Source organism: Salvelinus namaycush, chromosome 3 (assembly GCF_016432855.1).
Source record: "Salvelinus namaycush isolate Seneca chromosome 3, SaNama_1.0, whole genome shotgun sequence".
Taxonomy (NCBI): Eukaryota; Metazoa; Chordata; class Actinopteri; order Salmoniformes; family Salmonidae; genus Salvelinus; species Salvelinus namaycush.
The window spans coordinates 60,810,088-61,098,445 of NC_052309.1; the positions used below are offsets into that span (position 1 = coordinate 60,810,088).

At 42.5% G+C, this 288,358-nt stretch overlaps 7 protein-coding genes and 1 long non-coding RNA gene across 9 annotated transcripts in view; 3 read left to right on the forward strand and 5 right to left on the reverse strand.

Annotated features, from left to right (window-relative positions):
- Positions 1–3,376, reverse strand: part of LOC120044446 — a 9,742-nt gene extending 6,366 nt beyond the window's left edge. Inside the window, exon 1 of the long non-coding RNA XR_005476553.1 lies at positions 3,207–3,376. This is a non-coding gene — a long non-coding RNA (uncharacterized LOC120044446). The remainder of the gene's footprint in view (positions 1–3,206) is intronic.
- A 17,889-nt stretch (positions 3,377–21,265) lies between these two features.
- On the forward strand, positions 21,266–24,456 carry LOC120044447 (prolactin). The gene is made up of 5 exons (XM_038989095.1): positions 21,266–21,439; positions 21,534–21,646; positions 22,763–22,870; positions 23,404–23,586; positions 23,747–24,456. The coding sequence occupies exons 1-5, from the start codon at positions 21,400–21,402 to the stop codon at positions 23,933–23,935; spliced, it is 633 nt and encodes a 210-aa protein (XP_038845023.1). The 5' UTR covers positions 21,266–21,399; the 3' UTR covers positions 23,936–24,456.
- A 10,095-nt stretch (positions 24,457–34,551) lies between these two features.
- LOC120034138 (thyroid hormone receptor alpha) lies at positions 34,552–146,241 on the reverse strand. The gene is made up of 10 exons (XM_038980585.1): positions 145,973–146,241; positions 79,147–79,584; positions 60,679–60,963; positions 51,799–51,860; positions 49,278–49,399; positions 48,659–48,806; positions 48,319–48,524; positions 44,348–44,494; positions 43,323–43,581; positions 34,552–43,007 (listed from the first exon to the last, which is right to left on the reverse strand). Exons 3-10 carry the CDS (start codon positions 60,732–60,734, stop codon positions 42,757–42,759), a joined length of 1,251 nt encoding a protein of 416 aa, XP_038836513.1. The 5' UTR covers positions 60,735–60,963; positions 79,147–79,584; positions 145,973–146,241; the 3' UTR covers positions 34,552–42,756.
- Positions 146,242–155,481: 9,240 nt separating this feature from the next.
- Positions 155,482–185,989, reverse strand: LOC120043958 (vesicle-fusing ATPase-like). Its single transcript, XM_038988555.1, has 21 exons — positions 185,978–185,989; positions 171,828–171,913; positions 166,098–166,197; positions 165,823–165,862; positions 165,413–165,579; positions 165,055–165,162; positions 164,662–164,737; positions 161,648–161,803; positions 161,200–161,399; positions 160,426–160,591; positions 160,174–160,248; positions 159,832–160,019; positions 159,546–159,641; positions 159,231–159,387; positions 158,878–159,011; positions 158,430–158,496; positions 158,101–158,180; positions 157,798–157,932; positions 157,488–157,601; positions 157,211–157,266; positions 155,482–155,524 (listed from the first exon to the last, which is right to left on the reverse strand). The coding sequence occupies exons 1-21, from the start codon at positions 185,987–185,989 to the stop codon at positions 155,482–155,484; spliced, it is 2,256 nt and encodes a 751-aa protein (XP_038844483.1).
- A 4,455-nt stretch (positions 185,990–190,444) lies between these two features.
- On the reverse strand, positions 190,445–191,386 carry LOC120044448 (cyclin-dependent kinase 5 activator 1-like). The gene has a single exon (XM_038989096.1). It carries the CDS (start codon positions 191,384–191,386, stop codon positions 190,445–190,447), a length of 942 nt encoding a protein of 313 aa, XP_038845024.1.
- Positions 191,387–206,475: 15,089 nt separating this feature from the next.
- Positions 206,476–221,641, forward strand: LOC120034147 (26S proteasome non-ATPase regulatory subunit 11). The gene is made up of 12 exons (XM_038980597.1): positions 206,476–206,580; positions 212,852–212,953; positions 214,958–215,154; positions 215,491–215,548; positions 215,798–215,992; positions 216,400–216,544; positions 216,750–216,873; positions 217,095–217,220; positions 218,165–218,200; positions 218,385–218,436; positions 218,716–218,858; positions 220,552–221,641. Exons 1-11 carry the CDS (start codon positions 206,490–206,492, stop codon positions 218,856–218,858), a joined length of 1,269 nt encoding a protein of 422 aa, XP_038836525.1. The 5' UTR covers positions 206,476–206,489; the 3' UTR covers positions 220,552–221,641.
- Positions 221,642–230,184: 8,543 nt separating this feature from the next.
- LOC120043959 (homeobox protein Dlx3b-like) lies at positions 230,185–236,949 on the forward strand. Its single transcript, XM_038988556.1, has 3 exons — positions 230,185–230,512; positions 234,918–235,102; positions 236,629–236,949. The coding sequence occupies exons 1-3, from the start codon at positions 230,185–230,187 to the stop codon at positions 236,947–236,949; spliced, it is 834 nt and encodes a 277-aa protein (XP_038844484.1).
- A 12,118-nt stretch (positions 236,950–249,067) lies between these two features.
- LOC120044449 (homeobox protein Dlx4a-like) lies at positions 249,068–262,065 on the reverse strand. 2 transcript variants are annotated; one of them, XM_038989098.1, is made up of 4 exons: positions 261,740–262,062; positions 259,349–259,358; positions 257,927–258,112; positions 249,068–249,319 (listed from the first exon to the last, which is right to left on the reverse strand). In XM_038989098.1, exons 1-4 carry the CDS (start codon positions 262,060–262,062, stop codon positions 249,068–249,070), a joined length of 771 nt encoding a protein of 256 aa, XP_038845026.1. The 2 variants fall into 2 exon arrangements, with proteins under 2 accessions (XP_038845026.1, XP_038845025.1); XM_038989097.1 differs by lacking the exon at positions 259,349–259,358 and having other exon boundaries at positions 257,927–258,123; positions 261,744–262,065.
- Between the last annotated feature and the right edge of the window lie 26,293 nt (positions 262,066–288,358).

The window sequence follows — 288,358 nt, forward strand, 5'->3', positions numbered from 1 at the left end:
TCATTAGTACAAATACATAAAAATCGGCCGATTAATCGGTATCGGATTTTCTTTGGTCCTCCAATAATCGGTATCTGCGTTGAAAAATCATAATCGGTCGACCTATAGTTTGGAGTATTAAAGATAATATGGTCGACAGTATCTGAATTGGGCTTCAATAGTGAGTGCAAACTGTATATATAACGTAGGCTGTCCTAATGGAAAATAAGGGATGCTTAAAAAAGGGCACCAAAGAGGGGGGAACCATCCAGACCAGTACCCTAAAGAAAAGAGAGTAGGGACACGGAACCAACATCATCCAGCTTGTGAGCAGCGCCCAACATTTAAACAACTTTGAAGTTGGTTACTGGGCCTGTCTGAGTAGGGAACTAAGAGTGACCTAAAGTCACGACCCAGTGAAGAGTTCAATGGCATTGGGACGACTGCGAGTGAACAACTATGGAGGGGACTAAGGGAAGGCCCACAATGACAGGGATATCATTCTAGGACCAATACAAACATTGTCTGAGTCTCAAATGGTTCACTGGGCTCTGGTCAAAAGTAATGCACTATATATAGGAAATAGGGTGTCATTTGGGACAGAATAATTATCTATGGAGCAGGAGGAGAAGATAGATCAAAGCTATGATAAAAATAAAGAAAATAACTGCGAATGACTTGGTTGGTTTCCAGTTGGAACTCTGTTGTAGCTACAGGGTCTCGAATTGCGTTGACAGTGCATACCATCCAAGTAAACCATACTTTCTGTCAAGCAGAGCAAGCACACACGTCTATATACAAGCCATCGGCCAGGGTCTGTGTGGCTGGCTAGAGTGTTGGCTGACAAGTTACACACAGTTAAGGAAGACTCCCAAAGTTACCACAGAACCACATTTCAAAGTACACAGCAGGACCCATACAGGTAGTAGACGTCCTGTAACATTTTAATGTTCAAAGCGGCCGTTAGTTATCCGAGTCATACATTTACACGTCTAACTTTTAGGTCTCCATGTCCTGACTATGAGATACACTACATACCCTGGGTAACGAGGAGGTCAGTAAGGCACCTACAAAGCACACACAAATACCAGGTTCAAAGGTCAGTCAATGCAGGTTCTAGAATGTTAAGGCCGGGGGCCGCAAACTGAGCTCAAAGTGCTTTCCAGAGGACTTGTTTGGCCCAATACCAAACTGACCCCTAGACCCTAAGGCATGTGTACTTATGGATAACCGAGGGTTATACAGGTGTAACCAACAACATGACATTTGTTTGAGTTTGAAGCCGTCAAGGTGACCCCTCCAACTAATCCATGTCTTTCTAGGTGACATGTCAGGGCACGCCAAGCCAGCCAAGATGGCCGCAGTCAGCTGTGCATCATGTGATGCCGTTTAAAAAAATATATACAGTATGTTTGCAAGTTCCAAGGGAAGTCGGCAACATGATCATGATCTACGGCCATAGGACAGGACATGGTATCCTGGACGTTTACACACCAATCCATGCGTGACTATTTAGGATTCACAAGTGGAAGCTCGAAATACATTGTCCTGGTATACATTACTCAGTCAGCCCTCTGGTACAGCTAGCTACGCTGCCTTCAGCAGGTCCACTGCCATCACGTGGACCAGGTTACAGGATACAGTACCATTTGAGCTCGTCAATGACAAAACCCCAAGGACCGTGAGGTTAACAGTAGAACCCTGGCCTGTAGGTTAACAGTACAACCGTTGCCTGTAGGATTAACAAAGTGTCCTGAAAAATTGCACCCATACAGCACAGGGCCCTTGACTCATTTTCAAAGTAGATGTGATTTACCGTGGCATCGACCAAAGTGCTGTACACTGTACAGAAAATATTATTATATAAAGAAAATGCAATATATGCCCTTGACCCAAGTGTTGAGAAAGCCTTCATCTAGTTTCTAATGCAAAATTGACAAATTATAAAATAATAAATGCTGAGGTAAAGGGCACTTGATGCAAAGTGAACTATAGTAGAGGCCTACAACGTGCATCAACACTACACTCTATTCATAAAAAGGTGCCATACCACAAACATAGGGAACTTAATTCAATGACATTCAATTGACCATGACTCAAGACCGCTATAGGCCCACTGAAAATGTTACTAAAACAAAACTTTACATCCAGCAGCCAACCTAGCCCATCCCTAGCATGCCCTGCAACCTACCACCCCCTAAACCCTTATCTCATCCCTCACACCCATCGGGCAGGACGTATCTGGCCTATACAGCCTAGGACACTCCAGGGCCTAGCCCTAGCCTATCCTAGCTCCGAACCCTGCAACAACACATCAAAATACAACACCAATGGTCAAGATGCGTCTTGGTTTTGGTGCAATGTCAATGTGACGATTGACAGAGTTGAAAACTGCCGAAGGCGAGAGTAGACACGTTACATCAGCCATCGAACCGGGCTTTGACATTGCACTGTCATTGAGCCCTCACACACACACAACCATCCAGGTTTCCTGTGTCTACGCATTTCTAGAGATAAAACCATGAATAATCTCACTCTGCACTAATCTTGCAGAGGGAAGACAGAGGTGGGGGGGAATGTCCACACCTGTCGGGACAATGAAGCAGTGAGTTAGCGACGGCTAACGCTCACTCAGCGCTGTTGACACAGCAAGGCCAGGGAAGCTGAGCGGGGACAGACATGGCAACATAACGAGGGGGGGGGGGGGGGCAGCGAGCGGGAGAGAACATGACGTAGGCAAATTCCCTGCCTTCGATCAGGCGTGTGCGAGAGACTGCCGTGCTTTGACCCCCAAGACCCCTACGTGCGGACCCCCCATTACACTACAATAGGACCCCCCCTAACGACAATTTAAATTCAGTTACATTTAGAACATTGGAATTCTTCCATCACCATGCACTGCATTACTCAACTGTCCCACCATTTTATCATGGCGCAACACAAGGATGCCACACGACATCAGCCCATCATGCACCGCTATAGCCTGCCTCTAAACCTGCAAGTGACGCGGGGGGGGGGGGGAGAATTCCACTAGCCGCTTCAAATAAACATAACTCGAAATCCACTTGGATACACTGGGAACCTCCAAGTGAAATGCACTAGAAGCACTGCGGCTTTGCCATGTCCATCCATTGAGTTGGAAGCCATGGATGGACATCCCGGAGACGTTGGTCCCGGTGGCAATGGAGGACACAGAGAAAACCACAGCTGTCCGTACGGACACTCACCATTTGTCCAGGTCCGCCTTGATGCTTGCACATGCGGCAGGGACGGGGGCCTCAGCGGGAGCGGCGATCTCGGAGTCTGACATGTCTGTAGAGTTGCCGTGTGTGGGAGTGTCTCCTCTGTACGCCTGTGGGTTGAGTGTTCCAGAGAGAGAGAGGAAGAGAGTGAGAGGAGAGAAGAGAGCAGAGGAGCGTGTTAGTGGGAGGGGCAAGTGAACACATGAGGGGAGGGGAGAAAATGTAACGGGGCAGGACACATGTGAAAATAAGGGTCAGCTCAGTGACCCAGACAAAGTTCAGAGGGAAAACAAATCAAGTGGAAAAATGGGGTAGAGTGGAGATGAGTTCAATAGACTAAAAATGACACTTCAAATATCATGAAAGGCCAGATGGATACCCTTAATGTTCATGTAGGCCTACAATTCATGCACCAACGATGTGGCAGTTGGCAACCCATACCAACAACCGTGTATTAAAGCAGCGGACAAAGCAAAAGTGACATTTTTGCGCGCACTTCGCCACAGAAGCGCACGTTTTGGGGCCCGTGCGCGCACACGAATATGGAGCGCTGAGCGCAGCAGAAGGAAACATTTTTAAATCCATCAAAGCAAAAGGATCCCTGCACGACCCATGGACGAGTGCCACCTACTGGCCTGTTCAAGAAATGACGCACCCACTGTAGTAATGCCTGAAAAGGTCACCCCAAATAATGATGGATAACGTATACATCAGTTGGTAAGCAAAGCACGACTCCTACAATTAGCCTATAGCTCAACTTTAAACAAGTTTTTCTAAACATGAAGATTTTAACTACTAGTCAGTAGTACATACAGGAGTTTTAAAAAATCAAGCATGTTTAGGCTATGGAACATAATGGGCGTGTTTGAGGGGTAAAGCGAAAGCAACCGACTGCAGACAAAAGTCGAGGAGTGAAGTCAGGGAGGTGCATGTGAGACGTCCGAAAGTCAGACACTAATGTGGTTTTCGACCAGCGAGGCTCAGATCAACATGACAGTTTTGCCATTGTTTATAAAAGTTGTTCTTTGTAATGTCGAAATAAACATGGCTCCAACCGCCATATCACACACTCACAAACTGAACTGGTATGCGTGTGCGTTGTACAATCAATGACAGAGAGAGACTAAAATATCACATTCATTTGTATATATGCTATCCACTGTATAGCCTACGTCAAGTTGGTTCCTGTTTCAGTCTTGTCTTTGGTCTCATTCGCTTGGGTTAAAAAAACATCCTAATGATTGGTTGACAATAAAGCCTCCCACAATGCAGGTGATGGATGCAGGATGAAGTTAGTGAAGAGCAAGTGCAGAAACTTGCAGTCACATATTCATGACCTTTGATCATATGATTTCTGTAAAGCTCATGCAGTCCACATGTCAACACACTTAAAAGCGGTGACCAACGACGGTCTCCGACCAGACAAAAGCGATCTGCTCGAACGCTCCCATTTCCTCGGCAAAGGCGGCAGTGTCTGTGAGGCCCAATTCGCGCCCTTGCATGAACAGATCTATAGGATTCTCAAGGGCACGGACATACAACCGTCATACAAGTTGTTATCTTCAAAGGCTACCTGCAGAAGTCAGTGCCATAGTTTGATAGCCAATGTTCAGTAACCATAAACGTGTTTATAGAACATTAAGTAACCAAACCATTATCTCCCCAACCATGAACGGTTACGAACACATTTAATATTAATCGAGCCTGGGGAAGGTAGCGCAATAAATCCAGATGAGTAGCCTATATCGGAGTAGACTACACATGTACAGGATGGGGGAGACTACGGAAATTTATTTCAGTTCGTGTTCAAACTCCGTGATAAACTTTCATAAAACTGTAATTCTTTGGTGTTATATTACTCTGTATTTGTCATGTCACTTTTCGTTGTTGTTGTGAAACCCTTAATATATATATTTTTAATTGTTCATATATATATTTTTTAACTGTCGTAATTAATTCAAACACACTACTTAAATGTTACACTCCAAGGAGGACACACAGCTAAAAATACAATTTTTGCACGGGGTGTGCCCATTCTGCTAAGCAAAAACCACAATCTTTTTAACAATACACAGGCTAATAGCATTGACTCTATGTAGGCTACAACACAATTCGAAACGCATATTTAATACATTTACTGTCAAGCATTTGCATTTTGGCAGCTGTCATTGCGACCAGTCACATAAACCAAAAGCCTAAACACAGGAATGTGGCACATGGAGCACAGGTAACCCAAATGCCTAAACACAGGAATGTGGCACATGGAGCACAGGTAACCCTTTTGCAAACAGTCCATGTAACCGTTTTTTTAACCGAAATATTCGCGACTAAAAAAAGAGGAATGGCGAATAAATCTCAAGTCTGGGGCCTACTTGTGCATATTTCAGTAAAACAGGTCAAACCGCAAACATTTCCCAACCCTTCATCCAGGATGTCTTACCTGATCCCCCTGTAGTCAGTATCAACAAACGCTGTCGGCTTTGCTTTATAGGCTACCTGACCGAGACCCTTTTGTAGCGTGGTTCGTTCTGCGTTGTGTGTTTTCAATTAGGACGCTGCCACAACTGACGGTCTGCTCGTTGAACTCTTTTTATTTGCCCTGCACACGAAGAGACAACACACACGTTACCCTTGGTGCAGTCACAGCTCTCCGGCACCTTGCTAGCCGAGGGTCAGGCAAAAGAGCGCCAAAAGGAATTAACAGGTGCTGCGTGCACACACTCGCTGCACAACAGCATATACAAGTAAAACTATACAGAACATAATTCTGACAAAATAAAAGACATACCTGCACACGAAGAGACAACACACACGTTACCCTTGGTGCAGTCACAGCTCTCCGGCACCTGCGCGAGCACATGGACACTCACTCAACCACTGTCACAAGTACTCAGAAGTTACAACAGATACCCCAGTCAGTGAGCTCTGTGAAACTTGTTAACATAAATTCCTACACTGTCCACACTATAACAAACGTATGGTTGCAAAACAGTACATTGTATAACCTTATGACGGTTTTATATTAAACAGTTTCGGAGCCAAGGACAACATACCTTGCTAGCCGAGGGTCAGGCAAAAGAGAACGATAAAGTGGTATGGGAATACAGATAACCCGCGATGGGCCAAACCAAAATATACAAAACTTTTACAATCACTTGTATGTACAATATTGGTATGAAAAAGTGTTTGTACACCAAATAAAAACATTAGCTATGCAGCTGTAATTAAATAAAAAAATACACTGAATTATTATTATTATTATCAGATTATTAACATCCCCTCTTGACCTGGCCTATTTGAATTGGTCCTTGTGTGCAATTTGGTGCGTAATCTAGGGGAACAACATCACACTGCTACACTTGCATCCCCCCCAACACACCAGCAACCAATTACAAGTAGTGATGGGTCGTTCGCGAACGAGTCAGCTCTAAGAGCCAGCTCTTGTAGGTGCACGTTGGGAGCCGGCTCGCATATCAGAAGAGCCGAATCTATTTATAAAATATTAAAAAAAAAAAAATATGAATAATCAAAAGATTTAAATGAATAGAATTAACTAATTCAAAGAACGAAAAAAAAATTATAATAATATAGGCCTAAATGCTCAAATGCACACACATTCTTTCTGACTGTCTGCTCAGAATAACAGCCTCACAATCAGACACACCGAGCCAACTCACTCACAGTCACACACTTAGCAGCCGAGGAGAGAGAGGAAGGACAGCTGTGAAAACAACAGCTGGAAAAAGAGTCGGAAGCACAGTAGCATTTGGATGCATTCTAATAATGTAGACAATGTTAGAGCACAGTGTAGAATTTTACAAAACATATTCTCATATAAAGCCGGTTCTACGCACAACCTACACCTGCATATGCGAACTGTGCACCCAACTGTGAAGCTAGCTGTAGCGGAGCTTCGAGAAACTAGCGGGCCTGCTAGTGATAGTGGTGGAGCCAGCACCTCCACACGTGGAGATGTATCCACTCAGTCAAGTAGGCCTACTCCACAACCCAAAGCAACGCAGTCTTCTATGGACCAGTTTATACCAAAGTCCATGTCTGTAGCAAAACAAGGCCAAATTGATATTGCATTGGCTAAAATGATTGCCACTGATTTCCAGCCATTTTCGATTGTGGAGGACAGAGGTTTTAGAAATTACAGTAATAGTCTAAATCCAATGTACACAATTCCAAGCAGGAAAACCCTTTCAAAATCACTTATTCCACAACTGTACAAGAGCACACAGGCTTCAGTGCGGGAAAGAGTCCAAAAAGCTACTGCAGTTTGCCTTACCACTGACTGCTTGACATCAAGGGTAACCACCTCTTACATGTCGGTTTCATGTCACTTCATTGAAGATTTTTCGTTGTCTAGCTGTCTTCTGGACTGCTTTGAGTTCAGCGACAGACACACCTCAGAGAACTTGGCAGAGGAACTGTTGAGAGTGGCAAGAGAATGGCAAGTAGATGGAAAAGTGGTCTGTTGTGTTAGCGACAATGCAGCTAACATAACCAAAGCCATGAAAATGTTCAAATGGACCAATTATCCATGTCTTGCCCACACAATCAACCTGATTGTAAGAGATACTCTGAAGGTGATGAAGCCTACTGTGGACAAAGTGAAAGCAGCTGTGGAATACTTCCACAGGAGCACAGTAGGTGCTGAAAAACTAGTCTACACAACGCCAGATGGGGATGCCTGGGCTGAGGCCTAAACAAGACTGCACTACAAGGTGGAATTCAACATTTAAATGTTGAAGCGGTTTCTTGAGTCAAAGGATGCCATCATCTCTACCCTGGCCATTGTCAATGCACCTGTTGATGCTCTGACCCAAGAGGAATGGGAGGTGGTGGAGGAGGTGTGCAGAGTCCTGGAACCCTTTGAGCTGTGGAGATCAGTGGAGAGAGGTACAGTAAGCAGTTATTACTACATCATTATTTAATCCAGTATTATATATGTATATGAGCAGTAGATGAGAGTGTAGTATCAGTAGACAAAACATGAACCTGAACTAATAAGTTACTGTTCTCTCTTTTCAGCTATGTGACAGCCTCAAAAATGATACTCCTGTGTAAGGGTCTGCAGTGCATCACAGCCAGCCGCCAGAGAGAAGCAAATGTCACCACAGGACATGTGACAGAGTTGATGGACACCCTATGTTCACCAATAGACAGAAAGTTCCACAGAATGGAATATAATCACGTGCTATCAGAAACCGCTGCACTTGATCCCAGGTTTAAGAAGTTAGTCTTCAGTGATGCCAGAGTGATTGATGAGGCTCATCAAAGAATAACCTCAGCAGCAGGGAGGGACAGCCCCAGCAGTCAGCTGGCTCAGGCACCAGAGCAACAGGAAGAAGAGGGAGCAGATGGAGCAGAAGCACCAGCAGTAGTGCCACAAACGTCTGCTGTTTGGATGCTGTTTGACGAGAGAGCAACTGGGGATGCGCACGAAGGAATCCCTCAGTCGATGCCATAATGGAGAGCCGATCCTATTTGAAGGATCTGCAGAGCCTCTGAGCTGGTGGAAGAACAAGGCCTCTGTCTACCCACGGCTTATTAAAGTCATGACAGGGAGACTCTGCATAGTGGCCACATCTGTTCTCTCTGAGAGGGTCTTCTCGAAAACAGGACAAATAATTACTGAGAGAAGAAACCGCATCAGCCCCTCAAAAGTGAGGCAGCTTGCATTTCTGAATGCAAATCTCTCATAAAAGCAGAATAGGGTCAGCATTGCTGTGTGCTGCTGGTTATAACATGGCAATAAAGAAGAGAGAGAAAAGAGGGACCAGTTTAATGTTTTAAGTGGAATGCTGCAGTTTTGCATATTTTTTTTTTTTCTTAAGTTTAATTTTATTTCACCTTTATTTAACCAGGTAGGCTAATTGAGAACAAGTTCTCATTTACAACTGCGACCTGGCCAAGATAAAGCAAAGCAGTGCGACACAAACAACAACACAGAGTTACACATGGAATAAACAAAACATACAGTCAATAATACAATAGAAAAAGTCTATATACAGTGTGTGCAAATGAGGTAGGATAAGGGAGGTAAGGCAATAAATAGGCCATAGTGGCGAAATAATTACAATATAGCAATTAAACACTGGAGTGATAGATGTGCAGAAGATGAGTGTGCAAGCATAGATAATGGGGTGCAAAGGAGCAAAATAAATACAATAAATAACAGTATGGGGATGAGGTAGTTGGATGGGCTATTTACAGGTGCAGTGATCTGTGAGCTGCTCTGACAACTGGTGCTTAAAGTTAGTGAGGGAGATATGAGTCTATATCTGTTCTTAGTTCTACATTTTTTGAATGGGGCATGCTTATTTAAGATGGTGAGGAAAGCACTTTTAAAGAATAACCAGGCAACTTCTACTATGGTGCAATATTCTATTATTATGTTGTTCAGATTGTATTCGTTTTGAATGGTTACATTTATATGCACTTTGTTTATATATACATTCAAAAAGTTATACATTAAATGCAAATGTTTAACAGCATTCTTTTTAATAACAAACCAATGCATTTTTAAATACATTGTGGTTAAGGTAGAGTATGATTTCATTTAATAATTTAATTAGAATTGTTTTAACATCAATCATAATCAAACTATCGCAAACTGTTTGACTTGAAAAAATACTAAACATATTTTTTTTAAAGAGCCGTTTGGGAGCCAACAGAGCTGGCTCTTTTGGGGGAGCTGAGTCGAACGAGCCGGCTCACTGGAAAGAGCCGAAATGCCCATCACTAATTACAAGGGGTCTATGACTCGAGTCTGGTAAACGTAGTCTTTTGGACACAGCCTACAGCCATAGGCCTATTACTATACCATGTTCTGTACTTTGCATAATGCTATATAAAGAAAGCATGGACATTTAACGTCCAAACTCCCAACAAGTGACGTTGCTCGCAACAACAAAAAAATGGGGACACTGAAGAGAGAACCTAACATCCGTGGTGAGATCGCCGATGTTCTTATATCATCTTTGCCGACGCCCCCCTTCACCCAACCCACTTCCCTCCATCTCCCCTAGATAAGCCTCGGGCATGTCCATTAATAGCTCCTATAGATTCATATTCACCACGAGAGGCTCAACTCTAGTTCTAATTAAATTACCATTAAATGCCACCCAATTACCTTGTCCTGCAGTGGGACTGGATTTGACCGGAATGAACAGGGACTTCAGTTCAATGCATAACTGGAACAGGAACACAAATGTACTGAAAGCAGTAGGTTTACACTACACATAGTAGCAATGCACCGGTCAGACCCTCTTAACATGAGAGTTGCATGTACATAGCCTATGTTTTCATTTTTTTTATTTGACCTTTATTTATACAGGTTTTTCTCATTGAGACAACATCTCTTTTCCAAGAGAGACCTGGTCCAATAGCAGCAGGGGGAACAGCGTTTCAGACCAAACAACTTACATACACTAAACACAACATTAAACAAAACTATAAAACGCACACAGTACAACAAAAACATTTTACATTAAAAACACAAATGTCTTGACTAAAAACAGCTGGCCTAAGAACAATTACACTCTTCTATGATATATACATCGATCAAGTGTTTAAACTCCACCAACGAAACTAGATCATCACATTTTAAAATGTTCATGACAGAATTCCAGGACCACGGAGCTAACTAAATAAAACTATTTCTACCATGTCCTGTTCTAATTGTAGATACTGTTAGAAGCAAATGAGAATGGGACCGTAATTGATATTTATTTACTGACCTGACTAAAAAATAACAGATAAAATGGCATTTTACCCAATATGGCCTTATAAATCAGTGTATACCAGTGTTTAAGCCTAAGCAAGGTCAATGACGACCAGCCAACAGCGCTGTAGAGATCACAATGATGTGTTAGACGTTTATGATTTGAAATGAACCTGAGGGCTGCATGATACACTGAATCAAGTGCTCTCAGGCTAGTGAGAATCAGGGTAGTGAGGGTAGTGAGAATCAAGTGTTCTCAGGGTAGTGAGAACCAGGGTAGTGAGGGTAGTGAGAATCAAGTGCTCTCAGGGTAGTGAGAATCAGGGTAGTGAGGGTAGTGAGAATCAAGTGCTCTCAGGGTAGTGAGAATCAGGGTAGTGAGGGTAGTGAGAATCAAGTGCTCTCAGGGTAGTGCTCTCAGGGTAGTGAGGGTAGTGAGAATTAAGTGCTCTCAGGGTAGGCCCGCAAATATATAACATCCCTAAAATCTAAAACCGACAGTAATGTACATCGTACCAGCTCCTTCCTGGCCTCAAAAGAAAAACAAGCCTTATGCCGGTAATAAAATCCTATTTTCAGCTTGAGCTTCCTTATCAAGTTCTCTACATGCACAGTGAAGCTCAGCTTATCATCAACCCACACACCCAAATATCTGTACACTTTAACTTGCTCTATAGTATGTCCAGCCAATGTAACAATGACATGATTAGTAACATGCCTGGCATTTGACAATACCACGCATTTTGTTTTACCCGAATTTAGAATCAGCTTTAAAATCATACAGATTCTGTTGTATGATGTTAAATGCTCTTTGGGCATTTTCAAAAGCTAAAGATAAACTACTACCACCTGAATAAAGAACAGTATCATCTGCATAAAAAAATGAACTTCCGCTGTTTCAATAAGATCCCCAATGTTGTTGACATATGTTTGAATCAATGAGAACACCTTGTAGCCTCGGCTTTTACAAAACATACAAAAACTTGGTCAAAGTTAGCGCATGGCTGTTCAAGTGTATGCCCAGGGTATCTTCTCTTTTACATCTGTAGGCGATAGCTGTACCTCTGTACATCCAAAGCCTTCTGCTCGTCACAATGAGCAACATAGCAAGAACATTACATATGCCAGAGACAAAGAGATCACCGTGGCACACAATAAAAGTATCCATCGTGCCAAAACTGACCGCAGAGCAGCTTTAATCCCAGTATAAAAGTATTAAATCCGACCTATCAGTGCAGATGTCTGATCGTAGTCTTGTGTGACAGCAAGTGTATTGAGGAATTGCTATGCTGAAGCCTCCAAACACTTTCAAAGGTTTTCTAAAGTACTAGTGAATGTGATCCTACGGACAGAGGGGGTGTGTTGCATTTGGGTCTGTGTGTTTGTGTCTGTGTCTCTGTGTGTGCACTACAGTAACGTATAGAGTGCCATACTTATAGAGTGCCTGGGGGAGGTAGTGGAATTTCCTTTACACAAACTTAGCAGAGCCAACCCCTTTCACTGGAGAGAGAATTCACAAAATGGAACAAACAACAAATTGAGACTCTGCATGCTGAATTCTGAAAAAAATCTCCTCTGTGTACAACGTAAAACACCAAATAATGCATGCAGAGCAGAAGTAGGCCGATACCCGCTAATGATCAAAATCCAGAAAAGAGACGTTAAATTCTACAACCACCTAAAAGGAAGCGATTCCCCAAACCTTCCATAACAAAGCCATCACCTACAGAGAGATGAACCTGGAGAAGTCCCCTAAGCAAGCTGGTCCTGGGGCTCTGTTAACAAACACAAACAAATCCCACAGTGCCCCAGGACAGCAACACAATTTGACCCAACCAAATCATGAGGGGGAAAAAAGATAATTATTTGACACATTGGAAAGAATTAACAAAAAAACAGAGCAAACTAGAATGCTATTAGGCCCTTAACAGAGATTACAGAGGCAGAATACCTGACCACTGTGACTGACCCAAACTTAAGGAAAGCTTTGACTATGTACATACTCAGTGAGCATAGCCTTGCTATTGAGAAAGACTGCCGTAGGCAGACCTGGCTCTCAAGAGAAGACAGGCTATGTGCACACTGCCCACAGAATGAGGTGGAAACTGAGCTGCACTTCCTAACCTCATGCCAAATGTATGACCATATTAGAGAGACGTATTTCCCTCAGATTACACAGATCCACAAATAATTCAAAAACAAACCCGATTTTGATAAACTCCCATATCTACTGGGTGAAATACCACAGTGTGCCATCACAGCAGCAAGATTTGTGACCTGTTGCCACAAGAAAAGGGCAACCAGTGAAGAACAAACACCTTGTAAAAACATTGTAAAAACAACTCATATTTATGTAAATTTATTTTCCCCTTTGTACTTTAACCATTTGCACATCGTCACAACGCTGTATATATACATAATATGACATTTGTAATATCTTTATTCTTTTGGAACTTCTGTGAGTGTAATGTTTACTGTTCATTTTTATAGTTTATTTCACTTTTGGATATTATCTATTTCACTTGCTTTGGCAATGTTAACATATGTTTCCCATGCCAATAAAGCCCCTTGAATTGAATTGAGAGAAGTTGCAACAACCCCTTTTAGAAAGAGATGGAGAGAGCAGAGGGAGAAGGACAGAGAGAGATATAATATGTGCAGAGAGATAGAGGCTCTGCCAACCATTTTAGGTGAGTGAGGGAATGAGCAAGGGAGAAGAAAAAAAGCACAGTAAAGCCAACTCTTTGAGAAAGAAAAAGAGGGAGAAAGAGAATAAGAGAGAGAGAAAAGGATGGAGAGAGAGAGGCACCATGGTTAGATTCCACATGGGCAGGACATGACAAAGAACTGTTTCGTTATGGCAGGGAAGGAATGTTTCAGATGGTTTTTCAGGTCCTCTCTCTCTCGCTCTCTCTACCCCCCTCTCGCTCTCTCTCTCTCTCTCTCTACCCCCCTCTCGCTCTCTCTCTCTCTACCCCCCTCTCGCTCTCTCTCTCTCTACCCCCACTCTCGCTCTCTCTCTCTAACCCCCACTCTCTCTCGCTCTCTCTAACCCCCACTCTCTCTCGCTCTCTCTAACCCCCACTCTCTCTCGCTCTCTCTAACCCCCACTCTCTCTCGCTCTCTCTAACCCCCACTCTCTCTAACCCCCACTCTCTCTCTCTAACCCCCACTCTCTCTCTCTCTCTAACCCCCACTCTCTCTCTCTCTCTAACCCCCACTCTCTCTCTCTCTCTCTAACCCCCACTCTCTCTCTCTCTCTCTAACCCCCACTCTCTCTCTCTCTCTCTAACCCCCACTCTCTCTCTCTCTCTCTAACCCCCACTCTCTCTCTCTCTAACCCCCACTCTCTCTCTCTCTAACCCCCACTCTCTCTCTCTCTAACCCCCACTCTCTCTCTACCCCCCCCACTCTCTCTCTACCCCCCCACTCTCTCTCTACCCCCCCACTCTCTCTCTACCCCCCCACTCTCTCTCTCTCTCTCTCTCGCTCTCTCGCTCTCTCTCTTGCTTTGTTGTCTCTTTACTCCCTCCCTCTAATCGTTTTGTTTTCCTCATATTTGTGGTTTCATCAATGGTTTGCATAAGATCAGGCAGGCCAACTCTTCTTCAGGCTCCTACAGAGATCACATCTATCTGAGTCTATCATCCATAGCCACACCCCTGGCCTGAAGCCACATCCCCCATTCCTCTACTCCACATCCCATCAAGCCAGCACAGCACAAATATAGCCACACCTACAATTATTGTTTTAATAACAGTAAGCAGTGGAACATTTTGAGAGAAAAAGACAAGAGAGAGATTTGGAGAAGTTTTGTATTTTGTGTTACACCAGTTGGTAAGGAAATGTTTGTTAAGGAGAGAGAGAGAGAAAGAGAAAAAAGTTTGGGAGTAGTTTTGTGTTCAAGTAGGGGTTGGTAAGGAAAGGGTTGGTAAGGAGAGAGAGCTAGTGGGAGTTGCTTAACTCCAGGGTCACCTCTAAGGGGAAGGAAATTACAATTAAAGTCAGATGTATAGGTCATACTAGGGGGGAGAGGAGGAGTGTTTCATGTGTGTGTGTCGTGTGTGTAAGTGTTCCTGTGTGTGTGTGTGTGTGTGTGTGTGTGATAAGAAACAGCCACAGTGAAAGGAGGACGTAGGGGGAGGGTGTCAGCCAGCAGCAGAGGCACATGGGTAATCTATATGGTGAACGTCCTTGCGGTGAGACCGGTTGTTCCACACATGTTGTCTTTGTGTACTGAAAACCCATATATAGGACCTTGTGTTTATCCCATAAACACCACCTACAGGGCTGGAGAGCAACTTGTGAACGATAGACGCCTGCACACACACACACACACACACACACACACACACACACACACACACACACACACACACACACACACACACACACACACACACACACAATAACAGAGTTACATGCTTATACAGGGCACACACATAAAATAAAGCTATATACCTTAATTCACACACTATCATAGATAGCACACATAAGCATACTTAGCAGGCATACATTCATTCTCATGCAAAACACACACACACTGCTCTAGATTCATAAGGAGCAATGCTCTGGCATGATGGCTTTCTATGAGTTCTCATTTATTCCCCAATAATGGCCGTTTTATGGTTACCCAGGGAGACCAGAGACCATTTCTTGAGGACACAGGAGCACTTCAGTGAAGTGTAGGCCTAATATCAAACACATGAATTCTAGCCTGGGTCTCTCTCTGTCTGGAGAGAAGAGCAGCCTCTGCTGGCTCAACAAGGTGTGCCAGTCCTGAACAACTCAAGCCCAGTCCATGCATTTGGCCACATTCTGACATATTTTTTCTTTGTATGGAAAAGAGAAATAGAATTTGTGCCATTAGGCTGGATTCGAGCCCACTGTGACACAGTATATCGGTGCACTGACAGCGGCAGCCCTAACCGCTATACCACCCCAGGCCATATGTAGATAATGTATTGAAGATAATGAATTGATGTCAATGGGATGAAAATTCTAGAAAACATTTTAATTTTTTGAAATAAAAAAAATACAAATTATAAAAAAATGTAACAAAAAACAGCCCTGAAACGAAACATAGGCTGAAAATAATTTGCACATCATCTTATAGGAAAAGACTCACAGAACCACCTGAAGTCACACATTCAGATTTGGCACTTCAAGCACGACTATTTCATACTTTGACTAAAACGATGACTTATTGACTTACATAGTTGTACAACACCATGGGGAAGCTTTGGCCATCGTCTTTCAGCTCGAAAATGTGGATTTCTAATGGTGTGGGCGTTTAACGTTCTCAAAACGGAAATTACAGATTATTTAAAGGTAATTACAGTGTCTTCAGAAAGTCTCCACAGCCCTTGACTTTTTCCACATTTTGTGTTACAGCCTGAATTTAAACTGGATTAAAATGTGATTTTATGTCACTGATCTATACACAATTCCCCATAATGTCAAATGAATTAAAAATGAAAAGCTGAAATGTCTTGAGTCAATAAGTATTAAACCCCTTCGTTATTGCAAGCCTAAGTAAGTTCAGGAGTAGAAATTTGCTTAATTAACAAGTATTATACTTTGGATGGTGTATCAATACACCCCTCACTACAAAGATACAGGCGTCCTTCCTAACTCAGCTGTCGGAGAGGAAGGAAACCGCTCAGGTATTTCACTGTGAGGCCAATGGTGTTATTCCAAAACATGGATCGTGTTTGCAATAAGGAACTAAAGTAAAACTGCAAAGAATTGGGCAAAGAAATGTATATTTTGTTTGGGGCAAATCCAACACAACACATCACTGAGTACCACTCTTAATTTTTTTTAAACATGGTGGTGGCTGCATCATGTTATGGGTATGCTTGTCATCGGTAAAGACTAGGGAGTCTTTTAGGATAACATTTTACAGAATAGAGCTAAGAACATGCATAATCCTAGAGGAATACCTGGTTCAGTCTTCTATCCAACAGACAAATTCACCTTTCAGCAGGAAAATAACCTAAAACACAAGGCCAAATATACACTGGAGTTGCTTACCAAGACAACATTGAATGTTCTAGTGGCCTAGTTAAAATTTTGGCTTAAATCAGCTTGAAAATCTATGGCAAGGCTTGAAAATAGCTGTGATCAACGATCAACTTGACAGAGCTTGAAGAATTTGAAGAATAATGCACAAATATTGTACAATCCAGGTGTGCAAAGCTCTTGAGAGTAACCCAGAAAAATTCACAACTGTAATTGCTGACAAAGGTGATTCTAACATGTATTGATATTGATATTTCTGTATTTCATTTTCAATAAATGTGGTGATTCTAACATGTATTGATATTTCTGTATTTCAATACATTTGCAAAAGATTTCTTAAAACATGTTTTCAATTTGTCATTATCTGGAATTGTGTGTAGATGGTGAGATTTTTTATTTATTTAACCCATTTTGAATTGGGACTGTAACACTACAAAATGTGCAATAAGTCAATGGGTATGAATACTTTCTGAAGGCACTGTAAATAACTTTCTGAGAACATGTTTCAACAAGACTTTTAATAACACTGCTAGCTTAATTTGGGTGTTTTGAACTTCACAGGTACGACATATGTAAATTAATTTGCTTAGGCAAGACATATGTCTTTTTAATTGTGGCATGGCGTCAGTGAGATTTGAACCTATGCTCTTTTGCTCTCTATCCATGGAATTAATCCACTATGCCACCAGAAAAACATGCCATGTTTTTTTTATCTCATAAAAAGCTGTTCATTTTAGTCTATTCACACAGACCCTGTATCAAAAGAAACAGGCACTCATTAAGATCAGGTGTGGCCAACTAATGGACAAACTTAACAAGATAGAGGATAGAGAGTGTTTTGTTGATGTCGAGAACGCAATGTATATGTTTTAAATACAATTTTTTTAACATTACTAAGGTTTTCTTCTGTTTTTTTATGGGAAGTTTTCTTAACGTTCTGAGATAATGACTTTAAATAGAACCACGAGGAAACCTGTAGAAAATGTATTGCTGAAGTTCTGAAATTCCCACAGAAGAAAATAGTTTGTAACATTCTCTGAACAATTTGAGAACATTACTTTCAACAGAACCATGAGGAAACGTTATGGGAAGGTTGTATGCAAAATAACCATAGGACCACCACGCTCTCACCAAATTCTAAGAAACATATGGTTCTCAGAATGTTATGTGCTAACTGGGGTGTGCTTTACAGCGGTAATGTTACTCATTCATTGACACATTGGCATCATTGATGCTGATAGGATGTGTGTGAAGACAGTAAATGGTACACATTTGTTCGTGCAGGATTGGAATTACGCACTGACACTTGAGGTTTGCCCTGTAAAGATAATGGTCTGGGCTAACATTTTAAACACATATGGGGTCATCTAGGCTGCCTGTGTGAGCAACTAGGTTTGAACCCAGGTAATCTGTGTGCAACAAGACTGTGCTAGCCTGTTGAGCTAAAGTCTTAGGGAGATAACACAAGTCTTCAGGACTCAGGAAACTCATATGTTAGCGCAAAGTGCTGCATCAGATGACCCGGCCTCCACAATTGTCCGACCTCAACCCAATTGAGATGGTTTGGGATGAGTTGGACCGCAGAGTGAAAGAAAATCAGCCAGAAAGTGCTCAGCATATGTGGGAACTCCTTCAAGATGTTGGAAAAGCTTTCCAGGTGAAGCTGGTTGAGAGAATGCCAAGAGTGTGCAAAGCTGTCATCAAGGCAAAGGGTGGCTACTTTGAAGAATCTCAAATATAATATACTTTCTTGGTTACTACATGCTTCTATATGTGTTATTTCATAGTTTTGATGTCTTCACTATTATTCTACAATGTAGAAAATAGTAAAAATAAAGAAAATCCCTTGAATGAGTAGGTGTGTCAACTTTTGACTGGTACTGTATACATTTTTAAGGGCATTTTTGCTTTTAGACGGATAAGATTTAGAATCAACGGGGGAGACAGATTAGGAGACAAATTTGGGAAAGGTGGAGAGGGGGATTGAATCCCAGGTTTGAACTCCATGATTAAACCCCAGTCTCCAGGTTTGCCTGTATGTGGGCCTGCACAATCTAAGGATTGTTGAGCGGAGTTTGTGTTACATCGCTGTGGGAAAGTTTGTGTAAGTCACCAGTGATTGGTGGGACTTATTCAACAGTCATGAAGAAGCTTCCAGATCAAGACCAGGATCCAATATCGTAGTCAACCTTCTGGAATATTCATAGAACATTCTCAATGTAGCGGAGGTGAGTCGGACTCACGTTCTCGTGATGAGGTAGCCCTGCCTGCGACTACAAAACCAGTGTCACCATCTAATGCATTGGCATTCATAGTCGGGTTCCCTGCTATTGGGTTGCCAAATGTATTTATTTATTTTGGAAACAAAACATTTACAGTACAGACTATTGTATGGGACAATATAAAAACGTTTTCGAGAAAGATAATTTGACAAATGTCATTTTATTGAGTCAAGGTATTTATAGGTTTCTTTTCAATTTGATAAGAGATGATAATGCAATTAATAAAAGGTTGTGTCATTCGATTTGGAGTGGGGTTGGAGGGGTCCCTGCTGAAAAAGTTTGACTACCAATGCTCTATTGGTTAAGATGTTAGTTACCGAGCGGGAGACTGGGGTTCAGATCTTGGGTCATCAGTGGCAGTAATGGAAGGTATTACATCACCACACATAGTAGTCTGCCAGAGGACAATAGAATAGTTACTTTCCTCTCTGTTTAATATTTTGTTCAGATATTTAATTCTAGAGAGTAGACACTATATAGAAGGGAAGAGAGGAGCTGGTGGTAGTGATTCCTGGATTCAAACCTACCACATGCGGTCACGAGCATATTCATGCTGATAGCAGTGGTGTTAACCACCAAACCACCCAAGTCCAGGCCATGTGGAAAGATGACTTGTGTGGATTACAAACTGGGTGGCAGTGTGGCCTACCCGAGGCTCATTGAAAGTGGTTTATTTGTATTTAAAAAATGTTGTTTGTATTTTCTCTCCAATTTCAAACTTGTCGGGAGAGGCGAAGGTCGAGTCATGCGTCCTCCGAAACATGACCCGCCAAACCGTGCTCCTTAACACCCGCCCGCTCAACCAGGAAGCACCAATGTGTCGGAGGAAACACCGTTCAACTGGCGGCCAAAGTCAGCCTACAGGCACCTGGCCCGCCACGAGGAGTCGCTAGAGCGCAATGAGCCAAGTAAAGCCCCCCCCCCCACTGTGACACAGCCTGGGATCGAACCCGGGTCTGTAGTGACGCCTCAAGCACTGCAATGAAAGTGGTTTTAGTGAGAGAGAATGAGACAGTGTAATAATGGTATGATAAGAAAGATGGTCATTTAGCAAATGCTTTTAGCTGCTGAATATACCGACAGGGTTCCGTGAACACTGGTCACACTGGTCACACTAGTCACACTAAAGGGAAGAAAGAGCCAACAGCACACTAACAACACCATCAAATACTCAGCTAACAACACCATCAAATACTCCGCTAACAACACCATCAAATACTCCGCTAACAACACCATCAAATACTCCGCTAACAACACCATCAAATACTCCGCTAACAACACCATCAAATACTCAGCTAACACTATCAAATACTCAGCTAACAACACTATCAAATACTCAGCTAACAACACTATCAAATACTCAGCTAACAACACTATCAAATACTCAGCTAACAACACTATCAAATACTCAGCTAACAACACTATCAAATACTCAGCTAACAACACCATCAAATACTCAGCTAACAACACCATCAAATACTCAGCTAACAACACCATCAAATACTCAGCTAACAACACCATCAAATACTCAGCTAACAACACCATCAAATACTCAGCTAACAACACCATCAAATACTCAGCTAACAACACTATCAAATACTCAGCTAACAACACCATCAAATACTCAGCTAACAACACCATCAAATACTCAGCTAACAACACCATCAAATACTCAGCTAACAACACCATCAAATACTCAGCTAACAACAATATCAAATACTCAGCTAACAACACTATCAAATACTTAGCTAACAACACTATCACAACACCTAACACTAGGACGAGTCAAATGATTCCATTCAAAACTCATATTAAATGGAATCTAATTGCCCTTCAACCACCCCCCCAGGCCCCCTCTCTTTTTTCCAATAGCCTTTGTCCACCTCACTATCTCACCTTAAAAAATACCATGGGTATTGATGAGTACATGCCTAAGGGACAGACCCCCCCCAAAAAACAATGTTTCTCATTAGTGATCAGGAGAGAACTAGTTCTGAACAATGCGCACAGTCACCAGACTTATGCATTCACAAATGAAAAAGACAAGGGCATTATATAAGGGGGGGCGAGAAGGAACGACAGCCAAAAAAGCAGGAGAGGAAGGACAAGAAGACAAGACGAGAACAGAAAAGAAGGAAAGATGGCTCGCCGATCCCAGGGTACCAAACTCCACTTAGCAGGTGAGATGAAATGTGTGTGTGTTTAGTCCGTGTGTGAGTTTTTGATGGAGGCAAGTTGACTAAAGCCAAAGCTCTCTCTCTCTCTCCCCTCTAGTTCTGTGTCTAGTTGTGTCCTGTCATGCCATTGGCCTTAGTGACCTAATGGAGAGAGCTTCCCAGCGATCAGACAAGCTTCACTCACTCAGCACTTCCCTCACCAAGGACCTGGTCAGTAACAACATTCCCAGCTAGCACATTTGGTTCCTTGGAAGTTGTGGGAACGTATGTTTTTGGTTTCACATTGGTTGTGGGAACGAAGTCATACGTTTCCTGACCGGTAAAACTGAACGCCTTTTAAATGTTCTGAGAACAGAAGTGAAAATGTTGCCTTTTCTGGGAACATTTATCTTTAGGTTGCAGGGCTGTTCTGAGAACATTTTATTCTGGTTCCTGGAAAGTTTTCCTGGGAGGTTTTATTAACGCTCTGAGAACTAAAATGATCGGTTATTTGGAGGATTTTGAATAACTTCCTTAAAACTTTCACTGAATATTTCAATAACACTTTCAGATTATTTTGGGTAAACTTTGAGCTCCAATCACAGATGTGGCACATGGAAATGCATTTCCTTTGGCATTCATCATGCAACTTTTTTTATGTGACTCCTCTATCCTTGGAATTCATCCACTGCACCACCAGGATGGGGATAATATGCCACGTTTTATTTTACGCATACAAAGCTGTTAATTTTAGTCTATTCAAACAGAACCCATTTCTAAAGGTAACAAGCACTCATTAAGATCAGGTGTGGCCAATTAGTACGCGCAGCCAACCCACTTGAACATGATTTTAAATAGACCCATGAGGAAACCTGTAGGAAACGCTATGCTGAAGAACTGAAATGAACGTTCTCTGAACTATTTGAGAATATTCTCAATGCCAAACCAGTTTAAGAACGATAGAACATTTCAAAAATGAAAATGAAATGTAACCACGTTTGAATTTTTAGGAAACGTCCTGTTAAAGTAATGAAATACCAAGAAATTAATGTTTTTTTGTCAAGTTCCTTAATTAAATGTGCTGAGAATGTTCCAAAGCCAAACAACTATCCTGCACCATTCCCAGAAAGTTGTGAGAAGGTTAATAACCATTGGACAACCATGCACGTGTACTTGGGTCTGTGCGCGTATGTGTATCTGTGTGTATACCTGGTCTGTTTGTGTTCAAGATGTATGTATGTATCGTTCGTTAAATTATGTTCAGAGTATTGTGTCAGAGCATGTTCAACATGAGTTAACTTTATAACCACTTTTGTGCCGTTCTCTCTCTCTCTCTCTCTCTCTCAGGACTCTCACTTTCCACCAATGGGACGAGTGATGATGCCACGCCCGTCTATGTGTCACACCTCCTCACTCCAGACACCCAAGGACAAGGAGCAAGCACTCAAAGTATCGGTCAGTAAAGCTCTGTGCTCTCCTCACTCATCTCTTTCATCTCTCTATTAGTTATGAATCTCTCCCCCTTCTCTCTTTTCCCAATCTACCTGCTTGAGTACTTCATTGATCCAATCTACAGCCCTGTCCTGCAACAACCTCTAGCACCTAGGCACAGATCTGAGAGGATTGGAGAGCTGGGAGCAATATGCATCCAGCAGTCATAGATTAGTGGAGTCGCGGAGATGAAGGAAAGGAGACAAGGAGAGGAAGCCCCCTAACTCAGATGTACCCTTCCTCTCCTCTTGCTCTAGGTTTGTCTCCTCCCTATGGTGTATCTATGTTAGTATTCACTCCGTTCTAAAAAAGCAGCGCATTTAACAACCTGCACAAGGCCTTCCTTGACTAAACCCCCAATCCCTACTCCTAATCCCCTTCGTCAAGCTTGATTAAGACATTTGTGTTGGAGCGTTGCACTCAGTAAAACTGCAGGAGCATTCTACAGTGTGCCGGATCTGTCTTTCCTTCATGACTTTACCCATTGTGTTCCTCAGGAGAATGAGCTGATCTCCCTGGCTCGCTCCCTCCTCCTGGCCTGGAACGATCCCCTGCTGCTGCTCTCCTCGGAGGCGCCCACTCTGCCACACCCCTCCAATGGCGACATCAGCAGTAAGATCAGGGAACTGCAGGACTACTCCAAGAGCCTGGGAGATGGACTGGACATAATGGTCAACAAGGTGGGTGACTGACGCTGTGCATCTGTGTGTTTTTATGTGAAGCATACCAAACTGTATATGTATTAGTGGGTTTAGTTCAACAATTGAACACTGTGTGCAAGGTGACAACCTTTTGGCACTATCTTCTGCTTTAAAAGAAAATGTCTCTCTCTCTCTATAGATGGGCCCCTCCTCCCAGTACATTTCTTCAATCCCCTTCAAGGGTGGAGACCTCGGCAATGACAAGACCTCCCGCCTCATCAACTTCCACTTCCTCATGTCCTGCTTCCGCAGGGACTCCCACAAAATCGACAGTTTCCTCAAGGTCCTTCGATGCCGGGCTACCAAAATGCGACCAGAAACATGTTAGGAGAAAATGGCAGGCATTTTGGTTCTGGATTGTTCCATTTTCAAACTGATACAGAGTCCAAATGGGGTAGCCATTTGAAGGAGAATTCAGGGGATTGTTTGTTGAGTTTGATTTTGTGACATGACTAATGCTGCCATCTACATTACATTTGGAATATTCATAGACTATACGTTGTATTCAACCTGTCATCTGAACCACATTTTACCAGTGTAATATACAACTTAAGGTTTTATTATTGTTTAAGTTATGTAATGCATTTCATCAACAATATGCAACCTAATATTGGCACTTATAATCATTGAATAATCATATTCAATGATTTACATAGATAACACAAAGGATCCCTCCAAGTCATTCTTAGTAGATACAGAGGGCTATGTCGATAGTTGACCAATGACCATCATGATAACATTTGCATTTTAGAACATGATTTCTCAAGTCACTTATAGAACTTCCCTTATACTATACACAATGTACTGTTTCACTAAATACCAAATAAAACTCTTTATTGCATTATAAAACATGAGTACTTGCAGTCCAACCAGAGCTGTAGATCACTCTAAAATGTGAAACCGGGTTCAAACTTTATGCAGGGACTCCGTGTGTCCTCATATACATTGTTATTACTGTACGGTAACATACTGTAGGTATATGATGAGAGAGAGAGGATTTTATATATAGAGAGATATGCAACAGCCGGGTGAAAACCTGACTCCTCTCTTGGCCGCTCTGTAACCTGACACCTGCTCGCCATATTTGACAGCTCTGCTCTACTCAAGAGGATGAAGCAAAACCAGAGCACAGCCAAGCAGCCTACAGTGCCAGCGCGAGTCGACATGTCAGACTATGAAGTGTCAGTGCAGCAACTCAATGATCTGTGTGCCAACGGTGACGGTTACTACAGCGTGTCAATGCACCATGTCGTCAAGGTGTTCCCCAGGAGATATGTTGGAAACGTATGAGTTTCATTTGCTTGGGTTCAATGTGTCAATGAAATGTTCATTCTAAACTTTATAGACAGGTATAAGGCTATTTGATCAACTTTGGTCTTGGCAACACTTATCTGAAGCTAAATATGAGTATTATGATATTAAAATGGAGTATAGCCTAAGTGAATCCACTGGCCTAAGTCATATACACTGATTGTACAAAACATTAAGAACACCTGCTCTTTCCATGACAGACTGACCAGGTTAATCCAGATGAATGCGATGATCCCGTATTGATGTCATTTGTTAAATCCACTTCAATCAGTGTAGATGAAGGGGAGGAGACAAGTTAAAGGAGGATGTTCAAGCCTTGAGACTTGCATTGTGTGTACCATTCAGAGGGTGAATAGGCAAGACAAAAGATTGAAGTACCTTTAAACGGGTTATCGTAGTAGATGCCAGGCACACCAGTTTGTGTGTCAAGAACTGCAATGCTGCTGCGTTTTTCACACTCAATGGTTTCCTGTCTGTATCAAGAATGGTCCACCACCCAAATGGCATATAGCCAACTTCCCACAACAGTGGGAAGCATTGGAGTCTACATGGGTCAGCATCCCTGTGGAACACTTTCGACACCTTGCCCATGCCCCTACGAATTGAGGCTGTTCTGAGGGCAAAAGGTGGTGCAACTCAATATTAGGAAGGTGGTCCTAATGTTTTGCACACTCAGTGTACAGTAGTTACTTCTGATAGCCAATAGAACTACTGTAGCCTATGTGAAAATAACTTAATGGTTTTATTTGTTTACTTTTATCATCCTGATTTTTTTACGAAACATTTGTTGACAAAAGCCATACTGAAACAAAACTGATTAGATGGCTTAAATATTAGCATATCACATAAGATAGTCTATGATGGAACAGAGAGACAAAAGAGTTTAAAATAGGCTGACACTTATTCCCTAACTAAACTATAAGGCAAAATTTAAATAATTTGAGGGCATGCATGCTACCTGAATCTACCATACACACCTCCCCCCACCCCCACACCTTGAATAGACTGATTCTATTTGGTTGTATAATCTGTGTGGATGTGAACACACGCAGACACACACGCTTATGTTGTTATGAGATGGTAATACATAAGGATGGATATAAATCACATCTGACCAGCAACATGAAGACAGACTGGAGACAAATGAAGAGAAAAAGTTTTCAATTATCTGTTCAATTACCAGCTTGATTGGAGATACGTAGGTAGTGAAAAAATGAACAAAAACAGCCCCACCCAAAAGAATTGAAGGCACCTCATTAATGGAACATTGCCTTAAGGGGACTAAATGTGTTACATAATAAAACAGATCATGGACCTCTAATCATCATTCTGCCCATAGGATCTTATGTACGCACTGTAGCCGAAGCTGTAGACGGGACTTAAAGTACAGCATCTCACTGCTAACCTTTTGGGGAGTTTTCACAACTAACGTTTATATGATTGAGCTTTGCACAGAATGCAGAGACCTACCTGTTTTGAGGCCCACCAGTTTATCAAAAAATACAAATGTTGCCTGTTTTGCATGTTGTTTGGGCATTAATACGTGCCACATATCAGTTTGCAAACAATGTAATTTTTAAAATTTTATTTCAGTTAATAAAGCCACATACAAGCATTCTCTTTTTTGCTTTCTTGAGTGAGGTAGCTCCAAAATGCAGGTGTTTCAGCCTAGCTCAGTGCTTTCTGTGGTGTTGGTGGGACAGCCAGAAAATACAGAGCGTAGGGGTTCGTAATGTTCCCTAGTTGTGCCGCGATTGGCTCAGTGTTCTGTCACTCATGGGGACACTACGCCACCGCAAAATCTACAGGGAGAGCTCGGAAATTCAAGGCCCTTGGGTGCTGCCATAGAGTTACATTAGAAGTGCCCATCTAAGAAGGCCCAAGGTCATTGGCCACAGATATGACATCAAATCACGTTATATCTACCGGAGCTGTGATTGGACTGATCATGTCAACGTCATACTTTCAAAATCTAAGCTAGCAGTCATCATCATGAATCAAGTCGACAATCTATTGGAAAATCCTTTTCAATCCTTGTCATATGAAGAGAAATGATGAAGAGAAATTATAATGTATCGGTGCTCATCGGGCCATTGGACATACACATTACACAACAAGTTGGAAATCGCAAATTCTACAATGAGTGGTTTGGAAGGAATCAGTGGCAAACTGCAAACATTTCAAAGCAATCACTAGCCTGCTATTCATTGGAGTGGGTGTGTGGTCCAAGTCTGGGTTTAAGGGTCTCTTTTCCAAGCTTTCAACATTGGCCATGCTGTCAATCGAGCATGACTTCTGCCGTGTTCAAAACAACTGGAAACTCAGAACTGGGACTTCAGTTAGTTCGAGAGAACTGGGAACGCTGCAAGAAATGAACTCCGACTGGGAGGTCATCCAACTCGGGAACTCAGTCCTCTTTCTAGAGCTCCGATCACTGACATCATGATCCGACCTTGTTTTTCCCCCCCGAGTTCCCAGTTGTCTTGAACGCACCATAAAACCAGAGAATGCCAGACTTTGATGACAAAATTTGCCCATGAAGGACCGCAGCGCCACCTTCCTGTTCAGGTGAGCACAGAACAACGTGAGTCCAAAATGGTCTTGCATGTTGCTGCATAAATTACGTAATATGCCAGGGAGATGGTATTACTTTCTTAACTACAGTATACATAAGTGTATGTTGTGTAGTAAGCTGTTAGCTGTTGGTGGTGCACATGTAACCTATAGCCTGTTTTAGAAAGATGTAATAATTTAATATTGTAAAAGTTTAAATTGTCTGCTTATATGCCCCCTTTATTTATCCTGTACATTTCAAAAGTGCCGAACAAATATTTATTGATTACGTCCGTCCTAGCTCGCTCAATAATGTCTTAATCGAAATTACAGATTGCCTCTTACTGTATCTGCTCGCCGTCGCCTTATGCCATAGTTTGTACATCTCAATTGTCCATAGAAACCACATTTGTTTAAGTTAAGCAAGTTAGCCATATCAGCTATGTTTTTTGAAAAGGTAGTAAATGAGGCTGAATGAACTGTTTCCCTGCCAGACAACGTTCCACTGATAGCCAGGTGTAGCAGTGGAAAGGATTCCTTCCATGTTGCTGAAAAGAAAGATCTGCTGTTGGGACAGCTTTTTGTAGGACCCAACAGTTTGTGGGCATTGTTTGTCACCGTTATAGTGCATTCAATGTATTGTTAGGGGTTGTGGATTTGCTGGCATGCATCTAAAACAAATGGACAAATGTTGCACAATCCAGGTGTGGAAAGCTCTTAGAGACTTACCCAGAAAGACTCACAGTTGTAATCACTGTCAAAGGTGCTTCTACAAAGTGTTGACTCAGGGGAGTGAATACTTATGTAAATGAGATATTTCATTTAGAATAAATTAGCAAGAAACCAATCTAGTTAAGCCATTTTTAATTCAGGGTGTAACAACAAAATGTGAAATAAGTCAAGGGGTATGAATACTTTCTGAAGGCACTGTACATGCCTGTATACAGTACCACTCCAGGTTTGTAACAGTTATGACAGCTACGGTACTTTGTTGCACACGAGTCGGTGAAGTGCAGGCCGACGGAACAAAACACTTAGCGATAGAGTGTCTAGCCACCTCTTTCTTTTAATGTAAAACAAAGATGGGAAGGGTAAGGTAACAGTGTATTGTTGTGGTGTCAGCCTTTGGATGAGATCAGTGGAATATAATACAATAAATCACAGTACATGACATCATCGCGCTAAGATGATGAAAAAGGGGCTTTTGTGGTCTAATGGGATGACTCAGTTTCAACACGATCACACTAGGGATGGTTGCAGAGTCGACTTCAGAAGAATCAATTCTATTTTAATAGATTTTTGGCATCGTGCATTTAGAACCTGGAAATTTAGTTGAATTCAAATGCAGAATTGTCTCAACTTAGAAGTAAATTAAATACATTTTGATGCAACATTTTATCCCAGTATTTGATGTAATATTTTATCCTTAGTTGTTGCAATATTGCATCCTATTAGTTGATCCTATATTGTGTCCCGTTCTCTCTGACCTCTAGCCCCTCTCCACGTCCCTCAGGTAAAGTGTATGTCTACTGCAAAGAGGGCTGTCTGTCTGGAGTTGACTTTACAACCCCTTATCCCTATCACATCCAAGACCAACTGAAACCACATGCTCAATGTTATTCTCACCTGTAAAATTCCCTACTGTGCATGTGCTTTCTTATCCCTACACCAAAGTTTCATTCCCCAACTAGCAACAAACCACTGCTGAGAACTGAAATTCCTAATGCCCTCCCACAGATAGATCCTCTTTTTAACTATGTCACTCACTGCTAATATTATTGTTTATTGCTCATTTGATTCATCAGTTTTCATATGTATAGATTAATGTTCGATGGTTTCTCTTTCTCATTCAGTTCAGTTTTTCTTTACCTCCTGACTTAAACACAACAATGCCTTTCTTTCCCACACTCCCTCCATCCTCCCCCCTCTTTCATACAAATCCCCAACTTCTTCCTGCCAAAGTCTTTAGCAAGTCTCTTATTAAACCTGGGGAAAGCTCTATTTGTGTGTGTGTTTCTGACAGGCAGGGTCAATGTGGGCGTGCTCCCAGAGGCCCCCCTTCTCCCTCTCCCTGTCCTCGCCTGAGCCTCAAAGTTGAGCTGAGGACACATCTAGGCTAGTGAATGAGAGGGTAATATGCTTATGTACAGTGGCGTGTATTCATGGATACCAAGGGAAGAAGAAAAAAATACAATAATTTAGCTTTCGTCTCTCTGTGTTGCACAATTTTTCTTCAATTCGCAAGAAACTCAATGTATCTCACAGGAGAAAGCATCCGAGCGAGCAAAACAGCGCCCCTCTGTCTCTCCACGTGTAGGCCATCTATCTGAAGCTCTCTGGTCCAAACGAGTATGACATTGTTGCCGCCCCTAGCATTGAAGGCAAGGAAAGCCAGCGAGCATTTAGCCTCCCTTGATAAAAAGAGTATAAAAAAATGTGCCAATCAGTGTTGAACTAAACTGAGCGAGTTCAACTGTGAATGGTCTTGGCGTACCAACAAAAAAAAACGTGTCAAAGGAAGCCAGCTTGGATTTTTGCATCACTGCCATCAAATCCCATTGAGAGCATATGTCACTGACAGAAAAACTTGAATTGTTGTGTTTTTTTTTATTTTAAATTTTACCCCCTTTTCTCCCCAATTTTCGTGGTATCCAATCGCTAGTAATTATTATCTTGTCTCATCGCTACAACTCCCGTACGGGCTCGGGAGAGACGAAAGTCGAAAGTCATGCGTCCTCCGAAGCACAACCCAACCAAGCCGCACTGCTTCTTAACACAGAGCGCCTCCAACCCGGAAGCCAGCCGCACCAATGTGTTGGAGGAAACACCGTGCACCCGCCCCCCTTGGTTAGCGCGCACTGCGCCCGGCCCGCCACAGGAGTCGCTGGAGCGCGATGAGACAAGGATATCCCTACCGGCCAAACCCTCCCTAACCCGGACGACGCTAGGCCAATTGTGCGTCGCCCCACGGACCCCCCGGTCGCGGCCGGCTCCGACAGAGCCTGGGCGCGAACCCAGAGACTCTGGTGGCACAGCTAGCGCTGCGATGCAGTGCCCTAGACCACTGCGCCACCCGGGAGGCTGAATTGTTGTGTTTTTGTCCTCCGGTGGCTAGCTAGCCAGCTAGCTAAAATTGTCAATTTCCCAAAAACCTAACCCTAGCTTCTAATCCTAAAATTAACCCTACCTCCTAACCCTTAACGTAATTCTAACCCTAACACTATTTCTAACCTTAACCCAAAACCCCCTATAAATTTGACCTCGTGGGGACTACGAAAATGCCCCCAGTTGGTCAAATTGTTTGTTTGTGTACTATGATTGTGGGGACTGCTGGTCCCCACAAGAATAGTTAAACACGCCCATGTTGATTGGACTAAATAGTGATTGGACTAAATAGTTTTTGGTATCTTTTAGTCGTCACTGTGTTAGACGAAGCATAGGTGATTTGATGAAGTTGAAGTGGTGTTGGAATAGTGGAGGCAGCTCCTGGTTTCTTTGCGACTGGCTGTAACCTCTCTGGGGAGGTTCCCATTGCTTGGAAGGCAGCCATGGTTAGTCCTTTATTTATAGGGGATTATAGGCCTATTTCGATTTTGCCCTGTTCATCAAAAGTGTTGAAAAAAAACTTGTCAATAATCAACTGACTGGCTTTCTTGATGTCTATAGTATTCTCTCTGGTACGCTCAGGTTATGGATGTGTCACCGCAACCTTAAAGGTCCTCAATGATATCACCATTGCCCTTGATTCTAATAAATGTTGTGCTGGTATTTTTATTGACTTGGCCAAAGCTTTTGATACGGTAGACCAGTGGTTCCCAAACTTTCTATAGTCCCGAACCCCTTCAAACATTCAACCTCCAGCTCACTCTCAAAAGTAGTATTTTTTGCCATCATTGTAAGCCTGCCACACACACACGCTATATGGTACATTTATTCAACATAAGAATGAGTGTGGGTTTTTGTCACTACCTGGCTCATGGGAAGTGACAAAGAGCTCTTATAGGACCAGGGCACAAATAATAACTATCGATAATTTTGCTCTATATTTAGCCATCTTACATATAAAACCTTATTTGTTCATCGAAAATTGTGAATAACTCAGCACAGGTTAATGAGAAGGGTGTGCTTGAAAGGATGCACATAGAGTTGAAGTCGGAAGTTTACATATACTTAGGTTGGAGTCATTAAAACTAGTTTTCTTTCAACCGCTCCACAAATTTCTCGTTAACAAACTACAGTTTTGGCAAGTCGGTTAGGACATCTACTTTGTGCATGACAAGTCATTATTCCAACAATTGTTTAGAGACAGTTTATTTAATGTATAATTCACTGTATCAGAATTCCAGTGGGTCAGAGGTTTACATACACTAAGTTGACTGTGCCTTTAAACAGCTTGGAAAATTCCAGAAAATGATGTCATGGCTTTAGAAGCTTCCGATAGACTAATTGACATCATTTGAGTCAATTGGAGGTGTACCTGTGGATATATTTCAAGGCCTACCTTCAAACTCAGTGCCTCTTTGCTTGACCTCCACAAGTCTGGTTCATCATTGGGAGCAATTTCCAAACGCCTGAAGGTACCACGTTCATCTGTACAAACAATAGTACGCAAGCATAAACACCATGCCTTCTGTCTCCTAGAGATGAACGTAATTTGGTGCAAAAAGTGCCAGAACAGCAAAGGACCTTGTGAAGATGCTGGAGGAAACGGGTACAAAAGTATCTACAGCCACAGTAAAATGAGTCCTATGTCGACATAACCTGAAAGGCCGCTCAGCAAGGAAGAAGCCACTGCTCCAAAACTGCCATAAAAAAGCCAGACTACGGTTTGCAACTGCACATGGGGACAAAGATCGTACTTTTTGGAGAAATGTCCTCTGGTCTGATGAAACAAAAATATAACTGTTTGGCCATAATGACCATCGTTATGTTTGGAGGAAAAAGGCATGATGAGGAAAGAAAATTGTGGATATATTGAAGCAACATCTCAAGACATCAGTCAGGAAGTTAAAGCTTGGTTGCAAATGGGTCTTCCAAATGGACAATGACCCCGAGCATACTTCCAAAGTTGTGGCAAATGGCGTAAGGACAAAGTCAAGGTATTGGAGTGGCCATCAAAAGCCCTGACCCAATCCCATTGAAAATTTGTAGGCAAAACTGAAAAAGCATGTGCGAACAAGGAGGCCTACTAACCTGACTCAGTTACACCAGCTCTGTCAGGAGGAATGGGCCAAAATTCACCCAACTTATTGTGGGAAGCTTGTGGAAGGCTGCCCGAAATGTTTGACCCAAGTTAAACAATTTAAAGGCAATGCTACCAAATACTAATTGAGTGTATGTAAACTTCTGACCCACTGGGAATGTGATGAAAGAAATAAAAGCTGAAATAATTCTCTATTATTCTGACATGTCACATTCTTAAAATAAAGTGGTGATCCTAACTGACTTAAGAGTGATTTTTTACAATAATTAAATGTCAGGAACTGTGAAACTGAGTTTAAATGTATTTGGCTAAGGTGTATGTACACTTCCGACTTCAACTGTAACTCTGCAAAGTTGGGTTGTATTGGAGTCTGACAAATCATTTTCCACACACGGTCTGTGCCTGTATTTAGTTGTTTTCATGCTAGTGATGGTTGAGAATCCACTCTCACATAGGTATGTGGTTGCAAAGGGCATCAGTGTCTTAACAGATTGATTTGCCAAGGCAGGATACTTTGAGCGCAGCCCAATCCAGAAATCTGGCAGTGGCTTCTGATTTACTAACAGTTGTGGCTGCTTTGCGTGATGTATTGTTGTCTCTACCTTCTTGCCCTTAGTGCTGTTATCTGCGCCCAGCAAATGTGTGTACCCTGTTTTGTGCTGCTGCCATGCTGTGTTGTGTTGTCGTCTTAGGTCTCTATGTAGTGTTGTGTTGTCTCTCTTGATGTGTGTTTTGTCCTATATTGTTATTTAATTTATTTTTATTTCTAATCCCAGCCACCATCCCCGTAGGAGGCCTTTCACCTTTTGGTAGGCCGTCATTGTAAATAAGAATTTGTTCTTAACTGACTTGCCTAGTTAAATAAAGGTTAAATAAAAACTGTGGTTCTAAATCAATTTGTTTAGTGGTCTGAAAATGTTGGAAACACTAACTTGCTTGACCTCGCTGTAGGTCATGTAACTGTCTGTTACTGTACCTGCAATATGCTTTGTGGACTTCACTGGACAGAGTTTGCTATCTGGCGTTGTGATAAAACAAAAAGGTGTGGTTGAATTTATTCTGCCATTGTGTCTTCTTATTGTCTCTGCCTTTAGGCCTACAGTATATATCACGGTGACAAGGCATATGAATTAACATGTTATAGCGCAAACACAATTATCACAACACATATGGCCTCGGCTTCCACAGTGATTATATCCATGCACCGCTACTGCTTATCTAACACTGTTTTGCATGAGTGTGTGTAGAGGGGGTTGGGTGGGAATTGTTGTATGACTCGTTGACGGCAGCTATTTAGATTTGCAGGGTGAAGGAACTCGTGCTTGAATTAACCTGTGCCCAGGCACGTGCTCAAACACTGTATTGATGCCATGGACACTTCACTCAAACACTCGTTTCATTTTAACGACAGTCTCATATACAGTATCTACAAGGTTTCTAAGTGTGGGTTTGAGCACTAAGTAGTGTCCTTTTTTAATGTAATGCAATTTGATGAGTGTGCGTATGTGAGAGTAAAAGTGTGTGTGCGCGCTATTTTTGTGCCTTTGTGGTGATGCAAGCACTCTCCTCTCCTGAGCAGAAAAATCTGTAATGGATGTCTGAGTGAGTCCGTCAGCCTGTGTGTGTGTGTGTGTGTGTTACTCTGTGAACTCAGATGTTTGCAATCTGTCTGACGCGGAGAGGAGCCGAGAGAGCAGCTCTGTTTGCACAGTGAACAAGGGCAGGGAGCGAGGTAGGAAAGACAGGCTGGTGATTGGTGGAGAGGAAGACTGCCTTTATGACATCATCTCCTCCACAACAAATCTAAAGCAAACTCACACCGAGTTCACAGTGCTGTACTTAGTCAGGTTCAAGTTCAAAACCTATACCAAGACAGATAAATACATACTCTCTTTATTAGATAAATATATTGCGAATAGACTAGCCACAACTACCATACAAATATATTATTTTAAAACAATTAACACAATCTCAAAACCCAATTTTTTACAACTGCGCTGGTTGATTGTTTGGACCAGTCAGCCCAACACATATCGGACATAACATAACACCATGCAACGTGAACAGAATACTGGCTTGAGCAGCTGGTGACCGCAATCACATTTCCTGAATTGTCTTGTGTGTTTGTGTCGTAGTAGTACACTGCTTGTACAAATCAATATTATATATATATATTTTTTTTAACATTTTAGTCTGACAAAACCCCTGAATTTTTATTTGACTGAGAACCTTGGCACATTATAGCCACATGGGTTAACAGTAACGTTTATATAACTTTAATACTTGTAGGACCTAGGCTGTGAGACCCTGATTACGGCATGAAATAAAAAATAAGCAACAACCAGTGGGTCTTGCGACGGGAATACAGAGATGACCAGTTTACAGAGGCACCCGGTGCTTTCACTTGAGCTAAAATTGTGGTTTTATAAGAGAAAAAGTGTCAACAAGCGGCCATCAAAATGGAGGGGGGAAAAAAGATGAAGAACCACTGCTGTGCATCAACTTACATAGATATAATAGATGCTTGTCTCAAGCAATAATACCATATGAAGAGATTATCTGTCCAAACGTTATGATTTGTCCGCCATCTTGCACGTATCAAAGCCCAGTTAAGTGGCAGATATTCTGTAGCAGTAACACTCAACGCACGCCGGAGACCTGGGTTCAACCCCCGAGTTGTCCCTTCCAACCTCCTCCACCTCTGTATCACCTTGTCATTTCTAAAACTCTTGACATAAAGCTTGAAAATAAGCTAAGTTAAACAAATTGAGGGGTACTGAATCTATAACCTGACAACCTACGGTCCCATTCACTATCAAAACCTTTTTCTAAAGGGAAAACCAAAATGAGAACTCATATTTGAAAAGTCATTATTTTAGGCTACCTCGATTTTTGAAAAAGTATCTCACATTTCGTGCCTTCGTTAGGAACATGACCATAGCCGTGGGAAGTAGGAGTGCTGGACGTGCTCCAGCATCAACGGGTAAATTGCCAAAATCAAATAATTATTAAACTAGACAAAATTAAACAATTAGTCCTGTTTGTACATATGCCTAAAAAAAACAATTCAAAATACTACACCAGAGAGGATAATGTAGTGCTTATTATCAAACCGCTGATTTTTAGCTGCTGTTTCCTGACAGCGCCACATTGGCCTTATATTTCAAAACAGTTTTGAAATCAAATGGTTATGGCTGAAAAGAGAAGACTTGAATCTGTCTGTAGTTAGGCTACCAATATTGAGCGACCAGCGGAGCGCATCTGCCATCCACCGTGAGTGAAGCTATTCCTAGAATCCCAGCCCAGGCTTCACTTACTTCATCATTGGTGAGTTTGTGCCTCTGAATTATTAAAAATGTTTCTATATTTTTTGATTCTTTGTATTTTCTGTGTATTTCCTATGCTGCCTTGATTGTGTAATTGCTTGTCATGCCGGGCTCCCTTGGAAAAGGCACCTTGGTCTCAAAATGGGACTCCACACTGCCTAAATATGTCAAATGAAGCAGATTTCCTGATCCCGAACCCCCGGCCTCTCATGATCACTTAGGAGAAAACAAATCCTTTGTTCCCGGTCAGTAGACTCAAAATTCAAAAGGCACTCGCACATCTGAGCTATCTTTGTTGGAGGTGCATGGTAACAATTGAATAAGTAGAGAGAGAAAAAAGAAACCCGCACACTGCTCTTTATTTATTAAGCTTTACGTATCGGCCTTCGTAAGAGGTGACAAAGGTCGATAAGTAAAGCGTAATAAAGAGCAGTGATACCAGCAAGAGCAGTGTGCAGGTTTCTTCTTTTTCGTCACCCTGTCAGTAGACTGAAATCACAAGACTATGATTTATGTACGCAGGCTTTTCAATTAGCACAGGCAGACCAATTCTCATCTTTTGACAAATTAGTGGCAAAAGATCTGATTGGTCAAACCATAACCCTCAACTTAAAAACTCAAATTGAATGCCTATTTAACCATTGAAATTGGACATTTATGGACCAGGGTTTGGAGAGCTAATACTGCAGTGAGACAGAGCTTACTGCGTCAATATGACAAAATAGTATAAATGTCTTGTTTACCACAGCTTGAGCCAATCACGACACTAGATTGATCCGATTGATCAACACTGTCACACCCACTTATCTCTCATCTGCCCAAGACAAGGCACAAACACAGACAGTCAAAGACGCGTGAATGAACAATGGTTTGAGTCTAAATAATCATTTATTAAAGTGAAAAGATCATTGTTTTCTTATATACCCGAGTGCAAACACCTCCTGCTGCTGCTGCTTTCCACTCCGCAATGGCTGCATGTGAAAGTGTGCACGGGTCTGTGTGCAGGCTCCAAATAGTCTTATTTTACTTGTCTTTTACTAGGATAAATTCTCTGAAAATAGATTGTCCTATACTTTAGATCGCTTGGTGTGTCTATACGTGATAACTTTGCTGATGGGACCTTCCAAATGCCCCTGTCACCATATGTCGGGTCATGCCTTCTACGCTATCCAAAGAGACATTCAGAATGGACTTCCATTTTGGATCTACCTGGGGAATTTCATGCATCATCGTAAATATTTAGACTATTTGTCACCTGTTGGTGTGACATATGGCATGTTTGAATACAATGTGCTGGGGGGTGTATAAAAAGCCAGTGAAATCACATTTATGTCTAGGAGCAATGTAACAAGTGGTCACAACACAGAATTCTGTATCCTCCGTTCACCATTCTACATAACATTGAGTCAGACCTGAGTGAATTTGTTAACGTCGACAGTTTCTCTCACTGGAAATTTCAGACGTTTTTCATTTTTATCAGAACCAATATGGTGCATAAAAGTGGTTCCCCAATCCTGGTCCTTGAGTCTAGAAATTTTACCATCCCATCTCCAATCAGACATGCTCTACAGTACACATTCAACTGGTGGGAAGAGCAGATGACTGTTCAACTGAAAACTCAACAGGGTCATTCACTTGTCAGCAATAATAGGGGCAATACCCTTACCTTGCCAACACAAAAGACCAGGATTGAGAAACTCAGGAGTAGTTCATGGACTACTCCCTCTGCCTATACTGTGTTCGCTCCCAGCTAACCCAAAATCTCCCATTCTATATACCCTACTTGACTAATGATTACCACTGGAAATTGACAGGAAATGGATGCGTTACCAGACTGCTTTCACTTATCTGGTCCTTTCAGATCAGTGTTCATGAAGGTAAGCTGAGAGAAGAGCAAGCACACCGCTTAAGATGGTTTGGACATAGTTCAATGGCCGACTTCAGAAAAATAATTGTCTCAAGAGCAGGTTGAGGAAGGGAAACGTACCCAAGTAAGAAACTGGACATTAACAGCGTTTGACGTAAGTAAGTGTAACTTTTTAACAACACAAATAAAGAGCTCTGGGATGCCACCATATATCGATGTATGTTTTCTTTGTCATAACCTATAAAACCAAAAGTAATTGATTGGCGAGTGTCTGAGCGCAAGTGCCACTGTCGCATTCTGCAGAGCAGCAATGTCTATATGGTTCGTCTAGCGTTACAGGGGTACTGACATAGCCTGCCTCCAGACCGGTTTGTGCCGTCTTGCCAACCGTGATAATGACCATAGGAGTTTGGGACCAGGCTTGGTTAGGCAGTTATGAGGGACATAAACAAGAGTTATAGACATAGATCTTTTTGAGCTACATTTAATACTGAGCCAGGACAGAACATCCCAATACACACTATGTAGAGGGAACCTCACCTAAACATCTCCTGATCCTGTGAGTCTGAGCCTATTGGATTAAGTGGTTGTGAGAAACTGCATGATGTCAGAGCGATTGTCAAAAGCCTAAAATACCACTTGCATTTAAGATGGTGTCGTTTTATATACAGTTCCTGTCAAGAAGCTTCACACAAACAATGTGAGCGTACGATACGGCGGCTGGCTATCCATGCATGTGAATCACAACTCCTTTTCATTCTGTTTCAACTTCATTTTCTGAGGTATGAACAGTTGTTTAAATCTATTTTTTTGGTTTCTGTTATGTAATTTTTAGATTTTTTTTTCTTATAAAACATATATAATATTCCTGTTTACATTAAGACAGACAGACGGCAAATTCATGGGTGACGTTTCCACCAAGCTCTCATCTCAGGTCCTTTTTACTTTAACCCATCTATAGATCAAGGTTAAGATTGGGTAGAGTATAAGCAGAACACAGATCAGTGAGTTAGGGGCGTCTTCCACCCGGAGCGAACAGTACAAACCAGCTGAGATCAAAGTGAAGTTTCATGAAGACCTAGTCTGCGTCAGAAATAGGGGGTCATTTGGGACGCAGCCCTACACTGCACAGACGTTCAGAAAGTGTCTACAGCTGTTTGTTTTACACAGTAAAGCATCATATCAGTCAAGCTCCGACACCACAGACATTAACTTAGAAATTAAATCAAATGCTAAACAAAAAACAATTATTTTAAAAAACAAAAAACAATTATCCAAGTCGTCTTTTCTTTCCCTCCGTTTCTGGGCTTTCAGTCCTGAGTCTCTTTTTCTAAACAAAAAAAAACCTTTATTGAGACCAATCGGTCAGACAAACAGCATTTCAACCCAGAAGTATGACATCACAAATATGCAGAACGACACTTATTAGTGCACAACATTTTCAGTCTGGGACTTCTCCATTTCATTTTGTCTTTTTTTTTTACATTCCTCACAACGACATATCATTCATGTACCTGGGATTTCCGTTCCTCGAAGTTCTCAAAGTGCTACTTTTGGTTGGGGTTCGATTGGATGTTCAGAGGGGAGCAAGACAGCCATGTTGTGGGGAGGAAGGGGTTATGGGGAGGTTAAAAGCGAGTGAGGGCAAAGCATGGGATTGCCATAACGGGGAGGGGGAGATTAGGGGCTAGTTTCCTGGACCCAGATTAAGTCTAGTCCTGGACTAAGAAGCATGTTCGATGGAGAGTCTCCATTTAAAGAAGTGACTGGGTGTCAGGGAAGAAACGTGTTGAGTTCCAGAATGTACATGATATCCCTGGTTTAGTAGTGTGGTTAGTTAAGGTGGTGCAATAGGAACAGTGTGGAGAATGGGAGGTGTGGTGGTAGCGTGGAAGGACATACCTAAGCTAACATTTGTCGGTTGATTGTATACACACTCTCCTGACACGAGGATGGCTAGCGAGAGCCTGAGGATCCATCTGCTGTGCTGGTGCGATTGATGGTGTCTGAAGGCAGTGTGCTCTGCGGTGTTGGTGAGTGATTCTGTATGAGATTGTCAGTAGTCTAGGGACCACTAGCTGTGTGGGAAAGCTCCCCTTTCTTCGACAAGTTGTTAATCACGACCCCTCTGGGGAACATTTCCATGTCGTTCACAGCTAAAAAGCAAACCCTCTTCTACACCTTATCCAAACCAACCGTCTGGTCAACGCCTGGCTCGTTCAGTGACAGAGTTGATTATCATTATGCTGCATATTTTCTGTTTTTATGCATCCTTTATTTAAGTAGGAAAGTCACATTGAGATCGGCATCTCTTTTTCAATCGCCGCGCATGTGTTTGAATGACATCCTATTTTCCATACAGTTAAGAGCATTTAGGTTCCTTTAAATCCCCTTGTGGTAATACTGAGAGAGTGTGTGTGTGTGTGTGTGTGTGTGTGTGTGTGTGTGTGTGTGTGTGTGTGTGTGTGTGTGTTGGGACAGAATGTTAGGCACCGGGCTGAAGCTAGGGATTAGGGTAAGACTGCAGGAGAGGGGAGGTATTGTATTAGGAGCGGTGGTGATCTTGTATCGCAACACGGCGTATTATATAGGGAAAAGGGGGAGACATCCCTTTAGTGCAAAACAAACAACTGTCAATGGCTTTGAAGGAGAGAGGAGGGGGACATGTAGAGAAAGCGCAGAGCTGGCTGGGTGTAGGATTGGATGTGTGGAGAGGACAGTCAGAGAATCATCTCAAAGGCTTTGTGGCTCTCTGGGGCAACCCTTTCTCCACACTTTAGGAGAAAGGGGGTTGCTACTGTGAACGGTGCTGTAAAAAGTACATTATGTGGCAGGTTGCATTGGCTGGGCCTCTCATTCTTGTCTCGTCTCTGGACCTGCCACATTGAGAACCAGGGTATCCATCCACAGGTGAATACTACTGAACTGAGTTAGAGATGAGTATTTTTCGTGTTTGTTTACCACAATAACAACGTCTACAATAACAATGCTTTGGCCCATCCATCGAGCTCAGTTGGCTTCCAAGGTGTACGGTCTGTCTTTTCCTAAGAAAGAAAGTTTCCTTTGAGTTTGTCAGACACAGAATCTTTATACCGCCAGTGGGTTTGTTGTTTGTCTTGAACATAGATAGATGGGGGAATCCATTATGAGACTTGGTCCTGTGTGATAAAAATACTTCAAAAAGAAAAGTGTAAAAGATAAAGACTGCTATGCATGTTGTTCTGCAGCCTCTCCCATTTCATGGGGTCATAGAACCATACTGAACAGGGTAGTAGGGGGACCAAACAAGTCCATATTGGCAACTGTGGAAGTATATGTGTTTTGCACTCAAGAGGGGCATCTACACTGATAAGAGAGGCGAGGTAGAATCTGTCAGTTTGGAGGTGGGGCCTGTGGTGTAACCACCGGCGAGGTAAGCGACACCTCTCCCCGTCCCTCAACCAATCCCACATCAGAGGGGGCAGGAGTCCTGTGTGATGGGCAGGGCAACATAGAGGAGACACACACAGTCTGCAACCAGGAAGTGCAGACTGTGTGTGTCCAATCGGGAGATGTAGTGGAGGTTTGGGACGGGTGGAATGACACAACCTAGGTGAGGAGCAACTGTCATACGAGGTAAAAGAACAGCAAACTATTGTTGTGTGTGTACACACAGAGAGGTATGTATAGATGAGAGGTACCCATATACACAGGCAGAAGGTTATGTTTACTGTATATATATATATATATATATATATGGTTAAAGAGGTATGGCTGTATTCAGGTAGACAGGTATGTATAGGATGAGAAGTACATGGAGGTAAACCAGTGGGTATATAACGCAGGTACAGAGGTATATGTGCATGCAGGTAGACCGGTATACTGTATACATGCAGTAAGATAGGTATACAGTACTTGTATGTATGAGGGTAAAGGGTTGTGTATATACATGAAGGTACACTTGCACCTTTGCACAACAAATTGGATATTGTTTGTATCCATAAATAGGTGTGTGTGTTTGCATTGTCCTAAAGGGAGGTGTATGTGTAACTCTGTGTAAGGGAGGTATGTAAGGTACAGGGAGGTAGGTTCACAAGTAAATGTCTTGGCTAGGAGGAGTCTGGGCTGCACATCAGGGGGTGGAAGGGAAGAGTTCAAAAGGGAGAAGTGTGGGGGAACACTTGGTAACTGTCCCAGCGGAGGACGGTGAGGAGGCCAAAGAGGGGAGCAGGTTGTAGGGTGGAGGCTCTGATGGAAGCTCGATTGTGGGACAAAATACAGCAGCTATCTGCCCTGCTCGAGTGACGGGCGGCTCTGAAAAGCTACGTCAGTCCCATGTAGGAATATGTTTGTCTATAGTAGTGTGTGTGTGTTAGGTGAATGTAAGATGTACATCAGTGGCTTTATGTGTGAGGTTTGATTTCGTAAAGGTTTGTGAATGTACGTGTGTATGTTTGTCTGCCTCTCAGAGCGATTGCCTTCCACTAACACAGAGCTCCACCAGTACCAGTACTCCAACCAGACCTCGGGGGTTTGGGTTTGCATACATGTGCACCTGGTGTATAACACAGGAGCAGAACACCGCTCAGGGCTGCTAGCTTCTCTGTTAGATACAGACGCACAGCGCAGCCAGAGAACCCCACTTTAGAGGGGAGCCCCACACCCCAACTCAAAGTGGGGCCCAGCAGCCACAAGAGCCCTAAGTGCGGCCAGAAACGAATCATCAAAACAGCTACGCAAAAGAAAGCCTTTGTTTTTCTCCGAGACTTTTTTCGTTGGTGACTATCCGTGTTGCTGGTGGTGGTGATAGTGTTTCACAAAACAAAGAAAGCGGCCAATTTTTTACCCCTTTTCTTTCCCCCTAATAATTCCCCCCTCTCTCTTCCATCTCTTCCAGGTCAGAAGTCAGTTCATACTTCCTGGTCCTCGAAGACCTCCAGGAAGAGCGGAGGGAAGAGTTCGTTGGGACACTCCACCTTCATGTGGAGGAAGCGGCTGGCGTGGCACGCCCCGATCATCCTCAGGTCCGTCACCTTCATCAGTAGCTTGGGCCAGAAGTGGGGAATGTTGTGCTTGCGGTGGTTGATGTAGTGCTCGAAGGCAAGCAGGTACGTCTCCTGGCACTTCTCGATCTTATCTACCGACGTCAGGCCCGAGCGATCTGAGAGGAACGCACAAATACATACCTTTAAAGACCAATAATAATACTAGAGAAATGGTAGATATTGAAGCTTGTTCATAAAATGTTACCAACATAGGGAGAACTTCAGTGTGTCCATACAGCTGTTCTTTGTTCATAAAGATGTTATGTCTGTTCTTAAAGTGGTTATGTCTGTTCTTAAAGTGGTTATGATCCTGATGTCCTTCCATTGATTGACTGTTTTGTTTGTTCATAGAGCTGCTATGTCTGTTCATTAAGATATTATGTCTGCCCATAGAGTTGTTATAACCTTTCCACAGCCTCCTGGCTCCTCACCTGAGCTCATGAGGAGCACAGCCTGCAGCAGGGCCACCTCCGAGTCGTCCAGGTTAAACTGTGCCAGACTCTTGCCCAAATCAAAGATGGCGTCCGACACCACGCCCAGCCCGCCATTCTTCAGCTGCTCCCTCTTCACCGCCATCTCACCGCTCAGGGTAAGCGTCTCGCTCTCTGGGTCGTAGCGCACGGCGGCACGCAGCGACATGATCTCCATACAGCAGCCTTTCAATAGGATGATCTGGTCCTCACAAGGCAGCTGGAGGGAGGAGAGGAGAGGGAGACTTAAGAGTGTACAACAAATAAACACAATGAGGTCATCCCATGGCAGTGAGGGGACTGAGAGGAAACCTATAGTCAGCACTAAAGGTCAAAACACACACAGATATACAGACACGCACACTGCAGTCCTCACAAGGCAACTATAGGGCATATGTACATTATACACACATAGCCTGGGAACAAACTGAAAGATCATGTTACCAAATATCCAGTAATCCTAGCAGCTACCACAACAGTTAGCTACATTATTCCTCTGCTGGCCAGTGAGACTGCGTTGATGTTTATTTGTAATGATAATCCAGCTACAGATTACATAACTGGTGAATCACAATCTTTCGGGACTGTCTGTCGGGGACCGTGGATGAAGGTGAGTTCTGTGCACCCTAGTCTGAGTACTCTCTGTGAGTGAGTGAGTGAGAGAGTGTATGTGAGTGTGAAACAGCAGCATTATGTCCTCATTATAGAGCAGATTGAGTCATATTGCAGGAGGCAGTGGTGAATATACAGTACAACACAAGCAGGCACGCAGGAACGAACAGACAGACACCATGACAAACAGTTCTGCTGAAGGAGGAGAAAGAGGTGGTAAGCACAGTCAAGTGTGTGTTGATGAGCCCCATTAGAGACTCACAGGGACAAATGAGGACACAGGACAGAGACAAACAGGAACTCACACACACACACACACACACACACACAAATGCACAGGCACACACACACTACACACAGTGCTTTAAACCCACCTCTGAGAACATGGGCAGTTTTTTGGCAAAGTCGACAACGCGTGTGATGGCAGGGGTGATGATCTTGGTGAACTCGCTGAAGGCCTCCAGGTCTACCTTGTCTCCATCCGGGGTGGGAGCCACGGGTGACTGACCTATGTCCTCAGGCTGGGGACACAAAGATGGCGTCTAATGAATAGTCCCACCGGGCAAACAGTCAGATCAACCAATATCCACTTCTGGTTTGATATTTCATTCGGTTGTTCACCAGACCTGGGTTAAAATGTATGCGCATTTAAGTATTTTGTATTTATATACTTATTTTCTGTGCATTTGAGTATTTTCAAATAATGTGGCAGAAATAAACTATTTCTATTTGAAGTATTTGAAACTATTTTCAATTAGTAAGCTATTTATAGGAAATCATTTAAAAAGAATTTTTAAATACTTGTTTCCAAATACATTTTTTCAAAAAACCCTAGGACCAAACAGACCTGGGTTCAAATGCATGGAGTATTTCAATATTTGTACTTGAAAATAAATGTATATGAGTACTTTCAAATACATGTCAATACTTTCCAAGTGTATTTCCAAACACATTCCAATATCTATCGCTCAGACGTACCGAGCTGACGTACCGCCTGAGCGAGCGAGCTGACGTACCGCCTGAGCGAGCGAGCGAGCTGACGTACCGCCTGACTGAGCGAGCGAGCGAGCTGACGTACCGCCTGACTGAGCGAGCGAGCGAGCTGACGTACCGCCTGACTGAGCGAGCGAGCGAGCTGACGTACCGCCTGACTGAGCGAGCGAGCGATCTGACGTACCGCCTGACTGAGCGAGCGAGCGAGCTGACGTACCGCCTGACTGAGCGAGCGAGCGAGCTGACGTACCGCCTGACTGAGCGAGCGAGCGAGCTGACGTACCGCCTGACTGAGCGAGCGAGCGAGCTGACGTACCGCCTGACTGAGCGAGCGAGCGAGCTGACGTACCGCCTGACTGAGCGAGCGAGCGAGCTGACGTACCGCCTGACTGAGCGAGCGAGCGAGCTGACGTACCGCCTGACTGAGCGAGCGAGCGAGCTGACGTACCGCCTGACTGAGCGAGCGAGCGAGCTGACGTACCGCCTGACTGAGCGAGCGAGCGAGCTGACGTACCGCCTGACTGAGCGAGCGAGCGAGCTGACGTACCGCCTGACTGAGCGAGCGAGCGAGCTGACGTACCGCCTGACTGAGCGAGCGAGCGAGCTGACGTACCGCCTGACTGAGCGAGCGAGCGAGCTGACGTACCGCCTGACTGAGCGAGCGAGCGAGCTGACGTACCGCCTGACTGAGCGAGCGAGCGAGCTGACGTACCGCCTGACTGAGCGAGCGAGCGAGCTGACGTACCGCCTGACTGAGCGAGCGAGCGAGCTGACGTACCGCCTGACTGAGCGAGCGAGCGAGCTGACGTACCGCCTGACTGAGCGAGCGAGCGAGCTGACGTACCGCCTGACTGAGCGAGCGAGCGAGCTGACGTACCGCCTGACTGAGCGAGCGAGCGAGCTGACGTACCGCCTGACTGAGCGAGCGAGCGAGCTGACGTACCGCCTGACTGAGCGAGCGAGCGAGCTGACGTACCGCCTGACTGAGCGAGCGAGCGAGCTGACGTACCGCCTGACTGAGCGAGCGAGCGAGCTGACGTACCGCCTGACTGAGCGAGCGAGCGAGCTGACGTACCGCCTGACTGAGCGAGCGAGCGAGCTGACGTACCGCCTGACTGAGCGAGCGAGCGAGCTGACGTACCGCCTGACTGAGCGAGCGAGCGAGCTGACGTACCGCCTGACTGAGCGAGCGAGCGAGCTGACGTACCGCCTGACTGAGCGAGCGAGCGAGCTGACGTACCGCCTGACTGAGCGAGCGAGCGAGCTGACGTACCGCCTGACTGAGCGAGCGAGCGAGCTGACGTACCGCCTGACTGAGCGAGCGAGCGAGCTGACGTACCGCCTGACTGAGCGAGCGAGCGAGCTGACGTACCGCCTGACTGAGCGAGCGAGCGAGCTGACGTACCGCCTGACTGAGCGAGCGAGCGAGCTGACGTACCGCCTGACTGAGCGAGCGAGCGAGCTGACGTACCGCCTGACTGAGCGAGCGAGCGAGCTGACGTACCGCCTGACTGAGCGAGCGAGCGAGCTGACGTACCGCCTGACTGAGCGAGCGAGCGAGCTGACGTACCGCCTGACTGAGCGAGCGAGCGAGCTGACGTACCGCCTGACTGAGCGAGCGAGCGAGCTGACGTACCGCCTGACTGAGCGAGCGAGCGAGCTGACGTACCGCCTGACTGAGCGAGCGAGCGAGCTGACGTACCGCCTGACTGAGCGAGCGAGCGAGGTGACGTACCGCCTGACTGAGCGAGCGAGCGAGGTGACGTACCGCCTGACTGAGCGAGCGAGCGAGGTGACGTACCGCCTGACTGAGCGAGCGAGCGAGCTGACGTACCGCCTGACTGAGCGAGCGAGCGAGGTGACGTACCGCCTGACTGAGCGAGCGAGCGAGGTGACGTACCGCCTGACTGAGCGAGCGAGCGAGGTGACGTACCGCCTGACTGAGCGAGCGAGCGAGGTGACGTACCGCCTGACTGAGCGAGCGAGCGAGGTGACGTACCGCCTGACTGAGCGAGCGAGCGAGGTGACGTACCGCCTGACTGAGCGAGCGAGCGAGGTGACGTACCGCCTGACTGAGCGAGCGAGCGAGGTGACGTACCGCCTGACTGAGCGAGCGAGCGAGGTGACGTACCGCCTGACTGAGCGAGCGAGCGAGGTGACGTACCGCCTGACTGAGCGAGCGAGCGAGGTGACGTACCGCCTGAGCGAGCGAGCGAGCGAGGTGACGTACCGCCTGAGCGAGCGAGCGAGGTGACGTACCGCCTGAGCGAGCGAGCGAGGTGACGTACCGCCTGAGCGAGCGAGCGAGGTGACGTACCGCCTGACTGAGCGAGCGAGGTGACGTACCGCCTGACTGAGCGAGCGAGCGAGGTGACGTACCGCCTGACTGAGTGAGCGAGCGAGGTGACGTACCGCCTGACTGAGCGAGCGAGCGAGGTGACGTACCGCCTGACTGAGCGAGCGAGCGAGGTGACGTACCGCCTGACTGAGCGAGCGAGCGAGGTGACGTACCGCCTGACTGAGCGAGCGAGCGAGGTGACGTACCGCCTGACTGAGCGAGCGAGCGAGGTGACGTACCGCCTGACTGAGCGAGCGAGCGAGGTGACGTACCGCCTGACTGAGCGAGCGAGCTGACGTACCGCCTGACTGAGCGAGCGAGCGAGGTGACGTACCGCCTGACTGAGCGAGCGAGCGAGGTGACGTACCGCCTGACTGAGCGAGCGAGCGAGGTGACGTACCGCCTGACTGAGCGAGCGAGCGAGGTGACGTACCGCCTGACTGAGCGAGCGAGCGAGGTGACGTACCGCCTGACTGAGCGAGCGAGCGAGGTGACGTACCGCCTGACTGAGCGAGCGAGCGAGCTGACGTACCGCCTGACTGAGCGAGCGAGCGAGCTGACGTACCGCCTGACTGAGTGAGCGAGTGAGGTGATGTACCGACTGACTGAGTGAGCGAGTGAGGTGATGTACCGACTGACTGAGTGAGCGAGTGAGGTGATGTACCGACTGACTGAGTGAGCGAGTGAGGTGATGTACCGACTGACTGAGTGAGCGAGTGAGGTGATGTACCGACTGACTGAGTGAGTGAATGAGGTGATGTACCGAGTGTGAGTGTGAGAAAGGGAGAGCGAGACAGATTGTACCAGTACTCCTTCTGTTATGCTTGTTTTCAAGGCTGTGGTTATCAACACCTCAGATATGCACTGGATCAATCCATTCTGAGCAGATCCACATCTACTTTACTTTCAACAATAAAACTCTTCATACTGAGCTGAATTTGCCTGGTTGCCTGGCAACAACTTAGTCTCACTTAGCCCTAGCCTAGCCAACTTTAGATTAGCCTAGCATCTCACCAGGAACTTGCGTTTCTGTTTCCAGTGGGAGCCCTGCGCGTTGGTGTGGCGGTGGGCCTCTGTCACATGGTGAATCAGCTCCCACTCTGAGCTGTCGGGCTCCGGACGCGTCTGCAGGGTCTTCACAATCTCGTCCTTCTTCCTCTTCTCCCTGTTCTCCTCAATCAGACGCCGCTTGGCTACCCGCTTAGAGTCATCCAGCACCACTAAGGACACAGAGTTGTTTTGTGAACCTACTGTATTTCAGTACTAAATGTAGAGGTAATGGGAGTGTAAAGCAGTGAGAAGGTAGGTGTGATATATATGATTGACACTCATGGAGTGTGTGTGTGTCACTCACGGTCCATGGCCATGCCAACTGCAATGCATTTCCTGAAGCGACACAGTTGGCACTGGTTCCTTGTGATCTTGTCGATGATGCAGCAGCCATCGTACTTACAGGAGTAAGCCGGGTGAAGGTTCTTCTGGATAGTGCGCCTGAAGAAACCCTGTGGACATTGGTTGCATCAACTTCGTTATTTCAAAGTACGTTATCAACATAATGACGTTGTATCAACCACGTTGCTAGTTTTGTAGCTTAGGGACTAAGTTTACAAAAATACAACTGGTTCTGCAATGTTGAAAATCCCATGTGTGGAGAACAATTTTTTTATTTTTTTTATTTCGATGTCATTTAGAAGAAATAGGGAACTTTTTTCTTTAAGAAAAGTGCAAGGGTGACAATATATGCTATTTGGACACAATTGTATACATTTTTTAAATGTCACTAGTATAATATGTCAATAATTTTGCAATAATTCTCGATAGTTAAATCAGAAATAACACGAACTCATTTAATGCATATACAAAGGAAAATCAGGTTACTCCCTAGTAGTTACTGTGGAATGCCTAGGTCATATAACATTTGAACAAACCAGTCCTTGAAGTCCTACAGGCCAGTCATGGGCCATGTCTCTCACCTTGCAGCCCTCGCAGGTGATGCAGCGGTAATGGTAGCCGGTGGCCTTGTCTCCACATACCACACACGGCTCATCCTTCTCCAAGTAGCTGGGGATGTATCCTTGGACAGAGAGGCTCAGTGCTGAGGGAGAGATGGAGAGGAGGAGGAGAGAGGAAGTGGAGGAGAAAGGAAAGAGGAAGTGGGAGTAGAGGGGAAGCAAAGGAGGAGGAAAGACAAATTGGAGGAGAAATGAAGAGGAGGAGGGAGGAAGAGGGAGTACACGAGGAGGAAGAGAAGGAGGAGAGAGTAGATAAGGAGGAGAGAGCGAGGAAGAAGAGAAGTGTTAACACAGGAGCAACAAAAGCACATATACAGTAGAAGTGTGTATGCGTGTGTTTGATTAGGTCTGTGTGTTTCCTGTGTGGGCACACACACAGTTGAAGTCGGAAGTTTACATACACCTTAGCCAAATACATTTAATACTAGTAAAAAGTCCCTGTCTTAGGTCAGTTAGGATCACCACTTTATTTTAAGAATGTGAAATGTCAGAATAATAGTAGAGAGAATGATTTATTTCAGCTATTATTTCTTTCATCACATTCCCAGTGGGTCAGAAATGGACACACACTCAGTATTTGGTAGCATTGCCTTTAAATTGTTTAAATTCGGTCAAACGTTTTGGGTAGCCTTCCACAAGCTTCCCACAAAAAGTTGGGTGAATTTTGGCCCATTACTCCTGACAGAGCTGGTGTAACTGAGTCAGGTTCGTAGGCCTCCTCGCTCACACAAGCTTTTTCAGGTCTGCCCACACATTTTCTATAGGATTGAGGTCAGGGCTTTGTGATGGCCACTCCAATACCTTGACTTTGTTGTCCTTAAGCCATTTTGCCACAACTTTGGAAGTATGCTTGGGGTCATTGTCCATTTGGAAGACCCATTTGCGACCAAGCTTTTACTTCCTGATTGATGTCTTGAGATGTTGCTTCAATATATCCACAATTTTCCTGCTGCCATCTATTTTGTGAAGTGCACCAGTCCCTCCTGCAGCAAAGCACCTGCACAACATGATGCTGCCACCCCCGTGCTTCACGGTTGGGACAGGGTTTTTCGGCTTGCAAGCTTCCCCCACTTTTCCCCCAAACATAACAATGGTCATTATGGCCAAACAGTTCTATTTTTGTTTCATCAGACCAGAGTACATTTCTCCAAAAAGTACGATCTTCGTCCCCATGTGCAGTTGCAAACCGTAGTCTAGCTTTTTTTAATGGCGGTTTTGGAGCAGTGCCTTCTTCCTTGCTGAGAGGCCTTTCAGGTGATGTCGATATAGGACTCGTTTTACTGTGGATATAGATACTTTTGTACCTGTTTCCTCCAGCATCTTCACAAGGTCCTTTGCTGTTGTTCTGGGATTGATTTGCACTTCATCTCTAGGAGACAAAACGCGTCTCCTTCCTGAGCGGTATGACTGCTGCGTGGTCCCATGGTCTTTATATTTGCGTACTATTGTTTGTACAGATGAACGTGGTACCTTCTGGCGTGTGGAAACTGTTCCCAAGGATGAACCAGACTTGTGGAGGTTTACAATTATTTTTCTGAGGTCTTGGCTGATTTCTTTTGACTGTCCCATGATGTCAATCAAAGAGGCACTGAGATTGAAGGTAGGCCTTGAAATACATCCACAGGTATACCTCCAATTGACTCAAATTATGTAAATTAGCCTATCAGAAGCTTCTAAAGCCATGACATCCATTTTTTGAATTTTCCAGGCTGTTTAAAGGCACAGTCAACTTAGTGTATGTAAACTTCTGACCCACTGGAATTGTGATAACAGCGAATTATAAGTGAAATAATCTGTCTGTAAACAATTGATGGAAATATTACTAGTGTCATGCACAAAGTAGATGTCCTAACCGACTTGCCAAAACTATAGTTTGTTAACAAGAAATGTGTGGAGTGGCTGAAAAACGAATTTTAATCACTCCAACCTAAGTGTATGTACATTTCTGACTTCAACTGTACAGTATACACACACTCCCATATACACATCCACCCACCCACACACTGACCTAATATCACTCCAGGGGAAATCCTAAAGTCACTCACCATTTAAAGTCTTCAGAGTAGAGAACCACAATTACCGCATGGCGGTGCCAAGACTACACAGCTGAAACATATTTATTCCTGACAATTCTAACTTGGAGTCCCCTCTTTTCAAACAATCTACTTAAATTAAAATGGTTGTCTCTCCAATTCATCTCCTGAAACGCATGCCCTTTGTCTAAAACACTGAAAGCAATTTGGCAGATAAACCATATGGTATGTGGAGTAAGTAGAGAAAATAAATACTAACCACCTAACCACCTAGGAATGCTGACCCCCCCTCGTAAAAAAAAAAGCTTTATAGAAGGGTATCAAAAGCATGTGGCTGAGTGGCTAGAGAGTAAGTGCTTAGAACAGCTACATGATACAACCATTTGTAAATGAGCATCGACTTGTCCTTCACTGAGGAATGGTGGCCAATGGCTAGCACGTGAACTTACCAGACATGCTCTTCACCGAACATGTGCTGTTCTTTCTCTTCCTTTTTGGGCCATCAGGCCACCTGGAGAGAGGGAGGGAGAGAGACGGACAGAAACATAGAGAGACAGAAATAGACAGACAGAAGGGTAGAGAGAGAGGGGTATAGATAAAAGAGAGAAACGGAGAATGTAACTTTTTCATTCGAACACACAACCAGCATCTTTAAATAACATTCCACCAACCAATCCCCAACTGCCCTGTAACCAAAAATCCCACCACACCCAAAAACACTATCAAAACAACTACAAAGCAGGGCAGCCATACAAATCTCTTCACAAGCCGATTACCATTTCATTGACAGGACAAACTACCTCCCATCCCCCGAACAACATATTATTCTGAAAATGGCCTAATGTTATTCAGTTACTAGGCTCACAGTAACCTGGTTCCTATATGTAATCCACATGACATGACCATTTTAGTAACCTCACAAAACATACACCAGGCATACAACATCTGGACTACAGCCTGAAAAGACATGAGGGAGAGGTACTGAGGGAGAGGTACTGAGGGAGGGAGAGTGTTAGCGAGAGAGACCGTAGAAACAGAGGGGAGAGCTAGAAAGAGAAAGGTGTGCAATTGAATCACAAAACTCCTCAAAGGTCACTTCCACTTAGAAAACAGAGGTTTGCTAGCACACGCCACACACATTACCATCGGTTGATACCCAATGTTACAACACATCTATTTGGGTATTTCGGTTTTATTTTAACATCAAAGTCATTGACGTGTGCTGCTGCTCCCCTTTCTTTAGCCTGGTCAAGCAGGCTGACCACTGCACTCACGCTTCCTTTCACAAGAGAAGCTAATCGTGGAATCAGGCTGGTTTCATAAGGACATGTTCTCTTGGAATCAGAGAGCTCTTTCACTGTGCTGGACGAGTCCCTGTGTCCTTCTCTACGCATATCCTCTCCGACATGGTCAATATGATACGGTCACTCCCTAACAACACCATTCGTTTTTGCCTCTCATTCACCCAACCTCAAGTGTTCTGTGGTTATGTGGAGGGTACAGTGCCAGGACATTCATTTAACCACGCACGTACACACACGCACGTACAGGCGTCACAAGAGACTAATTCCCTTGACACCATCATTCATCCATGTATGACAGTTTTACAGATCAACCTCCGTCAAGAACCCTCTTAAAATGTGCTTCATCTAAATGACTGGTCTATCTTTATATAACATCAAGTTACAGTTGAAGTGAGAGTCATTATGATTGGCTTAGCACATTGCCTTCAATGTGAGTTCAGTGATAGAGATTCTCCGTCCTCTCTCCTCTATACCCCTCTACCTGTCCCCTCTCTACCCCTTTTCTCCATTCAATCTCTCTCCCGGTTCCCTCTCTCCCCCCGAGATATGTTAATCCCAAAATGGTCTCTCCTCCTTTTCAAATGTGATGATGCATGCTAGATTGTTTTCCATTTCTTTCACAGTAAAGGTGCGCTGAAAGCAACAACGTTCAACTACATTTCAAATACACCGGTCAACTTGGCTTTGGCTGTCATACGCACACACACAGAGAGAGAGACACAGAGAGAGACACAGAGAGACACACAGAGACACACCTGTTGATGCAATAGGGTTGCAGAATATGCATGGCTGTAGTCTGTATTTCCCCCTGAGAGATCTGTATAGTATATCCTTCCAGAGCGATCCTCTCGGTACAGTATCTGGGATGCTGTGATGTTCGCTGGGTGCTTCAGCCCTCAGTACTCTCTCTCACACTCCCTCCCTCTCCTTTTCTGGCAGGGAGTACGTTACTTTGCTTTCACTCTCCCAACCCCTCTCCCTCTTTCCATCTCGCTCTCTCTCGCTCATGCTTTCATCTGTTGACGACCCCCCCCCCCGATGACAGGCAATTAGTGATAACTATCACCTCATGTGACAGAGCTTTAGAAGACACCTCTCCCTGTTCCATCCCTTCTCAAAATCCCTCAGTCGTCGTCCTCCTCAGAATGACTTGATCTTCAATCCCAAATCACAGAGGCTTTGCTTATATAATCATGGAGATTGTAGAATACAATGCTAACATGTTGTGACATTATTATGGAACACCAGGTAAGTATTCCAGTGATTGTCTTTTAATGGTGTTACAAAGGAAAATAAAATAGGTAAATGTGCTTGATTGATCAATAATATCAATGGGTTTAATCAATGGCTCTTCTTTTTCAGTGTTTTGAAGCTCACTGCCGGGTCGAATTTAGAGAAACCACAAACTGAAACACAAGCAGATTTTTACATATACACTGAACAAAAATATGACGCAACGTGACAATTTAAGATTTTACAGAGTTACAGTTCATTTAAGGAAATCAGTCAATTGAAATGAATTAATGAGGGCCTAATCTATCTATTTCACACAACTGGGAATAAAGATATGCATCTATTAGTCACATATACCTTTGAAAAAAAAAGGAAGGGACGTAGATCAGAAAACCAGCGACCCTTATTTGCCTCCTGCAGCGCAACACGTCTCCTTTGCATAGAGTTAGTTAGCGACATGGGGACGTGCATTATCATGCTGAAACATGAGGTGATGAGGCGGATGAATGGCATGACAATGGGCCTCGGGATCTCGTTAGGTTATCTCTGTGCATTCAAATTGCCATCGATAAAATGCAATTGTGCTCATTGTCCATTATGCCTGCCTGCCCATACCATAACCCAACCGCCAGCATGGGGCACTATGATAACTACATTGACTAACAGAGATGTAAACAATTTTGTGCACAAAATTTGATTTGAGAGAAATAAGCTTTTTGTGCGTTGGAACATTTTAGTTTCAGCTCATGAAACATGGGACCAACACTTTTCATGTTGCGTTTATATTTTTGTTCAGTGTGTATATACACAGTACCAGTCAAAAGTTTGGACACACCTACTCATTCAAGGGTTTTTCTTTATTTTTTACATTGTAGAATAGATAAGACATCACAACTATGAAATAACACATATGGAATCATGTAGTAACCAAAATAATCTTAAACAAATCAAAATATGTTATGAAAATGCAAATGACCCAAGTCAATACTTTGTAAAAGCACATTTGGCAGCGATTACATCTGTGAGTCTTTATGGGTAAGGCTAAGAGTTTTCTACACCTGACATTTGCCGATTATTCATTTCAAAATTCTTCAAGCTGTCAAATTGGATGTTGATCATTGCTAGACAACCATTTTCAGGTCTTGCCATAGATTTTCAAGTAGATTTAAGTCAAAACTAACATGGCCTCTCAGGAACATTCACTGTCTTCTTGGTAAGCAAGTCCAGTGTAGATTTGGCCTTGTGTTTTAGGTTAGTATCTTGCTGAAAAGTGAATTCATCTTCCAGTGTCTGGTGGAAAACAGACTGAACCGGATTTTGCCTGACCTTAGCTTCATTCAGTTTCTTTTTTTATCCTGAAAAACTCCCAGGTCCTTACCCATAACATGATGCAGCCACCACTATGCTTGAAAAAGTTAACTGCTTTGCCACATTTTTCGCAGTATTACTTTAGTGCCTTGTTGCAAACAGGATGCATGTTTTGGAATATTTTCATTTTGTACAGGCTTACTCTTTTTTTCCCCTGTCAATTAGGTTAGTATTGTGGCGTAACTACAATGTTGTTGACAGCCTGTAACTGTTTTAAAGTCACCATTGGCCTCATGGTGAAATTTTTGAGTGGTTTCCTTCCACACCGGCAACGGAGTTAGAAAGGATGCCTGTATCTTTGTAATGACTGGGTGTAGTGATACACCATCCAACGTGTAATTAATAACTTCACCATGCTCAAGGGGATATTCAATGTCTGCTTTTTAATAAAATCTACCAATATGTGCCCTTCTTTGCGAGGCATTGGAAAACCTCCCTGGTCTTTTGGTTGAATCTGTGTTTGAAATTTACTGCTCGACAGAGACCTTAAAGATAATTGCATGTGTGGGTTACAGAGATGAAATAGTCATTCAAAAATCATGTTAAACACTATTTATGTAACTTATTATGCGACTTGTTATTAAGCACATTTTTACTCCTGTACTTACTTAGGCTTGCTATAACAAAGGGGTTGAACACTTGACATTTCAGCTTTGATATTTTATTACTTTTCAAACACTAAGAAAAACATAATTCCACTATTACATTCTGCTTTTTTAAAATTCAAGCTGCAGTACAACAATCTATTTCATAATTATCTACTTCATAATTATTATTTGATTAGATATTATGCATTGTACCACAAACACCAATGCAATAACGGTCATTACCGCAACAGTTTTCCAAGTCCAAAAAAGTAATAAACAAATCCAATTCTAATATAATTTTAACATTGCATTCAGGCCAAAGAGTTCAATCTTGGGTTCATCAGACCAGAGAATCTTGTTACTCATGGTCTAAGAGTAATTTAGTTGCCTTTTAGCAAACTCCAAGAGGGCTGTCATGTAGCTTTTATTGAGGAGTGGGTTCCATCTGGCCACTCTACCATAAAGGCCTGATTAGTGGAGTGCTGCAGAGATGGTTGTCCTTCTGGAAGGTTCTTTCATCTCCACAGAGGAACTCTAGAACTCTGTCAGTGACCATTAGGTTCTTGGTCACCTCCCTGACCAAGGCCCTTCTCCCACTATTGCTCAGTTTGGCAGGGCAGCCAGCTCTAGGAAGACTCTTGGTGGTTCCAAACTTCTTCCATTTAAGAATGATGGAGGCCACTGTGCTCTTGGGGACCTTCAATGCTGCAGAAATGTTTTGGTACCCATCCCCAGATCTGTGCCCCGACACAATCCTGTCTCCACGGACAATTCCTTCGACCTCATGGCTTGGTTTTTGCTCTGACATGCACTGTCAACTGTGGGACCTTATATAGACAGGTGTGTGCCTTTCGAAATCATGTCCAATCAATTGAATTTACAACAGGTGGTCTCCAATCAAGTTGTCGAAACATCTCAAGGATGATCAATGGAAACCGGATGCACCAGAGCTAAATTTCGAGTCTCATAGCAAGGGGTCTGAATACTTATGTAAATAAGGCATCTTTTTTTATTTTTAAAACATTTGCAAAAATGTCTAAAAACCTGTTTCCACGTTGTCATTTTGGGGAATTGTGTGTAGATTGATGAGCAAAATGTTTTATTAAATACATTTTAGAATAAGGCTGTAATGTAACAAAATGTGGAAAAAGTCAAGGGGTCTGAATAATTTCCGAATGGACAGTATATACAAAAGTATGTGGACAGCCCTTCAAATTAGTGGATTTGTCTATGACAGCCACACCCATTGCTGACAGGTGTATAAAATCGAGCACACAGCCATGCAATCTCCATAGACAAATATTGGTAGGAGAATGGCCTTAGTGAAGAGCTCAGTGACTGTCAACGTGGCACCGTCATTGGATGCCACCTTTCAAACAAGTCAGTTCATCAAATTTCTGCACTGCTAGTACTGTTATTGTGAAGTGGAAACGTCTAGGAGCAACAACAGCTCAGAAGCGAAGTGGTAGGCCACACAAGCTCACACAAGGGGACCGCCGAGTGTTGAAGCGCATAAAGAAAATCATCTGTCCTCGGTTGCAACAATCACTACCGGGTTCCAAACTGCCTCTGGAAGCAACGTCAGCAAAATATCTGTTTGTCAGGAGCTTCATGAAATGGGTTTCCATGGCCAAGCCGGCGCCCACAAGCCTAAGATCGCCATGCGCAATGACAAGCGTCGCTGGAGTGGTGTAAAGCTCGCCGCCATTGGACTCTGGAGCAGCATAAATGCGTTCTCTGAAGTGATGAATCACGCTTCACCATCTGGACGAATCTAGGTTTGACAGATGCCAGGAGAACACTACCTGCCTGAATGCACAGTGCTGGCTGTAAAGTTTGGTGGAGGAGGAATAATGATCTGGGGCTATTTTTCATGGTTTGAGCTAGGTCCCTTAGTTCCAGTGAAGGGCAATCTTACCGCTACAGCATACAATGACATTCTAGATGATTCTGTACTTCCAATTTTGTGCCAACAGTTTGTGGAAGGCCCTTTCTTCTTTCAGCATGACAATGCCCCCGTGCACAAAGCGAGTTCCATACAGAAATGGGTTGTCGAGATCAGTGTGGAAGAACTTGACTGGCCTGAAATCAACACCATCGAATATCTTTGGGATGAATTGTAACGGCGAATGCGAGCCAGGCATCAGTGCCCGACCTCACTAATGCTCTTGTTGCTTAATGGAAGCAACTCCCTGCAGCAATGTTCCAACATCTAGTGGAAAGCCTCCCAGAAGAGTGGGGGCTTTTATAACAGCAAAGGGGGGGACCAAATCCATATTAACGCCCATGATTTTGGATTGAGATGTTTGACGAGCAGGTGTCCACATACTTTTGGTCATGTAGTGTAGATATAAACCACATCAGGGAACAGGACATCATTTTTAAGGCCTTACGGTTGCTTAGATACCTTTGTATGTAGTGGGTCTCGTCAAGGCTTAAGATGTTTGATACGTCTTGACAACTGACTGACTGGCCAAACATCATTTGTTTCTTTACTGTACCTTTCATTACATTGAGATCAGGTTAATGGTCAGCTGGCTGGTTCCTTTTCACAGATCCTCTTTACCTTATGTATCTGGTCCTGTCCCTGAGCTACCTATTCACTCATACGTCCGGTGTGTGTGTCTGCCTATTAACTCGGCTGGGTTCTTGGACTGCATAGCTTTCAGTAATCAAGGCTGTGATGTCACACACTGGCATCACTGATATGACTAGTAGCTGATGTCACTATCTGAATGACTTACTACTTTTTTAGCAACTTTGAAACTAATTAGCAGGTTAGCTAACCCTTCCCCTAACCTTAATTATTTAACCTAACTCCTAAACACAACCCTAACCCCTAGCCTAGCTAATGTTAGCCACCTAGCTAGAATCCGTAACATATCATACGTTTTTCAAATTCGCAACTTATTCTGCATTTTGCACATTCGTAACATAATGTACAGTCTAATAACGAATTGTAATTTGTAACATCCACAAATTAATACATACCATACGAAACGTAACATATGATACTAAATGGAGTGTGTTGGATTTAAGTACAGAATAATCCCGAAATGCTGTGAGATCAGGTTGGGGAACAGCATACATATAGAGAAATGTTAAATCTTATCTACAGTTATCTCTGGGGACATGCTCTATGTCTACACACGTTGTGTGCATCAAGTTAAACACTGACCCCATTTTACAGGACACGTAAGGTCACAGTCTAGGAAGGCAACTAGAGTATTGACAAATTTAATTATTTTACTTTTATTTTACTTTACTTATCTAGATAATGCATTATCGAATATTCATATCTATTATCTAAAGTAGGGCTCTCCAACCCTGCTCCTGGAGAGCTACCGTCTTGCAGGTATTTGCTCCAAACCTAATCTAGCGCACATGACTCTAATAATTAGCTGGTTGATAAACTGAAAATCAGGTTAGTTACAACTGGGGTTGGAGCGAAAACATACAGGAGTGTAGCTCTCCACGAACATGGTTGGAGAGCCCTGATCTAAAGTGATACTGTAACAGTATATTGATCAATGCATGAAGTTACTGTAGATACCGACCCTAAAATCAATGTCCACTTGTACCTGAAGTTAATGAATAATAAAGGTTTGAATTTGAAACAGCTTGAGGACTCTTTGGTTCTTCTGTTGATCTTCAGAGTGGATAAGCAAGGCCCCTGAATGGATTTGAATTCATAACTGCTTCATTCTTTTTCACACTCCTTATTAAATTAAAGGTGGTAAGTGAATTGATGTGGTGGGCGCCAAACCTCCCTGAGAAGAGAACTCTAGACTGCTGCTCTCTAGAGTTAATCCTAATGTGCACACACGCATGGGCACACACAGTAGCCGCGTCGCTGTGATTGCCCCAGGGCTCGTGTGTGTGTGTGTGTGTGTGTGTGTGAGAGACCAAAGAGCTGAGTGACTCAGAGATCACGGGGGGAGGGGGGGGGGGGGGGGGTGCATGAGGCAGCTCACACAAGGACACGTGCACAGACATCCTCCACACACACAAATGCACATACATGCACACAAACAAACAGCAACTCTCTCACATACACACAAACAAACACAGAGACATAAATAGCGACATACCAGAGACAATCCCTTGCTGGCGTCACATATTGATGTGTCCTGAGTTGTCCTGAGTTTGCTTTCCTGCCATTCCATCTGCCCCCCACTCCTAATCCTACACTGTTCTGTTAATCCCTGCACAGTGGACACACACATGCACACATAAACACCATACACCTTCACCACATCCTCTGTAGTATAGGCCTATAACCAATACATCCCTTCACTAACATATAAAATACAGTACATTCGACACACACAGATTTCAAATCTAACGTGTGTATTTCTCTACCGCTGTCTGTGCTCATTTAAAAATGTGACTCCAATTCGCTGGATAAATTCAGCATCTTCACATTTAATGAGAAGGAAGGCGCCGCGCATGTGAGCGCACGTGTTGGGCAAGAGGCAGTGCTTTCCTAGAACTCCCTCTACATTCCTCCCCTCATTTTTACATTGTGTTTGCGATAGATCTATGGTGTGGGTGCGTCCACGCCAGTGTTTGTGTGTAGAACATCTCTTTACAACGACAACGGTGAGACATTTGCTTTGTCTCTAGATTTATACATGAAATTGCATTATATAACGTCTAACTCGTCCTCTGTACATATGACACTGTTATGCAATCCCCCAGAGGCAGTGTTAAAAAAATAATTTGGGATGAACTAAGCGCTGTATTGTGTATCTGAAATGTTACGGACGTTGTTACAAACCCACACACAGAAATCCCCCTCGTACACACCAGGGAACAGGGAGGAACATGGACTGACCGTTTCTCATCTCCCTCTGATGAGTTGGGGTCCTCGACGTTGGAAATGGGCTCCATTCACCTTAATTCCATCCAGCGGCCAATGAGCGGAGACTGAGGGCGGGCCCCAACCTCACTAGCCTGCTCAGCATTCGCAGTTGGCCCCGTCAAACGACGGCCATCAATGGACGGCAGCGGTGAAGCGTTCCCCGGAGATGGTTGTGTGGAACATCGGTGGGGCAGGCCCACCCCTGGCTCTAGAGGCTAGCACGTGATGTGCTGAGAAGAGAGGAGACCCAGCTGAAACCTGTGAGGGGACAGAGAAATTAGAGACATCAAACATACAACATATAGTAGGGAACAAATGCATTATGAGACCACTGGTAACCTTTATGAATTTATAAAAGCTGTTATATCTAAAAGGTTTATTAATAGCTGTTGATCAATTCTACTGAAATCATTCAACTGAAAGTATGGCTTTTAAATGTTTTGGAGAGCAATAAATAATTCATGACAGTTGTTGTTGTAGTCGTCCCCTCTTGTTAAATATACTGAACAAAAATATAAACGCAACATGTAAAGTGTTGTTCCCATGTTCCAGGAGCTGAAATAAAAGATCAGAATGTTTCCATACTCACAAAAAGCTTTTCTCACATTTTGTGCACACATTTTTTACATCCCTGTTAGTGAACATTTCTCATTTGCCAAGATAATCCATCCACCTGACAGGTGTGGCACATCAAGAAGCTGATTAAACAGCATGATCATTATTACACAGGTGCACCTTCTGCTGGGGACAAAAAAAGGCCACTAAAATGTGCAGTTTTGTCAGACAACAATGCCACAGATGTCTCACGTTGAGGGAACGTGTAATTGGAATGCTGACTGTAGGACTGTTCCCCAGATAATTTAATGTAGTTTTTCTACCATAAGCCGCCTCCATCGTATTAGAGAATTTGGCAGTGCGTCCAACCGGCCTCGCAACCACATACCACGTGTAACCACGCCAGCCCAGGACCTCCACATCCGGCTTCTTCACCGGAGTGATCATCTGAGAACAGCCACCCGGACAGCTGATGAAACCGGGGAGCATTTCTGTCTCTAATAAAGCCCTTTTGTGTGGAAAAACTCATTCTGACTGGCTGGGCCTGGCTCCCCAGCAGGTGGGCCTATGCCCTCTCAGGTCCACCCATGGCTGTGCCCCTTCCCAGTCTTGTGACATGCATAGATTAGGGCTTTTTGTGAATTTATTTCAATTGACTGATTTCCTTATATGAACTGTAACTCAGTAAAATCTTTGAAATTGTTGCGTTTCTATTTCTGTTCAGTATAGCTACAACTCAGTTACAGGAGGTGTGACTAAAAGCTGGTGACAGTGCAGGTCATGTGTGTATGAGAATGTTCTAGAAACCATTTGTCTAGGAATGTTTTCCTTTGAGCTTTTCTAGGAACAGCGTCCTGAGTGAGCGGCTAGCCCATGGCTAATTGATTTATAAATGCTTATCCTCAAAAAGCCACAATACTGAGTTTGTGTAGCAGCCCAACTGCAGTCCCTCAACCTGGTTAACATTCATAGATGGAGCTATGGATCCAAGGACTGATAGCTCATGAAATCAATATGATAATACAAATATTTTAAAAGCTATACATAGTTTCTACACAAATTCAAATGACAAAAAAACCCCGGAGTAAAACAAGACAGTTGAACTAAGCTCATGTGACTTTAATAAGTTATATTCTTCAAGAATCAATGGGTTTGTATCTTCAACTGAAATGACCAGTGAGCAGCAGTAAATATCCCAGATTGCCCCTTTAACCTATGTTAAGTGCGTGTCCTGCCTGTGTTGTGTGTGTAAACTGGTTAGCCTGCATACAGAGCCACGGTCAGACTTGTGTCATCTAGGATCAAGGTATTGTGCAACATCACACGTCGACTCAATATCCAATGGCTCCATTGCTGATCAATGCATTAGTCAAACACTGAACAGAGTCTCTGAACAAACTAATGTTTAGTGACCTATACCTAATTTAATCAATGCTTTGAAATAGATTAAACATCTGGAATGGAAAAAGGGGGATGTGGCAAGACAGGTTCATTGAGTACACTGGACCAAACGTATGTATGTATGTATGTATGTATGTATGTATGTATGTATGTATGTAGAGTAGATCTCTACTGTATCAATGTTGCAATGAGAGTACTGGTCAGGACAGCCTGTACAGCTCTACTAAACAGAGCGACAGAAAACAGACCTTTTCCCCAGTAATCACTTCACTTCTGTTGCTTTGACAGTAGATGGCGCGTGTGTGATTTCAGGTCAGACCTTGCTCACGCTCTATAGCACATGATGTCTCTCTCCCGGCAGTTCTTTACAAGGAACATTTGAATTGACTGTTAATTTGAGAAATTTGCCGGACCCATATTCGTTGGGTGCGTAACCCATTAGGGGGCGTCTACTCACGGTGCTCGGAATGTCATCAATCACATTTAGATTATGGTAATTACTTTTAACAGAAGTCAGGCTATCAGCTCGTCTCCCACCACATTAATGTGGGCTGGAGGCAGAAGGCTATGCATTTTGAAAACAAAGACGTAATTGTTTGAAACCTGAATGTTTTACTACATGAAGACTAATGAAAATACACAAGTGCCAATTTAATTCCACTAAATTATGCAAATAAACCTATAGACCGATAAGTATGACCATCAAATGTATTTCCATCAGCGAATGAAAAGTATTATTTTGCAATGGGACTCTTTTTTTCTCCCATTTAATGTGGCAACAATTTTATTTACTGGCTTTTCATATTTTTTTTCTGACCAAAAGCTGCCATTTACCAACTAAAGGAAACACTGACACACACACACAAGCGATGCGCGGGTTTGACTCATAATGTCCGCGGGGCCGGCGGGTTTAAGTCATGAAATATTGTGGATGAAGGACGGGTGGTTGGCGGGCGGGTTGAATAAAATTGAAATGCATTAAAAATCGATAAATGTATAAGTCTTGTGCAATTCATATCTGTAGGCTACATTGGAGGTTTTTCTTTCATTCTTTTTTATCTTAGCGCGTAGCCTAAGCCTAAGCTTTAGGGCCTAACTGTAGCAGTGTCATTGCCAGATGCATTTGGGAACTTGGACAGTTCAAAAATAAGTAAACACAATACAAGTAAGCTGTGTCTAGTAAAATGTTAATGCCGAGTGCAGGACTCTCTCTATTTACAGACATCAGTATCAAGACCATCTGTCAGTCTGGACTTCATCACATCATCTTGCAAGTCTCCATGTGCTGCATCCATAGATGCATCTGTGAACACATACACTGTCGCTGTTCTATTACCAATGGCAGTTAGGATAGGTGATATCTGACAAACAAACAGTTTGAACAGTTCAGACTAAACCTACCTAATTCTGGTCTTCCCATCGACGACCGTTGATGATACTGGTTGGTCCCACACAAACACAGAGCACTGATTGCATTATAAATGTTGGTTATGATTACGATTTGGAGGCACAGTTGAAAAGGTAACACACTGGATTAATTCGAAAATGATAGCAGTACTTTTTTCAATGCGTGATAAATAAGAGGTGTGGCTTATGAGTGTGAGAAGAGGGTCAAATTGCATTTTAAACTTTAACCCTAACCTTAACCACACTACTAACCTTTAACCTGATGCCTAACCTTAAATTAAGACCAAAAAGCTCCTTTTTGTTTTCATGAATGTTTACGATATAGCCACTATGCAGGTGTGGCAACTAGTGGAAACCATAATTCTATGCGTTACAGATGTAGACTGACTGTAGCTCCAGATTGTTACAGTTTGTTGCTCCTAGTTCACTGTATTAGTCAGACTCAACCATTAGTTAACTGCCACCATTATTTTGTTTTGCCCTAGGCAATACAGATTACACTTGTATAAACTACAAATTAACTTGCAAATCCAACTTGTAGGCTAATGTTAGCTATCTAGCCAACATGACCTAGCCTGTAAGCTAGCTAGCAGTATCTAGACAATACAAACTTGTATGCGCTACGACCTAAATTGTAATGAGGTAGCTAGCGCTAGCTATGCTAACGTTAGCTAGCCTGCCTCGCTAGCTAGCTTGTAAATGGGACAATATTTATGTTCACATCTTTTAGTTGCCTCATTAAATTATTTCTATACGTTTTATATGTATTCATACACTTTATAGTTGGTTTGAGTTTTTAAGTCATAGAAATTGCGATATTGACCTTGTCCCATGTACGTTGGGTAATACTGATGGTCCTAAATAGCCCCATAGGGATATCGAATATCTAACCAAATTGACCATGGGTATTAAGATCTGATTGCATGCAGCTGCGCTCCAAATTGATGATTACTTGGGTGCTGCCAGCTGTGGGCATGATTAAAATAATAAACTCAATTTATTTTCCTACACTAGCCTTTCTGGCTATTGTTTCTCAATTATTTTATTTTCTTTTCATTAATCCCTAGCCTTTACATGTCTCTCTTCTGTTCACATTTCTTGCTCCTCTCAATTACTATGCTGTGATTTATTGCGGAGACAATTACTAATCTTTCGGTGTACATGCCTCGGGGCAGGGAATTTAGCCTACTAAGTATTACTGAGGCAGAAATTTCATACATTTTCTGGCTGCTGATCTTTCTGACTTGATTAATAACTCTTTTTTTCTATTTTCTCTCCTGCTTAATTGCATTCTCTCTGTGCGTCTTACTCTACTGCTCTCTCCCATATATATATATATATATAGCATTGGTCTGTCTCTTGATTGTGTAGCTCTATATTTCTCTCGCTCTAATATTGTACTCTGTATTCTGTCTTACCGTGTAGCGCTCTCTCTCTTTGGTTATTGCTTAATGGAATGGTCTTTGAACAGGGCACCTAGGCCTCCCTCTAATGCACGTGGGTCATTCTCACAAAACTGACATTTGACCTAAACATTCTCAAGTGTCATTTTTCAAGACATTTCCTCTTGGTTCGCTGAGATTAGGATCTGTACTTATCTATTTCAGAATTATTATTATTTGATTAGATATTATACATTGTAACACAAACACCAACGCAAAAAAGGTCACAACAGTTTTCCAAGTCCAAAAAAGTAATAAACAAATTCAATTCTAACAATTTTTTAACATTGCATTCAGGCCAAAGAGTTCAATCTTGGTTTCATCAGACCAGATAATCTTGTTTCTCATGACCTGAGAGTCCTTTAGGTGCCTTTTGGCAAACTCTAAGCAGGCTGTCATGTGCCTTTTTCTGAAAAGTGGATTCCATCTGGCCACTTTACCATAAGGGTCTGATTGGTGGAATGCTGCAGAGATGGTTGTCCTTCTGGAAGGTGCCCCCATCTCCACAGAGGAACTCTGGAGCTCTGTCAGAGTGACAATTGGGTTCTTGGTCACTTCCCTGACCAAGGCCCTTCTCTTCCGATTGCTCAGTTTGGCCGGACGACCAGCTCTTGGTGGTTCCAAACTTCTTCCATTTAAGAATGATGGAGGCCATTGTGTTCTTAGGGACCTTCAATGCTGCAGGCATTTTTTTGGTACCCTTCCCCAGATCTGTGCCTCACCACAATCCTGTCTCGAAGCTCTGCGGACAATTCCTTCAACCTCATGGCTTGGTTTTTGCTCTGACATGCACTGTCAACTGTGGGACCTTATATAGACAGGTGTGTGCCTTTCCTAATCAATTGAATTTACCACAGGTGGACTCCAATCAAGTGGTAGATCCATCTCAAGGATGATCAATGGAAACCAGATGCATCTGAACTCAATTTCAAGTCTCATAGGAAAGGGTCTAAATTCTTCTAAATCATTATTTATAAATTTGCAAACATTTTGAAGTCTGTCTATTTTCCGAATGTACTGTATACCCTCTAATATATCAATGGAAAGCTTACATTCACAGCTAGCCATGAGACATTCTTGGAATGTTCAAGTCAACAGAACCTTGACCTTTGACCTCTAGGGTATAAATCACTTAAAAAAGGAAACCCTGATACATTAATCTTTGTTTGACAAGTGGTTCTGAAAGGTCATGAATTTACCTTTGAAATTATATACGTATAATATAACCAACTTTGAAAGCACCAGCTACAACTAGTGTTTAAAAATAGACCATATTGTACTATTTACGTTAGAATGCTTGAAGCTTAGCCACAGAATTCTATGTAGTGGGGCAGATATGTTTTTGGATTGTAACTTTGATTGTAACATTTTACACACACTGCTAGAACGGGGTTTTAAAATGATGGAAGAAGATATAGGGCCATCACAGGATTCACATACAGTGGGGCAAAAAAGTATTTAGTCAGCCACCAATTGTGCAAGTTCTCCCACTTAAAAAATGAGAGAGGCCTGTAATCATAGGTACACTTCAACCATGACAGACAAAATGAGAAAAAAAATCCAGAAAATCACATTGTAGGATTATTAATGAATTTATTTGCAAATGATGGTGGATAATAAGTATTTGGTCACCTACAAACAAGCAAGATTTCTGGCTCTCACAGACCTGTAACTTCTTCTTTAAGAGGCTCCTCTGTCCTCCACTCGTTACCTGTATTAATGGCATCTGTTTGAACTTGTTATCAGTATAAAATATACCTATCCACAACCTCAAACAGTCACACTCCACTATGGCCAAGACCAAAGAGCTGTCAAAGGACACCAGAAACAAAATTGTAGACCTGCACCAGGCTGGGAAGACTGAATCTGCAATAGGTAAGCAGCTTGGTTTGAAGAAATCAACTGTGGGAGCAATTATTAGGAAATGGAAGACATACAAGACCACTGATAATCTCCCTCGATCTGGGGCTCCACGCAAGATCTCACCCCGTGGGGTCAAAATGATCACAAGAACGGTGAGCAAAAATCCCAGAACCACACGGGGGGGACCTAGTGAATGACCTGCAAGGGGCTGGGACCAAAGTAACAAAGCCTACCATCAGTAACACACTACGCCGCCAGGGACTCAAATCCTGCAGTGCCAGACGTGTCCCCCTGCTTAAGCCAGTACATGTCCAGGCCCGTCTGAAGTTTGCTAGAGAGCATTTGGATGATCCAGAAGAAGATTGGGAGAGTGTCATATGGTCAGATGAAACAAAAATAGAACTTTTTGGTAAAAACTCAACTCGTCGTGTTTGGAGGACAAAGAATGCTGAGTTGCATCCAAAGAACACCATACCTACTGTGAAGCATGGGGGTGGAAACATCATGCTTTGGGGCTGTTTTTCTGCAAAGGGACCAGGACGACTGATCCGTGTAAAGGAAAGAATGAATGGGGCCATGTATCGTGAGATTTTGAGTGAAAACCTCCTTCCATCAGCAAGGGCATTGAAGATGAAACGTGGCTGGGTCTTTCAGCATGACAATGATCCCAAACACACCGCCCGGGCAACGAAGGAGTGGCTTCGTAAAAAGCATTTCAAGGTCCTGGAGTGGCCTAGTCAGTCTCCAGATCTCAACCCTACCTATGATGAAAATTACAGGCCTCTCTCATATTTTTAAGTGGGAGAACTTGCACAATTGGTGGCTGACTAAATACTTTTTTTGCCCCACTATTAACCCCACAGAAGCCTTTTTCCAATATGGCCACCAAACAATTTTTGGGCTCCCGAGTGGCGCAGAGGTCTAAGGTACTTCACCTCAGTACTAGAGGCGTCACTACAGACCCTGAATAGATCCCGGGCTGTATCACAACCGTCCGTGATCGGGAGTCCCATAGGGCAGCACACACTTGGCAAAGCGTCGTCCTGGTTAGGGTTTGGCCGGTGTAGGCCGTCATTGTAAATAACAATTTGTTCTTAACTGACTTGCCTAGTTAAATAACAAAAACAACTCAATAGGGTCTTATTAGATCAATTTTTCATTACCATCATACCTGTATGAAATATAATTGTAGCATGCCCAATATCACAACATCTTCATAGTGATGTAGAGCACACAACCAAATGAGCCAGCTGTGCAGATAAAGATTATTCACAGAACTGTAAGAATGTGCCTACAAAGCTGTCTGAATCACTGATTTCTAAAGATGTCACGATCAATAACTGCAATGTTTTCGCGTCAAACGTGTCAAATGGATATGTACAAGTGAAGAGTCATGGATGTGAGCTGACTCAAATGATATACGTTATATTATTAACTGTCGCTGGTTGCTCAGTTCCGAGAAGAACTCTTTGTCCAAAACCATCTAATAGAAACACGGAGGCTTTATTCCCCGGTGGGGAAAGGAAAAGAAAAGGCGATAAGTCGCCCTGGATAAGAGCGTCTGTCAAATGACTAAAATGTAAATGTTTAATGCGATAAGGAGGAGGAGGCGGCGGCAGGGTGGACGAGAAGCAGAAGGAGAGGAAGGGGTCTTGATTGTAAAAGCGGCAGATGCATGTCCTCCTAAGCGAGGATCGAGGGGGGGTTAGAGTGGAACCACTCACATCAACACTCTATAAAAGATGGAAGTTCTACTTTCATCGTATTTCCCCCTCCCCCTTCTCTTTCTTCTCTATAACCAGAAGGCAGTCATGTTCTATATGTTGAGCTATATTAGAGTGTGGGTGTGTGTGTGGGGGGGGGGGGTGTAGAATGGTAATGTAAAGCTTTATGTGGTGCAGCCATCTGCTCGTGGTGGGAAGTCTGTGGCTTAAGCACCAGCTATCTTCATACTAACGGTCTCACGTTACATCTACTGTACATCGCGTGTAGGTGGTGCCTAAAAACAGGGGCTCGATTCAATCAAAATCATAGGACATAAAGACCTAGCTACTTCTACCAGGTGCTTCCTCACAGGTACACGCGTGTGTGTGTGTGTGTGTGTGTGTGTGTGTGTGTGTGTGTGTGTGTGTGTGTGTTGTGTGTGCATTCTTGCATGCACTTGCATGCGTGCGTTAAGCCACAAGTGGGAAGTCGTGTTAATTCTGATGGAGCATACTCGTCACAGAACTCCTAATACCTCCGGAACAGGAGCAATGACTCCCAGGCAGCTGCCCTGGCCAAGGGGTTGGTTTGGCGGCTAGTCAGTCCACTCAGCCTGCATGCCTGGCAGCTTTCATGAACGGGCATGCCCAAAACCCCTGCCTGGCTGCGTCACCACCCAAAACACACAGCACAGGGAATCCTCTTCCCCTAGCTGCAACCAGAGTGTCTGTGTGTACTGTGTTTGTGTGCGTGTGTTGGAGAGTGTGTGACAAAAGCGGGCCCTGAGCCACAAGCACTCAGGTAAGAGTAGGTGCCCAAGGTGAGAGTGCTATACAGATACGCACACACACTTCCCTTTGCAGTGAGGCTGACTGAATTTGCATTCCAGTGTTCACAGTACACCATCAAAAATTAGAACATTTCATATACACCAACCAGAGATGGAGATCAATGGTGCTGCTGAGAAGGGAAATGAAAAGCTCTCCCTCCCCCTCTCGTGAAAAAGGAAGCTGGACTGTTGAACGTGCAGTGAAATCGCATAAGATACGGTTGTTACTGTAATGAATGCTTCAGAAAGGCCGCAGTGTTAAAACAGCAACACAGAGCATACCTATGGGGAGTGACAGACGGGCCTGCGTCCGAAAAGGCACCCTATTCCCTTTATAGTGCACTTCTTTTGATCAGGGCACATAGAGCTTTAGTCAAAGGTAGTGCACTATATAGGAACTCGGGTGCCATTTGGGATGCAGAGACAGGGTCTACGGTAGATACCTGTATTGTTCTCCAGGGAGAGGTGACTGGTAGAGGAGGGGCAGAGGTGGGGTGGTGGAGGGTCTCTGGTTTCCTTTTAGCCATAATCTTGCGTGACTGCGAACAATGTACTTCAAAAGGCGAGGCCGCACTGGCCTTCTTTAGGGCCCCTGTAAAACCGAGCCCCCCCTACAATATCAATGAACATGAAAGACCCTAAGGGTACAAAGTGATTGCAAAAGCAATAACGGCAGGAATATGGTGATAGGTGTGTGAGGAGACACCCAAGTTCCAGTATGGGAAGCAGAAAGCACACCAGACCTCGGAGGTAACCGTGCATGTGAAAGAAACCCTTTAACGGTGAATAGATTTTTTAAAATCATGGTCTCTCTCTCTCTCTCAGGTCTCGGGGAAAAAAACAGAACCACAAGGCTCAAACTTGACCCATACACACCTCTAACACCCAATCCCCCCAGGTCCAGTCATAAAGTGTTGACGTGAGCCTAACCATGTCTCAGATTCTCTACTGCACTTGGTCTGCCTTCCACATCTCATCCACACAGACAGGCAGAAGTGGAATGTGTGTGTGTGTGTGTGTGTGTGTGTGTGTGTGTGTGTGTGTGTGTGTGTGTGTGTGTGTGTGTGTGTGTGTATGTATGTATGTATGTATGTATGCATGTTTGTAGTTGAGTACTCAACAACTTGTTGTGTTAGTTTATTAAAAGGTTAAGGCATTCCAAATGGGTTAAAGTTTAAAGCCCCAGACTACAGGACGGGATCACACCTCCCACCGTCGGTGTGTCGGAACGGTAACAAGCTGTAAATCAGTTGGCCAACGCAGTGTTTCCATCCAGAGAATCCCTGCTATTCATTGGGGGGGGAGACGGGGTAATCCTTACACAGAACAGACAATATATTAATTTCTACCAGTATTTATCAGTGAGAATTAAGGACAGGTTAGTAGACAGGCCTTTGTATCTGTATCAATCCAACTTTATTTACTGTATAAAGCTGAGACATTACTAAAAGGCATATAAAGCGGAGATCCGCGAAGGTAAAATAAGAAAGAGTCACTGGTTGTTGTTTTTTGAGCATCCAGTGACATAAAAAAAGATGGTAGTACATACGCTGCTGTTCAATTGTGCGTGTAATGATGTACAATGATGACCAAGGGACTAAAACAGTGTTAGTTGTTAAGCTTTGACTTTAGGAAAGGCATTGCCAATTTTGTATGTGTTGGGGGGGGGGGGGGGGGGGGGTTCTGCATGTCATTACAATCGTGGAATACTTCTAGTTCTTTGGACACATCAACAACTGGACATCAACTGCAGACTTCCTACCTTGAAGTCTGGGGCTTGGGGGGGGGCTTGGGGGGGAATAGTAAGCTAGACCTTTTGGCTGGTGCTAAAAAGACCAGGCCTGTTATTAAAATATGGGCTGCTTTCAGACTTGATATACTGTACATGCTGCTTTCTGACTTCATATACTGTGCGGGTGTGAATTCTTGTTCTCCATGCATCCATCCGTCTGTCTGACAAGTCGACAGAGCCTTGAAGCCTGCCACGTGAGGCTGACATTTGCTGGACTTCCCCGTGAGTATCTCAAGTCCCTTTATGGCTCCTTAAAAGGATAGTTCACTCCAAAATCAACGTTTTTTCCCCAGACGTTTTAGGATCTCAAATATGGTCAAATGTCGAGATGAGTCCCACACCATCTGTGGTGTATATCCAGCTATAAGCCTCAATCCCAAATAAATGGGAAAGAAAGGCACCACCCGAAATGATGACATAAGACATCCAGCTACATCTATACGACAGATGGCATGGGTCATGCCATAGAGTCATCTCAAACATTTGACCACTTTCAGGGCCTGAGCAACAACATCAATAAATAAAACGTTCATTTTTGTGAGAATTGTTCCATTAAATCCGGAATCTGACTGACAACAGGTCAAAGGTCGTGATGGAGCATTAAGGTATACTTTATCAATACTGTATGTCTACCTGTGGAACAACTCAGTTCTCGTGGCCAAGACCAGGGCTAGTCAGTATTATTCCAGAGCAGTGTTGTGGTGGGCGGAACGTTCCGCAGGGTTCCGGAGTGTTACGGAGTGTGTCTGGCCTGGAACTCCCCACCAGCAGCAGGGCAGTAGGCCCCAGGTGGGATTTATGAAGTGTTAAGAATGTTTTGATCTCAACCTGATGCAGGCCATCTGGGAGCAGTCTACACCTCACTGGCGCCTCCATGATGCCTCGTCCTCCATCCCTCCATCCACCCACTCCCCCTACAGAAAACACTCAGTGTATCTAATATACAGGGAGTTGGAGACCATGCCCTCTTTTCACAAGCCACAAGGCCCCCACACCCCCAACAACAATCTCCATCTGGCCCCAGGCAGGCTGTCACATTCCTTCCCCAGAACACTCTACCAAATATGGACTGGGCTGATCACATTCGGTACTTCTGACAAATGTGTCTCAAGTGATTGAGCGGATCATGTTCCGGGATTCTTCCGATGGCATTGAGTACACCACAGTACGTGCTAGGTTCATGCTAGGGATGCACGATAGTCAGTGAACATATCGGAATCGGCCGATGTCTAGTTTAACGCCCGATGTGCAAAACCAATGTCAAAGCTGACGTGCATACCTATATAACGAAGGTACATGACGTAATGACGCCACGTAAAATTTTGCGCTATACGTGCAACACAGAATTCCTAAGCTAGCACACAATGTCAGCTGTGTGGATCGAGCAATCAACAAGTCAAGCAGTAATTTGAAAGAGTAGCAAAATTTCAGCGAGACAACAAAGGCGAAATCCATTAAAGCCAAGATAATGAAACTCATTGCCCTTGACAATCAACCGTTCTCTGTCGTGGGTGATGTTGGCTTTCGCCGACTGGTCGAGCACCGGTTAACACTACCAAGTGCGCCATTTTTCCGATGTTGCCCTACCGGAGTTACACAGTAATAGCTTCACTGCTATTAGCTTCACGACATACACACTATGGAACCGCCGTTTGGGTCTTTGCGTGTCAAAATAGATACAGTAGCACTGTCAAAGATGTATTAAAAAAGTTAGCAAACACCTGTGTGTTTACAATACCGCGTTGGTAATAAAGCATCATTTGTTCGACTGCAACTTCTGGGGTAGCTAGCTTTAGCTTGGTACCTAGCTAGCACCAATACAACCAGCCTGAAAACAATGACCAGTAAAAACTGCAGTCATTTTCATTATTCTTAGCAATGATTTAGGAATCCTTGTAAGTATTAGCAAATAGTAGAATTATGCCATACTTTTATTTTAAAGGCTAACCGCAAAGTCCACTATTTATCAAATATGAACTGTCTTATAAATTAGGGTTATTTTAGATGACACCTAGCTATATAGTTAGCTAGCTAACTCTAGCTACTGAAACAAATGTCGTTTGGCTATTTTTTTGAGGAAGAACATTGTTTGCACCCATGAGGTAGCTAGCTTTTTTTTTAAATGACCAGCACTGTAGGTGCGCAAGACAACTTTACCAGCATCATAGCATACGTATCGATGAATCGTTGTGACATATGAAATACGAGTGACAGTGTAATCAATGTGTAATAACTAAGGTAAAAAATGAAGGAATGTGTTAAATTATTATGTGACGTGCAGTCATATTCAGGACTTGATTGGTCAAATATTGTTATTTGACACGTTAAATAGTGTTAAATAGTATATTTTTTGACCCGCAAAGACCCAAACGGTTGAGAATGAAACGACTGAACAAATTAACAACGAAACAGCACAGCAAGTAAGTGAAATTAATAGGTTTTGCTTATGTTTCACTGGTAATGGGGACATACATAAATATCAACAAAATGACTTTTTGGTCAGTGTGGTATGTGTGTAACCTTTATTTAACTAGGCAAATCAGTTAAGAGCAAATTATTATTTACAATGACGGCCTACCCCGGCCAAACCCGGACGACGCTGGGCCAATTGTGCGCCGCCTTAAGGGACTTTAAGTAGAATGCTTAAAAAGGCAGCTAAAATTGTAAAAATTGGTGATCGGTATCGTTTTTTTTGGTACGCAAAATATCGGATATCGGTATCGGCCAAAATGTCATATTGGTGCATCACTAGTACATACCCCAACCAGAAGCCATGCATTACAGGTAACATCTGCACTGAGCTAAAGGGTAGAGCTGCCGCTTTCAAGGAGCGGGACTCTAACCCGGAAGCTTATAAGAAATCCATAATGCCCACTGACGAACCATCAAACAGGCAAAGCATCAATACAGGACTAGGATTGAATCGTACTACGATGGCTCGGACGCTCGTCGGATGTGGCAAAGCTGGCAAACAATTACAGGCTACAAAAGGGAAGCACAGTCGAGAGCTGCCCAGTGACACAATCCTACCAGATTAGCTAAATTACTTCTATGCTCGTTTCGAAGCAAGTAACACTGAAACATGCATGAGAGCATCAGCTGTTCCGTGTGTGATCACACTCTCCGCAGCCGACGTGAGTAAGACCTTTAAACAGGTCAACATTCACAAGGCCACAGGGCCAGATGGATTACCAGGATGCGTACTCAGAGCATGCACTGACCAGCTGGCAAGTGTCTTCTCTGACATTTTCAACCTCTCCCTGACCCAGTCTGTAATACTTACGTACCTTCAATCAGACCCACCATAGTCCCTGTGCCCAAGAACACCAAGGTAACCTGCCTAAATGACTACCGACCCGTAGCACTTACGTCTGTAGCCATGAAGTGCTTTGAAAGGATGGTCATGGCTCACAACACCATTATCTCAGAAACCCTAGACCCAGTCTAATTTGCACACCGCCCCAACAGATCCACAGATGATGCAATCTCTATTGCACTCCACACTGCCCTTTCACACCTGGACAAAAGGAACAGCTATGTGAGAACACTATTCATTGACTACAGCTCAGCGTTCAACACCACAGTGCCCTCAAAGCTCATCACTAAGTTAAGGACCCTGGGACAAAACACCTCCCTCTGCAACTGGATCCTGGACTTCCTGACGGGCCTGCCCCAGGTGGTAAGGGTAGGTACCAACACATCCACCACGCTGATCCTCAACACAGGGACCCCTCAGGGGTGCGTGCTCAGTCCCCTCCTGTACTCCCTGTTCACGGCCATGTACGACTCCAACACCATCATTAAGTTTGCAGATGAAACAACAGTGGTAGGCCTGATCACCAACAACGACGAGACCGCATATAGGGAGAAGGTCAGAGACCTGGTCGTGTGGTGCCAGGACAACAACCTCTCCGTCAACGTGATCAAGACAAAGGAGATGATTGTGGACCACAGGAAAAGGAGGACCGAGCACTCCCCCATTCTCATCAACGGGGCTGTAGCAGGTTGAGAGCTTCAAGTTCCTTGGTGTCCACATCACCAACAAACTAACATGGTCCAAGCACACCAAGACAGTTGTGAAGAGGGCACGACAAAACCAATTCCCCCTCAGGAGACAGAAAAGATTTGGCATGGGACCTCAGATCCCCAAAAAGTTATACAGCTGCACCATCGAGAGCATCCTGACTGGTTGCATCACTGCCTGGTATGGCAACTGCTTGGCCACCAGCCACATGGCACTAGAGGGTAGTGCGTATGGCCTAGTACATCACTGGGGCCAAGCTTCCTGCCATCCAGGACCTCTATACCAGGCGGTGTCAGAGGAAGGCCCTAAAAATTGTCTAAGACTCCAGCCACCCTAGTCATAGGCTGTTCTCTCTGCTACTGCACGGCAAGCAGTACCGGAGCGCCAAGTCTAGGTCCAAGAGGCTTCTAAACAGCTTCTACCCTCAAGACTACTGAACAACTAATCAAATGGCTCCCCAGACTATTTGCAATGCCCCCCCCACCCACCTCTTTTACACTGCTGCTACTCTCGGTTTTTATCTATGCATACGTCACCTAATAACTCTACCCACATGTATATATTATCTTGACTAACCGGTGCCCCCGCACAGTGACTCTATACTGGTACCCACTGTATATATAGCCTCCCTACTGTTATTTTACTGCTGCTCTTTAATTATTTGTTACTTTTATTTCTTATCTTTAAGTATTTTTCTTGAAACTGCAAACCTGCTGATTTCAAAGCTGACTGTTACCAAAAACTGTATTAATTCACTTAGTCTCCCTCACCAAAAACAAATGCACCTCTTTTGTCTTCCTTTGCTTCCCACTAGATTCCATAGCCACAGTCAGATTCCACAGCCACATTCTACACGGCCACTTGGAAAAAAGAGAGATTGCTTCTTCTACGCAAATGTTGTTACGTAGTACAATAAAATAATGTTTCTCTTAAACGTTTCCAATAATTGAAGTCCTAAATGGAAGGGGTAGCCCCATGAAATCAGCTAAAACAAGCTCAATAAAAATCTATGTATGCACACACTCCTATAGAATAATATGCGTTGACCTGTATTGTAAAGTACTGTGAACAGACCTAGGCTACATCTTGCTTTACTCAGTTTATCAATAGAGACTTACCGTTCAAATAAATGTTTACCATTATGCTGTTTTGTAGTTTGATTGGTAAAAATCTAAGTAACATTTCTTGTAGAATTGATTCAAATAATGCATAAACATTTGTTTCAAATGTAATGACAGAGGAGTAGCTGAGTTTATCTGCTTGGATCAAGTGCCATTCTGGCTTTGGCTAATGCGCCTTCTTTTTTTGGGTGGTCTCGTTTTGGTATTGAGATAATAAACCCGGTATCGGTATTCAAGTCAAAATGCTGGTATCGTGGCAACACTAGTTATAGGGCTATAGGCAAGAGTCATAGATTCTCCAGCCGACCTTGCGTGTCGTCTCTGACTGGTAACATATTGATCTGCATGATGAAAGCATCTACCTTCAACTCTGTTTGCACTCTGTAGTCTGGACACACGCGGAGATTCAGCAGGCAGGGAGGGAGGCACGCAGGCATACACCAGTTTTGACGATACCAGTGTTACAATATTTTCTTCCATGGCAAAAATGTAAATACGAAGCTCTCTTGGTCCTTTAAAAACCTGCTGCCTGTAAAATAGTGTGATATAGCTTGGAAAATAAATACATGTGACTCTGGATGACAACATAAATGATGTTCGTTTCCAACATCAGGGCTGTTTGCCTAATTAAGTTACATCCGCTTCGTGTGTTGTTTCCTCGCCACGATACTAACAAGTATCGTACAGAGCACACACAAACGCACGCATGCTAGCACGCACACCAACACTCACACAAGCACATAGCTTTCCGTAAGGTGCACTCCACGGCAGGAGCCTCTCTGATTGGTCGGCCTGGGGTTCTGGTTTCTATACATCAACCTGTTGCTCAGCTGTTCCCGTGCAGCATGTGCAGGGAAGGGAGGACATTACCATGGCAACACAAAGTGCAGGAAAGGGGAAGGTGTTATGGGTGCTAGTATGACGCGTGAGACGATTATCAATATAAGTTATTACAAGTGACATTTTCACAGCAGAGGGAGGGAGTATGGAATGCTGAGAGAAATAAAAAGTGAAGTCCCTGAGGACGGGGTCAAAGATCCTAGCATTTTGTCACACGATGAGGAATATGTATTGTTAGCATTGTTTATGTCAAATTAAGAATGGAGCCATGGGAGCGGCAGGTAGCCTAGCCGTTAGAGCGTTGGGCCAGCAACCAAAAGGTTGCTAATTCGAATTCCCGAGCCGACTAGGTGAAAAACATCTGTCCGTCTGCCCGTGAGCAAAGGCCTTAAACCTTAATTGCTCCAGTGTCCCTAGCCGTGACCCCGCTCTCCGCTGGTGTCTTAGGGGAGGGGGATGTGCAACAAAAAACACACTTGTTACACACCTGTACATGTGTGAAACAGGACAAATATCAGCACTTTCGGTATTAACCTACGTTCCTAACCCAGAATCCCATTGAAACACAAGGACTGATTCTATCCTGACTTTACCCCTCAGGCATCATAATGGAAGACATTAGATCAAGGGGATCAAAAGGGGACATGAGATCTGTTTGATCCAGACTTATTTGAGCTAAGCACACAGGGAGGGAGATCCTCATCTTAGACTATGAAGCACAACAGTCAAACATCAACCCCGAGGTGTGTCCACACCAAATGTGCCACATTGGTGTCAGCAGTGGGATATAGCCATAGCCCCACAGTCAAACAATCCGGAGTGCACTAGCACAGTCGTGTTAAAAAGGCATACAGAAAAGGGCTCGGCCAAGGACCAGGTCCTGTATTCATAAAGAGTGCTGATCTAGGATCAGTTGAACCTTTTAGATCCTAATGAATAGGATCATATGGAAAAGGAAGACCTGATCCACCATGAGCACTCCTACTCTGAGATGCTTTTTTAACATGGGCCCTGTTCAGTTGGATCAGTCACTTCGATCTCTGACAGTCTAGCTCCCTCCTCCACTTCGACTCTCTCTCCCAGAAACCCTCAAGCCACCTGGCGGGTCACGGAGGATTAGCCAATCAAAAGGTCAGAGGTACACGGAGCTTCCAGTGGATTAACGCCACAGCCAGACAACACACAAGAGGCAGTGGTTTACTCTGGTTACTCATGTTCGGAAATAAGTTAGTTGACCGCGTATAGAACAATTCCTTGACTCAAGACCACCTTAAGAGCACCCTAAATCTATACCTTTAGCCTTGAGATAACCTTGCCTCGCCTTCTCAAATTCAATGTGCAGATATGGATATAAAAGAGCTGAGCTATCCAATCAGGCCCCAGTCTTACTACTCCTGTTGTTTCACCCACTGCATCATAAGGCGGAGAGAAGGGGCCGACTGGGAAGGAACCAGAGAACTCACCTGTGGATTGTTCTTCTCACCCTCGCTCTGCTGGGTCTTACTGTTCTTCTTACAGCCTTTGCCACCTGGCGGGCTATTATCGGCTGATGATGTAGCCCAGGCTCCCCTTTCAGTCCCTCTCAGCCCCTAAGGCAGCGCGCTGCTCTCAGGGTCCCCAAACCATTCAGGCTTGCCGCTGTGCTGTTTAATGTAAGTAACTGACCCCCAAGCATGCAGCCTTCTGGTTTTGACTGCCTCCCAGGTGGGCCATTTTCCAGGGTCTGACAATGTGATGCTGCCACCCAGGCAAACTGTTTTCAGGCTCTCTCCGTGCTGTTTTTTTGGCAGCAACTCGCTAGCTCGGCTAGCCCTGGGTCTGAAAGCCTCAGACGTGCTCCACTGCTCGGTCCTGGTCTACCTCCCAAAAAGGTGCTCTCCAGTGGATCAGTCAGCCTGCACCTGTAAGACACACACAGAACAGAAGGGTTCGACATAAACACAGAGAAGCCAACTGAGTACAAAACACCTTCAAACTCACAGGGCAGATTAATCAGAGGACTGGTTCCCGGAACACAGATTAAGCCTAGACAAACTGACAGGGTAGATACTGTAAAAACAGTCAAAGCCTGGATTTTACTGGTGTGTCTATGAGTTTGGTCTGCCTTGCTGTTGTGGTATTGTGGAGTTGAGGTCAACATTATTTTAGGAAGGTATTACTTGAGGACAAGTTCAAGTAGGGAGAATAGCATTTTAGAAAATCTATAAATTGCTAACTCAAGAGACTTTGTTTCACATACAGTGCAAGTAGGAAATGGCCTATTCTGCAAGTAGGAAATAGCCTACTATGGCCTAATGCCAGTGGAGTTTGTCAAAAGGCACCTAAAGGACTCTCAGACCATGAGATACAAGATTCTCTGGTCTGATGCAGAGATGCATGACGGACTGGGAGTCTAGTCAAGATCGAGGGAAAAATGTACGGAGCACAGTACAGAGAGATCCTTGATGAAAACCTGCTCCAGAGTGCTCAGGACCTCAGACTGGGGCAAAGGTTCATCTTCCAACAGGACAACAAACCTAAGCACACAGCCAAGACAACGCAGGAGTGGTTCGGGACAAGTCTCTGAACGTCCTTGAGTGGACCAGCCAGAGCCCGGACTTGAACCCAATTGAACATCTCTGGAGAGACCTGAAAATAGCTGTGCAGCGACGCTCCCCATCCAACCTGACAGAGCTTGAGAGGATCTGCAGAGAGGAATGGGATAAACTCCCCAAATACAGGTGTGCCAAGCTTGTAGCGTCATACAGAAGACTCGAGGCTGTAATCGCTGTCAAAGGGGCTTCAACAAAGTACTGAGTAAAGGGTCTGAATACTTATGTAAATGTAATAAAGTTATTTATTTTTAATACATTTGCCAACATTTCTAAAAACCAGTTTTTGCTTTGTCATTATGGGGAATTGTGTGTAGATTGATGAGGGAAAAAACTATCAATTTTAGAATAAGGCTGTAACGTAACAAAATATGGAAAATGTCAAGGGGTCTGAATACTTTCCGAATGCACTGTATCTTTAAGCGTGGTCAAGTTAATAGTTATGTTGTGGATGATGTATTAAACCACCCAGACACATCAAAGATGCAGTCATCCTACTGAACTGAGCTGCAGGACAGAAAGGAAACTGGCTTAGGGATGTCACCATGAGGCCTTTGTAGCTGTTTTAAAATCACCAGAGTTCAATAGCTGTGATGGGAGAAAACTGAAGATGGATCAACAACATTGTAGTGACTCCACAATAATGACCTAAATGACAGAGTGAAAAGAACATAAATTTACGGGAAAAAAATATTCCAAAACAAGCATAAGTACGCAACGCAACAAGGCACAGAATTAAAAAAAAAACAAATACTGTATAATTGCTGTTAGCCATGATCCCCAACACCTTGACAGAGCTTGAAGAAAAGAAAATAATAAAAACATTTTTTTAAAGAATAATGGGCAAATATTGCACAATACAGGTGTGCAAAGCTCTTAAGAGACTTACCCAAGAAGACTCACATCTACAAATCAGGCGTTTCTAACATGTATTGACTCAGGGGGGTGAATTCTTATCTAAATCAAGGTATACAGTATATATGTGTTATTTTGTATTCATCTTTAAAAAATGTTTGAATTTCTTACAGTTTGACAGAGTATTTTGTGTAGATCATTGACAGAAAATGACAATGAAATCTATTTGAATCCCACTTTAACACAAAATGTGAAGAAATCCAAGGGTGTTGTAGACTTTCTAAAGGCACTGTAAGTTGGGCTGCAAATGGTCGGAAACCTTCCGGGAAATTTCCGGAAATTTTTCAAGGGAGGTTAAGCCCGGGAATTTTGCTTAAATTCATCAAAAATGTTAGTTTATAACAGTGAACCTTTTGTGGAATACACCTAAGGCAATTCTAGGTCTTGTGGCATGTTTTGGTTAAACTATCCCCAATTCAATGGAATTGCAACCCTCTGCATTCACAGTGCACTCTTCCATCACATGTACAGCTGATTCTCAAGATCTTGCACAGGAATGAGATGCTATTGAGCCCACACTACTACACTGTCTGAGCCAAGGACTACATGCTTTCTGGTATGTTTTGATTGCAATACTGGGTGGGGTGAATATATTTTATATGACATACAATATTTTTTGTTAACTAGTAAATAGTAGCCTACAGGAAAGTGTGTTTAAATCATTTCTAACTTGTTAACAATTTCTGCTAGTTAGTTTTTGCTACCATGTGGGTTTTAGTTTGCTTGAGCCTGCTAACTGAGGAGTGTTAATTCACCTGTTTCCATACATTTCATTTTAAAACATTTATCTTACAAATGAGTTGTTTAATCTAACTGCTTAACTATTTATCTGTACATGGAATTGCATTTTTTCTTCTTTTTTTTTTACAAATGTTTTCCCTAATCTTTACAGGAAAATGCCACGGGCACTATCTGACACGGAGACATTTCACTGCAACTAATGTAGACGGAAAAGCTGTGTACATTTGCAAATACTGTGCTAAATCATGTGAAAAAATGCAACAAAGATGCAGAATCATCTGGCCAAGTGCATAAAGTTCACTCAGTGCTCACAACAAGCAACCTCTGACAAAAGTTATATTCGAGGTGAAAATTATCAGACACCTTATTGACAGCAACAGCTCATGGTCCTCCTGGAATCAGAAGTTTTTTTTTACTCAATGGAGGAACGTAGTCAGAGAAATGCTGATGAATGTCTTGCTCGAGTTGTGTATGCAACTGGTTCACCTCTGATGCTGACAGGCAATGTGTATTAGAAGAGATTTCTGAATGTTCTTCTCCCAGCATATACCCCTCCAACCAGACATGCTTTATCTACTAATTTGCTGGATGCAGAGTTCAAGTGAAGGTCAAGCAAATCATAGAGAAAGCAGACTATTGCAATCATCTGATGGGTGGTCGAACGTTCGTGGACAAGGAATAATTAACTACATTATCTCCACCCATCAACAGTCTGCTGATATGGACATCCCCATCAAGAGGATCCTCCTGGATGATGTATTTTGGGAGAGAGTGGTAAGCAGCCTGAAACTCCTTAAACCTATAGCAGTAGCCATTGCACGGATTGAGGGAGACAATACCATCTGATGTTCAGACTCTGCTTGCAGATGTAAGATAATAAATCCGTACTGCCCTGCCCACTTCACTGTTGCTCCAAGCAGAGGAAACTACAGTTCTGAAATACATCAAAAAGCATGAAGACTTCTGCCTGAAGCCCATACATGTCGCAGCGTACATGTTGGACCCCAAGTATGCTGGCAAGAGCATCCTGTCTGGTGCAGAGATCAACAAGGCCTATGGTGTCATCGCTACCGTGTCTCGCCACCTTGGCCTGGATGAGGGCAAGGTTCTTGGCAGTCTGTCGAAGTACAACTCCAAGCAAGGGCTTTGGGATGTAGATGCAATGTGGCAGTCGTGCCAATATATCTCATCAGCAACCTGGTGGAAGGGACTTTGTGGATCTGAGGCTCTTTCCCCTTTAGTTTCTGGACTATCATTTTACAGATGTTGAAAACGTTTTTGGGAGATGCGATGGATCATTGGGGATCATTCAATATTCCCTTTTGTTGTTCAGTGAAATCATCCCATGTGAAGAGTCACAAATTGAACTTTAATTAAAATGAGTTGACTAAATAGTTATTTTTTCTATTGGAAGGATTTAATCATTTGCAATTATGTCTACTTATGATCAGGTAAAAGGTTTATGTTTCGGTCTCCATATGATATGGTAAATATATCCAATGCCAAAAACACCTACATTTAAATGGTATTAATATTATTTTGCATATATTTCCGTTAATTCCCATATATTCCCACGGAAAGTTTCCACCTCTGAATATTCCCCAAAATGCGCCACCCTAACTGTAAGTAGTGGCCACCGGCGGCGCTAACACCTCTACTGTGGAATTGAGGATACAGCAATCGTAAAATAAAGAAAATAAGTACTCTGGGGGGAAATGTGCCATTCAAGACTACTTCATGCTCTATCATTATTTGTGAATTACAGGCCTCCAGTTCCAGCTTCAGCTAGCAAGCATCAAAAACCCCTGTACCCAGCTCCTCTGTGAGACATTATTAACAGCATGAACTCATTTCCAGTACTCTTACAGCCCAGCCCGGAAGGCCTACTCAAAACGGTTTAAGGCAAGGACATATTTTCACTGCGTTACTTTGGTAACGGCCTAGTGATTTTTAGCCATTGAACAAAACAAGGAGAGGGTGACTCAGATGGACTCCCTGGCGCTTGAAAGAGTGACAGAGGGAGCGCAATCACAGATAAAACATCAATTAGTTAGTTAATTTAATTAAAATGTTAGCAATCAGTGACTATCTGCCAAGGACACACTGACAAGGAGAGATGAAAATAACATATGGCATTGGCAAGACTTCTGTCAGAGACTGCCTTCACTCCTTTCCCTTTTCCACATTATGTTGTGTTACAGCCAGCATTTAAATTGATGACATTTACATGTTGTGTCACTGATCTACACACAATACCCCATAATGTGAGTGACATTTTGTTTGTAGAACATTTTTGAAATTAATATAAAATGTAAACCTGAAATGTCTCGAGTCAATAAGTATTCAACCTCTTTCTTATGGCAAGCCTAAATAAGTTAAAGCGTGAAAATGGCCTTCACAACTCACATAAATAAGTTACTTGGACTCATTCTGTGGTTTTATGACTACCCCATCTCTGTACCCCACACATACAGATAATTGTAAGGTCTCACAATCGAGTAGTGATTTTCAAGCACAGATTCAACCACAAAGACTAGTAAGGTTTTTCAATGTCTCGCAAAAATGGGCATCGATTGGCAGATGCTGAATATCTCTTTGAGTATGGTGAAGTAATTCATTAGGCTTTGGATGGTGTATCAATACAACCAGTCACTACAAAGATACAGGCGTCCTTCCTAACTCAGTTGCCGGAGAGGAAGGAAACTGTTCAGGCATTTCCCCATGAGGCCAATGGTGATCAGAAAACTGAGAATAGATCAACAATGTAGTTACTCCACATTCCTAACATAAATGACAGTGAAAAGGAAGCCTGTACAGAATAAAAATATTCAAAAACATGCATCCTGTTTGCAACAAGGCACAAAAGTAATACTGCAAAAAATGTGCCAAAGAAATTAACTTTTTGTTCTGAATACAAAGTGTTATGTTTGGTGCTAATCCAATTCAACACATTCCCGAGTACCACTCTATATTTACAAGCGTAGGGGTGGGTGCATCATGTTACAGGTATGCTTGTAATCGTTAAGGACTACAGAGGTTTTCAGGATAAAAGAAATAAACAGAATGGAGCTAAGCACAGGCAAACTCCTAGAGGAACACCTTGGTCTGCTTTCCAACATATACTGGGAGACGAAATCACCTTTCAGCAGGACAATAACCTAAAACACATGGCCAAATCTACACTGGAGTTGCTTACCAAGACGACATTGAATGTACCTGAGTGGCCCAGTTAGTTTTCACTTAAATCGGCTTGAAAATGTATTTCAAAAAATCTAAATGGCTGTCTAGCAATGATCAACAATCGACTTGACAGAGTTTGAAGAATTGATTAAAGAATAATGGGTAAATATTGTACAATCCAGGTGTGCAAAGCTCTTCGAGACAAACCCAAAAAGACTCACAGCTGTACTGGCCGCCAAAGGTGCTTCTACAAAGTATTGACTTGTTAAATGAAGAGTCCCTTAAGGATGTTAGGAAGGAACATCATGGGGTGGGACACGCATGAACACACGCAGCTTCCCCAAAACACATGTAAATATTGTTCTATAAATTATGCCTTCCTGTATTATACTTATTATAAAATGTTTATTCTACTGAACCATTTACTTGTTGGCATTCTTACCGTTGAATACTACTGTATGTGTATCCTGTACATACTACTAATGAAACGTATATACTGCACACACACATAGCCTGGAGTGTGAAACAGCTGTCATTGTAACCTCTATGCTGTAAAACAGATGCTGCTCTTGACTAGACAATATGACCCTAGGTGACCTTGTGTTTGTGCTTTTGATAAGCTTTGGACAACATTGTACGCTGTTTTCTTCTGCATCGTCTTGTGCTTTACTTTTATCATAAAAAAATACACAAAATTAGTTTAACTTTACCTGATGATACTGTAATACAAGTGTAATGCATTCCTCTTTACAGATATGTTTTATCTAAGACAGTATATAGATACCTAAAGGGAACACTAGGCATTTTATAAGCAATTGCTTCGCAATGATGAAATAAAAATGTTCAGTGTAAAATATAGGGATCTGGTTACCTCTTATCTAAGGGCTGGATGGAGTATTAAGGAATATCTGATTCTCCCTCAGAGAGAGAGTGAGTGGCAATAGATACCCATCTGTGAGAAGGCTCTACACTAACAACACCTATTCTGGGCTGCTCTGTTTGTCTGTGTGTGAAAGAGAGAGATATGTAATGATGCCGGGCCGATTACTTACTAAACTCAGCAACAACAAAAAAAGAAACGGCCCTTTTTCAGGAACCTGTCTTTCAAAGATGATTTGTAAAAATCCAAATAACTTCACAGATCTTCATTGTAAAGGGTTTAAAACACTGTATACCATGCTTGTTCAATGAATCATAAACAATTAATGAACATGCACCTGTGGAACGGTCGTTATTAAGATACTAACAGCTTACAGACGGTAGGCAATTAAGGTCACAGTTATGAAAACTTAGGACACTAAAGAGGCCTTTCTACTGACTCTGAAAAACACCAAAGGTGCCCAGGGTCCCTGCTCATCTGCGTGAATGTGCCTTAGGCATGCTGCAAGGAGGCATGAGGACTGCAGATGTGGCCAGGGAAATAAATTGCAATGTCTGTACTGTGAGACGCCTAAGACAGCGCTACAGGGAGAAAGGACGGACAGCTGATCGTCCTCGCAGTGGCAGACCACAAGTACATCCGAACATCACACCTGCGGGGACAGGTACAGGATGTCAACAACAACTGCCCGAGTTACACCAGGAACGCACAATCCCTCCATCAGTGCTCAGACTGTCCGCAATAGGCTGAGAGAGGCTGGACTGAGGGCTTGTAGGACTGTTGTAAGGCAGGTCCTCACCAGACATCACCAGCAACAACGTCGCCTATGGGCACAAACCCACCGTCGCTGGACCAGACAGGACTGACAAAAAGTGCTCTTCACTGACGAGTCACGGTTTTGTCTCACCAGGGCTGATGGTCAGATTCACATGAATTGTCAAAGGAATGAGCGTTACACCGAGGCCTGTACTCTGGAGCGGGATCAACTTGGAGGTGGAGGGTCCATCATGGTCTGTGGCGGTGTGTCAAAGCATGTTCGGACTGAGCTTGTTGTCATTGCAGGAAATCTCAACGCTGTGCGTTACAGGGAAGACATCCTCCTCCCTCATGTAGTAACCTTCCTGCAGGCTCATCCTGACATGACCCTCCAGCATGACAATGCCACCAGCCATACTGCTCGTTCTGTGCGTGATTTCCTGCAAGATAGGAATGTCAGTGTTCTGCAATGGCCAGCGAAGAGCCCGGATCTCAATCCCATTGAGCACGTCTGGGACCTGTTGGATCAGAGAGTGAGGGCTAGGGCCATTCACCCCAGAAATGTCTGGGAACTTGCAGGTGCCTTGGTGGAAGAGTGGGGTAACATCTCACAGCAAGAACTGGCAAATCTGGTGCATTCCATGAGGAGATGCACTGCAGTACTTAATGCAGCTGGTGGCCACAAGCTTATATTCTGGGTTCTAACGGGTTACAACAGTTGAACAAAGCTCATAAGACATAAAGTTTTATTCTTCAATGGGTACATAGTGAATTTATAAGTCCAAAAGTAGATGTAGCAATTGCTGATTGCCCCTTTAAAAGATCCCCTCCAGCTATTTAGTTTTTTTACTTGAAAAGTGATATCCCTGACAAACAACCTTTAGCTAGGAGTATATCTACACAGTGTACAAAACATTAAGAACACCTTCCTAATATTGAGCGGAACCCTCTTTTACCCTCAGAACAGCCTTAATTCCTCGGGGCGTGGCCCGTATAAGGTGCCAAAAGCGTTTCACAGGGATGCTGGCCCATGTTGACGCCAATGCTTCCCACAGTTGTGTCAAGTTAGCTGTATGACTTTTGGGTGGTGGACCATTCATGATACATGAGAAACTGTTGAGTGTGAAAAACTCAACAGCGTTGCAGTTCTTGACACCTGGCACCTACTACATACCCCATTCAAAGGCACTTCAATATTTTGGCTTGCCCGTTGACACGCTCTCTGAATGGCACACATACACAATGCACGTGTAATTTGTTTCAAAACTTTAAAATTCTTCTTTAACCTGTCTCCTCCCCTTCATCTACACTGATTGAAGTGTAGCATTCACCTGTATTCAACAATTTGTCAAGGAAAGAGCAGGTGTTCATAATGTTTTGTACACTCAAAGTATTCACCTCCCTTGACTTATTCCACATTTTGCTGTGTCACAGCCTGAATTTAAATATATGTTTTTTTCCTCACCCATCTACACACAATACCCCATAATGAGAAGGTGAAAGTGTTTCTAGAAAAAAATTGTAAAATGTGTTGAGAATGAAATACAAAATATATAAATTTACATAAGTATTGACACCCCTGAGTCAATACTTGGTAGAAGCGCCTTTGACCACGACTACAGCTGTGAGTCTTTCGGAGTAGGTCTCCAAGAGCTTTCCACACCTGGATTGTACACTCAATATTTTCACCCATCTACCAATAGGTGGCCTTTGTACAGCATTCAAAAGCTTCCCTGGTCTTTGTGGTCGAATCGGTGTTTGAAATTCACTGCTCGACTGAGGGACCTTACAGATAATTGTATGTGTGGGGTACAGAGATGAGGTAGTCATCCAAAAATCATGTTAAACACTATTATTGCACACAGAGTGAGCCAATGCAACTTATTATGTGACTTAAGGACATTTTTACTCCTGAACTTATTTAGGCTTGCCATATCAAGACATTTCAGCTTTTCATTTATTCAAAATTTAAAAAAACAAAATTCCACTTTGACATTATGGGGTATTGTGTGTGTATGCCAGTGTCAAAAAAAGTCTCAATTTAATCCATTTTAAATTTAGCTGTAACAAAATTTGGAAAACGTCAAGGGAGGTAAATAGTTTGAAGGCACTGTTTATGCGTTGCAAAATAATGGGCGTAATGACCAATGATAATCCCCATGGTAACGATAGGTTCATCCACAGGCCAAGAGGTGACATTGCGTGTGCCCTTGGACATATCTGTGTCTCACTATTTAGCGAGCTGAACTGGTATGAGTTCAGAGTAAGTGAGAATATTCCGTGCCCTTGGCCTTCTGTTGATATCCCTTTTTGGCAAACAAGTAGTGTAGTAAGAGTTGCAGCTGTCATGACACACATACACAACTCTCCCTTTCTATTCTTCTCCCCTCCCTACCCCCTCTTTCTTTTTCTACCCCCCTTCTCGCTCTCTCGGTGGATGAATAATAATAGTAAACAATAGAGCAACGTAAACAGGGCTGAAAAGTGACCTGTAGCAGGAATATAGAAATACTTGTGGCAATATACTGATGGTAATATAGTGCACTTGGAAAGTATTCAGACCTCTTGACTTTTTCCTAATTTTTTTACATTACAGCCAGCCTTATTCTAAAATAGATGAAATATTTTTCTCATCCATCTACGCACAATACCCCATAATGGCAAAGCAAAAACAGGTTTAGAATGTTTTGCAAATGTATTAAAAATAGTCAGACATGCATTCAGACACTTTGATATGAGACTCAAAATTGAGCTCCTTGAGATGTTTCTACAACTTGTGCTAAATTCAATTGATTGGGCATGATTTGGAAAGGCACACATCTGTCTATATAAGGTCCCACAGTTGACAGTGCATGTCAGAGCAAAGACCAAGCCATGAGGTCGAAGGAATTGTCAGTAGAGCTCTGAGACAGGATTGTGTCGAGGTACAGATCTGGGGAAGGGTACCAAAAAATGTCTGCAGCATTAAAGGTCCTCAAGAACACAGTGGCCTCCATCATTCTTAAATGGAAGAAGTTTGGAACCACCAAGACTCTTCCTAGTGCTGGTCGTCCGGCCAAACTGAGCAATCGGGGGAGAAGAGCATTGGTCAGGGAGGTGACCAAGAACCCGATGGTCACTCTGACAGAGCTCTAGAGTTCCTCTGGGGAGATGGGAGAACCTTCCAGAAGGACAACCATCTCTGCAGCATTCCACCAATCAGGCCTTTATGGTAGAGTGGCCAGACAGAAGCCACTCATCAGTAAAAGGCACGAGAGCTCGCTTGATGTTTGCTAAAAAGGAACCTAAAGGACTCTCAGACCATGAGAAACAAGATTCTCTGGTCTGATGAAACCAAGATTGAACTCTTTGGCCTGCATGAGGTCAATCTTGGTTTCATCAGACCAGAGAATCTTGTTTCTGATGGTCAGAGTCCTTTAAGTGCCTTTTGGTGTAACGTCTGTAGGAAACCTGGCACCATTCCTACTGTGAAGCATGGTCGTGGCAGCATCATGCTGTGGGGATTGTTTTCAGCGGCAGGGACTGGGAGACTAGTCAGGATCGAGTGAAAGATGAAAGGAGCAAAGTACAGAGAGATCCTTGATGAAAACCTGCTCCAGAGCACTCAGACTGGGGCGACGGTTCACCTTCCAACAGGACAACGACCCTGAACAACAGAAAAGACAACGCAGGAGTGGCTCGAAAGTCTGAATGTCCTTGAGTGGCCCAGTCAGAGTCCGGACATGAACCCAATCGAACATCTCTGGAGAGACCTGAAAATAGCCCCATCCAACCTGACAGAGCTTGAGAGGATCTGCAGAGAAGAATGAGAGAAACTCCCCAAATACAGGTGTACCAAGCTTGTAGCGTCATACCCAAGAAGACTCGATGCTGCAATCGCTGCCAAAAGGTGCTTCAACAGCATAATCATTACACAGGCAAGTGTGTGGGGGTGGATTTTGCACCTTACAGTATTGCTCCATTGTTTACATTTTTGTTGATGGGCCCATTTGACTGTGGCTTAAAGTAACTATCACAGCGATGGTGCATCGATTGTGTAGCCTAGAGATTAGTGATACAGGTTTAAACTCAAGTGTACCGACCAAATGTACCCTAGCAGTAAAAGAACAGCACATCCACTCTACATGCCCCAACCTGACAACTGCTTCCAGGACATATACTGTAAGTATGCTACTGGTTGCTGTGATGTCACATCAGATATTGGTCAGTAGTTACTGACAGCTTCCTTTACCGCAAAAAAAAAACAGGGAGAAGGGAGGAGGCCAGGAACAACTAGTGAGCCAAGAAAGAAAGAAGGAAAGAAAGAGGAGGAAGAATAAGAGAAAGGCGCCAGACATGAGACATTGAAAATAGATTAGTTGAAGAGGGAAATGGCAGGAACAGAGAGAGAGAAGTGAGAGAATTTCAGAGAGAGTAAAAGAAAGAGAAGGTATAAGACAGGCTGAGAGAGGAGGAGGAGGAAGGAAGCGAGAGGGAGCCTACGGCAGAGTGAGTGACTACGCATTCTGTGCAGCAGCACCCCTGAGGGGCCCCTTGCTTCATTGGTTAGCTGAGGGTATATGAGGAAAGGAGAAGTCAGTACTAAACCTAACCCAGGCAGCCAGTCAAAGCACAGAGGCCTGCCTGAGCAACGACTAGGGTGGAACTCTGCACCTTACCTACATGGTGTACATCTTCCCTCTCGACACCCCCCTCCCTCCAAAAAGCTTCTACCAGTTTGTGATGAGTAATCGCTGTTCTGATGTCCAGAAGTTATATTTCGGTCATAAGAGACAGTAACAGCAACATTATGTACAAAAGTAAGTTAAATTATTTACAAACAATGCAAAAAAATAAATAAATAAGTTGGTTAGGAGCATGTAAAATGTCAGCCATCCTCTCGGGCGTCATTCTAGAGCAGAATAGGTCTTCGTGGGTCCACTGAACCTAAATACCAGAGACCCAAAATTCCCTTGAGTTCGGTCCTGTTTGATTGTCATCGGGATTATGTAACTACAGCTGAGAGAACCATGTGGAACCGATCACTGCGCTGCATAGCCTAAAGCATTTTTGTTTCATGCTAATAAGGTAAATTTATTGAAGACCTCTAAAGCAGAGAAGAGCAGAACAGATCTGGGTTTAAATTCTATTGGACATTTTTCAAATACTTTAAGTGTTTGTTTTAACATGCCTGGAGTGCTGTATGGGCGGGGGGTTGCAGTTTTACGACTGTTCTATTGGTTCCATTACACCATACAAGCGCAATCAAGCCCAGCTAAAGTTTTTAAAAGGATGCCATATAGCAGTGCTGTAGTACTCGAGTCCAGGACTCTGACTCAAGCCCCAATTTTCCTGACTTGTGACTCGACCATTGGTGACTCGTACTTGAACTCGTCTTCGTGACTTCTGCACTTTTTGTATTTGCACTTGGACAGGCTACTACGATAAGCAGACAGGGGTGTTCAATGCCATTTAAGATGACGGAGGACAATTGTCTTTTTTTTTTTTTTTTTTAGAGCATGGCCTTATTTCTATAACAGTATATTGGATGATTGTCAGTCATATTCCACTCACCCAGCTCAATGTAAGGTTTAGGCTACAAACATGATAGCCACATTTTCCCTATACCCATCATGAGGTTGCTACAACCTAGGCTATGAATGAAAGTTTACAACGTAGGTGCACACAGGTCGAGAGAAAAATTGTAGTAATCAAGGTGACCGACAGTGACGCATTCAATAGAGCTTTGCACACTGTTGCCTGCATCTAGCTGATCTAGGGTGTAATCATTAGTCCAACAGTTGCAAATAAGAGTTTCTATTGGAGAAATGCAGGTACGTTTATTCCCATTTCGTTCCATTTGCTTCCATTTAAGAATCGGTGGAAGGAATACACCCCTGTTCACCCGCAAACACAGTTCACTGTCATAGCAGCCATATACAAACTGAATGATCACTTTGCTCGTTGTATAATTCCTTCTCGCAACTACGCGCTGTCCTCCTTGTACCTTTTCCCTTCGCTTATAGACTTCAGCACACAACACATCAGCTGTCTGTGTCCAGGCAAAAAAAACTTTTCAAGTTAAACTTTCATACCATAACCGCTACACACAGCCTACATCATTGTCACCAGATTAGCTAATGTCATAATCAACATAGCTACTAGAACTAACACTTTAGTAAACCCACTACATCATGCAGTAGTGTACAGCAAGCAGTTTAGCAGTTACACCGGCAGGCCCCTAGCTCTCTCTCTCTCCCCCTGAGTCTCTCCCCCTTCATTTTTGAAGAAATCAAGTTGTTCAAAATTGTTCAACTATTGTCTCTGAGTCAACTACCCACCCCTTTTTATGCACTGCAGTGCTAGCTAGCTGTAGCTTATGCATTCAATACCAGATTCATTCTCCACCAGATTGGGTGGACAACATGTTAGTTCATGCTGCAAGAGCTCTGATAGGTTGGAAGACATCCACCGGAAGTTGTCATAATTACTGTGTAAGCCTATGGAAGGGGACTCCTAGGTTTTGTGTTGAAGGCAATGTATCGAGAGGAGGACAGAAGCTGACTGTACTCCAGCTACACATTGGTGCTACCCTACAAAGTAATGTTGATGCTACTGTAGACCTTCGCAAAACAGTGTTTTATTCAATTATTTGGTGACATGTGAATATATTTTTATATAAAAAGCATAATTTAAATGTCTCACTATTTAAATGTTTATAACATTTACTGAGGAGGATGGTCCTCCCCTGAGTAGCCTCCACTGTATGCAGAATATTAGCAGCACTGGGTGCGCAGAGCAGCGAGGGTTCTGTTCTATAGCAGTGGGAAGGACGCGCCACACCCGGCACACACAGCCTACATAAGCTGGTGAGCTGCGGGGGGGCAAGCAATGATCGTGGGCAGACAGGCAGGCTCTGCTCCAGCTTTGCCTCCGATCATAGGCTACACGTCGCACAAGCAGCGCTCTTGCTTTGCCGTAACTACCAGTCACCAGCCTACTATTTAGCTTTGCCTGGTTAATAAACAAACTGCTTTACGAAATTGAAAACAATACTAGAATTGAGTTTAACTTTAAAACAACAGTCTAGCTATTTGTCTCTTTCTCCCCTTAAGTATAGGGAAGTAGGCTTTCCCCCCTGGATCCCATTGCAAAGTCAATGTTTCACTCAACAATAAAAAGTTAAAAAACTACACAAAAATCAGTGGGCGATTACAAAAAAGTAGTGATGGGAGAAGAAGAAAAGTTACATATCGGGATATTATTTTTGACCATATATCTCATAAAGTTTTGACAATATCACAATATAATTTTTGCACTCATTGGCTGTACCTCCACCAAAACTCATGTATTTTTCATTCATAGCTTGTTCTCCATCTTTTTAAAAAGCAAACCACTTTGTTTTCGGCACTTTTATTTCCATGCCTGATTAAAACTTGTTTTCTCACATCCATCTGCAGCAGACATACGGTGAGCAATGTTAGGAACATCGAAATTGCAATAAAAACCTAAGTATCGAATCGCAATACATATACAATCATGAGAAGAGCAATATATATCGTATCAGCACCTAAGTATCGTGATAATATTGTATCGAGAGGTCCTTGGCAATTTCGAGCCATACAAAAAAGTAGCTGACTTACCATTCGTTTGAGTATAACTTGTGATGAATAGTACATTTGTTTTAATTTTATGATGGCGTGCCGCTATACTGCGATCTGGTGGCGGTATGGCTCAACCATTGGTGACTGACTTGCACTCGGACTTCTGCCAAAAGGACTCAGGACTACTCGGACTCGAGCACAGGGGACTTGGGACTCGACCTTGAGGTTTAGTGACTCAACTACAACACTGACATATACAAAATATTAGGAACACCTTCGTAATATTAAGTAGCACCCCCTTTTGAAAACTGGTGCGCCTGGCACCTACTACCATACCCCCTTCAAAAGGCACTTCAATCTTTTGTCATGGCCAGTCACCCTCAATGGCACACATACACAATCCATGTCTCAATTGTCTCCTCCCCTTCATCTGATTGAAGTGGATTTAACAAGTGAGATCAATAAGGGGTCATAGCCTGATTCACCTGGTCTGTATGTAATGGAAAGAGCAGGTGTTGCTTATCTTTTGTACAATCAGTGTAGTGTTTGAACCCAGGTTTGGAGCAGACACCAGACTGATATATAGGGGGTTTTCCTCAATCAAAAAGCTGATTGGGAGGCTTAGGGCATGGCATGCATAGCAACATTTCAGAGAACATGGAGACAAAATCTTTGGCACCCATCTTGTTTTTGTTTAGTTGTGTGCAATTTTTGCAGTTTTAAAGTACATTTCTTGCAATTCTACACATTTTGCCATGGAGCTTAGACAAAATGTTGCAGTTTAAAAGCAAATTTCTGCCATGTAGCTGAGATAATGTAGCTTTTTTAAAGATAATTTCCTGCAATTATATGCAATTTACCATGGCCAACACTGTTATTTTTCTCAAACCTAAGAACAAAATCAATACTATTAAATTCATTGTTTTGGAATTTACAATTCCCCTGACTGTTTAGCTTTTATTTTGGTGATTGTTAGTTCGCAAAGATTATATTATAAAGAAAATAGGTCCATTATCATTTCTACATACTTTATATTTGGTTTAAGTCTATTGAATTTACACTGAAATTGTTTTTTCCATCCCAAAAATGTATGATAAAAATAATTAAATTGTTTGGATGTTTGTGTGTGCGCCTAAGCATTTTTTTCGGGACAACTATGTCAGAAAATTCCCTGCTAAAGACTAGGCGCACACACAAACACAGAGAGCGAGCGGCGCGAGCAATTCCAAAATTACACTGATTGGCCTGATGAAAGTTCTCCATTATGGATTTTCCACCATTTTGAATTTTGTGAAAAACACTACTCTTCTAGCACCAAATCACCAATCTGCACGAAACTTGATATGTGGCATCTGTCGCAATATTTTACAGACTAGTATTTTACAGACTAGTACCTAAAACAAATGTGCTATTTTGTTAGTTTTTTCGCGTTGTTTGTAACTTATTTTGTGCATAATGTTGCTGCTACTGTCTCTTATGACCGAAAATAACTTCTGGACATCAGAACAGCGATTACTCACCTCGAACTAGAGGTTACTCACCTCGAACTAAAAAATTAACGAGCCCGACGCAAAGGACATTCTGCTTTCTCGGGTATGGGTCAAAATCCACAATTTGTAGGCTGCCATCCATTCTATTGGCCAACATGCAATCACAGGAAAATAAAATGGACGACCTACGATCAAGATTATACTACCAACGGGACAATAAAATCTAATATCTTATGCTTCACTGAGTCGTGGCTGAACGACGACACAGATAATATAGAGCTGGCGGGAGTTTCCATGCACCGGCAGGACAGAGAAGCTACATCTGGTAAGACGAGGAGCAGGGATGGGTCTATTTTTCAATAACAGCTGGTGCGCGTTGTCTAATATTAAAGAAGTCTCGAGGTAATGCTCTCCTAAGGTAGAGTACCTTATGATAAGCTGTAGACCACACTATCTACCAAGAGAGTTCTCATCTATATTATTCGTAGCCGTCTAGTTACCACCACAAACCGATACTGGCACTAAGACCGCACTCAACCAGCTATATAAGGTCATAAGCAAACAAGAAAATGCTCATCCAGAAGAGGCGGTCCTAGTGGCCCGGGGACTTTAATGCAGGCAAACTTAAATCAATTTTAACACATTTTTACCAGCATGTCACATGTGCAACTAGCAGGGGGGGGGGGGGGAGAAATAATTAAATAAAAAATGTAACCTCTGGATCACCTTTACTCCACACACAGAGATGCATACAAAGCTCTCCCCCATCCTCCATTTGGCAAATCTGACCATAATTCCATCCTGATTCCTGCTTAGAATAAAAAACTAAAGCAGGCAGTAACAGTGACTCACTCAATACGGAAGTGCTCAGATGATGCGGATGCTACGCTACAGGACTGTTTTGCTAGCATAGACTGGAATATGTTCTGGGATTCATCCAACGGCATTGAGGAGTACACCACCTCAGTCATCGGCTTCATCAACAAGTGCATCGACGACGACGTCCCCACAGTGACCGTACGTACATAACCCAACCAGAAGGCATGGATGACAGGCAACATCTGCATCGAGCTAAAGGCTAGAGCTGACGCTTTCAAGGAGTGGGAGACTAATCCGGACGCATATAAGAAATCCCGCTATGCCCTCAGACGAACCATCAAACAAGCAAAGCGTCAATACAGGATTAAGATTGAATCCTACTACACCGGCTCTGACGCTCGTCGAATGTGGCAGGGCTTGAAAACTATTAAGGACTGCAAAGGGAAACCCAACCGCAAGCTGCCCAGTGACGCAAGCCTACCAGATGAGCTAAATGCATTTTATGCTCGTTTCGAGGCAAGCAACACTGAAGCATGCATGATAGCACCAGCTGTTCTGGATGACTGTGTGATACTCACATCGGCTACCGAGAGCATTAAGACCTTTAAACAGGTCAACATTCACAAAGCCCCGGAGCCAGAAGGATTACAAGGACGTGTACTTAAAGCATGCGTGGACCAACTGGCAAGCGTCTTCACTGACATTTTCAACCTCCCTGACCGAGTCTGTAATACCTACATGTTTCAAGCAGACCACCATAGGTAACCTGGTAACCTGCCTAAATGACTACCGACCCGTAGCACTCACGTCTGTAGCCATGAATTGCTTTGAAAGGCGGGTCATGGCTCACATCAACACCATCATCCCGGAAACCCTAGACCCACTCCAATTCGCATACTGCCCCAACAGAGCCGAAGCCCTTTCCCACCTGGACAAAAGGAACACCTATGCGAGAATGCTGTTCATTGACTACATTCAGCGTTCAACACCATAGTTCCCACAAAGCTCATCACTAAGCTAAGGACCCTGGGGCTAAACGCAACACTCTGCAACTGGATCCTGGACTTCCTGACGGGCTGCCCCCAGGCAACAACACATCTGCTACGGTGATCCTCAACACTGGGTCCGCTCAGGGGTGTGTGCTTAGTCGCCTCCTGTACTCCCTGTTCACCCATGACTGCGTGGCCAAACACGACTCCAACACCATCATTGAGTTTTCCGATGACACAACGGTGGTAGACCTGATCACCGACAATGATGAGACAGCCTTTAGGGAGGAGGACAGAGACCTGGCAGTGTGGTGCCAGGATAACAACCTCTCCCTCAATGTGAGCAAGACAAAGGAGCTGATCGTGGACTACAGGAAAAGGACCCATTAACAGCGACGGGGCTGTAGTGGAGCGGGTCGAGAGTTAAGTTCCTTGGTGTCCACATCACCAACAAAATATCATGGCCCAAACACGCCAAGACAGTTGTGAAGAGGGCACAACGACACCTTTTCCCCCCCAGGAGACTGAAAAGATTTGGCATGAGTCCCAGGTCCTCAAAAAGTTCTTCAACTGCACCATCGAGAGCATCCTGACCGTTGCATCACCGCCTGGTATGGTAACTGCTCGGCATCTGACCGTAAGGCGCTAGAGGGTAGTGCGTATGGCCCAGTACATCACTGGGGCCAAGCTTCCTGCCATCCAGTACCTATATACTAGGCAGTGTCAAAGGAAAACCCCCAAAATTGTCAAAGACTCCAGTCACCCAAGTCATAGACGGTTTTCTCTGCTACCACACGGAAAGCAGTACCGGGGCACCAAGTCTAGGACCAAAAGGCTCCTTAACAGCTTCTAACCCCAAGCCATAAGACTGCTGAACAATTAACCAAATGTTGTGTAGCGCAGTGGTTCCAAAACTGTCGGTTTCAACCCAGCCAGGGCTCCAGGTGGGTCGCGGGATGACAGTTTGTGAATAGCATATTATTTATTTAACTTTCAGTATGGGAAAACGCTTTCAGTGTAAACTTAAACCAAGTATATAGAAAAGACAATATACCTACAGTATAATCTTTTTCAATAATAGCCTATAATCTTTGAGAATTTACAAACAAAATAAAAGCTAGACAATCAGGCCCCCATTTAATGTTTGAGCCTAAGAACACAGCATTAGCCTCTGTCAAAATGTGTTACATTTTAGGAAATTAAACTTAACGGCACAATTCTCTTTCAGCTCCATGGCAGGATGTGTGGAATTGCAGGAAATTACTTTTGAAACAACATTCTCTTCGCTGCCAAGATTATATTTTCTCCTTATTTCTGGTCTGTGTACATTTCTTTCGCCACTCAACCATTATGGTGGGTCGCGAATCAATAGACACCTCAATTGGTGTTTGTCAAAAGCAATAAAGTTTGGGAACCCCTGGTGTAGTGTAAAGGGAGAAAAGGACAATTACACTGAATTTACACTACAGAAAGTGAAGTGGTTGACACATTTATGAGGGGTGAACACGAGTACATAATGTCCTTTCCGAGGCACTAAGAGATGCAGACAGCGTGTACACACACACTAACTCAGCGAGTGGATTAGAGGTCACTGATAAAAGTGTTTGCTGAGTGCGAAGCCTTTGCAGATGGGTGAGGCGATAAGGGAGTTCAATGGGGGTGGCCTCAGGTGTGTTATGCAAACGAGGAAAGAAGAGACACACACAAAGAGAAAGATGCAGAGCGACACACCAATGATATATATATATATACACACACACACACACTAACGGGGGGGGGGGGGGTACTGTAAAGCCACTGTGCCTCCATCTTGACACCGCCCCAAGTATTTTTTTTAATTACCAATAGAAATGCATTTATTAATGTCTACATTTCATTTTTGCCCATTTATTATATTACAGACACCTGAATGTGCAAAGCTGTCAAGGCAAAGGGTGGCTACTTTGAAGAATGTCAAATATATTTTGATTTGTTTAACACTTTTTTGGTTACTACATGATTCCATATGTCTTATTTCATAGTTTTGATCGCTTCACTATTCTACAATGTAAAACCCTTGACTGAGTAGGTGTGTCAACTTTTGACTGGTATATATTTTTTGTTGTGTGTATTATTATCGGCCATAAGAGACTATAAAAGCACCAGCTGCAAGTTATTTTAATTTAGGCAATCTGTTCAATATTTCCAAACATAATATAAAGACACGTGATCGTATACAAAATGTAAGCACGGTTTGAAATGATTATGTTTCAGTCAAATATTATGTGTGTTTGGGCTTCTTGCAGTCAATTTGCAGTCCACAAATTATTTGTAATTATGTTTCGGCCCCCCGACTATCCATTCAAGAAAAAAATTGCCTCGTGGCTAAATGTAGTTGATAATCCCTGCCTTAATACTTCTAAATTATTTTATGTAAGATATACTTCTTTTTTTTTTAATTCCTGAAAATATATTTTTTTAGATTACTAAATTTAGTGTCCCCCACCACAACAAAACAAATACTTGTAATTTTGAAAAACTGTAGGATTCCACTCATTCCTATGGAGGACTGCCAATATTTCCAATCGGTGGCTTCAAAGCCTCTCCATGGTCAATACAGAGCATCACCGTGCGCACACACAAAAACATACAGTACACACGTCGCCCCAGATGGCACATCGAGGGGCCTGGTATGTGTGATTGACCTTGGCTGCTGTGGCGATAGTCCAAGTGGGCACCGGGCAAAAACAACCGCAGGAGGAGGGAGGGCTGTTGTCATTTTCGGCTACACCAACTAAGCATAACCAAAAGCCCAGCTGAGGACAAGAGAAAGAAGGAGCATGTGTGTGTGAGTGTGTGTTCATGCATGTGTCCATGTGTGTGTGTGTGTGTGTGTGTGTGTGTGTGTGTGTATACTAGTGAAACACAGGTATATCCACAGGGCGGGTGGGTTTAGGGCCATGAAATAATTATTATATATTTTTTTAAATACGCCAAAAGTATCATTCTCGTGCAGTTAGTGCAAGCTTAGGCTATGCACTAACTGTAGCGCACCAAAGACACGGCAATTGCTAAATGCTTTTGGGAACTTCGGTAGAAAAAGTGAACTGATCCACTGAGTCAAAAAGGACAATGTCGGAGTTTAATTCAAGAAGAAAAAAGCTGCGAAATGGCGAGCTGAAAATAAATAGAAGGGAAGGCCAGAACAGTAGTCTAATATTTGGAAAATATTTGGTGAAGTGGCAAAATAGGATGATAGCAGTGCCAGCACTGGGGACTTCAAAATGGCACGTCAAGGGAACTGTACTGTTCAGATGGGTTAAATGGAATAGTAGCCTAACTGAAATCTGAACTGTAGGTCTTACAACCTCTCACATAGCCTAATATAATATGAACCCCTGCAGAATTAAGCATTTCTTGCAGTAAAATGATACACCAAATATAAATTCTGACTCAGGAACAGGAGTAGAGAAATATGATTTGTTTCTTTCAGCATCTTGAGAAAATGAATGTGCGCTGCTGCTGCTGCTCTGTCAGCATCTTAACAGCTGATAGTAGTATTTCAAAACATAAAATATGCATCCAAACCAATCTGAAAAAGTAAAAAAAAAAAATGGATCGTTTGATAGATTTTAATTTCCTTCAAACCGTTGAAACTGATGTTATTTGGTGATTTTACACTGAAAATATTTCCTGTTTTTTTGGTTTTGGTTGAGTTATTGCATTTTCACCCCGGCCCCTAAACGTCTTTGCTGCATAAGAGAAGCAGAGATGAAAGAGGAAAGAAAACAAACCTTACCGATGTCAACCAGATTGAAGCATTCATTCTATCGATTTAGCAAATAAAATAAAATGTTATTGGTCACATACACATATTTAGCAGATGTTATTGCGGATGTAGCGAAATGCTTGTGTTTTTGTGACATTCTGGTGAGCAAGGGTTTATTTAGTCTTCAAGGGTAACGAGTAATGACAGAAGAGAAGCTGCGTGTATCTAATTAGACAAATTGACTAACAAATAGCCTACCAAAATGTAAAGAAATTATAAGCGGAAACATATGCATATCTAAAATTGCCTGTCAAAACAATGTACGCCATCTTTGACTATATTAGTGGGTTACGGTCGGGTGCGGACCTCACATTTTCAATTTATCACATATAGGTCGGGCAGTTGCGGATGGGTTATTAGCAATTGCCGGCGGAACAAACAGCTGACCATGCATCACTAGTCTGCGTGTCCGCATGCATGTTTATATCCGTGTCTCCGTGTCCATTTGCGTGGTGTGTGTGTATATATATCGATGATACAACTTTAATGCTATCCAGAGTCTTTAATCCTTAACAGTCTATCCCGTGCGTCAATCCAAGTAATAATTAAAAAAATTGCCATCAAAATCTGTCAGTTTAAACTACTTTTTTTTTTTTGTTGCAAGGGCTGCGTCTCAATCCACTGCACCCGCCTATGTCGGCCTTCCACATCTGCGGTGGAAACTCTCACGAACGCGACAGTGTTCTCCGTTTTGCTCTACGACACCCCACAAGTGTCACGGGACTCGTCTGCGAATGGAAGTATGGAGGTAGTTTTGTGGCAACAAAAATTAGGGGGTTAAATATGTGTCCAAAAAAAACTAAACAATTTCCTGAGCTTTCTTAAATGCATTATTCAATGCGTTTCAATGGGCTATAGTAGTAAAGGCCAAGGTCTATCTTTTTTTTGTATTTCTTTTTTGAACACCTAAAGGGGTCCTAAAATTCTAAATCAAATAGCTAAATGATTCATGGTATGATCATCTTAAAACAATTCCATATGTCACTTTTGTACCCCCCCGCTGTTTAGACTTTTAGAGGTTAACTGTTTTTATAGACCACCTTCTCATTAAATCATACTCTGCTATGTTATACATTCTACACTTGTCCTGGCAGAAGATGGATTTAGGCTAGTAGTAGGCACAGATCTAGGATCAGATTACACTCACTAAATTCCTCACTTTATCCCTCAGAGGGAGAAGAACTGAGCTTAGATCACCTAAGGGCAACTTCGGATTACTCCTAAAAGTAAATGTAGGTTAGCCTATCCTGCAACTTACTGTGCACTATACATTTTAATGTTACCCTGGTATGCCTGTATAGACCGTTTTATAAAGCATTGTATTATAACCTAATGATAAGGTTTATGATCAGGACAACTCACAGATTCACTGTGACTCCTTACCATTGAACCCAACTGACCCGTTGCTCAACTTTCAATTGAGAAATAGAGAAACCGCAACCAAGTAGATTTCATAGCAATATACATTACATTTTCATATACATTTAATCGTACGGGCCAGACAAAACGAGCTGTCTGACTTCCTTACCTTTGACTCTGGCATCTTGCCTAATTAAATAAAGGTAAAACATTTTTTATTTTATTCTACAGTACAGTAGGTTGTTGAGGAAAGTTACAGATGGCTTGGTCTCCATGGTAAAAATACCCTTTTGACCTTTAACCTGGGATCTAACGCAGCACTCGTCTCTTAAGTGGAGGTCATCTGCCTCCAGATCACTAGAAACCATTCAGGGAACATTCCCACAACATCAAAAAATGTACATACCAAGAAAATTCTGGGAACCAAAATATGTTAGCTGGGCTACAGTCCCTTTTGCCACAGCTCACACACTGACTGACTAGTAACAAAGAAAAACATTCCTGCTTGGTGTCATTAATTTAAATAAACAAACCCAAAAAGAGGAAGACAACCTATATACCCAGCGTGACTCGTTGAATCGTCTATGACCGGAATGACAAACACTTTTGCTTAGGTGGCATGACTTTGTTTCCATGGTCAGGGCCGGTTCCAGGCATAAGCGACACACAGTGCCTTCAGAAAATATTCACACCCCTTGACTTTTTCCACATTTTGTGCTAGACTGAATTAAAAAGGGATTCAACAGATTTGGTGTCACTGGCCAACCCACAATACCCTATGTCAAAGACAAATTATTATTTTTTTCTTTAAAAAAAAATATATATATATATATATATATATATACACTTTTAAACTAAAAAGCTGAAATGTCTTGAGTCAATAAGTATTCAACCCCTTTGTTACGGCAAATAAGTAAAACAAATCACAATAAATTCCAACGATTCCGTGTGCAATAAGTGTTCAACATGACTTTATTCTCATGTCTGTACCCTACACATACAATTACAGTGCCTTCATAAAGTATTGATACCCCTTGACTTAGACATTTTTGTTTTGTTATAGACAGAATTATAAATGGACTAATAATTTCTTGTCTAACTCACCGTTAGAGAAAAAGTTTTGTTCAAATTGAATGTTAGGTACTATATTATATGAATCCTATCATTTAAAAATTACCAATTTGAGTGCAATCTTCATCTAAATGTCTCAGAGATTAAATTACACGGGAACAAAGTGGAGTCATAATTCAATGGCTCAGACACGAGACGTATGTGGCAGGGTCTACAGGAAATCACAGACTGCAAATAGAAAACCAGCCACGTCACGGACACGCTACAAGACAAACTAAACACCTTCTTTGCAAGCTTCGAGGATAATACAGTGCCACCGTCACGGCCCCCCCCCCCCCCCCTCTCCGTGGCTGACGTGAGTAAAACATTTAAAAGTGTTAACCCTCGCGAGGCTGCTGGCCCAGACGGCATCCCTAGCTGCGTCCTCAGAGCATGCGCAGACCAGCTGGCTGGTGTGTTTACAGACATATTCAAACGCTCCCTATCCCAGTCTGCTGTCCCCACATGCTTCAAGATGGCCACCATTGTTCCTGTACCCAAGAAGGCAAAGATTACCCGACTAAATGACTACCACCCTGTAGCACTCACTTGTCATCATGAAGTGCTTTGAGAGGCTAGTTAAGGATCATATCACCTCCACCTTACCCACTTCAGTTTGCATACCACCCCAACAGGTCCACAGACGATGCAATCGCCATCACACTGCCCCATCTCATCTGGACAAGAGGAATACATATGTAAGAATGCTGTTCATTGACTACAGCTCAGCATTCAACACCATAGTACCCTCCAAGCTCATCATCAAGCTGGAGGCCCTGGGTCTCAACCCCGCCCTGCGCAATTGGGTCCTGGACTTTGACGGGCCTTCCCCAAGTGGTGAAGGTAGGAAACAACTCCACTCCGCTGATTCTCAACACTGGGGCCCCACAAGGGTGCGTCCTCAACCCCCTCCTGCACTCCCTGTTCACCCATGACTGCGTGGCCATGCACGAATCCAACTCAATCATTAAGTTTGCAGACGACAACAGTAGTGGGCTTGATTACCAACAACGACGAGACAGCCTACAGGGAGGAGATGAGGGCAGTCGGAGTGCAGTGTCAAGAAAACAACCTCTCACTCAACGTCAACAAAACAAAGGAGATGATCGTGGACTTCAGGAAACAGCAGGGGGAGCACCCCCCCAATCCACATTGAATGTACAGCAGTGGAGAAAGTGGAAAGTTTTAAGTTCCTCGGCGTACACATCACAGACAAACTGAAATGGTCCACCCACACAGACAGTGTGGTGAAGAAGGCGCAACAGCGGTACACCTTGCGTGCTGCCGCAGAATTCTGTGGCACGTCATTAAATTGTCAGCCATTTTTCTGTTACTGCCCGAATGTCCATTGAGAACGAACAACAACTATACCATTTAGCTAAGCTAAGAATGACGGGAATAATCAATTCAATAAATGTTGGGTAGTTAGATAGCCTATAGTTAATACACTGGCAAGTTTGATGTATAACTTCTAACATTAGGTAGCTAGCTAACATACCGGTACATACTAATAATATGCTATATGGTTCGTAAGGACAGCGTAGCTAACAAATTGTCAGCCAACATAACGTTTAAGGTAACTTATTTGAAAAGTCATTACTTTATTACATTGAGTAGCAAGCTACCCCTTGGTCGTTAGGGAAAATCTGGTCTGTGATTGGGGGGGGCTCACACCTAGCTCGGCTATTAGACTATTCTTTAGTAAAGGTTGAAGTCTATTGTTCAGCTATTAGACCCACCCCAACTTGCAACAAATTGTTGTTGTTCCAATCTCGTTCTTTTCCCTCTTCCAAGCGTCATCCTTCTGCGCCTGAGTGTCTCGCTTGTGGGCGTGCTGGCAGGATATGGCAGCATCTTCAGTTGTGCATCAAGAATTCTGCATACACATTCGTATGAAGGTGTGGTTATTCACAGGCAAATTGTTATATACTATGGAGGCACATTTGTGTCTTTGTCGAGAGCAAAACTATTTCAATGAAAAATAATTGTTCTGAAAGCAACTTTTTTCTGACACAAAGGAAGTCATAGCGGACACCTACGAAGAAGGACCGTGTGATGATGGCATCTCAGGTAAGCAGCACTGGGCGTTCTTCCTACATCTTTTACATAGCTAGTAGTTAGCTCCTACGATTCAGTGTCAGTTCATAGCATTCTACTATATTACATACATACAACGTAGAATGATAAATCATGCAATTATTATTCTCAAGCTAACCAAAAGCATTTAGCTACAAACGCCATTTTAAGTTGAATTAATCAAACTTTCTTTCATGGCAACTCATAAGCAGGCCATGTCATATTTGTTTCATAGTCGACATATAATCATATTTCATGACAGTGTAACGGTTAGCTTTTTTTACAGAAGGATGAAAACACAATATGTCTGTCAAAGAGTTAGGGGGTCTTTGCAACGTGTAGATGGTGCAGGTATCATTGCATATTTCCCATCACCCAATGAACAACCACAATGCCAGTCTGGTGTTAAGCTTGAAAATGACATCTGCTGCTTTAGATTGAGGAACTGTCCGAGGAACAGACCATGGAAGCTTCATTGCTGGAAAAAGTGTCCATAACTAGAGGAAATTAAACTGTTCTGTGTTCCTTTTCTCTCTTCATCCGCTGCCTGTCTTGTTGTACATGGAACCTTTCACACATGTATTAATTTAAAATAACTTAAGATGTCAGCTGCTAATTTTCAGATTTACACCACGTAAACAAAGCCCTTTTCACTGGACTATCTGTTGCTGCCAAGTCATGATTTCCCTGGGGGTTAGCCTTGCAATAACCAAGTGGTGAGACATAGCCCTCTATATTTAAATGTTTCACATACAGTATCTGCCATGGACATCATCTTCTATTGCTTTTCCTCATGTGTCTGTTTTTCAGCATAAAGTATTCTGCAGCCACTTAGTGTGGACACCAGGTGAGACCACACACACAAGAACAGTCTCTCTTCTTCACTTCCTCCCTCTCCCCCCTAAAACCTCTAGGTTATATCAGCTGTTTTGGTGAACCCCTCCCGCATCTGAACTGGCTAACAGAGGGCACAGCATGATCATAGGTGAGAGGTCATTTGGTCGGGTCAACAGGAAGTATTATTAAAGAGATGCTTTACATTGAAATACAGACAGATGTAGAAGTCCCAGAGTTACTGATCCAAGGTCAGTTTTGCATTTCACCTCCTGATGATTATGATGACTGACCGTGTTAGAATAAAAACCAGGCTTAATCATGTTCTCAATCCATCGGTCTCTCGTCTGAAGGTATGTTTTTATGTGAGAGAAGAACTCAGTCCCGTCCTTGCCACCTCACCCGCTCTTAAGATAACCAGCCTTGGGCCCCCAGTTGGCCCGAAGGTTAGGAGACACCGCAATTGTGATGAACTGAGCGAATATTAGGGTAGCACTGTAATTCATTAAATCACCAGACATCACCGGCAACAACGTCGCCTATGGGCACAAACCCGCTGTCGCTGGACCAGATAGGACTGGCAAAAAGTGCTCTTCACTGACGAGTCGCGGTTTTGTCTCGCCAGGGGTGATTCGCGTTTATCGTCAAAGGAATGAGCGTTACAAAGAGGCCTGTACTCTGGAGAGGGATCGATTTGGAGGTGGAGGGTCCATCATGGTCTGTGGCGGTGTGTCACAGCATCATCGGACTGAGCTTGTTGTCATTGCAGGAAATCTCAATGCTGTGCGTTACAGGGAAGACATCCTCCTCCCTCATGTTGTACCCTTCCTGCAGGCTCATCCTGACATGACCCTCCAGCATGACAATGCCACCAGCCATACTGCTCGTTCTGTGTGTGATTTCCTGCAAGACAGCAATGTCAATGTTCTGCCATGGCCAGCAAAGAGCCCGGATCTCAATCCCATTGAGCACGTCTGGGACCTGTTGGATCGGAGGGTGAGGGCTAGGGCCATTCCCCCCAGAAATGTCTTGGAACTTGCAGTTACCTTGGTGGAAGTGTGGGGTAACATCTCACAGCAAGAACTGGCGCAGTCCATGAGGAGGAGATGCACTGCAATTTAATGCAGCTGGTGGCCACACCAGATACTGACTGTTACTTTTGATTTTGACCCCCCCCCCCCCTTTGTTCAGGGACACATTATTGAATTTCTGTTAGTCACATGTCTGTGGAACTTGTTCAGTTTATGTCTCAGTTGGTGAATCTTGTTACGTTCATACCAATATTTACACATGTTAAGTTTGCTGAAAATAAAACGCAGTTGACAGTGAGAGGACGTTTCTTTTTTTGCTGAGTTTACAAGGACATGGCATCATTCAAATAATGGCGTTTGATATGACTGAAAAATAATGTTTCAGAGATTCATACCTGAACCGCACCTTTATTTGCCAAGGAAGAGTACATGATCAGTGAACATATTCAATGTACAGGCTACAATGTGGAAATCTCATGCGTGGTAATAACTACAGTATATGTATATAGGACTTCCATCTTTGGCACAATAAAGTTATTATATTTTACTCTATCCATAGGCTCTATCCAAATGCCATTCAGACTTGAAGTTGATAGAACAACTATGATAGCTGAGGTTCATAGATTGGTATGAATATTAGTTCAGAACCTAATGTTTTAGGGTCCATACACAGATCAGCTACATACTGTAGCTAGCTACACATCCATAGGCATACAGTTATTTTTATTCTCCACTACACAATAAGCAAGTAAATAGTTAGCTAGCTATGTTACTTCAGCTGCATTGCAAGGCAAGCTTACACAATTGTACATTCAATTTGCAGTACATGCTTTAGCTAGCTAGAATCTTTACATCCACTGTTTCACAAGATGACAGGCTGGTTTGCTGGTTCTCTCAGGAGTCCCAAAAACATTAAACACGAATTACAAATTCATTCTCCTGTCATAACACTAGCTAATGTTAGTTAGTCAGCTAACTTAGTAAATAGCAATTTTCATAAATTAACTTTGACAAAAAAATATGCACAAACGTTTGTCTCTACATTAACTGACATATTCCTCTCAATTGTACATTTTTTGCTTAACTTATGACGTTATAACTACTTACATTTGGTTCCACCATAATGTTTTGTCAGCCATCTTTGTTGAAGAAAGCCCCAGGGATGGGTGGCTCGCTTCAAATTCGTCATTGGAACCACTCAATATGATTGGTCATATAAAAACTTTGGTAGCCAAACGCATAATGCGTGCTCTAACTCCCCCTTGTGGTGGTCTGGAGCAATGAAGCCGTGGCGCTGGGTACCTCTAAAAGTTGTGAGCTTGCACCGCGGGACTTAAAGGAGGAACCACTGTACTGTATTTTATACCATCTACCGCACCTTGCCTATGCTGCTCAGCCGTCGCTCATCCATATATTTATAATGTACATATTCTCATTCACCCCTTTAGATGTGTGTGTATTAGGTAGTTGTTGGGGAATTGTTAGATTACTTGTTAGATATTACTGCACTGTCGGAACTAAAAGCACAAGCATTTCGCTACACTCGCATCAACAACTGCTAACCATGTGTATGTGACCAATAAAGTTTGATTTATAGCGCACTATCAAAGCAATAGAGTGCCATTTGGGACGTAGCCTTGGTCAGTGTTGAACGGAAACAGAATCTAGAGACTTGGAGGGAGTGGAAACGCACCTATAATGACTGTGGAGGGAGTTAAGAGGTTTTTCCTGGTTAAGAGTTCAGTCAAACGGTCTGGTTGGGTTCATGTCCTTATGGGATTAACTTTAGTTAATCCCATAAGGGAGCAACATGGAGGGATGAAATAGACCAGTGACTGAAAGTGAGGGAGACGACTTCAAGACTAGGCCTACTTGATAAAAACGCTATTTCTAATGTTAAAGATTTGAATAGAGAAAGCTGATCCGAGTACAGCGCTGCCTTTGTTTCTATCCTATCAGTATCAACAAGGGCTGTCAAAGTTAACGTGTTAATAATGCGTTAAATCTAACGGCATAATTTTTTTTTGCCACCATCAATCACATCTCCATTCTTTTCACCTTACTGACCATTTTAAGCGCAACACACAACACGTTAGTGTTGTATGGTATACGGAAACATCTGTATTTTTTCAAGACTAGAACATGGTTGGAACGATATTTAAAAAATATTTTTTTTAAAATTCTATCAGCGCAGCCGATGCCCCCCATATGGCACGAAAGCACCGTGCCTGCTCCACCTAGCCTCCACTGGGAGTCTGAGCTGTATCATGTTAGCTCCCCACTCATGACTCACAGAAGTTAACACACTAGAATAATGCAACAAGGCACGTAGACATTTTGAAACGGTTCATTACTGTTCGCAAAACAATGTCCATATAGGTTAGAACACTACACTGCTAGAAGATAACGGTAGCTTCCAGCATTGTAGGCTAACTTTTCTTGGTAGATTACAGCTAAAACTAACATCAATTCACTACCATAGTACTTTGATGGAAGCTACAATATATCTGCAATATTAAAGCTGAACTACCCCTAAAAAATACAATGTAATCGTCTGCATCACTTCCAATCTCCCATCACACACACGTTCAAAAGTTTGGGGTCACATAGAAATGTCCTTGCTTTTGAAAGAAAAACACATTTTTATCTACATAGGCGTACAGAGGCCCATTATCAGCAACCATCACTCCTGTGTTCCAATGGCACACTGTTAGCTAATCCAAGTTTATCATTTGCAGGGTTAGCTCCAGGAAAATATTGCAATTCTTCAGCCATTCCTGTGACCAAAAACAAGCTACATATGGAAAGTACCAAAACAAATGATTCTGCCTCTTCGCACCAAAATCTGCAGAGCTGGGAAGGTTGTATCCCCCATACAAATAACATTCTGTTGGTTGCAAGAACTCTATAAAATAATTTAAATTGAACAATTATATGTTTTGAATCCGGCGTTGTTTTGTGTATCAGTTCATAAACCATGTGCCATGGAATCGGTACGTCAAAAATCTTACCAATTATTTCGTAATCTACAGTTGAAGTCAGAAATCTACATACACCTTAGCCAAATACATTTAAACTCAGTTTTTCACAATTCCTGACATTTAATCGTAGTAACAATTCCCCATCTTAGGTCTGTTAGGATCACCACTTTATTTTAAGAATGTGAAATAATAATAGGAGAGAGAATTATTTATTTCAGCTTTTCTTTAATCACATTCCCAGTGGGTCAGAAGTTTACACACACTCAATTAGTATTTGGTAGCATAGTCTTTAAAATTGTTTAACTTGGGTCAATCGTTTCAGGTAGCCTTCCACAAGCTTCCCACAATAAGTTGGGGGAATTTTGGCCCATTCCTCCTGACAGAGCTGGTGTAACTGAGTCAGGTTTGTAGGCCTCCTTGCTCGCACAAGCTTTTTCAGTTCTGCCCACATATTTTCTACAGGATTGACATCAGGGCTTTGTGATGGCCACTCCAATACCTTGACTTTGAAGTCCTTAAGCCATTTTGCTACAACTTTGGAAGTATGCTTGGGGTCCTTGTCCATTTGGAAGACCCATTTGTGACCAAGCTTTAACTTCCTGACTGATGTCTTGAGATACTTCAATATATCCATACTTTTCCTGCCTCATGAAGCCATCTATTTTGTGAAGTGCACCAGTCCCTCCTGCAGCAAAGCACCCCCACAACATGATGCTGCCACCCCTGTGCTTCACGGTTGGGATGGTGTTCTTCGGCTTGCAAGCTTCCCCATTTTTCCTCCAAACATAACGATGGTCATTATGGCCAAACAGTTCTATTTTTGTTTCATCAGACCAGAGGACATTTCTCTAAAAAGTACCATTTTCGTCCCCATGTGCAGATGCAAATCGTAGTCTGGCTTTTTTATGGCGGAATATCGGCCTTTCAGGTTATGTCAATATAGGACTCGGCTTACTGTGGATATAGATATGCGTTTCCTCCAGCCTCTTCACAAGGTCCTTTGCTGTTGTTCTGGGCTTGATTTTCACTTTTCGCATGAAAGTATGTTCATCTCTAGGAGACAGAACGTGTCTCCTTCCTGAGCGGTATGACAGCTGCGTGGTCCCATGGTGTTTATACTTGTGTACTATTGTTTGTACAGATGAACGTGGTACCTTCAGGCGTTTGGAAATTTCTCCCAAGGATGAACCAGACTTGTGGAGGTCTACAATTTTTTTTCTGAGGTCTTGGCTGATTTATTTTGATTTTCCCATGATGTCAAGCAAAGAGGCACTGAGTTTGAAGGTAGGCCTCGAAATTCATCCACAGGTACACCTCCAATTGACTCAAATTATGTCAATTAGCCTATCGGAAGCTTCTAAAGCCATGACATACTTTTCGGGAATTTCACAAGCTGTTTAAAGGCACAGTCAACTTAGTGTATGTAAACTTCTGACCCACTGGAATTGTGATACAGTGAATTAGAAGTGAAATAATCTGTCTGTAAACAATTGTTGGAAAAATGATTTGTCATGCACAAAGTAATGTCCTAACCGACAAGCCAAAACTATAGTTTGTTAACAAGAAATTTGTGGAGTGGTTGAAAAACGAGTTTTAAAGACTCCAACATAAGTGTATGTAAACTTCAGACTTCAACTGTAGATATGCCGATAGTGGACAACCTTGTTTTGCTCTTCTTGACAGTTTAAAAGCAGCCATCATTTACTACTTTACACCTAGGGTTACGAAACATGATTATAAGCCATTTTTATAAGAGATTCTCCAAAATTGAAATTTTCCAAGCATTTATATATAAACTCCAGTCGTACTTCATCAAAAGCCTTTTCAAAGTCCACTATGAATAGCAGGCCTGGTTTACCAGATTTTTCATAGTGTTTCTTTTGTGATAACCAACCATAACGCAAAAATGCTGATTTTCATTTAAGCCATTTGGCAGACCATCTTCTCCTGTGTGACTTTTTTTTTTAATATACACTGCTCAAAAAAATAAAGGGAACACTTAAACAACACAATGTAACTCCAAGTCAATCACACTTCTGTGAAATCAAACTGTCCACTTAGGAAGCAACACTGATTGACAATAAATTTCACATGCTGTTGTGCAAATGGAATAGACAACAGGTGGAAATTATAGGCAATTAGCAAGACACCCCCAATAAAGGAGTGGTTCTGCAGGTGGTAACCACAGACCACTTCTCAGTTCCTATGCTTCCTGGCTGATGTTTTGGTCACTTTTGAATGCTGGCGGTGCTTTCACTCTAGTGGTAGCATGAGACGGAGTCTACAACCCACACAAGTGGCTCAGGTAGTGCAGCTCATCCAGGATGGCACATCAATGCGAGCTGTGGCAAGAAGGTTTGCTGTGTCTGTCAGCGCAGTGTCCAGAGCATGGAGGCGCTACCAGGAGACAGGCCAGTACATCAGGAGACGTGGAGGAGGCCGTAGGAGGACAACAACCCAGCAGCAGGACCGCTACCTCCGCCTTTGTGCAAGGAGGAGCAGGAGGAGCACTACCAGAGCCCTGCAAAATGACCTCCAGCAGGCCACAAATGTGCATGTGTCTGCTCAAACGGTCAGAAACAGACTCCATGAGGGTGGTATGAGGGCCCGACGTCCACAGGTGGGGGTTGTGCTTACAGCCCAACACCGTGCAGGACGTTTGGCATTTGCCAGAGAACACCAAGATTGGCAAATTCGCCACTGGCGCCCTGTGCTCTTCACAGATGAAAGCAGGTTCACACTGAGCACATGTGACAGAGTCTGGAGACGCCGTGGAGAACGTTCTGCTGCCTGCAACATCCTCCAGCATGACCGGTTTGGCGGTGGGTCAGTCATGGTGTGCGGTGGCATTTCTTTGGGGGCCGCACAGCCCTCCATGTGCTCGCCAGAGGTAGCCTGACTGCCATTAGGTACCGAGATGAGATCCTCAGACCCCTTGTGAGACCATATGCTGGTGCGGTTGGCCCTGGGTTCCTCCTAATGCAAGACAATGCTAGACCTCATGTGGCTGGAGTGTGTCAGCAGTTCCTGCAAGACCTGAATCCAATTGAGCACATCTGGGACATCATGTCTCGCTCCATCCACCAACGCCACACCACAAACTGTCCAGGAGTTGGCGGATGCTTTAGTCCAGGTCTGGGAGGAGATCCCTCAGGAGACCATCCGCCACCTCATCAGGAGCATGCCCAGGTGTTGTAGGGAGGTCATACAGGCACGTGGAGGCCACAAACACTACTGAGCCTCATTTTGACTTGTTTTAAGGACATTACATCAAAGTTGGATCAGCCTGTAGTGTGGTTTTCCACTTTAATTTTGAGTGTGACTCCAAATCCAGACCTCCATGGGTTGATAAAAATTATCAATGGAAATCAAATGTGTGATTTTGTTGTCAGCACATTCAACTATGTAAAGAAAAAAGTATTTAATAAGAATATTTTATTCATTCAGATCTAGGATGTGTTATTTTAGTGTTCCCTTTATTTTTTTGAGCAGTGTATATAATTTTTTTAAATCCAGAGTGACTTACAGGAGCAATTAGGGTTAAGTGCTTTGCTCAAGGGCAGAAGCAGATATTTTACCTAGTCAGCTCAGGGTTTCGAACCAGCAACCGTTTCGGTCTTTTAAAATTGGTCTCTCTCTCACGTGTCTCCCAAAGATGTTTTATTGCCTCAGCGAACCGGCGGTCTGTAAATAGTCCTTTTGCCTCGTGAATGACGTCATTACTGGTTAAAGAGACAGCCCGCACTTTTACAAAATAAGCATCTTCTATGCAAATGTTGTTGGTCAGTACAATAAAATAAGTCCCAAATGGAAAGGAAACAATGTCATCTGTAGCCCCATCAAATCAGCCAAAACAAGATCACTCAATGCATGCAAAAAAACCTATTGAATATGCATTCAACTGTATTGTGAATAGACCTAGGCTACATCTTCATTTAGCCAGTTTATTGATAGAGATGTACCATTCAAATAAATGCTTACAATTATGTTATGTAGTTTGGTAAAAACAACAAATTGATTGTATGACTGTATAATTGATTTGTTAATGCACACACGGCCAACTGAAAAATGTTGACGTAAAAAAATGTAATGTAATGATATTGAACTCAAAAGAAGCCCAATAATTGAACAGAGCAGTAGCTAAGTTTCTGTCTGGATCAAGTGCCATTCTGTGACTTCGATTAACATGGCTTATTTGTTTGCCGTGGTATCGTTTTGGTATTAAGTATCGTGATGGTATTGAGAATCGTGATACTAAACCTGGTATCCTAGTTAAAATACTGTTAAGGTGACAACACGCTTGGCTGACCATTCATACCGGGTATATACAGTACCAGTCAGAATGAGAATGCCAAGAGTGTGCAAAGCTGTCAAGGCAAAGGGTGGCTACTTTGAAGAATCTTAAATATATTTGGATTTGTTTAAAAAAAATTGGGTTACTACATGATTCCATGTGTCATTTCATAGTTCTGATGTCTTCACTATTATTCTACAATGTAGAAAATAGTAAAAATAAAGAAAAACACTGAGTAGGTGTGTCCAAACTTTTGACTGGTACTGTAGCTCAGTGCTCTTGTAACACGGCCTCTCTCTCTACACTATGCGCACAGGTTTCCACAATACTTTTGAAAGAAACCTTGCAGAAAGTTAAACCATAAACACATTCCCAGACGTTTGCTGGTACTAAAGAAACATGTAATTTGCACAGAAGTAGCTAGGTAGTTATGCTAACTAGCTAACCAAATCGAAAATGTTTGCAATGCCATGTCTAAATGCCTCGATTCAACTCAAATTTCTCACAATGATTTTAAAAAGCAGCACAGGACATCCATTGCATTTAGCTACGGATTTTGTTGTAGATCTCAGGTAAAAAGATTTAAGTAGATTATCCCAATTCTAGTAGCAGTTTATGACTAGTTCATGTTGAAGAACATGGATAAGTAGGCTAGATCTAATAACTATACAATATTTTACATGAACTCACACCTGGCTGATCTGTTATTGTCTTCTGTGGAATTCATAACATTTTTGGATAGGTTTAAAAGCTCTTTGTATCGATAGATTCAGTTATTTTGTCCAATAGTCAACCCTCCAATCATAAATTGGGAGAACACTCATTTATAATGCCTGAAGCTTTAACAGTACTTGAGCGTGTGTGTGTGTGTGTGTGTGTGTGTTCAACTTTAAGAACATCCATAAGAAAGAATAAGCCTACTTAAACATTGGGAGTGTTAATAGCTGTATGTTACAGTGATTGTGTTAAACATTATGATATACTATTTTGTGTTTCTGTCCATTACAATCAAAGTATGCCTGTAACTCAATGCACTTCTATTTTAAAATGGAAAAGTATTTATTTAGGGCCAAATTTGAGCAAATTAAATTGCATTAACTACAGAAAATAATGCGATTAATCGCGATCCATTATTTTAATCATTTGACAGCCCTGGAATCAACACATGCTCCAACGCCGGACATAGCGAACATTCTCTCAGCGTCTTGTTTTTGGAAAGGCATATTTGGTCTACAGTACGTCTTCGACCGTTGCAGGAACAATACATAATTAAAACACTCGTGAACCTACGTTTCATCACTTTTGGGAAACCGGGCCCAGGGAGTTACTTAATGAGTCCGAAATGGCATCCTATTCCCTATATAGTGCACTACTTTTGACCAGAGCCCGTATCGAAAGGTAGTGCATTATATAAGGTGCAATTTCAGCCTTACATTGACTTACTACCAGCCCCTTCTCCCCCAGCCTGCCCTCCTCTCTCCCCCCACCATGCATGGGTCTACCTCCTCCTCCCAGATGATGCTGGGGGAGATGAGGGGCACAGGACAGTTTGCGGCTGTAGTCAGCCCACATTATATACAGCAGAAACGTACCTTTCAGTTCCCAAACTCAGGTAAACTCAAGCAGCCTGACGGAGGGTTTGTGGGTCAGGCCATGCCCAAGAGTCCCCTGCTGTCCCCCAGGATGGCCCACACCCAGTCTCCCATGATGCAACAGCAGGGCCAGGGCAAACCGCCTTCCAGGCCTCGCCTGACTAACGGCTGGCTGCCGCAGAGGATTATGTTCAGTACGCAGCAGTCTCCGCCCAAGTTCACACAGCAGCAACAGACCAACGATGGGGGCAACCATGTTCAACGGCAAAGGAATGACCCTCAACGTCTCCATGGCTACCAACTCCAGCGACATGGCCGCTGTGGGTCAGATAGCCGGACAGATGAGCGACACCTCGCCTGGGATGACCTCCATTGGACAGGAACAGAAATACTGCTGACCCTTGTGGAGCGTTCAGCCAACCAGCACGTCGATGTTAATACCCAGGATTAGAGGTCGACCGATAATGATTTATCAACGCCGATATCGATTATTGGTGGACCAAAAAAAAGCAGATACCGATTAAAATCGGTAATTTTTTTAATTTGTAATAATGACAATTACAACAATACTGAAAAAACACTTATTTGAACTTAATATAATACATCAATAAAATCAAATGAGTCAGAAATAAATAATGAAACATGTTCAATTTGGTTTAAATAATGCAAAAACAAAGTGTTGGAGAAGAAAGTAAAAGTGCAATATGTGCCATGTAAGAAAGCTAATGTTTACGTTCCTTGCTCAGAACATATGAAAGCTGGTGGTTCCTTTTAACATGAGTCTTCAATATTCCCAGGTAAGAAGTTTTAGGTTGTAGTTATTTTAGGAATTATAGGACTATTTCTCTCTATACGATTTGTATTTCATATACCTTTGACTATTGGATGTTCTTATAGGCACTTTAGTATTGCCAGTATAACAGTACAGCTTCCGTCCCTCTCCTCGCTCCTACCTGAGCTCGAACCAGGAACACAGACAACAGCCACCCTCGAAGCAGCGTTACCCATGCAGAGCAAGGGGAACAACTACTCCAAGTCTACTCACTCAGAGCGAGTGAAGTTTGAAACGCTATTAGCGCGCACCCCGCTAACTAACTAGCCATTCTTGAAGCATTGCGAAGAGCTGCTGGCAAACGCACGAAAGTGTTGTTTGAATGAATGCTTACGAGCTGCCCAGTCAGACTGCTCTATCAAATCATAGACTTAATTATAACATAACACACAGAAATACGAGCCTTTGGTCATTAAAATGGTTGAATCCAGAAACTATCATTTCGAAAACAAAACGTTTATTCTTTCAGTGAAATACGGAACCGTTACGTATTTTATCTAACGGGTGGCATCCCTAAGTCTAAATATTGCTGTTACATTGTACAACCTTCAATGTTAAGTCATAATTATGTACAATCCTGGCAAATTAATTACGGCCTTTGTTAGGAATAAATGGACTTCACACAGTTCGCAATGTGCCAGGCGGCCCAACTGCTGCATACACCCTGACTGCTTGCACAGAACGCAAGAGAAGTGACAATTTCCCTAGTTCAAAGAAATTCATGTTAGCAGGCAATATTAACCAAATATGAAAAGCCAACTGACATTTATTCCTGATTATTATTTGACCATGCTTGTCATTTACGAACATTTTGAACATCTTGGCCATGTTCTGTTATAATCTCCACCCGGCACAGCCAGAAGAGGACTGGCCACCCCTCATAGCCTGGTTCCTCTCTAGGTTTCTTCCTAGGTTTTGGCCTTTCTAGGGAGTTTTTCCTAGCCACCGTGCTTCTACACCTGCATTGCTTGCTGTTTGGGGTTTTAGGCTGGGTTTCTGTACAGCACTTTGAGATATTAGCTGATGTACGAAGGGCTATATAAAATAAACTTGATTTGATTTGCAGGTTTAAAAATATATACTTGTGTATTGATTTTAGGCATTGATGTTCATCATTAGGTACACATTGGTGCCACGACAGTGCTTTTTTCACGAATGCGCTTGTTAAATCATCACCTGTTTGGCGAAGTAGGCTGTGATTCGATGATAAATTAACGGGCACCGCATCGATTATATGCAACGCAGGACACGCTAGATAAACTAGTAATATCATCAACCATGTGTAGTTAACTAGTGATTATGTTAAGATTGATTGTTTTTTATAAGTTTAATGCTAGCTAGCAACTTACCTTGGCTTCTTGCTGCACTCACGTAATAGGTAGTCAGCCTGCCACGCAGTCTCCTCGTGGAGTGCAATGTAAGGCAGGTGGTTAGAGCGTTGGACTCGTAACCGGAAGGTTGTAAAAACGAATCCCCGAGCTGACAAGGTAAAAATCTGTCGTTCTGCCCCTGAACAAGGCAGTTAACCCACCATTCCTAGGCCGTCATTGAAAATAAGAATGTGTTCTTAACTGACTTGCCTAGTTAAATAAAAGGTGTAAAAAAATAAATAGGCAAATCGGTGTCCAAAAATACCGATTGTTATGAAAACTTGAAATCGTCCCTAATTAAAATCGGCCATTCCGATTAATCGGTCGACCTCTACCCAGGATCCAATGAGCTCGCTGGTTTACCGTCACCCAACCAACCAACAGCTTGAATGGCTCCTTGATGGTAGCCACCGTTAAGAGAATTGGGTCAGTAAATGAACGGTCGCTGGTTCAAATCCCCGAGCCAACTAGGTGAAAAATCTGTCGACGTGTCCTTGAGCAAGACAAAACCCGAATTGCTCCTGTAAGGTCGCTCTGGATAAGAGCGTCTGCTAGATGACAAATGAAGAAAGAAAAGAGCAAACTTGTAACAAATAATTTGTGAATTATGTACTACCTCTGCTGTTGCCCTATAACAGGCCTATATTCTGCTACGTGCATCATTTCATCAGCCAATAGGGGTTCTTCTGAGGCTATGTGAAAGTATAGTTATCAGCAAGTAAAGATAAGTAACAGCTTACATATTAGGACATATTCACCAACATTAGTACAGCGCATGCCCACTGAGAATGTATTTTTCCGCCTCTATTTCTTGTGTTTGAGGGGCGCAAAACCTTGTCACTACATCTCACTTGATTGCTTTCATTTTACTCCTTCATACTCTTGCATGTTCCCATAATTTTTTCCCAGTTAATGTTACGACTGCGGAAATGTTTTTAATGGCCTGTCAAACACATCCAGGTAATGGCTGAAATGGGCTAAATGGAATACATTGGCTTTCCGTTGAATCAATAAGAACGCCTCATCTGTGATTTAATCAACAATAAAGAGATAAAAAAATAACTTTGTTTTGTTGGGTGTTCATTTTTTGTGGAATTGAAAAAAGTACTATTTTAATACAATGGAAAAGTTTACAAATTAGATACGCTGAAACGAAAGCAACTTCCAAAAATGAACACTCGGATTATAGTGATATTATGTCTGAACTCGCAAACAAAGGTGTAATCTAAAGCCAAGCATATTGATTGTGTAAATAGCAGGATGCCCTCAGATTAACAATCGCATTATGGAACAGAACGTGACAACAGCAATTAAATGAGTCAGTCTAGACAGCGCAGGTGAGTGCAGGTTAGGCCTAGACAGAGCAAGTTTTTGGTGTTTGCAAAACACTGTAACACCCCTTTATGTTAATCTACTCATATATATATATATTATTTTTTTTTAAAGTTTTTTTTAACCTTTATTTAACTAGGCAAGTCAGTTAAGAACAAATTCTTATTTTCAATGACAGCCTAGGAACAGTGGGTTAACTGCCTGTTCAGGGGCAGAACGACAGATTTGTACCTTGTCAGCTCGGGGATTTGAACTTGCAACCTTTCGGTACTAGTCCAACGCTCTAACCACTAGGCTACCTTGCCGCCCCAATGAAAATACACCCAGTGTATTTATGCTAATAAAGGCACATAAAATTACTTATTTTAACACAAAATATTTTTAAAAGATACCATTAGAAAATATGTGTGCATAAAAAAGTGCAACTTGGCAATAATTTGAATACTTGAACGCCATTCATTATTTGTCCGTGCCAGTAAAAATGTTTGGAGTGTATTCATCCATTGTCCAACAGTTGCATTTCTTAGAATTGTTTTTAGAACCTTTTACCAACTTTGATGACCGTTTGTACCAACACACACGAAGGCCACACATACATTTCACAATCCACTATTGCACATTCCCGAATGAGAACAAACTGAGTTGAGCACATGGGAGGAGTCGTCTGTTATTTTGTTACTATTGGTAGTGGTGGAATGTGTGCGTGTGTGTAGTGGGGGGGATAATGAAAGGTGATACCATGCAGTGTACCCGTTCCTGAGCGAGGAGTGAGACAGAATCCTGCTTACAGAATCCTGCTCCAGACAGAAGTAGATGGGTTGGTGTGTGTGTGTGTGTGTGTGTGCACGCACGCACGCACGTGTTGGAGTGTGTCCCTCCCTCTGTGCACCTGCCCTGCTCCTCACCACAGTATCGTCTCAGTGGCAACAGAAGTGGATCCTGACCTCAGACCTCCATTAGGATCACACTAGAGGGCCTCTGTGCACATGCCCTGCTCCTCACCAGTCTCAGTGGCAAAAGTAGTGGATCCTGACCTTGGACCTCCATGGGGTTCACACTAGAGGGCATCTGCTGGACCTGCGGCTCCAAACAGAGATCGCAGCATGGATGTCATTTTTCATACTGCGGGAGTGGGTGGTCAGAGACAACTTTAGGATGCATTTTTGGGGGAGTAGAAATGGTCATCGTTCTGCTTTGTATGCGTTTGCCTACCTATTGTATTAAAAGTACATCTTTGTTGCATTATTCACACACTGTAGAATTCACTGCTTCAAGTCTAGTAGCCTACCTCTCTGAGTTGGATGTGCGAGGTAAAATTTGTGGTCTCAATGAAATCGAGTAGGCTGCCTATGCATGGGCAGAGAATCACGTGGCAGATATCTTTCCAAGGAAATTAACTTCAATATGATTAGGCTAGAGTTTACTTGAGTGTCTGTAAATAAATAGCGATAATGGAAAGAAGTGGAGGGCGCTGAACCAACATGAGTCGAGGTGCACAAAAAAAGTGTGACCATTGAACAGGAAAAATGTGCAATGCGCATACATTGGTGAGCAAGTGTTGCGCCTATTCCTTTTCAATAAACCCTCTGCCTGCAAATCGTCCTGCGCCTAAGATTTACGCTATATCCTATACGCAAAACATAGCTCAAGAGAAAGTGCAAGTGTCTGCCCTCAGCATTCATGCTGCTTTAAGTTCAGTAGCCATACCTCTTCTCTCCTAGTTTGGCGTGCGAGATCAGGTGCGCATGTGGTCTCAATTAAATAGAGTAGGCTATAGCTATGCATGGGCGGAGAAGCACGGGGCAGTTATCGTTTCAATTCAATTAACTTCCCAAATGTGATTAGGCTATAGACTACATTGCATAGAAATAAATATTGATCACCCATATTTGTCTCCGTCTGAAAATCGTCACGCTCCTTTAAAAAAAGGTAGACTATGCAAAAAGGTAGCTCAAAAGAAGTGTCCGTCCACGCTCTCTCCAACTGTACTCTATTCAAACTACTGTATGTCTAGCCTATTGGCTGATATAGTCCAGTAATACTGATATAGCCAAGCCTAATATAAATGGGCCTATTTCTTAGGTTATTGTTGCGCATTTTGATTTTGCCTATCGGGTGCAAAATTGCTGGGACCATGGACATGGCCGAAGTGAGCTGTGTCACATACGCCTAAAATAACATTGCGGGACTGCGGTTGATTTCGGGACCAGTTCTTGAAGGAGCAGGTGGGAGTCGGAGAGAAAAGCCAGCAGGAGCGGGTGTATGAAAAGCTGAGGGTGCAGGCAGGAGCGGGACAAAGAAATCAGTCTCAAACCAGATGACTTAAAACCATTAAAGCCCATGTCAAATTCATATGGACACTGAATGACACGGCCTAGCATCAGAGTGTAAAGATGCGTTTGTGAATGTTCAAAGTACAAATTTGTTTTAGGTTAGATTTAGGCCCTATCCATTTGTAACTGAACAGTGTAAAACATTGGTATATTCGTTCCAAAAGACAGTGCCACATTTCAGTCGGTTTGACGTGTCTCACAAGTCTGAAATGGACAAAAAAGCACAAAGCCTAAAAACGTAGCTACACATGCAGCCTGCAACGACAAATAGCCTAACCTACCAACTTTGACACCCAACTACATGGAGCACCATTTTACTGACCCCATCACACTGACCAAATAAACGTATATGAGAAACGCCACATGCCTCCATAATGACAAATTACTTCTGTTCAGAAGAAGAAAATACAGTTAAATGAAGTGCATATGACTTGATTACATCAAGTAACAAAGTGTGCCTGAAAGCATAGATCAAAATAGCCCAATCAGCAAGGGGCTATCTCCAGATGGCCCGACCACAATTCCTTTGATTAGCTTCAACAAAACGTTCTTGTATTTAAAACCTCCTTATGATCTATGATACGTTTTAGCTTCACAAAGAGTAATGTCTCATCTCCTCTAGCCCGAGGGAAGGGGGGGGGGGAGGTGGTTAGTTCACCAGGATATTGGAGTATTTGTCCCTTCTTTGTGTGTAGGCAGGAGGACATGCGGATCCAATTTTGGCTGCCATTGCCGCGAGGGAAGGGAAAAGAGCGAGGAAGCATTTACAATGGAGAGATACATAGTTTTCCAGAAACATGTCAACTATCATTTCATTTCTGTCAATTTGCTGAACATCCCGGAAACTACTATGGAACATCTTATTCCGAACAAAATGTACAAAAGTGGCTCATTCAGAAGATTCGTCAACTGACCGCTCAACGTGTTCTCGAAACCAGACAGACGTTACCAGTGGCGCCATGCAGAAAGTACAATAACTAAAGCCATTAGAATCTCACATCGTAAGCTATCGGTTCTCAGCAGCATCCAGTACTTTAGGTAAATGACACTTGTCAAACAGAGAATATATAGGCCTATTTAGCTAACAGAATAACTAGTCCTGCTGGGACAGCGGTAAACGTGTCCTGGGTTTGCACGAGGTCATCCGACCGTTTATGACGCGATAACAACCTCAAAAACGCCACTCACTTGGCGGCGGAGGTGAGTTCAGTCCATCTCGTGAGCCCCTAAATGTAACTACTCAGATATAGAGCAGTAGCTATAAAGATGGGGAAGCGGACCCACTTCACCAGCCAGCCCAAAGGAAAACCTTGCACTGTGTAACTGCATCTTATTACAGGGTTGTCCTATCCCACCATAGAGCACAAAACACTGGTAGTGGTACCACGGCTGCATTTTAATGACCTAAAGTAGCCTCATATCACCTTCATGTGCACTGAGCTGGGGGGTGAAAACTGGATAAGGGCATTTCCATCTAAAAAAAGGACCCATGAGCGGCAACGTAAAGTTCATAGGAGTAGTGCTGTCGTGATACCAGAATTTTTACTTCGGTAACAGGTTTAGTATCCCGATACCGAAAACAATACCACGGCAAAAAAAGAAGGCATATTAGCCAAAGTCACAGAATTGCACTTGAGCCAAACAGATAAACTCAGCTAATGCTCTGTTCAATCGTTGGGCATCTTTTGAATTAAATATAATTCCATTAGACATTTTTTTATATCAAATTTTTTGGGAGACAGCAATTGTATGCATTAATAAATCAATTATACCCCCATACAATCAATTTGGCTATGTTTTTACTAGAGGTTGACCGATTATGATTTTTCAACGGCGATAACGATTGGAGGACCAAAAAAAGCTGATACCGATTAAAATCGGCCGATTAAAAAAAATATATTTGTAATAATGACAATTGCAACAATACTGAATGAACACTTTTTTTTTACTTAATACAATACAGCATATGTGATGAGTCCAAAAAGTTAAAAAAAAAAATATTATTTTTTTTGCAAAGAGGTCAATGCAGATAGTCCGGGTAGCTATAACTATTTGGCAGTCTTATGGCTTACATGTAGAAGCTGTTCAGGGCCTGTTGGTTCTAGACTTGGTGCATCGTACCGCTTGCCATGCCTACCGCATGTGACTTGGGGGGCTGGAGTCTTCAACATTTTTTAGGGCCTTCCTCTGACACCGCCTGGTATAGAGGTTCTGGATGGCAGGGAGCTCGGCCCTAGTGATGTACCAAGCCCTGACGCAACAGTTAGTTCCTCTTAAATTGTGTCTACAACTTCAGGGTAATTTTAAACAAGCTAAGCAAGCTTTTTATGTCATTGTTGGAAGAGCTAGCTGACTAGCTCTTCCAGATAGCTATAAAAAGCATCTGAAAAGATTTGGCATGTAGAACATTATGAGGATGTGATGGCACATGCCAAATCTTTTCAGATGCTTTTTATAGCTAGTCAGCTAGCTCTTCCAACAATGACATAAAAAGCTTGCTTAGCTTGTTTAAAATTACCCTGAAGTTGGACACAATTAAGAGGAACTAACTGTTAACAGAATTCAGTCCGTAGATCAGCATGTTTCTTCGTGATCATATCATTGGGTCAGCTGAGCAAAGCAGTTGACTTGGGAGACTACTGCAATGACTTGTGGCAGAAGAACAGCCGCTTCATGAAACCTCATAATAATGTAAGCATTAGCACTACTAACTACAGTAGCTTGCTAGCTAGCTTTTGTTGGAAGATTCAACATTGCATGTGCAGCACTAAGTAGGTAGCTGGTTGGTTAGCAGCATTGTTCAGTCAAAGATTATTTCAGTGACTGGCTCAGCAAGTCAAATTTCAGAAACACTGCTCAATGAAGAAGAAGAATCCTTGATTAGCTAGATGGAAAAAGGTGGCGACTAAAATGTCCTCCCAAAAAAAAAAAAACTCAACATTGACTTACTTTTAGCATGGATTAATTCAGACAGTTGAGGCAGGAATGGCGTTCAGCAGACAATGTCACCTAGGTAATATTTTCTAATGTTATGGCAGCCCATTGTAGCTGGACAACTTTTGATCAATCCCATTACCCTTTGTGAGATAGATCCGTGCTATATCTGATGTGTCTCGTAAGACAATGGGCACATGGACATGTCGGTGATGTCACAGAGAAAGTAAATGTCCAATGCTTGTTCCTTGTGACAAGGAACTGTGGGTTAACCTTCTGTGTTGTAATAGACACTCTGACCTGTCAATCATGCAGTTTGATAAAGAAAACAGAATGGAGAGTGTTTGAAAAAAATGTCTCTAGTGGTCTCCCCAAATGATCTGATTGTCAAAGCATTGGGCGAAGGTCCAACATGATGTAGACCTACTCTCTAATTCAGCGAAAATACACACAGGGACAGGGCTCATTACTGTGTCATTATTTAAAGCTCCAATCTGTAGTCTGTGTTTCAGTCCAAATGCAGCCAGCAGCCCCCACCACTTGGTTTGAAACAGAATGAGCTAGGCTACATTGCTGGGAAATACAACGACCCTCAAATTTGTAGACTGAGCGAGTGATGCAAGGACTGACATTAGATCGGCATGCTATTTTGAAACCGTATTTGAAAAGGCCGTATTTGAAAAGGCCTATACATTATTCGCTTGCAAAAGACTTAAAACAACGGCGTAATATCCTACAACCTAAAGATTTGGTGTTATGATAGGGTATGACATTCCTACTAAGCCCATAAAGCATAGGCTAGTTTATAGACCCACTCTTCAGAATCAATTGAAGTGACCATTAAAATGGAAGGAAAAGTTATGGTTTGTGGCTTTTAGGGCAACTATACACACACATTGATGGATCATTATTATTTTCAGATGGTGCTTTTTCATTAGGTTCAAGAGTGATAGTTGTCTATGGGGGTAACTAAACACCACATCAACAACCAATTAACACACCCACCTTCCAAAAAAGGAAAATATACAGATTCATTCCCTAAAAAAGGCCAAATCTGTTGGTTCAAGAACACATTTGACTGAGTTGATCGTTAGTATGCTGGTACCATCATTATCATGTCTGTCTTTATGAGTGATGTGTGTACACATTGGCTGGTACTAGTACTAAATAGATCAAGAACACATTGAAATTCAAGGCAAATCTCTATGCTGTAATTCAAGCCATATGAGTGGATAATGGAATACCATATTACTGTGTAACTGGGATTCAAAATGACCAGCAGGAATGTTGTAATGATGTTGGGGGTTTCAACAAACCAAGTTCCTCCTCTGCAGTTTGTGGACAACGACACACATACAGTACGTACGCACACACACTTGGAAACACCCGCCTGCACTCAAGCGCAAACTCGTCATGAGGGGCCGCAGTTGCTCGCGGATCTGCATACCCACAACATGCATTTTTTATAGAGGTCGACCGATTAGGATTTTTCAACGGCGACACCGATTATTGGAGGACCAAAAAAAGCCGATACCGATTACAATCGGCCAAGATATATATTTGTAATAATGACAATTACAACAATAATGAATGAACACTTATTTTAACTTAATATAATACATCAATAAAATCAATAAACATGTTCAATTTGGTTTAAATGCAAAAACAGTGTTGGAGAAGAAAGTAAAAGTGCAATATGTGCCATATAAAAAAGCTACCGTTTACGTTCCTTGCTCAGAACATGAGAACATATGAAAGTTGGTGGTTCCTTTTAACATGAGTCTTCAATATTCCCAGGTAAGAAGTTTTAGGTTGTAGTTATTATAGGAATTATAGGACTATATCTCTCTATACCATTTGTATTTCATATACCTTTGATTATTGGATGTTCTTATAGGCACTATAGTATTGCCAGCCTAACCTCGGCAGTTGATAGGCATGAAGTCAAACAGCGCTGTGGTTCAAGCATTGCGAAGAGCTGCAGGCAAAACGCAGTAAAGTGCTGTTTGAATGAATGCTTATGAGCCTGCTGCTGCCTACCACCTCTCTGTTAAACTGCTCTATCAAATATCAAATCATAGACTTAATTATAATAATAAAAACACAGAAATACGAGCGTTAGGTCATTAATATGGTCAAATCCGGAAACTATAATTTTGAAAATAAAACGTTTATTCTTTCAGTGAAATACGGAACCATTCTGTATTTTATCGAACGGGTGGCAACCCAAAGTCTAAATATTGCTGTTACATTGCACAACCTTCAATGTTAAGTCATAAATATGTAAAATTCTTGCTAATTAATTAGTCTTTGCTAGGAAGAAATGGTTTTCACACAGTTCGCAACGAGCCAGGCGGCCCAAACTGCTGCATATACCCTGACTCTGCTTACACATAACAAGAGAAGTGACACAATTTCCCTAGCTCAAAGAAATTCATGTTAGCAGGCAATATTAACTAAATATGCAGGTTTAAAAATATATACTTGTTTATTGATTTTAGGCATTGATGTTCATGGTTAGGTACACATTGGTGCCACGAGTGCTTATTTCACAAATGCGCTTGTTAAATCATCACCTGTTTGGCAAAGTAGGCTGTGATTCGATGATAAATTAACAGGCACCGCATCGATTATATGCAAGGACAAGCTAGATAAACTAGTAATATCATGACCCATGTGTAGTTAACTAGTGATTATGTTAAGATTGATTGTTTTTTATAAGATAAGTTTAATGCTAGCTAGCAACTTACCGTGGCTCCTTGCTGCACTCACGTAATAGGTAGTCAGCCTGCCACGCAGTCTCCTCGTGGAGTGCAATGTAACTGGCCATAATCGGCATCCAAAAATGCCGAATACCGATTGTTAAGAAAACTTGAAATCGGCCCTAATTAAAATCGGCCATTCCGAATAATCGGTCGACCTCTAGTTCAAAGGCACTTACATTTGGCCTTTCCCATTTACCCTCAATGGTACACATACAAAATCCTTGTTTAACTTGTCTCCTCCCATTCATCTACTCTGATTGAAGTGGATTTAACAAGTGACATCAATAAGGGATCACAGCTTTCACCTGGATTCCCCTGGTCAGTCTATGTCATGGAAAGAGCAGGTGCTCTTAATGTTAGTACACTCAGTGTATTTATATCACTTTAGTTTTTAACTAGGCAAGTCAGTTAAGAACAAATTCTTATTTTACAATGACAGCCTACCCCGGCCAAACCCTCCCCTAACCAGACGACGCTGGGCCAATTGTGCGCCGCCCTATGGGACACCCGATCATTGCCGGTTGTGATAAAGCCCGGGATCTAACCAGGGTCTGTAGTGATGCCTCCAGCACTGAGATGCGATACATTAGATGGGGAGCCACTCGCCAACTGCTGCGCCACACTTATATTACATTGTCTTACGTCAGACAGTGAAACGATTCTGCCTGCACTGATCGGTCTCGTATCTTGCAAAGAGTAATGGGCTAGAGCAAAAGAAGAAGTCCGGCCACATATTCCTTAAAGTATCCCTGGTTCGGCTACAAATGCGCAGTCTAACATTTGAAATGTTTACCTAGGTGACTTCGTATGCTCCCTTAAAACAGTCAAAATTAATCTAAGCTAAAACAATACACAGGCTGTCAATCATGTTTTGCTGGTGAGGAAGTCTTATTTTCCCCATTTTACACCTAGCTAAGGATTACTGTGCTTCAATAAACAGTATTTCTGAAGTTTGACTATAGGCATGAAAGCTAGCATAAACTTGTCCATTACCGTGCCAGCTGAGCCAGTCACTGAAATGATGTTGCTAACAAACAGCTGCCTACACACACACACACACATTGACTCTTTCAACAAAATCTAGATAGTAAGCTACTGCTACCAGCTAATGCTTACATTATGAGTTTTCATGAAGCAGCTGTTGTGCCACGAGTCATTGCAGTAGCCTTGAGGTGCGTCAACAAAGTACTAAGTAAAGGGTCTGAATACTTATGCAAATGTGATATTTCATATATATTTTTATTTAAAAATGTGCACAAATTTCTAAAAACCCGTATTCACTTGCCATTATGGGGTATTGTGTATAGAGATTGATGAGGAAAAATATGTATTTAAATCCATTTTAGAATAAAGCAGAAACGTAACGTAATGTGGACAAAGGGAAAGGGAATGAATACTTTCCGAATGCACTGTATATACACTAAACAAAAACAAAATGCTGCATGAGCTGAAATAAAGAGCCCAGACATTTTCTATCATCACAAAAGCATATTTCTCTCAAATTTTGGGCACAAATTTGTTTACATCCCTGTTAGTGAGCATTTCTCCTTTGCCAAGCTAATCCACCCCCTGACAGATTAAACAGCATTAAACAGGTGCACCTTGTGCTGGGTACAATAAAAGCACTCTAAAATGTGCAGTTGTGTCACAACAAAATGCCACAAATGTCTCAAGTAAACATGTGGACTGCAGGAATGTCCACCAGAGCTGTTGCCAGATAATTTAATGTTAATATCTCTACCATAAGCCGCCTCCATTGTCATTTTAGAGAATTTGACAGTACGTCCAACCGGTCTCACAACCACACCAGCCCAGGACCTCCACATCTGGATTCTTCACCTGAGCAATCTGAGACTAGCCACCCAGACAGCTAATGAAACGGAGGTGTATTTCTGTATGTAATACAATCCCTTTGTGGGGAAAAACTAATTTTGATTGGCTGGGCCTGGCTACCCAGTGGGTGGGCCTGGCTCCCCAGTGGGTGGGCCATAGATTAAGGCCATTTTATTTTAAAATGACTGATTTCCTTATATGAACTAACAGTAAAATCATTGAAATTGTGCATGTTGCGTTTATTATGTTTGCTCAGTATTGTGGGCATCCTAGAGCAAAACAGCCGACATGTACACCACCGTTCAAAAGTTTGGGGTCACTTAGAAATGTCATTGTTTAAAAGAAAAGCACATTTTTTGTCCATTAAAATAACATCAAATTGATCAGAAATACACTGTAGACATTGTTAATGTTGTAAATGACTATTGTAGCTGGAAACGGCAGATTTTTTATGGAATATCTACATAGGTGTATAGAGGCCCATTATCATCAACCATCACTCATGTGTTCCAATAGCACGTTGTGTTAGCTGATCCAAGTTTATCATTTTAAAAGTCTAATTCGTCATTAGAAAACCCTTTTGCAATGATGTTAGCACAGCTGAAAACTGTTGCCCTGATTAAAGAAGCAATAAAACTGTCCTTCTATAGACTAGTTGAGTATCTGGAGCATCAGCATTTGTGGGTTCGATTACAGGCTCAAAATGTCCAGAAACAAAGAACTTTCTTCTGAAACTCAGTCTATTCTTGTTCTGAGAAATTAAGGCTATTCCATGCCAGAAATTGCCAAGAAACTGAAGATTTTGTACAACGCTGTGTACTACTCCCTTCTCAGAACAGCACAAACTGGCTCGAACCAGAATAGAAAGAGGCCCCAGTGCACAACTGAGCAAGAGGACAAGTACATTAGTGTGTCTAGTTTGAGAAACAGACGCCTCAAGTCCTCAACTGGCAGCTTCATTAAATAGTACCCATAAAACACCAGTCTCAACGTCAACAGTGAAGAGGCGAACTGTCCGGTGTCTGTTCTTTTGCCCGTCTTAATCTTTTCTTTTTATTTGCCAGTCTGAGATTTGGCTTTTTCTTTGCAACTCTGCCTGTGTCGTTTTATTTAGTCTCATTATGATGTGGAATATTCTGGCTATTTCAAAAGAACAGAATAACATTTGTTTCTATCCGAGGAGCAACTTTAAGGCAAGGGCATCTTTTAAAACTATTATATACTTACCTCGTGTAAGTATACTTACCTCGTGTCTGTATAAAATGAATGAGAATATATATATATTTTTTTTAATTATCAGTATAACTCCATCTCTCCCATTTGTCCCCACTTTCAATAAGAAATGTGCATAAGAGATTCACAAGACTATAACATTGGAATGTTTCAAAGTGATGCCCAACCCTGGCTGGAGAGGACACTCAGTTGAAGCCATTGAGGATTGTTGAAACGGTTCAAGTTCAATGTCTAATTTCACAGATAAATGCTTATTATATTGATAGGCAAACACTGCCATTAATACAAGGATCGAACAGTGTTTGATTTCATATGATAAGTCAAATGTTATTCGAAAGTATTAACATTTTACTTTCCCATGATGACCGGGAGACTGTTCTAGTTCTGTCATACTTGAAAGGTAAAATAATAATAATAAGCACACAAACTAAAAAAAATACTATTTTAGTATTTGATTAACTTAAGATTCTCACCAAGACAGGCAGACAAACAGTAAAGTATGCTATACATTGCACAAGAAGGAGTATACTGTAAGCTATTTTAAGAAATTTAACAGAATGAATGCAAATGTACGCTGCTCTCTGCGCATGGAAAAAAATATTCTGGCGCATGAAGGCTACACCGACAGTTCACAAATAAATCCTTCTGGAAGCGCACCAGATATGCTTTCGAATGATGAGGTCGCAGAACCCTCACTGGAGAACACAACCACACCCCGGACAACGCTCTGATTCTGATCTGAAAGGTGATGAATGACCTGAAAGAGAGAAGCCTGGAGACCCAGGAAGAAACCAACCAAGTTGTGGACAGTGGTACACATGGCTTCCTGCGTCTATTTGGGGAGAAAGGCCCTCTCTGAAGAACAGGAAGATGTTGCAGAAGCATCGACAAAAGAACACGGCACTCCCTGCACCTACATCCCTCTCTGAACTCGGGCGAGACATAATTCTGATCTTCTCAACTACACGCAACGTGGAGTACCTGTGCGACTCAAAAGGACCGGTTTGTAGATGAACATTCAAGACAACCCCTCCTTTGTTCAGCCAGGTGTACACCATTCACAGGTTGCAGGAGGGGGACATGGTTCCAACAGTTGTCATGTTGCTGCCCAATAAGACTAAGGTATGTATCAACAATTACTATTGACGTCGTTTTATTGAAGTGTTCGTTTTCAACAAGCCAGGAATGTGCAATATCTAACAAGGAGAGCGAAGGTAGGAAAAAATATATTTAAATGATGCACGTTCTGTTAGATGTTATGCACATTTATGGCTTGATAGCAAATATCATCACCATTGAGCTAATGTAGTTCTCTTAGTAGCAGTAAACAGCAACAAGTGATATGCGCAATGGAGAGAGATATGAAAGGAAGTTGAGTTACAGCCTCACTCTACCAATTGTAGCAGTAGGATCAAGTAACAACCTGTCCATTTCTTGACAGATAGCTGAACTAGCCAACTGAGTTATTTTGAATTTCGTCTTGGCAGCTGAGTTCTGGCGCAGGTGTTCCGCTAGCGACCCAACTCGACAACATCCGGTGAAATACAAATTACAGAAAGTCATATTTAACTTTCATGAAAATACAAGTGTCATACATCAAAATAAAGCTTAACTTCTTGTTAATCCAGCCGCTGTGTTGGAATTCAAAAAGGCTTTACGTCGAAACCCCACCATACGATTATCTGAGGACAGCGCCCCGCACACAAAAGCATTAAAAACATTTTTCAACATTACATTACATTTAAGTCATTTTGCAGACACTCTTATCCAGAGCGACTTACAAATTGGTGCATTCACCTTATGATATCCAGTGGAACAACCACTTTACAATAGTGCATCTAAATCTTTTAAGGGGGGGGGGGGGGGGGGGTTAGAAGGATTACTTTATCCTATCCTAGGTATTCCTTAAAGAGGTGGGGTTTCAGGTGTCTCCGGAAGGTGGTGATTGACTCCGCTGACCTGGCGTCGTGAGGGAGTTTGTTCCACCATTGGGGTGCCAGTTCAACCAGGCAGGTGCGCCACGAAAGTCAGAAATGGCGATAATATAAATGCCTTACCTTTGAAGATCTTCTGTTGGTACGCCAAAAGGTCCCAGCTACATCACAAATTGTCCTTTTGTTCGATAAAGTCGTTCTTTATATCCCCAAAAACTCGGTTTAGCTGGCGCGCTTCATTCAATAATCCACCGGTTTCCCTCCTTCAAAATGCATACAAAATTAATCCCAAACGTTACCAATAAACTTCTCCAAACAAGTCATACAACGTTTATAAATCAAACCTCAGGTACCCTAATACGTAAATAAACGATCAAATGTAAGAAGGAGAATCGTTATTGTCTTTACCGGAGATAAACAACAAAGAACGCGCTCTCATCCACGCGCATGAAAACACTACAGCCAAAATGGGAGCCACTTAGAAAAACTACAAATTCTAGCTAATTTTTCCAAAAACAAGCCTGAAACTCATTCTAAAGACTGTTGACATCCAGTGGAAGCCCTAGGAACTGCAATCTGTGAGGTTTCGCCTCATATTAAAAATGACAACCATTGGAAACAGTGGTAGGCTGAATTTCTTTTGGGGGGGGATGGTTTGTCCTCAGATTTTCACCTGCCATATCAGTTCTGTTATACTCACAGACATTATTTTAACAGTTTAAGAAACTTTAGAGTGTTTTCTATACAAATCTACAAATCTAATTATATGCATAGCCTAGATTCTGGGCCTGAGTAACAGGCTGTTTACTTTGGGCATGCTTTTCATCCAGACGTCAAAATACTGCCCCCTAGCCCAAAGAGGTTAAGAGATGCGTCCTGACAGCAAAAAAATAAATAATCGTGATCACAGAAGGTGCCTAAAAATACTACTTTTAAAAACATCCGTGATCACAAATTAGACCCATTTGCATTGATGTTATGATCAGTAGGCTATTACAGAGGACCTTCAGAAAGTATTCAAACCCCTTGACTTATTCCACATTTTGTTGTGTTAGAGCCTGGATTCAAAATGGATTAAATAGATTTCCCCGCCCCCCCTCACCCATCTACACACAAGATCACATAATGACAAAGTGAAAATATATGACCAAGTTCATATTATGGCAAGAACAGCTCAAATAAGCAAAGAGAAACAACAGTCCATCATTACTGACTGAATTCACTGAACTTCATGTCTTAAAGTAGATGGACTGTCATTTCTCTTCGCTTATTTGAGCCGTTCTTGCCATAATATGGACTTTGTATTTTACAAAATAGGGCTATCTTCTGTATACCTTGTCACAACACTTGGCTCAAACCCATTAAGGAAAGAAATTCCACAAATTAACTTTTAACAAGGCACACCTGTTAACTTTTCTAGGGTAGGGTGCAGCATTCGGAATTTTGGATGAAAAGCATGCCCAAATTCAACTGCCAGCTACTCATCCCCAGAAGATAAGATATGCATATTATTAGTAGATTTGGATAGAAAACCCTCTGATGTTTCTAAAACTGTTTGAATCATGTCTGTGAGTATAACATAACTTATTTAGCAGGCGAAACCCCGAGGACAAACCATTCAGATTTTTTTTTTTTTTTTTTTGAGGTCACTCTTTTCAATGAGATTTCATTGGGAAACAAGATTTCTAAGGGACCTGCTTGCAGTTCATACTGCTTCCACTGGATGTAAACAGTCTTGAGAAATTGGTTGAGGTTATTCCTTTGTGTAATGAAGAAGTACAGCCATCTTGAATGAGAGTCACTTGAAGTGTCCTGTTAGATAGAAGCGCGTGACCAGAAAGCTAGCTATAGTTGGTTTTAATCCTGTATTGAACACAGATCATCCCGTCTTAAATTTGATCGATTATTAACGTTAAAAAATACCTAAAGTTGTATTACAAAAGTAGTTTGAATTCTTTTGGCAGCGTTTACAGTTAACCTTTGAGATATTTTGTGGTCACGTTTGAGCAAGTTGGAACCGGTGTTTTTCTGGATCAAACGCGCCAAATAAATGGACATTTTGGATATATATCGACGGAAATAATCGAACAAAAAAGGATCATTTGTGATGTTTATGGGACATATTGGAGTGCCAACAACAGAAGCTTGTCAAAGGTAAGGCATGAATTATATTTTTATTTCTGCGTTTTGTGTCGCGCCTGCAGGGTTGAAATATGCTTCTCTGCCTTTGTTTACTATTGTGCTATCCTCAGATAATAGCATCGTTTGCTTTCGCCGAAAAGCCTATTTGAATTCTGACATGTTGGCTGGATTCACAACCAGTGTAGCTTTAATTTGTTATCTTTCATGTGTGATTTAATGAAAGTTAGATTTTTATAGTAATTTTCATAGTAATTCATTTGAATTTGGCGCTCTGCATTTTCTCTGGATTTTTGCCAAGTGAGACAGTAGCGTCCCGCCTAAACTCAGATTTTTGGATATAAATATGAACTTTACCGAACAAAACATACATGTATTGTGTAACATGAAGTCCTATGAGTGTCATCTGATGAAGATCATCAAAGGTTAGTGATTAATTTTATCTCTATTTCTGCTTTTTGTTACTCAGCCATTTTTCCAGCCAAAGAGAGGTCTTTTTTTGTGACTTGGCTCATACCTAACATAATCGTTTGGTGTGCTTTCGTCGTAAAACCTTTTTGAAATCGGACACTTTGGCTGGATTTACAACAAGTGTATCTTTAAAATGGTGTAAAATACTTGTATGTTTGAGGAATTTAAATTATGGGATTTCTGTTTTGAATTTGGCGCCCTGCAGTTTCACTGGCTGTTGACGAGGTGGGACGCTACCGTCCCACATACCCTAGAGAAGTTAATTGAAATGCATTCCAGCTGACTACCTCTTGAGGCTGTTTGACAGAATGCCAAGAGTGTGCAAAGCTGTCAAGGCAAAGGGTGGCTACTTTGAAGAATCTCAAACATATTTTGATTTGTTTAATAGTTTTTTGGTTACTACATGATTCCATGTGTTATTCCATAGTTTTGATGTCATCACTATTATTCTACAATGTAGAAAAAAGTAAAATAACGAAACCATTGAATAACTTGGTGTGTCCAGACTTTTGACTGGTACGGTATGTATGTATGTATGTATGTATGTATGTATGTATGTAGTCAAACGTTTACATACACTTATGTTGGAGTCATTAAAACTCATTTTTCAACCACTCCACAAATGTCTTGTTAATTAACAAACTATAGTTTTGGCAAGTCGGTTAGGACATCTACTTTGTGCATGACAAGTAATTTTTCCAACAATTGTTTACAGACAGATTATTTCACTGTATCACAATTCCAGTGGGTCAGAAGTTTACATACACTAAGTTGACTGTGCCTTTAAACATCTTGGAAAATTCCCAAAAATGATGTAATGGCTTTAGAAGCTTCTGATAAGCTAATTTACATAATTTGAGTCAATTGGAGGTGTACCTGTAGATGTATTTCAAGGCCTACCTTCAAACTCAGTGCCTCTTTGCTTGACATCATGGGAAAATCTAAAGAAATCAGCCAAGACCTCAGAAAAAAAATTGTAGACCTCCACATGTCTGGTTCATCCTTGGGAGAAATTTCCAAACACCTGAAGGTACCACGTTCATCTGTACAAACAATAGTACGCAAGTATAAACTCCATGGGACCACGCAGCCATCATACCGCTCAGGAAGATGACCCAACACACCTCCAAGCTGTGCAAGGGCTATTTGAGAAAGAAGGACAGTGATGGAGTGCTGCATCAGATGACCTGCCCTCCACAATCACCCGACCTCAACCCAATTGAGATGGTTTGGGATGAGTTGGAATGCAGAGTGAAGGAAAAGCAGCCAACAAGTGCTCAGCATACGTGGGAACTCCTTCATGACTGTTGTAAAACCTTTTCAAGTTAAGCTGGTCGAGAGAATGCCACAAGTGTGCAAAGCTGTCATCAAGACAAAGGGTGGCTACTTTGAATTCTCAAATATAAAATTGATTTTCCTTTGGTTTAACACTTTTTTGGTTACTTCAAAACTATGAAATAACACATGGAATCATGATGTTTTCACTATTATTCTACAACGTAGAAAAAAGTTAAATAAAGAAAAAACATTGAATGAGTAGGTGTGTCCAACCTTTTGACTGGTACTGTACATGTCATGTGTGAGGGAGCATGCTGTCGTTTCCCAGGGTCCAACATCTTGTACATTGCCAGAACAGGCTCTTAAACAAAACATAATTCAGGATGGAATGTTGCTTACTGCTGTCATTCTGTGGTAAACATATTTCCACACACAAATGAGCTTGAACACACACACACACATCAAAACAGTTAACCCTCCTCGTCTTTGGGTAGTAAATATGAGGTAAACGATTTTAAAAACACCCACAATTTTGGCCAAACTCAATGCATAGCCAACGCCCTTGTGTGCAGAAACTTCAAAAAATCCATACACATTTAAACAAAACAATAAGCTACAGCTTCAGAATAACAATTTCTCATCTGCAGAGGCGCCATGAAAAAAAAAAAAAAAAAAAACGACTCACCTTATTCCTTGGAATGGAGTCAAGAGTGGCTGCCTGGTTTGCTTGGCTCTTGTGCACATTTTACTGCTATGCATCAATTTAAAGCTTTGAGAAATGTACAGCCCTGCCGCTGACCAATCAGGTGTTCACCCCACCCTAAACAGGAAGTGAAGCCATTACACGGCGACATTAGTGGAGGTTTGCCCCTTCATTATCGGTGTCCAGGGACACAGTACTGTTGGTCCTGCATCTGCTGATTGGGAATATCCTTTTACCATTAATCACATCAACATCCACCAAATCATCCATCTACTAGGCTACACGCTGCAGAGAGCTCATTTGAATGATTATGTCTTGTTTGTTCAGCTCGGCTTCAGAAAACATAACCAGAAAATAGAAATCAACAATCAAAAAGACCCAAACATGATAAAGATCATTTGTGTGTGAGTGCTGCCTGATGCATATGTGCATCTTGGAGTTACATCACAGTGACTGCAGCAAGGCAGAGAGAGCCAAGGGCCTGTTTGTGGGAACAGCTCCAGGAGGAGGCCTATACTAATCAGCCATCTGCGACAGACAGGCCCCACTAATCCTCCACAAGAGAGGAGAGGAGAAGAGCCATGCATTTACACCACTGAGCACTCTGGGACAGTGACAGCCAGGCTCAGCTATACCAAGCCCTGTGGAGAACAGAGGCACAGCTACCGCATCTTAAAATGTGATCATCCTGTAGTTTTAGGATGTTTCCTGCACAACAGAAAATGCAAACTTGTAGCTTGTTGAAGGTTATAAAAGGCTTCTAAAAGTTTGTCATTTCCACTTTAACGCGTACGAACACACAAGTGTGATCATTCTACTGTGGTGCCTGCAGTGATTAGAACGTCTAGTTACAATCGACGCAACAGTCAGCGTTTGAGCTGGCCACTTTCCCTCCCCCCCCCCCCACAAGCGTTGTGCAAAATGTACAAAGTGATGTCCTCAATGAGAGTCAGCTTACTTTTGGATGCAATGTTTAGACATTCACAGAAGTAGCAACAGCATAACACAATTCTCATCCAAATCGGGAAACGTAGGCTACATTAGTCCTAGCGCTAACGGAGTAGACGGAGCCAACACAAGCAGTCATATTTAGCCTCTCCTCTCCCTCATCCCTCTCCAAACAGTATGTTGCTAGCACGCAAAAGCAGTCATCAATCTCAGGGAAGAAATATGTCCAGTTCCAACTATGATGTTGGCACGTTATATTCAATACTGTGTGTGTGTGGGTTCTGAAAGTACAGAATAAAGAGAATTTATTAGTCATTAGAATAAAATCAGGATATAGTAATAATACACTGTTGCAATGAAGTAACATGACTGAAGCGCTCCACAAGAGGGCCGGGCAGAGCTATGCTAAAGAAGCTAAATTAATACACAGGCCAACGCAATGGTCATGATAGGGCCAGGGCAGCTTCAAAAGGATACGACACAAGCTACATACTTATTTGACACCATTAGCAATGTTTTACAGAAGTAATAGAAAAATGTAACTAGATAAGCACAACTGAGCATAACACCATTATGAAAATCAGTACCTCGCGTGTCCACGGTTATAAAGGAATACAAGCAGAATACATTATGCTCCATACATAAATACAGGGGGGCTACAATAGAAAAAGACATAACACGATATACATAAACTGTATTACGATAAAGGTAATAAGGCACTTTAATAAGAACGCACACAGTAAATATTAGTAAGGAAAACAACAATGAAGACAACGCAGGCGCTAGCCGGAAAATGCGTCTGGGTGGAAAGTTCGGCCAGGTTGTCCTAACTGGAGATGTGCAAATGTCTGCAAACTTGGCCTGAGGAAACACTGGGGGAGTGCTTGAGCTCTCATCGAAGAGAGAAGTTTGTCCGGCTCATCTAGCTATTCCTTGCCTTACATTAGCATAACATGCCTCAAACGTAAAAATGTCCGCCACAGTGAAATAGGCTACTTCTATGTGAATTAGTGAGGCGGAATGCACCTAATTTCAAACGGTTGTTCTAAAATCATATAAAATTGACAAGTTGATACATAATCTATAGATAATTAGCAGGCAGTGCCTTGATTTGAGGGCAGCCCAGGTTAACGAATCCACGAGCTGACAAGGTAAAAATCTGTCTTTCTGCCCCTGAACAAGGGTAGGCCGTCATTGTAAATAAGAATCTGTTCTTAACTGAATTGACACGTTAAATAAAAATAAAATAAATAAAACTGTCCTGTTGCATAACAATACATTTTGGGACAGTGAGCGAATTCTGACATCACTCGCATAAGAAAACTCAAATGGGAAATTTGGTCGAGATGCCCAAAAAGTTACATATTGCAGCTTTAAGTAACATCAAACCAAACATAGAGTTGATTTCAGGTGATTTGGACATTACATTTTATTTAAACATGCTTACCTCACTTCCATTGATTTTTAGCTAGAGGTGGCTAAAGTTAGCTGAAGTTTGTAATGACTGTTTAAAGAGAACCGAACTATGGATTTCAGTTTCCCCTGGCCCATAGACTACTTTCAGAGTGAGGAACCATCTAACATCAAGTTGTAAAATAGTGAACAACTTCTTTAACTCTGATGACCCGGCTTGAATCTATATAAGCTGGGCAAGCCGAGCGGGGAAAACAGGGTTTACCCAATCAAGAGATTTCCTCCACTCCAATTACTCTCCATGCAAAACAGATTTGGGATCAGTTGTCCCTGTGTTCACCCTGTACATGAGAAGCAGGACAGCATTGGATCTGTGTAAGCATGATGAGAATTTATTTTCACCATGCTTCTTTCGCCAGCCATTCAATTTTAAATCCATGAGGAGTGGAGCGATCAAGTGTATCCTTCAGAGGAGAAAGAAAGCTAGAGAATTGGCCCTCAGCTCCTATAGCACTGCTAGTGGTGGAGCGGGTGACTGCGTCTTTTAATGTCTTCCCCGGGCAGACAGGCCACTTTCTCACGTGGGCAACGCCTGACGGCCCTCCCTGATAGACCCAGCAGAGTGGAGCTTGTTAAGTCCTCCGTCCCATCACAACACTGATGTGGGGGTTTCCCGTTTGCCTTTCCCTCAAAACAATGCCAGTCCTCAGAGAGTTATTACTGATCCAGCCTTAAAGGGATAGTTCTGGATTTTGGCAATGAAGCCCTGTATATAATTACCAAGAGTCAGATGAACGTATGGATACCATTTCTATGTATCCGCGTCCAGTATGAAGTAAGTTATTAAGAGGTAGTTTCACAAGGAAATGCTAACTAGCGCTAACGCAATTACCAGAAGTCTACAGGAACCCCTAGCATACTACAACTTTGTCAGAGGCTTGTGTTTGCAATCATGTCTGGAAGTCAAGGTCTAAAAATGGGGCATTGCCTTTAAAACAGCCAGAAAGGCTTATTTATAAGATCACCACGGTAACAAATTTGAAATAGGTCAATGTCCCTGTTTAGGGTCGGGTTAATATGATGATTTAACGGTCAATCGCTCCCAAATGGACGACTATGAGAAAAAAAGGTAATTTAAAAATAGATTTGATACCAATACTATTTATAACATAGGCACTACATTCTATATGAAGTCATTACCGTTTATTACACCTTGTTCCCTGTCTATAGCGGCTATACCATGCATATAAACTGAGAAGGGTGTAATTATGGCCTACAATTTGGGGTATTCCTGCATGTGGGCAATTTATACTTCTATTGGTCCATTTTTAAGCAAGGGACTCCAGTATACAGGTGGGAGGCAGGGCACTCCAGTATAGTAGGTGGTGGTAATGCACTATAACGTTGGATGCCAACCGCCGATAAACCCCACAGAAGAAGATGAGGCGGGGGGCGACAAAGGTAGCTAGCTGGCTAGGATACCGGTAGACAGTGTATTTTACCCCTGCCTGTTGGGCACTGCTTTCCCGCAATTATGTTAACGACAGCGAGAGCAGGTGTCCGGCAGGGGAGAGCAAAGGACACTATGTTAGCTAGCTAGCTAGGACTCCAGTACCCAGCAGGCGGGATAGGTAGCTAGCTAGGACAGTGTTGTCCTTCCCGAAGAACTCTGATAATACTATTATTTCCCTTTTGACACACATTTTAACCGCATAGACAATCAGGGGAAACCCGAAATATCAAAACTGTCACACAAGCATGAAGATGGCATGCTCGAGGGGTGGGGCATTCATGCAGGAACATATAGGATGTTTGAGGGGTGGGGGGGGCATTCCGAATTGTGGGCCTCAATCTCACACTGTTGTGTAAATATTATTTTTTTATTTCTCAGTTGATGAACTGCCATGCGCGACATATTGGGCTAAAGTTATGCATTGGTGGTGCAGTGTTGACCTGAGCAGACAGGGTTAACCTGCTGCCTTGTAGCTTCTGACATAACTGGTGCAATGAATGCAGACTATTGGGACAACAACTGAACTCTTTCATTTCCCACTGGTTAGCACAACAAAAACAAAAAAACTCATTCATTTAAATAATAGGATACTCATTCAAAGTCATATTCTTTCAATTCAAAGAGAAAATTGTTTATTTTCTTTCTACTATAAAGAGTAGGATAACATTTGATCAGAAATGTATTTTTTGTGATAGTAGACCTATATAGGCTACTTGGAAAAGTTCCAATGGACAGTAATTTCTTAGATGTTTTATAAGCTGTACAAACTATAACCCTACAAGGTGAAATATAGCCTTACTTATTGGCAGTGTAATTTACCTTTGAACAGTGTTTTTGCAGAACAATAACTGTGGGCTGGCTATTCAGTGTTTGGGGAACTAGCAAATATTTAAAGGAACCAGTGGCGGTCGGTGCCATTTAACCTGTTTGGGCTGCAGGGGCAGTATTGAGTAGCCGGATAAAAGGTGCCCATTTCAAACGGCCTCGTACTCAATTCTTGCTCGTACAATATGCATATTATTATTACTATTGGATAGAAAACACTCTAGTTTCTAAAACCGTTTGAATTATATCTGTGAGTAAAACAGAACTCCTTTTGCAGCAAACTTCCTGACAGGAAGTGGAAAATCTGAAATCGATGCACTGTTCTAGGGCCTGCCTATTAATGTCCTTGATATTTATTAGAATACATGCACTTCATACGTCTTCCACTAGATGTCGACAAGCAGTGAGAGAAGAAATGGAGTGTGTAACTTGATCTGGGGTCGAATAATAGCTCTCGGCATGACGTGTCACCAGTTTCCTGTTTTCTGGAGAGCGCGTGAAGGGACCTGGATTTGCCTTCTGATAAGCTGTCGTTATGGACGACTAATATCTCCGGCTTTGATTTTATTTGATACATGTGACAATATCATCGTAAAGTATGTTTTTTCAATATAGTTTTATTAGATTATTGAAATTTTTTCGGGACGTTAGGCGTGTTGCGTTGTGTGCCTTTGTTCACGAAGGAGAGCTTAGCGCCACTTTGCTAGCTTTCCGTGCTAATTGACTGGAGAAGAGGACATTCTAAATCCAAACAACGATTGTTCCCGACAAAGGACCCCCTTGTACAACATTCTGATGAAAGATCATCAAAAGTAGGACCCATTTTATGATGTTATTTCATATATCTGTCGAACATGTTGTACTAGTAGGTTGCGGCCAGGTTTTGGGCACGCTCTCGCCATAACGTAAACTGCATATCGTAATGAAGTTATTTTTAGAATTCTAACACGGCGATTGCATTAAGAACTAGTGTATCTATCATTTCCTATACAACATGTATTTTTTAGTTATGTTTATGAATAGTTATTTGGTCAGAATATGTGTGTCAGAAAAAGTGTCAGAAAAATATCCGGACGTTGTGGGAAAAAGATGCTACGTTAGCACAATGTATAACCACTGATTTCAGCTCTAAATATGCACATTTTCGAACAAAACATAAGTGTATGTATAACCTGATGTTATAGGACTGTCATCTGATGAAGCTTATCAAGGTTAGTCAAAAATTATATATATTTTGCTGGTTTGTTACGATCGCTAACTTTTGCTGCTGGGGAATGGCTTGTGTTTCTGGCTATTGTGGTAAGCTAATATAATGCTATATTGTGTTTTCGCTGTAAAACACTTAAGAAATCGGAAATATTGGCTGGAATCACAAGATGCCTGTCTTTCATTTGCTGTACACCATGTATTTTTCAGAAATGTTTTATGATGAGTATTTAGGTATTTGACGTTGGTGTCTGTAATTACTCTGGCTGCTTCGGTGCCATTTCTGACGGTAGCTGTGATGGTAGCTGCAATGTAAAACTGATTTATAGCTCAAATATGCACATTTTTCAAACAAAACATAGATTTATTGAATAACATGTTATAAGACTGTCATCTGATGAAGTTGTTTCTTGGTTAGTTTGGTTGGTTCTTGGTTAGTTAGGTTGGCTTTGTGCATGCTACCTGTGCTGTGAAAAATATCTGTCCTTATTTGTATTTGGTGGTGAGCTAACATAAATATACGTGGTGTTTTCGCTGTAAAACATTTTAAAAATCGGACATGTTGGCTGGATTCACAAGATGTTTATCTTTCAAATGCTGTATTGGACTTGTTAATGTGTGAAAGTTAAATATTTCTAAAAAATATATTTTGAATTTCGCGCCCTGCACTTGAAGTGGCTGTTGTCATATTGTGCCCGGCTTCGGGCTTGCAGCCATAAGAAGTTTTTAAGATGTGGGAGGAGGATGTATTTTTCAAATGAGCATGGCCTTACTTCTATTACAGCAAATTGGATGACTGTCATTCCTTTTCCATTCACCCAGCTCATTGTAACATTGATAGGTTTAGGCTACTGCGTGATATTCGAATTTTCCCTGTACCCGTCATGGGGTTGCTACAACCTAGTCCATGAATTAAAGTTTACAATGTTAGTCAAACACAGTTCACTTTCATAGCAGCCATGTAAAAACAGCATGATCACTTTGCTCCTTGTATATACATATAATTCCTTCTGGCAACTATCTACATGCTGTCCTCCTCTCACCTTTTCCCTTCACTTGTGGACTTCAGTGCAAAACACATCAGCTCTCTGTGACCAGGCGAAAAAACCTTTCCAAGCCAAACTATCATGACTGCTAACCGCTAGGCACAGACTACATCGTGGTCACCTCATAGTCAACATATCTACTGACACTAACGCTAGTAAACCCGTTACAATCATGCAGTATAGTGTACACTTAGGGCAGGCCACCGGTGGCAAAAAACGTATAAAACCAAAAGCTTACCTTGACTTGGAAGAGTTCTAGTGTTGGATAGACATTGCCAGCAAGCTAACATAACATCCCTCTTTTTAAATGTTCCAATATTTATGAAATTCACTGAGGATAGTCCTCCCACTCCACTGAGGAGCCTTCACTGAAAGGAACCATATGACAATCAACGTGGCTAAATTAACTTAGAAATGTAGGCTAGAGAGATTTAGGCTATATGCCTATAATTCCACATAGGCCTTTTTGTAAGCTATTATAGGCTTCGAGTTACGCTAATAATAGACACGTAAATAATATAAATGTTATTTTTTGGGGGGGCTAACATTGTTCTTATATGAGTACCTGGGCTTTCCACGTTCATAACAACCCCAATGGCTGTTGTGAACGTGCAAAACTTTTTTTTAATGTAGTTCTATCCTTGAGCTGTTCTTGTCTATTAATGTTCTGTAATATGTAATGTTTCATGTGGACCCCAGGAAGAGTAGCTGCTGCTTTTGCAACAACTAATGGGGATCCTAATAAAATACCAAAACTACGGATGTCATTCCAAAGGAATGTTTACTTTGACCGCGCAAACCAGAAACACATTTCACTGGGAAGACATTAATATGAAAAGTACTGCATCAAAAATAACTAGGCTTCTAAAACTCTCATTACGGCTATGGCAAGATCACACGCCCCCTGTAACAAAACAGTTTCACAATGTTACAGTGGCTACGCAAGTTGCATTGCTACCAAGTGATTAAGAGCTCAATTCACATGGCTACAAAACGAGGCCAAACTGTGTTAGCAAAGTGTTGCCTCGCATTCCAGATTATGTCTGACTGCACAGACTGACCTTGCTGCTAAGAAATGGAGTAATAGTAATGAACGGACACCATTCGTATGGGCTTTACAGCTCGTGTTGACATGAGGACAGCAGCACTCACCTTGCCGCAGACGAATAGGTGCCTTCTCCGTGACAGTCGGACGGATACAAGTGTCAAATCCAACCAGAGTCCCTGGCTACCGGCGGTAGTCGTACGATAGCTCACCGTTAGGAATTTAACGCACAGCGCAGTTTAGAACTTATCAGACGTCAAATGTTAACCAGCCATCTGTAAACATGCTGCGTTGAGCAGACCATTTCAGAAACGGAGTAAATGAGCGCTTAATACTCGAGCTTTCCACTCTGGAAATATTAGCACGTTCCACTGCCACGACTGGGAAATGTAACAGACAGCAATACTACATAGGCCCCTCCCCTTTAAAGTATGGGTGCGTGCAGTGTGCAGCCAAGAGAGTTTTATCGAAATGTCTACCGCTCTCTATAGGGCAATGTTAAAGCTGCAGTTCAACCCTATAGTTATAGGTCAACCCTATAGAGCAGGGTTTCCCAAACTCGGTCCGGCCCCCCGGGTACACGTTTTGGTTTTTGCCCTCGCGCTACACAGCTAATTAAAATAATCAAAGTTTGGTGATGAGTTGGCTATTTGAAATATGTACCCAGGAGGGCCCTAGGACAGAGTTCGGGAAACCCTGCAGCCGTTTTATCTCAAAATCAAATAATTTCTGAGTAACAATTAAGTACATTACTGTAAAAAAAAACTAGTCAACAAGAAACAAAAATAGCTTCTTAGCAAAGAGCAATTTTTCAAGCAAGAATTTTGCTAGGACTGTCTTGGGAGTGGTCTGAGTGGGGAGGGGGAAATTGAAACTAATTAGCTGTTATTGGCTGAGAGATTTGGATCTCTCTTTCTTATTGGTGTATTAACTAATTCATTGCCTGGTGATGTCACCAGGGTGGGCCAAAACTCCATCCCACCAAAACAGGCTGCAATTTCAGGTGGTCTTTCCAAACAGCTCTTACACTAAAATGGTATTATCATAATTTTCACAATTGTGGAAATATATATAAAACACAGAAATATCTCGTTTTTGACTGCCTTTAAACAATAGTGTGACAGGGTAGGAAAGAAAAAGTTGGTCAGTGTTTCTAAAGGGACCTTTATTAGTGGGGCACATTTAAAATGGCATAAAATCATGCCCTTGCAGTGTACACCTCTCCAGATGAGTGCTTTGTCCCTGAAGGTCATGTGTAGGCTAAACTGTGCTGTGAAAGTTTGGGGTGTTTATTTGTGTCAGTACTTTGTTTAAATTTGACAATATCCAAATGTTTGTTTAATCTCAGTTATGGTTATTGGGAAGAGATTACTTTCACACAAACATTTGGGACAATGTATATTGTACAGTACAACAATGTAACATTGTAGCAACCGTCTGCAGGTTGTTGACAATGCGGTTTTAAAAGGCAATTTCCGATTGAGCCGACATATGCAGCGTGAATGAGACCTCCCTGCAAATGCGGGAACATTGCCTTTAAAAGCTGCATTGTCGACAACATGTTGTCGGATTGAATCCCGGCCTAGGTCTTGACTTCAACTGTATCCTCTCTTACAAGTTGTCAACGTTGCTGAATGTGGAACTCATTGGAATGTATGGGTCTTGTTGTGTAGTATGTAGTGAGAGAACTATGAAACATCGAAGAACCTATCACAAATACCCAGTTATTACACAAACAAATGCATATAGCAAGATTTAATTGACTTACTGCCCAGCTGGTAGGTATGTTCTGAGACCTGGTAGCTAGCAGCGATTACAGCTGAGAGTCTTTCTGGGTAAGTCTCTAAGAGCTTTCCACACCTGCATTGTACAAAATCTGCCCATTATTCTTCTCAAAATTCTTCAAGCTCGGTCAAATTGGTTGTTGATCATTGTTAGACAACCATTTTCAGGCCTTGCCTCAGATTTTCAAGCAGATTTAAGTCAAAACTGTAACTCGGTCACTCAGGAAAATTCACTGGTTTCTTTGTAAGCAACTCCAGCGTAGATTTGGCCTTGTGTTTAGGTTATGTCCTGCTGAAAGGTGAAATCCTCTCCCAGTGTCTGGTGGAAAGCAGACTGAACCAGGTTTTCCTCTAAGGTTTTACCTGTGCTTAGCTTTATTCAGTTAATTTTTTATCCTGAAAAACTCCCTAGTCCTTAATGTTAACAAGCATACCCATAACATTATGCAGCTTGAAAATATGGAGAGTGGTACTCAGGGTTCTATTGGATTTTCCCTAAACATAACACTTTGTATTTAGGACATAAAGTTAATTTCATTGCCACATTTTTTACAGTATTAATGTAGTGCCTTGTTGCAAACAGGATGCATGTTTTGAAATATTTTTGTTCTGTACAGGCTTTCATCTTTTCACTCTGTCATTTAGGTTAGTATTGTGGAGTAACTACAATGTTGTTGAGCCATCAGTTTTCTCTTATCAATGCCATTAAACCATGTAACTGTTTTAAAGTCACCATTGGCCTCTTGGTGAAATTCCTGAGTGGTTTCCATGCTCTCCGGCAACTGAGTAAGGAAGGACACCTGTATCTTTGTAGTGACTGGGTGTATTGTTACACCATCCAAAGTGTAATGTATAACTTCACCATGCGCAAAGGGATAATCAATGTCTGTTTTTTCTTACCCTTCTACCAGTAGATGACTTTTTAAACACTATTATTGTGCACAGTTTTATTCTATCCAATGTATTATGTGACTTGTTAATAAGAAACAAAATTACTCCTGAACTTATTTAGGTTTGCCATAATAAAGGTATTGAATACTTATTGACTCAAGCTTTTCATTTTTTATTAATTTGTAAAAAATAAAAAATAAAAAAAAATACATAATTCCACTTTGACATTATGGGGTATTTTGTGTAGGCCAGTGACACAAAATCTCAATTTAATCCATTTTAAATTCAGGCTGTAACACAACAAAATGTGGAAAAAGTCAAGAGGTGTGAATACTTTCTGAAGGCACTGTAAGAATATTTTGAAGATAAATACACAACGCAGAGGACGAGGGGTCAATAGAGTACTAAGAATCAATGGAAATAGTGTTTTTTCTGTAATAATTATTGATCAATGGGTCAGAGACATGGGAGGAATTTCAGTCCAGGACTCATAGCTACATGGCAAGTTCTCATTGGTCCAAATTGTTTATACATTGAACCTAGAATAGGATACTTGTTATTTTGCCATTGGCCCAGTTTTATTGCAAGGAATTCTAATTGGTCAACCACAGGCTAGGGCTGGGTTATAAAACTACATCCTGTCCCTTTGTTCTGTGGAGAGAATCACTGGAGAGAATCACAGGAGAGAATCACAGGAGAGAATCACAGGAGAGAATCACAGGAGAGAATCACAGGAGAGAATCACAGGAGAGAATCACTGAGGACAGGGAAGAAATGACCATCTACCATCTACTTCCAAGCATGATTTGTCCCCTTTGAATAAACCTATTTTCCTCCCCCTGATTTGCTTTGGGGTCTGTGTTATTGTAGAGTGACATCAACTGCTAACACTTGGTGCCGTGACCCGGATGAATTGGTCGTGAACAACAACAAGAAAACTCATCAACTGTGTGTTGATCCAGAAGAAAGAGAGAAGGCTGAGCGCAACCCACTTTGGGAGTCAACTCTTAATCTCCTGATTGATGGCATAAATGCTGAGTGAGTCTAGACCAATATCATTTTAAAAGAAGCAAATCAGGTTAAAATGAGTGTGTGCAATGAGTGATACATATCTGTGATGTATAAGGTTCAAGTCCTTTGTTCTGTTATAAGGTTCAAGTCCTTTGTTCTGTTTGTTAAATCTCTATTATAGGGGTTCAAGTCCTCTATTAAAAGGTTAGAGTCATTTTTGTGAAACCTTCTTGTTGCATAGAAGTGAGTTGCTAGATAAGTAGCAATTTTTACACGTGTGGGTAATGTAAGCTTTCAACAAGCTTTTGAAGTGAACACAAGTTTTATGGGTAACCAGGCCCTACAGAAACAATGTGTGATCTATAGATAGGAGGTTTGAGTCCTCAAGAGGTTGTCTTTTGGGGTTAAATAAATATATAAACATATAGATATATATTATACAACTTTTTATGTTAATGTAATGCCATTGTTAAGTGAGAAAACCATTCTGGAGAAGGGCGTAACAGCTCCTCCGGATGGGAGCATGAAAGAGATTTTAAATTCCCTGTCTAGTGATATAAAGAATCATTTCAAAGTAGAGAAGTGTAGGCAAGAGATAAATAAATATTCCATCATTGTTGACAAAGATGGAATATGAAATCTGTCTGATATACAAAAAGCTTGGGGGAAAATACAGAGAACGTCTAACTCGTTGACAAAAACAAGACGGTTTTTAACGATATTAGCTGAAGTAAGGAAGAGGGATGAGAAATTCTGTCTTGATAACCGTGATAGGACATTGCAGTGTCTGGCAGCGTAGCCTAGTGGTTAGAGCGTTGGATTAGTAACCGAAAGGTTGCAAGATCAAATCCCTGAGCTGACAAGGTACAAATATGTCGTTCTGCCCCTGAACAAGGCAGTTAACCCACTGTTCCTAGGCTGTCATTGAAAATGAGAATTTGTTCCTAACTGACTTTCCTAGTTAAATAAAGGTAAAAAATGAAGATAAAGATAGTTTGAAAGATCTTGGTGAACAGATAAAAACCTTGAAAGGTGAAATTCAACAATTACAGGAGGCAAGGGTGGCAGACTTGACCCTCACCTGTGGACCCTTTGCTCCCCCAATCTACCTTCAGGCTGAGTTGCGCAAGATGATCAGGTTTCAAGCATCTGGTCAGCACTGCCTGGCTTTGAGTCAACAGATACTGATAGTGGTGATGAATGATGTCTTAGGCCAACCAGAACACAGGTTGTAAAAGGAAGTAAAGACAAACCTCCAGTGACAGTAATCACACATAAATCAGCATCTCCAAAACAGTAGGATGAATGGTCAAAAATGTTGAAACATCCACGAGACGTGGGCATGAAAACATGAGACCATTTGAAGCGCTATAAGAAACTCTACAAAACTCTACAATGATGGGTTCCAGTTATTAGCCTTTGTTTTGAACAACCGTGAACATGGTATACTTGAAGAAAAGGTTTATAGAGCTGTGGTTGGTGAAGAGCAAGATGTGGCCGATGGATGGAGAGCCATACATGTTTTCCTTAATTAGAGATAGGGTCTAGTTTCCTGAATTTCCGCCTGACTGATGTGCCCAAAGTAAACTGACTGTTACTCAGGCCCAGAAGCCAGGATATGCATGTACTTGGTAGCATTGGATAGAAAACACTTTGAAGTTTCTAAAACTGTTACAATAATGTCTGAGACTATAACAGAATTGATATGGCAGGCAAAGATCCGAAGAAAATCCAACCAGAATTTGTTGTTTGAGGTCCCAGGCTCTAATTATGGAAACCTATGTAAATCTGTCTCCCAGATTGCAATTCCTATGGCCTCAACTAGATGTCAACAGTCTTTATTCAAGGTTTCAGGCTTGTTGTTTGAAAAAATGAACAAGTATTTGGAGTTTTGGTGAGAAGATCACCGGAACAATATCAGTCTTTTGGCGCGTGAGGGAGAGGGCGTGCCCTTACTAATTTTGCTTTCCTATTGAACATACTACTTCCCGTATTAAATATGATAGTTTATTTACATTTTAGAGTACCTGCGGATGAAATAGAAACGTCGTTTGACTTGTTTGGACGAAGTTTAGCGGTAGCTTTTTGGACTCCTTTGTCTGCATGTTGAACGAGTGGATTACTGAAATCGATGGCGCCAACTAAACAGACTTTTTGGGATATAAAGAACTATTTTATCTAACAAAACGACCATTCATGTTGTAGCTGTGACCCTTGGGATTGCAAACAGAGGAAGATCTTCAAAAGTAAGTGATTTATTTAATCGCTATTTGTGATTTTATGAAGCCTGTGCTGGTTGAAAAATATTTTGAAATCGGACAACGCAGTTAAATTAACAAGAATTTAAGCTTTTAAATGATATAAGATACCTGTATGTTCATGAATGTTTAATATTCATTTGAGTTGCACGCCCTCCAATTTCCCCGGATGTTGTCGGCTGGTGTCCCGCTAACGGGATGCCTATCTCTAGGGTTTGATCAATGCAACCACCAATTGGGGAGAGACTACCAAATGTGTTCAAAAACTGAAAGAACCGTTTGTTGAATTTGAAGAAAGGTTTAGAGCAGAGGTGGTTAGACACAGTGGGTTACCCGACATGGAAGATGAAGATGCACTCAATTCCTACAAAAATGGGGCAATCACTCATCAGCTGATGCAATCCGTACATGAGGATTTGCGAAAAACTTTTGTTTACACAACTAATGACTGGCAAAGACAAAACTATGGCGACATCATCGACAGGTTGTCACGACTGGACAGAGACATCAATCAACATAATAAACTCGCTGTTATCAGAGTTGTGCAGGTTTCCGAGTGAAACCAATAACATTATTCGTTCAGCAGAAGAGAAACCTGGTGTATGTCATTATTGCGGGATTTCTGTTCACTGGCAACGAGAATGTCGGAAAAGGAAAACATGTTCTTATGCAGGGTCCGTCTCAGGGGAAATGGAATCAAGACAACAGCCTCAACAACACAATTCTGATGCAGAAATTTAATGAGCTCTTTCCGGCTCAGCAGCAGAGTTTGCTGGATGCTGTGGAGGGAAATGAATAGACTCCCTCTTCCGTCCCATCTCAGCTGGTGTACATATGAAATCGGATGGAGTATATGTGAACATGATGGTTAATAACTTTGCAGTAGATTTTTAAGTAGATATGGTTGCTGAAGTCACTGTATTCCCCATATTTTAAGCAAAACATATATGTCCTCAGTACACGGGCAAGAAGATGAGAGCAACAGGAGTGGGGGGGGAGACAGAGACAGATATGAAACAGACCAAATCATTATCAATTTCTATTGGTCCAATGAAGATTGATGCAGGGGTGTGGATAGGCTCATTTGAACAACCTATTTTAGGCCTTGATGTTATCACACAACTTGACTCTACACTGAACATTTCTGAAGGGAAGGTGACGTGGCAAATTAGACAACTCCAGGGATCTTCAGTTCAGAACCATGCTATTTGGACTACGAAGAAAGATGAGTGTGGAACTTTGGATATGGAACCAGCGTGCTTGACAGGTGTTGCCCCACCTTGCACAAAACAACATCCCATTAGCAAGGAAGCTATGGACGCTACTAAAGTAGTGATTAAAGATTCTGCCGACATGTCGTTCATACTCTTTTGACAATGAATCGAGCTGCACAGGTCACAGCTGCTCGTTGGAACAAATGGTCAACTGTGTTGGAGGCTCCTAACATCATGCATCATGGCACGCCATGTAATCCAGCTAATCTGACGCTTCCTCCAGATACCACATTACTTGAACACGACTGTTGTGAGTTGGTTTTGGACCAGCTCTCTGATGGGTTTATTAAGAGTCATCCGTTGGAAAACCCTGAGTGTATCTCATACACAGACGGTTCAAGCATTGTGGGGGGGGGTGTGAGGAAGGCAATGTGATAGTGACAGGCACGTTAGATTTGAGAAAAGCAGACATTCACTTTGTGAGTGACACAATGCTTAACTATTGCATACAACTCTCTAATGCAGTAGGGAAAGCAGAAAGGCAAGTAAAAGAGGCGTGGGGAATAACTCCCGAGGGTAGACGTGACGTAGTATCAGGACAGTGGGTGATGGTAAAAAAAAAATGTAACAGACACATTAGGGCCAAAACAGGAAGGTCCTTATCAAGTTTTGCTCATAATGATGTCAGCAGTAAAGGTCCAGGGAAAATCACGATGGATACATGTCACTCATTGCAAGGCTGTCTATTTTGATGACAAAGCAGAGCCTGGAGCACAAAGAACTGATTGATAAGCAATCGGGGGCCAGTCTCGGGTGAAGAGGCATAGTAAGATGATCGGAACCTGATAAGCTTCTATGTTGTACACTTCAGTCATCGTATTAGGGATATCTCTGTGAAATGTCCAACGTTTTCCTGAAAATTGGGACATGCTTACTTTGGGAAATCTATGTTAAATATACATTTCTCTTGAAACCAGGACATGTTACTTTCACTTTTTTGTTTCCTTCGTTACAGGTTGTGAGAATCTACCGTCTGAAGCTGAAGCAATATCCCTTAATCTAAGGACTGTACTTGACATGATACAAGATTACCGGTGAAATGTTCATTAGAGAAGTCCTTATCAACCAGTGGAACGGAAGAAGAATTCCTCACTACAGGCAGACTGTCAGAACCACTGGAGAGAATCACCGAGGACAGGGAAGAAATGACCATTTACCATCTACGTCCAAGCGTTGATTTGTCCTCTTTGAATAAACCTATTTTCCTCCCCCTGACTAGCATTGGGGTCTGCGTTATTGAAGATTAACATCAACTGCTAACAGCACTGTACAGCTCGAGCTGGTTTGACAACTAACCTTCTTCACACAAACAACTAAACCAAAAATGGAGACTAGAGGTAGGTGTTGTTTTAACCTTGTGTATCTGTGCTTTAATTGCAATAATACATCTGCATGTTGGTCAATTCACAGAACAGAAAAATAGCTTTTGACAACAAGCACTGTTCACAAAGCAATAAATTAACAAATACATCACAACAGACTGGTAAAATTTTGATTAAATTACACACACATACTGTACTTACGCACAGACAAAACACACTTCACTCTTACAGGCATACACAGAAGCAATGCTTGTTCATACACACACATGCACACAAAAAAATATTGAAATTACAGTCACACGTAGAGCTGATTTGATAAGTAATAAAGATTTCTTTGTTACATATACCATTTCAAAAGTGTTGAATTGTTTAACACTGGTCTCGTACACACACGGTATCTATATTAGACAGAGTTATAATCCAACACCACAATCTTCAAGTTTGGAGTGAGATAAACAACAATACTGATATATATTACTCAATAATAGTCAAATAGAATGATTTGAAATAATTCATGATATACTGTATTTTATATATACTATGTACAGAAAATAAATAACATAGGGGTGGATGGAAATACATTTACACCCGAAACGACACTTCTCACTTCCACTACAGTGTCTACGTTATCATCTGAATATTCAAATAGTTGCGATGACTTGCGCTTCATACGAATCTATGTGTATATATAATACATATATCATGTTTTCAAGACTGATATATCTACTGGTCTGCATAAATATAGATAGCGAGACAGATACACAGCACTGGAAATACAGAAAGCTAAAACATACATGGCTAAATATACGCACAATGCACAAGACAGCACTTTGCAATCCATATTGCGTTTCATACAGATAACATATTGGAACGGTACGATTTTCAATAGGTTTCTGTGACGTGATATGTCGATCGTGTCGGGTGGATGGATGATGACAGCAGTTGCCACTGAAACATGCGTGGGTGAGAGGGGGGCGACTTCTTCTCCCTCTCCGATTGGTTGGATGAGAATGGATGGCGAACAGAGGACGTCCTCCTCTCCTCCTTTTGTCTCTTGGTCAGACGCTCCTTCAGCTCTAGTCGAACTTGTAGCTGCGGTCATTGCGGTCGGTGCGTTCACTGGAGAGACAGACATGTAGAGATATGAAGATAAAACGGATTCAGGTGACAATGATTTACCAGTGTCCCCCACCTTAAACACATGACATATCGTAAACCACATTCGACTGTACTACAGCATGTACTTCCACAACAACAACAAAATGGCAGAAACAAAATGTTGAACAGGACTTAATATGCTATAAAACAAGAAGAAAAAAATATATGGTTCACCATTATGGTTAACAGTAATTTTAGCACTTTAAAATGACCTTTCTAATATACGGTAATTGCGTAGAATGTCTATTCAAAAGGAAAGCAAAGACTTCTTCATCTTGTCGGCTAGCTTTCATCAAATCTGGCAAAAATGCTTCAGAACTATTCGTAAAGAGAAACTTCCCGAAACCCCCCCCCCCCAAAAAACAGCAATCTAGGACAGGGGTGCACAACTGTGGAAGAACTAAGGTTCTTCCACAGTCTTGCTGCTTTTGTTTCTCCCTGGTACTCGATGTCACCGATTCCCAGGTAGAAGTCAGTCTGTAGCTCAAGGGGCTTGAGGACTGAGGCTATGCACCCCTGATATGTAATAAGCGGTGTAACTTGTCAGAGACTATCACAGTAGGGTCAAAGCAGCCTCCAAATGACAATCTGGACAATATGTCATGGTAGGTCATATGACATAGGGAGGGAATGATGATAAGGTCGTCTTATGTAACGTTTCTATTACATAGACATGATTGATGCACAGGAGTAGGCAGGTACGTCATGCATATAAGTCTTCCGTAACAACCTCATAACGCGGTCATTATAATGACATAAGAGATGTTAGAAAATGTCTGGACAGCTGATGTCAGTTCACCTAAACAATAGCTATCTTTAATGACAAGTGTTAAATCAGTTTCCATAAACTGATATATTTGACCGCAACTGCATATGCTTGATATGTCATTGGGTGATAATGTGATGTAGAATTTGGTCGCTCACAGCACAAGTCGGCCAGAGGGTATTTCTTGTAAAGGTAAATAGACACAGGAACGATCTCAGAAGTGCTAGCAGGGGCTTCTAGAAAAAACGTTGGTATCATTGAAATGAAGCTGAATGAGGGAAGCTATTCCCTAAAGCTAGAGGAGGTAGCTAGGGAAGCTAGTTAAATGTCTGGGTAGCTAGCCTCGTAGCTAGCCCCGTAGCCTCTACTGGTGCCCTTACCCTCAGCGACAGCTTAAATTCGGATGTGGTTGGCGTCATCCAACCTGGTGATGACAAGAGGAGATCACACCGGTCAACGACTGATACTCTTGACTGCATTGGCAGCCAGCGGGCAGGTAAAGTGATAGTGTGACAACTTTATTCATACCCCTCTTCCAGAACATAAACAAGCGTGATACAGTGTTTCATGTTCATAGGATCCCATTTGTGTCAGTCAAATAAGTAATACTGATATACTAGTATTACTACTATACTAGTTATACTACTAGTAATATAGTAAATCATGTTTTTTTTTAAACTTTAGACTTGTGCCTGTTGTTGTGTATCCTTGTTGTAATATTCACAGAGATAGAAATGTAATAATGGATACGCAGGGGAGGAAGGCAGGGTTATAAAGTCAAAGAAAGGAAGCGGTTGGGTGGCTGTGATTGAGTCGCATGCAGGCAGGGTGAGGGTGATTGCGTGGGTGGGAAAGGCCGGGAGGGGTTGGGGAGTACTCACGCCCCCTCGTCTCTAAGAAGCTGCAGGAACTTAGTGACTCTGTACTCCACATCCATCTGGAGGAGAAAGAAAAGCAGGGAACCAAATATTAACACCAGTGCTTTGACACTTTGACAGTGCAAATGTGGCATTACGCAGGCTCTACCGTGGAAAACCATTTGCGCCACTTCTTGAAGCACAAAACCTTTCTGGCGACCATAGCTACTGGATGACACTTGTGGTCGACTGTTCTGCAGCTGAACGATGAGGAGGAGGAGGAGCGCTGACTGCCACTGACCTGCAGAGACATTTCGATGAGCATCAGGAGCTTCTTGATGCCAATCCAGACCCTCTTTCCCTTGACGTGCTGGCCGATGGTGACCCGCTCTGCGTCCGTGAAGCTTCCCAGTAGCTGCAATGGATACAATGTCAATGAGTAAACACATGGCACACAAGACAAGACAGCAGCATTAACTACTGAAACTGTTCATCAATATGTATATTGTGTGTGTTCACTTGTTTGTTTGTGTGTGTGTGTGTGTGTGTGTGTGTGTGTGTGTGTGTGTGTGTGTGTGTGTGTGTGTGTGTGTGTGTGTGTGCGTGTGTACCTCTAGGGCTTCCACCAGGTGTTCTCCAGTAGAGATGTTGGGGACGTGGATGGTGGTACTGAAGGCGTCCAGCATCTCCATCTCCTGCAGCACCTCCTTACGGCTGGTGGTTCCGATGATCAACAGCTTACGGCCCTGTAGGCAGAGTAAAGCACAGACAGAGTTACACACACGTTACATGCACATGCACACACTTCTACGCACACACACACAGGCTGGTGTCAATAAACACATTAGCATAACGCCACACCTGCATTAGGTAATGCAGCCATGCCAGCGTTGTACTGAACAGTGAACACTCACTTTCGGAGGAGTCTTCTTCAGCAGCACCAGCAGGGCCTGGAGAACCATGTTGGAGAAGCGAGGTCCAATGGGGACGTAGTCTAAAAGGAGTGGAGCACAAAGAAATCAGAACAGTACTATAGACCGGACCCACTAGTGTTGCCGCTGATTCCTTTAGGATTGAAGACCGGGCCTTGGCTTTAGACACAGTGCTTTGTTTATCTGCGGCCTCACTGGAAAGTTTTAAAAAGAGAGATACGAGTTTGTTGCTCCACTAGAGACGGATCGGGGAGGTCCGCTAGACTAAAAGGAGAATGAGGTTTCAGCGGAATGAGGAGGTAGAGAATCACCTAGGAGACGTTCAATGTCATCCACCACCACACAGCTCAGCTGAGACTTGTAGGCATCCTCGAAGATCTGAGGGAAGGAAGGCAGGGGATACAGAGTTAAATGACACAACAAGACTGCATAATAATACCATACAGGAAGTATTGGTAATAATCTCTTTCTCCTGCTCTTAGTTATTATTGTTACGTCAGATAGGAAAAGGGCGGAGAAGTAGCTAGTAAAGAGACCCAGGGATCGAACCCCTAACTCGATGGGGCAATGCGTGGTCCAGAGTCAGCAGTGCTACAACTAGTCTACCATTCGACCAGATTCTGGCACAGCATCTCTTTCTATGGGCATGGTGCCAGCCTTACAAAGACATTGGGGTCAAAGCACTTCATAAAACTGCAGGAGCATTCAACAGTGTGTAGGTATCTATCTTTCGTTCATGGTGCCGGGCTTCACACCCACCTTCTTGATAGCCAGGCACTTGGAGTTTTCGGAGAAACCGATCATCTTGTCCGGGGAACAGATCTTGATGAAGGGGAACTCTGAGCTCTCCGAGATTTGGGCAGCCAGGGCCGTCTTTCCACTGTGAGGGGGTCCTAAGAGGACAGATGGACAAATAAAGACTGTTAGAGAGAGAGTGGGGGACTGTTATTCAACTGTGTGTGTGTGCTTAAGTGTGTGAGCTCCACCTGCATGTGCCTACGCTCACCTGTGTGTGTGTGTGTGTGTGTGTGTGTGTGTGTGTGTGTGTGTGTGTGTGTGTGTGTGTGTGTGTGTTCGCTCACACGTGCGTGTGTGTGTGTGGTCAGGCCTACCCTCCAGTAGCACGGCCACCAGCGGTGTGCGGTCGCTGTTCTTGGTCTGCTGCACCAGCAGCTCCCCGTCATCCAGCACACAGGTCACCGGGTCGCCCCACTTGATGATGCCGTTCATGATGTAGCTGGCGTAGTCCTCCTGGTTGGAACCAAATGCCTGGTGGAGGAAGAAGGGGAGGAGGAGGATAAAGAAGAGGGGGAGCGGGCAGAACTTTTCAGGATTGGAATGATAGTCTCAGGCCCAATCTCAAATGACACTCTATTCACTTTGCCTACTGTCCTTCGTAAATACACATATAGTAGAGAGCTACCTACTGGTTTAATGTCGTTGTTCAGGGAGCCCATGAAGTCGCTTCTGGTGACCTGCAGCTTCTCGGCTCTCTCTGTGTCCACCTCCACTGTGGCTGTGGCCTGGACACACAGAAAGAAATAGCAGTCTGATCTGACTGTGGTATACAGTAGACTTAAAGGACAGAGTTAGCCCCTAAAAGCACCTTGCTAAGGGGTGGAGTCTAACCATGTCATGGGTGTTCAAAGGTGTCAATTGGATAGTCTAACCGTATCATGGATGTTCATGTTTGTTGATTGGTTGGACTCTAACCTTAATGTGGCGGTTCATGGCTGTTGATTGGGCAGCTCTGACCAGCCCCTCCAGTTCAGCACCACTGTAGTTCTTGGTTCCGGCAGCCAGCTCCTTCACGTCCACATCAGGAGCCAGCAGGCCGAAGTCACGCATCTTATTAGTGTGAATGTTGAGAATCTGAACACGCCCCTTCTCATCCGGAAGACCTGAGAGGGAGGGAGGGAAGAAAGAAAATGGTAAAAATGCATTCAGGGAGGGAGAGAAGTCGCTACAATAATACAATAAAGGGTGGCGGAACATATGAAAAGAAACAAGCCAGGAGAAAACAGAAAAGGCACAGAGAACATGTGGGATTCTTACCGATCTCCATCTTGACCTCAAACCTGCCAGGCCTCATCAGGGCATCATCTATCAGGTCAGGCCTGTTGGTCATCCCTGTGGGAAAGAGAAAGAGAGAAATTGGGATGCAAAGTTAAAGATAGGGTTACTAGTTAAACCAGAGTCGTGCATTCATCTCTAGTGCTATGAGAGGCTTAAGGTAAGATTGGTATCTATACCTCAAATCTAACCATCTATGACCAGTATGTTATACAAGAGTGTACTACCACCTACCTATGACCAAGATGTTGTTGAGCTGCTCTACTCCGTCTATCTTGGACAGCAGCTGGTTGACCACCGTGTCGTGGACTCCTGTACTGCCCTGCCCAGTACCTCTCTGCTTACAGATGGCATCCAGCTCATCGAAGATGATTATGTGCAGACCACTGTTAGCACCCAGCTAGGACGAGAGGAGAAAGGGGTGAGTGGGATGAGTGGATGAAGAGAAAGAGAGGGAGACAGTCAGTCATGCATGTACGTATAACATTTGTTTGTGATTTTATCCTCTTGGATGGATTTTTTTTTAAATTTACCCCTTTTTCTCCTCAATTTTGTGATATTCAAATTGGTAGTTACAATCTTGTCCCATCGCTGCAACTTCCGTAAGGACTCGGGAGCACTGCTTCTTGACACACTGCTCGCTTAACCCGTAAGCCAGCCGCACCAATGTATCGGAGGAAACACTGTACAACTGGTGACCGAGGTCAGCTTGCAGGCGCCCTGCCTGCCACAAGGAGTCGCTAGAGCACGATGGGACAAGGACATCCCAGCTTACCAAACCCTCCCCTAACCCGGACGGCGCTGGGCCAACTGTGCGCCGCCTCATCAGTCTCCCAGTCACGGCCAGCTGTGACACAGCCTGGGATCGAACCCGGGTCTGTAGTGACGCCTCGAGCACTGCGATGTAGTGCCTTAGACCGCTGCGCCACCCAGGAGGCCGTGGAGGGATGTTTTAGTTTGATTAATTACTTCTGGTCATCAAATAAAAGATGGTGACTGGCCACTCACCCTCTTCTGCTCCTCTTCTGCATCTGCGAAGAGCTTGCGGATGTTGGCCTCAGACTCTCCCACAAACTTGTTGAGGATCTCAGGGCCGTTGACGATCTTGGGCTCGCGGGAGTTGAGCATCTTGCCAATCTGCCTGGCCATCAGAGTCTTTCCACAACCAGGAGGCCCGAAGAGAAGGATTCCCTTCACGTGCTTACAACCTGGGGGTCAATGGAACAACGACTGTCTATAGACCTCTGAATATTTGAAAGCACAGCATGCTCCAGTTGTGTACACAGACAATTTAGTTTGTGACAAATTATCACTAGGAGGCACCGAGAGGCGCCATGTTGCACATCCAATGCGGCAATTGTTCTGCCAATACCGCGGCTCGACCTTACTTTTCTGTGCCCGCAACTGTAGGTAGTACTGCATGATCTAACTAAGACGAAGGAGTGGGGAGCCTTACCCATCTGTTCCACGATGTCAGGAGGAAAGACACGAGAGGCGAAGGCTCGGCGGAAGATGTCGGAGAACTCCTTGTCCAGACCACCAATGCCCATGCGCTCAAAGTTCCAGTCCGGGTTGATGATGGACTGACGCTGCTCTTTGGTCTTGGCCTTGCCTAGTGGGCAGAGAGGAATCAAACACAACTTTATTTAAAATGCATTAAAAACAATACTCAAATAGACTTTACAATGAAAAAAAGTGTAACAATGGATAAAGACTGGTTATTTCCCCGTGCTTGAAGGATTTGATCAATCTTGGTCAACTTCGTCTAAATGTTTATTTTGACAAATCGAATCAAAGTTTATTGCTTGCGTAGACACATTTGTAGATGATATAGCAGGTGCAGGTAAATGCTTGTGTTACTAGCTCCAACAGTGCAGTAGTACCTAGCAATGACAATGAAAAAAGAACGACACACACATAATCCAGAGAAATAAAGAAATTAAGAAATATCAGAACGAGCAAAGTCAGAGACCGGAATATATATGAATAGAAAGAGTGTGTACAGCAGTAGTTATATAGAATGAGACATGACTACAATACAGTATATACATATAAAGTGGGTAAAACAGTATGTAAACATTATTAAACAGATCAGTGTCCAACGACTATCTACTGTATGTATATATGGCAGCAGCCTCTAAGGTGCAGAGTAGGGTACCGGGTGGTAGTTGGCTAGAACAATGACTAAGGCTAGTGGTGACTGTTAAACAGTCTGATGGCCTAGAGATAGGAGCTGTTTCTCAGTCTCTCGGTCCCAAATTTGATGCAGCTGTACTGTCTCCGCCTTCTAGATGGTAGAGGGGTGAACAAGCCGTGGCTAGGGTGGCTGGCCTCCCTGTGACACCGGGTGCTGTAGATGTCCTGGAAGGCAGGCAGTGTGCCCGGGGCGATGCGTTGCGGACAGTGCAATTGCCCTTCCAGGCGGTGATACAGCCTGACAGGATGCGCTCAATGGTGCATCTATAGAAATTTGTCTTAGGGGCGAATCCTAATTTCTTCAGCCTACTGCAACCCCGTCGGTGTGGATGGGGCCGTGCTCTCTCTGCTGTTTTCTGTAATCCACAATCAGCTCCTTTGTTTTCTTGACGTTAAGGGACAGGTTCTTTTCCTGGCACCACTCTGCCAGGGCGCTCATCTCCCCCTGTAGGCCGTCTCATCGTTGTTGGTAATCAGGCCTACCAATGTTGTGTCATCATGAAACTTGATGATTGAGTTGTAGACGTGTGTGGCCACGCAGTAATGGGTGAACAAGGAGTACAGGAGGGGCTGAGCATGCACGCCTGTTGGGACCCCGTGTTGAGGATGGCAGCGTGGTAGAGGTGTTGTTGCCTACCTTCACCATTTGGGGTCGGCCCCTTCAGGAAGTCCAGGACCCAGTTGCACAGGGAGAAACACGGATGTAACCTTAATGATGTGCTTGTAGGGCACTATGGTGTTGAATGCTGAGTTGTAGTTGATGAACAGCATCATTACATAGGTATTTCTCTTGTCCAGGTGAGATAGGGCAGTGTGCAGTGCAATGCAATGGCGATTACATTGTCCGTGGATCTGTTGCGGCGATATGCAAATGATAGTGATTCTAGGGTGTTGGGTAAGGTGGAGGTGATATGGTTCTTAACTAGCCTCTCAAAGTCCTTTAGTCATTTAGTTCAGTTACCTTCGCTTTCTTGGGTACAGAGGTGCCCGTATCGGCAGCTCGATGTTGTTTTCCTCCAAACGGGCGAAGAAGGTGTTTAGCTCGTCTGAGAGTGAGGTTTCGGTGTCCCTTCATAATCCATGATTGTCTGGAGTCCCTGACACATTTGTCTCGTGTCTGAGCCTTTGAATTGCAACTCCACTATCTAGCTGTACTATTGTTTTGCCTCTGTGATTGCTTTACGGAGGTAGTAGTTGGTCTGCTTGTACACGTCCATGTTCCCAGTCACCTTGCCATGGTTAAATGCAGTGGTTTGCGCTTTCAGTTTTGCAAGAATACTTCCACCTATCCATGTTTTTTGGATACGTTCTAATCGCCACAGTAGGAAAAAACATCCTCTATGCACTTCCTGATGAACCCAGTCACCGAGTCAGTGTATACATTGATACTATTCTCAGAGGCGACCCAGAACATTTCACAGTCCGCATGATCAAAACAATCTTGAAGCATAGATTGCGATTGGTCAGACCAACGTTGAACAGTCCTTACCATGGGGAGCTTCCTGTTTAGGTTCCTGCCGATAGGTGGGGAGGAGCAAAATGGAGGTGTGATCTGATTGGCTGAAGGGAGGGCGGGGAGGGCCTTGTAGCCATCCCGGAAGGGAGAGTAGCAATGATCCAGGGTCCGTGTTGTGTTTGAAGCACAGATGTGTCGATAGAATTTCAGAAGCGCTTTCCTCAGATTTCCTTTAATAAAGTCCCCTACTACAATAAATGGATATGTTTTTTCCAGTTCGTACATAGTCCACTGTAGTTCAAGGTAGTTAATGGTGCAGAAGATAGGCTCTCCCATGGACACAGAAAGAGTGTTATCAGTGCATTCGGTAAGTATTCAGACCCTTTGACTTTTCCCACATTTTATTACGTTACAGCCTTATTCTAAAATTGATTAAATCGTTTCCCCCCCTCATCAATCTACACACAATACCCCATAATGACAAAGCAAAAACAGGTTTTTAGAAATGTGCAATTTTACAAAAAATAAAAAACTGAAATATCACATACAGTTGAAGTAGGAAGTTTACGTACACTTTGGTTGGAGTCAGTAAAACTTGTTTTTCAACCACTCCAGAAATGTAACAGAGTTAACAAACAATAGTTTTGGCAAGTCGGTTAGGACATCTAGTTTTGAAGTCTTCACTATTATTCTACAATGTAGAAAATAGTACAAATAAATAAAAACCCTTGAATGAGTAGGTGAGTCCAAACTTTTGACTGGTACTGTAGCTCCTACATAATCTACCTGTATTCTGTATGGACTCCTCTGTAACTTACCAACTAACGTGAGGGAGGAGCTCTCTGCTTTCTCGAAAACCACCTGGCTGTTCCCCACCAGCAGGCCAATGTCAATCTAAGGAAAACAGGAATTGTTGGAATTATTACCAACTACTGGTTATTACAAATAACTGTTCCAAATAAACTCGTACAATTCTGCAGAGTTCCTTTTGGACTTCGACCAGCACCCTAGCAGCACGTTCCCTCGTCAAATAGAGACCCCGTTCGAAATGAAGGGGCAGGTGAAAGCAAGGGCTCCACCACTTGGCATTCACCTGTCCCGTCATTTCTAATCATGGATTACTTCAAGGAAGGGGGGGGTAATTCCGACGGGGGCCCATATCATGAAGGGTTGAGTTGTTACAGCAGTAGGACAATGGTAACTCTGGGTACCTTCTGCTTCTTGCCTGATGCTGGCTCTCCCTTGAGGATGCTGGCGTCCATGGCCTCAATGTCTTTGATCACCAGCCCAAAGAGCTTGTCGCAGAAACTAAACACCAACTGTGGGGGGGGGGGGACGACGACGACGACGACAGGAAGAATGATAGAAGAAAGGAGGAGGATGAGAAAAGAGAGGAAAGCTGTGTGAGGTTACATCCCAATTCTTCCAAGTTTGCACTCCTACCCACATCTAAAATCATTTGATTGATTTAAGCCACCAGTCTTTTTCCTTGTAACTCCAGGGAAGGGAAATGTGCAGGAAAAGTGTGAAGAGTTGTGACCGGCTGGACTGTTTGTTGTTCTGACTGACCTGCTGGGTGACAGAGAAGGCCTGGTTGTTGAACTGCTGGATGAACTCGCTGGCCATCTTGTCTGAGTCGTAGGGGCTGGTGTCCGTGCTCTTCTTCTGGAGGAAGTCAATCTCTATAGTCATGGCACCGATGCACTGCTGGGACTTGTCAAAGTTGTAGTTGGCCACTATGAGGGGAGAGGACTCATGTCAGACATGTATCTAGTACCGTATAATTTGTACTCGCAGAAATACTGTACTGTCAAATGAAATAGGTACTGTATGTTAAGGTGAGCTATGGGCTGTGGTCAAGGTGTGAAGGTACAGTGTATTAGGGGCTGTGTAGGGTGCAGTGTAAACGAGGCAGTATCTTTGCGCTGTGGTCATAGTTTTCTTTTCCTCAGACTCATTAATGAAATGGAGTGAATTACCTTCCACCTCCTGTCCAATGGACAGACCGGCCCATTTCCTCTGAGAGAGAGAGAGAGAGAGACAGAGAGAGAGAGAGAGAGAGAGAGAGAGAGAGAGAGATAAGTCAGGCAATAATTGCAGGGAAGCAGAGAGAAGAGGGACCTGTATGCTATCAAATATTAGAATTGTAGTTTGAGAAATTCGTTAAGATTAGAAATAGATCTATGGGTATATACTGTACAATAGATTGAACATTCAGTATAATATACAGATCTGGACTAGGTGTGTGTTTTACCTGTGGCAGACTGAAAGCGATAGTGCCAGGGACTATGGCGTGGTGGGTTTTTGTAGTGAACACAAACTTGTGAGTTGGCGTAGTCTTCACAGTCACATGTCTGTAGAGAGAGGGTTAGAGAGACTCGTGGACATCTGTTCCATATATGCAGGCAACGGCATGACCTCAATAGAACATCATATTTACAACAAAAAAAAATTCACCTAACAGCTATTCTGCTAACGATTTTTTAGAATGATGATTATAGAGTATAGTTTGTAGTATGAAATCCCCCAAAAAACAGTACCTTCACAGCAAAAACCGTGCACTAATTATATGACAATAAAAAAAATGAATACACATATTTAGATAGCTGTGTACTAGTTCTGCAGAGAGGAAACAGAGGAGATGCCAATCTCAGTCAAAATCCTACTGTAATGGAGTGACTATAGTGCTCAAAACAGCATATTTATATTTCATTTTGGGTAGAACAGCCATGGAGGAAAGAAATCAATCCAACATTTCCCAGGAATAGAGGAGAGGGTAGGTGGCAGGGCTATAGGTCCAAATCAACAACATGTTCCTAAACAACATTCCCTCCCTTCCCCCTTTGAGAACCAAGAGCATTCCATGGCTAGAGGACTGATCTCAAATTAGCAAGAGATTATACTCTGTGTGGTCCCTAACAATGATCAGAAAAGAGACAAAGAGAGATCAGGTGGGAAAAGCTGCTATTGAATTCAACTATTTATTGATTCCTATTTATTATTCAACAACTAGTTATAATATGGAGTACCGCAAGGTTCAATGCTAGGACTGTTCAATCTTATATTTACAACTCGTGTTAAATTAAGATATTATACGGAATTAAATCAACCAGACTCAGAGGTAAACGTCAACATGTCTATTCTCCATCACTGTCCGTGTAACCCCTCACATTCCTTTACTGACATGGTGACGTCCTATCTCAGTACGTCACATCAATACACAACATCCCCCTTTACTTGGATATGAACTTCAATGTCAACCTGACATACACAACAGCACTTATTCTATATCTGTATAGCAACCTTTATGTTATTAATAAACAACTGAAATCTGTTCAATGTCTTATTATTTCTGTTCTCCTAATGGACTTTTCTATATTTTTTGTAACAAAACATTCTGCACTTTTTCCCCCACAACATAAATAAAACATTCAGAGTCTTCGCATTAGTCCTCTTATATTTGTCATTTTTCAGTTTATACTGGTTTTCTTTACCCCTTTCAGTACAGGATCATTATTTAATTACAAAGTCTGTTAACTTCTTAATTAAACTTCAGTTTAATTTGTCTGTGAGGTCTGACTCGCTTGGGTGTCTGTGATCTTTGTGGTGATCCCTCACAGATGGTCTCTGGTTTGGATTCTATGTACCGTCTCAGATTAGGACTCTGCTCCACAGTCTCTTTCAGTTGTGTGTGGTCCTTTGATTGTGGATCCGGCTCCTCAAATACATACCTCTTCAGCGAATGTTGTATTCCTTGAATACCTGGCCCCAGTTGGAGATTGAACAACCACAGTTTCCCTCTTTATTGACCACAGTGTGTGGTATCTTGTTGAAAGTTGTTGTGGACTTGTCTGTTTTCTCCTGTTTTAGGAGAACCTGATCTCCGACGTACACGTCGGAGGGTTTGGCTCTGCGACGGCTGTCTGCATCGATCTTGGATCTCCCTTTCTGTTCGACATCATTGTCCCGTGTCTCCAGGTCACTCCGCTATATCTGGAAGCTTTCCCCATGGGACTAATTGTCCGATTGCACACAGTTCATTTTCTATGGGTGCAAATGCCTGGCGTGTCTCATAACACCCATTCTGAATAGCATCTCTCACTTCTCTTTGCTCTTCATCTGCAGCTGATGCTTCCTCCACCTCCCTTGTGGTCATTGCATTTGGAGTTGCGTTCACAGCCGCAAATCTTACATCGTCCTCTGCTCTATGTGCGTGTGAGTCTTTCACTGCAGTCTTCCCAATTTGACGAGACAGAGGGTCAGCGATGTTGTTTTTCCCCCGGTATGTGGACAACTCGAAAGTCATAGGGTCGGAGTCTCAGCACCCACCGTTCGATGCGAGCGCATGGCTTTGAGCGAGGACTGTAAATAGCCTCTAACGCCTCGTGGTCAGTCACTAGATCAAATTCCCTGCCGTGTCAACACACGGGTGAAGCCTTTCACAAGCCCAAACCGATGCAAGGGCCTCATGTTCAGTTTGTGAATATCTACGTTCACACTGACAGACTCTTGCTCACATAACAGACTGGAACCATTTATCCTTGTTATTGCACAAGAACAGCTCCTAGGCCCACTGGTCCTGCATCTGCTATTACTTTTGTGGGCACGTCTTTGTCAAAGTATGCGAGTGTCGCGGCTTCAGCCAGTTACTCTTTTAACATCTGAAATGCCTTTTCCTGTTTCCTGTCCGAAGTGGAATGTTGTTTCCTTCTTGGTCAACTTCCGCAGAGGCTCTGAGAGTGTAGAGAACTGGGCAATAAACCTACTGCCGCAGCCCACTGAACCTAGAAAGCTAGGAACCTCTGATGCCGTCTCAGGCTCCCTGGCCTCGACCACTGCTCTCACTCTTTCAGCTGTGGGCCTTACGCCTTTCTGTGAGAGGAACATGCCCATAAACACCAATTTGTCCATGTTGAACTGACATTTCTCTGAGTTGAGAGTCAGCCCACAGTTCTCCAGCCTATTGAGGACAGCATGTAGCCGCTGGTCATGGGTCTCCTTGTCTGGGGTGTGGACGATGATGCCATCCGATGTTTTCCACCCCCTCGATGCCTGCCAGTGGTGTTGCGATTTCATGTTGATACTGCTCGCTCGCCAATGAAACTCCAAATATGAGTCTTTTATATTAGTATATCCCATTATGCACTGCAAACGTCGCTATGCCTCTCGACTCCAATTGATGACAGCCCCATTTAAGATCCAGTTTACTGAACATGACAGGCCCATGCATTCCTTGCAAAAGTTCACCTACTGTGGGGATTGGGTACCTGCCACAAATGATTGCTGTGTTCGCTTGTCTCATGTCTAGACACAGTCTTATGTCACCATCCGGTTTTGGCACCACCACACCAGATTCACCCATGGTGTGGCACCACCACTACCGGATTCACCCATGGTGTGGCACCACCATTACCAGATTCACCCATGGTGTGGCACCACCACTACCGTATTCACCCATGGTGTGGCACCACCATTACCAGATTCACCCATGGTGTGGCACCACCACTACCGTATTCACCCATGGTGTGGCACCACCACTACCGTATTCACCCATGGTGTGGCACCTTCCACTCTCTCCATTAAGTCCATGTTTTGTGGTTCCTCCATCTTTTCTCCACAGCTTCTCTCAGGTGGAATGGTCCACACCGAACGGCCTGTGCTACTGGTGTCACATTTGATCAACATGTAGGTTGATCTGCTTTGTGTTTAGCTTACCCACCCCTTCAAACAACCTGGGGTATCGCCGTTTTATCTGAGTTTTTACATCTGTCACTGCTGCTATGTCAACACCCACTTCTAGCATGGCAGTCTCTTTACCTAGCAATGGTACTCTGCATCCACATGTCACAGTGAACTATGTGGACTCAGCCTGTGTGCTGTGCTTGCCTATCTTTATTTGGCATGTGAAAACCCCTTTTACTGATAATGGCTCGCTTGATGAGTATGCATATAGCTTTTTATCAGTCCGGTGATGAATGGCACTTTATTTCCTTGGCTTTCAACATTTCCCATGTGCTCTCATCTACTATATCACTCGTGGCCCCAGAGTCAATTAGCATGAATAAACTGACCCCTCCCACTGAGAACGGGATGCTGTCAGTTACAGTTCTCATTTGCTGGCCTTTTCCTTCTGCATTCTGTCTCAGCCCATTTTTGTGATATTTCCTATCCTTTTTGTAAACATGATGCACAGGTCTCATTATCTTTAGCATCTGTACTCACATGCATGGCGGCCATTTGCACTTCAATTATTTCACATTGTGCTAATGTTAGCCCAGGGCCCTCCAATAGTTTTCGTCGCACATATTCAGTATTACACTTGCTAAGTATGGTATCTCTAATTTGATTGTCCTTATCTCCAGCAAAGTCTTTAGTTGCTTGTCTAAGACGAGTAACAAATTGCTGAACTGTCTCACCAGTTTTCTGTGTCAGTTGATAAAATGTCTGTCTCGCGAACGCTGTGTTCACCTGTGGCACGAAGTATGCGTTTAACGCAACCACAGCCCTGACACTTCGAACACACCGACAGCGATTTGCATTTTTGGTACGCCAGAATTATTCATTTCCTATGAAACTCTGCGTTTGCCTTGCAGCGTTGCAGTTGCAGTACGTTCGGTGTGGTGCATACCTTGGATTTACCGAATTTATGCTTCAAACTGTATGCGTGGACGGCTTGACAGAAATGGTAGCAGGTGGTGAATGTGGAACTTTTGTTGCACACATCTCCAGATGATGCTGCGTCCTATTTTGCGCAAGACACTGTCGATGTGTTCGAAGCATGACGTAGTCCGTTGGTTCTCCGGTGTCTGCGAGTGTGAAGAAAATGTCCTGCACATCTGTCCCAGCATGACGCAGAAACATAGCTCTCCTCAGTTGTTTTGTAACCGGATCAGCGTCACCGGACAGTAATCCTTTACCATCCGCGAACAGCTCAAACGCCATCAACCACCTAGTGTAGCAGGCTCACTGTAACGTTAGCTGTCAAACTTTGGCACAGTGTTTTCCATCTCGACGACACTAACTCACTTTTCAGATTTAACTATCGTTTTCAAACGTTATCCTTGTCGCAATTGTTCAATCGTACACTTACAACTCGTGCTAATTTAAAATATTATACTGAATTAAATCAACCAGACTCATGTCTTTACTCCATCACTATCCGTGTAATCCCTCACATTCCTTTACTGACGTGGTGACGTCCTATCTCAGTACGTCATATCAATACACGGCAAGGACCTGTGCTCTTTTTCAATGTCTTATTTGTAAATGCCCTTACAGAGTCGATGTGAACAGCGTTTCTCCTGTTGTTACTTAGGCAACATTAGCCACACCTATCTGCTCCCTGGACTCCACCTAAAGTAAGAATAAATCTAGGGAGAACACTGAAATAAATGCCAAGGCACAATTTTCAACATTTTCATACACCCGATCTCCTTTGATATTTAAACAAATATGTTGACGGTACATTGGGAAGATCGTGTGACAGTGCAGAAAAGCAAAGACAGAGTGACCAAAACTGTGCTCAAACAGGGCTCGTACATACATTATTGTAAGGCATGTGAGGTCCCAAGTGGTAAACGCTACACCAGACTATAGCTCGTAGACCAGGGATCATCAACTAGATTCAGCCATGGGCCGATTTTATCTTGAGCGGATCGTTTGGGGGCCCGGAACATTACAATTTGTAGACTGCAAATTGACCGCAAGAAGCCCAAAAAGATATAATATTTTGACTAAAATATAATAATTTCAAACGTTGCTTACATTTGTATCCATTCACGTGTCTCTCTATTATGCGAAGGAATACTTGGGAACAGATTTCCAAATTGAAAATCACTTGGAGCTGGTTTTCTGGTGTTTTTACAGTCTTTTATGTGAAAAAAAAGATATTTAAAAAAGCTCAGAAAACTTCCAGTTGGGGAACCCTGATGTAGTGTGATTTTCCAGACTACAGAGGGCTACACTGTATAGTGTGATTACTCACTGTCCAGACTGCAGATCCTTCTCGCTCACCACAGCACAGTTTGTCAACGACAGGTCATCTGTCGGGCATCGTGCCGCTTGCATCGTCTGCAGTGGAGAACAGAAAGAAAGAAGAGAGAGAGAGAGAGAGAGGGAAAGATAGACAAACAGAGAGAAGAGAAGAGGAGGGAAGAAGGAAGTGGGATAAGTTGAAGGGGAGATATTACTCTAGTAGATGAGTGGTGACGCAGCATTTCCTTTCCATTTCCCAAAGGAAAACTCATTTTACATTTAGTAGCATCATCAAGCAACTTGGGTTTCCTTGTTGAGACTGAGGCAAAGAAACAACCAGGAGACACACCCATGATGACCTCTTGACTTTCATCAAAAATCATTAAGAAACTTCCAGTTAAATTCTGGTAGTTCACACTATGGTGTTTGGGTAAATAATGAACCATTCAACTTTGTAGCAATGCAACAGTATACTGTAGATATGTCACAGCATTTCTTTGGGTGGAACATTGATCATGTTTAGTTTCTCTGCAAATTCAACATACTTCAACTCATAGGCAACAGCAATGTTTGTCCAACATCACAAGATAGTCAAATGCATATATAATCCAGCCTTAAAACAGACAACGCCAGAGAGCAGCAACAAGCAGCAGATACAGCTAGCTAGTTAGTTTATTTGTTAGAACCTGTTACAGTCGTTACAAGACTGTGAACGAATGAATGAACGAATGAACGAATGACATACAAAATACAATGAAACCAAAGACAAATTCAAAAGACAAAAAGAACACTTCTTTCTTAGTCGCGGTAACTTATCTAAACACAATTATTGTTGGCGAGTTTCTACATTCTTATGTCAGAATATTGCACGGATTTACGGCATTGACATTCTCTTCCATAGCTCTGCTCGCACAATTCACTGAGTGAAAAGGTTAGAGTCACCTTTGTTTGTTGCTAAGAGCATAGCTTCCAGACCGCCTGTGAACTGTCATAACATACCAAGGATGCTATGCAGTACAGAGCCTTCCCTTTGGTACACAAGACAAACCTCTAAACACTTTAAGTAAAAGAGAAAAGTTGAGAAAAAGCAAGAACCTATTGTTCCAATTAAAAATCCCAGAGAAGGCCATGAAGGCCACAAATACACTTTTCAGGTCAAGACAGAAAGGGATCTGGATAATGATGCAATACCTATTCCAGCTTTTAAGACAAATCAGGGGAGATTGAGAACCCAAGAACCCCCTATCTCAAGAATTGTCTAGATCATTTAAAAACAGTCTTGGTCTGGGCCACAGTGCCAGAGGTCTGGGTCCGGGCTCATGGTCTATGATGAGACCGCGGTCTTCGTGGATTTTCAACTCATGATGTCAAGATGCATCTTTGAAGACCATCTTGTCAGTTATATGGCCATGTATAAGTGAAATAACACGCAAGTCCATCACTTGTCAGAGCCAAGTTGGACTAAAATAACAACTGGTTTGGTCTTGGTCTAAATAGGTTGCATCTTCATCTGGGTGTCATAAGGTGTGGTCTTAGTTTGGGTCTTGAGGTCTTAGTCTGGGTCTTTAATATTTAATTGATGACATAACAAGGAGACGAATAGCCATTCATTTCAGTTAGATTTGATACAATCCTATACGTTGGTTGTGAACGTACCCTGTGAAGATATGCATGCCATAGTCATCTCTGATTTAGCTCACTCATAGCTAGACACATGCCTGCCATGTACGTTTGCTTGTCTGACATTTGAGCGCTGGCGGCTGGGGAGCGGAGAGCGAAGAGCAAGGGCAGCGGTTGTTGGGAGTCGCAATGTTTGGGAGCAAAGGGAATGCTTGGGTTGTGGCAAGTTATAGAGAGGTGCGTATTGCACTGCAGTGCTGGCACACTGCCCTGTCCCACTTATAAAATCATCACATGCAGTCTAGTCTACCCCTTCATCTACCATACTGCCAGCGCTCGCTCAGCCAGAAGACAAATAAATAGGCTAAAGCTTTTCTGTTTGATCCCGGCTCAAGAGTAGGTCTAAACACTCTTAGTGAAACTGCAGTGGAGGAGTAATGGATGATAATGAGTTGTTTGTGCACTCAATCAAATAACTTCCCTCTCTGCATTGCAACTCCGTCAATGGATCTGCAATGGCAGTTGATATGTACCATATGTATATGGTTTCTCCTGAGACAGTCACTACCAGGGGTGAGAGCGGCGGCAGTGGCAGCAGGGGGGGGGGGGGGGGGGGGGGGGGGCTTTCGTAAGACCTTGGGAGTTGACGAGGCGGATAAAGCTACTTTCAGTAAAGCCGACTGACTGTCCAATGAAGCTATTAGACGTTTAGCGGGTGGCGTGGGAGGTCATACATGAGGAAATGACTTACATACATACCTTGAAAAATATTACGACCTGGGGGCCAACGTACGCAAGCAAAGAGGGAGGGGAAGAGGAGGACATAAGACAGAGAATTGAGACAGCCAGGACCACTGTCTGTCAGAGAGCTGAAGCAGCACCGGGTGCATTGATTCACAATCGAAGGAATACCACTTTGACAGTGGCAAGTGGCAAGCGTATGCAGAGCGGGGCAGAGTTGGGGTCATTCTTATCATTTCACTCACTTTAGTTTTGTTCCCGTCCTGAACTGCACCAAAGCATGTGGACATTTTAACGTCAGTGAATTTACACTGCCCAAATAAATTGGTCTGTGGCTAGAGTCTTGTTTTTGAAATGTGAGTTTTTAGCAAGCTAAGCGTCTACTATAAACTATACCCCAAATCTGGTAGTATTGTCATTTGTCAGTCATATATGCTTAACAGTCTTATGTAGATCTTACATAAGGAAGAGATTCATTCTTCACATTGTAAACAGAAAATATTGTCTTAATGTGAGAACTAATATGAAATTCCATGAGAGCAGAAATCTTTCGTATTTTTGATGAGTTTATGTGATGAATGGATGGAACCCCAGGGTTACTGTCATGTATGGCTAATTAAAATGGTAATAGGAGCTGTATTATGCACAAACAAGCAAGACATTACACGGTTTTGAAAATGTAGTAAGAATTAAACCCTTAACTGTCACGACTCCGACCGAGGCAGGCTCTCCTTCCCGTTCGGGTGGCGCTCGGCGGTCGTCGTCACCGGCCTATTAGCTGCCACTGATCCTTTTCTCCCCCTCCTTATGTGTTTATTGATTACACCTGTTTTCATTTGTTGGTAATTAGTTGGGCTTATCAGTCAGCCGGCCCGCCCGGTTCTTTGTGCGGGATTATTAGTTGTTAAGCGTGGTGTCTGTTTTGTACTACGTGGTTACTGGACTGCTTTCATTCCCCCCGTGTCTGGGGTAGTTTTTGTGAGCACCCAGTGTATTAGAAGGGTGACTTTAGTTTCTCAGTGTTCATTAAAAGGGACCATTTGTTATTGCACCCTCTGCTTCCTGCGTTTGACTTCGCACTCCGACACCCAGTCCTTACATTAACATAAATACCTTAATTCATAACAGAACTCAAGGCATTTAATGAGACACCATTTGGATTCAAAGTTGTCACACCCCACAAACCCTGAAGACTGTATTCAAAACATATATTACAAATGGCTCATTGGTGGAAGTATGCTGCATTCAGGACTAAGAATAGAGGGTGTTCAGTGATCCGTCTTATGATTGCGGTATATACACACACCGCACACACACAATCGTAAATCTTGATGCCCCGCCCAGCCATGCAGTCTCGTAGGACAGAATATTCCAGGCTTTTTCTCCTGCCTTATTTCACGAATCCCTTTTCAGTATTCCATCAGCAAGAGTCCTGGGGGAGGTATCCACTGAGATGTCTGTGCTGGAGATCGATATGTATGCATGCAGCCAGTAGGAGGAGCCATTCACCTATGGCTCATAGCCAGCTAGTGCATCAGGTTCACCCAATGATGTATACAGTAGAAACATAATTAAACTGAGTATAGAAAACATTATGGACACCTGCTCTTTCCATGACATAGACTGACCAGGTGAATCCAGTATGAAGGCTAAGATCTCTTACTGATGTCACTTGTTAAATCCACTACAATCAGTGTAGACAAAGGGGAGGAGAAAGGTTAAAGAATTGATTATTAAGCCTTGAGACAATTGAGACACGGATTGTGTATACGTGCGATTCATAGGTTGAATGGGCAAGACAAAAGATATAAGTGCCTTTGAACAAGGGTATGGTAGTAGGTGCCAGGCGCTCCGGTTTATGTCAAGAACTGTGAAGTTTCTGGGTTTGTCACGCTCAACAAATTTCTGTATGTATCAAGAATGGTCTACCACCCAAAGGACATCAAGACAACTTGACACAACTGTGGGAAGCATTGGAGCCAACGTGGGCCAGCATCCCTGTGGAACACTTTCAACACCTTGTAGAGTCCATGCCTTGATGAATTTAGTTTGTTCTGAGGACAAATGGGGGGTGCTACTCAATATTAGGAAGGTGTTCCTAATGTTTGGTATACTCAGTGTATTTGAATATACTATATATGCCTGCGGGCCTATATTTTATGTTTACAAAACCACAATATTTATGCAATAATTTAAAATGAGGCGTTACTTTTTCCATGGTAGTTTGACAATCTTACCAGTATACTATGTCTACAAATCAGTTATTTCCATAACAGCACCAGAAAAAAGTGCATACACAATCTATTTCACAAACTGATTTGGGATCAGTTCTCCCTACACCAATCTTTACTTGAAACCATTGTAAGTGAGTCAACAAGAAGGCCATAGGTCAGATTTTGAAGGGCATTTAGAGTCAGCACAGTGATACAGTTGAAGTCGGAGGTTTACATACACCTTAGCCAAATACTTTTAAACTCAGTTTTCACAATTCCTGACATTTAATCCTAGTAAAAATCCCCTGTTTTAGGTCAGTTAATTTAAGAATGTGAAACGTCAGAATAATAGTAGAGAGAATGATTTATTTCAGCTTTTATTTATTTCATCACATTCCCAGTGGGTCAGAAGTTTACATATACTCAATTAGTATTTGGTAGCATTGCCTTTAAATTGTTGAACTTGGGTCAAACGTTTCAGGTAGCCTTCCACAAGCTTCCCACAATAAGTTGGGGGAATTTTGGCCCATTCCTCCTGACAGAGCTGGTGTAACTGAGTCAGGTTTGTTGGCCTCCTTGCTCGCACACGCTTTTTCAGTTCAGCCCACACATTTTCTATAGGATTGAGGTCAGGGCTTTGTGATGGCCACTCCAATACCTTGACTTTGTTGTCCTTAAGCCATTTTGACACAACTTTGGAAGTATGCTTGGGGTCATTGTCCATTTGGAAGACCCATTTGCGACCAAGCTTTTACTTCCTGACTGATGTCTTGAGATGTTGCTTCAATATATACACATAATTTTCCTCCCTCATGAAGCCATCTATTTTGTGAAGTGCACCAGTCCCTCCTGCAGCAAAGCACCCCCACAACATGATGCTGCCACCCCCGTGCTTCACGGTTGGGATGTTGTTCTTCGGCTTGCAAGCCTCCCCCTTTTTCCTCCAAACATAACGATGGTCATTATGGCCAAACAGTTATATTTTCGTTTCATCAGACCAGAGGACATTTCTCCAAAAAGTACAATCCTTGTCCCCATGTGCAGTTGCAAACTGTTGTCTGGCTTTTTTATGGTGGTTTTGGAGCAGTGGCTTCTTCCTTGCTGAGCGGCCTTTCAGGTTATTTAGATATATAGGACTCGTTTTACTGTGGATATAGATACTTTTGTACCTGTTTCCTCCAGCATCTTCACAAGGTACTTTGCTGTTGTTCTGGGATTGATTTGCACTTTTCGCACCAAAGTACGTTCATCTCTAGGAGACAGAACGTGTCTCCTTCCTGAGCGGTATGACGGCTGCGTGGTCCCATGGTGTTTATGCCTACATACTATTGTTTGTACAGATGAGCGTGGTACCTTCAGGATTTGGAAATTGCTCCCAATGATGAACCAGACTTGTGGAGGTCTACAATTTTTTTTCTGAGGTCTTGGCTGATTTATTTTGATTTTCCCATGATGTCAAGCAAAGAGGCACTGAGTTTGAAGGTAGGCTTTGAAATACATCCACAGGTACGCCTCCAATTGACTCAAATGATGTCAATTAGCCTATCAGAAGCTTCTAAAGCCATGACATACTTTTCTGGAATTTTCCAAGCTGTTTAAAGGCACAGTCAACTTGGTGTATGTAAACTTCTGACACACTGGAATTGTGATACAGTGAATTACAAGTGAAATAATCTGTCTGTAAACAATTGTTGGAAAAATTACTTGTGTCATGCTCAAAGTAGATGTCCTAACCGACTTGCCAAAACTATAGTTTGTTAACAAGAAATGTGTGGAGTGGTTGAAAAACGAGTTTTAATGACTGCAATCTAAGTGTTTGTTAACTTCTGACTTCAACTGTATGTGTTATGAATTCAGAAGCAGCTGAAGACTTTGAGCTAATATGGTAGGTTTGAAAGCCAATTCCTTTTTCTGTTTCAGAAAAATCACTTTAAGTTAGTTCTTGGCTGTCTTGCCCTACTGGAAAGTAATTACATTGAAGTTGGGGAGATTTAATGGCAGGGAGAGACCATGCAGACACATCACACTTGCAGGGTATGTTATGTTTTGTAGATGAAGATTCAAAAAGGTCATGTGCTTGTATTTGTTCTGTGCAATTTGGCTACATTGTGCGGTAGGGAATTTCCCGTCCTATTTTTGAGTGACACAATATAGCTGCCAAATGTGAAAGATAATTGTAACTTGATTATTATACTTTTTTTATATCCTTTTTTTGCTCTGTCCAGCCAGCAATGAAGCTTCAAGCTTTTCTAAATATATCAGGCAAATGTTGCTACCAAGGATGTCTATGCCTTCTGGTTCCATTCCAATACAATTAAACTCACATGAGTTATATTTTGCTTTGTCCTCGTTAGCTGATTCTCCTGCATGCTCTTTGTTTGACGCCTCCAGCAGAGATAGAGGAACGTACCACTGCTTAGCGAGTGAACGCATCACAGCAGGGCAAGAGGACACATCTGAAGGTCGCTCTTGTCCTAGAGAAAACACCCTGATCATCACCCTGCTCAGAATCCGAGAGAATACCTAAACTCAACTACGAGGTCTTCTTGTTTTGTACAGTCTAAGCATAATCCCATCACAACTATCAGATGAATTGTGTGTCTGATGAAAAGAGTGTTTGAACTGTTCATGCCTGGTCCACTGCAATGCCCCCGCGGCACAAAGTGACACTCTCTCTAAATATAGCTGCAGCTCAACACTCACACAGATGAAGACCCTACACCAACACAGAGATTACACAGACACCCACACTGTACACTCATACACATGTATATACGTATATAGGCACATAACATATACATATAGAGATGTGGCTATAATTCAGCAATAAGGCATGAGGGGGTGTGGTATATAGCCAATATACCGCGGCTAAGGGCTGTTATTAGGCACGACGCATCGCGGAGATATGGCTATAAAGACACACAACCCATGTTGTTATAACATTTTCAATATATGCAGAGAGATATCTGGTGCATAAGATCATAAAAACATAGGCTTATAGAAATGTTAGTGAGACTAGTGTTTTTGTTGTGTGACATATCTGATGGTAAAAAACATGGCTGCAGACTGAATAATTAAATGAGACCAATTTATATGTCATATACATCAGTGCTGTGTATTACTGAACACGTGACTAACAGCGAGGGAGATGTTTGATGTTTGACACTACGCTGTTCTGAGATAATTAGTTTACCAGAAGCCTAGCTAAATGAATTACCCATTTTCTTTATAAAGGGCCTGTGGAGAGCTAAAATGCTCTCATCATTAAACCCTCTGGTTCATGTTTTTTTATATTTAAACTGGTCTTGGTCTCATCGCGGTAGTGCTGAGCGATTAGTGATTTTCGAGTTCGGTTTGGTTTCGGTTCGATTATGAAATCAATTATACCGGGTTTTACGATTTGTTTTCTTTTTTCACATTAAATGCATTAAAAAAATTATGACATTCAAGTTATTTTTGAGATTCTTAATGGAAATTGCCAAAAACATTTAAAATATTCCATTGTCTCAGTCAGGTCCACATTGGGTAGACAAAATAGGAAATTACTATGAAATAATAAAATATTTCAATTGTGTGTATTACTTAGTTTTTATTTGATGACTTTATTATTTGTATTCCTTAAAGTCATCATCTCATCTCTGCTCAGTAGCAGCCAGACAATGTTCTCTGCATACTGTACTGTCTTTAGTCATCCTATTTAGCTAAGCTAGCCTGCCTATGTATGCTGCAGAGTTATCATTTTACTAGTTCTTCAAAGCTAGCACGTTGGGGGCGTTGAAACAACGAAACCCCATTCATTTTCAATGTAGGGAAGCAAAGTGGGCAGGAACCGTTGGGCGATACAAGCATGGGCGAGGGAGCGTGAACAGGGCGGGACCAAAGTTGGGAAAAGCTTAACTTTTGTCGCGTACTCCTCGACATCACGTTGCAATTGACCAATCGAGGCTCACTATAGTTTCCAGACCCTACTGGATTGGCTGTTGATACCTAGCACTACCTCGCATGCTTGCTTGCTTGCTAGCACCGAAATGAGGGTGAAGCTAGTGGGGCTATCCGTATAGTGGATCACTGCTGTAACGTAACAGGCGTAAAAGTGTATCCATGGGCTTGTACGACATTGCAGCCGGATAGTGCAGGTGACTGCCGACTGACTGATCTACAAAGGACCTGCATCAAAAATAACTACTCACTATTTGTAGATTAGTCAATCAGTCACAATTTACCCATGATAGATTAAGGTTTTGATCCTCTCGAACACGGACCATCTCTGTCCAAGCCGGAAAAACCAGACGCAATTAACTATGGTCATTGTTGTTAATTATCACGTTTCTGCGATGAACTAGGTTGAATGTTTGCATAGTCCCTTTCCTGCAGTCAAATGACCTAATGGCCTTATGAGTGGAATGTTATTAATATTTTTCATAATCAATAAACATATATATTTTTTAAACCTGCCGAAAATCCGTTGTTTCTATGTCAAATAGTTTCGCTATAAATCAGTATTCTGTGATGTACTGTATATAAATTGGAATATTGGAATACAAACACAAATTTGAATACATTTCAACTCTATATCTGACATGGTACAGGTGCCTTGTTTTTTTAAAACTCATAACCATTTGTGTGAGTTGTATACTTTTGTTTCAAAGTAGATGTATTTAAGACTACCAAGAAACACTCTGTGTTACCCTGATTTAGCCCACTGCAGTAAAAGGTTAATGAAAACTACAACTCCATTCAGCACTTTCTCTTGGGAATGATTTGATTTCTCTCTATAGAAACGGTGCGTTGGGCTCACAAAAAAAAAAAAGGTCAATTGGTCAATTAGTTGTTTAATAACTGAAAAAAACAAACATTTTGGTTAATCACTCAGCGCTTCATCACAGTCTCAATACACTTCAGTCTGGGTCTGGCTATTAACGTTCTGGTCCAATGGTGGCTGGTGGGTGGAAATATCAGAGGACGGGCTCACTGTAGTGGCTGGAATGGAATAAATGGAACAGTATGAATGAAAACCTGGTGTTTGATACCTTTCAATTAATTCCAATTCAGCCATTATAATGAGCTCGCCCTCCTATATCTCTGCCCCACCAGTCTCCTCTGTCATGTTCTAATACTGCCAGTCCATACTTCCAGTGCAGTTATGATATCCTTATGAAGACCTGTATGCACTGTTGGAGGCAGGGACAGTTATGGACAGAAAGTGGTAGTGTATGGTAGTTTAGTTTACTACGAGTAGTTTAGTTGCAGTTTGTGGGAGTGTAGTTTGGGGTGGTTATTGGTTGTAGAGGATGTGTAGAGGTTCACAGGAGGGAGAATATTATCTAATTCAGTTTGTCATTTTCTCGGATCCTGTCACACTCACGCAACGATCTTATATCCTGATTCTTGTCCTGTTGAAAACCTCCCCCATTCCATGCCATCTTGCACAGAACACAGATTTGTCTGAGTAATCTTTCCGGTGCGCTGTTGTGTTTGTTTATTTACACTGTTGTATGTTACATAAACATATGTTAACTCCAATTAAAATACAAAGATGGGAGCGGGCTCATGAATGAAGAGGATCGGATGTCAACATAGGATGTAGATTCTTCTAAACCACCGGCCATGTAAAAGATGCCCATTACTACAAGGCCATGAATGACCACACATACAGTACCAGTCAAAGGTTTGGACACACCTACTCATTCAAGGGTTTTTCTTCATTTTTACTATTTTCTACATTGTAGAATAATAGTGAAGACATCAAAACTATATAATAACACATATGGAATCATGTAGTAAGCAAAGAAGTGTTAAACAAATCAAAATATATTTCAGATTCTTCAAGGTAGCCACCCTTTGCCTTGATGACAGCTTTGCACACTCTTGGCATTCTCTCAACCAGCTTCATGAGGAATGATTTTCCAACACTCTTGAAGGGGTTCTCGCATATGCTGAGCACTTGTTGGCTGCTTTTCCTTCACTTTGTGGTCCAACTCATCCCAAACCATCTAAATTGGGTTGAGGTGGGTGATTGTAGAGGCCAGGTCATCTGATGCTGCACTCCATCACTCTCTTTCTTGGTCAAATAGCCCTTACACATCCTCGAGGTGTGTTGGGTCATTGTCCTGTTGAAAAACAAATGATAGTCCCTTTATGGCGTATCGCTGCAAAATGCTGTGGTAGCCATGCTGGTTAAGTGTGCCTTGAATTCAAAATAAATCACTGACAGTGTCACCAGCAAAGCACCCACACACCATCACACCCCCATGCTTCATGGTGGGAACAACACATGAAGAGAACATGCGTTCACCTACTCTGCGTCTCACAAAGACACGGCAGTTGGAACCAAAAATCTCAAATTTGGACTCAGCAGATCAAAGGACAGATATCTACCGGTCTAATATCCATTGCTCCTGTTTCTTGGCCCAAGCAAGTCTCTTCTTTTTATTTGTGTCCTTTAGTAGTAGTTTCTTTGCAGCAATTCGACCATGAAGGCCTGAGTCACGCAGTCTCCTCTGAACAGTTAATGTTGAGATGTGTCTGTTACTTGAACTCCGTGAAGCATTTATTTGGGCTGCAATTTCTGAGGCTGGTAACTCTATTGAACTTATCCTCTGCAGCAGAGGTAACTCTGGGTCTTTGCTTATTTGAGCTGTTTTTGCCATAATATGGACTTGGTCTTTTACCAAATATGGCTATCTTTTGTATATCTTGTCACAACACAACTGATTGGCTCAAACGCATTAAGAAGGAAAGAAATTCCACAAATGAACTTTTAACAAGGCACACCTGTTAATTGAAATGTATTACAGCTGACTACCTTATGAAGCTGGTTGAGAGAATCCCACATGTTCAAAGCTGTCATTAAGGCAAAGGGTGGCGACTTTGAAGAATCTCAAATATAAAATATATTTTGATTTGTTTAACACTTTTTTGGTTACTACATGATTCCATATGTGTTATTTCATAGTTTTGATGTCTTCACTATTTTTCTAAAATGTAGAAAATAGTAAAAATAAAGAAAAACCCTTGAAGTAGTGTGTCCAAACTTTTGACTGGTACTGTACACAAACGAAGGTCATTCTCTGACAGCCATCTACGGTATACATTCCCTAGGTCTACTGTTCATAGTGAATCTGCGTCATTTCTTATGTTTCACTCTTAGTAAGAACATTTTGTAAGGGGTATTCATGTAGGCTATTTCCCTCTGTTGTAAAATGTCCGCTGTGTGCTGTCAGTCTGTGATACCATCTATGTCCCTCTCGGCAGCTCTGACACCCTAGGCCCAGCAACAATGTGCAGTGCACTCTGCAAGGGCGAGGGAAGGAGGGAGACCAATGCCAGTGGACACAGTTGACTCATGCTTTGTGACTGACTAAAAATGTATCATCAGCTGCCTTAAACAAGTCTGTCGACTGAAACGAACTGCTGAGTCCAGCACACTAATGTACAAAAGCTAACCATTGCCTTGACACTTAATGGCAAGAAAGAGTAGAATACTATCTTAAAGAATGTAATTTCTGTTATTTTCATAGTGTAAAGATTGCATGTTCAATACTGTCTTGTAATTTCATTAGGGCCATTATACTAGAGCACTGGAGGGGAAAATATTTTGTTCAACCAAAAAATGCCTTGTCATGTAACTCAGCAGTGCATAGGGCCCTGGAATTTGTGACAGACACCTCTGGCGGATATGTTTAAAAAGAACACAATAGCTCTAGTCAGACTTTGACAAATTGCACCTCTGGTCTTGTCTGTGTGCCCACGGTGCCCTGGCTGGATGCAAACCCTGTTGACAAATCAAAGCTGTCTTGTTGTAAATATAGAGGCCTATATTTCAACAGAGAATCCACTGAGAATGGAAAGGTGTCCCTCGTGGTTTCAGTTTTCAGTCCTTATTCTCAAACCACAGAGGGGTATTGCCAATGTTGTCTTCTGGATACACGTTTGAATAATGCAGGCGGGCAACAACATCAACCAATGAAATAGGCCTTGATTTGAAAATCTCATGCTATTATGCCCCACCTATATTACAATTTCGCCTTGAGCTATGTAAATTCAATGGGCAAGCTTAGATCTCCACAACATGTCATGGTTTTACACTGGGAGAGACAGGAGAAGAGCTTCAATCAGCATTAGTGATGGGCCTACATACAGTACATACAAGGTGCGGTGGATAACTTGACAGTCAACCAGCTCGAAACTGTGCTCCATCCTGTGATTAAAATCCAGTGATATAGGATATTTCCAATAGGAATTTGGCAGCACACTGGCATCAGTCCATATCAGCAGGCCATGCAGAGCATAGCTAACCTACGTAATGCATCAGCCTGGTGCTGTCTGTTCAAGTTGAGCATAGCATATATACCTGCGGTACTCCAGGAACAGGGCTGTTTACCCCTGTTATAGGTTGTGGCTGCCTGGCTGGAATGCATCTCTATTGGCGACAGATTGTTGCTTGTCATGCACTGCTTCGTCTTAATTAGTTGACGGGCGATATTGATTGGGGTGGAGGCCTAGAAGAAATATGGTGGCCATAAGTAATTTTTTGGGGCCCTTTTTAGTTTTAGAGTTAATTTCCTGCAATTCTACTCATTTTGCAATGGAGTGGAGAGAAATGTTTGCGGTTTTTTAAATGATATCTGAGTGAGAGTGACTAACAAAATCAATGGGGAGACCAGGTCGGTAATTCGACCATGATTACTACACGTTTAGATAGCTGGTAAGACTAATTTACCAAACGAATGCAAGCGGACACGGGCTAATGAAGTGACTGTCAGTGACTGACATAGACCTAACAAGGGAACTGCTGATGATCCACAACCACGTGTTGAAATTACACCTTGTTTCTTCTACCATTCTAACTCTCAACAGCAAATGGACCCTGACTGAGTTCCCCCCCAAAAATAGATGTTTTTGGAAATTGATCCGTGGGCATACAAAAAGGGGGTTTGCAAAACCATGATCTAGATAGCACAAAAATAGCTTTCTAATGCAAGAAAGCATAGATTATACTCCGGACTCACAAAACTGCCATAGGCTACTGTATATAAGTCGTGCTATGGACAAGGAGGTCGTGCTATGGACAAGGAAGCCTGCGTGCGCTGCTGTGATATGCTTTTCACAAAATTACTACAAGCACTTTTTGCACAGATATCCTATAAAAAGGTTTTAATTGCCCCTTTAAGCATCCTGTCGGCTAAAGGGCAAGTAAAATCCAGGATTAGCTTCAACCGATTCACTCAGCTAATGCAGTGGCTAGCTGTAGAGGCCTAAAGCTTCCTAGCGCTGACTGTAGGATGATTCTACAAGACAGATAAATTATTTTTGCGACCCGTCAAAACCAGATTGTGCGGGTACCTATCAAGCTGAACGCCAGGGCGTAAAAAAACATTCTGCATTGAAATTGCAGAGCCGACGTCGAACTTGACATTCAGGTGCGACGTTGCTGCAGCTAAATTCTTGCCATTTGAAAGCTGACAACCTCCTTCCTTCGCGTATCTGGAAGCCATACATCACACTCGGCATTGTATTCTATTTACAACGAAAGAAAATGTTTATTTTGACAATGAGATATTGAACAACCGAGAAAATATCTTACCCGGGCCGCCATCTTCGCGTTAGGTGATGTTCAGAGGTGCAGCTCTGAATGGTAATTAATATGGCAGTCGGCAGCACTGAAAGCGGACGGAGACGGCAGAGGCAGATGGACTGTATCCTACCTATCTAGCTGCGCAGGAGGAACCAACGCTTCACGCACTGCACACTACACCGACGAGAACAACGCATTCGATTTTGATTGGCCGAATTCAGAGGAAGCCCTAGATTAACGTTCTTCTTCCTCGTCAATGATCTCGTTGCAATGAACGTCCCTCACGTTGCACGATAGGCTGGCAATTTTAGGGAATGGCTTCCCTCCTGATCCCATGTGTGTCCCCCCTCCCAGTCTCACACACTCTTATCCATGTAGCCTATTCTCTGTTTAATGTTGAGTGTTCTCAATACAATCATTTTATTAAACCAAGCTATGACCAAAACGTGACATTGTATGTAGCCTAGCTTACCAGTAAATAATATGTGCTAACGAATTACGCACACAATGTAGCTATTGGAGTTTATAGACTGATATTGTGATCTGCAATTGTGAATAAGCAGCTAGAATCTAGATTCTAAACTGTGCTGGGTGTGTGGGATCTTGCGAAGGCGCTCCTTTCAGCTCTGCAGGCAGTGCATCTACATTGGTCAGGACCAGGGACAGCGGTCCTCACACGTACAAACAGCTGGCTGCCCGTTCAGCACCACCAACTGTGGACAGCTCCTCCTAACCACTCCACCACTTCAGAGAAGGCCATGCGGAACTGCAGTTTCCCACCCCGCTGCAGATTAGCGTTTGAGCAAGGCAAAGCGCTCTCAGTGTTTTTAAGGGGGTTCCCTTTGAGCGAGACAAGGTGCAAAATTGCTCATCTTAATCACATAGTAAGTAGTTATTTGGAAGGCAAGGTTATTTGGAGATCTGTGATTCTCCGCAGTTCGACTGCAATGTAGTCATCTCAAATCGGCCTGCCATGGATAGTAGAGGCTACCTCAGCAGCCCCACAGTAGATATAGGCTATAGTTTGGCAGACATATTAAGCAACCTAATCCTCTCTAATTCAACATTCCACCCAGCCTATCATATGGAAAGGTGAAGCAATGTCCATGATCATACTTAGATACAGTATCTATCCTCTCAAATCTCCAAGCTGCAGGTTGCTCAGCATTCCTTATGATGAGCAGCAAGTCTCTACTGCCTCATTGTGGCTAGACTGGCTAACGCAGGCTCATGGGAAGTGAAGTTCTTTTTACGGGGGGGGGGCTTCCATGGAAAGGAAAAGGGGGATACCTAGTCAGTTGTACAACTGAATGCATTCAACTGAAATGTGTCTTCCGCATTTAACCCAACCCCTCTGAATCAGAGAGGTGCGGGGGGCTACCATAATCGACATCCATGTCTTCGGGGCCCTGGGGAACAGTGGGTTAACTGCCTTGCTCAGGGGCAGAACAACAGGCCTACAGATGAAGGGATTTCCCCCCTCATATTGTTTATACAGTGCTTTATATGGCTAGGAGGTAGAAAGTATTTGGCCTGTCTGCATGATGGATTTATAGTGTGAGGTCCCTGGGACAGGATTGGTCTATCCAAAACAATGAAAATTCCACCAAGCCTATCTGTGTAAGATGAAGTTCCTATTGCCTCAATGTTCAACATTCATTCACAAGATCAGTCACAAAGGAACAGAACATTTCAAAAGGCTTGCAAATGTATATTTTTTAATATAAAGTCTCACTCACATACATAGTCATACATCCACATACATTAGTCACGGATTGCCTCATCTTTACTCTAATAACACTTTTTTGACTTTAATTGTTCAACAAAGTTGCACACAATATGATTCACAAATGAAAAGGAGGAAAACAATTAAATAACCCCATTAACTTTGTATTGTACAAATGTGTTGTCTTGTTTGTGTTGCAAGTGAAAACATGGCACATAGTTATGACTTAGTCAAAGAAAGAAGGATACAGGGTGAAGGATACAACTTCACCCCTCTCCATAGAGTTCCATAGAGTCCCAGGCTGTGTTCCATTCCAAACAGGCTGAGTGTTCCATTCCAAACAGGATGGATGTTCTATTCCAAACAGTCTGGGTGTTCCTTTACAAACATGCTGAGTGTTCCATTTCAAACAGCTGGGTGTTCCATTCCCAACAGGCTGGGTGTTCCATTCCAAACAGGCTGGATGTTCCATTCCAAACAGGCTGGGTGTTCCATTCCAAACAGGCTGGGTGTTCCATTCCAAACAGGCTGGGTGTTCCATTCCAAACAGGCTGGATGTTCCATTCCAAACAAGCTGGGTGTTCCATTCCGAAATGGATGGGTCTTCCATTCCAAACATTTGTTTCCTTCCCTCTGTTCTTTGCGACTTGCCCTTCGCTGAGTTGAACAGCAACAGCAAAGAAAATGTCTTGATAATTATAATTCCAATTTTATCTGAAAGTTATACATCAGCTAACTACCGTCCAATCCATCCCAAACACATCATACAGGAAGATTATGTACGCAGGCTCTTGCAATCTGATTTTCATATGCATATTTTTCATTAGGTTTGAGACTGTTGATAATATCAATGGCAGTTTAAATTGAGAGCTACGTAGCCAAGTCAGTGGAGATTCTGAAATGGACAGATAATTCCTATTTCTCTTGTTACATGTGGCCATTGAGTTACATTGGTAGAACACAAGTCACTGGCTCTGTCATCTCCAACATACATACACAATAATATAATAATAACTAATGAAATGTATAGGATGATTGCATGAAGAAGTCTTTCTTGTTCTGCATGATGATCCAAGACTTGGGTTGTTGTTTTTATAAATCCTAATCTTCAGAACGATATGGCACAGGACTCTCGAAATCCCAACCTTGCAGGAGGTGGGTTTTCATCAAAACGAAGACTTAATCAGTAATCATAATATCATAATTATTTAAGGTAAGGGCAGCATTGCAGCATACTGCTCTCAGTCTAAAATAATGTGGAGCTATGTCCCAAATGACATCCCATTCCCTATGTAGTGCACTACTTTTGGCCAGAGCAGCCCATTACATAGGAAATAAGGTGCCCCTTAGGACGTAGCCGTGGTGTGCGAACACAAAGCAGCATGCTAGGAACCCATAGAAGCACACATGCATGTGTGCACAAGTCGTTACATAAATAACCATCAGTGGGGAGGGAAGCGTCTCTTTAAGGGTGATGACTGAATGGAGAATCCATTTTGTTCTGTCCTCAATGGAAACCAAGCAGGTGGACACATCACATGAAGTGCCACAATAACAGTCTCCTGTAGTTCTCGACAAGTGTTGTTTTGGAAGTCAATCAACTCAGCAGCATGTTCTACTGGCATTCCATATCACTTTCTAGCCTCCTCTCCACAGCAAAACACAAATCAGGCCTGTGGTGGGGGATGAGGTTTGGCAATGTTCCACTCTTATCTGTAAATGGTGAAATAAAACCAGGCATGCTTGTTGTGGGAAGAAGTGCAATGCTGTGGGGGTAGACTTGGGCAGGCTATTGTTGGTGGTGAGGTAGGGGGCATTGGCAATTGGTGATTGTGTGGAGGACATTAGGAAATGAGGACGTGAGAAGACGTGAGAGGACGTGTGAAGACGTGTGAAGGCGTGAGGTCTTGAGGGGACACGTGATGACATGGGACGTGATCTCATGCGTAGTGGAATCATGATGTTTCTTGTGCCCCCACATTGCCTTGTTGAATCCACACGGATCCTCTCCTTAGCTCTGCTTTTGGTTGCTTTGATGACTCTCTTATAGTTTATTCGTCCCCCCCCCCCTCCCCCTAAGTATGTACAGTACACGAGCAGACTACTACAGTGAAGTTGTCTGGTGTTTCCACTGTCTGTGTTAATATTTAGGGTCAGTAAGGATGCCGATGCAGCTTGGAGAGGGGGAAAAGGGATGCAGTGGCCTCACAGCTTTCGGAAGTCCCTAAAGTGATTCTCTTGACTCTGAATCTGGACACATAAAATGTATCTGTTTTTTACTCAGCCATTCTTCTTTTTACTCAAGTCATTGACATTTGATTACCTGTTTTGGGTTTGTGATGGGTCATCATTTTCTATCAATGTAATCTTGTCAGGTTTGGCTGCTGTTGAAGTAATATGTAATATGTGTCCAGCCCTAGACCAAGCTGCATCTCTGTTATCAAATGTCCTGAAGACAGTGTTTTACTGTTCACTCAAAATAAAGGTTATCAGTCATTTTATCTGTGTGATTGTCTGTAAGTACTATAATGCCCAAACACTGGCCTTGTTAACATGATATATGACACCAGAGCCTCCTGATTGGCCATTATGGGCCTCCAGCTAAATCAATTTCCTACTAATACAAGATGGGAACACCAGACAACACTTGTGTTCTTTCTGTAGTCGTGCGTGTCACCCCGACCCTATCCACATCCCACCCGTCCCACTTCTCCCCTGTTCCTCCCTTTACCATCTTCCCATGGTTCCTCTTATCGGTCGAGGCCTATCAACAACCTTGTCTTCTCTTCCTCCTTCTTGCTCTCGTTTTTGAGGTCGGCGAACACCTGGGTGAAGTAGTGCGGGTCGGAGTTGATCTGCAGCATCTTGCCACTCATGCGGTTGATGATTTCCAGGCAGCGGTCCCAAAAGGCCTCCTTCTCAGCCTCCACCAGGAAGGGCTTGAGTGGGTAGGAGATCTCATTGCCCATATAGGAGTAGGACAGGTAGAGGCAGGTGAGCAGAGAGGCTTGCAGCTCCCTCTCGCTGGCCACTTCGGAGGAGACCACATCACGGCACAGCATGTAGAGGAAGACCACGTTGGCCGGGGTGATGAAGCCCTGGTCCTGCCAGCCCTGGAGGAGGAGGGAGCGATCCACGCTTCGCAGCCACAGCACTGGGTCGGTGGGCGACAGGCGCTTCAGCCGGTAGCAGCGCCGGCACAGGAACTCACCCAAACTACGCATTAGCTCGCTGGTGGAGGCCTGGACGATCACGCGCTTGGGTGTGCCCGCGTTCGTTGCCTGGCCCCCAGTGGAACCGGTCAGCGAGTTCTTCTTGGTGGCTGCGGCCACGTTGGAGACGGTCTTGGAGGTGGGGATGGTGGCAGCTATGGTGGGTTCCTGCGTGGTGAAAGAGGACAAGTTGGCGCAGGACTGGGACTTCTTCAGCTTCTGGCTGTTGGTGATGGTGTGCTCAGTGCTGACCTTCTGCCCGTCGTCGGGTGGGAGCTTTTTGGAACCTTTCCGTTTGGCAGATACTGCCACAATGCGTTTCCATGGCAACACACTGATGAGGGACTGGCGCTTGAGGCTCTTGGCGTCCTTGGAGTTTTTGCTGTTCTGGACGGCCGTGTAATGGCCCACAGTGGCCGGGCCATCCTCGAACAGGGCCGCCTTCCGGTAGCTGGGGGAGAGGGACAGTACAGTACCCATGGTTCCTCTGGGGGAGAGAGTTATGGATGGAGTGTTGGTTCTCTTCTCTGGGGGATCTGACAAAAGTGTTTTTAATGGGAAGAACCCAAGATGCCTGTTCTCTGAGAGGGGAAATGGTACCTGTCGATAAACGAAAGAGAAAGTGCATTACAAAGTAGTATGCTGCAGCGTTTTGTGCATGGTAAACATTTGGTATTTGGGTGACAATTGTATTGAAGATGAGCTGTACATTGATTACTGAATGCATTTTCAACAGTTATTTAAAACAACAACTGTTGATCTTGGAAAATGCAGGAGGTAAAGTCATTTGTATTATTTGTATTAATTGGAAGGCATTATACATTAGAATTTACATTTGAATAGTATTAATATTTCGTGTTTATTTCAAACACATGGTTTTTAGTTTGTTCAGTTGATATACATCAGACGCAAATCTGACTTCCTATCTTTTAAAACCGAAATAATCAAAAATGTCCAATTTATAACCAAATCAAATTCCTTTACAGCTTGGTTTAGATTAATCAATCAGTTCCTTATATGTGTGTTAATTGGGCTATGAATAATTATCACGTTTATTAAATAGCCTGTGTTTACAGGAGATTCATAGTTGCATGTTGTTTTTTTTGTTAGTCACAGATGAACGAATAGACCTTGGGACTATATAAAACACCTCAGAGACAGTCCATTCATAACGGCCAAATCTCGCAGCATTCACTATACAATTTTGAAATTAGGATTGGTTTTAATATTCATTTCAATCGTGATGTTAATATCATTTATAAGATGGATTATGTTCCATATCTCTAATTTCGAATGCAAATTTGAATGAATCTAACCAGGCAAAACATTACATCATTACTATGAATTTTATATAAGGAGCGAGATAGGGCCACCGAAGCACGATAAAGAAATGTGCGCAAGCATCCATCTTAGCTTCAAAATGGAAGCCTTGAATGAAAACACCATCCACTTTAGCACAAGACAGCTTTGATATAGATATAGATGTTATAGTTGTTGATGTTACATATTTTTTATTTGGGATATCGATAAATATTGTTTATTGATGACACATGACCCATTATTGAAGACATTTCCACTCTCCGTTACCAAGATATGGAATGGTTTCTTAATTGTGCCCAATAAAGACAAATACAGTGCAATGATAAAGAAACCGAATATACTGTATTGTTTACAGCATGTTGATTAAATCACTTGATAATGATGGTGACACAAGCGGCAGAATAACAACTGCTCATAACGTCACAATGTCTTACCGTCAAATCAGTAGTCTTCTGGTTTAATCTTAATCCATATAGAATCACGGCTTGTAATCTTCACTTTTAGTCAATTCTTGAGTATAATGTTATGATTGTGATTAACCGATAGGCCTAATCGGTTTTTTTCACACCGAGCTGCGGCCACTGGCACAAGCGCTGTCCACGGTCCTGGGGTATCTAGGAGCAAGACAAGGCTCTATGAATGAACGTTTCCCGGTTCTTGTTGTGTCTATGTGTGGTGTCTCAATCTTCAGCTAAGAGTAATGGAATAGTCTCTTTCTCATAGAGGGCAATACCGGTACACAGCAGATGCGAAATGTATTGCCAACACTCGCTATTAGAATAAAAATGTATTCCATTGAAGAGCAAAAATCAATAGCACGGCTGTTATCGCAGTCCTCGCGACGAAGCAGACAGAGGGGGGTGTTTCTCTCAAACACGCCGTAGGGAAAGTCGAGAAAGAAGAAAAGGAAGATTTAAACATTGAAAATTAAACGATAAAATGTACACTACAGATTCTAAAAATAGAGGACTTATCCTTAATAAGCAACCCAGCATAAATCTCGACGCTTTGATGCAGGCATCTGCAGATATTCGGGTTGGCTGTGAACCTGATATGCAGCCATCTTATTGGTCCACGCTGTAGGCTGCTGTTTCTGCTATGTCGCTCTCGCAATCGTAGCGCTAGAGACAGTATTGTCTGTGGATGTGTGGGTAGCCAACCGCTGGGTGCTCGGTCCATGGTGCTGAATCCGCTGTATCCAGAGGTGCCCTTCACTCCACTGACAACCAATACAGTTATGCCATACAAACTAGTTGGATACCCTCATGTAAACTCAAACCCCATTGGCAGATCAGGATTGTCCGTAGGCCTATATATTTTAGATAAACATGCGTTTGTAACTTATTCTGAAATTCTGCATCGTGCATTTCCGGTGGACAGGGGGTTTTAACATTGCGGAATAGACTACACTTGAAATCCTTAGTCAAAAAGGATAATTTAGATATTGTCCCCATTACAAGGGAATAAAGAGCACTATACACCGTCATTTATTTAGGCCATTAGCTTTTCCCTTTAATCTCTCCAATGCATGCTCAATTATGGAATTATGTTTGGGTTTCATCGGGCAGCTATCTCTAACATGTGTCCGCATGGTTGGGTGATGGACCAAAAAATTGCTGGGTTAAAAACAATTCAATTTGGGTAGATATTGAACACAACACATATGTTGGGTTATTTTGAGCCAGCAGTTGGGTCACTTCACAATCCTTTGTCAGAGCCAGGTTGGGTTGTTGATGCTTGGTTATTGATCTACGATCAGAGATGGGAAGTATTTATGTTATATAGATTTGAAATGAGTATTTGAATTATTTCTGATTATTTTGTATGTTGTATTACACTGGGCTGAACTACAGTCCAATGTATATTGTAACAAGATACTTTTGAAAGCTGTAATTTGTATTTTCAAAATACAAAATACTTTTCTATACCATTTCTTTATAGTTGTTCACAATTTTGTGGCCCCCTTTCCCTCTACATTGGTATCAAAATGATGATGGCACTATGGTGTGATAAGAGCGTCTGCTAAATGAACTAAATATACATGTACAGTATATGTAAAAATGAATCATGGCAAAGCATGCTGAGTATTACACTAATAAGCTCTGCTTGTAACAAGGCCAATGAAAATACCCAGTGTGCTTTGCAGTTGTTCATTTTCACATATACATATACATTTTGGTAATTTAGCAGACACTCTTATCCAGAGTGTCAATGCATTCAAGGTAGATAAACAACAACATATCACAGTCTTAACAAGTAAAATGTTTCAGTAACCATGTCACGAGAATTTTCCATTGTTACGCCCTTGCTACATCCCTCTGTGTCCATGGCCTATAGACTTCTATCGTGTCTGGTTATGCTCCGTCCCCAGCTCTGGGGTTGGGTAAGGTTATGAGTGGGAATTGGGGTATCTTCTCATCTTCATCTAACTATTCAGTGTCACTTCTATCTTCTCTCAATCCTGGCTTATTATGAGATTCTAACTTTCGTAACGCTCCCGGTCTCCTGCTCCTCACTCCCAGTCTCTCCCTCTCCTTCTCAAATTCCTTCTGCTCTCTCTCTATCTTGCTCACTTCCTGCCCCCCCCCCCCCCCCCCCCCCCCCTCCCTCCTCCTAATACTCCCAAACCATCAAGGTCACCTTAGGGCCCAGCACAGGGCGGGGGAGCCCTTCTCCGTCTGCCTTTTCTACTATCTGTCTTTCTTTCTTATAACAGTCAGTATCAAATATGGGTTGTTTCCAAATATTGACTAAATGTCTCACTGTCTCCCTGTCTGCACTCATGGATTTTTTAGAAAAATCAATGTGTCTATAATCTCTAAGATTATTACCTAGTTGATAAAGTTTATCTTGATATATACTATATATACTTGTCACGCCCTGACCGTAGATTGCTTTGTATGTTTCTGTTTTTAGTTTGGTCAGGGTGTGATGTGGGTGGGTATTCTATGCTGTAGAACCACACACCACCAAAGGACCAAGCAGCGTGGTGAAAGGGACTCCTGGACAGGTGAGCAGCACTATGTGGACTATGAGACAACCTGGGAGGAGATAGAAAGGTGGTCGGTCGACCCAGAGAGAGTGCCGGAGCCCGCCTGGGATTCTCTGGAACAGTGCGAGGAGGGATACCGGAGAATAGAGTTGGTGACACGAACATGGCTGGCAAGGAAGCCCGAGAAGCAGCCCCAGATTTTTTTCTGGGGGGGGGGGGGCACATGGGGAGATTGGCGGAGTCAGGTAGGAGACCTGAGCCAACACCCCGTGCTTACCGTGGCGAGCGTCGTACTGGTCAGGCACCGTGCTATGCGGTGGAGCTAAAGGTGTCTCCAGTACGTGTTCATAGCCCGGTACGTTACATCGCAGCTCCTCGCATCCATCGAGCCAGGACGGAGTGTGCCAGCCCTGCTCTCCAGGCCTCCAGTGCGTCTCCTCGGATCGGGTTATACTGCGCCAGCCCCACGCACGGTGTCCCCGGTTTGCCAGCACAGCCCAGTGCGGCTTGTTCCAACTCCCCGCACTTGCCGGGCTACAGGGGGGATTCAGCCAGGACGAGTTGTGCTAGCTCTGCCCTCGAGACCGCCAGTGCGCCTCCACGGTCCAGTGCATCCGGTGCCTCGGTCAAGGACAAGGCCTCCTGCATGTCTCCCCAGCCTGGTGAGTTCTGTGCCTGTGCTAAGCCCTAACCCTCCTGCATGTCTCCCCAGCCTGGTGAGTCCTGTGCCTTCTCCCAGAGCCAAGCCTCCAGTGATGATCCATGGCCCGAAGCCTCCAGTGATGATCCATGGCCCGAAGCCTCCAGTGATGATCCATGGCAAGAAGCCTCCAGTGATGATCCATGGCACGAAGCCTCCAGTGATGATCCATGGCAAGAAGCCTCCAGTGATGATCCATGGCACGAAGCCTCCAGTGATGATCCATGGCACGAAGCCTCCAGTGATGATCCATGGCACGAAGCCTCCAGTGATGATCCATGGCACGAAGCCTCCAGTGATGATCCATGGCACGAAGCCTCCAGTGATGATCCATGGCACGAAGCCTCCAGTGATGATCCATGGCACGAAGCCTCCAGTGATGATCCAGGGCACGAAGCCTCCTGCGACGCCCTCTAGTCCGGAGCATCCAGAGACGCCCTCTAGTCCGGAGCCTCTAGCGACGCCCTCTAGTCCGGAGCCTCCAGCGTCGCCCTCCAGTCCGGAGCCTCCAGCGACGCCCTCCAGTCCGGAGCCTCCAGCGACTCCCTCCTGTCCGGAGCCTCCAGAGTCTCCCTCCTGTCCGGAGCAGTCAGAGTCTCCCTCCTGTCCGGAGCAGCCAGAGTCTCCCTCCTGTCCGGAGCAGCCAGAGTCTCCCTCCTGTCCAGAGCAGCCAGAGTCTCCCGCCTGTCCGGCGCTGCCAGAGCCTCCCGCCTGTCCGGCGCTGCCAGAGCCTCCCGCCTGTCCGGCACTGCCAGAGCCTCCCGCCTGTCCCTCCTATTCGGGGTCCGTTGTAAGGGTCCCCAGTCCGGGGTCGGCGGCGAGGGTCGCCACTCCAGAGGCGCTACATAAGGGGGCCAAGACTAAGGTGGAGTGGGGTCTACGTCCCGCACCAGAGCTGCCTCCGCGGTGAAATGCCCACCCAGACCCTCCCCTATTGGTTCAGGTTTTGCGGCCGGGGGGGTACTGCCACGCCCTGATCGTAGATTGCTTTGTATGTTTCTATTTTTAGTTTGGTCAGGGTGTGATGTGGGTGGGTATTCTATGTTGTAGGTCTAGGTTTTCTGTTTCTATGTGTTTGGCCCGGTATGGTTCTCAATCAGAGGCAGCTGTCTATCGTTGTCTCTGATTGAGAGCCATACTTAGGTAGCCTGTTTTCCCACTTGTGTTTGTGGGTAGTTGTTTTCTGTTTGGTGTATGTTCACCTTGCAGAACTGTTTCGTTTTTTCCTCGTTGTTATTTTGTGTAGTGTTCAGTTTTGATTTAATTATTTATCATGAACACTTACCACGCTGCATTTTGGTCCTCTTCTCCTTCTCCAGACGACATTCGTTACAATACTCTACGATATATACTCTCAATGATCCTGAATCACCACAGATGTCATATATCCCTGTCCTGTTGGCTTAGAATATGTTCTAAATACTTAACATAAGTCTACCATTATTAAACTTATTCTTGCTAACTTTATAACCTTGTTTAACAACAAAATATAATAATACTATTATATCAATTTCACAGCCTTGTTGTATTACATTTCTTACACTGCATACAACAACAGCTGATTACCAAAGGGAAAATAAAACTTTGCTAGATTACTAACCATTACTTAAGCCAAAATAGTGGGGGTTTCAAAATAACCTTATGACAGTTTTTTATAAACCCACCTTCACCCCATTTCTATCCCATAATTCTCCATGAGAGTATTGTAAAAAAAAAAATCCTACTACTAAAGATAAAACAACGTTTCAAATAACATAATCAGATCAGAATTACTACTCTGAAACCCTCCACAAATAAAAATGATTGTACCCTTATGGCCATAGGAAGAGAGACTAAAGGAAGTCTACCCTTAGTCAAAGGTTATGCTCTTACTGTCACGCCCTGACCATAGTTTGCTTTGTATGTTTATATGTTTTGTTTGGTCAGGGTGTGATCTGAGTGGGCATTCTATGTTGTATGTCTAGTTTGTCTGTTTCTGTGTTTGGCCTGATATGGTTCTCAATCAGAGGCAGGTGTTAGTCGTTGTCTCTGATTGGGAACCATATTTAGGTAGCCTGTTTTGTCATTGTGGGTTGTGGGTGATTGTCTATGTGTTAGTTGCCTGTGTCTGCACTGTTATATATAGCGTCACGTTCGTTTTGTTGTTTTGTATTAGTTTGGTTAGTGTTTCTTCTTAAATAAATAGAAGAATGTATTCACTTCACGCTGCGCCTTGGTCCTCCTCTCTTCCACATTACGACAAATGTGACACTTTCTTTCTTCTTATTGGTTCAAATTGCAAATATGTCAAAGAACTATAAACTCCATCATAATTATCAATTACACAAATTACCTTAAAATCAGTATTACAAATGACCCTAAATTCATTATCCAAATGGCCCTCCCATGAGGCTGATCAGACCACACAGGAGAGCTATGATAGAGGTCAAAAGTCATATCACCCTTTCAAAGAAGTGTTTCTTACTATATTAGACAAATTAAAGAAAAAACGTCAAACATTTTCTACATGTTGTATCCCAGGTTCCCAGAACATTCCCTTATCAAAAGAATTCACATGTTTAATTAAAAATCAGAAAATAAAACTTCTAAAATATCATGTGTGTGTACCCCTTTAAGATATCATTCCAAAGAGAGACAATGAAGCACTCCCTTTCCCAGAAAAAAAACACACAACCTCTTGGTCAGCATTTCATTATACTACACCGATTCAGAAACCCAAACGTTGACTACAAACAAAACCAATAATAATGATAATTCCATTGTACTCCCTCCGATCATTAAATGACCCGGTTTGTGACAGTTAAAGCATCTATCTCCCCCTTTCTCTTGACTGTCCACTTTTCTCGACTTTCTCCCTTTCTCTACCTCTATCCACATTCTCAATAAGGTTGCCAAATCCTGTCCTCCTTTCTGTGTCCTCTGAATCCTCCCTGTCATTCCCCTCATCTAGTCATGCCTGTTCTTCCTCATCCTCAGACTCCTCTCGCTCTCTCATTCGCCTACGTTCCCTCTTCTGTCTATCCCTAAACTGTCTCTGTCTACTGTTCCTTGGTGGGGCCTTACAATCCTCTGCCATGTGGCCTGTTTTATTGCAGTTGTAGCACTTTCTGTCCTCGGGTTCTATCCACTTTCTACTCTCCCTGTTTCCCCCTTTCTTTTTAAAATCTTTCCTGCTCTTTCCTGCAATTTCCCCAAGAGTGGCGATCAAATATTCTACTCCTGTTTGTTCTTTCTTACTTTTCTTTTCCTTACCATTATGCTCATGGTGTATAGCATACCTCTTTACTTCGGCTAATGTGGCTGTTCCCCACCCTATCAAAGTCTCTTTTATGATTTGGCAAATTTCAGGCTTCATACCACTCAAGAAGGCTATTTTTAACTGTTGGTGGTAAGGTCCGTCGTCTCCCTGTCTAGGATCTCCCAGTCCACTATTAGCATTGAACAGGTCTCTCAGTCTCTCTAAATACTGGCTAACAGTTTCCCCATCCCCTTGTTTACACTCATGTATCTTTGAAAAGTCTGCATGTCTATGGTAATAGTCCCTAAGGTTATTACAGAAGAAAAAGAGTAGATGTTATTACCACAGGTTTCATTCATCTGTTTTATTATAACCTCCAGCTTGTCCACATCTAGACGCCCCATACACCCGTATTTCTTTCTCCATTTCGGGCCATAATACACATTCCTCTTATCCTCAGACTGCATATACCTCTCGTCCCTGGTGAATTCCGGGACCTCCTTTGAGGATTTACCACCCATGTTTATGCAATTACTCTTATGCTTATTCTCACAATCTATGTGTACTTACTCAATTACTACATTTATTTTATAATATGTATTCTCACTTTCTATGGGTGTAACCTCCTTCCTCCTGTTTGGAATAATCAGACCTATTTTGCGCGCCTCCGGTAGATCTCGACTATCCTCTATAAAAATTCATTTTGACAGGCGATCTATATTCATACAAATTATGTCCCTGACCTACTTTCTTATAATTTTTATTATTATATTTCGCCTTCTACATGACGTTTTCCGCCTAATATATTATTGACCAGTTATCGTTTAGGTCTCAATATTAGCTCCAATTCTCACAATCTATGTGTGTGTTTCTATAATCTGATATTATACTTAAATCTCACTTACTCCCGTTAGTCCTAGACTAACGTAACTTACTTTACTTTATTTCGCCTTCTATATTACGTTTTCCGGCTACTGTATTTCAACCAGTTTTACTTTTAGGTCTTACTGTTAGATACTTACTTAGAAATGTCTTACTTAGATCTGTGACCCAGTGCCGCCAATACTAACATAGATACTTTTGTCTTAAACTTTCTCTACATTAGATTATATGGACGGTACACCCGATACAAATCTTACTTACTGTTAGTTTTACAGTTAAAATCCTCCCTCACATTTATCTTGACCAATGCTTTATAGGAATTTAATCCAGTCCATTCTAAGTCCATTTTTAGTAAGTTTAGAATTTAACCCCAAACTAATGAATAAAGATCACTGACCTTATCTTGCAGCTGACAATTCAATGTTGGTTGGATTTCGTCACCGTTTTCTGTCGCGTACCAGTTTGCCACCGGCCTGAAATGGAAACTCAATTTCCAGAGGTCAGGTCTTTAACTTACGGATCTCTGATCCGTCCGTGCATGGTTTTTGGCGCTCCCATGGGATGACAGAAAACAGGTATTGAAATCCGACTCGAAGGACAAAGCTGTCGCGAGAATTTTCAATCCCAATGATAATAACTATCAATCAATAGCTTTGACCAATCCCCGAGGTTTTTAAGACCATGGGTATAATAATAATTAGGCAAAGACTCAGCTTTATGCAAAAGGTTAGTACAGTTTATTCAGAGAACGTTCTACTCCATTGTACAAAAACATCAATTTTATACTGGCTCCTTACGCACATACCTTCACGCAAACAGTAGATATCCTACACACATACATACACACAAACAGTAGGTATCCTACGCACATACATACACACAAACAGTAGGTGAGTTTTATCCTTCTCCATAGTTCTCACCACTGTGTATCACTACCCAGCCGACAGTTCCATTCCCCCGAGATTAGGGGAACCTTGAGAAGTACTCCCTGTCATCATAAGTTTCTCAGAGTCCTAGCCAGGTCGGTTCAAACACAGTTTAATTGTTCTTTCGTTATTTTCTTAGGCACACACATTTCTCTCTCTCCCAGTCCAACCTAATTGGACTTATGTTTAATACTTGAATTATTCCTTCTACATTCCTTCTGAAATTTACCACATATGACTGGGAAAAATCCACTTGAATTGGTAATTACTAGTGGGAAACTCGTCGATCATCCTGAACTCCCACTTATCCCACATGCTGACCTCTGACATCACCTACTAAGGAAATTACATCGATAACAGCATTTTCGACAGATAAATGCAACAACAAAACATTATTTATAAAAAGCAATCTATTAATATGGTTTTTGAACACTAAAATTTGTTTAAAAGCATGATAGTTGTACTTTTAGTTCACGGTTTAAGCAAATGTTAGCCATTAGCAAATCTGCGTTTCTCAACAAGTTCAAAGCACGTGAATGCATCCAACTGGTATTTATGACTTCACAACGGGTAAATTCCCACCTCCCACTTGGTTATGAATGCAGCATAAGCATAAACAGCACTTGTCATTTTCCCATTCTGGACCTCAGCAATGTGCAATATGTTTTATGTTCTGATATTGTGTATATTGTCCCATTTGTTGTTGTCTGTTGTTGTTTTTCCAAAACCAATTTTGTTTTCTACTAGTAGTGTGAAGTCTTTTTTTATCAATGCAGCTGTAACGGCTTTCTTCCATAGGTGAAGGAGAGGACCAAAGTGCAGCGCGGCTAGTGTTCAACATGTTTAATAAAAGAACAAGTGAAACACTACAAACATACAAAATAACAAATGTGCAAAACTGATACAGACCTATCTGGTGCAGAACACAAACACAGAGACAGGTAACAAACACCCACAAAATCCCAACACAAAACAAGCCTCCTATATATGAGTCTCAATCAGAGACAACGACTACCATCTGTCTCTGATTGAGAACCCACACTAGGCTGACATAGAAACAGACAAACTAGACACACAACATAGAATTCCCACCCAGCTCACGTCCTGACCAACTAAACACATACAAAACAACAGAAAACAGGTCAGGAACGTGACAGAACCCCCCCCTCAAGGTGCGAACTCCGGGCGCACCCCTAAAACTCAAGGGGAGGGTCTGGGTGGGCATCTGTCCGCGGTGGCGGCTCCGGCGGTGGACGAGGGCACCACTCCACCATTGTCTTTGTCCACCTCCTTAGCGTCCCTTGAGTGGCGACCCTCGCCCCCGACCATGGTCCAGGAACCTTCACCAACTCCCCTCTACAATAGAGGAGACAACTCAGGACAGAGAGGTAGTTCAGGACAAAGAGGTAGCTCAGGACAGAGAGGTAGCCCAGGACAGAGAGGTAGCTCAGGACAGAGGGACAACTCCGGACTAGTGGCAGCTCCGGACTGAGTGGCAGCTCCGGACTGAGTGGCAGCTCATGACTGGAGGGCAGCTCATGACTGGAGGGCAGCTCATGACTGGAGGGCAGCTCATGACTGGAGGGCAGCTCATGACTGAAGGGCAGCTCATGACTGAAGGGCAGCTCATGACTGAAGGGCAGCTCATGACTGAAGGGCAGCTCATGACTGAAGGGCAGCTCATGACTGAAGGGCAGCTCATGACTGGAGGGCAGCTCATGACTGGAGGGCTCATGACTGGAGGGCAGCTCATGACTGGAGGGCAGCTCATGACTGGAGGGCAGCTCATGACTGGAGGGCAGCTCATGACTGTAGGGCAGCTCATGACTGAAGGGCAGCTCATGACTGTAGGGCAGCTCATGACTGTAGGGCAGCTCTGGCAGCTCCTGACTGGCTGGCGTCTCTGGCAGCTCCTGACTGGCTGGCGTCTCTGGCAGCTCCTGACTGGCTGGCGTCTCTGGCAGCTCCTGACTGGCTGGCGTCTCTGGCGGCTCCTGACTGGCTGGCGTCTCTGGCGGCTCCTGACTGGCTGGCGGCTCTGGCGGCTCCTGACTGGCTGGCGGCTCTGGCGGCTCCTGACTGGCTGGCGGCTCTGGCGGCTCCTGACTGACGGACGGCTCTAGCGGCTCCTGACTGACGGACGGCTCTAGCGGCTCCTGACTGACGGACGGCTCTAATGGCTCGGGACAGACGGGCGGCTCTAATGGCTCGTGGCAGACGGATGGCTCAGATGGCGCTTGGCAGACGGATGGCTCAGACGGCGCTGGGCAGACGGATGGCTCAGACGGCGCTGGGCAGACGGATGGCTCAGATGGCGCTGGGCAGACGGATGGCTCAGATGGCGCTGGGCAGACGGATGGCTCAGATGGCGCTGGGCAGACGGATGGCTCAGACGGCGCTGGGCAGACGGATGGCTCAGACGGCGCTGGGCAGACGGATGGCTCAGACGGCGCTGGGCAGACGGATGGCTCAGACGGCGCTGGGCAGACGGATGGCTCAGACGGCGCTGGGCAGACGGATGGCTCAGACGGCGCTGGGCAGACGGATGGCTCAGACGGCGCTGGGCAGACGGATGGCTCAGACGGCGCTGGGCAGACGGATGGCTCAGACGGCGCTGGGCAGACGGATGGCTCAGACGGCGCTGGGCAGACGGACGGCTCAGACGGCACTGGGCAGACGGACGGCTCAGACGGCGCTGGGCAGACGGACAGTTCAGACGGCGTTGGGCAGACGGGCAGTTCAGGCGCCGCTGGGCAGACGGGCAGTTCAGGCACCGCTGGGCAGACGGCAGACTCTGGCCGGCTGAGACGCACTATAGGCCTGATGCGTGGTGCCGGAACTGGAGGTACCGGGCTGAGGGCACGCACCTCAGGGCGAGTGCGGGGAGGAGGAACAGGGCTCTGGAGATGCACTGGAAGCCTGGTGCGTGGTGTAGGCACTGGTGGTACTGGTCTGGGGCGGGAAGGTGGCGCCGGATATACCGGACCGTGAAGGAGGACACGCGCTCTTGAGCACCGAGCCTCTCCAACCTTACCAGGTTGAATGGTCCCCGTAGCCCTGCCAGTGCGGCGAGGTGGAACAACCCGCACTGGGCTATGCAGGCGAACCGGGGACACCACCTGTAAGGCTGGTGCCATGTACGCCGGCCCGAGGAGACGTACTGGAGGCCAGATACGTTGGGCCGGCTTCATGACATCCAGCTCGATGCCCAACCTAGCCCTCCCAGTGCGGCAAGGTGGAATAGCCCGCACTGGGCTAAGCACGCGTACTGGGGACACCGTGCGCTTTACCGCATAACACTGTGTCTGACCAGTACGACGCCCTCTCACTCCACGGTAAGCCCGGGGAGTTGGCTCAGGTATCCAACCCGGCTTCGCCACACTCCCCTTTAGCCCCCCCCCAAGAAATTTTTGGGTGAGCCTCTCGGGTTTCCAGCCACTCAACCTTGCAAGCGCCTCATAATGCCGCCTCTCCGCTTTTGATGCCTCCAGCTCCGCTTTGGGACGGCGACACTCCTCTGGCTCTGCCCAGGGTCCTTCTCCGTCCAGAATCTCCTCCCATGTCCATTCCTCCTTGTACTGCTGCTGCTGTTGCTGCTGCCCGTTGCCACGCTGCTTGGTCCGGGTTTGGTGGGTGTTTCTGTAACGGCTTTCTTCCATAGGTGAAGGAGAGGACCAAAGTGCAGCGCGGCTAGTGTTCAACATGTTTAATAAAAGAACAAGTGAAACACTACAAACAACATACAAAATAACAAATGTGCAAAACTGATACAGACCTATCTGGTGCAGAACACAAACACAGAGACAGGTAACAAACACCCACAAAATCCCAACACAAAACAAGCCTCCTATATATGAGTCTCAATCAGAGACAACGACTACCATCTGTCTCTGATTGAGAACCCACACTAGGCTGACATAGAAACAGACAAACTAGACACACAACATAGAATTCCCACCCAGCTCACGTCCTGACCAACTAAACACATACAAAACAACAGAAAACAGGTCAGGAACGTGACAGCAGCTTCACGTTCAAATGCAGCTCCTTTACCCACTCCTGCACAGGACAAAGATTTAACATCAAGAGCCTGATTACCTGCATGCCCACCAATGTTATTTACATGTTGAAATGTCCTTGTGGTCTGTCTTACATAGGGAAAACCCGTAGAAGCCTTAAACCTTTACGGGATCGGTGTCCCCCCGCGGGACGGTTGAGGTAACGTAGGCTAATGTGATTAGCATGAGGTTGTAAGTAACAAAAAAAACATCCCAGGACAACCCGTAGAAGCCTTAAGACACGGATCAGTGAGCACCACAGCCATATACGGACAGGTGAGACAAAAAGCAGGTTGCTGTTCATTTTATACAAGCTGGACATCCTATTAGTTCTCTGAGATACAGTGGAGTAGAAATAGTCAAGATGTCACGCAGGGGAGGGGAGGGGACATTGAGAGGAAACTTCTTCAAAGGGAATCTTTCTGGATCCACAGGCTCAACACACTGTTTCCTCTTGGCCTTAACGAGGAGTTTGACTTGAAACCATTTTTATAGTTTCAATATGTCCAAATTGTGTTTTTTTTCATCCTAATTTAATATTGTATGTGTATGTATATTACTGTAAATATTGATCATATTCCCTGTGTATGGTCATATATTTTGATACATATTAATATTGTGAAACTATGTTATATTTTTTTTACCTCCTGTTTCAGGAAGTGATGTCACTGAGTACTGGCCCTATATATTTAGGACCTTCCACCCCCACCTGGGATATGGATGCCTGATGAAGACATAAGGGTTGAAACGTTGTTGTAAATAAATATCACCTGGGAGCATGAGCAGCGTGCTGCATTTTCCTTTCTGTTTTCCATGAGTTCGCCTACAACTCCAGCGCCTGCGGAAAATACCTGGAAGTGCGTATGTTCTTCAGCTTTTGGATTTTATTTAACCCGTATTTTACCAGGTAAGTTGACTGAGGACACATTCTTATTTACAGCAACGACATGGGGAAGAGTTAATTGGAGTCAATTAAACAATGTAATCGGGGTTTGTTCCTTCCTTTGTCTCTGAAAATCATAGGAAACGCCCAACGCTCTTAAACTACACAGACAATTCGCTAGTGTTAAATCTACACCGAGATTGTTAAATTTAACACAGGTCCAGTGTCTATAGGGTCCACACTTTTCAGTAATAAATTAACACATTGCTTAGCGTAAAGCTGTATTTGCATATTTCCCAGAGTCCCTTGCCTTTCAAGTGAATTGTAGCGCCCAGACCAATGAGAACCTGTGTTAGGAGGTTTACATTTAGTTTTTTATTTTAGGGCGATAACTAGCCTCGTGAAACCAGTCTGCTAGCCTAGGAGACAACATTAGTGGGTACCAAGGTTCCTTCTCTGTCTGTGAAACATAGGCTACATATTCCAGTCCAGTAGGTGGCGGCAACCACCATTTAACTTCAAAGGAAAAGAAGAGGAACGTTGATTGACAGACCGGAAACAAGCTGTCATTGAGAGGAGGCAAGATGGCAGCCGCGGCAGTGGCTGAGTTTCAAAGAGCCCAGTCTCTTCTCAGTTCAGACCGGAATGCATCTATCGATATTTTACATTCAATAGGTAAGTATATAGCTGCAACGTAACTTGTAGTATCCAAGTGTCTCAGACGTGTAGATTATCGCTAAAACAGTCCCTGTCCATGGGTTAGAACAGTTAGCTAGCTAATTTAGCTAGTAGTAGCTTGCTAGCTACCGTACTCTCTAGCTCAATGACCGTACCGGGCTACCGGCCTATCCCCATTGGTCACAGTGAGTCAGCAGCAGGGAGACCGGTAGCTAACATGCTATGTGCAATTAGCTAGGTAACGTTAGTTAGCTACCCTTTTGCTTGCGCATTGCATTAATAACTAGCTAGCTAGCTAAATGGTAGAAGATTCGGACACAGACAGAAGTGATTCCAACCTTATACCCATCGACACAACATCGTGGGACTTTCGGGAACGCTTCCGAAGCAGACTCGACAGACCAGACCGGGATTTGGGGTGTGAGAATAGGGACGCCTGCTACACAGACCCGTGTGGACTATAGTTGTGGTCAACAACATTTTCTGGGTCAAGATCACTTTGAGTCAAAAATCATGCCGAGATCTACCGCTCAGATTTTTTTTTTACACGACTTTAAAAAAGTTAGCCTATGCAAAATGTACCTATTAATTTGAACCTATTAAGTATTTTATAACTATACACATCTACCTAATGTTTTTTTGTTTTTAACTATGTGCAGTAGGCTATAGGACCTAAACATTATCAAGGCATTTTGGCTTTACTTGAATTGCCCTGCCAATACACTGTTCTTCTCAGACCAGTTTTTTTTTAAAATTATATAAAAATAAAAAAATCGAGAGGCTATATGATCAGACTGGTAATATATCAGTTGTACTACTCCTGAAGCACAGCTGAGTGAGCATACATTTAAAGAATGACCTTTTTTTCTGTGTTACTGGGCTGATGGTGCCTGTTTCTGATGGTCAGTCTCAGGAGGGAGAAGGCAAGAGAGTGAGGGTCTGCCTCAACATCCCTCCGCTCTCCACTGCCACTGACCAAAAAGGGTCACTGTCTTCCTGCTGATGGCTGAACTTGAGTCGCACCGCACACATTCATGTTGTTACTCCTATGACCAGAGAAAGTGAAATATTCCCCTAATAATAAGCCCCTAATAATAACAATGCAAGCCTATCGATACACTTTCCTACTCATTCATTGCAACTGCAGTGCTGGTTGTAGTGTGAATGGAAGTAGGGAGAATGCACATGTTATTGCTTATAAAAGTTTTGAATAGAAAGTGTTAGTAAACTGAACTCAATCTTTGTTGTATTCGTTGAGTCTCTCTAGTCATGGTTTTGAAATCTCTCAGTATCAACTTTGTTGTAGCTTTATTTTACGCCTGCTAAGTTACTGCAAACACGGTAATCTGAGCCGTCCGATTGGCCAGTGGTAGGCCTATAGGGCACTTGATTTGCTCCCACCAAACCCGCCAAGAAGGCAGAGTTTGTACCTTCAGACTGTAGATGGAATTGTCCGCAGAGCTCCAAGACAGGATTGTGTCGAGGCACAGATATGGGGAAAGGTACCAAAACATGTCTGCAGCATTGGATGTCCCCAAGAACATAGTGGCCTCCATCATTCTTAAACGGAATAAGTTTGGAATGACAAAGACTTCCTAGAGCTGGCCACCCGGCCAAACTGAGCAATCGGGGGAGAAGGGCCTTGGTCAGGGAGGTGACCAAGAACACAATGGTCACTCTGACAGAGCTCCATAGTTCTTCTGTGGAGATGGGAGAAGCTTCCAGAAGGACAACCATCTCTGCAGCACTCCACCAATCAGAACTTTATGGTAGAGTGGCCAGACGGAAGCCACTCTTCAGTAAAAGGCATATGACAGCCCTCTTGGAGTTTGCCAAAGGAACCTAAAGGACTCTGACCATGAAAAACAAGATTCTCTGGTTTGATGAAACCAATATTGAACTATTTCGCCTGAATGCCAAGCGTCACGTCTGTAGGAAACCTGGCACCATCCCTACGGTGAAGCATGGTGGTGGCCACATCATGCTGTGGGGATGTTTTTCAGCGGCAGGGACTGGGAGACTAGTCAGGATCGAGGGCAAGATGAACGGAGTAAAGTACTGGGAGATCCTTGATTGAAAACCTGCTCCAGAGCGCTCAGGACCTCTGACTGGGGCGAAGGTTCACCTTCCAACAGGATAATGACTCTAAGCACAAAGCCAAGACAACACATGAGTAGCTTCGGGACAAGTCTCAATGTCCTTGAGTGGCCAAGCCAGAGCCCGGACTTGAACCCGATCGAACATCTCTGGCGAGACCTGGAAATGGCTGTGCAGCGATGCGCCCCATCCAATTTTTTTTTAACTAGGCAAATCAGTTAAGAACAAATTATTATTTACAATAACTGCTTTCCCTGGCCTAACCCGGACGACGCTGGGCCAATTGTGCGCCGCCCTATGGGACTCCCAATCACTGCCGGTTGTGATACAGCCTGGAATCGAACCAGGGTCTGTAGTGACACCTCTAGCACTGACATTTAGTGCCTTAGACCTCTGCACCACTTGGGAGCCCATGGGAGAAACTCCCCAAATACAGTTGTGCCAAGCTTGTAGTGCCATACACAAGGCTCTAATCGCTGCCAAAGGTGCTTCTTTACTGAGTAAAGGGTCTGAATACTTAAGTAAATGTGATATTTAAATTTCTAAAAACCTGTTTCTGCTTTGTCATTATGGGGTATTGTGTGTAGACTGAGGGGGGGAAACAATTTCATAAATTTTAGAATAATGCTGTAATGTAGCAAAATGTGGAAAAAGTCAAGGGGTCTCCAATCAGTCTTAGTTACCAAAATTCTAAACTTAATTAAATGCATCAGCGGAGAACATAGGCCATATTCTTTATCATTGAGTCAGTGCCTATTTTGTTTGTTTTTGGACAGTGATTTTCTCCAAGTTAGGTGGACGTCATATTGCAAATTTCCCGTTAAAGGGGCGTAGAATTGCATGAAATGTTTATAAAGGGCCTACTTTTTCCTGTATTTCCTATAGTCTAGGCCTACTCTAAGACACTGCATTTAACCGTATGTTCCATAATGCAATTAGCGGGAAAATAGCATTGTGTGCGGTTTCATGTGACAGATATGTAGATATCCTCTAAATAGGCCTATGCAACAACTAGCATTGGTGGCTAATAAACTCAGCAAAAAAAGAAACGACCCTGTCTTTCAAAGATAATTAGTAAAAATCCAAATAACTTCACAGATCTTCATTGTAAAGGGTTTAAACAGTTTCCCATGCTTGGTCAATGAACCATAAACAATTAATGAGCATGCACCTGATGAACGGTCGTTAAGACCCTAACAGCTTACAGACGGTAGGCAATTAAGGTCACTGTTATGAAAACTTAGGACACTAAAGAGGCCTGTCTACTGACTCTGAAAAACACCAAAAGAAAGATGCCCAGGGTCCCTGCGTGAACGTGCCTTAGGCATGCTGCAAGGAGGCATGAGGACAGCAGATGTGGCCAGGGCAATAAATTGCAAAGTCCAAACTGTGAGACGCCTAAGACAGGGAGACAGGACGGACAGCTGATCGTCCTCGCAGTGGCAGACCACGTGTAACAACACCTGCACAGGATCGGTACATCTGAACATCACACCTGCAGGACAGGTACAGGATGGCGGCAACAACAGCCCGAGTTACATCAGAAACGCGCAATCCCTCCATCAGTGCTCAGACTGTCCGCAATAGGCTGAGAGAGGCTGGACTGAGGGCTTGTAGGCCTGTTGTAAGGCTGGTACTCACCAGACATCACCGGCAACAACGTTGCCTATGGGCACAAACCCACCGTCGCTGGACCAGACAGGACTGGCAAAAAGTGCTCTTCACTGACGAGTCGCGGTTTTGTCTCACCAGGGGTGAGGGTCGGATTCGCATTTATCGTCAAAGGAATGAGAGTTACACCGAGGCCTGTACTCTGGAGCGGGATCAATTTGGAGGTGGAGGGTCCGTCATGGTCTGGGGCGCTGTGTCACAGCATCATCTGACTTAGCTTGTTGTCAACGCTGTGCGTTACAGGGAAGACATCCTCCCTCATATGGTACCCTTCTTGCAGGCTCATCCTGACATGACCCTCCAGCATGACAATGCCACCAGCCATACTGCTTGTTCTGTGCGTGATTTCCTGCAAGACAGGAATGTCAGTGTTCTGCTATGGCCAGCGAAGAGCCCGGATCTCAATATCATTGAGCACGTCTGGGACCTGTTGGATCGCAGGGTGAGGGCTAGGGCCATTCTCCCCAACTTTTTGTTGCCTTGTTACCCCACTCTTCCACCATCTCACAGCAAGAACGGGCAAATCTGGTGCAGTCCATGAGGAGGAGATGCACTGCAGTACTTAATGCAGCTGGTGGCCACACCAGGTACTGACTTACTTTCCCCCCCCTTTGTTCAGGGACACATTATTCAATTTCTGTTAGTCACATGTCTGTTGAATCTTGTTATGTTCATACAAATATTTAGACATGTTAAGTTTGCTGAAAATAAATGCAGTTGACAGTGAGAATACATTTATTTTTATGACTTTATGAGTTTATGACTAGGAAGGTGTCTTTGGCAGTGGTGTAAAAAAAAAATGCAATTGTCGTACTTTGGTATAGATACCTTTTTAATAGAAAGTTACTCAAGTTAAGGTCAGGGGTACACTCAAACACTCAGACATCATTTACAAATGAGTCTGCCAGATCAGAGGTAGTAGGGATGATCATGTGTTCTTTTCAAGTGTGTAAATTGGACCAATTTCATGTCCTGCTAAGTAACGAGTACTTTAGGGTGTCAGGGAAAATGCATGGAGTAAAAAGTACGTGATTTTCTTTAGGAATGTAGTTTAGTAAAAGTTAAATGCCCTAAAAAACTACTTAAGTACTTTATACCATTGGCCTTTGGCTACTGGACAAGGATTTGATTTGAAAACCAATAGAACATAAAATAAAAAGGCTATTGGTTTCAATGGCATATGGAAGTCTTTATAAAATGATTGCCTGCACATTTGGTTGGATTTTGGCTAGGCTACGTTGAAGCAAGGTAAGACATGCCTCATGTCGTGAAACGTTCTGGCTTCAAACAATTAAGTATGCTTTCGAAATGCATACTGCCTCCAGCTCATTGCAAAGTGGTGTGTGACGCACTGAAGCCTACCTAGTTGCCATGCACTTGAATGGGAAGCGTACTTCAATTACCAGTTGAGAGAGAATTTGAGAAAAAAATGTTTAATCGTGGCCAGTTTTTAACGTTTTTTAAATTCTATATATTTTACACAAATTGTCTTTAGAATTGTTGAAAATTGATTGGGCTTATTAAAGCTGCTTGAGCGGTGTCAGAAGCTCTCGCGCTACATTGACTGGTAATTTCAACTAAAGAATATGCTAAAATGCATTATTTCGTGGCTACTGTTAGCTAGCATTAGGACAAAAACGTCAGTTTACTTAAAATTAGCAGGCGTTCAGTCTTATGTAGTAGGTGGGATAATTCTGAGTACAATGCCATTTATATCCCTTGATTGAAGTACGTTTTCCAAGCCATATCTCACGCCGGCTCAGCTGTGTTAATCTAAGTAAAAGGCATTTCCAACCTTTTACTGTAGCGGAATGTATAATATTTGAATCATCTAGCTAGCTAAATGTTTTTTTCTTTAGTTTCTTTTGATTGACACATTTAAAAAATATTTGATCTAGTTTCGTTGGAGTTTAAACACTTGATTGTTGTATATATCATAGAAGAGTGTAATTGTCTTTAGGACAGCTGTTTTTAGTCAAGACTTTCGTGTTTTTGTTGTACTGTGTGTTTTATTTAATGTTGTGTTAGTGTATGTAAATTGTTTTGTCTGAAACGTTGTACCCCCTGCTGCTATTGGACCAGGTCTCTCTTGGAAAAGAGATATTATCTCAATGAGAAAAACCTGTATAAATAAAAAAATCTAGCTAAATGTTAGCGAATGTGATGGCTATCTGACAAATGCCCTTTTCTAACCTTATATAGCTAGCTAAAGTTAGCCAGATAGCTTGCGAACATTACTGAAATTATTGACAGCAGAAGCTCCACAGATAGTGGCTGAGCCTTTGTTACATTGACTGCTAGTGAACTAGGTCCAATGTTGGACCCAGGGATGATTTCCCCAGCTAGCTGTCAACTGAAAGCAGTGATTTATAGATTAGCATCCCCACTGATTTGACAACTGATTATTTTTCTCTCTCACATATAGCCTAGATGTTGCCATCTATGAAGCTAGGTCTACGTGTAAAAGGTTGTCAACAATTTCTTCCATTTTTTGTTCCAGTAAAGCGGGACATCCAGGAGAGCGATGAGGAGGCAGTGCGTGTCAAAGAGCAGAGCATCCTGGAGCTGGGTGGTCTGCTGGCTAAGACGGGCCAGGCTGCAGGTGACATATCCTTCCTCCAATTTCAGCTGGATAAGTGCACATTCAGAGTAGACACATCACCTCTACTAGCGAATGATGCTTACTAGGCTTGTCACGATACCAACATTTTGCAAACAATACAATACCAAGTATCACGATACCGAGTAGTATCGCAATACCATGGTGAAAGAAAATCTGTGGCCTAGCATCCTGTTAGCCCCGTCCCCCAAAAACCTGTCACTGAAATTCACACTTCTACTCAATACAACACATTTGAATTTAACTTCGCACTGTTCAGTGTATAATATAATACTGCATAGAATGGCTGATTTGCAAAGCCCTACCTGTGATTTGGCTGGAGGAATGGGAGGAAGGAATATACATCAGTGGAGGCTGCTGAAGGGAGGATGGCTCATAATGATGGCTGGGAAGTCGCAAATGGAATGGCATCAAACACATTGAAACCATGTGTTTGATACCATTCCGCTCCAGCCATTTTCACGAGCCCGTCCTCCCCAATTAAGGTGCCACCAACCTCCTGGGATATACATACATAATGATCTGCATGTCATTGTGTCAGTAAGGGGAAAACACTGCATGAAACCTCTACTCTTCAGTTAACACTGACACACACAATCCCTCCCTTCCTCACACACTCTGTGTCCCTCACTCACAAACACACACGTAGACACTACTCCCAACTTTTAAAACATTAGGCACCAAACCGATTTTAAGGAGCACCAAAAATAAATAGATTTTTGATGTAGTTTAGGCTTACATTAGGCCTATATGTCCTACCTTTTTTGATGCACATTTCATGAGTAGCAGACCCTTTTTCTTCCTGTGCCAATCCAATTTTCCTAAACCTACTGTCAAGTTACCAGGTTGTTAGCTATCTAGGTAACATTACTGAACGTTGTTTGTTATCAAATCAATAATTTGCGACCTGGGATTAGATTAGAACGGCCCGTGACATGGTTTGTGAAATTATATAAAATCTCGGCGAATCCCGTTAGAAAGGAAAAAAGACATCTCCAGTAATATGGGTTGTATTTTTTGATCTGTTTAGGCTAGAGACGAGCCTTTTCTTTGCTGTAAAGCTGCAAGCATGCCTGTCGCGAAGCGGTGCTACATTTCCCCTCTCTGACACTGAGGCTGCATGACAGTGAACTTGCAAAGTCTACTCAGACTGGTCTGTGCTCTTGGTTACAACAGGCGACGAAATGATATCAACATTGCTCGCTTTGCGCGCTGCTCCAATGTAATAAATGTACAGATCTAACGGAAGACTCATCAGGGTCTGGGTCTGCATCTCCGCTCGCTATCACGGCAAAATTCTATAACAAAAAAAACTGATGGAGGAATAGATGTGAGTGAAAAGCGGGTCGGAGAGAAGCAGGTGAGTGAGGGCCGGTAGGGTCTAGGGGATGGTGCTGGCTGATTACAGCTGCCACACGTGATGTGCGCATGAAATTGTAGTGGATATTATTAGACATGCCCATACAAGAGACTAGTGGCTGTTGCTTCAATTCAACTGATTTTATTAACAAAGCTGACTTTTATAAACATTTTATAACAGGCGCCAGCAGGTTCTTTCGATCGGTAGGGCTGAAAAAGTCAGTAGTATCATATGAAACGGTACTACGGTATTGTAAAAGGTTGGTATCATGACGTTTTGGTACAATGATACTACTGTGGTACCAGTATACCGTGGAACACTAATACTGACTAGTGTTGTCATGATCTTCAGTATGGCTAGGAAACAAAACACGAAGCGGACTAAATTGCTGACAAATGCTATGACAATGAACTTTTTCTATAATGTTGGTGACGGTAACAAGTTTCTCCTTGACTGTGCGCAAGTTTGCGATTGATTACATTGCATGCGGACTGCCCAGAATTACTGATCTACAAATCACCTTGCATCCCAAATACCTAGTCGTTGTGATCAACGTTAGATTTTCTGCTCCTCACCTTGGCTTGCTTAAACTGATACCCCTCCAACCTGCTGTCTGTGTCCCTCAGAGCTGGGCGGTCTCCTGAAGTATGTTCGGCCGTTCCTGAATTCCATCAGCAAGGCCAAGGCGGCGCGGCTGGTGCGCTCACTGCTGGACCTGTTTCTGGACATGGAGGCAGCTACAGGCCAGGAGGTGGAGCTGTGTCTGGAGTGCATCGAGTGGGCCAAGGCTGAGAAGAGGACATTCCTCCGACAGGCCCTGGAGGTGAGTAGTGGGAGAGGGGACCCCACTGGAAGGAAGCTGAGGGGGAGGCACTGACATGAGGGGTTTGGTTTGCCTCACTAGATGGTTTACAGTGGATGGAGATCAAGCCCGTCTTAGGGTTCTTGAGTCTATTTCGCTGTATGTAGTGCTGCAGCCTTTGCTGCAAGGGCCATTGGTGGATCTTGATGACACATTTCAATTCGGGAATGAAGTTGAAATTCCAATTGAACAATTTTGATATTTTTCTTAGTCATCACCACCAGAGGTCCATTTTATGTTAAAGATGGTTCCAGAGGTGGTGGTATCCTTGACTTTGTCTTCTCTCTCTTTCTCCAGGCTCGTCTCATCTCTCTGTATTTTGACACAAAGCGGTATCAGGAGGCGCTTCATCTAGGTGCGTTGATTTGCTTGTTTGTATAGAAACTACAAATATTCATCACAGCAAAAAAATCTGAATATGATTACAGTTGGCATTCCTAATAAGTGCACATCAGATACATGTTAACTCCGTTTTATACACTTCAGTTGACCAGTCCCAATTAAAGTACTTAAAAAAATTCCCTGCATATGTGCCAACTCTGGCTTGGTGTACTCATTCATGTCTCTCTCCATCCCTCCCTCCTTCCATCCCTCTCTCCCACAGGCACCCAGCTACTCCAGGAGCTGAAGAAGATGGATGACAAGGCCCTGCTGGTGGAGGTGCAGCTGCTGGAGAGCAAGACGTACCACGGCCTCAGCAACCTGCCCAAGGCCCGTGCCGCCCTCACCTCTGCACGCACCACCGCCAACGGCATCTACTGCCCGCCCAAGCTACAAGCCGCCCTGGACATGCAGTCAGGTCTGCTACCCTCCATCCTCTTCCCCTACAACACCCACCACTAGTTCAGTCGTATGTCCACTGTGTAGGAGCGACCTCTGCCATTTTTAATTTTTGAACATTTTATCTGTCATTTTAAAGCATTTTACAGTGGTAGGGCATCAGCCAGCTCTTCCACATCCACCAAGCATAAAGGCCTGGATCCTAACTCGACGGCCTTTTCTGGTCGAGCAGAGGTGGCCATGCTGTGTTGTTGAGCTATTAAGTCCAGTTGTACATCTGATTTAAATTTTTACCTCATTGTACTCATCTGATGCCCTGGGTCTAAATCAGTCCCTGATTAGAGAGCAAGAATGACAATCAGCATTGCAACAGGATTTGAGGTCCAGATTTGAGTATCCCTGGTTGATAACCTCAACCTCCTACAGGGATCATCCACGCAGCAGAGGAGAAGGACTGGAAGACGGCCTACTCTTACTTCTACGAGGCCTTCGAAGGCTACGACTCCATCGACCACCCCAGAGCGATCACCTCTCTCAAATACATGCTGCTCTGCAAAATCATGCTCAACCTGTAAGCAGCTGAGCGCTCAACTCTATATGTTGTGTGTTATCATGATCGATGTGTAGTCACTATATTATACTTACGCAATATTCAACTTTGGAATTTGAGTAAATATGCAGCACAACAGTTAGTTATGGAGTTGGTTATGTGTGGATGATAAGAGCTTTAGAGGAAAGTTGATGTCTTGGATGAGTAACCTGTTGTCTTGTTGTAGTCCTGAGGAGGTCCAGGGTCTCGTCAGTGGAAAGCTAGCCCTGCGGCACGCCGGGAGACAGACAGACTCTCTGAAATGCGTGGCGCAAGCCAGCAAGAACCGGTCGCTGGAGGATTTTGAAAAGGTAAGGGCATGTTGAGTGAACTGAATAGCACTGAATAACATCGATGAACAGATGCTGTTTTTATCCCTTGCGTTGTTTAGCCCCTATTGTTGTTTCCTTAACACCTGTTTTACTCTTCCTCTATTTATATCCCCCTCTTTTGCTAAATCTTTACTTTCTCCCCTCCCATCTATATCCTTCTATTTGACCCATTTCTCACCTCTACCTCCCCCCCTCTCCAGGCCCTGACAGAGTACAGAGGTGAGTTGAGAGATGACCCCATCATAAGCACACACTTGACCACGCTCTATGACAACCTGCTTGAACAGAACCTCATCCGTGTCATCGAGCCATTCTCCAGGGTACAGGTGAGCTTACAGCTGAGCGTTTTGTGGAGGGTGGGGGCATGCTTTCCAGTCCAGGACTAGGTGTTTGTTCTTGTAAAATTCCTTAAGAATTCGTGAAGTCTGTAAAAACCCGAATTTCTGTGTTTTTAAAAGTAGTAGGCTTGAAAGAGAGCGACTCTCCGTTTGGGCTGATCTGTCACCCGCTAGCACCTCCCCCGGTAAGAGGGGAATGAGGCAACCTCAGTTACACACAAGGGAACTTTATTGCTGTACACACTCACAGCAGACAGGGAATAGTAATGGGAAGGATGTGGATCCGTAAGATAAGCAGTAATGAGTAGGCTGTACAAAATTAGCATAGCATGAATCCAATACATTAGCACAGCAAGAGCACTGGTAAAGGACTGTATAAATATAAAGGACTGTATAGGTCAAGGCTATATAAGCAAACACTTATCATTAACTACTACCAACAGTAAATAGTAAACACACACACACACGCGTTACAACAATAACAACTCAGTTCTGCTCGCACTCCATCCCACAAGTCCACTCAAAGGAGTGAACCGACACTGGCCTGTACAGTCAGAGGAGTTGTCAGGTGTCCTGCCCCCTAACAATGTACCCCTTAGCAACCCAGGTCACGTGTTTGACAGGCCAGTTTATTCTACTCCTAGGGTCGTGGGGGTTTGGGAGTGGAGTGTGCAGCTTGAAAGGGATGTGAGATGCTGATAAGTCACTGGCAGGGAATTCACAACAAGGCTATTTGTAAAAGGCTAGAATTAGTTTGGCTTTATTCAGGTTGGATTTTTCGTCTTGTAAAAGTCTTTACAAATCCTTAAAGTCTGAAGTTCAAATTGCTCTGTTTCTGAAAGTAATATTTTTTTTTATAATTGTTTTATTTGTTTTGCATTGTTGAGCTTGTGTTCCAGAACACTGACAAGTGTGGTTCTGTCTCCCCACAGATGGAACACATTTCCACCCTCATAAAACTCTCCAAGGTAAGTCATCGCTTATTACATATTTTTATTTTATTTTGCCTTGTCTGTTTCCTTTCTTAAAATGTTGCTCTGTCGACTGAAGCAGCAATGTAGAAGAAAAAATAAATAAATCGAGCAAAAAAATATATATATTATTTTTACTCCATTCATGGTGTGTCGATTTGGTTTCTTCACTTCTACACAGGGAGATGTTGAGAGGAAGTTGTCACAGATGATTCTGGACACAAAATTTCACGGTAGGTGTCTATGATAGAAGTGTATGTGTTCGCATTTTTCACTATGTAGTATTTTGGACAGTGAAGCTAAAACTTGCCGACCAATCTAAAAGTTTTACTTTTCAAATAAATACATGGGGGAGTTTAAATCCAGATTTCCTCCTCCCGTCATATTAGTCCCATAGTTGTTGGTAAAATGTAATAATTAACATCAAGTTAAAGACAAAACATTTTTTAGGTCTGTTTTTTTTGTTGCCTTTATGTACCTACTTGAAACCATCCCTCCACCTCTCTCTCTAGGTATTTTGGACCAAGGCGAGGGTGTGCTGATCATCTTCGATGAGCCTGCAGTAGACACAACGTATGAGGCGGCCCTGGAGACCATTCAGAACATGAGCAAAGTGGTGGACTCACTCTACAACAAAGCCAAGAAGCTCACATAGGTCAGTCCGTCCCGTGAGCTTGCTAGCAGAATTGGAGTGATATAGAATAAATGTACAGTACCAGACACCTACTCATTCAAGGGTTTTTCTTGATTTTGACTATTTTCTACATTGTAGAATAATAGTGAAGACATCAAAACTGTTAAATAACACATATGGAATCGTGTAGTACCCAAAGTGTTAACCAAATCAAAATATGTTTTATATTTGAGATTCTTCAAAGTAGCTACCCTTTGCCTTGATGACAGCTTTGGACACTTGGCATTCTCTCAACCAGCTTCACCTGGAATGTTTTTCCATCAGTCTTGAAGGAGTTCCCACAAATGCTGAGCACTTGTTGGCTGCTTTTCCTTCACTCTGTTGTCCAACTCATCACAAACCATCTCAAGTGAGTTGAGGTCGGCGATTGTGGAGGCCAGGTCATCTGATTCAGCACTCATCACTCTCCTTGGTCAAATAGCCCTTACACAGCCTGGAGGTGTGTTGGGTCATTGTCTTTTTGAAAAACAAATGATAGTCCCACTAAGCGCAAACCAGATGGGATGGCGTATCGTTACAGAATACTGTGGTAGCCATGCTGGTTAAGTGTGCCTTGAATTCTAAATAAATCACAGACAGTGTCACCAGCAAAGCACCTTCACACCTCCATGCTTCACGGTGGGAACCACACATGCAGACATCATCTGTTCACGTACTCTGCGTCTCACAAAGGCACGGCGGTTAGAACCAAAAATCAGAAATTTGGACTCGTCAGCCCAAAGGACAGATTTCCACCGGTCTAGTGTCCATTGCTCGTGTTTCTTGGCCCAAGCAAGTCTCTTCTTCTTATTGGTGTCCTTTAGTAGTGGTTTCTTTGCAGTAATTTGACAATGAAGGCCTTATTCACGCAGTCTTCTCTGAACAGTTGATGTTGTTACTCGAACTCTGTGAAGCATTTATTTGGGCTGCAATTTCTGAGGCTGGTAACTCTAATGAACTTATCCGCTGCAGAAGAGGTAACTCTGGGTCTTCCTTTCCTGTGGCAGTCCTCATGAGAGCCAGTTTCATCATAGAGCTTGATGGTTTTTGCGACTGCACTTGAAGAAACTTTCAAAGTTCTTCAAATGTTCCGCAATGACTGACCTTCATGTCTTAAAGTAATGATGGACTGTCATTTCTCTTTGCTTATTTGAGCGGTTCTTGCCTTAATATTGACTTGGTCTTTTACCAAATAGAGCTATCTTCTGTATACTACCCCTATATACAACTGATTGGCTCAAAAGCATTAAGAAGGAAAGACATTCCACATTAAGCTGTTTGCGAGAAAACGAACTGGTGTGCAAAGCTGTCAAGACAAATGGTGGCTACTTTGAAGAATCTAAAATATATTTTGATTTTACTCTTCTTTTTTTTTTGGTTACTTCATGGTTCCATGTGTATTAGTTCATAGTTTGTCTTCACTATTATTCTACAATGTAGAAATGGAACAAATAAAGAAACCCAGGAATGAGTAGGTGTGTCCAAACTTTTGACTGGTACTGTATGTTGAATATGTGTACTTGTTATGTATGACAGCCCTGGGACGGTTTCCCGAACACAGATTAACCGCTTTAAATTGAGTATGCTATTTAGTCCATGACTAGCTTGATCTGTGTCCCTAAATCTGCCGCTCCAGCCAGCCAGTTAATCACATTTCCATTTTCTCTTTCCGCAGAGGAGACCACCTGTAACCCAGCACAGAGCGTGTCCAGCCAGTTTGTGAAGCACTCCGGGATGGGGAGAGGGTGGTGGGGGGGTGTTCGGACTCAAACAACCCAGCAAGTAAATAAACCAACTGACCAACCCACAAACTGACATGGCTAGGCTGTCGCCCACCCCTCTTCAATTCAGACTGGGTACATTTTTTAAAACTGTTTCCCCCCAACGAACATTACAACTACTGGCATCTCCATCACAGGTTTCTATGTTCCTCGGCATCCCCCTCCTCCCCTCCTTGCTGACCATCAGGGAATCTTGTAAAGAAACATCTACATAACATGTATGATACATATAGGTCTCTGAAAGAGTGTAATTGGTAGGCTCACACTGCTTAAAGGTTCAGTTCTGTTGCCAAACAACCTCTGTGTTCTTGCCTTCATACCCCCCCAACACACACAGACGGCAGTCTGGGTCTGTTGGCTTTGGGCAAGAGTGGACAGAGAACGGACCACTGTCCCTGCGAACACGCCACAGGAAAAGGACACAGTCATCGCCACACCGTTTCATAGTTCCCAGAGCTGGGTCAATATATTGTTTGTTTTATCCTGCCTGGGGTACCAGGAGGGTGTGGTTTTCCTTTTTGGGACTGTTCTATTGGTTCCAGCTCAATCGAGAACAGATAAAGTACCTGATATGATCTCTTATACTATTTGACTCCAGGTCTAATTGTTTCCCTCCCTGCCTCTAATTCCAGTTTGTACATAATGTTGCCAAGTGTCTCTGTCAGGCCTGTCATGCTAACACTCCACCCACCCCTTTTTTTTAATATATATATATATAACACTAAACGAGAATAAAATAAGCCCCCAGTGTGCTTTTGTGAGTGGTGGTGGAAATGATTGACCTGGTTGAATGGATTGTGACTGGCTGACTGACAGGGAGAGTGAGTTGGTTGTTTATTCCTCATGTATTCAAACGACTGTGGCTCATTTGCTGAAAAATATAAAAGCTGTAAGGTTTGGGGACTACTTTTTGCAAGGACTACTAGTCTACCATTTCCCATATGACAGATAAAAGACAAGTGCTAATAAATGTTGAATGTCACAGCTTAATTTTCTGTTTGGAGGAACTAAACTAGATTGACTATCATCTTGACTCTCTGTTTTTGCCTATTAATCAAGAAATACCTTGATCAGTTCTCTGTATATAGATTTTTATCTTGCATATGTCATCAGTTTCAGAATATTTGCTGCATTTATCAGGATAAATGAATTGTTCCATTTTAGACAACTCAAACAAGCAAAAGGTGATTGGACAGTCAGCGCTACAGCGAGTCTGGGGTCTGTTCACCCAACCATTTTACCCAGCTAGGGCATCTTGACATAGCCCAGTGGGGTCTCACATGGCACATTTCTAATGAATGTCATGATGTAGCTACACTTATCAGACACCAGGGGGCACTATTGGATTGGAATTTTCAAAAGTGAAATTGTTTCAGTTGGTCACATGATGGGGGAAAATAAAATCTTTAGGTTGACTAATTTGTTCAAATATGTCTGTTTATAAATCCTTCACGCTTTGCTTGAGCCATGTTTGTATCTTAATTGATGCACCTACTGTCTGACAAAAGTACTATGGAATAATAGGCTACATGCTAATTCAAGGAACATTTCCCTCAAATCAAAGTATGTCAGATGTTTTCAGACTTCAAAAGTGGTTTAACCTGATAAATAAGACTGCATTTTATCTCACCTAATTAACCTTCATGGAGCCACTTAGGGGTCATGGTGGAGAAAAATGAACAGCCAGGCTAATCCATATGTTTTATTAGTTCCCTCCCTACATAGTGTTTTCATATGCCTCTGAATCATAAGGGGAAATGATAGTAAAGGGCATGCAAAATCATTAAAGGTGCAAATATGGTATAATGACGCGCTCTCATCCCTAGGCCGGAATTCCGTCTGGCTCTGCTTCATGACCTTAAATGTTCTAGATCTGTACTTCGGAGGAGTTCTTTAGCTACATTCGTGGCCAAAAGTTTTGAGAATGACACAAATATAAATTTTCACAAAGTCTGCTTTCTCAGTTTGTATGGTGGCAATTTGCATATACTCCAGAATGTTATGAAGAGTGATCAGATTAATTGCAAAGTCCCTCTGCCATGAAAATGAACTGAATCTCCCCCAAAAAAATTCCACTGCATTTCAGCCCTGCCACCAAAGGACCAGCTGACATCATGTCAGTAATTCTCTCGTTAACACTGGTGTGAGTGTTGACGAGGACAAGGCTGGAGATCACTCTGTCATGCTGATTGAGTTTGAATAACAGACTGGAAGCTTCAAAAGGAGGGTGGTGCTTGGAATCATTGTTCTTCCTCTGTCAATCATGGCTACCTGCAAGGAAACATGTGCCGTCATCATTGCGTTGCACAAAAAGGGCTTCACGGGCAAGGATATTGCTGCCAGTAAGATTACACCTAAATCAACCATTTATCGGATCAAGAACTTCAAGGAGAACGGTTCAATTGTTGTGAAGTAGGCTTCATGGCGCCCAAGAAAGTCCAGCAAGCGCCAGGACCGTCTCCTAAAATTGATTCAGCTGCGGGATCGGGGCACCACCAGTACAGAGCTTGCTCAGGAATGGCAGCAGGCAGGTGTGAGTCCATCTGCACGCACAGTGAGGCGAAGACTTTTGGAGGATGGCTTGGTGTCAAGAAGGGCAGCAAAGAAGCCACTTCTCTCCAGGAAAAACATCAGGGACAGACTGGTATTCTGCAAAAGGTACAGGGATTAGACTGCTGAGGACTGGGGTAAAGTCATTTTCTTTGAATCCCCTTTTCGATTGTTTAGGGCTTCCGGAAAAAAGCTTGACCGGAGAAGACAAGGTGAGCGCTACCATCAGTCCTGTGTCATGCCAAAAGTAAAGCATCCTGAGACCATTCATGTGTGGGTTTGCTTCTCAGCCAAGGGAGTGGGCTCACTCACAATCTTGCCTAAGAACACAACCATGAATAAAGAATGGTACCAACACATCCTCCGAGAGAAACTTCTCCCAACCATCCAGGAAGTTTGGTGACGAAAAATGCCTTTTCCAGCATGATGGAGCACCTTGCCATAAGGCAAAGGTGATAACTAAGTAGCTTGGGGAACAAAACATCGATATTTTGGGTCCATGGCCAGGAAACTTCCCAGACCTTAATCCCATTGAGAACTTTTGGTCAATCCTCAAAAGGCGGGTGGACAAACAAAAACCCACAAATTCTGACAAACTCCAAGCATTGATTATGCAAGAATGGGCTGCCATCAATCAGGATGTGGCCCAGAAGTTAATTGACAGCATGCCAGGGTGGATTGCAGAGGTCTTGAAAAAGAAGGGTCAACACTGCAAATATAGACTCTTTGCATCAACTTCATGTAATTGTCATTAAAAGCCTTTGACACTTATGAAATGCTTGTAATTATACTTCATAGTAACATCTGACAAAAATATCTAAAGACACTGAAGCAGCAAACTTTGTGGAAATTAATATTTGTGTCATTCTCAAAACTTTTGGCCACGACTGTACATATACCCTAGCTTGGCAAATTTCCAGGTGAACATATTGTCATTGTAATAAAGCAATTAAACCCCACCAATAATTCTGGCATAAACTGTTGCGTTAAATAGAAAATGTGGCTACTCGTCTTGGCACGTGCGCTCTAGTCAACAGCTGACAGATACAGTGCCGGTGCAGGTAGGCTGTGCGGGTAGGCTAGTCTACATGATGAGATTATTATGGATAATAGCGAAAATATTTGGATTTGTCAAACGGCAGTCAAGCATCGATCATCATGTTACCAGAATAAGACCCTAGATATGTATTGGAAAGCGGTATCAAACTCATCGTCGTGCACGTTCACCATCCTGTGAACTTAATCATAATTTATGTAATATGTATCCTAAAACTGCATGGTTTCACGAGTCATAGTGGGAGGACAACCATATAATCGCGTGACTCCCAAGTTTACGTTGATGTGATTGTTATAAGGCTATTTCAATATTTGCGCATAAAGGCTTTTCCACCGCCATTTGGCGCATAATACGTTTTACCGACACAAAAAGATCCCACCATGTCAAACGAACAAATTAGCTGTTGGCATTTATAAAATTGTACAGAAACTTCTTGTTTCCATCAAAACTGTCTAGAAAAACATTTATAGGCTACAGTAAACAACGGTGGATGTAAACAAGGTTACTAGCTAGGTTGGCGCCAGATTTTAATGCCAATGTTCTCAAATCCGCATAAACACTATAGGACCTATGCGCATTTTACCACCAGAGATGTTTCATTTTGCGCTTAAATTCCCATGTACCGAAAAAAAACAAGTTATATGGGTTTCCATTGCATTTTAAACTCTACTGTTGTATTTCTGACACAAATGTTTTGCATTAACGATTGTGCCCACTCTAGTATTGGCACGTGCGCTCTAGCCAACACCTTGCAGATAAACTACATGAGATTAGGCTATTATGGACAATATAGCGAAATTATGTTTTATTTGTCAAATGGCAGCCAAGCATCGATGATCATGTCACCAGAATAAGACCCTCGATATTTATTGGAAAGGATCCTCGTGTTCATCACCTTGATTTTAAATTTTACCACCCTGTGAAGTTCATAAATATGTAGGCTATTTAATATGTAGCCTATTAGAGCTCGCCAGTTTTTTGTCCTAAAATCCGGAAATAAATTACCAGTGGTTCGTTGAGCAATCCATCCCAATGGGAAAGAATAGGGATTTGGAATAAACGCAGAAAATAAGGTCTGAGGTTAAGGGGATGTTCTATTAGATAAGAGCAGTCAGTTAACGTGACCTTTATGAATTATGAAGCTTTTATGTGATTCGTTTTTTATGATTAGCTTACATCAATTCTTCACAATTCACAAAAAGTGATGTTAGTTTATGAAGATGATCTCATAGAACAAAACGTAGCCTATAAGATCTAAACCTGTGTTTACCACAGACCTTATTTTCAGCGTTTATCCAAAAATGCCATTCATTTTCATCATAGGCTTTGTCCAACAAAAATATGCCATTATTATTTCTCTTGATAGAGCCCCACAGTGGAGGTGTCATAACACCCATAAAACCTAGCGGTCAAACAGGGACATGGTTCCAATCGTTTTTCCACCATTCATTTTTCCCAAAGGGAATTTCAGAAACTCTTAAAATAAGGGCTGTGTTTCGTGTAGGCTTACCCTGGCATGATGTTTTGATAACCATGTAAATCTCTCTCGGACAAGGTAGACTTGTATCAATATATTGAGGGTTTTGCACGCCCATTACCTATTATTTGCCGTTTATAATTTGGCTACCTATGAAAACAATGAAACTGGAAATAAAATATGAAATGGTCAGTGATCATCACCATTTAAAGCATTTAATTAACTAAATAGAATTACATGTTAGGCTGCAATATGTTATCAGCCAAGTGGGACGTCATGGTAGCCTACATAATTACTTCCATAGGCCTAGAAATCCAACCTGGTCTCAGAGCATTTTGTATTATTCTGTACGTAAATCCGAGATTCAGTACATTATGTTTCATATGGTATGTATTCATTTGTGGAGGTCCATCACCCATTTTGTATGATATATGTTACAATTACAATTTATATTATAGGTTACGAATTTGCCTAACGTACAATATGTTACAAATTCTAGGTGGCTAACATTAGTTAGCTGGCTAGCGTTAGCTAGGCTAGGGGTTAAGTTAGGAGACTGTACAGTCGACATCCATAGATGTCGAGCTTGCACAGGCACATATAACCATCCCTTCAAAAGCCCAAAATGTATTCACACAAAGAACAAAGAAAAAGTAAATGAAGAAAACAAAAATAAGAATAAGAGGTGGAAAGGGGTGTATTTTACCATAAGAAAATAGTATACTATTTTCAAAATAATTTGTAGACAAATACTTGTTATAGTTGTAGGTAAAAGTGTCATTTAAATATATCATGTGGGAAAAGGGACTGGATCTCCCTAGGGGTCAGGGCTGGCAGGAGAGCCAAGGAGGTTTAGGGTTAGAACTCAGGCCTCGGGAATGGTAAAAGTTAGGTATGGGGGCCAGAGAGGTTAAGGTTAGGACTCACATCTCTGGAGCAGTTAGGGTTGGGACTAAGGTCTGGCTAGGGTTAGGTATAGGGGCCAGAGAGGTTAGGGCTCAGGCCTCAGGAGTGGTTAGGATTAGGCATGGTGGCCAGAGAGGTTAGGGTTAGAGCTCAGGTCTCTGGGGTGTTTAGGGTTAGGCATGTGGGTCAGAGAGGTTAATTTAGGGCTCAGGTTTCCGGGGTGTTTAGGGTTAGAATAGATACAGACAACAGTCCTTCAAAAGGAAAAGTCTATATACTAGGCGGGTGATAGCTACAAGACCTATACATGCATACTTATGTATATTTATGTTTAGAGATCCGAGCTGGTCTCAGAGCATTTTGTATTATTCTGTACGCAAATACGAGATTTAGTATGGTATGTTTCGTATAGTATGTATTAATTTTGGGATTCCATCGCCCATTTGGTATGATATGTTACAAATTACAATTTGTAATATATGTTACAAATTTGCAAAATGTATGATATTTTACAAATTCTAGCTAGGTGGCTAACGTTAACTAGCTAGCTGGCTAGCGTTAGCTAGGTTAGGGGTTAAGGTTAGGGTTAAGTTAAAGGGTTACATTTAGAGTTAGGGAAAGGGCTAGCTAACATGCAAGTAGCTAAAAAGTAGTAAGTATTTGACAAGTTGCTCATTAGCTAAAATGCTAAACTTGTCTGTGATGAGATTCGAATTCCACACCAAACGTAACAAAACATACTAATTTGTATGTACCATATTTACATTTACTATGTTACGTCTTGTCTATGAGACCAGGCTGAAATATGGGATACATAAATCCACAAGGAGTTCAGAAGTAATTTATAAAAACAAAAACTAAGGTTAGGAATCAAAAATCCGTGGGAATGGATTAAAAACAATGAGTTAACAAATAAATGATCAGAGGGAATGGATAATAAAACAGAGAGAACAAATTTAAAACACGAGAGAATGGATAAAAACTGAGGGAACTGATTAGCCTGGCTGTTTTAACCTCCCATCATGACCCCTAAGGGGTTCCGTAGAAACTGGTCCACTGCTAATAGACAAAGATTACAAACATTCAACCATGGAAGTTAAAAGAGTTGATGTATCTTTTTTGACACTCCTTGAGAGTTTCACTTGGTTTCACTTGCCATTATCTATAGTCTATATGAGTTAATTGCGTTTTGTTAGGCTGATAGGCCATCATTTGCTGCATATCTGATAATCAACGACAATCGAATGACACACAATTTACCTAAACTTCTCCAAACCTTGGTGCCACTGAAACACTTTTTGGGTTGTTTTTGAGGATGTGAATGGAATGGCCACGTATAGGGTCTCCACTAGTTACCACAGCCACAAAGTCAAAATTGGCTACAGGCTATCGTAAAAAATGTATGAAAACAAAAAGGGTCATGCATAAGGTTAGGAGTATGGTTAAGGTTAGGGTTGCGGTTGAGGTTAGGTTTTAAGTCAGATTTTAAGAAGATAAATGGTAGAAATAGGCGGAGTTTATGACTTTGTGATTGTGGTAACTAGTGACGACCCAATTCTAGGGCTGCCACACCTACGGAAAGTCCTTAGCCAACCTAAAGAGGAATAAGCCTATCAAATTGATCTAGTCCCAAACCTATGCATATAGGCTACATTTTTTTTTAATGCACAACTCCAGTGAAAAATGGTGCCTATCCTTGTTGCAGACAGTTAAATGTTGACTAAATATGTCTTAATTAGGTCCGAATACAACACCGAATACAACAGATGTAGACCTTACAGTGATTTGCTTACTTACAAGCCCTTAACCAACAATGCAGTTTTAAGAAAAATAGGTATTAAGAAAGTATTTACTAAAATAAACTGAAGTAAAAAATAAATAAAAAATACTAATAAAAAGAAGAAAATTTAAAAATAACAAATAATTAAAGAGTAACAATAAAATAACAGTAACGAGGCTATATACAGGGGGTACCGGTACAGAGTCAATGTGCGGGGGCACAGGTTAGTCAAGGTAATTAAGGTATTATGTACATGTAGGTAAAGTGACTATACACAGCAGTATAAAAATGTAAATAGTCTGGGTAGCCTTTTGATTAGCTGTTCAGGAGTCTTATGGCTTGGGGGTAGAAGCTGGTAAGAGCTTTTTAGACCGAGACTTGGCGCTCCGGTACCGCTTGCCGTGCGGTAGCAGAGAGAACAGTCTATGACTAGGGTGGCTGGAGTCTTTGGCAATTTTTAGGGCCTTTCTCTGACACCGCCTGGATGGCAGGAAGCGGTCCTGGATGGCAGGAAGCTTGGCCCCAGTGATGTACTGGGCCGTACGCACTACCCTCTGTAGTGCATTGCGGTTGGAGGCCCGAGCAGTTGCCATACCAGGTGGTGACGCAACCAGTCAGGCTGCTCTCGATGGTGCAGTTGTATAACTTTTTGAGGATCTGAGGACCCATGCCAAAACTTTTCAGTCTCCTGAGGGGGAATAGGTGTTGGTGTGTTTGACCCATGATAGTTTGTTGGTGATGTGGACAACAAGGAACTTGAAGCTCTCAACCTGCTCCACTACAGCCCCGTCGATGAGAATGGGGGTGTGCATGGCCCTCCTTTTCCTGTAGTCCACGATCATCTCCTTTGTCTTAATCACGTTGAGGGAGAGGTTGTTATCCTGGCACCACACTGCCAGGTCTCTGACCTCCTCCCTATAGGCTGTCTCATCGTTGTCGGTGATCAGGCCTACCACTGTTGTGTCATCGGCAAACTTAATGATGGCGTTGAAGTCGTACTTGGCCATGCAGTCATGGGTGAACAGGGAGTACAGGAGGGGACTGAGCACATGCCCCTGAGGGGTCCCATGTTGAGGATCAGTGTGGCAGATATGTTGTTACCCTCCCTTACCACCTGGGGGCGGCCCGTCAGGAAGTCCAGGATCCAGTTGCAGAGGGAGGTGTTTAGTCCCAGGGTCCTTAGCTTAGTGATGAGCTTTGAGGGCTCTATGGTGTTGAAAGCTGAGCTGTAGTCAATGAATAGCATTCTCAAGTAGGTGTTCCTTTGGTCCAGGTGGGAAAGGGCAGTGTGGAGTGCAATAGAGATTGAATAATCTGTGCGTTTTTTCTTAACTCTATTCTTAACTGCCTAATAAACACATCCAGCAGAAAATGTCTCTTCTACTTTCAGAAATGTTGTGGGACTGTGGTTCGGGCCGGGGGAGGTTCTGGAGGTTTTCGTGGGGAGAGGAGTGTAGCCTGGCTGGCGACACAGTTTAGCCCTCAGGGTAAACTGGGAATGAAGCATTCACTCCCCTCGCTCTGTAATTTTGAGTTCAGTTGGGTTGGGTGCCGTCACAGTGCAGTGCAGTCTCGACGAGGGACTTTGGATAGACTCTGAAGAGTTCAACGCTTCACAATAGGCCTATTGTTTTGGTTTTATTTTGGGGAGTTGATGTTTACTTTTCAAACTTGAATTTCAACTTACTAGGCCTTTCTTACGAGTCTCCTCTATTTCTGGAGGTTTTTATTAGGGGAGTGAAGGAGGGCCGTGCAGGATGAATGGAACTACTTCTGAGAAGGCGACATCGAGCCTTTCGTCTGATCTCCACTCCACAGTGAGCTGTCACCCGGGCGCCAATGATTTGCCGACCCTGCCAAAGTCTTCTCCCATGGACATGGGGTTCTACAGCGGCCAGACGACGCACAGCCACCACGACTACTACCCCAGCCACAGTCAGTCCTGCTTGCAACCAATGAAGCCATACTCGTATCATCACCACTACAATCTACATGGGGCCTACATTGCCAAATCGGAAAACCCTTATCCTCATACGCAATATGCTCATTATACCCGGGACGTACAGTCACATCTCCAAGATATCGGTAAGATTTACGCATTAGACACGTTGCCATTTTTGGTGAATCTCGAAGTTATGTTTGTTACTATTTTGTTCTGATGTGTCAATGTGGCCGATGTTAAATCAACCATCCAAAAGGCTTATCGCCAACGAGGACCAAACTTTATGCCACAGAACTTAAATGTGCCAACTTAAAATTATATAAATCGAATTTACATTTGGTCAGCCTAATTGGTGTTAGGAATTAATTTGGTTGTTGGGAGTTAAACGGTTTTGAAAATAGTGTAAGTTAGCGTACTTTTGATTTGGAATAATTTATCAACTAAATGTAGCCTACCTTTATGGAAAAAACACGATTTCACATGTGGAAAATCACATGATTTATTACGCATGTAAAAATTCCACATGTTTTGCACATTCAAAATTGTATTTCACATGTCAAATCACGTGGTTTTGGAACACTTTACATGTGATGATATTTCCCATGAAGTTTCTTTACGTGATGCCCTGCAATCGAAATTAGGATGTCCTCAGAAAGTCACAAACTATACACAGTGTTTTCCACTTAGCTACAGATACAGTAATTTACATACATGATTACATTGTGTATGTTTATTTATACAGTAATTATTATTCAACATGTCTTCATGTGGGATTTCAACTCACAACCTCTTGGTTCATGGCATTCAACACTTCCTGCTATGCCACCATGTCTGTGTCAATGACTGATTTCACCTGTATTCCTCCACTGGACCTCAAAGTAAATCTCAAGAAAAACGATTATATTTATCATAGTGATTCAGGAGTAACATTAAAACAGAATTATATGCTACACTGACTTTAGACAACTATACAGAAAACCCTTAAAATGCTGAGATAAGTAAACTAAATCAATAATGAGAGAATAGTCAGATTAACTGATGACTAAAATAGCAGTGCAAATGGCAGTCTTTTTGCTAAGTGCAGAGATTTATTATGGTGATTAATCTGTAGTAGACTTTGTGGCACAGCAGAAAGAGCATCACAACCCAAATCCAGAGGTTGTGAGTTCAAATCCCAGGTTGGGTCATGTTGAACAGTCAGTACTAAGTGATCAAAATAAATCATATTGTCATTGATTAAAGATTTATGCACTTTTTTATTACACATTTTAGCTCAACAATGTACGCCTTACATTAAAGCTAGAATCCTCAATTGAAACAATAACAAAGTGGGCATCCCGCCTGTGTTTTGGTAAAAAGCTGAAAGATGGGCCTGGAGAAATGTAACCATTCTCAAATTCATAGACAGAGCTATTGATCCATGATATATCACAATTATAGTTTAAACCACGTTTTGAGGCTATACAGTGTTTGTTTACATTTACATTGTTTACAAACATTGGAGTAAAACAAGCTTGTATTTTGGGTTCTGCTGCGGTAGGACAGTTGATCTAAGCTTGTGAGGCATTTATAAGTTGTATTATTCAAGAATCAATGGGCATATATCGATAATTGATCATTAATTGATCATTAAAGTCCAAAATGTATGTAGCAAATAAGGATTCCAGATTTTAAATCGCCATACCATTTCATTACTTCCCTTACAAAAAAGCATGTGACATTTACAGTTTCACATGTGAAATAGCGGAAATAGCTGAGGTCAGATGTTCAAATGTATTCAATTTAGAGTTCACATGTTAACACCCCCTTTATACATGTGAGGAGGATAATGTTTTCACTTCACATATGAATTGCAGATTCAGATGTGAAAAACTTTCACATGGGAAAATTTTATTAGCATTTTCACGTGGAAAAACGTTCAAATGTTGTCACATGTAGTTTCATGGTATAAAGTGTTGAAATTTTGCATCCCCATGTTGTCACATTTATTTCATATGAGATGTTTTCATATGTGCTGAGATGATTTCACATGTGTACTTTCATGTTATCACGTGTTTCTTTTACATGTTTTACATGTTATTAAAAAATAATCCTTATGAATATGCTATACAAATTGAGTAGGCCTAGGCCTGTAGACAGTATGTCAAGAATATATTTTTTGCTATTCTGCATTCTAGGCTGCAAAGCCAACAACATGTGATATGTGACAACTTTTAATTAAAATAAAATCAGCTAAAGCCTACCCCATTTGTATTTTTGTCAAAATTCTTAAAGGTACCAAACAGTCATTCTGATTCCTATGTAAAATAGCCTTTTGAGTTACTAAAATATCACCCATAATATTCGTTTTGAATAGAAATGCTCAGAATATGAGAAAAACAATTTTGCGCTGGTGGCTAACCACCAGGAAGTTTGAAAAGACAGGCTTGAGTGGGCGGGGAGCTTATATTCATGACCTCGCCTTGACTGACAGCTCTTTGAAACGCCTATGTCAAGCAACTTGGTTGCAGTGAGCAGTGTAGCAGTAAAATCCTCTCAAGCTAATTTAGTGGTTCACTAAGCAACTCAAACAACATTGAAATTGCATCAATAATGTCAAAAATGTTTTATACATCTCCCGTTTGGCATGTCTCTGTGGTTCACAGCACTACTGACGGATGTGTTGATTTGACAACTGCGTCAGAGTATTGAACCTTTTCCCCCGCCTTTTGTTCCATGCTGGCTGAAGACCTAACTAACCAGTAGCTAGCTAACACCAGACACAGGTGAAGACCTAGCTAACCAGTAGCTAGCTAACACCAGACACAGATGAAGACCTAGCTAACACCAGCCACAGGTGAAGACCTAGCTAACCAGTAGCTAGCTAACACCAGACACAGGTGAAGACCTAGCTAACCAGTAGCTAGCTAACACCAGACACAGGTGAAGACCTAGCTAATCAGTAGCTAGCTAACACCAGACACAGATGAAGACCTAGCTAACCAGTAGCTAGCTAACACCAGACACAGATGAAGACCTAGCTAACCAGTAGCTAGCTAACACCAGACACAGGTGAAGACCTAGCTAATCAGTAGCTAGCTAACACCAGACACAGATGAAGACCTAGCTAACCAGTAGCTAGCTAACACCAGACACAGATGAAGACCTAGCTAACCAGTAGCTAGCTAACACCAGACACAGATGAAGACCTAGCTAACCAGTAGCTAGCTAACACCAGACACAGGTGAAGACCTAGCTAACCAGTAGCTAGCTAACACCAGACACAGATGAAAGTGGAAACACAAAAGTATCTTTGACATAGATGAATATGGTAAACTTGTAATTACATTTGCTGATACCCTACCGCCAAATATTGACACAGTAGAGTAGCTATCTAGCTATATAAACCATGCCCCTTTGCAACCAAGCCTTCTCGGATGTTGGTTACAAGATGGTACTTATTTAAATTAGGTAAGAGAAAATTAAGGTGATGATACCCTATCACTTTAATAATCCCGCCTCCTGAATCCAAGTGTTTGACACGGGGGAGGGGACCAATAACTTTATGATAAAACTTTATCAAAGTGGAAGCAACAGTCATACATTTCATACATTGATGATCATACTTTGATCTGGTTTCATCCAAATATCATCCAATTTCATGAAAAACATGATTTTGACTGTTCATGGCCTTTAAGATGAGCTCCCAAGGAATAGTGCATTATATAATTTTTATCCTACAATTCAAATGACCCATTAGGCCTAGCCTACTTTGATCGTTTTGCAACAACACACTATGCTATTAAGCTCTTGAATAATATAAATTGTTCATATGGCCTAGAATGCTAATTAAAATGTAGCCTATTCTGTAAATGCAAAAGGTTTCCTTATTTTATCCAAAATTGGTTTTGCAAAGCAGCTGAAACCTTCACATTTGAGAGAGAACTGCTATTGTGTTTGTGTTGTCAATGGTAATTGTAGTGTTGTTAACAATGTTTAGGTATCTAGGCCCTATAACATACCGTTTATCGTTTTATCCAGAAATAATATTTATCTTCGAATTGGCCCGAAGCCAAGTGCATCAACATCAGGTGTCACATCATGTCAGTCTGACACGCGTTGCTTTTTGGCTCAATAGCCTGACTTAGAGCTTTGACTTGATCACTGCATGTGAAAACACCCCAACAGTCTATATACTTGATGAACCAATCATCCTCTCTCATTAGTGTCATATCCCATAATAATGTGAGGGGCATTGGAATCTCTTGGACAGAGACATTTTGTGCACCAAACCCTGTTTAGGCTATTGAGTAGAGCATATTTCAGAACTGGTAAAAAAAAAAAAAATGTAAGGCAGAATTATATAAAATTTAAAATTGACTAATGAAATATGTCATCATTCATCTTTTATCATAATACTTTTCATTAATCTGTGATCATAATACTTGATTTCTGTAGGCATAGGCATATAGCCTACTGTTGAAGCCCTCTGTAGGTCTAGTGTAAATGTATGAGCCCCCTCAAGTCCTTTAGCCTACTAATGCTCTGTTGTCATTTTTCATTTTTCAGTGAAAGAGGAACCAGAGCCTGAGGTGAGAATGGTCAACGGAAAGCCTAGAAAAATCCGAAAACCTCGCACCATATATTCTAGTTACCAGCTCGCTGCGTTGCAACATCGCTTCCAGGGAACTCAGTATTTGTCTCTTCCTGAGAGAACCGAACTAGCGGCTCAACTCGACGTGACACAAACACAGGTGAGGAAGCCAACAGGCCACACATACCACTGTTATGACACTCTGTTGAGAGACTTGTATCTCTATGATTTATGTTCATTTGTCTAATAAAACCAGGAACTATACTGGCATCTTTTTGCATACTGTAATTCTACACCTAGTGAATCATCTGAGATGTTATAGATTTATGGCTTTTTACATTCACAAGTATGTGGTACATTTTCACAACTCTTAGTACAAAACTCAAAACAGATCAACAAAAAGGCAGTTGTTTTAAATCTCTAAGCACATGCTCAATTGACTTAGTACAGCACACAAAATCATACAGTCACTTTTTCACCAAACTTAATCAGTGTTTCATCTAGAAATACATGTTTCACATTGCAATACTTGTTCATATAAAGTAATTGCCTTTCACAATGTAATACTCACAAGACATGTTACTATTACTTAATCCGACTGTTCTTAATTGATGATCACTTAAACGTTTAGTAAACCTATGGATTGTACACGTAAACGTGTTTGTTTACAACCGATTTTGAGAATTGCATAATAAAAAAGTATGTCTGTAAAGTAGAAACATAAAAAATATATGATATATACTCGAATGTACTGCTATGATGATGACTATTATGATTTTACTTCACAGTAAGTTAAAAAAAAAATCTGATCAGAGATGTACTGTATGTAACAAATCAAAGTTAATCGGTCGCGTACACAGATTAGCAAATGTTACAGCAGGTGCAGCGAAATGCTTGTGTTTCTAGGTCCTACAGTGCGGTAATACAATACCAATAGACAAATATTCCAGAAAGCCCAAAACAAGAAAGAAATGCATCCCCTACACAATACATATGTATCCAAAATTAAGTTTGCCATGACAAAATGTTTTCCCCTAGGTGCATGAACAATGAGGATATTTACTGCAAATTCGATGAGAATCTATGGCCAAATGCTCAAGACAGGCTTAATGCAAACTAGTGGCTGCTAAAATGTATGTTTCCTTAATTTCTTTCATTTGATTACATAGTGAAAGATGTCTTCAATGATCACGCCTTTGATCACACATGGGATAGAAATGATGGAAATTTGATGTTCAGTCAATTTTAATGGGTAGTTCCGGTGTATAGCCTAATGTGAAAACAGTGTAATGTTCTGTAATGTACAGACTGTAGCATACTACATTCAAAGGACAATTTTGAAACATGTATCTTACAATTCACCAAATACTTGTAAAAATAGTGCCAAAGCGATAAAAAAGCGGTATTGTTTATATTATATGTCAAACCACCAGGGTTTTTAACCTCTTCCTGTCGTTTTCATATCTGATAATTGATAGCTTCATTTATTGATGAAAGTTTGCATCTGGATTCCAAATTTCAATGCAACATAATTAGGTATATTCTATTCTAATAAGGCCTAGGGTGTCAATATGAAATTACAACCCTTTGCTAGATAATACATTTTTAACCCATACCTTCACATTTTCTGGTACAAACATCCTGACCTTCTATTTAAACCTGTAGCTCAAATATTTTTTCTTCCAGGTCAAGATCTGGTTCCAGAATCGCCGTTCCAAATTCAAGAAGCTGTACATGAACGGGGAAGTTCTACTGGACCACAGCCCAGGAGCCAGTGACTCTATGTCCTGCAATTCACCCCCATCCCCGGCCATTTGGGACCGTAGTGTACCCACAGACCCCGCCACTAGAGAGCAGGCTCCCCAGCCCTCCCTTGGCTCCACTCTATGTTATGTGGAGAACTACACTCATCACTGGTATCAACAGACCTCACAGTCACGCTCACAGCACTCAGGACTGGTACTTCAGCACACAACACCACCTAAGAATATGGGGGCGGTGTACTAACACAAAATGTACCGGTACAAACTGTGGGTTAACAACATGGCGGCTCATTGGAAATAAAGCCTAGAGGGCTGTGATGGGATTTGTGTGCCAATACAGAGGGCTGAACTTCACGGACAATTTGGGAAACATGCACAAGGACTTGTTGTCTCTGTTATATACAAATTGTATACAAAAAGAACGGACAAATCCAAGTCCATATTCTGTTTAGATAGAGTGATGAGATGCTAATGTTATCAGTGGCTCATTTCACTCTGTTGGAGAGATTTGATATGAGAATGGATAGAATGGCAGCCTATTTGGTGGTACTTCCCTTTACGGTGGCCCACTGTGGGACCTTTAACGACCTTTAACTGAACAATGAAAAAGGTCCTTTCAGATTCTTTGATCTACAGCTATGCAAATATATACCGTCAGTGCATTCAACGCCATTTGTTTCTTCACAATATGAAACACTCACAGATACATGGAAGTAGCGTGTACCATTTTCATACATTTGTTAATTATACTTGCCATTTGTTGCATTTATATAGATGTCATCAAGGCGCAATTCAACATTTTATTTCACAGTGGTTCAAAACAAAACATCTCTTTTGAAGTTGCAGAGAACTAACTATAGGGGGAAAATGTGTATTTGGTACTCTTTGCGTTTGCAATCGATTTTTTGGTAAAAGCCATAAACTCTGGTTATTTATAATGTAGCCTATTTTATACTCTATTGATCTGTTAGTAGAAAGTCAATGTGACACTTTTGTGCCTGAGAAAAACATATTTTATAGGTGATCTTTGGAGTGAATAATAAAGTTTTTGTTTTTATTAATTCTATTTACACCAATTGAAATTATGTAATATTTACGCACGCACGCACGCACGCACGCACGCACGCACGCACGCACGCACACACACAAAGTGTAAATGACCCCTTGAGATAACATTCAAATCTTGTTTCCATAAACTTCTTTATACAAATGATCAATTGAAACAGTTGTAAGGACAAAATGGAATAGTAGAAATGATATATTTACAGTCCAGACCAATAAATATACAGGAGCTTAGGAGCTGGATCTCTATTGGGATGGAATCACATGTTATATTACAGTTGTATCTCGTTGGTACTACTTTCACAAGTATGTGATTTATTTTTTCAACTTTAGTACAAAACTCCAAACTGGTAACACTTGCAACACAGCCAGTCTTACATTCGAAACCTTTCATTGTACATACATTTTTTTGTTGTAAACATCTTTCACCACATAACCATTGATCCAAAATATAAGTTTACTGTGAAATATAATGAGTACATTGGTTAAATCACAAAAACACAACATAATGATATATTCTCAATTTAGTTATTTGGCGGCTCATATTTGGCGGCACAACCAGTTAATCCGATACCAAAACATGTAAGATACATGTTTCAATACTGTCCTTTGAATGTATTGTCCTTCAGTACTGTACATTACACTGTAAGATGCATGTTTAGGCTATACACCTGCACTACCCATTAAAATTGACTGGACATCACAGTTCCATCATTTCTTTTTTTACCCCCTTTTTCTCCCCAATTTCGTGGTATCCAATTGTTAGTAGTTACTGTCTTGTCGCTACAACTCCCGTACGGGTTCGGGAGAGACGAAGGTTGAGAGCCATGCGTCCTCCGAAACACAACCCAACCAAGCCGCACTGCTTCTTAACACAGCGCGCATCCAACCCGGAAGCCAGCCGCACCAAGGTGTCAGAGGAAACACCGTACACCTAGCGACCTGGTCAGCGTGCACTGCGCCCGGCCCGCCACAGGAGTCACTAGTGCACGATGAGACAAGGATATCCCTACCGGCCAAACCCTCCCTAACCCAGACGACGCTAGCTAGGCCAATTGTGCGTCGCCCCATGGACCTCCCGGTCACGGCCGGCTGCGACAGAGCCTAGGCTCGAACCCAGAGTCTCTGGTGGCACAGTGCCTTAGACCACAGTGCCACCCGGGAGGCCACATTTCCATCATTTCTATCCCATGTGTGATCAAAGGTGTGATCATTGAAGACATCTTTCACAATGTAATCAAATGAAAGAAATTAAAGAAACAATCTTTCGCAGGCACTAGTTTGCAATCAAGCCTGTCTTGAGCATTTGACCATAGGTTTTGATCGAAATGGCAGTCAATATCCTCATTGTTCATGTACCTTGGGAAAAACCTTTTGGTCTAAATAGGTCTGGATTGAAATCATTGCATGCCTCCTCCATGGCCTGAAGGAGGGTGGTACGCTCATGGGGATGGTAATCATACATCTTCCGCCTGTATGGTAATCATGTATTGTATTTTGCAGTATTGTACTTATGTATTGTAGTGGTCCTGTATGTTGCTCAGTTCATAAAAGCATGGCACTAGCAACACCAGAATTGTGTGCTGGATTCTCACCAGGGTCACATACCAAAATGTGTGGACTGTATCTGCTGCGTAAATGGCATATATTACAGTACTCGCTTATGTAAAATGACATGATTTTACATAGAAAATCACATGATTTCACGTTTTGCACATTTTATTTCACATCTGAAATAACGCGAAACCATGTGGTTTTGGAACACAGGATATTTTTCACATGAGATTTCACAGGTGATTCCCTGCAAACAAAAATGTGTCGTTAGGATGTCCCCGGAACGTCACGCAGTCACAGTGTTTTTAACTGACATATTAGACACACATGATTACATTGCGTATGTTTATTTATACAATAATTATTCAACATGTCGTGACCTGGGATTTGAACTCACAACCTCTTGGTTCACAGCATTCAGATCTTCCTGCTACATCACCATGTCTGTGTCAATGACCGATTTCACCTGTGTTCCCACACTTTGGACTTCAAAGTAAATCTCAGCATTGTTACAAATACACACAAAAAAACGATGATATTTATCATAGTTATTCAGGAGTAACATTGAAACAGAATAATATGTCTCGCCAACATTAGACAACTATACAGAAAACCCTCAAATTACTGAAATAAGTCAATTACATCAATGATGAGAGAATAGTCAGATTAACTGATGACTAAAATAGCAGTGCAGATGACACTATTTTGCTAAGTGCAAAGATGTACTATAGGTCATGAATCGGTAGGGGACTTCTGAGAATGCTACAGACTTTCTGGCACAGCAGAAAGATCAGCGTACCCTAAATCCAGAGGTTGTGAGTTTTGAAAAGTCAGTATTACGGGATCATGTCAAATGTAATCATGTTGATTAAATAAATTTACACTATTTTAACTGAACAGTGTACCACTTACCTTAAAACCCCCATACCATTTCATTACTTCCCTTACAAACAAACACATGTGAAATAGCTGTTTTCACGTTGAGCTGAGAGACACACGAGGTCAGTTGTTCACATGCAAAACCATATGTTCACATGTATTTCATTTAGAGTTCACATCATTTTGAGTTCACACCACCTTTTCACGTGAAGAGAATAACGGTTGTTAAAATGTACCACATACTTGTGAAAAAGGCACTAAAGCGATAGAAACAACTGTAGTTAAAGTTGATAAGGAAGGACCAACTATATTTGGCGGCTCATGGGTTAAGTGTGTGAGGCAGACAGTTTGCCTGTCTGTCTGAGTCAGTGAGGTGAACATGCCCTGGATTTGGGAAGAGCTGCCAGCCTGCGTGTGAAGAAGCTGTGGGAGGTGACAGGCGGGCAGACACACTGGAGTCTCTGGATTTTAATAGCACACTACTGAGAGAGAGAGAGAGAGAGAGAGAGAGAAAGAGAGAAAATAGAGAGAAAGAGAGAGAGAAAATAGAGAGAAAGAGAGCGAGAGAACAAATAGAGAGAAAGAGAGATAGATAAAGCCCTTTCAATTGAATTCAGAGAGAAAGAGAGAAGGAAAGAGAGAGAGATAAAGCCCTTTGAATTGAGAGAGAACGAGAGAGAGAGAGAGAGAGCAAGCAAGAGAGAGACTCAGTTAAGGAATGGGAGAGAGACAGTTGGAAAGGGAAGGAGACTGTGACGAAATAACTGTCCATCTCCCAGAATCCTTGCTTGCTTCAGGCGCTCGCATACCGACCAAGAGTACCAACAGTTTACCTGGCTGGTCTGTTTTGCAGAGTTATAGAGTGACAGAATGTGTCATCAGGGATGGGGAGATGGATGGTTAGAGGGACAACAGGACATCATGGGAAGGGGAATCTACAGATGTAGGATCTTAAATGGAGCCAGTTTGCTACAGCAAGAAAATAATCCTATAGCAACAGGAAATATGAATTATTATGTGGATTATAATTTATGTACATTTTTGTAGAGTGGAAAAACATTTTGTTGTACGGGAAAATTAAGTCTTGACATTTCAAAGTGAAAATTACAAACTTCAGAAGCCTTTTTCAACTTCAAATGTGCTACAAATTGTACATTGTAGGAAAGGTCTCCTGCAGCAGGGTGACCAAATGAAGATCATACATCTATAGGTAGAGGCTGCTGTACTGGCCCGGAGGACTGAGCACAGAGCATGGAAACCCCTTCATACCCCATCTTTAACAGGTTCGTTAATAACAGCCCCTGCTGGTCTGATTTGAAACGTATTAATTTTGTCCTTCGCCTCCTCCTGTCCAAAAACATGTAGTGAGGAAGTGTCGTCCTATGGCAAGCACATTTAGATATCTGGGATATTGGATTTTAAAGTAGTAGCTCAAAATAACTTTGCTAGAATTCAAAACGCAAAGACAGGGACACAAAGAAACCCTTACTCTCACTAACAAGTGGCATCATTCTACAGTGATAAACATGAAAACACAATCATGTCTTCTTTGAGTTGATGGGAAGCTATGGAAGCTTGAAATGGTCAAGTTCTGTGAAGTCTATCTCTACCAATGACTCTATGGGACAAACAATATACATTTTGTAGTTAGCAGGAGGAGCGCTCCCTGGCTCTGTGTGTGGGCCTCTGGTCTCTCATGCCTCACTCAGCAGGCTGACTGGACGCCTTAAGCCTTAGGAGATAGGAGTTGATTATATGTCGGGTGTGTGGGCTGAGGGGGTAGCATTGAGATTTTATCCCACCAAGCAACTTAGCACATTCAACATTGTCATCATGGTAACTGAATCGTTAGCGAAGTCGGACATGATTGATCAGAATCAACCACATTTGAAAAACAAACAAAGTTTACCAAACATTAGGAACATCTTCCTAATATTGAGTTGCACCCCCTTTTGCTCTCAGAGCAGCCTCAATTCGTCGGGGCATGAACTCTACAAGGTGTTGAAAGCGTCACACAGGGATGCTGGCTTATGTTGACTCCAATGCTTCCCACAGTTGTGTCAAGTTGTCTGGGTGACCTTTGGGTGGTGGACCTTCCTTGATAAACATGGGAAACTGTTGAGTGTGAAAAGCCCAGCAGCGTTGCAGTTCTTGACACAAACTGATATGCCTGGCACCTACTACTATACCCCGTTCAAAGGCACTTAAATATATTGTCTTGCCCATTCACCCTCTGAATGGCACACATACACGATCCATGTCTCAATTGTCTCAAGGCTTCAAAATCCTTCAATAACCTGTCTCCTCCCCTTCATCTACACTGATTGAAGTGGATTTATTAACAAGTGACATAAATAAGAGATCATAGCTTTCACCTGGATTCACCTGGTCAGTCTATATGTCATGGAAAGAGCAGGTGTCCTTAATGTTTTCTATTCTCAGTGTAGTAGGTGCAGTCACGGTCCATATCTAGTCAAACAGGAATCCATATTCCCACTGTTATTCTCACAAGCGAACCTATGGATGGGGTGCGGGGGTTATCTGGAGGTGGATTGGGTGGTTGGGTGAGAACTGAGAAGCACAGCTGAGGAGGACAGCATCCCAGCTTGCAGACGTCATACTGCCTCTCAAGGCAGGGAAGGGATATGGTTTCACTCTTACCACAAACATCACTCACCACTGTCATTTTCATATGGGGGAAAAAAACACAGACAAAGATGGGATGGAAGAGGCATGAGAGACAGCTGTGGACTTTTCACTGACCCTGGAATATTTATTCTCTGTGTTGATGTTTGCAGCAGGGACACTTTTCTGCCATTTGCTTTGGGTGCTACTATTCGTAGACGGGGATGTATTGCACCTAAGGTTGGGTTTTAATTATAGACATGGTCGAGATAAGTCATGCTGAAATGACTGTATCTGTGGTGTAGGCCTACCTGTTTAGGACACTTTTGCCAGGTCGGAAGGAATAGGTCTATCCATAATCGTAGACATTTCCAAAATAATTAAGACAGAATTTTCTCGCTTTGCTGCACACCTGTCTGTGGTTCACACACCTGTATCTCTAGCGGTTAAGAACATTGGGCCAGTAACTGAAAGGTCGCTGGTTCAAATCCCTGAGCCGGCAAGGTGGAAAAGTCTGCTGTTCTGCCCTTGAGCAAGGCAGTTAACCCCCAACAACTACTCCCCGGGCGCCGATAACGTGGACGTTGATTCAGAGGGGTTGGGTTAAATGTGGAAGACACATTTCGGTTGAATGCATTCAGTTGTGCTGCTGACGAGGTATCCCCACCATTAGCTAATGAGCCCTGCAAAATTGGCACGTCATGCTGCCACCAATGATTGGCTGCAACAGACAGGAAGTAGTGTAAGCATGTGCATGCAAAACGAGAACACACCATTAGCAGCTATGTTTGATTTGGGAAGGGGGATAAATTCTTAAAAACTGGTTTGAATAGGTTTCTTTCTTGCGCACTGCTCGGTAAATGACGCAGAATTAATATAGGCCTGAACTGTCTACCGATTATGGACAAAGGGTTGCTTTATGTGCTCATGGGAAATGGTAAACTGGGAAGTGGTAGCTAAGTCCACATGAATGTGTTCACGTGCCATTGAAGTCGTAACAATTCTTCATCCAATAAGATTTTAACTTGATAAGCTAGCTAACATTGCTTATAACAAAGTTAGCTAACGTGCTTAACATTGACATAATGGTCAAACTAGCTATGTTTTCCTTATTGCTAACGTTGTAATTGTCAAAAAAGGATTTGTCATCTTTTGGTTGAAAATGTAAAAGGTCAGTGGTGAAACGTCACAACTTGGCAACTCGGATAACAAAAAGTTTCCCACTTGTAATTCCAACTTGGAGACTCGTTCAAGCAGTATTCATGGATGCCAAAAAAATTACCAGGAAAAAAAGAGAAAATAATAGAAAAACATAGAAAATAATGTATCTTTCATCTCTCTGTCTCTCTCATAATTTTCCTTCAATTCGCAAGAGGCTGAATGTATCTCACTGGCGGAAGCATCCGAGCATGCGAAACAGTGCCCCTCTGTCTCTGTATGTGTAGGCCATCTATTTGAGGCTGACTGGTCCAAAAGAGTATGACATTGTTGCCGACCATAGCATTGAATGCAAAGAAAGCCAGCAAGCATTTGGCCTCCTTGATAAAATTATAAAATAATAGCCAATCAGCGTTGAGCTAAACTGAGTGAGCTCAACTGTGAATGGTTCTGGCGCACCAAAAAAAAAGTCTCAAGGGAAGCCAGTTTGGATTTGGTGTCACTCCCATCATCGCATCGAGAGCATGCGTCATTGACAGAAACAACTTGAATTGTTGCATCTCGTTGTGTTGTTGTCCTCCAGTGGTCAGCTAGCTAAAATTGTCCCTTTCCTAAATTAACTATGGATGGAGATAGGGATTTGGACTTGTGGTTTAACTTAATTCTCCGTACTGGCCTATCATTATAACGGCGATTCTGATCCGACCATTAATTGATACATTGTTGTGCCCCTGGCCTGAGAGGATTGAAGTTCAGTATGTAGCTAGATGTAGAAGGCTAATGTTAACTAGCTAACATTGCCCAATAAAAGGAAGTTAGGCTAGGGAGCAAGCATTTTAGCCAGGAAACTTAAGAAAACTAAAAACAAAAGTGTGTACTGTATGACAGAGTGATAGTCTGTTTCGTCAACATGAAAGAGAGGAGGATGGCATTGGAGTTTCTCTACAAGTAGGGTGAGTCAATATGTTTTGTCTACTTGCACGAACTTGCACGCACACACACACAGAAATCAGAAACATGGACAGCCACATCATATTTAGCTTACATTGATTGGACTAAATTGTTTTTGGTATCTTTTAATTTTTAGTCACTGTATAAGACTAAGCAGAGGTGATTTGATGATGTTGAAGTTGAAATTCTGATGGAATAGTGGAGGCAGTTCTTGTTTTCTTTGTGAAATGCGGTAACTCTCCGTAGTTCTATACTGAACAAAAAAATAAATGCAACATGTAAAGTGTTGGTCCCATGTTTCATGAGCTGAAATAAAAGATCCCAGAAATGTTCCATAAGCACAAAAAGTTTATTTCTTTAAAATGTTGTGCACAAATTTGTTTACAACCCTGTTAGTGAGCATTTCTCATTTTCCAACATAATTCATCCACCTGACATGTGTGGCATATCAAGAAGCTGATTAAACAGAATGATTATTACACAGGTGCACCTTGTGCTGGGGGAAATAAAAGGTCACTCTAAAATGTGCAGTTTCGTCACAACACAATGCCACAGATGTCTAAAGTTTTGAGGGAGCATGCAATTGGCATGCTGACTGCAGGAATGTCCACCAGAGCTGTTGCCAGAGAATTGAACATTCATTTCTCTACCATAAGCCTCCTCCAATGTCATTTTAGAGAATTTGGCAGTATGTCCAACTGGCCTCACAACCACAGACTACATGTATGGTGTCGTGCGGGCGAGCGTTTTGCTGATGTCAAGGTTGTGAACAGAGTGCCCCACGGTGGTGGTAGGGTTATGGTACGAGCAGGTATAAGCTAAGGACAACAAACACAATTTCATTTTATCGATGGCAATTAGAATGCTCTTGCCATTCATCTGCCGCCATCACCTCATGTTTCAGCACGATAATGCACAGCCCCATGTCGCAAGGATCTGTACACAATTCCTGGAAGCTGAAAATGTCAGAGTTCTTCCATGGTCTTCATACACACCAGACATGTCACCCATTGAGCATGTTTGGGATGCTCTGGATCAACGTGTACAACAGCGTGTTTCAGTTCCCATCAATATCCAACAACTTCGCACAGGCCACGATCAACAGCCTGATCAACTCTATGCGAAGGAGATGTGTCTGATCCATGCCCCTACCTTTTTTAAGGTATCTGTGACCAACACATGCTTATCTATATTCCTAGTCAAGTGAAATCTATAGATTAGGGCCTAATGAATATATTTAAATTCACTGATTTCCTTATATGAACTGGACCTCAGTGAAATCTTTGAAAATGTTGCATGTTGCGTTTATATTTTTGTTCATTGTAAATCAATAGTTGTTTACTGGTCTGAAAATGTCGGAAACATTAACTTGCTTTACCATGCTGTAGGTCATATAACTGTTTGTTACATGCAATATGCTTTATGGACTTCACCAGACAGAGGTTGCTCTCTGGTTTTCTGATGAAATAAAGGTGTGGTTGAATTTATTCTGCCACTGTGTCTTCTTATTGTCTCCGCCTTCAGGCCTATATATCATGGTCGTAATGCATATGAATTAACTAATAGGTTATAGAGAAAACAACGCAATTATCAAAACACATAGGTTGTAATGTGGCTTTTTTCCCTGGCTTCCCCAGTGATTTTACCCACGCACCACTACTGCGTTCAAGTGAAATTCCCCACTTGGAACTATAGATGCAAACGATAACTCCGGTAGGTAGCATGTGCAAAAGCCTAGCCTACCTTTAGACCAATGTAGGTCGTAGTGGTAACATTGTGGTCAACACAATATGATTGTGTTAGCATATTTAGCCCTGAGTGTCCACTTGTGGAAAATAATCCAACTGCACATTGACAATGGCCGGGATAGAGAAAAAAAATTCCACAGCACTTTTCAATTCACACCACTTTTGATTTAGTTTAATAAAATATATCGATGCAAAGCTTTATAGAGGGGCAAAGAGCTGTTACTTAGACCGATTTGCCACATTTGTCAATTTACGCACAATTTCTGTTCTTCACAGCCGAGTGCTGCCGCAGGCTCTTTGATGTCTTGACCAATCAGATTCACGGAAATAACACGTCGCACCGGCTGGACAAATATCAAGGCGCGCTCTTCACTTTCCTCTGGTATTTATTTAGCAAGCATGATAACACAATACTCCCGACAGACACAAGCAAAGGCTATTACATAAATGTAGCAGCCTATACACCTAAACATTAGCGATCTTACATGCTGTATTGCGTAGAAGCGAGACAATATTTCAGTCTGATCAACTGTAAGCTACTAACAGCCGCTGCATAGTCTAGCCTTATATGCGCCCTGTCCATCTGGCCAGAGTAAATTAAGCTGTAACGTTGTGTATGCTCATATAGAACCCATTTGTTTGTGAGAAAATCAGAATGAATATAAACCAAATTTGATCCAAACTTGGGCTGACTAGGCAATTTAGGCTTTTTCTGTCCAAAATTATTAACTGGAATTAATCAATAAACACAATAGCTGACAGACTGTGAGTAAATGTTTATTAGGCCTACAGTTGCAAAGGGTAGGACTACACGATGCAAATCATCATAAGGAAAGCTCAGCCTTGTGTGTTTTATTGTCCAATCATGTTGCTTTCTCTGTGTACGTGTATAGGAACCACCCTAGTCCTTTAAAATATGAACAAGTACAAAGTTACTGCAGTTTGACTGGGTTTTCATCCTCCCCAAAGCCAGGAGTTTTTCCAGTTTTTTTTATTTGAACCCATGTGACCTGATTAGAAAAACTCTGTTCCCATCACAGCCCATATTAAACATTTCCATCACAGCCCATATTAAACATTTTTACAAGAGATGAATCATGTCCTACCGCATAAGGCATTGCACTTTACGTGGTTAGGTTACCAGATCAAAAAAAACTACCGGCCCCATAATTGTTTCTTCGCCACACCACCCTGGACCTGTGGTACCACCTCTGTGCTCAATAGTTAGTCGTATACTTTTTTTTTTTTTTTAAATCACCACAGTTGGTTTGCACTCGAGCGCTGTCATGTCTTTTGCCTCTCGTTTTTCAGCTATTTGTGTCGGACTGCTGATAGGCTACAATTAGCTTACACCTGCAAGTAATTTGGGTTAATGACGATTCCGTTGCCTTGTAGAGCCGCAACAGCCGATGGATGCTCCTTGTCCTTTTCCTATTAGTTCCTTTGGACTTTCAGTTTTGGAGAGGGATATTATGTTGCCTGCAAATTGCTGGTAATTATACTGTTGGAATGAAAGCTTTATATAACAAGCTACGTCCCAAATTACCTTTAATTGACATGGCCATTTTATAAAATCATTGTCAATGTTAAAATAGTACCCTCTTTTGCTTTTCCAGATGTTTTAGGGTAAAATACATGACCCTTTCTTATGTGAGATGGTAGTTTTATTATTGCGCCGTAGAAGTACATTTTTTTGCACTTTTGGCATATTTTGATATGTACTTTAATAATAATAGGCTACTACTACTAATAATAATAATATTAATAATAGTAATAATTATAAACTCATGCCTAATCGAAATTATGTCTTTGCATCAAATATTTAAATCACACACACACACACATATTATATATATATATATATATATATGTACATCACACATATTATATATATATGTATATATTTAAAATATGTCTGTGTGTATGTGTGATTTAAATATTTGATGCAAAGACATCATTTTGGTTAGGCATGAGTTTATAATTATTACTTATCAGGTGAAATGTAAACGTTTGAATTTAACTTAGATTGCTTTGTAACTCATAGGGACGGGGTTAGGCATTTTCATGCTCAAACTCATTTCGTAAAAATAGATATTATTGCAGTGCATAGTTGACCACTGAGGATTTATTTGGAACTGAACTGCATACAAAATACAGATCCACATAGGCCTCCATGCAAAATCCATGTAGTCATTTGTCCAAGAAATTGTAAGGCAAAAAACCTCGGATGAAATCCAAACAAAAGACCTTTAAACGGCCATTTCAAAAATGAAAAGTCTCTAATGTGATAGTTGGGGCTTGGAGCTATATTTAAAAGGGATAAGCTACGCGGTTCATGTACAAGAGGAGAGCGTACAGAATTCCATCCCATTGTCCCATATCCTATCACATCATTTGAGTTCTCGGCGTAGATTCCTGGTGATGGCTTGGGTACCATTGTCCGAAATTGTTCATGTATCCACCGGAGTGCGCAGGCGTCCCCTTATTTGCCATGGAAACGTCCCAAAGTGGCGGCATCCCCGGGGAACACGGAGACCCGGATGACCCAGCGTGCAGATGCTCTCCCTCCGGTCCGCCCGTGCCATGCTTCATGATCTTCTTGTACTTGGAGCGTTTGTTCTGGAACCATATCTTAACCTGCAACAATAAATACAATTTAGTATATTAAGCCTGCAATTAGGCTATTATTATAATCGTTATCATCATTGATAAGTTATTATTATTATTACTATTAGTCTACTCAATACTCACTATAATAATAATAATAATAATAATAATAATAAATTATAATATCCATAGCCTCATTGTTGTTATTGTCAATATAATTGTTTTTGGATATTATTGTTATGCACCTTTGCATGTTGCCAGCATGCTGGCAAATTGAGCGTTAAATTATTAAAATTATAACTGTAGGCTATATGACTGCCTTGTTAGCGCCAAGGAATAATACAAATATTTTCCATATGAGAACAATATGTTGGACTAAAAACAGAACATTCACAAGAAAGACAAAATAAAGCTGGTGGGTGGGTTCAGGTTGCCAGGAGAAATTTATTGTAAACCCCACTACAGACCACTCAAGCAATACGTTTGGCATTCCTTTATTGCAGGCTTTTCCCCATTATACGAACAATACAGGGAATTTACAGAGATATTTTGATATGGAGAGAGCCTGTTGAGACGTTTATGTAACCGCAACACCCACAGCGTGGTAAAAGCAGCTCTAGTAAAATGTAATTATGAATTACAATTGATTGTGGAGATGAGTGGAAAACGCGGCTCAGATAGCCCACATTTCAAAAAGGCTCGTAAATGAACCCAAATAAGAGATCTGCCCAAGAGTGTCACCCCAAACACGCTGATGACAGAATTATTGTTGTTGTGATGTCTTGAATTAATTACATTTACAGTTCATTCGGAAAGTATTCAGGCCCCATCCCTTTTCCACATGTTGTTACTTTACAGCCTTATTCTAAAATTGATTGAATTGTTTTTTTCCTCATCAATCTATCCACAACACCCCATAATAATTTGGAAAGGCACACACCTGTCTATATAAGGTCCCACAGTTGACAGTGCATGTCAGAGCAAAAACCAAGCCATGAGGTCGAAGTAATTGTCAGTAGAGCTCCGAGACAGGATTGTGTCAAGGCACAGATCTGAGGAAGGGTATCAAAAAATGTCTGCAGCATTGAAAGTCTCCAAGAACACAGTGGCCTCCATCAATGTTAAATGGAAGTTTGGAACCACCAAGACTCTTCCTAGAGCTGGCCGCATGGCCACACTGAGCAATCGGGGGAGAAGGGCCTTGGTCAGGGAGGTGACCAAGAACCCGACGGTCACTCTGACAGAGCTCCAGAGCTGCTCTGTGGAGATGGGAGAACCTTCCAGAAGGACAACCATCTCTGCAGCACTCCACCAATCAGGCCTTTATGGTAGAGTGGCCAGACGGAAGCAACTCCTTAGTAAAAGGCACATGACAGCCTGCTTGGAATTTGTCAAAAGGCACCTAAAGAACTCTCAGACCATGAGAAACAAGATTCTCTGGTCTGATTAAACCATGATTAAACTTTTTGGCCTGAATGCCAAGCGTCACATCTGGAGAAAACCTGGCAACACCACCAGCATGGAGGTGGCAGCATCATGCTATGGGGATGCTTTTCAGCGGCAGGGACTGGGAGACTAGTCAGGATCAAGGGAAACATGAACGGAGCAAAGTACAGAGAGATCCCTGATGAAAACCTGCTCCAGAGTGCTCAGGACCTCAGACTGGGACGGTGGTTCACCTTCCAACAGGACAACAACCCTAAGCACACAGCCAAGACAACGCAGGAGTGGCTTCGGGACAAGTCTCTGAATGTCCTTGAGTGGTCCAGCCAGAGCCCGGACTTAAACCTGACCGAAAATCTTTGGAGAGACCTGAAAATAGCGGTGCAGCGACGTTCCCCATCCAACCTGACAGATCTTGAGAGGATCTGCTGAGAAAAATGGCAGAAACTCCCCAAATACAGGTGTGCCAAGCTTGTAGCGTCATACCCAAGAAGACTCGAGGCTGTAATCACTGCCAAAGGTGCTTCGACAAAGTACTGAGTAAAGGGTCTGAATACTTATGAAAATGTGATATTTGGAATACATTTGCAAAATTTCTAAAAACCTGTTTTTGCTTTGTCATTATGGGGTACTGTGTGTAGATTGATGAGAGGGCAAAAAACAATTGAATCCATTTTAGAATAAGGCTGTAACGTAACAAAATGTGGAAAAAGACAAGGGGTCTGAATACTTTCCAAATGCACTATATATTAAGGGGGACCTGCAGGCTTTACTAACTTTCAGAGATGGGACCAAGTCACTATTAAACGAGTCACAAGCAAGTCTCAAGTCATAATGTTTGAGTCTCAAGTCAAGTCCCAAGTAGAACGTGGTCAAGACTTGAGTCAAGTCCAAGTCGTGCATTCTAAGACCAAATTAAGTCGAGAGGATTCACACGTTTTCAAGTCAAGTCTCAATTCAAGTAAAAAAAATATATACATGCAACAACTTGTTCAACTACAAATCTTTGTCTATTTATTGAGGCTACCAGACAGCTCTTTTCATTATTTTGTCTACAACATATTTTTATTAGCCTATGTAATTGTAAAATATGGACCTTGTAGCTGTGGTAAGGGCATGAAATCAGCTGATGGCAAGGCAGGTTGACGTGCTCAGAGTGTACATTTATTAGGTCTTGGTGATCCAATGGTGAAAGCGCCATATCGTATAAAATATACAAGTAGATGTACCAAATATACACAGGCAACAGCCCAAAAGAAATAGCCTCTGTATCAGGCTTAACCTGTCCTATCTGAATAGACACCCCTTGAGAAACAAATCAAACTGTCTAACAGGAGTTCAAACAGGTAGGCCTACATAATATAAACACTTAGCAACCAGGACCATACAATTAGCCTACCCAATTGGCAAGAGGCTGAATGTATCTGGAGGGGAAAAGCATCCGAGCGAGCGAAACAGCACCCCTCTGTCTCTCTACATGTAGGCCATCTATCTGATGCTGTCTGGTCCAAACGAGTATGACATTGTTGCCGCCCGCAGCATTGAAGGCAAGGGAAGCCAGTGAGCATCTGGCCTCCCTTGACAAAAAATATATACATTTTTTTGCCAATCAGCGGTGAGCTAAACTGAGCGAGGTCAACTGTGAATGGTCCTGGCGCATCAAAAAAAAGTGTCAAGGGAAGCCAGCTATCAAATCCCATTGAGAGCATGCATTGACAGAAAAACTTGAATTGTTGTGTTGTTGTCTTCCGGTGGCTAGCTAGCCAGCTAGCTAAAATTGTCCCTTTCCTAAATTAGCTATGGATGGAGATATGGATTTGGACTTGTGGTTTTACTTAATTCTCCGTACAGGCCAATCATTATAACGGCGATTCTGATCCGACCATTAATTCATACATTGTTGTGCCCCTGGCCTGAGAGGATGGAAGTTCAATATGTAGCTAGATGTAGAAGACTAATGTTAACTAGCTAACGTTGCCCATTAATGGATGTTAGGCTAGCGAGCATGCATTTTAGCCAGGTAGCCTAGGACAATAGACCGTTCCCTCAACATGAAAGAGAGGAGGATGGCATTGGCGTTTCTTTACAAGTAGGGTGAGTCAACATGTTTTTCTAGTTGGGGGGGTTGGCTTCCCCAGTGATTGCTGGGGTTCCCTACTGCCTGCTGGCCTGATTTCAATCCTCTCTTCCTACAATTTCACGTTTGCACTGCACCCGATCCTATAGCTGTACATCAAATCATCGATCTGTTCGCTTGCCTGTGTTGATTGACAGTTTTCTGGTCCAATTAGAGTGCCGAGTGTGCGTTTCACTAGCCAATCTTTTGCAGTTTTTTTTTTGCAAGGGCGATGCTGCGGCTATTTTCTCTGGCTACATGTAGCGTAATCCACATAGAATCTGTGCCACAAAATTAGTGGCAAAACATTACCAAACCTGTCCAGATAATTTCAAGTCATCAGTCTCAAGTCAAAGTCTAGTCCCGAGTCTTGAGGCTCCAAGTCCAAGTCAAGTCTCAAGTTATTTTCTTTTCTTTCAAGTCGAGTCTCAAGCCATCAAATTTGTGACTCAAGTCAGACTCGAGTCCAAGTTATGTGACTCGAGTAGTCCAAGTCATGTAACTGAAGTCCACAACTCTGCTAACTTTTACGTTGTTTTCTCTGCCTTTAGCCTACACATGTTCAGTTCTGATGAACATGAAAAAAAAGAGTAGGGCCATGGTGAATAACCAACATATTTCACTCCCATAAACTCCCATAGGCCTAAACATAATAATGTGGGCACACCTAGAAGTGTTAAAATGGGTCTATTAATAATAATTGTGTATCACATTCAATGCCAGCAAGGGAATTAACAGTTCATGCAGATGTAACAAAAAACCAAGTCTCACATAAATCATTTTCAATGACAGATTGCTAATATTGTCTTTCAAGTTTTAATGTCACATGCACAAGTACAGTGAAACGCCTTTCTTGCAAACTCACAACCCAACAATGGAATAATCAATAATGATGTAATACTAGAAGAAAAAAAAACACAAGAAGTAAGAAGACATATGAAATACGTCCTCATAACTTTGCAGGTTGGGGGATCTACAACTAAATAAATCTAAGACCTCCAAAAACACTGATTTTCAAAAGGGGGACATCCTTAAATTAGCTGTTGAAACTATAACAAAGTGATTTCCCCACCCGTTTTGTTAAAAAAGCTGAAGGATGGGGCTGGAGAAATGCAACCACTATCAAATTCATAGACAGTGCAATGGGCGCAAGGATTGACCATCCATGATATCAACCTTTTAACCATGTTCTGAGGCTAAATAGTGTTAGTTTACATTTACTTTGTTTACAACCATTGGAGTAAAACAAGCTGATATTTTGGGTTCTTATGGGGTATGATTATTTAACTAAGTTCATGAAGCATTTATGAGTTATATTCTTCAAGAATCAGTAGGTACATATCATTAATTTATAAATCCAAAAGTGATATAGCGACTGCTGATTACACCTTTGATGCCAAATTGCATTGAACTTTAAGTATGAATGAATTTCACCCTAACGTCAATCAACAGCATGCTATTGTAAGTTGCTGTTCCTATAATAATTGGAAGTATTGGTTTTAGATTCCAACAGCAACACTCAGCTGACAAGGGCTTTCAGTCTGAGATGGTTGGTAACTAGGTAGTTCAAGAAATCACGCCAGAAAATCCTGTCCCACATATCCAACTAAATCTCAATATATGTACCGTACAACTTGGGGAAACCACTCTCCTTAGTTAAATATGTGGTGACTGGCGAGCGGTGGTGAGTGTTTCTGGTGCAAAAAGGTCTATGCATAATCTGCCAGGTGGTTGCTGCTCATAGAAGGCCGGAAGACACGAGTGATTCCAACAAAGCAATGTTCGATCCCAATTATCTATACTTAGCTCCCTTATCGATATGACCCTTATCAATATGATCCTTATCAATATGACCCTTATCAATATGATTCTTATCAATATGACCCTCATCAATATGACCCTCATCAATATGACCTTATCAATATGACCCTTATCAATATGAACTTATCAATATGACCCTTATCAATTGCTCCCTAATCAATAATTCCTGCTTCCGCCCAGGTAACATCATATTAGAGAGGTTCCGAGAAGTGCTTCTTCATATTTAGCATATACATACACTGAGTGTACCAAACATTAGGAACACCTCTCTAATATTGAGTTGCCCTCCTTTTGCCCTCAGAACAGCCTCAATTCGTCAGGGCATGGACTCTACAAGGTGTCGAGAGCGTTCGACAGGGACGTTGGCCTATGTTGACACCAATGCTTTCCTTAGTGTCAAGTTTGTCTGTATATCCTTTGGGTGGTGGACCCTTCTTGATACACAGAGCAGGTTTTCTTCATGTTTTGTATACTCAGTAGGTGTCCTTTATATACTAGAAATATCATGTCTCTAAAGTCCCAATTAATGCAACTTTCAGATGCATGTACAGTATACACAATAATCTCTCCAACTAGATTTGGAAAAGTATTGTTTTCAAGAAAAAAAGTCCTGGCTTGATGTGATCTATATGTCTTTGAAACCGTAAAGTCAAGTGTCTGTGAATGGGAGGGTCACAATACTGTAGTTCTATATGTCTTTGAAACCGTAAAGTCAAGTGTCTGGGAATGGGAGGGTCACAATACTATAGTTCTATATGTCTTTGAAACCGTAAAGTCAAGTGTCTGGGAATGGGAGGGTCACAATACTGTAGTTCTATATGACTTTGAAACCGTAAAGTCAAGTGTCTGGGAATGGGAGGGTCACAATACTGTAGTTCTATATGTCTTTGAAACCGTAAAGTCAAGTGTCTGGGAATGGGAGGGTCACAATACTGTAGTTCTATATGTCTTTGAAACCGTAAAGTCAAGTGTCTGGGAATGGGAGGGTCACAATACTGTAGTTCTATATGTCAGTAAGCTCTATGTAGTTCTATATGTCAGTAAGCTCTATAGTTGAGGGTGATTTCATCCATTTAAGGATTGCACATTAAACCAATTAATGTAATAGCACATCTGGCATAACCCAGCAGAAATTAGCTCCACAAAAACAAAAAGCCACAGTGTAATGCCATCCACTTGAAAAGGCTCTGGAGGACATTAGTTATCTGACACCCTCAGTTCCAAAGATGTAGGCTGCTGATGTCATATGTAAAAAGGGCTCATCTTGCAAAAAGTCCCCTCTTCACGCTTTCTCAGATATCTGTCGTGTAGCGCTTACATGGGATTACTAAGGCCCTCCTCTCTTAGCAGCGCATCACGGCCTCTACAGGTTCAGAATGGTCTCTTACCACAGAGGATCAATGAATGCATTTCATATCCATCCATATGCTAAAAACTATCTTTACTCCAGTTGATGTATAGCAGCATTGAGAATACATATTCCCTTTGGATTCGCCATTATGTCTTTTTTTAAGTCCCCATGCAAACGTAGTGAGGGAGATCTCTAGATTTAAAGAAATATAGAATGATTACCTGGCTGAAAGCAGTAAGCTCTCCCAAATAAAAAAAATGATGTAGTCCTACCAAAGTCTGTACTTTCTCTGCAGTTATTTTTCTCTCGTTTTGGGAACCCCAAAACTTCCTGGGACTCACAATATTTATATAAAACGTGACGCGATAACTTGCTAAGCTCTCTTCCTCTATTCCTACTGACAGACAAAATGGCCGCGGTCGTTCCACCCCTCTCCCTTCTTCTTCCCTTGCCAGACAAACAGAGCTTGGTGAGAAGCGAGGAGCTAGTTACAAAAGGAACCCATTGGCTGAGAGATTGAGGCCTTAATACTGAAGCATGAGCTATATAGGCTAAAGGAGACCACTGAGCTCAGGGCCCGTATTCATTAAGCGTCTCAGAGTACAGGAGTGCTGATCTAGAATCAGGTTCCCCTCTCTCCATAATCGTATTTATTATGATCTAAAAGGCTAAATGTATCCTAGATCAGCACTCCTACTCTGAGACTCGGGCCAGTAAGCCTAGACCTGGACTAAAAAGCATGCTCAATGGAGAATCACCATTGAAACTGTTTTTTTAGTCCAGGACAACGCTTAACATGTGTCCAGGAAACCGGCCCATAGTGAATACAGGCCCAGATGAGTAAGTAAGTAATAGTAGGAGATGGCTAACACAGTAGTAAGACAAGTAGCGGTAATACAGGACGGTGATACACCCTGCTCTTCTGCTGCCTCGCCTCGATGCCAACAGGGAACTGCCATGCCAGCTGAAGCCAAGGGCATTCATGTTGCATTCAAATATTCATGAAAGTGTGTGTGCCACACACTGATGAAGGGAAACAATATCAGTTACAGGCCATTAGAGTGGGCTAACACCTCCATGAACATGGCAGGACATCACACTAATGCAAGTTAATACCCCGCACATTGACACATTGACTCTGTACCGGTACCCCCTGTATATAGCCCTGCTATAGTTGTTTACTGCTGCTCTTTAATTATTTGTTATTCTTATCTCTTGTCTTTTTTGGGGGATTTTCTTAAAACTGCATTGTTGGTTAAGGGCTTGTAAGTAAGTATTTCACTGTAAGGTCTACTACACCTGTTGTATTCAGTGCATGTGACAAATAAAAATGGATTTGATTTGACCTCGGAACCTAATGTTCCAGTGTTTTCTTCTATATGCTAAATAATAAAGCATCGAAAGAGTCAACACTTTAACTACTTTGAGTGGAAATTCTCAAAGCCTCAAATTTACATACCTCCATAACATTAGGCTTCAGTCTCATTTTTGATGAGACATTTGGCCTTTATTAACAGTATCTAACCGGGCACTTATGCATATAGTGTTGTAGCCCAGATGCAAAGAGTAGGCGTGCCTTTGAGAATGGGCACGCACAGCATTTTGACTAAACTTCTCACCACCTTGTGAGATGAGATGCTTACAAAAGAGGGACATTTTTGTCCGATTCGAGAAAACAATAGGCTATAGGAATTGTTCACTTTGTGAACCCTTTGCGTAATGCGTGCACATGTGTTCCATTCGAACTATTGAGACCTATACAGACCACATTTAAAAAAAATAGACTTCCACCAAAATCGTTGTGTGTTGAAGAGTCTCTTGTAATAAACACCTTATTGAACAGTTATATCAGTAAAAATAACTGAAATAGACTATTAAAATGAGCCCAAAATACAGAAATATGTACCTGTGTTTGAGTTAGTCCCAATTTGGCTGCCAAATCGGCTCGCTCAGGTAGCGCGAGGTATTGGGTTTGCTGGAATCTCTGGTTGAGCGCCTGCAGTTGTAAGCTTGAGTAGATGGTCCGAGGTTTTCGGATCTTCTTCCCTTTTCCGTTCAGTCGAATTTCTCCATTCTCGATCACCGTGGTCGGCTTCTCAAGCTCTTCAAAGGGACGAAGAAGAAAAAGTTGTATTTTATTTCACCAGGAAGTCCAATTGAGGTCAGAAATGTTGGAATAATAATAACAATATTAACAACAACACCATCAATAACAATAATAATGACCATCATCATAATCGTACATTTACTGAATAATACATGTTTAATTTAAGCCATTTAATTTGCCCTCAAAGGGCAAGAGCTCAACTTTTCTTTTCTACCTCATGTTGCAAGAGGTCATTGAGCATGAGGAATATAATGACTGCATAGTGCTCCCCATTATCCCCATTGTTATGAAGATTGCACATACCGACTAGTGCTTAGGGAAACAGCTGCGTTAGGCCCCACAAGGTGTTCATCGTAACATGACACTGTATGAATCCATTCTTATTATACAACCGGGGTAATAGCGTTAGGAGATTGATCTTTCATCTACTTCACTTTTTGTTTTACAGGGGCGTAAGATTTCGATTTGATTTGCTAAGTTGAACAATAATTGCAGAGAATTTCGGTAGGTGGTAGGTAGTCCAGCGGCTAAGGGAGTTGGACCTGTGGCCGAAAGACGGCCGGTTTGAATCCCGGGAATCCCAGGCGCTGGAGAAAAAAAATTCTGGCAAGTGGAGTGCTGCTGGGTTCACATCCTTAAGACATCCCCCTATTGTTAGGTGGCTTGGGCCCTTGAACAAGGCCCTTAACCCCACAACATACAGGGGTGACCCGGTGCTCATCTCAACTGTATATGTGATTTGTGCTGTCCGGGGCAGTTGGGAATGAGCAGAAGACATATTTCTGTTGTTTGCTGTAACTAATGGGAAATAAAGTTGTATTGTATTGTTGAGTTAAATAAGTTGCATTGGAAATGTTGAATCTTGATTGTCCCTTTTCTATTCCAAGCCTGCCATTCAAATAGCAAATAATAAACAAACTCATAGGCCTTACATCATATGCTACTGCACAGCCAATTCTCCAGTGTTAAATCAACACGGGTCTAGTGTCTATACAGGCCCACACTTTTCAGTGTTAAATTAACAACTGTATTTGTTAGTGACAGAGATATGGTTGTTGTTGCAGTCTTTTTGTTTTTGTTCTGTGGCCTTCACCAAAGAAGATCCTAAGCGAATATGATTCAAATGTCATTCTTCAACAAAATACAAGTATTTAATAAGGACGTATTTTGAGGGCTTAATTTTGCCTTATTACCGTGGCCTGAAACTCATGGTTTGCAGGCCTGCGAGTCACTTTATGATGGCTTGCAAAGTGATGTGTAATTCCTATTGGAATCCAACCAGAGTGGGGATAGCCAACATTTTTAATTTTTATTAACCCGCAACCTGCATTTAGAATGATGACTGCTATGTCAGGTAGAAGAAGATATAAGACTACCTAAACCATATAAACTGGAACAACCATTTCAGTAACCGGTGTAATTAGTCCAAGTAACAGATTTTATTAGTTTAGGAATGTTGTATTTATATTTCAGTAGCATAAGATTAATTCATCAATCAATGTACATGCAAAAACATAGATATTGAAACAAATGATTCTAAAAATCTACCTGCAATACAGCATGCTGGAAAATATGATACTGATGGGTGTGGTTTAGGTTTAACACTGGTTATTAACTCCAACACTTTTACACCAATGAGTGTTGATTTAACACCTGAATCAACACTAGAAATGTTACACTGAAAAATCAACACTATAGGTAACACTGGCCAATTTGCTGTGTGACTATGCAGAAACTGTTCATTTGTTTTGGTCCACCAGCTTCAAACAGCTGTAAAACTGTATTTTTTGTTATTGAAAATATATTTCAGTTTGACAACAGATGCCACTCCAGCGGGAGAAATCAATAGGTGAATATCACAGCCAATCACAACATTGGCGAGTAAGTAATACTGTGAAACACTATTATTCCACTATTAGCGACAGATATATTATGGACATTTTCTGAAATTACAATGCAAAAATAAATCAAAAATCCTGTGTAGCACCTTTAAAACCACTAAAACTAATATTGGTCTGCTAATAGCGTTCCAAAAATAATTGCAACATACAAATGGTCATCATTGTTGATATAACATTTGTTGCTATTGTTTCCTTTGTTATTATTAGGCCATTATCTTGTTATTGGTAGGAATTAAACTCATCATTTCATGGTTATATTATCATAATAATAATAATAATAATACATTGTTCAGAACGAAGACCGGTTTTGAATCAGAACTAAGAATAACATAATGAATATGTTAATGCTCAAGAGGACTGCAAAGTTTATATTATCTGGGGCCTTAAATACTTCTTGACTTTCCAACATGCCCATCACACGAAATGCCTGTAAGATAGCCACACAAACCGTTTCCTAATATGCGGGTGAAAAGTTTTACTTTTCAATGTCTGGAGAGAGTTGATAAACATGGCAATTGCCAACCGTGCAGTGGAGATATCACAGTCAGTCAACGATAGATGGATGACATTCCCTGCCGATTATCGCACAGGTTTTTGATGTTGTGTAAATATAAATAGGCTGCTAAACCCCTAAGCGAACTCACTCTCATCATAATTGCATTTTTTTGGAGAGGATTAGGCCTATTGGTTGATATTCCTATCTGAATGTCTTCGAGCTTTTAGTCCCAAACAGCTTCACACTCCAAATAGGACTAGCCATTATAAGCAATTTGATTGTAAGTATAAACCTAGAGACAGGGTTATTTTGATCATTGACAGTAGGCTACGTGAAATTAATGCTGTGCTGTATGCATTTTGTTTAACGTTTTAATCAAAATTACGAGGTATAACGATGTGGCTCTTCCGTGTAGTCCTATGCAGGGATCTGTATGCTAAAATATCAATGAAGTAATGTAGAATCACAGAAGCAATAACGTCATCAAAGACAAATGGTTTTCAGATTACATGTTTTGTCTGGACCCTGTGCTTTGTGGGAGACCACAGGACAAAATGTTAAGTGGCTCGGTTTTTTCCTCCCATGTCGGCTGCATGTGACCTGTATCATCATCCAGAGTAGGCTAGGCTAATTACTGTGCTAATCAACCGACCTGTCTTGCGGCCCAATAATATAAAAGCAAATTGACCAGTAGTAGTCTAGCCTTAGGTCTAATCATCCGTCCTAATATCGGATTAGACTAATTAATTGCAATGGTGAAATAGGCGACATATAGCCCTAGGTATTGTGACATCGTATGAAAATAGATTCTCATATCAATTTGAGACGAGAACAGTACCTTGCTTTATCCGTGCATACATCTCGAGGTTCAGTAGCCTGTCAACTATTGACCCTTAAAAATATTGATTATATTCAATAGTGCTCAGGTGTTATAGACTACATATGTGACATGGGAACATCCGATTTATTGATAACACCTTTAGGTCCGAGCACTGTTTGCGTAATGCTGCTTGCTATATGTTAGGAATTCCCTATATTTCATTAGTGGTTTATTTGCAGGCTTATGATAGGGTTTAGGTAGGCTATATAAGTGCCCGATTCTCATTTTAGAAGGCAATTGCGTTCGTATAGCCTTCGCCACTGTAACCACATTTTGAAAATGGCAACAAACATTTGAACTAACTCCAAAATGTCAACACGGATGTTTTAAAAAACGTACCTGTTTCCTCTATTCTCGTGTGTCCCAGACCGTTGTTGTGGCTACTGTGCTGGTATGGCAGGTAGGCACTTGGGTGGTGTGCGCTTACCGTGCTGTGGTAAGGGTAGGCTAGCGGGCGGCCATAAGATGACGCGCTGGAAGAAAAGGGGCTATCGTGCTGCGAGTGTCCGACGGGATGCAAGCCGTGCACTGGATAGTGGTTGTGGGACAAGCCGGGGGAGTGCTGCTGGTGCCCGGGATAGCCGTGTCCGAACTCCAGAAAGGCCGATTTGGAGGGATCAGAAGCAACCAGACTGTCCGACAATGAACTCATAGTCATCATTGAGCGGGGGTCCATAAACTCGAGGCGCAGTTAAGGGCACCATAGAGTGCTACACCTGGGACCGATGCATATCCACTGAGTAGGCAAGTTATGCTACCTCAAAAAAATAATAATACCAATAGCACGAAGCGACGAGGTTATTTCCTAAATCCTTCCGTTTGTCTCCAAATTCTAAATTACGCAGTCCCTTTATTTTATCGTCTCTAAAAAGAGAACAGGAAAACCTGCACTGTTTCTCCGAACACTTTGTGCATATGGTTTAGACTTGTTGCTACCTCGCTTGGCATACACAAGCGCGCCTGCTCATTGGTTGCGGTGGCTAATCATGTCATCCTGCCTCGAGGCCAAACCATATTTAACTTGATTAATACAAGCTACATGAAGTCGGTCTTCCAGTTTGGGCAGCAGTGACATGTCAACGCAGCAGAATTTGGAAACAATGTATGCTAAATGAGAAGATAGGCCTACTATAACAGACATTAACTAGGCTAATCTAATGTCAAGCATGTTTAGATTGTGTTATGTAGCCTTTTAGCGTTTGCAAAGATGGTCAACAAACTTGACAACTTGCCAGTGATGTTTTTACGTAAGGACAAATCTTTTGCGCACAAGTTAGGCCATATGATAATCAATTATTATATATGTATACAGGCCTAATTAATACGCGATATACATAGCTACATTACAAGACTATACATTACATTTCCATCTGGCGCCAATGCGTGATTTAGCCTACGCATGACTAGACTCAAGCGAGGGCACAGAAGCCCAACATAGTGGCTATTATACTGTTGTAAATTTGACTTTATCAAAACGCTCAGATGCATCAAGATAAAACATAGAACACGCACACACATGCACACACACACCCACACTCTCCCAGCCATACTAATCATGTTTTTCTTTAAACAAAAATGCAACAAATGGGAAACTCTTCTTTAGGACTTTGTACTTGGTGAGAGGATGAGTTGTAATTACTGATAGTTTCTGGAGAAGGAGGGAAGGCTGCCCATAGCTATCAATCTTGTCCGTGATGAAAGAAGACGTTCACATTCGACTGCAAACCATTACATAGTCGGTCATGTGTAATCTATGTCTGTAGGTTGCAGACAGATGGGTGACGATATATATCAACTTGAATGCACGCCGGCCCGGGCCCAGCGCATGGCAGATGTAGCGCCGAAGACGCTCGAAATCATTAGGCCTAAATGGCACATTTAGAGTCGTCACTTTATGTAATTCAGTCACAAGTCTAAATGTCACCGGTTGCTGTCAACCTGAGGGCATATTGCCTATGCCAGAGCTCTAGCCGATGCTGCTTTTGGTAACAATTGAGCAACGCGCGGAAGATAACGTTTCAGGACTGAGACTCCCTGAATAATTATGATAGCCTAACTATTAGGTCTACACACTAGCCTACACAGTAATACTAAAATTAAAATAATACTGTAGTTGTTATGGTGAACCATTCATCCTCATATAGTAGGCTATGTAATCATGTTCCAACGCCTGCTATTCGGTGGAATTAAATAGGCCTATCCCATAATAATGGCTTATATTTATTTCAAATAATATTGAAAACATTTAGTCTATAACGAATTGTATTACATTTTTTATTAACATTTTTATTAACTAGGCAAGTCAGTTAAGAACAAATTCTTATTTACAAAAGGCCTCCTGCGGGGACAGGGCTGGGATTAAGAAAATACATTTTAAAAGTTATAAATATATATACATATAGGACAAAACACACATCACGACAAGAGAGACAACACAACACAACACTACATAAAGAGAGACTTAAGACAACAACATAGCATGGTAGCAACAAAACATGACAACAACATGGCAGCAACACAACATGGTAGCAGCACAAAATATGGTACAAACATTATTGGGCACAGACAACAGCACAAAGGGCAATAAGGTAGAGACAACAATACGTCATGCAAAGCAGCCTCAACTGTCAGTAAGAGTGTCCGTGATTGAGTCTTTGAATGAAGAGATTGAGATAAAACTGTCCAGTTTGAGTGTTTGTTGCAGCTCGTCCCAGTCGCTAGCTGCAGCGAACTCAAAAAGACGAGCGACCCAGGGATGTGTGTGCTTTGGGGACAATTAACAGAATGTGACTGGCAGAACGGGTGTTGTATGTGGAATATGAGGGCTGCGGTAGATATCTCAGATAGGGGGGAGTGAGGCCTGAGGGTTAAATAAGCATCAACCAGTGGGTCTTGCGACGGGTATATAGAGATGACCAGTTTACAGAGGAGTATAGAGTGCAGTGATGTGTCCTATAAGGAGCATTGGTGGCAAATCTGATGGCCGAATGGTAAAGAACATCTAGCCGAATGTTGGCATATTACTTGGTTCACCATATTCATATTTGTGTAACACAATCATCAAGTTTTTTTCAATACATGAAAATGCAAAAAAGCAACAACAATATTGTATGATAACACATCAGGTGCCTACCTGCTTTAGGAGGATACAATTGCAGTGTAGGCTTAAAGTGCGTGATGGCAAAATAATTACAGAGGTTAGGTTAAGTCACACAACAGAAAAAAAGCAACGAACTAAAACACTTTGAAATGAAAACAAATACCAATATCCACTTGGCTGGCAAGGGGCCAACAATGCAACCAGTTACCACGCAACGAGCCAACACGTTTGCACATTTAGTTTCACCAAATGTCCATTTGTAGCCTATATTAGAATTGGAACCCAAGGGAAAGCATAACTCGATAGGCTACGTACAGTTTTACAATCCCCAAACGTGTCAATTTAGTGCAAATAAAGAAAAAATATGAACAACAAGGGTATTTTATTATTTGCCTGCGGCAGTTCGCCCTACCCTGTTGTTAATCTTGCATTGATTCAACAGCTCTTTGAACGCCTGTCGCTGTCTTTTGTAGGGAGCCACAGCGCCAACTCGATCTTGGAATATTGAGCAAGAATGCACTGTGTAGTCCCCAGGTAGAATTTAGACCTGTAGAGTGCATGTCTTGTTGCAACATTAAATCGGCAAAATCCCTTCCATTATCAGTAGAATATTTAAATATCTTTCATGAACTTTTAGACCTTAAAGTAGTGTCCTTTAGTGTTTACTTGGATTACTGCACAAATCAAGAATATGTTTGGTCTATAGACATGATGTCCCGTTGTAAATTGCACAGGCCAAATGTAGGCTAATTGATTCTATCAGTTGGTATGCAGTCTTTGTATAGGCTATTGCAAAAAAAGCTAGGTCTATATAGCCTACTGAAAATAATTACAGTCTGAATGATACATATTTATCTTCTGAAGGTAAGACGTAACAGGTTCCATTGAGACATTCACACTGTACTTTTACCCCTGCGCTGAGTGCCAAGAAAAAACACAGTATTGTCTCTCTCGACTTTAGAAGTTCATGTTTGTTGTCTTCTGCCGAAGGACCCGTGTTATTACGGCAAAATAATGACGTGTCGAGAATGATAGATTCCTGCGCTTTCATCTCGCGCCAACATTCCTCGGCGCTCTGATTTCACCTCTGTAATCGTCGGGAACGCCCTCCCCCTCGCATGAACCATGTCATTTTACCTCGATGTTGCCAGCTCTTGGGCTTTTATCCAAGACGGGCCGGAAGGTTAATTGAACTACACTGGGACCATGCTCACTGTGCCAATAGCGTTTTAAAAATACGTAGTAATTATTGTCACATTTATAATACAATGTTTGGCTGTAAAATTTCATTTGGGGGGGTTCAATGTGTTGATGTGTATGTCACCCCTAAACCTTAAACCCCGTTAGTAACATTTCCATCACCACATCATGCTAATCTTGAAGTCTAGCATGGATAGATGCACAATGTAAAATAGAAATGTCATGAGTCATGAGTCATGATATATATTAGTCTCCTATGAGTTTGAATTTAAATCATGGGTTCACACATTGTGACACATCTTGTGTGTCAGTCTGTTCATCAGCCTCAAACTTAAGGCCAGTGGGGATAGACTGAATCTACACTGACATTTTGTCACAAAGCTGTCTTCATATCTACTCATTAAAACAGTATTCTTATTTTGTTCGGCAGGGCCTCCACAGATTCTGTAAGGCCATGTCTCTGAATTAGTACACCACCCCACTCGTCTCCGTGTGGCACAGTATACATCAACCACAGGTCATCAATCACCATGCACAAACTCAAGAATTTAACAGCATATGCTATTCACTGGCATTGTGAATGTTAGAATGTAATTTGCCACAGGGTAACAAACAAACTGTATTAAAGGTGATTTGTCTTGTACTCCCTAAGAGCATGGAATAGATATCACTCTTTGGTTGACAGGCAGACCACTGACTTGTAAGTTCAGTAAGTAGAGTTCAGGTTGTAGATTCAAGACTGTGGTGTCCCACAGGGTTCAGTTCTAGGCCTATTTTCTGTTTAGCTGTTCCCCCAAGGTCATGTCATTAGCTGGTATATAGTATCTCTATTCTAACGTTGCTGATGATGCACAAATCTCCTTGACTCAGGGATGAAAAATACTACCAACGTTCCTCAACTCAACAGTATGAAAACTGTTCTTTCATATATACATTTACATTTCAGTCATTTAGCAGACGCTCTAATCCAGAACGATTAACAGTTAGTTCAAATACCTAACAGAGGTAGTGATGAGGATTGGAGGAATTGATGAGAGTGAAATTAAATTGAGAGGTACAGTACCAGTTAAAAGTAGTTTGGACACACCTACTCAATCAAGTTTTATTTTTTTTTTTAAATATTTTCTACATTGTAGAATAATAGTGAAGACATCAACACTATGAAATAACACATATGGAATCATGTAGTAACCAAAAAAGTGTTAAACAAATTAAAATATATTTCAGATTTTAGATTCGTCAAAGTAGCAACCCTTTGCCTTGATGACAGCTTTGCACACTCTTGGCATTCTCTCAACCAGCTTCACCTGTAATGCTTTTCCAACAATCTTGTAGGAGTTCCCACATATGCTGAGCACTTGTTGGCTGCTTTTCCTTCACTATGAGCTCCAACTCATCCCAAACCATCTCAATTGGGTTGAGGTTGCGTGATTGTGGAGGCCATCTGGTACACCACTCCACCACTGTCTTTGATCAAATAGCCCTTACACAGCCTGGAGGTGTGTTGGGTCATTGTCCTGTTGAAAAACAAATGATAGTCCCACTAAGCGCAAACCAGATGGGATGGCATATTGATGCAGAATGATGTAGTAGCCATGCTGGTTAATTGTGCCTTGAATTCTAATTAAATCACTGGCAGTGTCACCAGCAAAGCACATGCACACCATCACACCTCCACCTCCATGCTTCACGGTGGGAACCACACATGCAAAGATCATCCGTTCACCTACTCTGCGTCTCACAAAAACACTCTGGTTGGAACCAAAAATCTCAAATTTGGACTCATCAGACCAAAGCACAGATTTCCACCGGTCTAATGTCCTTTGCCCGTTTCTTGGCCCAAGCAAGTCTCTTCTTCTTATTGATGTCCTTTCGTAAGTGGTTTCTTTGCAGCAATTCAACCACGAAGTCCTGATTCACGAAGTCTCCTCTGAACAGTTGATGTTGAAATGTCTCTGTTACTTGAACTCTGTGAAGCATTTATTTGGGCTGCAATTTTGGAGGCTGGTAACTCTAATGAACTTATCCTCTGCAGCAGAGATAACTCTGGGTCTTCCTTTCCTGTGACCAGTTTCATCATAGGGCTTGATAGTTTTTGCGACTGCACTTGAAGAAACTTTCGAAGTTCTTGAACTTTTCCGGATTGACTGACCTTCATGACTTAAAGTAATGATGGACTGTTGTTTCTATTTGGTTATTTGAGCTGTTCTTGCCATAATATGGATTTGGTCTTTTACCAAATAAAGCTATCCTCTGTATACCACCCCTACCTTGTCACAACACAACTGATTGGCTCAAACACATGAAGAAGTAAAGCAATTCCACAAATTAACTTTTAACAAGGCACACCTGTTAATTGAAATGCATTCCAGGTGACTACCTAATGCAGCTGGTTGAGAGAATGCCAAGTGTGTGCAAAGCTGTCATCAAGGCAACGGGTGGCGACTTTGAAGAATCTCAAATATATTTGGATTTGTTTAACACTTTTTTGGTTACTACATGATTTCATGTGTGCTATTTCATAGTTTTGATGTCTTCACTATTATTATACAATGTAGAAAATAGTAAAAATAAAGAAAAACCCTTGAATGAGTAGGTGTGTCCAAACCTTTGACTGGTACTGTATGTCCAATGAAAGGCTACAGATTGAGGGATGAAAAGGAAAAATGTTCTAATGATGGAGGGATGGACGTTGCTGGGAATCCAGTGATAGCAGGGTTACCAAACTGGTGACATGGCACCAAGCAATTGTTTTGGGGTATGCATAGGTAGCTAGGTGGAGTCGTGGACACTTGTCATAGCTGTGCAAGGTGAGGGACAGATGAGAGAGAGCGAGCAAGGGAGGCTCAGCCTCTCTTTAAGACTGTAATTATGTGTGCATTATGGAGGAGAACAAAGCCAGGCCCTGCAGCCATGGAGCAGGGATGTGCCCTTACTGTGGCTTTTATTCACACTGGGGGGAAAAAGTTAATAACAATACTTCTCAACTCAGCCCAGACTGCTTGGCGTCTCCCCTCCCACGTGTGTGTGTGTGTGTGTGTGTGTGTGTGTGTGTGTGTGTGTGTGTGTGTGTGTGTGTGTGTCCGGAGCACATATGATGCAAAGAAAACGCTACACTTTACAGTATACAGTCTTCATACACAATTGGAGTCAGTCTGAGAGGAAGAGGTTGGATTACATTTAGACCTGGATATCATTCCGTTCGCTTTAAGGTTTGGACCCAATCTCAGGTCTATTCCAGGATGGAATGAATCGCTGTTTAAAAATGTGTGATCTCCAACATGGTTGAGCCACAAGTGGCCAATTATGAGCTTTGTTTGACGCAATTGACAATGAAGTTGAATAAAATAGATGAAACATTGGAGCTCCTCAGGGCTCCTCTCTACCAAGGCAAATGTAACATGAGACTAATACTTGTGCCATATAGAGTAATCAGCCACAGCCTGGCCATGACCACAATGGTGTTACAGAATGAGGCCCCCTGGGACAGATTATGTCTTATTATGGCTACACCTGTAGGGACCACAAATATACATTTTTTTCTCATACAGTTTCTACTTTGCATTGCTTTTTTGTTGTTGTGTGTGTTTTTTAAACCTCATGCCGACAGATCATGTGGGCAAAATAAGAACATCGAAAGTGTGTGTAAGTGTGTGTGCACAGTGACTGAGGAGCGTGCACCACACCACAGGCACCAACAATTAGTCTTCAATAATCTATGGATTTGCCTATTTAAGCCATGCTTTTGGTGTGCTGTCTGTCCATCTCATTCATTGTGGACTTTATTCATCGGGATTCAGCACCCATACTTATTGAGGAATAATCTGAGAGTGAGCACATTAGCCTACCCACTGTGCACACACTGGTTGAATCAGAGTTGTTTCCACCTCATTTCAATGAAATGATGTTGAACCAACGTGGAATAGACGTTGAATTGACGTATGTGGACAGTGGGTAGGCTACCTTTTACTATTTGCTCATATCAGATTTTGATCAAATGAAATCATTGCAGGTCGCTGTAAAGTAGTCTATAGGTTGCCCACATTTGAAGTACGCCTACATAGGAAAATCAAAAGGTAGCCCATGTGTTCTGTAAATAATGATGGTTTTATTTAGTTTAGACATTATATTGTATAGGCTTATGCAAATTACAAATGTTGCACATATTAATCAACATTTAATATCTGTAAATAAAAGTATAAATGTCCAGTAAACATTTTTGTAAAATGGTGGACAAGAAATTAGACGTTGCTCATTCTGATGATTAATAACAGACGCATTCACGATTTCGCGTAGCTATAAACTTTTCCTAACCATGGTCAAAACTACCTATTTTCCTCAACAAACAGAAACATTCTGACACGAATATCAAATTAAATTGTATGTCCATGTTTAGAATTTGCGGATATTGTAAAAACAAAATCGTTGTTTAAAATGACATTTTGGGGTCGTTTCCTAAATGAAATGCATGCAGTTGAATCGAAAAGATAAGCTAAATGGGCTTATATGGCCTGTAGAAATAGTGCCATTTCATCAAACTTGGCAATGCCGACCATATAATTACGAAGTGGTCAATAGGATAATTTATTAATTCAGCAGTGTGCTGTTTATGCAAGACTATTGATTTGATTATTTCTAAGATGTAGGCAATTCGCACGAATTGTCATGTGTAGCCTATTGTATTATGACATATTTTGTCTTATTTTAGGTTGATGGATTGCGGATGCCGTTCGTTGTTACGCTTCTGAATACATATTAGAAAGGCTTTTAACGAAATATATTATTTTATTGGTTGGGTCAGGGTGACTGTTAGGACTACATAACAAGATATTTCAAGAACAATAGTTTTTATGACGAGAAAATATTATCCTATCTAGCCTTGGCTGAACAGTTTTCTCGTTATTGTTCATTTTATTAGGCAAAAGACAAGGCTTTCGCTTTCAGAATAGAATATATTGAAAGGACAATGAAATTCACTATTGTTAATTTATGTTTATCTCCGCTCTCCTCCCCATAACCTTGACCATTGTCTGAACTTAAACCTAAAGCTTCACAGAAGACATCAGTGGTGGAAAATGTACTACATTGTCATACTTGAGTAAAAGTAAAGATTCATTAATAGAAAATGACTCGAGTAAAAGTGAACGTCACACAGTGAAATAATACTTGAGTAAAAGTCTAAAAGTATTCCGTTTCAAATATACTTAAGTATCAAAAAATAAAGTACGAATAATTTAAAATTCCTTATATTAAGCAAACCAGACGGCACAATTTTCTTGTTTTTTTTAGTTTATGTATGGCCAGGGTCACAATACAACACTCAGACATCATTTACAAACAAAGCATTGTGTTTAGTGAGTCCGCCAGATCAGAGGCAGGAGATGACCAGGGATGTGCGAATAAGTGTGCGAATTGGACCATTTTCTGTCATGCTAAGCATTCAAAATGTAACGAGTACTTTTGGGTGTCAGGGAAAATGTATGGAGTAAAAAGTACATACGTTTCTTTAGGAATTTAGTGAAGTAAATATAAAAGTTGTCAAAAATATAAATAGTAAAGTAAAGTACAGATACTCAAAAAAACTGGGTAAGTAGTACTTTGAAGTATTTTTACGTAAGTACTTTACACCACCGGAAGAGATATACGGTTACCATCTGTCATAACAGAGGACTCATGCACCTCCTCCCGACAGAATACTTTTTTATCCGTTAACTGCATAGGAAATGTATTTATTTATTTAACCTTTATTTATAATTGTGAAAAATTCTAAATGGTTGAAAAATGTCTGTTTGTCTGTCTGAGTGTTGGTTACAACAACACTGAATTATACAAGGCCAGATGCATTACTTCAGCAACAGTTATATGTTAGGCTATTCAGGATAGTTCCATTAAGGAAGCGACAGAAATGGGGAGACATTATTTTCACCAAAACAGCAGAAGCCTGAATGAAGGCATCAGCAGCATGGGATTTTCCCACAGCAGAAACCAGCTGCTTATAAGACTTAAGAGTTCCAGAATGAGAGAGTCCTTAATTAGGCTAGACAAGTGGCCAATCCTCAAAAAGAGAGAGAGAGATACTAGCAGAGGTATAACAAAGCATGTCTCTAAGGTCTCTCAGATATGAAATGGATGGTTGTGTCAAAATATTTTATCGCAAAAGGGGTTAAATGTATAGATATTGTGACACACAACCTAAACTCAAAAAGTGTAGAATAATGCATGGCGTGAGCCCCCAAAAAATGGCATACATGTCATCACATCTAAACAGCAATACCAACAGGCTTTTTATCATACTATCAAAAAAAAAGCTACAAAAGTGCAGAGTAATGCCTGGCTGGAGGGGGTGGGCCACATCTAACCCAAAATTCAAGCTCAGATATTGCTAAAATGTGGAATGCAAGTAGTCGGTTGTCTGCCCTACATACACAAACAAACAGCACTAGGATATCTGAATGCATCTTGAAAAAATAGACCTGTAAACACACAGATACAATATGCAGAGAATATCAACAATTAAAATAAATGATGAATGTGAACTTCACTTTTTGGTAGCTGTTCAATAGACAACTGTTCAAGTCAAATTTGCTCTCATTCAGTGCTGTATGGTCCTGCCTGACAAAATGCATACAATTAGGCCTGCACATGTTTTTTGATGTTGTGGCTATTGTAATTGGCTCTAAGGCAAGTGGGCTGAGATTGAAAACTGTAATTTTTTCTATCCAAAAGTTCCTCTGTGAATTTTATATGTTCAGCCCCTATTCTTGCAATTACATTAGGGGGCCCACCTAGATTTTTCTCCAAATCCAATACAGCGTCCAAAATTAAATATGGCTGCCACAATACCGTTTAATAGTGGTTTAATCACCTGTTTATGAGCACGTTTTAATGAGAGACATTTTAAAGATTTATGTACCTGTACTGTATGACCTGTACTCAAGACAATTCTTGTGTACTTCAACTATGTTAGGAATCCAATACGCCCAGCATATACACTCAAAGACCTTTGTCTGGATTATGAAAAGGAAGTAGGCTGTTTGTCATGGCAACACCAAGTATTCCAAGTCACAAAGCCTCTTTGAGGATCAATGAGGCAACTGGGAGGCTCCAACGAGAGGAAAGAGAATCCAACCCTGGACTCTCAAACCCACTCCATATCTCTACATCTTTTCCCCACTGTGGTATAACTGTGCCTCCAAGATTGGACTCTTATGTCACCTCCTTATCATTTAGAAGTAAGCTTTGATTCATTGCTTGTCCAATACGGCTGCTTGAATCCAACACAACCTTTCGCTGGCTCACTGCATTTGTGATGCACATTGGGATGTTCTGGGATCCTGTTCGGGTTGAGCTGGCACATTGCTTCTTACAGACAATCATGTCCACTATTCTGGCTGTCTGCACTGGAGTTGCCTTATATGTTGACTTGGTGACATTAGGGTGTATGGGAAGGATGCAACCATACATGACAAGCGCATAAAGCTACTATGAACCAACACAACCTGTTGCTCATTGACAAGAAATGCCATCAATTTAGTTGGCCTTCTTCACGTCACGCCTCTCCAATGTCAATGCAATCCTAAATCTCCCAGAACTGTCCTCAATAGGCTTACTCCACCATCAGTCCTCCCCTCGGGAAGTTACTAGAGACAGAAAAACCATGGAACTGGACTGTCACATGTCAGAAGGCCATTCAACAGCCAAAATGCCATACCCAGAGTCAATACTTACTTAATAAGGAATTCCCCTTGACCACGCTCACAAATTGTGGTAAACAATTATTACTTCCTATCGACCCCCATTTTAAAACAGCCAAGTTCATCGTCAATTTTGAGTCATAAAGAAAGAACAAAACATGTCGAAAAGCTGCTGTGTTGTTCAATGTACATGTTACTAGGTCAAAAACCCCGACCTACGGCTCGCAATGCTCCCAAGTAGGAAGATTTGGCCTGCGAGAGGAGCCCTGTGGCTTCAGGCTATTCAGTGTGGGAGATGTCCAAGATGTCCAAGATGTCCAAGATGTCCAAGATGTCCAAGATGTCCTACACGTAGGCTACATGTGTGTGGAAAACATTTAATCACAGGTTCAGTATAACTCAACTCACTACTTGTAGTGAGTACTTCTAGTCCATTTGTTTGTGTTGGTCTTGGCTAGCTTAATGTTCCAGTCGGTAGCTAGCTAGCACTCACTCACGTGGCTTCTAGCACCATCATGAAAAGGGGCATGAGGGAAAGCTCGACAATTAGTATGTTTTTCTAAGTAGTGAGAATGCTCTGGAGCAGGCAATGTTGAAAAGTAATCTTTAGACATGTTGTACTTTTCTTAAATGGAGTTTCGTAATTGACTAAAACAAGCGGACAACAAGAAAATTGTGTTTGAAAAAGGTTCATGTATTTGATGTTAGCCAATGGGGTAACTGAGATAACCAAAGGTTGTTTTCCCCACAGGTCCGCGGCGTTCTACCTAATACTGACTGGGACTATCTGGAAATTGCTGGCGTGAATTGCTCTAATATGCATTTATTTTACTAACAACCATGGCTGGCCAGCCCATGTGACACCTGAAATGAAGAATGAGCTCTCATGCTGGGGTGACTCATGCATTGGTCTGGGAAACTGTGCACTAATCCCAACATCTCTATAAGGCAAACAAGAGGCACCATAGGATAGTAAAACTTGCTGTATGTGATCGTTTATGGTGGTTGGGGATTGACCGTAAGATATTGGGCTTTGTGCACCATGCTTGATCAGCTCCACTTCCTCTGCAACCCTTTTACGGTCCATCAATAGCCCAGGGCTCATCTTTAAATGTATACATGTATGGAGCTATGCTACGTCCCTCACCACCAACTATCACATTTTATGGAAGACCCAGATGCAGACCATGTCGAAGTAACAAAAGTTGATTACTAGAACAGGGGCAGGCAAAACGACAGGTCAAGGGCAGGCAGAGGTCAGTAATCCAGATCAGAGTCAAAAGGTACAGAACGGCAGGCAGGCTCAGGGTCAGGGCAGGCAGTCAAAACCGAGAAAACAGGAACTATAGAAAAAGACAGGCGCAAGGGGAAAAACGCTGGTAGGCTTGACGGACAAAACAAACTGGTAACAGACAAACAGAGAACACATGTATAAATACTCTGGGGATAATGGGGAAGATGGGTGACACCTGGAGGGGGGTGGAGGCAAGTACAAAGACAGGTGAAAGATCAGGGTGTGACACCAACTCTTCTTAGTCATATGACCTAGCTACACTCTAACTAACTTCTAAGTAACCTGAGGTCACCCTCACAGGTTCTGTAAATCTCCTGCTGGCCTTGCCCCAGTCCTTAACAGTCCTTAATCGATGTCAAACACTCACAATTAGTATCGGCCAAATGATAATCCTACTCGAAAGCAAACGTTCCCACAACTTTCCCTTAATAGTCTCATTAGGTCATTAACTAATGTTTTCACAGGAATATTCCTGTGAAGTACAAGGAATGTTTCCAAGAGACCATTCCTTTAATGTCAAATCTAATTTTCCCAGAACATGGGTACCATGTTCTCAGAACTTAAGATATTAATGTTCTAGACATGTTTCATGGGAACGTGGCAAAAACATTTGTCTCCGGGTTTCTGTGGGTTAAGAAAATATAGCATCAACGTCCCACACAACATACACAGAACATGGATGGCATGTTCTCAGAATATAATATATTCATGTTTTAGACACATTTCGTGGGAATGTTGCAAGAACATTCATGTGTCCAGTTTTTGGAGGATAAAAGCCAATTTATGCTTGATCCGAAAATATGGTCGAAGGTTACGTTTGGAGGGAGTGATGCAAATGAGAAGCCTCTGGAAGCATACAGAGGCCAAATTGAGCTCCGTACCGCATTGCAGTGCACCTCCCAAATTTTTAACAATGTGGAGGGCTCCATATAGTCACCTTTTAGGAGAATATTCCATCAACGTCCCACCAAACATACACAGAACATGGTTGCCATGTTCTCGGAACATAAAATATAAATTTTCTAGACACGTATGCTGAGAACGTGGCAAAATCATTCGTGCGTCCAGTTTCCTGTGGGGTAGGAGAATATTCCACCAATGTCCCACCAAACATACACAAAACAAAATGTTGGTGGAATAGTAACCTGTTTTAATAATATTCCTGAATCACTATGATCAATAAAATATTTTCTTGAGTGTACTTCTAACAGAGCTGAGATGTACAGTACTATAGAGTGCATTCATCCTATTGCCTACACCTATCAAGTTTCAGATCTACACAAGTGCCTAGGGAGGAGGGGTTAGGGTTTCTTCTGGACAGGGCCTAACTATACTAGCCCAATAAGCACACGCCTTAGAGATATCCCTTATTGGCACAGTGGTTAGGGTGTTTGTCATTGGTGCTGGTGGCCTGGGTTTGAGACCTGCTAGAAGAGTCACCCTACTGCCACATTCTTATAAATATGTTAATGTCATTATTTGGCAACAGTTACAACACCAGTGGAGGCTCCTTAGAGGAGGAAGGGTAGGACCATCCTCCTCAGTTAATTTAAGAAAAAAACTAGACCAAATATATTAATGTCACCAAATAATTTATTAAAACATACTGTTTTGCAATGAAGATCTACACTAGCCTCAGCAGAACTCTGTAGGTTAGCACCATGGTGTAGCTGGAAGACAGCTAGCTTCTGTCCTCCTATGTGTCACGTCTCTTGTCGGAATGAGTGGACCAAAGCGCAGCGTGGTAAGTGTTCATGATAGATTTATTACTCAAAACACTCGAACAAAATAACAAAGAGTGAAAACAGAAACAGTCCTGTCAGGTGCAGACACTAAACAGAAAACAACTACCCACAAAACCCCAAACGAAAAAGGACAACTTATATATGATCCCCAATCAGAGACAACGATAGACAGCTGCCTCTGATTGGGAACCACACCAACATAGAAATAAAGAAACTAGAATGCCCACCCTAGTCACACCCTGGCATAACCAAAATAGAGAATAAAAACCTCTCTATGGCCAGGGCGCGACACTATGGGTACATTGACTTCAAAACATAACCTAGGAGGCTCATGGTTCTCACCCCCTTCCATGTTGTCCACCAATTAAAGGTTCAGAGAATGAATCTAGTACTGAAAGAATAAGCTACAGCTAGCTAGCACAGCAGTGCATAACATGTGGTGAGTAGTTGACTCAAAGAGAGAGAAAGACAATCGTTGAAAAGTTATTAACAAATTAATTTCTTCCTAAATTAAGGAGAAGCAAGAGAGAGAGAGCTAGCTATATTTCCTAGTATATTCTTTTCACTTTCACTTACTTAGCTAGCTTCAAATGCAGCTAGCTAGTGTAGCCTACAGTCGTGGCCAAAAGTTGTGAGAACAACACAAATATTAATTTCCACAAAGTTTGCTGCTTCAGTGTCTTTAGATATTTTTGTCAGATGTTACTATGGAATACTGATGTATAATTACAAGCATTTCATAAGTGTCAAAGGCTTTTAATGACAATTACATGAAGTTGATGCAAAGAGTCAATATTTTCAGTGTTGACACTTCTTTTTCAAGACCTCTGCAATCCAACCTGGCATGCTGTCAACTAACTTCTGGGCCACATCCTGACTGATGGCAGCCCATTCTTGCAAAATCAATGTTTGGAGTTTGTCAGAATTTTGTGGACTCTTGAGGATTGACCACAAGTTCTCAATGGGATTAAGGTCTGGGGAGTTTCCTGGCCATGGACCCAAAATATTGATGTTTTGTTCCCTGAGCCACTTAGTTATCACGTTTGCCTTATGGCAAGGTGCTCCATCATGCTGGAAAATGCATTGTTCGTCACCAAACTGTTCCTGGATGGTTGGGAGAAGTTGCTCTCGGAGGATGTGTTGGTACCATTCTTTATTCATGGCTGTGTTCTTAGGCAAAATTGTGAGTGAGCCTACTCCCTTGGCTGAGAAGCAACCCCACACATGAATGGTCTCAGGATGCTTTACTGTTGGCATGACACAGGACCGATGGTAGCGCTCATCTTGTCTTCTCCGGACAAGCTTTTTTCCGGAAGCCCCAAACAATCGGAAAGGGGATTCATCAGAGAAAATGACTTTACCCCAGTCCTCAGCAGTCCAATCTCTGTACATTTTGCAGAATATCAGTCTGTCCCTGATGTTTTTCCTGGAGAGAAGTGACTTCTTTGCTGCCCTTCTTGACACCAGGCCATCCTCCAAAAGTCTTCGCCTCACTGTGCGTGCAGATGGACTCACACCTGCCTGCTGCCATTCCTGAGCAAGCTCTGTACTGGTGGTGCCCCGATCCCGCAGCTGAATCAACTTTAGGAGACGGTCCTGGCGCTTGCTGGACTTTCTTGGGCGCCCTGAAGCCTTCTTCACAACAATTGAACCTCTCTCCTTGAAGTTCTTGATGATCTGATAAATGGATGATTTAGGTGCAATCTTACTGGCAGCAATATCCTTGCCTGTGAAGCTCTTTTTGTGCAAAGCAATGATGACGGCATGTGTTTCCTAGCAGGTAACCATGGTTGACTGAGGAAGAACAACGATTCCAAGCACAACCCTCCTTTTGAAGCTTCCAGTCTGTTATTCGAACTCTATCAGCATGTGTTAACGAGAGAATCACTGACAAAATGTCAGCTGGTCCTTTTGTGGCAGGGCTGAAATACAGTGGAAATGTTTTTTGGCGATTCAGTTCATTTGCATGGCAAAGAGGGACTTTGCAATTAATTGCAATTCATCTGATCACTCTTTATAATATTCTGGAGTTTATGCAAATTGCCGTCATACAAACTGAGGCAGCAGACTTTGTGAAAATTAATATTTGTGTCATTCTCAAAACTTTTGGCCACCTGGCTCAAACAGAGAGGGACGCTATGTTAGCTAGCTGGCTATGGCTATCCAACACGGGAACTATTCCAGTGGCAATTTTAGCATGTAAATCTAGGTGGGGCAAACGAAAGCATTTTTTTTTTAGATGCATGCCAGAAAAGCCACTACACAACACAACACAATGCTAAACTATACATTAATTGCACTATAACGGTGACATACGGTGCCCACATAAAGTTGTCCCAACAGCAGAGCTTTCTTTTCAGCACAATGGAGTGAATGCTTACCACTGCTACACCTGGCTATCAGCGGAGCCTTGTCTGGCAGTGAAACAGTTCATTCAGCTTCATGTACTGCCTTTATAAAACACATAGCTGATATGGCTGACTTACTTAAACAAATGTGGTTTCTACTGACAATTGAGATGCGCAAACTATGGCATGAGGGAATGATGAGTGGATAAGAGGCAATCCGTAATTTGGATTAAAATATTAATGAGCAAGCTAAAATGGAAGTAGTGAACATAACTATTTGTTCAATACTTTTGAAATGTACAGCGACATAATTCAGAACATGGGCCGTTCTTACAGTATTCTCCCTGTACACCAAGTCAGAACCGTAGGATAAATAAAGGTGGCATAAAAGAAAGACAATGAAAACTCTTACAATAATCAATGATGACATTTCCCTAAAACAGGTTATAGGCTACATGTACACCACCAAGTCAGAACAGCAGGATAAGTTATGAGGGGGAAACGGACCAAATTATTAGGGTGAGGCACATGGGCTGCCAACAGCTTACTACACATCATACACTTAGTATTACTTTCTTAGCTACAGTAGACATATTTTCACGTCCTGACCTTAGAGATCCTTTTTACGTCTCTGTTTTGGTTGGTCAGGGCGTGAGTTTTGGTGGGCATTCTATGTCTGGTGTTCTATGTTGTCCTTGTGTTGTATTTCTGTGTGTTTGGCCTGATATGGTTCTCAATCAGAGGCAGCTGTCTATCATTGTCTCTGATTGAGAATAATATTTAGGTAGCCTGTTCCCACCTGTGTTTGTGGGTGGTTGTTTCCTGTGTTAGTGTTTGCACCATACGGGACTGTTTCGGTTGTTTGTTTGTACTTTTGTTATTTTGTTCAGTGTTCTGTTTATTTATTAAATATCTCATTATGGACACTTACCACGCTGCACATTGGTCCGATCCTTGCTACTCCTCCTCAGACGAAGACGAAATCCGTTACACATACTGTATCTCCCTGGCATATTACATAATATACACTCATTATGGACACTTACCACGCTGCACATTGGTCCGATCCTTGCTACTCCTCCTCAGACTAAGACGAAATCCGTTACACATACTGTATCTCCCTGGCATATTACATAATTTACACTACAAGTCAAAAGTAGTTTGGACACACCTTCTCATTCAAGGGTTTTTCTTTATTTTTAACATTTTCTACATTGTAGAATAATAGTGAAGACATTAAAACGATGAAATAACACATATGGAATTATAGTCCCACTAAACGCAAACCAGATGGGATGGCGTATCGCTGCAGAATGCTGTGGGAGCCATGCTGGTTAAGTGTGCCTTGAATTCTAAATAAATCACAGACAGTGTCACCAGGAAAGCACCCCCACACCATCACACCACCTTCTCCATGCGTCCCGGTAGGAACCACACATGCGGAGATCATCCATTCACCTACTCTGCGTCTCACAAAGACACGACGGTTGGAACCAAAAATCTCAAATTTGGACCCAAAATACAGATTTCCACCGGTCTAATGTCCATTGCTCATGTTTCTTGGCCCAAGCAAGTCGCTTCTTCTTATTGGTGTCCTTTAGTAGTGGTTTCTTTGCAGCAATTCGACCATGAAGGCCCGAATCACGCAGTCTCCTCTGAACAGTTGATGTTGAGATTAGTCTGTTACTTGTGAACTCTGAATGCTGTGAAGCATTTATTTGGGCTCATCCAACTGCTCACCCACACAACGCCTGATTGCCATCGGCCCGGTACAGTTGAAACCGGGATTCATCTGTGAAGAGCACTCTTCTCCATCGTGCCAGTGTCCATCGAAGGTGAGCATTTGCCCACTGAAGTCGGATACGACGCCGAACTGCAGTCAGGTCAAAACCCTGGTGAGGACGACGAGCACGCAGATGAGCTTCCCTGAGACGGTTTCTGATAGTTTGTGCAGAAATTCTTCAGATGTGCAAACCAACAGTTTCATCAGCTGTCCGGGTGGCTGGTCTCAGACGATCCCGCAGGTCAGGAAGCCGGGTGTGGAGGTCCTAGGCTGGAGTGGTTACACATGGTCTGAGGTTGTGAGGCCGGTTGGACATATTGCCAAATCTTCTAAAACGACGTTGGAGGAGGGTTATGGTAGAGTAATGAACATTCAGTTCTCTGGCAAAAGCTTTGGTGGACATTCCTGCAGTCAGCATGCCAATTGCACGCTGCCTCAAAACTTGAGACATCTGTGGCATTGTGTTGTGTGACAAAACACATTTTACAATGGCCTTTCATTGTCCCCAGATCATTACACAGGTACACCTGTGTATTTATCATGCTGTTTAATCAGCTTCTTGATATGCCACACCTGTCAGGTGGATGGATTATCTTGGCAAAGGTGAAACTTTTATTTCAGCTTATGAAACATGGAACCAACACTTTACATCTTGCGTTTATATTTTTGTTCAGTAAACAGTAAACAGGACTGTAAGCAGGCAGCATGGACAGACACACACACACACACACACACACACACACACACACACACACACACACACACACACACACACACACACACACACACACACACACACACACACACACACACACACACACAAACCTGGCATAAAATCAATTATACTCATTAATTTAGTTATTATTAGTTTTTTTATCCAACATTGCATTCAGAATGTTACATCCGTGGACCATTGTATTCTCATTTACAATAAAAGTGACTCCAAAATGACACACACTAATTATCATAAATTTCTAGCTTGTAGTCAGTCACAAGCTTGATGTAGTCATAGCGTGCTAGGAATATGGGACCAAATACTAAACTTTGACTACTTCAAGGTAGTCAAATCATTTTGTCAATAATTTTGTAAAAACACTTATTAAAAACAATCTCTTTCTCGGAGCAATTGTATTAGTATAAAATAATATAATATCCCCAAAAATGTGGCATTCAATATAGCTCAGTATTTGAATTATATATTTTATACAGTCATTATTGCTCATCTTTGTCAAAGGTGTCAATAATTTCAGAGCCCACTGTATAGCCCATGACTTTTCAAATAAAATAAAATAAAATTCTATTTGCCACATGCGCCGAATACAACAAGTGTAGACTTGACCATGAAATGCTTACTTACAAGCCCTTAACCAACAGTGCAGTTCAAGAAGAAGAACTTATTTACCAAGTAGGCTAAAATAAAAAGTAATAATAAAAAGTAACACAATAAGAATAACAATGGCGAGGCTATATACAGGGGGCACCGGTACCGAGTCAGTGTGCAGTGGTACAGGCTAGTTGAGGTAATCTGTACATGTAGGTGGGTGTGAAGTGACTATGCATAGGTAACAAACAAACAGCGAGTAGCAGCAGTGTACAAGAGGGGGGCGGAGGGTCAATTTAAATTGTCTGTAGAACCTTTTGAGGATCTGAGGGCCCATGCCAAATCTTTTCCGTTTCCTGATGGGGAAAAGGTTTTGTCGTGCCCTCTTCATGACTGTCTTGGTATGTTTGGACCATGATAGTTCATTGGTGATGTGGACACCAAGGAACTTGAAACTCTCGACCCTCTCCACTTTGGCCCCGTCGATGTTAATGGGGGCCTGTTCGGCCCGCCTTTTCCTGTAGTCCATCATCAGCTCCTTTGTCTTGCTCACATTGAGGGAGACGTTGTTGTCCTGGCACCACACTGCCAGGTCTCTGACCTCCTCCCTATAGGCCATCTCATCGTTGTCGGTGATCAGGCCTACCACAGTTGTGTCGTTAGCAAACTTAATGATGGTGTTGGAGTCGTGTTTGGCCACGCAGTCGTGGGTGAACAGGGAATACAGGAGGGAACTAAGTACACACCCCTGAGGGGCCCCAGTGTTAAGGATCAGCGTGGCAGACATGTCGCTGCCTACTCTTACCATCTGGGGGCGGCCCGTCAGGAAGTCCAGGATCCAGTTGCAGAGGGAGGTGTTTAGTCCCAGAGTCCTTGACTTTGTGATGAGCTTTGTGGGCACTATGGTGTTGAACGCTGAGCTGTAGTCGATGAACAGCATTCTCACATAGGTGTTCCTTTTGTCCAGGTAAGAAAGGGCGGTGTGGAGTACGATTAAGATTGCGTCATCTGTGGATCTGTTGAGGTGGTATGTGAATTGGAGTGGGTCTAGGGTGTCCAGGAGGATGCTGTTGTTGTGAGCCATGACCAGCCTTTCAAAGCTCTTCATGGCTACCGACGTGAGTACCACGGGGTGGTAATCATTTAGGCAGGTTACCTTCCCTTCCTTGGGCACAGGGACTATGGTGGTCTGCTTGAAACATGTAGGTATTACAGACTTGGTCAGGGAGAGGTTGTAAATGTCAGTGAAGACACTTGACAATCGGTCCGCGCATGCTTTGAGTACACGTCCTGGTAATCCGTCTGGTCCAGTGAATGTTGTGAATGTTGACCTGTTTAAAGGTTTTGTTCACATCGGCTACCGTGAGCGTTATCACACAGTCATCCAGAACAGCTGGTGCTCTCGTGCATGCTCCAGTGTTGCTTGCCTCGAAGCGAGCATAAAAGGCATTTAGCTCGTCTGGTAGGCTCGCGTCACTGTGCAGCTCGTCTCTGGGTTTCCATTTGTAGTCCGTAATAGTTTTCAAGCCCTGCCACGTCCAAATAGCGTCAGAGTTGGTGTAGTAGGATTCAATCTTAATCCTGTTTTGACGCTTTGCTTATTTGATGGTTAGTCTGAGGGCATAGCACGATTTATTATAAGCATCCGGATTAGTCTCCTGCTCCTTGAAAGCGGCAGCTCTAGCCTTTAGCTCGATGTGGATGTTGCCTGTAATCCATGGTTTCTGGTTGGGCTATGTACGCACAGTCACTGTGGGGACGACGTCATCGATGCACTTATTGATGATGCCAATGACTGAGGTGCTGTATTCCTCAATGCCACTGCATGAATCCCAGAACATATTCCAGTCTGTGCTAGCAAAACAGTCCTGTAGTGTGGCATCCGCGTCATCTGACCACTTCCATATTGAGTGAGATACTGGTACTTTCTGCTTTAGTTTTTGTTGGTAAGCAGGAATCAGGAGGATAGAATTGTGGTCAGATTTGCCAAATGGAGGGCGGGGGAGAGCTTTGTAAGCATCTCTGTGTGTGGAGTAAAGGTGGTCTAGGATTTTTTCCCCCCCTGGTTGCACATGTGGGGTGGTAGGTAGCCTAGTGGTTAGAGGGGTGGCAGGTAGCCTAGTGGTTAGAGCGTTGGACTAGTAACCGAAAGGTTGCAAGATCGAATTCCCGAGCTGACAAGTTAGAAATCTATCGTTCTGCCCATGAACAAGGCAGTTAACCCACTGTTCCTAGGCCATCATTGAAAAAAAGAATTTGTTCTTAACTGACTTGCCTGGTTAAATAAAGGTAACATTTAAATAAATAAAAAATTTAAAGTGACATGCTGGTAAAAATTTGGTAAAACTGATTTAAGTTTGCCAGCATTAAAGTCCCCAGCCACTAGGAGCGTTGCTTCTGGGTGAGCATTTTTTTCTTTGCTTATGGCCTTATAGAGTTGGTTGAGAGCGGTCTTAGTGCCAGCCTCGCTTTGTGGTGGTAAATAGATGGCTACGAATAATACAAAGGAGAACTCTCTTGGTAGATAGTGTGTTCGACAACTTATCATAAGGTACTCTACCTCAGGCGAGCAATACCTCGAGACTTCTTTAATGTTAGACATCGTGTACCAGCTGTTATTGACAAAAAGACACACACCCCCACCCCTCGTCTTACCAGAGGTAGCGTCTCTGTTCTGCCGGTGCATGGAAAATCCCGTCAGCTCTATATTGTCTGTTTCTTCATTCAGCCACGTCTCGGTGAAACATAAGATGTTACCATTTTTAATGTCCCATTGGTTGGATCATCTTAATAGTAGGTCATCAATTTTATTTTCTAACGATTGCACGTTAGCAAGGAGAATGGAAGGCATTGGGAGTTTACTCGCTCGCCTCCCACTTCTCAGAAGGATCCCCGATCTGCTTCCTTTTTCCCGGCGTCTTTTCTTCACGCAAAAGGCGTGGATCTGGGCCTGTTCCAGTGAATGTAGGATATCCTTCTCGTCGGACTCGTTAAAGGAAAAGTTTCTTCCAGTCTGCGGTGAGTAATCGCTTTTCTGATTTCCAGAAGTTATTTTCAGTCATAAGAGACGGTAGCAGCAACATTATGTACATAATAAGTTAAAAAATAAGTTATACAAAATGAAAAAATAAATAATAATTGCACAATTGGTTGGGATAATGTAAAATGTCAGCCATGTTCTTCGGCGCCATCTTTTCAAGACTTTTGGTGGAAATATTGGCTTTCGGTGTCTTTCTAAAATCGAATGGGGAATGTTTTGGGTGAATTTGCCAACTTTTGCTGATTTAATGTCAGTTTCACATAATAGCTTCAAGATGTTTAGACTTGCATTGTGCTGAAGTTAACTTACCCCATATCTATGGTTACGGACAAGAAGAGCTTCTTACACTGGCCCTCAAGGCTCGGTCACTAGGGGTGAATAACGTTAAACAGCTTTGGTCTCTTCACCCTCTCTCTTTGATGTTATGTCACCTTCACATGAGTACAGTTTCTGTTTTGACACTTGGCCCTAGTTGTAATCAATGGGTATGAAAGTATTCATACCCCATTCATACGCATTGACTTATTACACATTTAGTTGTGTTACAGCCTGAATTCGAAATGGATTGAATATTTTTTTTCTACTCACCCATCTACACACAATACCCCATAATAACAGTGAACACGTTTTTAGAGATATTAGCAAATTTATTGAAAATGAAATAAATAAATATTTAATTTACATACGCTACCAGTCAAAAGTTTGGACACACCTACTCATTCAAGGGTTTTTCTTAATTTTTTATTATTTTCTACATTGTACTGTAGAATAGGGCTCCCGGGTGGCGCAGCAGTCCAAAGCACTACATCTCGGTGCAAGAGGCGTCACTACAGTCCCTGGTACGAATCCAGGCAGAATCACATCCGTCCGTGATTGGTAGTCCCATAGGGCGGCGCATAATTGGCCCAGCGTCGTCCGGGTTTGGCCGGGGTAGGCCGTCATTGTAAATAACAATTTGTTCATAACTGACTTGCCTAGTTAAATAAAGGTAAACCTAAAAAGTGAAGACATCAAAACTATGAAATAACACAAATGGAATCATGTAGTAACCAAAAAATATTAAACAAATCAAAATATATTTTAGATTTTAGATCTTCAACGTAGCCACCCTTTGCCTTGATGACAGCATTGCACACTCTTGGCATTCTATCAACCAGCTTCATGAGGTAGTCACCTGTAATGCATTTCAATGAACAGGTTTGCCTTGTTAAAAGTGAATTTGTGGAATTTATTTCCTTCTTAATGCGTTTGAGCCAATCAGTTGTGTTGTGACAAGGTAGGGGTGGTATACAGAAGATAGCCCTATTTGGTCAAAGACCAAGTCCATATTATGGTAAGAACAACTCAAATAAGCAGAGGCAAAAAAAAACTGGAATGAGTAGGTGTATCAAATCTTTTGACGGATACTGTAAGTACTCACACCCATGAGTCAATACATGTTAGAATCACCTTTGGCAACGATTACAGCTCTGCGTCTTTCTGGGTAACTCTCTAAGAGCTTTTTTAAAATTTTAATTTAATTTCACCTTTTTTTAACCGGGTAGGCTAGTTGAGAACAAGATCTCATTTACAACTGCAACCTGACCAAGATAAAGCAAAGCAGTGCAACACAAACAACAACACAGAGTTACAGATGGAATAAACAAACATACAGTCAATAATACAATAGAAAAAAGTCTATATACAGTGTGTGCAAATGAGATAGGATAAGGGAGGTAAGGCAATAAATAGGCTATAGTGACGAGATAATTACAATATAGCAATTAAACACTGGAGTGATAGATGTGTAGAAGATGAGTGTGCAAGTAGAGATACTGGGGTGCAAAGGAGCAAAATAAATAAAATAAATAACAGTATGGGATGAGGTAGTTGGATGGGCTATTTACAGATGGGCTATGTACAGGTGCAGTGATCTGTGAGCTGCTCTGACAGCTGGTGTTTAAAGTCAGTGAGGGAGATATGAGTCTCCAACTTCAGTGATTTTTGCAGTTTGTTCCAGTCATTGGCAGCAGAGAACTGGAAGGAAAGACGGCCGAAGGAGGAATTGGCTTTGGGGGTGACCAGTGAAATATACCTGCTGGAGCGCGTGCTACGGGTGGGTGCTGCTATGGTGAGCAGTGAGCTGAGATAAGGCGGGGCTTTACCTAGCAAAGACTTATAGATGACCTGGAGCCAGTGGGTTTGGCGACGAGTATGAAGCAAGGGCCAGCCAACGAGAGATCGCAGTGGTGGGTGGTATATGGGGCTTTGGTGACATAACAGATGGCACTGTGATAGACTGCATCCAATTTGCTGAGTAAAGTGTTGGAGGCTATTTTGTAAATGACATCGCCGAAGTCAAGGATTCGTAGGATAGTCAGTTTTACGAGGGTATGTTTGGCAGCATGAGTGAAGGATGCTTTGTTGCGAAAAAGGAAGCCGATTCTAGATTTAATTTTGGATTGGAGATGCCTAATATGAGTCTGGAAGGAGAATTTACAGTCTAACCAGACACCTAGGTATTTGTAGATGTCCACATATTCTAAGTCAGAACTGTCCAGAGTAGTGATGCGGGCAGGTGTGGGCAGCGATCGGTTGAAGAGCATGCATTTAGTTTTACTTGCATTTAAGAGCAGTTGGAGGCCACGGAAGGAGAGTTGTATGGCATTGAAGCTCGTCTGGAGGTTAGTTAACACAGTGTCCAAAGAAGGGCCAGAAGTATACAGAATGGTGTCATCTGCGTAGAGGTGGATCAGAGAATAACCAGCAGCAAGAGCGACATCATTGATGTATACAATGCACACCTGCACACAATATTTGCACATTATTCTTTCTAAAATTCTTCAAGCTCTGTAAAGTTGGTTGTTGATCATTGCTAGACATCCGTTTTTCAGTCCATCCATAGATTTTCAAGACGATTTAAGTCAAAACTGTAACTAACATTCAGTGTCATGTTGGTAAGCAACTCCAGCGTATATTTTTCCTTGTGTTTTTGGTTATTGTCCTGATGAAAGGTTCATTTTTCTGTTGGAAAGCAGACTGAACCAGGTTTTCCTCTAGAATTTCTCCTAGAGGAAAACTCCCTAGTCCTTGCCGATGACAAGCATACCCATAACATGATGCAGTCACCATCATCCTTGAAAATATAAAGAATGGTACTCAGTAATGTGCTGTGTTGGATTTGCCCAAATAATAATGCTTTGTATTCAAGAGATAAAGTTAGTGCCTTATCCCGAACAGGAAGCATATTTTTTTATTTTTTTATTGGGTTCCTTCTTTCCCTCTGTCATTGAGGTTAGTATTGTGGCGTAACTACAATGTTGTTGATTCCTTCTCAGTTTTCTCCTATCACAGCCATTAAACTCTGTAACTGTTTTAAAGTCAACATTGGCCTCATGGTAAAATCCCTGAGGAGTTTCCTTCAACCGCCAACTGAGTAAGGAAGAATAC

Excerpts from the sequence above, each read along its gene's own strand:
- LOC120044447 (XM_038989095.1), top strand. The coding sequence starts at position 21,400 with ATGGCTCGCCGATCCCAGGGTACCAAACTCCACTTAGCAG. Across the intron at positions 21,647-22,762 it reads CTTCCCTCACCAAGGACCTG|GACTCTCACTTTCCACCAAT; the intron begins GTCAGTAACAAC and ends TCTCTCTCTCAG. Across the intron at positions 22,871-23,403 it reads AGCAAGCACTCAAAGTATCG|GAGAATGAGCTGATCTCCCT; the intron begins GTCAGTAAAGCT and ends TGTGTTCCTCAG.
- LOC120034138 (XM_038980585.1), bottom strand. The coding sequence starts at position 60,734 with ATGGAGCCCATTTCCAACGTCGAGGACCCCAACTCATCAGAGGGAGAT. Across the intron at positions 49,400-51,798 it reads TTCGGTGAAGAGCATGTCTG|CACTGAGCCTCTCTGTCCAA; the intron begins GTAAGTTCACGT and ends TCTCTCCCTCAG. Across the intron at positions 43,008-43,322 it reads TGTGCTCCTCATGAGCTCAG|ATCGCTCGGGCCTGACGTCG; the intron begins GTGAGGAGCCAG and ends CGTTCCTCTCAG.
- LOC120043958 (XM_038988555.1), bottom strand. Across the intron at positions 160,592-161,199 it reads CAGAAGAGGAGCAGAAGAGG|CTGGGTGCTAACAGTGGTCT; the intron begins GTGAGTGGCCAG and ends CTCTCGTCCTAG. Across the intron at positions 159,012-159,230 it reads GGTGGCCGTGCTACTGGAGG|GACCCCCTCACAGTGGAAAG; the intron begins GTAGGCCTGACC and ends CTGTCCTCTTAG.
- LOC120044448 (XM_038989096.1), bottom strand. The coding sequence starts at position 191,386 with ATGGGTACTGTACTGTCCCTCTCCCCCAGCTACCGGAAGGCGGCCCTG.
- LOC120034147 (XM_038980597.1), top strand. The coding sequence starts at position 206,490 with ATGGCAGCCGCGGCAGTGGCTGAGTTTCAAAGAGCCCAGTCTCTTCTC. Across the intron at positions 216,545-216,749 it reads TGCAAAATCATGCTCAACCT|TCCTGAGGAGGTCCAGGGTC; the intron begins GTAAGCAGCTGA and ends GTCTTGTTGTAG. Across the intron at positions 218,437-218,715 it reads TCTGGACACAAAATTTCACG|GTATTTTGGACCAAGGCGAG; the intron begins GTAGGTGTCTAT and ends CTCTCTCTCTAG.
- LOC120043959 (XM_038988556.1), top strand. The coding sequence starts at position 230,185 with ATGAATGGAACTACTTCTGAGAAGGCGACATCGAGCCTTTCGTCTGAT. Across the intron at positions 230,513-234,917 it reads GTCACATCTCCAAGATATCG|TGAAAGAGGAACCAGAGCCT; the intron begins GTAAGATTTACG and ends TTCATTTTTCAG. Across the intron at positions 235,103-236,628 it reads TCGACGTGACACAAACACAG|GTCAAGATCTGGTTCCAGAA; the intron begins GTGAGGAAGCCA and ends TTTTTCTTCCAG.
- LOC120044449 (XM_038989097.1), bottom strand. The coding sequence starts at position 262,065 with ATGATGACTATGAGTTCATTGTCGGACAGTCTGGTTGCTTCTGATCCC. Across the intron at positions 258,124-261,743 it reads CACGAGAATAGAGGAAACAG|AGCTTGAGAAGCCGACCACG; the intron begins GTACGTTTTTTA and ends GTCCCTTTGAAG. Across the intron at positions 249,320-257,926 it reads TGGGACTAACTCAAACACAG|GTTAAGATATGGTTCCAGAA; the intron begins GTACATATTTCT and ends TTATTGTTGCAG.